Genomic DNA, 288358 nt, shown 5'->3' with positions numbered 1-288358 from the left:
GAGTATCATTTGAAAATACATTTCCGATGCACTTGGTCATTCAATTTTCACCAAAACAATTTAGATGGCCAAATTGTGGTTTGCCACAATTGAAGTCAGTTAATGTGAGTGAATTCTAAGTATTCAATGATATAAATGCTCACCGTTGAATATCTAATTCCTGCTTTAGGACGTAGCTACAACAACAGCTGCCTTCTGGGTAGCCTCTTTCTTGGCCTGGTGAGCTTGCAGCACCGCCACAGCTTCTTCAACCTGCAGATACCAACATGAACCAAAACCAAAGTACTGAGTGCTGCATTGGTTTCAATAACATTTTGATTAGAGTCATAGTGATTCAGCTTGGAAACAGGCCCTTCTGCCCAACTTGCCCACATCTGCCACAAGTCCCACCTGCCTGCGTTTGGCCCATATCCCTCCAAAGCTGTCCTATCCATGTACCAGTCTAACTGTTTCTTAAACATTGCGATAGTCCCTGCCTCAACTACCTCCTCTGGCAGCTTCTTCCATATCCCCACCACCCTTTGTGTGAAAATGTTACCCCTCAGATTCCTATTAAATCTTTTCACCTTAAACCTGTGCCCTCTTGTCCTCGATTCACCTACTCTGGGCAAGAGACTCTGTGCATCTAACCGATCTATTCCTCTCATAATTTTATACACCTCTCAAAGATCACCCCTCATCCTCCTGCGCTCCAAGGAATAGATTCCCAGCCTTCTCAACCTCTCCCTATAGCTCAGCCCCTCTAGTCTTGGAAACATCCTCGAAAATCTTCTCTGTACCCTCTCCAGCTTGACGTCGTCTTTCCTATAACATGGTGCCCAGAACTGAACACAATGCTCTAAATGTGGCCTCACCAATGCCTTATACAACTGCAACATGACCTCCCAATCTATACTAAATACTCTTGACTGATGAAAGCCAATGTGCCAAAAGCCTTTCTGACCACCCTATCTACCTGCGACTCCACTCTCAAGGAACTATGCACCTGCACTCCTACACCCCTCTGCTCTATAACACTTCCCAGAGCCCTACCATTCACTATGTAGGTCCTGCCCTTGTTAGACGTCCCAAAATACAACGCCACACATTTCTCCATTAAATTCCATCAACCATTCCTCAGCCCACTTGTCCAATCAATCAAGATCCAGCTGTAATTTTTCACAACCATCTTCATCTACAAAACCACCGATTTTTGTATCATCTACAAACTTGCTAATCTTGCCATGTATGCTCTCATCCAAATCATTGATGTAGATGACAGATAGTAATGGGCCCAGCGCACATTACTGAGGCACACTACTAGTCACAGGCCTCCACTCCCAACAAGAAATAACCTTTCACCATCACCCTTTGCTTCCTTCCTTGAAGCCAATTTTCTATCCATTCAGCTATCTCTCCTTGGATCCCATGCGATCTAACCTTCCAGAGCAATTTATTATAATTGATATAGTCAGAGATTTTATAAGAAAATAACTGCAAATGCTGGTACAAATCGATTTATTCACAAAATGCTGGAGTAACTCAGCAGGTCAGGCAGCATCTCGGGAGAGAAGGAATGGGTGACTTTTCGGGTCGAGACCCTTCTTCAGACTTAGTCAGAGTTTTTGTTTTGTTGAACCACTGGATGCAATTTAAGTAGTTTAGTTTATTAAGTAGTCAAGTGATCAAAAGTTAAATCAGTTAATACAGCTATGCATTCAGCTGGCTGAGAAATCTCAGACCTAATTCCCCAAATACCTCCAGGTCAATCCCAACTGGAATGTAAACTTTGGCATGGAATCAAATTTGCGTTTTTCTAAGGCTAGCTGATTGGTGTCCACCTACCAGGCCTCCACGTTAATGACAATATTGTGTGAGTGCCTCAAGCTAAAGAGAGACACCATACGTAATGCTCAGAAAAGTTTTCCCTGCTGCCATGACCACCCACCCCCAGCCGACACCCAAAACATCACATACAGGCGATCACCGCTTACAGCCATTCGGGTAACTGATGGAATTCACAAATCACTACCTAAAAATCAGAGATAGGGAATAATATTTGCTCTTATGGAATTCATGAGAAAAAAAAATGAATACACAAAATGTGAAAGAAACAAATTTTGTTTATATTTACTTTGTTCAACTCACATTTCTTGGCGCATGCGCAGATAATGCTGCTTTTTTTTAAAACGCAGTAGTTTCATTTTGCTGTCTAGCAGTTTTCTTTTCAAGCGTTTTCCATATTATTTACCCTCAAGATGTCTGAAACAGGGCCAGCAAGTTTTAGTGCAAGTTGTAAAAAAAAAAACAACCACGCAAAGGACTTTTCACTGGATGTAAAAATGTGATATTTTTTACAAAGGTAAAATGCTGGATGCTGGAGAAAAACTGTGGGACTTGCTACAGCATTGGCAGTCCCTGGTGTCTACAAATGCAACTGCTGGCTACTTAAGATATTTGCCTCAAAATCTGTCAAGGCAATCACTTATGTGCCCCCCCCCCCCCCCCCACCATGAACCAGCAGCTGCAGTACCATCATTGCCGTTGAGAGAAAAAACATCCCATGGGATCATATCCCACTTATTACATGGGATTCACAAGAAGTAGGATTTTGCATTATGGAAAATCACGATGTGGATGGTTTTCTAAGAATGTAATCCCTCCGTAATGCAGGGATCGCCTGTATCTTTCAATGCACAGCTGTCAGTCGATGATGATTACATGAATGGGCTGACTCAGCATACCTTTGACCGGAGTGATTCTGGAGATTCTAACATATGTAGCAACTCAGAATTGTCTATCTCAAGAAGCATTCCAGTGATTTTTCCAGCTAGGGAAGGGTGCATACTCTGGATCAACGGGAAGATACGTTCACCTGGAAGAAAACAACAGGGAAGGGTTTTCGATCATTCACGATGAAGGGAACAGTGTAAGAGAAGTTAAGTATTACTTTTAAAATATCACACAAAAAAAATTATTGGGAGAGGTACTTCAGCATTTATTTACCTAGCATCTGTTTCTGTTCCTGAGGAGCTGCTGCTGCTAGCATGGAGGCAGTTAGTGGTTCCTGTCCTTGTACGAGCACTGCAGACTGAGAGGGCTTAACAAAGAAAAATATTATGTTAGCTAAAATGTCTATTTTCTATATCCAATCCATTCCCAAAAGGATGATAACGGTTGATAGTGAGGAGGAAGGATGTAGATTACAGGAATGTATCAATGGACTGAGGTGCACACAAAGTAATAGGTGAAATTCAATCTGCAGGTACTGCATTGGGATAGGAACAGCACATTAAATAGTTTGATACTGAAGAAAAGAGGGGGCTTGGAGTGCATATATTGAGAGATCCCTAACGGTAGCACCTCAGGTAGAAAAGGTACTTGCGATACTGACTTTTAAAGAATACAAGATTATTAAAATAATGCTATAATTGTATAAAACACTAATTAGGTTATGGTTAACGTACAGTTTTAGTCACCACTTTTCAGGGAGTATGTGACAACATTAGAATAAAGAGGATACCGATGACTATGTACCCAAGGGCAGAAGATTTCAGCTAGTTAGGATGGAGTTAGTTAGGATGGAGTTATTTTCTTTGGAACAAAAGTATAAAACAATGAGAGGACTTGAGAGGGTGAACGGGAAGGATCTATTTAATTCAGCAGAGGTCAATTAACATGGACCATAGACTTTAGTGACTTGGAATGTTGAGTTAAATCCTTTAGCCCAGAGAGGTAATAATGTGGAACCAACTACCTGAAAGGATGGTTGGTGGAGGCAAAAACCTGCACATTTGAAAGATACTTAGATGCACACTGACAACTTAGAAGGATATGTAGCAAGACCAGGAAGTGGAGTTAGATTGGGTGTAGTTCTTATTCAGCTGGTCAGGATAAGATGTCTTTCTATATCAAATTGAAATCTAATTCTACAAGCACCCATTAAGTTTTCAGATTGCCACTAAAACCAATAACCAAAGGAATCTTTAAAACTGATAAGACATTTCTCCTTTTAGTTAAGTTTATTATTGTCACATGTATTGAGGTACAGCAAAAAGCTTTTGCTATCGTCAAAGAAAAGACTATACACGAATACAAGTAAGCTGTCCACAGTGATTTAAATAACTCAAAGTGCACCATTTGTGTCTCTTTTCTTGCATAATGTCTTTCAATGGGTGGTTAAGCCAACATCTAATTCTGAATTTTGATAAGTTAGCCAACAACGTGTGTAGGAAAATAACTGCAGATGCTGGTACAAATCGAAGGTATCACAAAAAGCCGGAGTAACTCAGCAGGTCAGGCAGCATCTCAGGAGAGAAGGAATGGGTGACGTTTCGGGTCGAGACCCTTCTTCAGACTCAAGAAGGGTCTGAAGAAGGGCTTCGACCCAAAACGTCACCCATTCCTTCTCTCCTGAGTTGCTGCCTGACCCGCTGAGTTACTCCAGCTTTTTGTGATACCTTCAGTTAACCAAAAATAATGCTCATATATATTCTCTCACATTCAAGACAAATTTATGGCATTATTTAATTAAATGATCTCCATTTTTTTAGTATCCATGGTTCATTCGTGGCTAGATATATCACATTAGCAAATAAATGCAGAAATTAAAATTAGCCACCTTTCTATTGTATTCAATTAAGACAATTCATTGTCAACATTTGAATGGATACATTCTGAACCTCTCGTACCTGCTGTACGCCCATTTGAGTTTGCACGACTGATTGCTGTGGGTTCCGGACTGTGGAGGCATATTTATACGGTGGAACACCCCGTGGTGTTGGGCCAGCAATCCCAGGGCGATACGCCAGATTCTGAGCTGTAGATAATCCTGAAATAACAAAGCCATGAACTTTCCATAAACCTGAACAAAAAAAAATCAGCATCTTTCGTGAATGACTAATTTCACCTTCTAAATTTAAGCACTTCTTTCTAATGAGAAACCACGAACAAACCTGATTCCAACATTTAATATGAAATGACTACATTTAGCACAACACTCGACACCAATAAGAAGGTTTTACAGATAATCTGGTAATTTCATGGTCATCTTTACTGATTACAGATTTATATCAGGAATTAACTGAATTTAAGATCCACAAATAACAAGAGAATGTTAGAACTTTTACTTCATTTGGTCAGTACTTGAATTAGTAGTTCAGTTACATATGCACTATTCTACTGCATTGTATTTCATTATTTTATATTTCACACATTGGAAGCTGCATGAAGATTATAGATTTTTCTGTAATTCCATAAACTCTCACCCATTCTTTGTGCATTAGGAATACCTCGAGAACCCTGAGCATTTCCTGTTGGGGCTAGGTGACGAAATGAAGGCCTTGGACCTCCCTGACGAAGGGCATTTGGCACGGCTTGGAACCCTGTTAAAGTAAAGGGCTGACACTGAAAACAATCAAACTAACTGTTCAAAAATCATACTCACTTTAAGCTTCTGAAGAACCATCTGGAACATGCACAAATGTGGAAGATTAGAACTTACACAAAGCTTGTCATGCCCTTTTATAAAATGTTATGGTAGGAAATGAAATGACTACATTTAAAGCGAAAGCTAAAGACAAAATCTTCACTTGTTCATTCAGAAGTGTATTACAAACTACCCATGTTATTATTTTCCTCACATTGGGCAAAACGAGGATTATGAAAGCAGCAGATTAAATTGGGGATGGAAATAGAAACGGATACCAGATCAGTGTGTGTTTGGCCTTGAGCTAAGCTTCAAAATATATATTCTACCCATCACTAAGACTGAAGTCAACTGTAGAAATAAATGAGCGATAAAGGGATGTATAAACAAGCAATCTGACATTAGTAGCAGAGAAATGCTGAATTCTATTTTTAAGAAAAATAGGGCATTTAGAAAATGCCATGACCATGTGAGATCCCTGTAGGATTATCTTAAATGAGAGGTTGATGGTTGGTGCAGTCTGGATGGGCTACTGGGCCTTCTAAAATAATTTGATTGAGCAGAGATCATGAACTCATGAAAGGAAAAAGATGTTTCATAAATATGTTTAGTGTTTTTCAGGTAATGTGTCACATAACTAAAGTCAAATCAGTTGAAGTGGTGCATATGGACTTTCAAAAAGCATTTGAAGTACTACGTACGCGTTTATTAAACAAAATCAAAGCACATTGTTTTATAGACAATATACTCCCATGGTCTAGGATCTAAGTACAGAATACAGAGGGCAGGAATAGATGCTTCAGTGGATACTGCAGGGATCAGATTTGGAGCCAACTGTGTTCATAAACTATAATCGGATATTTGGAGAATCGAGTGTAATATATCCACATCTGCCGATGTCAGTAAACTGAGAGGCTAGTGGGAGTATGGGCTGTGAGAAGGATGCAGCAAACCTTCAGAGGAATACAGATGGGCTATGTAAATGGACAAAGACATGGCAGCTGGAAAACCACACTGTCATTGACTTTAGTGGGAAAAATAGAAAGGTGGTGTATTTTTTAAATGGAGACTGAAAGGTCTTAGTGTTCAGAGAGACTAGGGTGTTTTCATACACTGATAGGGTTTGGGGTTCTGTCACAGACTAGAGTCAAGAAAGATTAAATAGTAAGGAAATCAAGGGACATTAAATTAGTACAGGCAATTGGCACAGAGGTGACAGATTAGCCATGTTAAAGGAGGCAAAAAATGCCAAATGGTTTTCTCCTATTTATATGTAATATTCTTAATTCCATTTTTGTTTAAAAAAAAGGCTCCCCTTTCCTGTATTTGCTTTCATTGAAAAGTTTATTTATGTTCCTTTCCTGCAGACTCAACTTGCCCAACAATTCCTCATGTGCTTTAAACTAAGACATTGTAACTTATTTTTAAAAAACTTCTCTCATATTTCCCAGGCCAAATTCTGCTCAGCATCATGTCACATTAAATTGTGTATTCGAATATACTTTAAGAGTTTATGCATTTTATTAAACTCCCCCTCTCCCCACCCACCACCAATCCCTACTAAACCTGCAATATTTCATCTTGTGCAAATTAGCTAAAAGTTCCAATGCTTCTGGCCCTACTCTGCATCTCTGCCTCTCACCTCTCTATCACACTACTGCAAACAAAAGCATATTCAAGACTTGCTTTTAGCCATAATGTCAATCATTTCTTCTATTACTCTTTGCCAGCCATTTCTCTTTGTATAGTGGGTGACCTACACGATTAGTGGCAGTCTATGACCGTAATTTGTGAATACATTCACAGATTAGATATTGAATGGTTTATAATGTTGAATCTGTAGGAATGGATATTTAATGAATGATTTACAATAGACAATAGGTGCAGGAGTAGGCCATTCAGCCCTTCGAGCCAGCACCGCCATTCAATGCGATCATGGCTGATCACTCTCAATCAGTACCCCGTTCCTGCCTTCTCCCCATACCCCCTCACTCCGCTATCCTTAAGAGCTCTATTCAGCTCTCTCTTGAAAGCATCTTCTGAGGCAGAGAATTCCACACCTTCACCACTCTCTGACTGAAAAAGTTCTTCCTCATCTCCGTTCTAAATGGCCTACCCCTTATTCTTAAACTGTGGCCCCTTGTTCAGGACTCCCCCAACATTGGGAACATGTTTCCTGCCTCTAATGTGTCCAATCCCCTATTTATCTTACATGTTTCAATAAGATCCCCCCTCATCCTTCTAAATTCCAGTGTATACAAGCCTAATTGCTCCAGCCTTTCAACATACGACAGTCCCGTCATTCCGGGAATTAACCTAGTGAACCTACGCTGCACGCCCTCAATAGCAAGAATATCCTTCCTCAAATTTGGAGACCAAAACTGCACACAGTACTCCAGGTGCGGTCTCACCAGGGCCCGGTACAACTGTAGAAGGACCTCTTTGCTCCTATACTCAACTCCTCTTGTTATGAAGGCCAACATTCCATTGGCTTTCTTCACTGCCTGCTGTACCTGCATGCTTCCTTTCAGTGACTGATGCACTAGGACACCCAGATCTCGTTGAACATCCCCTCTTCCTAACTTGACACCATTTAGATAATAATCTGCCTTTCTATTCTTACTTCCAAAGTGAATAACCTCACACTTATCTACATTAAACTGCATCTGCCATGTATCCGCCCACTCACACAACCTGTCCAAGTCACCCTGCAGCCTTATTGCATCTTCCACACAATTCACACTACCCCCCAGCTTAGTATCATCTGCAAATTTGCTAATGGTACTTTTAATCCCTTCATCTAAGTCATTAATGTATATCGTAAATAGCTGGGGTCCCAGCACTGAACCTTGCGGTACCCCACTGGTCACTGCCTGCCATTCTGAAAGGGACCCATTTATCCCCACTCTTTGCTTTCTGTCTGTCAACCAATTTTCTATCCATGTCAGTACCCTACCCCCAATACCATGTGCTCTAATTTTGCCCACTAATCTCCTATGTGGGACCTTGTCGAAGGCTTTCTGAAAGTCGAGGTACACCACATCCACTGACTCTCCCCTGTCAATTTTCCTAGTTACATCCTCAAAAAATTCCAGATTTGTCAAGCATGATTTCACCTTCATAAATCCATGCTGACTCGGAATGATCCTGTTACTGCTATCCAAATGCTCAGCAATTTCGTCTTTTATAATTGACTCCAGCATCTTCCCCACCACTGATGTCAGACTAACTGGTCTATAATTACCCGTTTTCTCTCTCCCTCCTTTCTTAAAAAGTGGGATAACATTTGCTATCCTCCAATCCACAGGAACTGATCCTGAATCTATAGAACATTGAAAAATGATCTCCAATGCTTCCACTATTTCTAGAGCCACCTCCTTAAGTACCCTGGGATGCAGACCATCAGGCCCTGGGGATTTATCAGCCTTCAGTCCCATCAGTCTACCCAAAACCATTTCCTGCCTAATGTGGATTTCCTTTAGTTCCTCCATCACCCTAGGTTCTCCGGCCCCTAGAACATTTGGGAGATTGTGTGTATCTTCCTCAGTAAAGACAGATCCAAAGTAACGGTTTAACTCATCTGCCATTTCTTTGTTCCCCATAATAAATTCCCCTGCTTCTGTGTCTTCAAGGGACCCACATTTGCCTTGACTATTTTTTTCCTCTTCACGTACCTAAAAAAACTTTTGCTATCCTCCATTATATTATTGGCTAGTTTACCCTCGTACCTCATCTTTTCTCCCCGTATTGCCTTTTTAGTTAACTTTTGTTGCTCTTTAAAAGAGTCCCAATACTCTGTCTTCCCACTTCTCTTTGCTATGTTATACTTCCTCTCCTTAATTTTTATGCTGTCCTTGACTTCCCTTGTCAGCCACAGGTGTCTCTTACTCCCCTTAGAGTCTTTCCGCCTCTTTGGGATAAATTGATCCTGCAACCTCTGCATTATTCCCAGGAATACCTGCCATTGCTGTTCTACCGTCTTCCCTGCTAGGGCCTCCTTCCAATCAATTTTGGCCAGCTCCTGCCTCATGCCTCTGTAATCCCCTTTGCTATACTGTAATACTGACACTTCCGATTTTCCCTTCTGCCTTTCCATTTGCAGAGTAAAACTTATCATGTTGTGATCACTGCCTCCTAATGGCTCTTTTACCTCTCGTCCCCTTATCAGATCAGGATCATTACACAACACTAAATCCAGAATTGCCTTCTCCCTGGTAGGCTCCAGTACAAGCTGTTCTAAGAATCCATCTCGAAGGCACTCTACAAACTCTCTTTCCTGGGGTCCATTTCCAACCTGATTTTCCCAGTCTACCTGCATGTTGAAATCTCCCATAACCACCGTAGCATTACATTTGTGACACGCCAATTTTATCTCCTGATTCAACTTGCACCCTATGTCGAGGCTACTGTTTGGGGGCCTATAGATAACTCCCATTAGGGTCTTTTTACCCTTACAATTCCTCATTTCTATCCATACTGATTCAACATCTCCTGATTCTATGTCACCCCTTGCAAGGGAATGAATATCATTCCTTACCAGCAGAGCAACCCCACCCCCTCTGCCCACCTGTCTGTCTTTTCTATACGTTGTGTACCCCTGAATATTCAGTTCCCAGCCCTGGTCCTCTTGTAGCCATGTCTCAGTGATCCCTACAACATCATACTTGCCCATGACTAACTGAGCCTCAAGCTCATCCACTTTATTTTTTATACTACGTGCATTTAAGTACAACACTTTAACTTCTGTATTTACCTCCCCTCTCACATCGGTCACAAATGGCCCTGCCCTTAATCTCTTTTCCCCTCTAGAACTTCTGTTCCCATTCTTCCGAGAGTCTTCTGCAATATCTCCTGTATTCCCTTTAACCTCATCTTCATATTCCCAATTTGTTAACCCCTCCCCCCCACTACTTAGTTTAAAGCCACAGGTGTCGCACTAGCAAACCTGCCTGCCAGAATGTTTGTCCCCCTGCTGTTAAGATGTAACCCGTCCCTTTTGTACAAGTCACCCCTAGCCCAGAAGAGATCCCAGTGGTCCAGAAATCTAAATCCCTGCTCTCTGCCCTAAAACCTGAGGAATTGTACCAGGATCAATTTATACTTGTGACTTATACTAACTGTCAAAAGATTCATCATACTTGTGCACAAATCACATCTCCAGATTTGCAAGTCACAAACCTACAGTGCCCTCCATAATGCTTGGAACAAAGACCCATCATTTATTTATTTGCCTCTGTACACCATAATTTGAGATTTGTAATAGAAAAAAAATCACATGTGGTTAAAGTGCACATTGTCAGATTTTATTAATGGCCATTTATATACATTTTGTTTTCACCATGTAGAAATTACAGCAGTATTTATACATAGTCCCCCCGTTTCAGTGTCCCATAATGTTTGTGACACATGGCTTCACAGGTGTTTGTAATTGCTCAGGTGTGTTTAAATGCCTCCTTAATGCAGGTATAAGAGAGCTCTCAGCACCTAGTCTTTCCTCCAGTCTTTTCATCACCGTTGGAAACTTTTATTGCTGTTTATCAACATGGGGACCAAAGTTGTGCCAATGAAAGTCAAAGAGAAACACGAATAAAACTGTTAGAGACATCAGCCAAACCTTAGGTTTACCCAAATCAACTGTTTGGAACATCATTAAGAAGAAAGAGAGCACTGTTGAGCTTACTAATCGCAAAGGGACTGGCAGGCCAAGGAAGACCTCCACAGCTGATGACAGAAGAATTCTCTCTATAATAAAGACAAATCCCCAAACACCTGTCCGACAGATCAGAAACACTTTTCAGGAGTCAGGTGTGGATTTGTCAATGACCACTGTCCGCAGAAGACTTCTTGACAGAAATACAGAGGCTACACTGCAAGATGCAAACCACTGGTTAGCCGCAAAAATAGGATGGCTGGGTTACAGTTTGCTAAGAAGTACTTAAAAGAGCAACAACAGATCTGGAAAAGGGTCTTGTGGACAGATGAGACAAAGATTAACTTAAATCGGAGTGATGGCAAGAGCAAAGTATGGAGGAGAGAAGGAACTGCCAAGATCCAAAGCATACCACCTCATCTGTAAAACACGGTGGTTGGGGTGTTATGGCCTGGGCATATATGGCTGCTGAAGGTTCTGGCTCACTTATCTTCATTGATCCAACTGCTGATGGTAGTAGCATAATGAATTCTGAAGTGTATGGACACATCCCATCTGCTCAAGTTCAAACAAATGCCTCAAAACTCATTGGCTGGCAGTTCATTCTACAGCAAGACAATGATCCCAAACATACTGCTAAAGCAACAAAGGAGTTTTTCAATGCTGAAAAATGTTCAATTCTTGAATGGCCAAGTCAATCACCCGATCTGAACCTAATTGAGCATGCCTTTTATATGCTGAAGAGAAAACTGAAGGGGACTAACCCCTAAAACAAGATAAGCTAAAGATGGCTGCAATACAGGCCTGGCAGAGCATCACCAGAGAAGACACCCAGCAACTGGTGATGTCCATGAATCAGACTTCAAGCAGTCATGGATATGCAACAAAGGATATGCAACAAAATACTAAACATGACTACTTTCATTTACATGACATCTGTTTGTCCCAAACATTATGGTGCCCTGAAATGGGGGTCTATGTATAAACACTGCTGTAATTTCTATATGGTGAAACCAAAATGTATAAAAATGACCTTTATTAAAATCAGACAATGTGCACTTTAACCACATGTGACTTTTTCTATTACAAATCTAAATTGTGAAGTACAGAGGCAAATAAATAAATAATGTGTCTTGGTCCCGAACATTATGCAGGGCACTGTACATGAACATACAAAAGTATTACAGACTGTTGTTAGGAACCATGAGTTTTCCACTAAATTGGCAAAATGAAGTAAAAAGTTCTCAACTTAAAAATGTATTTCCACCTTGCAGTGCGAATATTTACTTCAGTTCATATTCTATTCACAATCTGTTGCCTTTCCAAATCCAAATTACCATTCAACAACCTATCTAATCAATTGTTCAAGTGGATATTTTCCTAAACATCATCAGGTTATTTTTTTTTAAAATTACAACTAGAGATATATAGTTGGAATACAAACGATAGTAAAATAGTCATGAAAGTACACACTGTCTATATCAGGATAGTCAAATGGAATTAACTGTGAACACAGGATTTATATTCCTCCCCATTTTTTCTCAGATTTGATCTGAAGGCATATTGAGCAAATATTTTGAATGCTCCAATTCTAGATTGGGTCACGAAGCATGTGAGCATCTTTTAACGCGTTATGCTACCTGTAAATTATTTCCTTTTCAACATTGGGTATTGATCACCTGCAGGGAGTAGAGCAAAGAGGCCGTTTCCAAACGAAAATGCTAACTTTGAAGACGTCATTACAGGAATTAAGAGATCAGAAAATAAATCAATCCTGATCCATAAAGATCGTCCCGTTCCAAAATGGCAAACAACAAGTAGCACTCGTAGTTCGATGGAGACTAGATGTTCTTGCACATTGATCATTAAAATGCCATTCAAACAAGGTACAATGCTAGCCTTTACATTCAGAATACCAGAGGGTAAAAGTTATGCTGCAGCTATTCAGAGACATTGATTGAAAATAGCTGCAACATTGTGAGAAAGCCTTGGAGAGCAGTGTAGACAACACAATTATATTCCTTGGGGTTCAAAGAATGGAATCAAAAAAAAATTGCAACATAGAAAGGAAGCCATTTGGCCCATTGTGCCTTTGCTGTCCTTTATCTGACTTTAAACCACTTTCCAGTACTTGTCAGTATTCCTGCAGGTCATGCCTTTACAAGTACACATTCAGGTATGCTTCAAAGCATAAGGAGTATTTCTGTCAATACTTTCCTCATCTCCTCGCTAATCCTTTTATCAATAACTTTTAAACTACTCCTCTATAAGTGGAAGTAGCTTTTTCGTATTTGGTTTAGGTAGGACACTCAATTTTATACACCTCAATCAGTCCCTCCTCAGATCCACTGTTTCAAAGAAATTAGTCACTTAAAATATTTACTAGCATCATGAATTTCAGCCTTGACAATATCTCCTAAAACTCCTGTATCCTCTCCACTGCACCACCTTTTCTGTAAAATGGTGGCCAGAACTGTCTGCAATCCTCAGTCTGTGGTCTAATGATGTATCGTTCCAGGATGACTTTCCTGCTCTTATATTCTTTACCCTATCTAATAAGAGTAGACATCTTATCTGCCTTTTGAACTACCATTTCTACAATCCTGAAAAATCCATGGACATACACTTTAAAGTTTCTCATTCCTCTATATTTCTCAAGATCCTTCTGTTTACTGAGCATTCCGTTGCCTTTGTGTGCCTCTCCAAACTGATCATCTGAACCATGTCCAGATAGCGTTTCATTTGCCACTTTCTCAACTGATTAGCTGTCTTTACTTTCCAGAATTCAAACCGCTTTTCTTTCTTTTCAACTACTTATCCTACTTTTGTATTATTTACATGCTTTAGATCACTCCTCCTCCATTTAGGCCTCTTATGGCATCCCTTCTAACAGCTTTTCAATCACAAAAATACCAGTCAACCTTTTGCCACTTTTTCTTAAATTTAATTGGCATTTTGTTTTTTTTTGACCAGCCTGCGTAATAAGACCTAGCTAAAAGCCTTGCAAAAATCTATGTTACAATTTTTTTGTGATTCCATTCATTATATCAAAGGCATTACCCTTCTTGATTCCTCTTGTTAAGTTTTCAAACATTTTTCTGCCATTGTTCTTTCAAATACTACTTGATAGATGGGATATTTCTTCAAAAAGAAACATACTGGCAGTTTATAATTTTATAGATTTGTAAACATTCAATGATTTTTACATAAACCATACACCTCTTAAATTTCAAGCAAGTTAGTACATAATCAGCAAACCTACCTTGGGGTCTGGTTTGCTGCTGTTGCCAACGGGTACTGGGTCTCATCTGGGCCATCTGATTTGGTGCATAATAGGCAGCTCTGTTTTGTGCCTAGAAGAAAACCAGAACCTATTTTATCCTTTTTGTAAAAATATTCATTTCACAACATTTAAATTAAATCAAAGGAATGACTCTGTTAGACATTTTCAACCCTTTAATAGGACTTTGTTTTATTTTAGTACAATATCCTATATTTTTATTAAGCAACACAATGTGGGCACTGGTGGTAAAGCAAGGAATTATTGCCCATTCTTAATGGACCTTGAGAAGATGGTGGTGAAGTATCTTTGTGATCAGCTACAATCCACATGATGTGGGGTTTTAACAGGCTTGGACTGCAGAATACCAAGAGGCATAGGGACAATTGTCTCCTTTATTGGAAAACAAACATTGAATACACAAAACATAACCCTTGATTAATAGGCAAAGATTGACCTCAAAAGGATTGAATGGTCACAGTTGAACTTAAGTTTTGTTGAGCTAGTTAAGATGAACCTAGCATGGAATCCATCCCAAGTTGCATCTTTTTCTTTAATCAGTGAAGAGGCATCTGAACCAAGATTTGTATACATTTTAACCATATGCTTTCATGTCACGTGTGGGACTAAGAGACACTTATCAAAGACTTCCAGGAGGTAATATCAGCCGCTCTTGTGAAGGACAGTCAATGATGTTTTCCCACATCTAGTGTTCAGCTACATTCTTCCTGTCATTTCGATGTTGTGAGTTATCTGAGGATGTGTGACTGGAATTGAACATTGTGCAATCACCACCTCTTCTTACTCTTTGACAGAATACAAAGATGAATCAGATAACGACGACTAGACATAGGACAATTTAACAAGAAACTATATTTCAGGATCTGGAGAACACTCATGGCAGACACACGGAAATCTACAATCTACTCTATTTCAACAGATGAATACCAGTAACTGCAAACAGGTAAAACTCAAGAAGAACTAACACATAAAATATCATCTGACCAATAAACAATAAATCTATGGAGTTATAATTAAAAAAGAAACAAGCACAATACTCATGAAGCTCAAGTTTCAACTGGGAAAAAATGTATTAACCTACTTTCCCAGAATCTTGTGTCCAAGTGGACATAAGTGGGTTGAGGGGCGTGGTTTAGATTGACAATGAACAGTAAAATGACCTGATATCCTTTCCCATTTTTTTTCTTATTTGTTTTGAGTAGAACTTCGGATATTCAATCCACATCTGAAAGCAATATATACCCTGCCCCTAAATCAGTAAGAATCTGTCATTTCCTTTTGATTTCTCAGTCCTCTTTATAGCTGCCTGACCTGGGGTGGAGAGATGATGAAAAATGATCAAGGTCTCACCTGAGGCACAGCTGGCATAAAATAGCCTCCAGCAGCTGGCTGAAATTGGTTGATGATTGTATTGGCTGGCATGGCACGCATCCCTGTAATTCGTTGCATATACTGATTAGTTAAATGAGCTTTGCGTTCCTCTTTCCTTTGAGCAAGGGCTACATACAATGGCTTGGAACCAACAATACGCCCATTCATTTCTGTTACAGCTTTCGTGGCTTCCTCAGGAGAGGAGAAGCAAACAAAGCCAAAACCTTTGCTTCGACCATCCTCCAGCATTACCTTTAAAGCAGCAAAATATCACAAATGTAAAATGAAATGTGCAGTAATATTTAATGCTTGCAATTAAAATGTACTGCAGTTTATCACCTTAAAAAATGCAAGCTTGGCTGTGGTACCAAATAAATGGAAACTCCTGACCTAAATTTATATCTCAGCAATCCACCTGTTGAAATAGCAAGAGTAGGTAATTCAGAGGTAGGCCTCTGAAGCCTTCAACATCCACGTTGATCTTTTACCACAGGCCCAACTACTTGCACTAATCTCATATCCCCCATTTTCCCTGATACCTAAAAATTAATCCATTTCTTTCTTGAACGTACTCAACGACTGAGCTTTCATAGCCCTCTTGGATTCCAAAGATTCATCCCCCTCTCAGTGAAGAAGCTTCATCTTATCTCTGATTGTGTGACTCCCTTTTCTGAACATCCCAGCTAGAAGAATCTTCAATTCTGCCCCTACCCCATCAAGCAACTGAATGGATCATCTCAATCCATGTAAAAACTGATGGGAATAGCTCCTTAAAGTATATAGACTACGATAAATTCATGGGTAATATGCTTTTTAAAAAAACAATGATGATTAACAAGGAAGGCAATCGTTCTTGTCAATTTTGGTTCTTATAAAACCTTGATTATAAACATACCTTGGCACTGGTGATTGAACCAAATGGAGCAAACTCTTTTCTCAGTTTTTCATCATCAATGGTGTCATCTAGGTTCTTGATGTATAGATTCACACCCTAAACACATTTTTAATAATTTAATAATTGTTAGTAACCCTCACGGTATTGCACAAATTCATGTTCTCAAATCTGACCACAGCAACTGGAATACAATTGATTAACAAAAGCACTTATATAAATGTTGCATAATTCCAAACTAATCCAATGACATGATTGTAAAAAGCTTCTAGCTCAAAAATGCTTTACAAATAAATGGTTGCTACATAAATAAACAGTGCAAGGTGCTGAGTTTTGATCAGCTAAACGGCCGATCCAATGCTCAAATATGCAATAAATTATGAGCCACATATTTCCAAGGAAGAAATAATCAAATATTATTGTTATAATCTTTTTATCAATATTAAATGGATATATTTTTTAAACTTGCATATTCTTTAGAACACATTTGTATTAGTCTGCCATAAGTTTATTGGTAATGCTATGAGTGAAAATTTACCCATCCGATTAAGGGATGAAAGGAATTTAATTGTGCAATGGTCCAAATTTGAGTGCAATCATGAATACATGATAACATTTTTCAGCAGCTTATTTTTTAAATGAGTGTTATCAGAAAATTCTTAAGAAGTTTAAACATTGATAAATTCTTCTTTCACGAGATACTCGTGTTGATGTTTTGAAATAAAGTGCATCACAGTAATAAATCTTTTGGCATAATATGCAGATAAGAAAAATAAAACTTAGAACAGATCAAGTGCATAGCCTATCCTATAAACAAAGGATATCCGCTAAATGAAGATACTACAACAGCTGTGTGCTCAGTCACCTTCTCAACTCTCTCTATATCCATGACCATTCAGCCAGACAAAGCCCCAACACTATCATTAAATTTGCCGATGATACCACATTGTTGGACAAATAATGAGTAATGAGTTAGAGAACAGGAGGGAGATCATTAATCAGGTTGAGAGGTGCCAGAATAACAATCTTCCAACATTAGCAAGACCAAGGAGCTGATTGTTGTCTTCAGGAAGCCAGTGCTGAGGGTCCATGAACCTATCTTCATCAACATGACAGCAATGGAGAGAGACCACAGAGTCAAATTCCTGGGTGTGCATATTTCCAATGGTCTGTCCTGGGCCCAGCACATTGACACAATCATAAAAAAAAGCTCCAAAAATGCCTTTACTGCCTCAGCAGTTTGAGGAATTTCAGCCGAATACTCCATCAAACTTCTACGCATAGAGCATACCAACCTGGTTACAGTACTGCCTGATTCGGTACGTCGAACATCCAAGGACGACAGAGGCTAAAGAATGTGGTGGTCATTGCCTAGTCCATCATGGATATTGACCTCACCATCAAGGGGATCTACAGGAAGTGCTGCCTCAAGAAGGCAGCTAATGTCATCAAAGACCCACTCATCCCTGGCCATGCTCTCTTCTCGTTGCTACCGTTGCGAAGAAGGTACAGCAGCATGAGAACCTTTACCTCCACATTCAAAAATCATCAGTCTCTGGAACCACCCTGTACACCCTAATTACAAACTTACCTCACCACTGGATCTACCATAGATTTTGTATAAGGTTGCACTATGTACTCTGGCTTACATTTACGGCCTGGTTACACAATACAAGTAATAATTTTTTGTATTGGTGTTTATTGTATATTTATATGTTGTGTTGTATTAATGTGCCTGTAAAGCTGCAGCAAGTAAAAATTTAATTATTCTGTCTCCAGTGCATGTGACAATTAAACATTCTTAACTGTTGCAGGATTACATGAAGCATAATAAGAGTTATGTCCATCAAGAAGAGGAAAGAAAGAAACACCTGAAAATCATTTAAAAGCAATGTTGCAAAGTTGTAGAGACAAGTTTCAAGTTATAAGAGGCGCATCTTAATTTACTCAGCACTGTTTTGGTACAACAGCTCCTCCAGGGTCAGCACAGCATAATCAGACTAAAAGGAACTAGGTGCTAAATTGTGTAAAGACCAACATACACCGCCCCCTAATAATAGATTTGCTTCATGCATAAGTTTGTGTTCCTATTTCTATGTCAGTCCTCTAAAATCAAATGCTTTTCCCCTAAATGCAATTATTCAAAACAGTGACAGGTAAATGCAAACAGAATATTGCATAAATACTGTTGTCTGATGATCGGGATCACACTCCTTGAAGAAACACTGGTGATATGCTGTCTGCTGTACAGCTTGCCCAGCATTTCCATACATGTGGTCATATACAGTCGCCCAAGATGAGCTGATTCAACTCCACTGTTCAAAGGACCATTGCATTTAGCAGCATTACAATAGCACAATAAGCAGAGGTGTGGATGCTTTTTGTCATTGCTGAATGGAATAAGAATTTTGATCCCATAGATTTGAATGATGGGGGTTGGGGTGGGGGGGAGGTGCAGGTGCGTAGTTGCCGTTGAACCTTGGCTTTTTAATTATTTCTATCATGTTAAGGATTTTTTTTAACTTTTTCAAAATTCTAAAATCTATTTGAACAGTTTGTAAATGTCTACCTGATTCTATTAATAACAATTCCAAAAGCCTTTAACAAAATTCTATTTCTATTTCATTCTCAACACTTCTTGTTTTTTTTCAAATGCCAACTAATCCACAATTCACTATTTCTTTAAACAATCCAAACAAAATGAAATTCCTCAATGTGTCACAGCAAATTAGGTAACAAATTTCCAGTTTAATGGTTATTTTGTTCCCAAAATGCACATATGGAAATCCTACTCTTCAATGAATTTCAAATTATGTTAATTCAAATAAAAGATCAAGCAAAACAAAATAACATATTGGGCCAGACTATCCCATCTGACATCTATCCAAAACTCGTCTTAGAATCAGGATTTCATCCAGAGGTGAAATCTCTCACCATTCAGCAGATCAGGTGTGTTGAAAAATTTAGAAAAGCTGGATCATTGAACAGCAGAGGATGCCAACAACACAAAGGCCAGGTCCTTTCAGTTCCCAGCAACGTGATGAGGGACTGAGTTGCTACCAAGTGGAAGGAAAATGATTCATCCACTGGCAAGCCACTATGCTGCCCTGGCCATTTCCTAGTTGGAAACGAAGGCAAGCAGCCTCAATTTACTCCCCTACCAGATTGGTGAATCAGATATCAACTTCATGAAGATCCAACTTCTTGTCTAACATAGCGATTGGAATACTAACACTCCCCAGCTTACACAATAGGTGACTTATGTAAACTCACACTAGCATAAACAATTCTGTACCCAATCGCTAGCGTAATCAAGGCAGTTTGTAATTTCCAAAACAGTATGATTGTGCGGCGCAGAAAATGCCCAACGGCAAGACGGAACTCAAGCCGGCAGAGCTTACTCAGAAGGCCGTGCACCGCAGAAAGTGCCCCAATGGCGAGATGGAACTCAGCAAGTCAGGCAGCATCTTTGGAGCTCACGGATGTACATTTCCTGCACAGATGCTGTGGCGAGGTTTTGAGCTGTGAGCTGTTGCTAAGTCGCAGCTGGACGCCACTGAGACAGCGAGCTTGAGCCCAGCACTATTGTCTCACAGTTTGAGTGAGGAGATTAAGACAAAGATTAGTTGAGCATGCAGAAAAAGATTTCTGATGGATTCCAATTAATACTGTCCGAGTTATTTTGGACAGGGGACGGAAACACACAGAGCAGGTGTTTCCGACTTAAGTAAAATCTGACTTGTGTAATGGTTCACGGAACTTTACATTAAGTTATATAAGTCAAGGAGTGACGCAAGAGCCTGTAGTTTATAGACAGTGATTAAGCATTCTCAGGGCACAACAAAGCAGCTTCTTTACACACCTGATATCTACTGATCCGTTCCTGTTTTAACTGTTCAAACTTTCTTTTCAGTTCAGCCTGCCGTTCCACCTTTTTTTGGGCACGACCAACAAAGAGCATTTTTCCATTTAGCTCCTTCCCATTCATTTCTTCCACAGCCTAAATGCAAATACATGAGTACATCACCATATTGAAGATAATATAAACATAAGCTACAAAACTTGACATTTATCTATTGTACATTAACCAAGATTACTCAAATGGCAAATTACAGCAAAATTGAAGATCAACCCACTTGAGGCAAAGCAGGGTTTAGATCATCTAAAATCTTTCAATCTACAATAAAATATTATTTTAAGAAAATGCCTTATTTAGTTTAAGCAATCACATTCTGTGTATGGAAGAAAATTAAAAAATTGAAGTTCAAAACCTATTCAAAGAGCAATCCATGGATTTTTTTCTGTAGTTACAGATGGAAATGAGGATTTATTGTCATCTACTTTCTCCCTTATTCTCAAAGTATTCACTCTGCCTTAGCATGTCAGCTGTACTACTACCTTGAAAGGACTACAATTCAAGCATCATAGTTGTAAGATTTGCAAAAGTGAAGTCATGAGTCATTCAGTAGACGGAAGGGTCTGTATCCGTGTGGTATTTCTCTGTGACTCAGAGGAATAGAGTATAAAAACAGTGATGTAATGAACATTTATAACATTATAAATGAACATTTATAAATGGTGATTTGGCAATAACTGTAACGTTGCAGTTCTGGGCATCAATACTTTAGGAGGTGTGAAGGCTTTGGAGAAGGTACAGAAGAAATGTATGAAATAGATTTTAAGAATGAGCACCTTTTGTTATGTGGATAGACTGGAGAAGCTGGAGTTGTTCTCCTTGGATAGGAATTTGCATGTAGATCTGATAGAAGTATTTAAAAGTGTTAATGGTATAGAGAGATGCTTCATATTGCCAAAGAGATCAAAAAGTAAGGAACAGAACAAAGGCAATTGACATCTAGATATTAAAACTCTTGTTTGTTTGTTCGTTCCTGAACTGCAGCCAAAACGGTTCACAATAGCGCAACAATTTTAGGCTCACCTTACTTACCGTTGTCCCTTTGGTGCTAATGGAAGAAGTTTCATTGAAATCGGTGTTATATTTTTTAAGTTATTCACATTTTAAAGTTTAAATCTATCTCCTAGGGAGGGGGGGGTAGGGAGGGAGGAGGATAAAGGGGGTTGAGGGAGATGGAGTGGGGAGAGGGGGAGGAGAAGGGGAGAGGGGGAAGGGGAGATGGAGGGCGGGGGGGAAGAGGGGAGGGTGAGGGGGTGGGGGGGAGGAGGAGAGAGAGGGGGGAGGGGAGAGGGGGGGAGGATGGGAGGGAGAGGGGGGGGAGGATGGGAGGGAGAGGGGGGGGGAGGATGGGAGGGAGGGGTGAGGAGAGGGTGCTGCACCAATGCAGAAGAGGTTTGGGCTTGGTCTAGTAAGAATTAAAACTGAGTTTTCTTCCCCTCAAAAAACGAGTTGCAGACTGAAAGCACTGTGAGAGGTAGGAATGCAAAAAGTTTCAATAGTGGAGTTGAAAAGGGAGCTGAATGAATATTCAAAAGGAAAGAATTTGAGAGAGGGCCTAGCATCATTGCTCTAACATACGGCTGGTTTGGACACAATGGGCCAAATAGCAGCCTTCTGTGCTACAAAAATTCTGTTATTATTTCATTGCTCCTGCTTTCCGTTCCATTAGATTATTTTTTACTCCGTTTTCTTTGCATTTTGAATTTTGTTTTTGCTCTAACTGTTCTCAGTTATGACAAAATGTCATCAACTTTAAACATTAATTCTGTTTTTCTCTCTCCATTCTCTTTATTTCACGTTTTAAATATTTGCGGTTATTTTGTGTTGGAGTATTGCCAGACTACTTAATTACGGAGAACAGTGCAGATTGAGCATTATGCTTTCCTCACGTGGACTGAATAATATTTTGTTTAATGTGACCATACACGGTCTCCTCCTGTCTTACCCATCATCATTTAAAGCAGGACATCGAGTCAGGCAGAACAATAGGCAGCAAAAATAAGATTTTGCAGAAAAGTGTTACAGATTTTGAGAAGAAAAATACTAAATTGAAGCTAAGAAAAGAAAATCACGATGTAAAAATATATTAAAAAGACACCAAATGGTTGGGGTTGTGACTTTGTTTCTACAGCACAGTATTATCATTCTGAATGTTGATATCAGATCATTTTGAATAGGATTCCATTGGAAATTAATTTAAACTCTGAAACTCGTCCAATATTCAATCAACTTCGTTTGGGCTATATTTCACCCCACTCCCCCAATCCTTACATCCAGCATTAAATTATGCGTGAAGTTTAATGTACAAATATATACAAAGATTAGATTGCCCTATTTGATTTCAGCTGTCTATTTCCATTATTACAAGGATCGCCTATTCGAGTAGAAGTGTTGACAGTTTTTATAAATAGAAGTTCATTACATTCCAAAATTTGATTTTTAGTTCATCACTAAACACAGCTCATAAATATCAAAAATAAAAGAAATGTACTTAAATGATTTAATTAAATTTTTAGAATTTGGGGTGATCCAATTTCGGTGCCTAAATATATATACACTGTGACTAAATAGCTATATATTAAGTGTATGTCAAAAAATGTTTGTGTCTATTTCCATGTTGGATCAAAAAGTTAAATGTTTCTATGAACCACTATACACACCTTGAAGGCATCTTCATGTTTTTCATAGCTAACAAATCCAAAGCCCTTGCACTTTCCATTTGGATCTGTCATGACTTTAACACTGAGAGTTTTGCCTAAGAGGGCAAAGAGAAACAGAGAAAGGATAGTTGAACATTTGCAGGTATAAAAATTAAGCGTCAAATAGAAATAGCATTCTGAACAAGGTCTTTTGTAAGGGCTAAGAAGATATTTGTGCTGTTCAGCCTCTGTGCTCTATTCTATATTGTTTTAAATATTTTAAATAGTTATTTTGTTGCTGTGGAAGTACACTAGCTCTGTATTCCTTTTGTAGGATACTCAAATCTTTTGACTCTCAAAAAAAGCAGTTTGAAATTATCAGCTGAAGAAAATGTAATCTGTTTTCATCCCATGGCTACCTTGTGAATGCCCAAATTTAAATGAGTCCTATCCTGTTCTGCAAAAGAAAATTGATGAAAATGCATAGATTCGAACACGTATGTAGATATTTTTCATGGTATTTTGAGAAGTAGACTATACAACACCTTGTAGCTCCTTTTCCATTCACTAAGCACCATTGCTGACCTTTTTCTTCAGAACCATTTTCCTGCACTAACCCGGTATATTTCAATTCTCCAAATATCTCAAAAATGGTCAAACTCTATTGTAAATACACAAAACTAATTATTGCTTTGGTGGCAAATATAGGATTGTGAAATTCACTTGTTATTGTGTGGTCAAAGTAAATTGGAAAACTGCAATGTAAATGCATTAAAATTAGATTAAAATTATTAAAGACTGCTTCAATGATACTGAAATCCTTCAATTCTTATTCCAGTAAAAAAATGAAAAGTAAGAGTATCAGGAGAAGAATGAAGAGAATAATGTTTGAACTGAAATGCAAAAATATTTCACCTCAATCCAGGAACCATTTTAAAATATAAATACAAATATCGTTGATAAAGTCATCCTTCTCATGGATCACACAAGTATACCCCAGCACATTTGCATCAGATTCCACTCACCAAATTTATCAAACATTTCTTTGAGTCGTTCACCATCCATATCATCTCCAAAGTTCTTTATGTAAACATTGGTGAACTCTTTTGCCTTTGCTCCAAGTTCAGCCTCTCTCTCCTTACGAGATTTAAAACGACCAACGAATCTAAATTAAACAGTTGATATTTAGTGAAGTTCAAAAGTCACACAAGTCCCATGATCCATTGAAAATGAATATGTCACCCATTTTTTTCTTGAAAATAATTATGGATATTTTGTTTGCAACATTTTAATATCTCTCATTCTTCTTTCTTCATGATCTAACATTTTTATATCCTTCCTCAAGTAATCTATAAAGTTTGATACCAAGCAATAACAGCATCATGAGTCAGAAACAGAAGTCAGAAAAGATGAAAAATGAACCCTCCTAAATTACTGCAGCCATTCTAGTACTCCTTCAAAGCTGCTGAATAAACCCATTCACTTTAAAACTAGGATTAAGAATTGGAAATATTTAATTTCAGGATCGTTTTGATACCCCTAAAAAGAATTTAATAAGAAATTAGCCGGAAGTGTTTCCTTCTTGTCTCCAGGTTCCCTTCTTTCTTCTTTCTTTCCTTTTTTTAAACTTTTTATTTCTTTATCTTTCTTCTTCTCCTTTTTCCTCTTTTTTCTAACTGGGGGGTGGGGGGTTGTGGGTGGGGAGATAATACAGAACAATACAGGTATAATCAAATTTAAATGTATAATCGAATTTATAATGTAGGTACCATCGCGTACTATGAGTTCATACATGTATTTGTTTTGTTAAAATTTAATTTTTTTAATTTTTTTTAAAAAAAGCTGCTGAATAGGAGGTTTCAGGATTTAGACCCTGCAATGATGAAAGAAGAGGTCAGGATGGTGTGCAATATGGAGGAAACACACGTTGGAGGAGTTGGCTGCGCCTAACGGCTGCGGCTCTCTGGCAGTCTGTTGTCTTTTTTGTTTGTGTCGGTGTTGGGATGGTTTTTGTTTCTGTTTTGGGCTGTGTATGTGTGGTGGGGGTGTGGGGTGGGGCGGGGGGAAACCTTTCTTTTATTAGGTCTCTTCCCCGGGGCGCAGCTCGCCCGCGGGGCCTTCCATCGCCCGGTGCGGCTCGGCTGCGGGACTTAACATCGCCGGCGCGGCTCGGCCGCGGGACGTTTCAGTGCCTCGGTGCGGCTCGGCCGCTGGACTTAACATCGCCAGCGCGGCTCGGCCGCGGGACATTTCAGTGCCCGGTGCGGCTCGGCTGCGGGACGTTTCAGTGCCCGGTGCGGCTCGGCTGCGGGACTTAACATCGCCAGCGCGGCTCGGCCGCGGGACGTTTCAGTGCCCGGTGCGGCTCGGCCGCTGGACTTAACATCGCCCAGTGCGGCCGCGGGACGTTTCGGTGCCCGGTGCGGCTCGGCCGCTGGACTTAACATCGCCCGGTGCGGCCGCGGGACGTTTCGGTGCCCGGGGCGGCTCGGCCGCGGGGCCTTCCATCCCCTTGCGGGGGCTGTGCGTGTCGTTTGCCTCGGTAGGGGTCGAGCTGCCTGTCCGTGGGTGCGGGGGGAAGAGAGGGGAAGTTTTGTTGCCTCCATCACAGTGAGGGGGTATTTGGAGTCACTGTGATGGATGTTTGTGTTGGGGTCGGGTGTCCTGTGTTCTTTTCTTTTCTTGTGGCTGCTGAAATTTCGTTCGGTGTTGTGCCGAGTGACAATAAAGTGTTGTTATGTTATGTTATGTTGCATAAGCCTATTGCCCTTGTCCCTCCTGGGAATTAGAGGTTACGGTTTGACAAGTGCTGCTGAAATGGCCTAAGGAAGCAACTTACTGAAGCAAATTTGTAGATCCCACACACTATACAGAACAACAGTATTGGTGGGAATCAATATTAACAGTTGCCATTCAAGCCAGCTGCATGGTCCTGGATGGTGTTCGGCACCTTGAGAGATGTTTGAGCTGCTCTCATCAAGACAAGTGAGAGATATTTCACCATGTTCCTGACCTATAGCTTGTTAATTGAGAGTTTGGGATGTCAGTCATTACAAGATACCCAGCTTCTGAACTACTCTTAGAAAGAAAAAAAACATTAGATGAACTGAGCAAATCAGACATCAGCACCTTGAAGCTTAGAAGAATGATAGGCGACCTCACTGATTTAAATGTAAATTCTTTATAGATAAATATTGGGGTGATGTCCTCTCAAAATGGAACTACGAATCACAATCTTAAATTTTAGGACCAGCTATTTATATTTAAAGGTCACACCTAGAGGGTTGTGACCTTTGGTATTCTCTGAGGACCCGTGGATGCTTAGTTTTTAGGTATACTAAAGCCATGTGGGAAATGTTTTGGATACTAAGAGAATCAGAAAAAATGAAGAATCTTTGGGAACACCAATAGAATGTAAGCTGTAATCTTACTGAAAGGTGGAGCAAGCAAAGGGTTCCCCAAGTTCATATATTCCCGAGTAAAAAAACATCAACTTATAAAATCTTACAACTTCCAATTACTAATGAAAACCATTGCTAAATCCCATAAAAAAAGAAACACACTGCATAACACCACTTTCCACTGTTACTTCTGTTAGGCCATACCACTCTTATTGATCTCTCTGCAGCATTCTAAAGTAAGATATGTTCAATTTTAACACAAAATAGGCCATCATTCAAAAAACAAAGCTTCATTTGCAATGCAGCAATCCTGCACTTAATTTTCAGATCTTTGTTGATAAATTTTTCCTTTAAAGAAGAGTTTATTTCCAGAACAATTCCAATACATCAAAAGATATTTCAAAATGCGTTTAAAATAAAATCTGGTCCAAGCATTGCAACTAAGTAATACTTTTTAATGTTTTTTTTAAAATAAAAAGTGCTTAGAATCAAAGGGCAAATATGTAGTTGAACAACTATTATGATTTTCCAAAGTACAATGGACCAAAAATCTTGCTCCTGTGCAAGATTGACAGCCAAAAGAGGGCTGAAAATCTCACTAACTGACACTTATTTCCATTATCATGCTTTGAATAGCAAAAAAAATCATGCTGGCTTTTAAACTACTTCCAGTTTTAAAAATGCAATTATCAAAAATGTAGTAAGATCCATTAGACTTAAAGCAAAAGGACAGTGCTATTTTAAAACGGTAAAAATGCAAAGTATAAGAATGAAATTTTAAAAGTAAAAATAGCAGGGAAAAATGAAAAGAAAAAAGGGTAACAAAAAAACCCATCAAATGGCCCAAATTAAGACATGTCAAAATAGCACAATACAAAACACTGCAATTATTTTTTTAAATTTTACTTCTGTGGATGTGTAAAATAAATAATTTCAAAATAAGCTATCAACTTGCAAATAGATTAAAATGTGATTTAAATACCTACAGATTCAGAGTACTCACACTTTCCGGTCATTTAGCAACATGCCATTCATTTTCTCAATTGCTCTATCTGCAGCATCCTGAGTTTCAAAGTGCACAAAAGCATATCCTTTGGAGCCATTTTCATCACAAACCACCTGAAAAGATGCAATACCAATGTTTGTGGGCAGTCGCTGAGTTTACAAGATATATTCATGTGCTTTTGATGCAAACTAAATTGTTTTACAGCAGGCATGTCTACAAAAACATAGGCAAGTTGGAAAAGCATTAGAACACTGCCAAATGCTTCAATTTACCCCCAGTAAATTGTACTTGGTATATTTCAAGTAACACTGAGACAGGATATCTTGTGGCACATGGTAATTTTAAATCAGACATAATCGCAAGATTAAGTCTTAATGAAAATGTTTCCGTCACCTACAACGGGACCCCACAACTGGCCATATCTTCCCATCCCCTCCCCTTTCTGCGTTCCGCAAAGACCGTTCCCTCCGTAACTCTCTGGTCCACTCGTCCCTTCCTACCCAAACCACCCCATCCCCGGGCACTTTCCCCTGCAACCGCACAAGATGCAACACCTGTCCCTTTACCTCCCCCCTCAACTCCATCCAAGGACCCAAACAGTCTTTCCAGGTGAGACATTGGTTCACCTGCACCTCCTCCAACCTCATCTATTGCATCCGCTGCTCCAGATGTCAACTTATTTACATCGGCGAAACCAAACGCAAGCTCGGCGATCGCTTCGCTCAACACCTGCGCTCGGTCCGTGTTGGCCAAACTGATCTCCCGGTGGCCGAGCACTTCAACTCCCCCTCCCATTCCCAGTCTGACCTTTCTGTCATGGGCCTCCTCCAGTGCCATAGTGAGGCCCACCGGAAATTGGAGGAACAGCACCTCATATTTCGCCTGGGCAGCTTGCAGCCCAGTGGTATAAACATCGACTTCTCCAACTTTAGATAGTTCCTCTGTCCCTCTCTTCCCCTCCCCATTCCCAGATCTCCCTCTATCTTCCTGTCTCCACCTATATCCTTCCTTTGTCCCGCCCCCTGACATCAGTCTGAAGAAGGGTCTTGACCCGAAACGTCACCCATTCCTTCTCTCCTGAGATGCTGCCTGACCTGCTGAGTTACTCCAGCATTTTGTGAATAAAGTCAATGAGATTAATCAATTGTGAAAGGATTAAAAAAGGAGAGGGGGTGAATTTAGTATCAGATCACTGCAACTCAAGCACAAAATAAATGCTTACATTTATTTACTTTGTAGTCTTTGGAAAGGATTTCCACTTATATATAAATCACATTTTACAGCCACAGCAGATTTCAAATAACATTACAGCCAAGGCATTTAAGTGCAGATAATGCTGCATTATAGGAAGCACAACAGCTCACTTTGCACAAAGCATGTTCCTATGAACAGCAATATGATAATACTTAATTAATATGTTTTTTGTGCTTTCAGTAAGGGATAAATATTGGCCAAAACTCCAATTTAGTGCCACGGTAAAAGACACCCAAGAAAGCAGACAGGTCTCAGTATCAAAGGTAGTCAAAGGCAGAAGGTGCACGAGAGCATCATCAAAATAAGGCTCCTTCCAACTTGCACACTCTGACATTGTCACAGAATCTAAATACCAGAATCCTTTATCCAACAGCATAGCATGTGCACTTTCACCAGGACCATGGCGATTCAAAGTGGCTCATTGCCACCTTCTTAAGGGCAGTTAAAAATGAACAATAAATGCTGATCTTACCAGCAATACCCACATTCCCAAAAAGGAAAATAGCAATGATGATAAGCAATTTGGATGTCAAACCATTTCAGAATCAATATAGTACACCACGATAAACAGTAGGAGATTAAAGCAACAGTAGAACACAATTCTAGTTCAAATCTCTGGACTTCGTAGGACTCAACCCCATGGCACAATACATATATATGCTAGTCTTTATGACACAAGCTCTGTTTAATGGGCAATCATGTAGAAATGTCTCAACGTCATGAAAATTCACTGGGTGATAAGCTGCAAGATGCTAAATTCTGATTAAGGTAATGGTGGAGGCACAAATAAAGTTGCATTTCATAATTCCCTGGCTCCTTCTTTTTCTACCAGTTTTTAAAATTTGTTTTTGTATTTTGCTCTACTTTGAATAACTGCTTCTATTTCTTTAACAAATCTGGCTACAGACATATTAGGTTTTACTCTGACCTAATGTTTTTATATTAGTTATTTAACTTTTACAGTACTAAGATTCAGTGCCAGAGGTTTCCTGGTGTGGCTTTCTAAGAATGTTCTCAATCTCCAAAACATTCAAAGCTACAAGGAAATCCATCAGAGATGGATAGGATACAAGTGATCCATGATTAGATTTTGCTCTAAAATGTTTGCAGACTCACCTTGCAAGACAAGATGTTTCCAAATGCAGAGAAAGTGTCATACAGAGCCTTGTTGTCAATGGACTTGTCCAGATTTTTGATGAATACATTACCAACTCCCGACTTTCTTAGTGATGGGTCACGCTGTGACCACATGATGCGGATTGGTCTCCCCTTGATGACATCAAAGTTCATGGTATCCAACGCACGTTCAGCTACAATAGGAAGAACACTTCAATAGTTTTCCAACCAAAGCTCAAGTTAACAGGCTCACTCACAAAATAGAAACAGGTTGTATTGTTTAATAAGATGATGTTCTGCTCCCTTAATGACAACTAATTTCTCTTGATGCTGTATGATTCTGACTCGTAAACATAGTTCAGTTTAGTTTATTGTCACGAGTACCGAGGTACAGCGAAAAACCTTTGTTGCATACTAACCAGTCAGCAGAAAGACAATACATGATTTCAATCGATCCATTTACAGTGTATAGATAGATACATAAGGGAATAATGTTTAGTGCAAGGTAAAAACAGCTGACTCTGATCAAGGTTCCGTGGGTCACCAAAGAGGTAGGTAGTAGTTCAGCAATGCTCTCTCGTTGTGGTAGGATGATTCAGTTCCCTGATTCAACTGATAAGCTAAAATATTGTTTGAATAGTGAAAGTTTCCTTCCCAGAAGCTTTGGAAATATCAACAAACTCACTGTTCAAGCGACAAAAAAAGATGAGTAATTCTTGTTCGTCTTTACTAAAAATAAGTTGCATGGATCTGGCACTAAGTTGCCTGATGGATTCATACTGAAGTTCACTTCAGAAAATTAGTAGTGTTAACATAATCAACTGGCAGACTATTAACACATTACAAAATACGATAGTGCAAAGTTTTATCTGGTTACAGTACAGGATTGGTTGACAAAGCCAGAGCAGATTTGATATGCAGAAGAGCCTTGCTTAATGCCATAATGATTCAATGAATTTCATTTTTGATTCCCCAGTTATTTTTGAAAGCGTGCCAGTACCTGGAGCAGATATGGAATGCTGTTTAGACAATAACTGAATTGTGGTGAACAATGTTCCTATTAGATGTTTCTTATCTGATAACATAGACATACCTTCTGTCTTTGTCATAAAATGCCACATAAAATCTAAGAAAATGGATATAAAACATTATTTAAATGCAGAATAAAATGTGTTAAGTTTCATGGCTCTAACCTCTTGCGACATTCCTCTTCCATATATTATATCACACCTAAAGTTCAATACGGGAAGAGGAAATTTCAAACCACTTGGTGTACGTGCCGTTGAACTACTTACAACTGTGAAATAAAATTTCAAAACCAGTCAGCTTCATTACATGTTCCAAAAAATGGAGTTAATATTTATCTGTGGGTTGATATGGCTGTTTGAATAGTTCAACAATGCAGGAAAATTTAAAACATGAGACTGAACTAAAGTGCCGTTTAAGACCAAAAAGCAAAATACATTATAGATAAGTTTCAAAATCAATTAATTACAATGAACAAGAGCAAACTAAGCAGATAAAATTCATCTCCATTACTAACATTCACCTTTTGATTCCCCTACTATTACAGGCAAGGCCAGTTCTTTTTTTAAAAATCAATCCCCAAGGTCTGGGAAAGTCAGCAAAAATGAATATTTGCACATATTGTTAACCAGGGCAGTGAAGCTAGTTAAGCCACTACCGCACAGCACCAGAAACTCGGGATTAATCTGATCTTGCATGTTGTCTGTGAGGTTTTTATGTTCTCCCATTGACCACATACGTTTCCTCCACATTCCAAAGATGTGTGGACTAGTACACTGATTGACCTCTGTAGAATCACCCCTAGTGTGTAGGTGAGTGGTAGAATCTGTGGGTTAATATGGCAATTTGAATAGTTCAACAATTCAAGGAAATTTAAAACATAAGACTTAACTAAAGTGCAATTTAAGACCAAAAAGCAAAATACATCACAGATAAGTTTCAAAATCAATTAACTACAATGAACAAGAGCAAACTAAGCAGATGAAATTCATCTCCAATGTAATTAATTTCCTGCTAACCCTGCACAGATTTATGGTAACCAGATTAATTTTGGCTCATCAGCTTAATAATGTATAACGCTCCCATGTAAGTTCCATTGCATTGGTGAGAGAGAGAGAGGGGGAAGAGAGAAAAAGAACAAATACAATTGTATTTCCGCATTTTGTTCCATTTATATACTTAATGTGATTAGACCCAGAATTTTTGTTTCTAACCCAAAATAAACAAAAAAATAGCAGTCGTGCATTATAATCCATAACCATAATTGGCCTTTAAAAAGTCAACAGAACCTAATTTTGGACGCAGGAACATGCTGCTGCTATAAATTATATATTTTGCATGAGACACGAGGATGAATTTCTACAAACTTTTAATAAACATTTTGAGCCCTTTAATTTTTACATTCAACCCTTTTCTTCTTCAAAGAAGTCAAATAATATAATAGTAGGTAAATATTTTTTCTTGCATGATCACAGTATAGTTTTTGTTACCAATCCCTTAATATTTTATGAAAATGAAAGCTAAACCCCAAGAAAATACACATACACATGTCCTGACAGCTCTAGTTTCAGCTGGCAGCTTCCAGACTGCAGGAATTACAAGCCTTGTATTTTTCAGTAACTGAATGTAAACTGTTTTGTAATTTGCTAGCCTTTCTGTGACTCTTAGTGAAGAATATGTTTAAGCAGTATTTTATTTTATACGCACGCTGAAAGCCAGTGAAAGTTACAATGCAAAATTAAAGGATAATACACAAACATATCACAAAAGCACCATCAATAGACAACATAACTTCTTTTGTACTTCATGCGGCTATTTTTAGCAAGTAGTCTTTTAAAGGCATGTGCTGGCTAAAAAGCTGAATCGACATTACACAAGCCACATGGCATGAGCCTATCTCCTTTCCTGTGGTTCAACCAAAATAAAATCTCAATGGAGGAACGTCTATTTCAGTAACTGATTTTAAATCAGGAACATTTGAACACATTATGGCTTTTAGAAGATGTATTTAACTCTAGAAAATGACATGCTTCTGAAAGTGATTACAATACATGCCTTAAAATTGCATTCACATTTTCAAAACAAATTTATTTTCCAAATTACTGCAGAAGTAATAAGTTTTTTTAAAGTGCCTATTAAAGTTATTATTTTTTTAAATCAGCCCATGATATTTAAATTCAGCACATTATTTGATCTTTTTGGCATTTCTGGTTATCAGAAAATTCTGCACTGCACAATCTTTCTCTTATTTTTAACGGTGCTTTGCAGGGAAGCTTCTACATCCACTCTTTGGGATTCAACTCCATTCAATCATTTCAACATCTAGGATAAAACAATTTTGCCTCAAAGATTCAAAGTTTATCACAACCATACTTGACACATAGTTCACACTTAAAAATTAAAGTCATTGCAAAGAGAAATGTTTTAAATCGCCTCAAAGGCGAAATGCCACCATTTGCAAGTTCCCTTCCAAGTCACACACTGTCAACAAAGCACCTTTCAGCATCCAATTTAAAATCCTGACAACACTGCAGGGATCCTTTTACCAAAGACTGCAGCAATTCAGATACCTGACTCACTGATACTTTCCATTTAATTATTAGGAATGGGCATTGAATACCTATCATGATAATGTCCTATGAATATATTTTAAAATGACCTAAAATATAAACATGCAATGCTGAAAAAAAGTTTATTTTGTGAAAGACTAAAATTTATGTTTTATGTATAACCAAAACAGCCATTCCTTCCCTGCCTGAAATGTCACCTATCGATGATCTCCAGAGATGTTGCCTTTTTTGTATAAACCAGCATCTGTAGTTCCTTGTGTCTCATATTTCCTTCAACTATTAATGACATTCTGAACAGAGCTATGACAAAGGATTTTTTCCTGAAAATTACACCAATGTGCTGCTGAAATTGTATGCAGCTTCTGGAACATGGTATCTCTTTCTAAAGCACTGTAGTTAAAAATTGTTAAAAAGTTCACAGAAATAGTTACTTTTGTAAGTAAAATTATTTTCTGACATTTAGTGTTAGCACATCACTTCAGCTTTCTGGCAATTATACCATTTCCTGGTTACTTTCTGCATATTCCTCCACTCCCAGATTATTTTTACTAGTTTGTGCGGAGAAGCTATATCCAGTTTTGGGGTCTCAACATATGTTCAAGTATTTAATGTCAATGGTACAAACATATTTATAATGCCTTCATCATAATAAAATGGTTAACATACTTTGATTTTACCATGGCGTGCGTAAATGGATTTATTTTAATGATATGAAATAAAGCAAAGCAGATGATGATACAAATTGTAAAACTACAGGAAAAATGACAATTTTTGCCTATTAATATACCCAGTAAAAAGCGCAATAAGGACAACAATTATAGCCTGTGTAAAATGACAAAAGTAAAAAATAAAATCATCATCTGGGTGTCTTTCACTCTTATAAGTGAATTGTTAAATTATAGTAGATATACCTTGATTCCAAGCATGAGCCACAATTGTGTAAAGAGAATGAGGCTCATTCCTATAAATCGAGTCCACTGCACATGATGCGTGAAAATACTGCTCTCGCTGGTGTTATATAGATGTAATAGAAACTTGAAATTGAAATTCTATGACATGTATGGCAGCTGTATAATATTTAGAAATATAACTTTCAATAATACTCGTCATTAAAGTGAGTCTTGCAGCAAATACTAATGAATGGCTTCCAAGCACGCTCAATTGTGCTAGCTATTCAGGATGGCAGCAGCATTCCTTTAATATCACTTGGCAGAAAGTGGATACAAAAAAAATTCATAAAATACCTTGCATAAATCAAGTGACAAGAAAAGTCTTCATTAGAGAGTGGGAAAAAAAGGGATACTTGAAGGTTGAACGTTGAGCATATTAGAATACTGCTTCATACTTCAATATGGATAATGTGTAAGTGTTCGAGTTGCTTCTTACCATGTGTGTAGATTGATGGTAGTTGGACATTTATTTCTGAATAAGATAAAGGAGGATTCCGATTGGCTGAGAACTGTGGTTAAGCCCACGACAGTTGCACAGTTTCGCTCAGCATCAGAACCTTTCATTGTTTTGTATTTGAGCTGGTGCTGTGATGTCAGGAGGATCACAGAACAACAACTGAAAAAGATTTTTTAAACATTTTAACAAACATTTAAACAAATAATCGAAGTGCAATAATGAAATCAGAAAGATCTAGTTATCCACATTTCACCACAGTGGTCACTATTTTAAGCACTCCATTTTGCGCTATAAATGATACTTGTTGAAATTTGCAACTTAGGTTAAGATTGAGTACAATATTTTCTGCTATCTGTTAGATAGACTTAAAACTCCACCACAAAACTAAATATTGTATCATATAGATTGTATGTGGCTATAGGCTGTGTAGGAAAATAACTGCAGATGCTGGTACAAATCGAAGGTATTTATTCACAAAATGCTGGTGTAACTCAGCAGGTCAGGCAGCATCTCAGGAGAGAAGGAATGGGTGACCTTTCGGGTCGAGACCCTTCTTCAGACTGATGAACTGAAGAAGGGTCTCGACCTAAAAAGTCACCCATTCCTTCTCTCCTGAGATGCTGCCTGACCTGCTGAGTTACACCAGCATTTTGTGAATAAATACCTGTGGCTATAGGCTGATTCATCAATAATTCAATGATATCAGGAGACAAAGTGCAACATGAAATGGCTGAAAACCATACTCCCTAACGTGAATGTTGATCCCCACCAGTTTCAAATACACAAAACATGACCCATCAGGAAAAAGAAAAATATTTACATGACAATATTAGTGCACAAAATAAACAATAACATTAGAATGATTGTGCATTTTCCATAAAGCAGATAGAAATAATTTCTTTTAATATCAAAGAACAAACTACTATAACCAACATTACAGTATGGACTACATATATGACTGAAGATCAAAGTGCCTCTTGATCATTTAATTGACACATGGATACCCAAAAAGGTTGTGAATTATGCATCTAAGATTCAGTAAGTAACCAAAACCAAAGGTGAATTTTATACTTGGGATATTCAAGAACAACTTCTGATCGATGAACGGATCAGATTCCTGCATTTTCCAACAAGTTTATCATTGGATCAGTAACCGGACAGTCACAAAATTCTTCCCATGTTAAACCCCGAGTTTTCATTAGCAGCAAATGGGGGTGGGTGCAAGGAGAATGCCTCAAAAGAGAATGGGGCAGAATGGTCGGTGGATGTGGAGAATCCCAGAAACGGTGAGCAAAGAGGGTGTAGAGAGAATGCACGGGGGGGGGGGGGGGGGGGGGAAGAGAGAGAGAGAGAGAATGCACGGGGGGGTGGGGGGGGGGGGAGAGAGAGAGAGAGAGAATGCACGGGGGGGGGGAGAGAGAATGCACAGAGAAACAGAGTCAGAGAGAGAAACATGGAGGGTGGCTGCTGCTGGAGAATGAACCAAAAGGGAGTGGACGAGTGGAGGCAGTGCCATCAAACTAAAAGGGGACCGGGTTCGAGGGAAAATATGGCATGGGATACAGACAATATACGAAAAATGGGCGGCGTGGTTGCGGGGTAATTGCACTAAGCGAGGGCATGGACCAAGAGTGATTGCACAGTCAATCTACCTAAAGACAATGAATTGGAATCAAAATGTGTGTTTGGAGAGTACAGAGTTTACACTGTTGTGAAAAGGGTCCATTGGTGGGGGCAAGACGTGAGTGGATGCAGAGATTATTCATTGAAATGGGTAGGGACAAAAAAATGAATGGGTGCGTATATGAAGCACCAAGAGTGGTGGGTGGATGCAGAGCTAAGTGGGGATGTCAAAAAGTGGGCGGGCGCTTAGAGAATGCACAGAATTGAGAGTACATGGAACCAGACAGCGTACTGAAATCCCCTGTTCAAAGCCAATCTCTTGATATGAACGGTGAGGTGCGAGACGGAATGCCAGAGAGTTACAGTGCTTATTTATTAAACGATCAAAGTGACATTGGTGGGAAGCGATGTGCAATCTACTACCTCCAAGTAACAAAGCTGACGGTGCAACCGCCTAATGACCCACGAGTCTGCTCATGAAGGCCTCTGTTATTTAAGAGGCACCGCCAGTCAAGTGTTTTTATTTGAGAACCAAAGGGGGCTTGGTTAGTGATTTGCGGAGGTCTTGAAACAGTTAAGGAAAGGCATGACGCTCACCGTCTACAGGCTGCTGGAAGTTGACATAGGCGTAGCCCAGCGACCTCCTGGTGATCATGTCCCTACACACTCTGATGGAGAGCACTGGCCCGGCCGGGCTGAACTTCTCGTATAGCATCGCCTCGGTCACATCTGGATGCAGGTCGCCGACGTAGAGCGAAGCCATGGGGTAGCTGGCAGCGGTCTGGTTCATCCTTAGAGAGGCGACAACTTTCAGAAGGTGAAGGTCTGAGCGAGTGACACAACACACCGGTCACCGGGACCTGCTGGGGAGAGGGGGGCAGCCAGCGTCTGACAGAGAGAGTGGTCGAGTCAAGCTGGGCTCCTCCGGCCGTCAACAAAGTCGGAGTCTCGTTCCTTTATTTAAACCGTTTCGAATACTTGTTTCCAGAAACTTCGGAAGGTTTGTCCGCTTCAAATCTCAGAGCGTGGCCGGGGCCTGGTTCCGTTTCTTTTAAATATAAATTAACGTGTTTTTTTTTTAAATCCTCTTCTGAAACTTAGTTGCACTTGGTTTTTTTTATTGGTTTTTAATTTTTTTGCGGTTTTTGGAGTATGAGTGCGCTGCTCCAGCTTTTGCACACCCACGTTTATGAGAGTCTGTGGCCAGGAGACGGAGGCAGCGCCATGGCCGCGCCGCCTTTTATACCCCACGCCTGCTACCGCGTCATTTCCGCCAGCCGCTGGCGTGCAACGACCAATGAAAACTAAAGCAAATGCTGCAGATGCTGAACACCCGAAACAAAAGCTGAAAATCACTGGAGGACGGAGCTGCAGATGCTGAAAACCTGAAACAAAAGCTGAAAATCACTGTAGGAAGGAGCTGCAGATGCTGAAAACCCGAAACAAAAGGTGAAAATCACTGGAGGAAGGAGCTGCAGATGCTGAAAACCCGAAACAAAAGCTGAAAATCACTGGAGGAAGGAACTGCAGAAACTGAAAACCTGAAACAAAAGCTGAAAATCACTGGAGGAAGGAACTGCAGATGCTGACAACCCGAAACAAACAATGAAAATCACTGGAAGAAGGAACTGCAGATACTGAAAACCCAAAACAAAAACAGTAAATTGCTGTAGGAAGAAACTGCAGATGCTGGTTTACACCGAAGATGGACACAAAATGCTGGAGTAACTCAGCAGGACAGACAGCATCTCTGGAGACAAGGAATAGATGATGTTTCGGGCCGTCCCTTCTTCAGACTGAGAGTGAGTGTGGGACTGGGACAAATTGCTGTAATTGCTCAACAAATCCAGACAGCATCTGTGGAAAGAGAGAAAGAGACAAGGTAGCAGATCCGCGCATTCGGCCACAGCAGGGAGAGGATGTGCAATTTAGTTCTCGGTAGAAAATATGATGGGGGAATATGTAGAACAAAGGAAATGTTTGTGATAGGATGTCAGGGCATTTATCAGCACTTTAAGGTGCATATAGCCTGTGTAATGAATTGTCAATAGTGGGACTTGGCAGGCTTGTATTATATGAATAGTCTAAGAGAAAGGGAGGCCAAGAAGATTGCAGATGCTGGAATCTGGGGCAAATAACAAACTACAAGAACTCAGCAAGTTAGTTCAGTTAGGCAGTAGCTGTGGAGGAAAATGGACAGTCAACATGTTACATCAAAAACCTTCCTCTGGCTTGCTAAAGGGTAAGAGTTAAATACAAGCAGTAGGGGGTTGTAGATCATAAGGTTGTTAGAGGAAAGATTTCTGGAGGTGATGAGATCTGTAATGGTATAGGAGATGTGGCCTGATCTTTGTTGGCAAGGTTATGCGCAAGAGATAGGTATGAAGAGGTGGCCTAGTCTCAGTAAGGTTGAGATCCGTCTGCCAGACCACAGCAGCTCAGCCCTGGTGTGGTGAGTGGAGGACATTCATGGGGTGGTGAGGGTGGATTGGCTAACAGGAGTGGAGGTCAAGATGGTTGTCACATCATCGGTTGGAAATAAAAAGGTCAAGAGAGAATAAAAGGCTGGAATAGGGTGTTGAAGAGAAAGAGAAGTGTTGGAGATGGGAGGACTGGTTCTCAGATTAGAGAGGGAAGTTCTAGCAGCATTAGAGTTGGGGGTGGGGGATGAGGAGAGGTGGGTGAGGGCATTTGTATGGTCAGTGGCAGGGAAAGAGCTGCAGTTCCTGGCCATATCAGCATAAGGAAACAGTCAGGAGGAAGTGTCTTAATGTGAAATACCTCTGTCCACTTCCCTCCACAGATGCTGCTTGACTCACTGGGTGCCTTTTGTAAGAGAAAATGGAATATACTGGTAATATCTAAGCAGGTCAGGTAACATAATGGACCAGGGACCCTTCATAAAACCTGCTAAAAAGTTAGTTGTAGCAGTAAATGGTCAGTGAAACTACGGAAATGTCTCTAATAGGGTGAAAACATGTGGCAGATTTACCTACATTTACCTGCAGAAATCCAATCCAGTGAAGCCTTAATTTAGTACGAGTAGTAGGCATTAAAAGTGGACATGAAACAATGGCACAGCAATGCCGTCAGACTACTTTTCTCTTGCTGAATAAAGCAAAGTCATTGGGGTAAGAACGGGATAAACAATGCTTTAACTGAAGTTACATGTTGATGCAAATTACCTCAAATGGAAGCAGTTCAATTTGCCAGCAGTTACGTTTAAGAGGCAAAAGCATTTCTATAATATAGATTTACAAATGTTTAGACTGTCAAAACAGAAAAATCAACGTTAATGACCATGTTTCATGACAAGAGTGAGCAAGAAAGATCAGTCTGGTATACAACTGTAACATCATTAGATAAACTGTTAATTCAACCAGTTTTATTGTTAACTCTAATGTTAAGGATAAATTCTCTGACACTCTTATAAATATCAAAACAGATTTCATGATCTTGCAAAAGAGCAAGGGCTGCAATGTTTCCTCAATGCTGACTGATTAACATGGCGGTTTTGACTGAAGGAACTTGCCTATTCAGCAGCATTTTATATTTCGTACGACTTACCCAGTATGGAGGCAACTTGGTGTGAAAAATAATGAAGCCAATTCAGTTTTCTAAAATAAAAACAGAACAAAGTAGTCCGGCTCAAAAAATAATTTTATTAAGGGGAGCAGTTGAAGCATACAATTTTCTTCCCCACTAGGAGGCAGTGATGTTATTAATACATTGGTGATAGTTTGTGCACTTAAATGGAAAATTTCAATCCATTAAATTTTTCTTTAGAAAACACGTTTATGAAAATACCAGGATTATTTAAGGGATATCTGCATTCCGTTAAATTGTTGGAAGCCGTAGAATCCTTCATTATTAGCACCAACACCAATTTGCACCCCATTAAAAGTCTATGTAAAGACCTGCATATCTCTATATTGCAATATGCCACTAATTTAGTTGCATGCTGCTGTCATTACAATTATTGAACAAATTAAAGTTAGAAATGGGGCTTCTGCTCCATATCTGTGGAATAAGACCCTGGTTTTAAAATATGACTAAGCCATACGTGGGTCATATTCACTCGATCTTGTTGAATGCTGAATTAAATGTTGAAATCTCCCAAGATTATCCTTAAAATTAGAAATCTTAGCATTTAAATTGGATAGAACGTAATCTGTAATGTCATTCGCACTTGAACAATAGCATTGAATAAAAGGATAAAAATGCTGTCTCTGCATTTCACAAACGCTGCAGAGAACAGTAATCACTGATGGGGTGAGACAGGCTTTAAATCCAAAGACTCAAGTTCAATTGAGATCTTGAATGCTATAAACGTGCATAGTCTCCCCCCGACGGTGTTGGTCCGCCCCAGGTGCTGCAATTTTATCATAAAGATGTGTGGTGAGTTGTGTAGGAACTGCAGATGCTGGTTTACACTGAAGATAGACACAAAATACTGGATTAACTCAGTGGGACCAGCAGCATTTTTGGAGAGAAGGAATGGATGATGTTTCAGGTCAAAACCCTTCTAGTCTAAAGAAGGGTCTCGACCCAAATCGTCACCCATTCCTTCTCTCCAGAGACGCTGCCTGTCCTGCTGAGTTACCCCAGCATTTTGCGTGGTTAGTTAAAAGGGTTTTTGTAAATTGCTCCTAGTATGAGCAAGGGACAAAGAATGCAAAGGGTGTTGAGAGAGAAAACAGGTTACAGGGAAAGAAACCCAATGTTAGCCTCGTGCCATAAGGCAAGTATCAAGTACTATGGTATCCTGCATGGCCTTCGGTATAAAGTCAGTTATTAATTAAGTTGTGTTTAAAATGCTTCCTACAAAATCTATTAACCTTTATCTTTGATGCAGACCATTATAAAAGTTTCAATCATTAAGCTGAACCCAGGCCAAACCTTTTCCACATGACATATACATGCCACCTAATACTATGAAGTCTTAGTTCTTAAAATCAAAACAGAAAATAGTGATCCAAAACTCATGCAAATTAATGATTGATCACCACAAAGCAAATTCTGAAGCATGCCCCCATAATAATTGATCTGTACATGAAATATAATTACTTGGGAGTTCAGCAAGAGAGGACTCAACACACTGGGGACAATGCAAATCAGTGGACATGTTTTTGTACTCCAAAGGAGAGACGAGTCTCTGGAATATAGCTTTAGTAAAAAATAAATAACCATACTTTCATTACTATCAAACTTGCTTCAGCTCTTGGAAGCATCCATTTATTTCATACACACCACCTTCAACAAAATTTAATAACTATCCAAGTTCCAAATGCTCAATCCCAATTAATGGCTAAATCACCATGATTTTACTTGTCCTATGTAGAACAGATCACATTCTTTGGAATAATAATTGTTCAAATACATGCAAGAATGTCAAAAATACATTTGCAGGTTTACACCCCATCCCACCCCTCAAAAGAGACCAAATAATCCATTTAAATAGTCAGTGAAGTGCAACAATGTACAATAAATGGCAACTTGTCTGGTCTATTAAATGAGTTTATGTAAAAATTTTGAAACATAACATTCAATTTTCTCTTTTTAATAGAAAAATCCCAGTGAAACATATTTACATGATACAGTAGAAATACAGCAAGCCAGATAGATCAAATAAGGCTTTGGTGCAGACAGATGATCAGTCCAATACTTCAGATAAAGGATGCTGTCTGCCAATGAATGGGAATGCCATTAATTTACAGCTCAACTTTGTCATAATCGTCAAGATTCACATCACTTAAATCAATGTCTTCTTCTATTGGCAACTGTGGAAGATGAAATGCATTATTAGAGTTTGTGATTATTTCAGCTTTTATTTCTATTTTCTCAAATTGTGACTCTTCTCCACAGTCCCACGTGACCCTCTCATACTAAGGCTAGGCAAATCATTCTTGTTTAGCTACAGAATAAGTCATTCAGTGCTGCACCAAATTGCTGAAAAGACCAATTGCATCTTTTGTGAATTTTGCAGCAGTGAAGAATGTCACTTAATTTCTATACATAAAATATGAAAAACGTCGAGCCCGTTTCCTACAATAGCCAATTTGTAATAGGAACTCAATTTTAAATAACCCGTGGACTGGATGGAGTCTTCATGCAATTCCATTTCAATATGGTTTTGTGAATATAGATTTTTACAATAGCGCACTTAGTTTCAGCCTCAAGTTACATCATTTTGTGGGATTTGCTCGTAAAGCATTCAAAGCCCCTGGCTATTGCTGTGCAGCCAGGTAATTTTAGTTTTAACAGTATAAAGAGCTCACACAGGGGCTGGTTTGCCAGTTATTAACGTACCTGACCATCTTTACCATCCCATGGATCTACCATGTTAATATTGGGGAATGCAGCTCCTTTGACAGGAGAAGTCGAACCTCTCCCAAATGATAGCTCCCTGTGGAAAAGTGAAAGTTTAGGTATTCAGTCATTTAATTGAAATTAAAAATAAAACAAGTAGATTAAAAAACAAACATATTTAGAACTTTTGAGGATCATCTAAGAACTAGAACATTAAATACACATCTGTACAAACAACATTATCAAGGAGCCAAATCCGAATAAAAGTAACTGAAATGATTGTTGATATAGACAAAATGGATTCCATTTCAGAAAACACAAAACATCTCTAATAGCTAAATAAAGTGCAAGAAATAAATAACGGAATTTTAAACATCAAAAGCAAGCTCAATACAGGTTGGTCCACAGAAATTCTGATCGAAAATTTATTAGATATACAAACTTTGTTATTTTTGAGAGCCCTGAAAAGGAGTTTTTGCAGCAGCATTAATTTAATACAAAACATGACAAAAGCTTTGCATGAGCGGCAATTCCTCACCCATTATCAAAACCTCCTTGCTGGAATTGACAATTCAATAGCCAAAACATTCAACAAGACTTGGTTCAGCTCAGCAAGCAAACAGAAATTACTCAAAGTTCAACATTAAGTTATGATACTGATTTACCTAAGAAACTCGTTGATGCCCTGTTCACTAAAGGAGCCCTTCAGCAGAGCGTACTTCATTTTCCTGGCATTAATTGCAGCCATAGCTGGGTAACCAAATCCACCAATACCCAAAGAATCTTCAAGTTCTGTCTGCGCACCTCCCTCAGTCCACAGCCAACTAAATAAAAGAAAAAATAAATTATGAAAAACAATAGCAAATGAAAATGTCAAGCATTTTTATCCAACAGATTGCAGAACAGCACAGGAGATTTGAAAAGCAGCCATTAGTTTGCAGCACTGGAAGCCCCTGGTGGTGTATAAAAGGCAGGCAGACACTGGCAGAGCAGCCAATTTCAGTCTGAAGAAGGGTCTCGACCCGAAACGTCACCCATTCCTTCTCTCATGAGATGCTGCCTGACCTGCTGAGTTACTCCAGCATTTTGTGAATTAATACCTTTGATTTGTACCAGCATCTACAGTTATTTTCCTACACAGCCAATTTAGAGTAGCTGTTTTTGACACTGCCTGTTATTGAGGGCAAGTGTTGAGGGTTGGGCTCCAGGTGCCTTGATGAGGAGGTCAAGGAGAAAGAAAGTATGATTTTGTTTTTGAACACTCCTCTTTAGTCTTTGTGCAGTCTTGGCCGGCACTCTGGCGGGTCCCGCCCCCGGTGGCTATCCTGCCGCCTCCGCCCCCCCCCCCCCCCCCCCCCATACCACTAAAATAAGTGGTATTGTAGGTAATGAAGGCTATCAGGAATTACAGCAGGATCATGATCAACCGGGTAAGTTGGTTAAGAAATGAAAAATTGAGTTTCAGATAAGTGCGAGATGTTGCATTTTGGGAACTCAAACCAGGATTGGACCTTCAGTGAATGGCAGGTACCAAGGGAGTGTTGTAGAACAGAGGGACCTAGGAGTTTTACTACATAGTTCTCTAAAAGTGATGTCACAAATAGAAAGGGTGGTAAAGATGGCTTTTAGCATGCTACGCTTCATCAGTCACGACACCAAGTACAGAAGTTTGGATGTTGCTCTTGTACACATTGGCCACATCTGGAGTACTGTGCTCAGTTTTGATCACCTTGCTATTTGAACGATGCCATTAAGCTGGAAAGAGTGCAGGAAAAATATGTGAGAATGTTGCTGGGACTCAAGTGACTGCGATATAGGGAGATGTTAGGCAGGCTCCGACTTTATTCCTTAGAGCACAGGAAATTGAGAGATGGTCTTACAGAGGTGTATAAAATCTCGAGGGGATAGATGAATGCATACACATCTTTACACCCCCCCTCCCCCCCAGTAAATTAAGAACTAGAAGGCATCGGTTTAAGATGAGAGGGGAAGATCACGAAGGAATCTGAGAGGCTTATTTTTCTATTCAGAGGATGGTACATATTTGGAATGAGGAGACAGAGGATGTAGTTGAGGCAGGTATAATAACATTTAAAAAGACATTTGGACAGGTACATGGATAGGAAAAGATTCTAAAGGGATATAGATCAAACAAGCAAGTGCGCCTAGCTTATATGGCATCTTGGTCTGCAGGGACAAGTTGGTTGAAGGACCTGTTTCCATGTTGTATGATTACATGACCATAGCTTACCACGTGTTCAACCTGATTTTTACAAAAAATTAACATTTAACACATTATCCATGAATTAATTTGCTATCTCGATATTTGCTGCATTATTCAAATATTTCTGAACAAAGTTATTTACCCCCAGAACTTCTTTTTATATTTGTTGCCCATAGCCGTCATAATGTTCAAATAATCATTTCTCCCAGAAGCCCCTGTGAAAAGATGAAGCAAACAATTGGTCAAATACAAAACAATTATTGGATTCAATGTTGCAAGTATTTTTTTGAAAAAGATGAAAGGGTTTTTGTAAGTGAGCCAATAAATCAAGCAATGCGGAAAGAAATGGTCTAAGCCAAATGAGTTGATTATGGAGATATTGAAGGATAAACAATGCCCCATGTACAGAATAATTCCCTCACTCTTGAAAGTGTAATGGGATCTTTAAACTTTTCCTCTGACTGAACCTCAGCAACCCCTCAGTATTAAGCATCAGACCAGATTTTGAGACTTATACTTGAATCCACAATTATATTTTCCTTTTCAGAAAATGGGATGCTTCTTAGGAGCTAGAGCTGACACTTAAGTGTCTAAATCACAACATGGCAGGCAGTGACAGAGTAGTTCAACTATTTGTTGTATACTCCATCAACATAAAATAGTACGAACAGCTGATGCTCACCAGTATCCAAGATATGTGGTAATACAGCAACAACGCATAGTTGATGATCATCACATGTCTTCTTTAGTACATCCTCATCAGTAATCTATTTTGAAACAATAAGATAATTTGTTGTTGTGCATGAATATATTTCAACACGACTTCCCATTTTTACAAATGACTAGGAATTCAAAGATGGATAACACTTTTGAATGGCTTGTATTTCAGTAATATCTTAAGTGTTCCACTTTTTCTTAATGGTGAATACAAAATGTACCATATACAGAACTTGAGGTTTGTTTTATGTACTGATTAAACTGGAGGCTGGTGGCTCGCAGTCATTCTGAAAATAAAATGTATGCAATGTATTCAATATGCAAGGTGATACAAGAAAGGCAACTGAAAACAAAGGAAAATTGCACTCTTTAAGGGCACGTTATTTAATTTTGTACCCATGCTCTATGAATGGATGGATGAATGAAACAAACTTTGTCACATGTGACAAGTCAGTCATAATCTTGGTTTTGCAAGGTATGCAAAGAATCGCCACATAATGGGCACCAAAGTTACAAAGTATCCCATACCAGGTCCTCCTTTTTTCTCACCCCTACCCTTACTCCAGTTCCTCCCTTGTTCTCACCCTACTCTCACTCCAGTTCCTCATTTGTTCTCTCTTTCCCCCACCTGCAAAATTATTTTGGTATTTTTATTCATTTCTACTCAGTAGGCATGAGTGAACAATTGCTACTTTGTTCTAACCACTTAACATTTATGTTTGTATTAGAAAAATATCTATTGTGCTTTCATATTAAGGATCGCATCTTACTAATAGACCCGAAACGTCACCCATTCCTTCTCTCCTGAGTTGCTGCCTGTCCTGCTGAGTTACTCCAGCATTTTGTGAAATAAATACCTTCGATTTGTACCAGCATCTGCAGTTATTTTCTTACTAATAGTGGAACTGTGAAAAGGTATGAAAGAAAACAGATGGGTGATGTTTCGGGTCAACCCAAAATGTCACCCGTTCTTTTTCTCTAAATGCTGCCTGACCCACTAAGCTACTCCAGCATTTGGTCTTTCTTTGGTATAAACCAGCATCTCCTGTTCTTTGTTTCTATATAAAAGAAAACAGTTGTAGTCATTTTCCCATCCACTCCTTACCTCTTGCAGTTCTGGAGCTGGGGCATTTTCAGCAAACATCTCAAGAGCGCGAGCAACAAAATCACTTTTTGATCTTCCACCTTCATAATCAACAGGGGCATCTTCATCTTTGCGAAATATCTTAATGGAGGGATAGCCACGAACCTGCAGGCAGAAATCAAAATAACCTTTAATGTTAAACATTACTTTAGATTAAAAAGTCAAAAGGTGGGGACACGAATCAGATAGCCACACTTTTCTTAAAATGAAACAATGGAAAACAAATACAAAAGCAATTTTTTGGTATGTCATGCATTTTAACAGACATTTTCCTGAGCATTAGTAAAAATCATACATTCTATGCAAACAGTAAATTCCAATGTTAAAATCTAACAGGCGAATACTTACAGTGCATCTGTTAATAAGTTCAATTATAAAGTAAACCAGTTTACTGGTATCAAAATATGCATTGCTTTGGTTTTTAAAAAGTTCTAAACATTAAAACTTGTTTCGGTCAGAATTTCAAATTGTAAAAACATTAGTGTACTGTGACCCCAGAGCTTCTAATCACTTACCCCATACCGACTGGCCAACATCTGATTAGCTGTGGCATCCACTGCACCCAATTTCACCTTCCCACCTGTTTGGTCATTGATCTCAATGGCTGCCTCTGCCCACTCTGGTTCTAACCTTCAGAAAACCAAGTACACATTTATTGAAGTTAATATAAAAGCATTGATTACTTCATTGTATTTTGTATGTAATTATTCACTGCATTTGCTAACCAAATCATGAAGTGCTATCAAAGCAAGGAATACAACAAACCATCACAATGACAGAAGATAGCATGTGGAGAGGGTATGCAGCTGTTTTGTTTCGGTTCAAGTTTAAATTACAAAGGAAAGCACATACAACTACACAAGCATTAATTGTACACCTCAGAATGAAATTATGGGAGTTTCTCAATTTGTTCTCACACTCGGAGAAGTGTTTTACTTTGGCACTCCTTCATTCTGCATTTTCAACAATTAACTATTCTTTTGAATTATCCTGGCCTAACTTTACCAGGTGCCATAATTTATTTTGTTTTATGAAGGGTTTCTCCTGCAATCTTCTCCATGTTTTACCCATCCTTTTGGCACAATGGTTCCTTGTTGAAATGCAGTCTCATGGGTGGAAACTGCTTTATTGAAATTAACCTGTGGACATTCTTGTGATGAGAATCAAGTATTGGGAGGCCCTTCAATGCAGGAAGAATTAAATACAATGTTTCCCTCAGCAGATTACAATATCTGTAGATCTCCACCAATTTAGACAGAAAATTAGATTAGCAATTTTAACTGAGAAATACAAAAAAAAACAAAGAGATTTTGAAAATAAAATCAAATAATGTGATATTGTACATGGAACACTCTTACGTGAAATACATTCCACTGAACTGATGCTCAAATTTCTGGGAAAAGCATTTCATGGCACATGATCAAGCCTGAATAATTTACTGATGTTTCTTTAGTATCCAAATGCTTGACACCTTCAACACAAAACATCCCTAATTGAATAGAAATATTCTACTCGTAGAGATTCCATTAGATCTCACTGTTTCAGTTTTCACATCCACAATACATCCAGCACATTTCTCCCAAGTATATCATGACCTGAGAAATTTACCTCTTACAGTGTCCGCACCAGGGTGCATAGAACTCCACCATCCAAATGTCACTGCTCCCGATAACATTTGCGTCAAAGGTATCATCCGTCAGCTCAATCATAGCCTTTTTACCAGAATTACTATCACTGCTCTGTAATCAGACAATTAAAACTTAAGCATGCAAAAATTAGCACACAGGCGCTCCTCTCACTTCATCCAGCAAGCCAAATGTAAATTCTAATTAAAAGAATGTTCAAGCTCTGTCTCAACGACAGATGATTACTAGTTCATTTTCCCAGTCTCATTTTCAATTACATTTTACATGTCCCTATACCTCCTCCCTTGACTCTGTCCACAGACCACGCAAGTCCTTTCAGGTTTGGCAGAGGTTCATTTGCACCTCCTCCAGCCTAATCTACTGTATCCGCTGTTCAAGATATAGACTCTTATTCATCGGCGAGATCAAACGTAGACTGGACGTTTGTTTTGCAGAACACCTTCGCTCAGCCCGCCTGAACCTACCTGATCTCCCGGTTACCGAACACTAATTCTCCTTCCCATTTCTACAGACCTTTTCGTCCTTGGTCTCCTCCATTGTCAGAGTGAGGCTAAACACAAATTGGAGGAATAGCATCTATTTCGCTTGGGCAGCTTACAACCCAGTGGTATGAATTTTGATTTCTCTCACTTCAGACAGCCCTGCATTCCCTCTCTCTCTATCCCTCCCCCACCCAAGTTGCACTAGCTCTAGTTTTCACCCTATTAACAGCTAACAATGTCCTGTTCCCTTTATCATGGTTATTTCTTTGCATATCTTTTATTCATTGCTCTTTATCTCTCCACATCATCTATATCTCTCCTTTCTCTTATCCCTAACCAGTCTGAAGTCTCGACCCGAAACGTCACCCATTCTTTCTCTCCAGAGATGCTGCCTGACCCGCTGAGTTACTCCAGCTTTTTGTGTCTATCTTCGGTTTAAACCAGCATCTGCAGTTCCTTCCTACACATTGTACATCTTAATACAAAATAAACATTCATATTAGACACAACATTTTCAGCAAACTGTAATTATTGAAACTATTTTTATTGGTCTCAACCAAATCCTCCATTTCTCTGTGGAATTAATACCAAAACTCAAATGATTAATGCCTATGGTCAAGGTTCTCACCGAAAAGAATTTACATTCAGTTGGAAAAGATCTCTTCTCTCCCCCTTATGCCACAATAATTATTCTGGAAAGTCCTGGAGAGCAAACCAGGCATAAAAGATTTGTTCTTTCTTCCTACCTGCAGACTGAGCTTGCTTGCATAAACATCAGAAGGCTTAGATATTGTCACTGTAAATTTCTGATTAACATCCCAATCCTATAGCCCTTTGGCCCCAACCCATTAGATATGCCCCCTGTTCCCCCCACCCCCCAAAAAAAATCTCTCTCCTTACCCTCTGCACAACTTAGAAATCTCTCTGAACCAGTTTTGCCAAAAAATCATTGAAAACAATAATTTTCTTTCCAACGGAAGCTACTTGATCTGTTGAGTGTTTCTAGCACCTTTACTAATGCTACTTGTATGTGTATTGATTGATGCTCATTCTTCTGCATCTTGTCATCACAGAACGACAGATATCCTGCCTTTCAAAATACATTAGCTCCTCCACTGCTGAGCATACACAAAATGCTCATCTGCAGGATCCACTGAATATGATGATGAGTTCATAGATAATGCTAAATTTGTGTTAGTAGATGTACAGAAATATCAGTTACATCTCCATCTCCAATGCCCATTTCTAAGAGTTAAAGATTTTACCTTTTTGCCAGAACTTGAGCTGCTCTTGCCTCCAAGTCTATCCCGGACAATTGACCGCAAAAAGTCAAGAGCCGCGTCAGTGATTCCTTGAGCAGATCTTGCACCTGTACGTAATTACAATCAACATTAATATCAAGATAATGTTTTTAGATATGAAATTCTAGTTCACCACAGGCTTTATAAAAAAAAATTATTGCCAATTTCCCACAACCCAAATCATCACAGAAAATATCAAATGTCAGTTATAGTCACCAAATTACTATTAAAACAAACAATTATTTCATATATTATTTTTGAAATGTGGTTTAGTGGTTACAACTATAATTGTTACAGTAGTGATTGGCCATTTAATAGAACAGGAGGAATAAAACTAGTAATAGAAAGTAGGCTCACAAATTAAAATTCTAAAATTGACATGAGAAATTTTGAATGCATTAGACAGACTTAAAGATTGCTGGTTGTGGCTATTGGCACGTAAAGTAACGTATGGCAAGTAGGAGGCTTTTAAAAGTGAGATAGGACAGCATGTTCCTGGTGGAGTGAAGTGGAAAGGCTGATGTGATTAAGAAAGACAGGTTGATGCAGGATACTGAAACTAGTCAGGAAAAAGGTTTATGTCAGGTATTGACAGCTGGTGACAAGCAAATCTATTGAGAACAAGAGATGGTTAAATAAATATATATATATATATATATTAGTTAAAGAGGGAAATTAGGAGGCCAAAAATAGACAATAGAGCTTTGGCAAATAAGTTAAAGGAGAATCTTAAGAGATCCAACAAGTATATTCAGACCAATGGGGTAACTAGGAAATGAAAGGTTGATTGTGGTTGTCGAAATATGTGGAGTTGCAGGAGATGGGCGAGGTATTACTTATCTTCTCCGTTTACCAAGGAGACTAAGGAACTAAGCAAAATTAAGAGTGACGTATTAGAACATATCCACATTACAGAATTACAGTTGGTGTCTTGAAGATTGTCACGGTGGATAAACTCCCAGGGCCTGATCAAGTGCATCCTCGGACTTTGCAGAAAGCCAAGAAAGAAATTACTTGGGATCTGGTAGAGATATGTGCATCATCGTAATGCAAGGTCAAGGTTCCAGAACTGTAGGTTGGCTAATTTCTTGTCTGTATTTCAGAAAGGCTGCAAGGGCAAGCTAGGGAACTGCAAGCCGATGAGCCAAACATCAATAGTAGAAAAGTGATTGGAGTGCATTAGAGGCTGAAGGGTGACCTTAGAGGTGACAAGGGGCATTGATAAAGTTGATGTTACAGTTTTTCCCCCAGGGAAGAGGAGTCTAAAACTAGAGGGCAGTTTTAAGTGAGAGGAGAAAGATTTCAAAGGGACCCAAGAGGCACTTTACGTGGGGTGGGTGAGTATATGGTAGCTCTAGGAATGCTTACAATTATAGCAAAGAGTGGGGATAAATGGGCCCCTTTCAGAATGGCAGGCAGTGACTAGTGGGGTTCCGCAGGGCTCGGTGCTGGGACCGCAGCTATTTACAATATACATTAATGACTTGGATGAAGGGATTAAAAGTAACATTAGCAAATTTTCAGATGACACAAAGCTGGGTGGTAGTGTGAACTGTGAGGAAGATGCTATGAGGTTGCAGGATGACTTGGACAGGCTGTGTGAGTGGGCAGACGCATGGCAGATGCAGTTTAATCATCATCATCATATATATATACAGCCGGAAACAGGCCTTTTCGGCCCTCCAAGTCCGTACCGCCCAGCGATCCCCGTACATTAACACTATCCTACACCCACTAGGGACAATTTTTACATTTACCCAGCCAATTAACCTACATACCATGTGGATAAGTGTGAGGTTATCCACTTTGGTGGCAAGAATAGGAAGGCAGATTATTATCTAAATTGTGTCAAGTTAGAAAAAGGGGACGTACAACGAGATCTGGGTGTCCTAGTGCATCAGTCACTGAAAGGAAGCATGCAGGTACAGCAGGCAGTGAAGAAAGCCAATGGAATGTTGGTCTTCATAACAAGAGGAGTTGAGTATCGGAGCAAAGAGGTCCTTCTGCAGTTGTACAGGGCCCTGGTGAGACCGCACCTGGAGTACTGTGTGCGGTTTTGGTCTCCAACTTTGAGGAAGGATATTCTTGCTATTGAGGGCGTGCAGCGTAGGTTTACTAGGTTAATTCCCAGAATGACGGGACTGTCGTATGTTGAAAGACTGGAACAACTAGGCTTGTATACATGAATTTAGAAGGATGAGAGGGGATCTTATTGAAACATAAGATTATTATAGGGTTGGACACGTTAGAGGCAGGAAACATGTTCCCAATGTTGGTTGAGCCAGAACCAGGGGCCACAGTTTAAGAATAAGGGGTAGGCCATTTAGAACGGAGATGAGGAAAAACCTTTTCAGTCAGAGAGTTGTAAATCTGTGGAATTCTCTGCCTCAGAAGGCAGTGGAGGCCAATTCTCTGAGTGCTTTCAAGAGAGAGCTAGATAGAGCTCTTATGGGTAGCGGAGTCAGGGGGTATGGGGAGAAGGCAGGAACGGGGTACTGATTGGGAATGATCATCCATGATCACATTGAATGGTGGTGCTGGCTCGATGGGCCGAATGGCCTACTCCTGCACCAATTGTTAATTGTCATTTAGAAAACGTTTGGGAGGGATATGGGCCAAACGTTCAAATAGACAATGTGGTCAACACAGGCAATTCGGATTTAAGTGCTTGTTACCATATTGTATGACAACGACGATAGTTTCCATACTCAGTTCCCCATAACTTACCATTATAATCATTGGGTTTATTCTTGTTTGATCCAAAGATCTTTATAGTTGGAAATCCCTGAACACCATACTGCCCACCAAGAGATTGATGTTTGTCAGCATCCACTGCTCCAAATTTTACTATTCCCTGCAACATTAAAGCAAAGTTACAATTTTATCCATTCCCCATTTAAATGAAAAACCAAAATTGCCGTGCAAAAAACTGATTCCTAAAACTGATGCATTTTAGCAAAGTTAGACTAAAACTATACAAATAATCAAAGCCATTAAGTTCTCATGTGGAATTATATACCAACAAGTACTCAAGGAAAACCAAACGTAAAGTTTAAAAAAAAATTAAGTTACACTCATCTTTAATTAAGAAAACTCATTTGAATAATTTTCAATTACAAACCAATTTAGTTCAACTGCATTAAAATACAACCTTCAAGGCTGATGCAGCTTTCTTCCACTCTGGGGCCAAACTCTGACAATGTCCACACCTGAAGGAGAAAGTATTCTTTAGGAAATTAAGACTTTAAAATATTAAAAGTTAAAAATATACAAACCCTCAAGTAATAAGCCATCAGAAGATCTAGTGTTCCAAGCCCACCAATTTCAATGTTTTTGAACCGACAGTATTGGCAAGACCATAATTAGAAGATTACATCCTTATCGTGTCCATAGGAACAATATACTAGTATTGGAGATAGTGTAGGGAAGATTCACTTAGTTCATTCCTGGGAAGAAGGGATTGAGGAATGAAAAAACGTTGAACAGTTTGATCTTACAATTACTGGAGTTTACAATAATGAGAGGCAATCTTATTGAAAGATTAAGATTCTACAGGTAAATTGATGGGGTGGATGATTCCCCTAATGGTGTTATCTAGGATTCGGGATCATAGTTTTAGAATAGATTTCACAGATTTGGGACAGAAAGGAGGTGCAGGAATTTCTTGAGGGTCATGAATCTTTTGAACTCTTCGCCACAGTGGTCATGGAGGCAGAATCATTGAACAAATTCAAGGCAGAAGTTAAGAGATTTAAACTTGAGAGTTATAAGCGTCATGGGGAGGGAATTGGAAGGTAGTGGAGACTGAATTAGCCATCTTATTGAATGACAGAACTGGATTCACTACTGCTCCCGTTTCTTATGTTTCTTTAAAATGATCACAGGCTCAGGGAAACTTGTGCATTGCTCTCGATCTGTCATTTCAGTTTTCCCCATAAGACCAAAGGCTCAAAAACATTAACATCGCATATACTACTCATTCTAGATCATTCAAATTTGGAAATATAAGATCTGGAGATTTTCACCCCAAAGTAAAATTACACAGCAAAGTCATCAAAATTCCCATGAAAGCCAACAAAGCAATGTTCAGTATATTAAATACATATTTTTCGTGTTATTGCAAAGTCGTTAATTAATCGTGAGCATTAGTGACATGGCAGGATATATGAACCATAAACATTGTAGATAAAGAGCACAACAGCCAAGTAATTAAAGAGAAAACAGTTTCAAGGAACTACAAATTTGCATACCAGCATATAGTTGCTGCATCTGGAATTTGCATGAATAACCTTTCCCCCTTTAATTAGGGTCTAAATATTTAACAAGTGTAACATCTTGCGGAAGTTTTAAAATGTATTAGTGTAATTTAATTTTAAATTCCATACAGAACAGGAAGGATAACTGAGCTAATAAACAGTTGTGAACACGGTGATTACAGAAAGCTAAGCAGGGCAACAAGGATCTTAATGAGCTGCATCTGAAGGTGATTTAAGCAAACACAAGAGTTACAGTAAAGACACAAAGTGCCAGAGTAACTCAGCAGGTCTGGCAGCATCTCTGAATAACTTTGGTAGGTGAAGAAGGGTCCCAACCCAAAACGCCACCTATTCATGTTCTCCAGAGTTGCTGCCTGACCCGTTACTCAGTTACTCCAGCACATGTGTCTTTTTTAAAATAAATCAGCATCTGCATTTCCTTACATCTACAATTACAGTGACAGTGAAATTGGAGCAGCGATGAAGAATATGTTGCTATGATGGAAGCAAGTAACCTCCGTTTTAAAATGAAAAGAATGCTGAGATTGCTTCAGTTCAAGCCAGTGACCAATGAAATAAAGTTGACTGAAAGGATAACAAGTCTGTGACATGAGAGTATGGTGCTCTAGTCAAAATAGAAGACTATAGCAAAATCATGAAAAAGAGCAGAATCACGGTAGTGCAGCAGTAGAGTTGCTGCCTTACAGCGCCAGAGACCCACGTTCGATCCAGACTACCGGTGCTTATTCGTATGGAGTTTGTATGTTCTCGGCATGACCTGCGTGGGTTCCCTCCGGGATCTCGGATTTCCTCCAACACACCAAAGACGTACAGGTTTGTGGTTAACTGGCTCGGTAAAATTGTAAAGTGGCAACAATTAAAACAATCTGGCATCTATCTGCAGAATGTACTAGCACTTCCTCAAAGTGCTGATGAACAAAATTAGTGCATAAATTTTAATACCACAGATCCTTGGAGGCTGAATCTATCTTCTACCCTCTACTACGTGACAGATGTGACAAACATTTTCATGCTTCACTGTCAGCATTCATCACAGCTTCAATCTCCATCATACCTGCCATTTAGACGTGATCTTTACATTAAGTAAATATGGGGGGGGGGAGAAGGGAGCTAGCAAATTAATGTATCTGTCATTCTAAATTCACTCTTGACGACCCTTCTCCAGACAGAACCAGGTGAAACACCATTTGTCTTTCAAATACAGTTAAAATATTGTGCACCATCAGGTTTAAACAGATAAGATCTGTTCATCAAGTTTCATTTCCAATAAAATGAACATGATTCCGAGGATTAGATGTTACTGCAAGGATTAATGGCATTTATTTACATAATTACACTTCCGAATCCAGTAATGCAGCATTTCTAGGTTTATGTTAATCACTGCTAATCATGTTTAATTGATGATCACGCAGAAAGTAATTTGGAAAACAACACTTTTACAATTGCCATTTTAAAATAAGTGTCTATATTCACAACTTGGATAAAATTGCTAGGTTTTTCTATATAAAACTTGTTCCTTGTAAGTTTCTCTGTTAGAGGCCATAAACAAAAATCTAAAAATACAAGTGGAGTAACCATAGAAGTACATAACTGAACTGTAAGGTGATGGGTTTTGTATATTACATGTATTTCACCGTGACCTGGTCAATGCAGTTACAGCAAATCCATTTGTTAAGTTGGTGTCTTTGGAACTCACCATGGTGCATAAAACTCCACCAACCATAGTTCATCACTTTGAATAACTTCCTTGTTGAAGTCACTTTGGGATAATTCCACAACATCATCACTTGCTGAGTAAAGAGCATTGGCAGTGACAAGCAATGTGCCAAAGATACCTGCAAGGCAAAACAGAACTTGTGTAACTCAAACCTTTACACTTAATTTCAGACCAGAGTGGACAAACATAATTTTAATTTACATGTATACTCAGTAAAATAAACATTTGCAATAAAATTCAAATACCTGGAATACTCCAGTCAGGCAATGCTTATGGAGATAGTTAATATTTTTCACTGATCTGAAACCTCAAAATTTGTTTCCCCCGGAACCCATAGAATCCAGCCATAAAAGATTTAGAAGGGATCTGAGGGGACCCCACCACCCAATCCACACAAAGTATGAGTGAAATTTGGAATGCACTGTTCCAAGTGCTCTCAAAATATTAAGCAGCAACTAGACAAATACCCGAATGCAGCAAATTGGGATTAAATGAGTGGAACTGTCAGAATGGACATAGTTGGCAAACGTGTCTGTTTCTGCACTGTGTTACTAGGAATCTTAATTCAGATTGATCTATCTGTAACACTTTGTTGTTGGATTATTGATATTGCTAGAGAGCCACTGATGTTTTGCAGTTACTAAACGAATGGCACAACTACAGAATAGATTCTAAGGTACAAAAGAAAGCAAACATCAGGGTAGGCACCTTGTAACAGCTGCATTCAAAACAGATTATAAATATCTTTAACTGGCCAGTTCCAAGTATAAAAAACACCCAAAAAATACCACCAATTAAAATCAGGCCTCCTTTTATTATAAGCTGGTTTGAAAGTCACACAATATTGTATTGATAGTACTGCTTGGTTTCAATTGACCATTGTGGGCTCTACCTTTCCTTGATCATCAGTGCAGGATCTGATTTGTTTTGAATTTTTTCATATTTCTAGTTTTCCTCTCCCTTGACCCCGTCTGAAGAAGGGTCTCGACCGAAACATCACCTACTCCTTTTCTTCAGAGATGTTGAGTTACTCCAACATTTTGAGTCCATCTACATGGTTTGTATTTCAGGTAGGGCGCAAAACAGTGCCCACAAAGATCAGTAATGGATATCAATATATCCTATAACTATGGCATACAACTAAAGGCACAAAGAAAACTAATGTTGGGGAACAAAAAATACATTAGTTTCAACATAGAGTTACAATACATTCATTATAACTTAATGTTTAAAATGGTCTGCACACATTAACTAAAAGGAGATGTTTCACTCGAATATACTAAATAACTCTCTTCCCTGTGCTCATTGTAAAGTGTTGGAGTAACTCAGCATCTCTGGAGGATACGGATTGACGACATTTCGGATCGGGACACTTCCTCAGACCTCAAGTCTTAAGAAGGGTCCCGACCTGAAACGTCGCCTAACCATTATCCTCCAGAGATACTGCCTGACGCACTGAGCTGCACCAGCACTTCGTGTTTTACTTCAGAAAAGGCACAAAGAAAACTAATGTTGGGGAACAAAACATACATTAGTTTCAACATTTAGATTAGTATCTGTAGTCCCTTACAGCCCCCCCTGTGCTGGTAACACCCTGGCAAGCCCAGATGCCGTGGTAAGGACGCCATGCCTATCATTAAATATTTATCGGGGCAAGAGTACCAAATTCGAGCAGGGAGACGAGTCTGTTCTCCGTCGTTTAAAGGCCTGGAGGATCCGAGAGTAAATAAAACCGTCGGTCGCGTAGACACACGCACAGTGACGGACACTCACCGAGCACACGGAGCGCTTCCTTCTGCCCTCTCATGTTAACAGTGGGCGAGTGTTGAGTGGGAGCCGCGTTAACCGTAACGGTGGCGGTGTGAGTGGGAGCCGCGTTAACCGTAACGGTGGCGGTGTGAGTGGGAGCCGCGTGTCCGGAGCCGTGCTGGCGACTCCTGCACTGAGCGCCCAGTGCCGCCTCGCCGCTCCAGCGCCACGCCCACACCTACCGTGGCCGCCGCCCATTGGCTGCTCCCCCTGACGCCGGCCCGGGGTCAAAGCAAGGCAGCCAACCAGGGGACGGACACGTGTCGGCAGCAGCGGGCGCCGCGAGCGCGCAGGGGGAAGGGGAGGAGCGCGCGGGCAGAAGGAGGGGGAGGGGCGCGCGGGCAGAGGGAGGGGCGCCGCGAGCGCGCAGTGGGAGGGGGTGGGGCGCGCGGGTAGGGGCGCGCGGGCAGGGGGAGGGGCGCGCAGGGGGAGGGGCTCAAGAGGGGGAGGAGAGAGGGGAGGGGCGTCGGAGAGGGCTCGTGGTGTGGGTTGGGGCGCTGGGGGAGGGGGTTGGGGAGCTGGGGGAGGGGGTTGGGGCGCTGGGGGAGGGGGTTGGGGCGCTGGGGAGAGGGTTGGGGCGCTGGGGGAGGGGGGGTTGGGCCGCTGGGGGAGGGGGGGTTGGGGCGCTGGGGGAGGGGGGGTTGGGGCGCTGGGGGGGGGGGGGGGGTTGGGGCGCTGGGGGGGGGGGGGTTGGGGCGCTGGGGAGGGGGTTGGGGCGCTGGGGAGGGGGGGTTGGGGCGCTGGGGAGGGGGGGTTGGGGCGCTGGGGGAGGGGGGGTGGGGCGCTGGGGGAGGGGGGGTGGGGCGCTGGGGAGGGGGGGTTGGGGCGCTGGGGGAGGGGGTGGGGCGCTGGGGGAGGGGGGGTGGGGCGCTGGGGGAGGGGGGGGTGGGGCGCTGGGGGAGGGGGGTTGGGGCGCTGAGTGGGGGGTTGGAGCTTTGGGGGGGGCAGGTCGAGGGGGGTGGGTGGGAGTGCATGCTCGTCGTTGCCATGCAGGAGGCGGGCGATTAGTGCGGCCAATTACTGCAGCTTGTTGCCTTTGGCTGACTAGTTTGATTGTGTTCCATTTCAAAAATTTGGTAATTCAGGTCGTATCCTAGGCCCATATTCAGAAATGGGTTCATCATGAGAAAGCGGTGCTTGAACTCGTATGTTTCACTTCAATTTACATAACATGACAATCAGTGTCAGGACCTTATCATAGCCTTGTCACAAAAATCTGCTTTAGTCACTGAAAAGGTTTGGTAAATAAACCACGGTTATGATTACACAAGAGTTTTGGTGGCTTATTCTGACAATTCCAATTTCATAAAGATGATCGTGTGTAGGAAGTAATTGCAGATGCTGGTTTACACCAAATATAAACACAAAATGCTGACGTAACTCAGCGGGACAAGCAGCTTCTCTGGAGAGAAGGAATGGGTGACGTTTTGGGTCAAGCCCCTCCTTCAGACTATGAGTCTGAAGAAGGATCTCCCCTGTTACTCCAACATTTTGCATCTATCATAAAGATGATTAGTTTATTGTCAAGTGTACCAAAGTACAGTGAAAAGCTTTTGTTGTGTGCTAACCAGTCAGTGGAAAGACGATACATGATTACAATTGATCCATTCACAGTGTAGACACATGATAAAGGGAATAACACAAATAACGTGTAGTGCAAGATAATGCCAGTGAAGTCCAATTAAAGATAGTCCCTGGGTCTCCAATGAGGTAGATGCTAGCTCAAGACTGCTCCCTAGTTGCAGTAGGAGATTCACTTGCCTGATAACAGCTGGGAAGAAACTGTCCCCGAATCTGGATGTATGTGTTTTCACACTTCTATACCTTTTGCCTGATGAGAAAGGGGAGAAGAGGGAGTGGCCAGGGTGCGACTCGTCCTTGATTATGTTGGTGGCCTTGGAGCAGAATTAGGCTATTCGACCCATCAAGTCTACTCCCGCCATTCAATCATGGCAGAACTATCCCTCTCAACCCTATTCTGCCTTCGCTCCATAACCCCTGACAGACGTATGAATCAATGTTCAGCATGGAAACAGGCCGCTTGGCCCACTGAATTCACACCAAACATCCATCCGTACGAACTAAATATAGACACAAAAAACTGGAGTAATTCAGCAGGTCAGGCAGCATATCTGGAGAAAAGGAATAGGAAACGTCACCTATTTTTTCTCCAGAGATGCTGCCTGAATTGCTGAGCTACTACAGCTTTCTGTGAATATCTTTGATTCAAACCAGCATCCAGTTCCTTCCTACACATCTATACACACTAGTTCCTCTTCCAGCTTTCTCCACTCCACAAACTACAATCAGTCTGAAGAAGGATCCCGACCCAAAATGGATGCACTGAAGCTTGGTGCAGCCAACACCAAGGTTCGGTGGGGGAAGACCATAGTTGAAGGTAACTTCCACTGCAGGACATTGGGGGACAGAGTCTGGTGGAGATGCCCCTCAAACAACCCTAACCCTAACCCTAACCCTAACCCTAACCCTAACCCAGCGGGCCACATAAGTGGCAAGGGTGCCTGGTATAAGGATAGTTTAGGTAACACTACCAAATGTAACGCTAATGAATATGTATAGCCACTGAGAATATGGGAAGAGTTTTTGCACTGTTTTTGTTTTGTATATATTTATTACGCTGAATAAAGTTTATTTTTGGATAAAAAGGTTCCCGACCCAGAATGTCACCAATTTATGTTCTCCACAGATGCTGCCCAACCCGCTGAGTTACTACAGCACTCTGTTCTTTATTGTAAACCAGCATCTGCAGTTCCTTGTTTTTACATGGATGCAGGCCATTCGGCCCACTGACTCCACTCTGACCATTAATCACCTGTTCACACTTGTTCCTCTTCCAGTTTTCTTCCCCCAACTAAAATCAGTCTGAAGAAGGGTGAATGGTCACCTATCAATGTACTTCAGAGATGCTGTTTGACCTGCTGAGTTAATCCAGCACTTTGTGCCTTTTCAACACCTGCAATTTCTTGCATCTGCACAGAATTATATGTGAGAAACAAACAACTGCAGACGCTGGTTTATAAAAAAAGATGCAAATTGCTAGAGTAACTTAGCAGGTGGAAAACATGAATAGGTGACTCCAGCACTTTGTGTCAATGCTGCCTGACCCAGAGGCATTCCAGCACTTTCTGTCAATCAGTCTGAAGAAGAGTCCCAACCCAAAATGTTACCTATCCATGTTCTCCAGGGATGCTACCTGCTGCTGAATTACTCCAGCACTTTGTGTCTAATTCTATGTTATCCCACTTTCTCATCCACTCCCTACACACTTTGGGCAAATTTTCAACGGCCAATTAACCTACAAACCTGCACGTTTGAGATGTGAGGTGGAAACCAGAGTACCCAGAGGAAACCCGTGCGGTCACCGGGAGAACGTGAAAACTCCAGACAGACAGCACCTGAGGTCAGGATCGGACCTGCATCTTTGGTGCTTAGAGGCAGCAGCTGTGCCAATGTCTGCCCATACAAAACTTACAAGAGGAGATTTTATTGGTTCTTTTCATGTAACATTTATTTCCATCCAACAACGTATTGTATTTCCTTTTGAAAGCTATAGTTGAATTTGCTTTCACCACTTTGCTGATGATACAAAAGTGGGTGGTTTGGCAGATAGTGAAGATGGTTTTGAAAGATTGCAGCAGGATCTTGATCGATTGGCAGAGGAATGGTTAATGGAATTTAATACAGAGAAAAGTGAGGTGTTGCATTTTGGGACGTCTAACAAGGGTAGGACCTACACAGTGAATGGTAGGCCTCTGGGGAGTGTTGTAGAGCAGATGGTCCTAGGAGTGCAGCAGCATGGTTCCTTGAAAGTCAAGTCGCATTGAAAGGTGGTCAAAAAAGCTTTTGGCACATTGGCCTTCATAAGTCAGAGTACTGAGCATTGAAGTTGGGAGGTCATGTTGCAGTTATAAGACGTTGGTGAGACCGCATTTAGAATATTGTGTTCAGTTCTGGGCACCATGTTTTTGGAAAGATATTGTCAAGCTTGAAAGGGTTCAGAGATTTACGAGGATATTGCCAGGACCAGAGGGTGTGAGCTACAGGGAGAGGTTGAAAAGGCTGGGTCTCTATTCCTGGGAGCGCAGGAGGATGAGGGGGTAATCTTAGAGAGGTATATAAAATCATGAGAGGAATAGATCGGGTAGATGCGATCTCTTGCTCAGAGTAGGGGAATCGAGCACCAGAGGACATAGCTTCAAGGTGAAGGAGAAAAGATTTAATACGAATCTGAGAGGTAACGTTTTCACACAAAGGATAGTGGGTGTATGGAATGAGCTGCCGGGAAAGGTAGTTGAAGCAGATATTATCCCAACGTTTAAGAAACAGACTGGTACATGGATAGGACAGGTTTGGAGGGATATGAACCAAGTGCAGGCAGGTGGGACAAATGTAGCTGGGACATGTTGGCCGGTGTGGGCAAGTTGGGCCAAAGAGCCTGTTTCCACACAGTATCATTCTATGACTTTAACATGAATACACATTACTGTGAGAAAAGGTTTCTCTCCTTCAAGTTTCTTTTTTGTCAATTTTGCTAACTCGCTGAACTCTACTTTTCCTACCGTTGGGAACAGTGCCTCTGTATTTACCTTTGAATGCTTCGAGCAAATCTCCTTGCAACTTTGTGAAGACATTATTTGTGGAACCCAAAAGCATTTCAGTCAAGGACAAATTATTACAGATGCTGGAGACCTGAAGTGGAAACGGAAAATTATACAAATGTTCAACAATTCAGGCAGCATCTGTAGAGAAAATAAAAACTGACGGCTTCTCATCAAAAATGGTGATATTCACCAACACCACATCTATAAAAGCTGTCATATATACCCATAACATTCCTACCTTTCTGTCCAAAAGCTATTTCCTTCATAGATGCGTTCCCTTCCCTTTACAGTGATCACAATTTTTAAGATTGTTTTGAAGAGGGAGAAAGCTGGACCTTGGGGGAAGGTGCTAAGTTGGAGTAAGACAAACTACAATGTAATTAGGCGGGAGCTCGGTAGGATATACTGGGAGCAAATGTTATTGGTTAAGTTCACATTATGATATAATACTATTAAACGCTATCTCCTTCCAGTGCTCAGTCTTGAATTGTTTGAGTTCTTGTCCCCACTTATCTCTTCACCTCAACGTTAAAATTCTTTTGAAACTCTATTTTCCCCATACCTCAGTGAGCCCTGAAAACTTCTCCCTTTTTAGAGATTTAGTCAGTCCCCTGATTACATTTTATCTCTATATGTTTGTTGTCACCTTCTCCTAACAATGATCTATTGTACATTTTCCTTGACCCGCATCCCCTTTGATGTCTCGTTTTCATACCTTACACTTCATTATCTCTGTCTCCCTCTCTCCTGACTGATTTGAAGACGGGTCTCTACCCGAATGTCACCCATTCCTTCTCTCCAAATGCTGCCCGACCTGCTCAGTTACTCCAGTACTTTGCATCTATACAATAGACAATAGGTGCAGGAGTAGGCCATTCGAGCCAGCACCGCCATTCACTGTTATAATGGCTGATCATGCACAATCAGTTCCCCGTTCCTGCCTTCTCCCCATATCTCTTGACTCCGCTATCATTAAGAGCTCTATCTAACTCTCTCTTGAAAACATCCAGAGAATTGGCCTTCACTGCCTTCTGGGGCAGAGAATTCCACAGCTTCATAACTCTCTGAATGAAAAAGTTTTTCCTCATCTCCGTTCTAAACGACCTACCGCTTATTCTTAAACTGTGGCCCCTGGTTCAAGACTCCCCCAACATTGGGAACATGTTTCCTGCCTCTAGCGTGTCCAATCCCTTAATAATCTTATACGTTTCGATAAGATTCTCTCTCATCCTTCTAAATTCCAGTGTATACAAGCCCAGTCGCTCCAGTCTTTCAATGTACGACAGTCCCGCCATTCCAGGAATTAACCTCGTGAACCTACGCTGCACTCCCTCAATAGCAAGAATGTCCTTCCTCAAGATTGGAGACTAAAACTACACACAGTACTCCAGGTGTGGTCTCACTCGGGCCCTGTACAACTGCAGAAGGACCTACTCAACTCCTCTTGTCATAAACGAACATCTTAATTTCCTTGTCTCTGCATTCTCTCAGAATGTTTGGGTGGCGCCCAATAAATTATTTTTAAATTCTCAGATTTTTTTTTAAAAAAGCAACCCCAGAAATGTTAGCATGGATAGACAAATAACAAACCATTGGCTGCACTAGGCTCAGCCTCTAACGAGATGGCATATTTTACGCAAAGCACACACAGACTGTAACATTAAATGCATATGTAAAGTCCAGAGCACACCAGTCGCTCATTTTATGCACAATCTCCCTTTTCGTGTTTAAAAAAAAAAAAAAAAAGAGAAGCATCTTATTATAAAGAATTGACAAGGCGAGTGGCCAATTGGCACGGACGCTGTAGTCTGACACGCCGTCGCAAACGTGCACATTGCAGCCAGTGGGAACGGGCAGTGGAGTCGCGTAGGCCGGGGAGCCGTGGTTTTTTTAAATAAGTTATCTAGCTGAGGTGAACAATCGAAAGTACAGCATGAGTCCGAGTGCTGAAGAGGCGCCGAAGGCGAATCGTGTTCATGGAGGAATACGGGCCATTCTCCTGGGCCCTCCCGGAGCAGGGAAAGGCACACAGGTGAGGATGAGGATCCAGGCTTGGCCAGGCCACCGTGGGGCCTCCAAACTTGGCATTTGTGCAGTACCAAAATCCGGATAGAGCGGCTATTTCCATTAAATGTAGTGTCCGTTGTGCACCATAAAAGTAGGATTACATTTTCTACTTCCATATCTTCCAATCCACACGGCTATTACATTATTTTCATTTGCAGTTGGGTCTCCATTGACTATACAGAGGTCTTTTGACCGTCGGCAACTTCGATTAAAAAACGGTTTCATGTTTCTAAGTGTTGCATATTTCAATTAAGTAGAACTGGAGGATCACGTTTAAAGTTTGAGAGTAGGGATTACGGATTTGTAGAATGGAAGGTGGTCCTATTTCCACATTGTGCCAACAGAAAACCGGGTTAACCTGTACTATTTGTTCTGACCTTGAATTATGCTGATGAAAGTAGGTTGTTTATGTCACTGAGCGCAGGGAATGTCGCTGCTGAGAAGGGTGTTGCTTTTTTTGGATCAGTCGCTTCTTTGCTTTGACTCGCCATTAGTGCAATTCAGCTATGTGCTTAAGCTTTAAATTTCTTTTAAGGAAGGAAGGGTTTGGTGAACGTGTATTTGCCCCTTTCATTTCACCATATGGCATATGCCCACCCTCTACCCCAAATGTCGATACTAATACTGTACTTCAGAGAATATTTATTGGGGTAATAATGTCTTATTGAAGTTGTGGCAATACCAGGCTTCTGCCTCAATAATATCACATGTTTGACACAGCTTCATACTATCTGCTACTGAAGCACACATCTGTGACACTGTTACCCCTGATCAGCTGTTCTGAAGTTCCATCACCCAATTTTCTATTTGCTGCTTTTGTTAATTTTTAACTTGTTCAAAATTCTGTTGTGCATATCTGATCTTACATTACCCTGTCACGCCCTGTGTTAATGGATCCACCTTACCCCACCATTTCCAGCCTTGGCTTGCATAATATCCTTCTAATCTTTTGATGGCCTGCTCATCTGCAAACCTCGCACCCCACCCTACCCCTCAACCACCCACCCCCCACCATAACCTCTTGCAGCCCCACTGTCTTCCTAAAGGTTTTTGTGTAAATGTGATGTCTGATATTGTTCCTGCCAAGCAACAAGGGAATAAGGGACATTTTACCAGGTTAACATTGTTATATAATAGCAAGTTATTAAAAAATGAGTAAGGCTTGTTGTGAATATTTGTGATAAAGCATTTTGAAGTTTTTCCATGTTCTTTCATGACAGCTTTGTTTTGGCTGCTATCCAGTCTGAACGTGTGTATTTATGAATACAATCATACACAGGCAAACGAGTGAAACAATTGTGATGGATAATAGTAGATTCTCCTCTGGGACAGCATGCAAACAGTCGCCACTTTCCAGCATCATCTTACAACTGTAAAGTCACACGTCTCTGAAAAATTTAAAGTCTAATCTTGGCCGATGAGGATTTGCACTTATTATTTTCTCGGGTCAATTACAGGTTGACCCGTGGATGGTAGTCTTAGATATAAGATATAGTATATAAAAGATATAGATAAGTCTCAGAGTTGAAAATTTTGTTTGAATATTTCATGAAAAATAATATTTGGCTTCTGGCATGAAGAATGATTTGCATTACATTTACAACTAATTGCTAAATGTTAATTTTTTTTAAAAAAGTCAATTTATTTCTGTTCTTCCACTAGGCTTCTAGACTTGCTGACCACTTCAATGTCTGCCACTTAGCCACGGGTGACATGCTGCGAGCCATGGTAGCAAGTGGATCAGAATTGGGACAGATGTTAAAGCAAACAATGGATGCTGGCAAATTAGTAAGTGTCGAACTTTGAAATAGTGAATGGCCAAATTTGTACAAGTGTGAGATTCAGATTGTGGAGCATATAGAAACATAGTCAACCCTTCAGATTTATAATCTTTACTTAGTTCTGATGGGAACATTAAGTCTATTTGACTCTCCAAAGGTGTTGCCTGCCTGGTGTATTTCAAGGATTTTTGCCTCATTAATGATTGGGAGCAAAACTTTGTGGATGCTAAGAATCCAAAATTTAACAATTGAAAATGCTGTGAATCATTTGTAATCACGAATAGTCTTTAGTACTCACTGTGGAAATGCTATTGCCTTTATTGTGATTATTGTCAAAATTGGTTGTATATTATCATTCCTGCAACTTGTGTTGCATAAATTGAATTAGGCAGCTGCTTTCTCAACTTCAAAGTGATGCAGTTCATCCTCAGTTGATTTTGTGAAAAAGATCCTGACCTTTTATGTTTTCTCAACTGAATTGCTGATTTAACCAAAAACGGAGGTAGCAATAGATGTACAATGTTAACAAGCATCACTGGGTAAATAAGGGAAACATTGTCCAAGGTTGCCTCTGTTAAAATGTATGTACTGACTGTTGCCAGAAGGTAAAAGGTCGAGACTAATGTGATGTGTCATGCATTCTGACTCTTTAATTTGTGTTTGGAGAATAGTTACTTGTGTGAAATATGAAGTATTATTCCTGAACTCGAGGAATTTTGCTGTACAAACTCCATACAAACAACACCTGTAGTCAGGATCGAACTCCGGTCTCTGGTGCTGGAAGGCAGCAACTTTACCACTACGCCACTGTGCTGCCCTTGGACAGTATCCTGGCAGTGGACACTGCATGCATTTTTGTGTGTATGGCTGGACAAAGCCATGTGAGAGGAATGTAGGCAAAACATTTTATTATGGAGTGAGAGGAAGCTGGTTTGTTGGTTTGTGTCTGTGATTTTTTTTGTTTTAAATTATATTTTGGAAAATAGCTGTGAACAACTTGCATAATGATGTTCAGTACCTATTGCCCTGTAGATAAGCTATTCCCTCTTTCAATGCCTTTTTTTTTAAAAATCGCTTAATTTTTGGCTTCCTCTTTTTCCACCAGTCCACATTCTACTTCCAAATTTGAAACATCATTGAATGCTGATCAGTTAATGGTGTATTAATAGTATATGTATTTGTACTCTGACAAATTTCAACTAGCTTTGGCATGCTGTACACTAAGTGGATGTCTGACGTTGTCCAATGTGAAAATGTGAATTTCCATTAAAGTCAAATGGCTGGTGGTTTGTGACACGTCTGGAGAGGATTCGGTCATAATTTTAACATCTCTGTGGGCACTCTGGATAAGATCAGTTCACCTAGTACAGAATGCTAGTTGAACCTCTGTACGAGTCATCAAGTAAGAGAACCTGCTGATTCATCATGTGTGAAAACCTCCTGGTTCTGCAGTTCTTTAACTTGGCATTTAACTGCAAAGATGCAGAGAGAAACAAGCTCCATTCATTGACAATGGATGACTGAATTTGCAGTTGCTGCAAATTGACTAAAAGGTGAGTCGGTCTGTTAATATGAAATATTGAAAAGATTTTGTGAGTCAATGGATTATTGCTGGAGTACTATAAACGTCACAGCATAGGAGAAAGACCTCACTCATGTTTAAGCAATCCACATTAATTCCAGGACTTGCATTCTTTAGCCAGTAACTTTCTCTGTCACAAAAATTTAACCAAATTTCACTTGAGGAAATAATCTCTGGTTCAATCTGAAATAGTGCCCATGTTCACGACATCTATTTATATCAAGCAGTTTCTCCGAATCTCTCTCTCTCTCCTTGATGATATTTTTAATTTATGAATCGAATTAAGACTTAAAAAATTAAGTTATTTTTCCTGAATAATTTCTACAAATTAAAACAATGTCATCTTATTACTTTTATGGGTTTCTCTGCTCCAAAGATAATAGTCCAAGTGTCACAAGACTCTCCACAAACTAGAATTTTCTTTTGACATTTCAGTTAGGCAGGAATTTGTTACTATGACAATAGTGAAAATTTGGAATTTGCTGCTGTTTCTTCTGTTGTTATCCCCTGTGGCTATTATAAAATCCAAAATCTATCGGCTGCCTTAATGGCTTTATTCCCCTGACACTTGCATATACAGGGAATTGTGCATTTAAACTCTCAGATATTCTACTATTTTTTTTGTTATTTTCAAAAATGTATTGTTTTACACTTACTACATCAATGTCCACCTGCCTCCCATTCCACGGATCTGGTTTGGCTTCCTGAAGTCTTTTACAACTTTACTTGTCAGACAAACTCTTACTTTTCTTTCTGTTGGTAGTGAATTTTAAAGTGCTCAAGTTAATTTGGATGAGTCTAGGTGTCCTTGTTGCCCTTTGGTAATGTTGCATAATGTTATCTGAAAGAACGTGCATTGATTGGTGTGGCAAAGCTTATGTTTACTGTGTTTCGTAAAGATCTTTCAGCATGATTGGCAATAGAGTAAAGCTCCAATAATGCTGCACGCTTAGGGATTTGGTGGTGCTGGACTGGATTTTTATGGACCGTTGGATGGCATTTTTATTAAAGCCATTACACATTTAATTCAAGTTCTTTTGGATGTTTGCAATACAGAGAGCGACCCGGTGGCGAGTTCCCAGAAAACAGTCCATATTGTGCTTTTCCATAACCTGAAGCCATGTCATCTGTGCGTCTTTCACGAGTTGGGGAAAAAAATGATACGGAGTTTATTTACATATTTTCCCACGTTAATTCCATGAGAGTAAATATTATTCTGTATCTCAAATTTTTCGTGATGAATTGTGAAATACACGATGGGGAGTTTCTGTAACCCAGGGGCTGTCGGTATTAAATTTTTTCAAGTGAATGTGGCTAGTTTGAAGTCAGCGGAGAAATCAAGGCACCAGTGCATTTTGAGAAGGTGTGGGAAACAGCCTTGGTAGTGTGGGAACTGGGGCCCCAGTGAATCTAAATGGAGCATGGGTAATATCACCTGGTGCTTTGAATTGTTGGCATTTCTGCATAGTGGGATGGTGAGTTATCGGAATTTAACTGCAACAATCCCACCTTCAAAGTGATCTGTAGAAGATGCTGCCTCAGAAAGGTAGCTAGAATCACCAGGGACCCACACTGCCCTAGCCATGCTCTCATTTCATTCCTACCATCAGGAAGAAGGTATTTGAGCCTGAAAGCTGTAACATCCAGGTTCAGGAGCAGCTTCTTCCCACAGCCCTCATGATATTGAACATTACGAACTCCAACTAAACTTCAAGCTACAAACTTCCTTGATTGCCCGTGGGACTTGGGGGCTTTGTTTTTTCTTTTGCACTATATTGTTTGTGTTTAGTTTATTAATGTCATGTGTACCGAGGTACAGTGAAAAGCTTTTTATTTACATGCTATCCAGTCAAAGAAAAGACTATACACGATTACAATCAAGCCATCCGCTATACAGATAAAGGGTACAACATTTTGTATAAGATAAAGTGATTAAAGATAGCTCACAGGTCTCTAATGAGGTAGATGGAAGTGCACTCTAACTGATGAGAGGACCATTCAAGATAAAGTCTGATTAGAGATCTTTGAACTATCTTTAATGAGGTAGATAAGAGTGCATTCTAATTGATGAGAGAACCATTCAGTTGCCCGCTAACAGCTGGGAAGAAAGTGTTCTTGAATCTGGAGGTATGCCTTTTCAAATTCTGTACCTTTTGACTGATTGAATTGGGAGTGACTGCGGTGAGACTGGTCCTCGAATATGCTGCTGGCCTTGCCATGGTAGTATGGTGTAGATGGAGTCAATGGAAGGGAAGTTGGTTTGTTTAATGGTCTGGGCTACGTCCACAACTACAATCCACAGCAAGTTTCTTGCGATCTTGGATGGAGCTGTTTCCAAAACCGGCTGTGATGCATCCCAATAAAATGCTTTCTGCGGGGCGTCTGTGGATGTTGGTGACGGTTGTTGGGGACATGCTGAGAAAGTAGGGGTGTTGCCTAAGCCTAAAGAAGTAGGGGCGTGCTTTGTGTAGGAAAGAACTGCAGATGTTGGTTTAAATCGAATCTAACGGCTGCGGCTCTCTGGCAGTCTGTTGTCTTTTTTTCTTTTTTTTTTGTTTGTGTCGGTGTTCGGATGGTTTTTGTTTCTGTTTTTGGCTGTGGGGGGTGTGGGGTGGGGTGGGGTGGGGTGTGGGGGGGTGGGGCGGGGGGAAACCTTTCTTTTATTAGGTCTCTTCCCCGGGGCGCAGCTCGCCCGCGGGGCCTTCCATCGCCGGTGCGGCTCGGCCGCGGGACGTTTCAGTGCCCGGTGCGGCTCGGCCGCTGGACTTAACATCGTCCGGTGCGGCCGCGGGACGTTTCAGTGCCCGGTGCGGCTCGGCCGCTGGACTTAACATCGCCCGGTGCGGCTCGGCAGCGGGACGTTTCAGTGCCCGGTGCGGCTCGGCCGCGGGACGTTTCGGTGCCCGGCGCAGCTCGGCTGCGGGACTTAACATCGCCGGTGCGGCTCGGCTGCGGGACGTTTCAGTGCCCGGTGCGGCTCGGCCGCTGGACTTAACATCGCCCGGTGCGGCTCGGCCGCGGGACGTTTCGGTGCCCGGTGCGGCTCGGCCGCTGGACTTAACATCGACCCGGTGCGGCCGCGGGACGTTTCGGTGCCTGGGGCGGCTCGGCCGCGGGGCCTTCCATCCTCTTCATATATCATATCATATATATACAGCCGGAAACAGGCCTTTTCGGCCCACCAAGTCCGTGCCGCCCAGCGATCCCCGTACATTAACACTATCCTACACCCACTAGGGACAATTTTTACCTTTACCCAGCCAATTAACCTATATACCTGTACGTCTTTGGAGTGTGGGAGGAAACCGAAGATCTCGGAGAAAACCCACGCAGGTCACGGGGAGAACGTACAAACTCCTTACAGTGCAGCACCCGTAGTCAGGATCGAACCTGAGTCTCCGGCGCTGCATTCGCTGTAAAGCAGCAACTCTACCGCTGCGCTACCGTGCCGCCCTCTTGCGGGGGCTGTGCGTGTCGGTTGCCTCGGTAGGGGTCGAGCTGCCTGTCCGTGGGTGCGGAGGGAAGAGAGGGGAAGTTTTGTTGCCTCCATCACAGTGAGGGGGTGTTTGGAGTCACTGTGATGGATGTTTGTGTTGGGGTCGGTGTCCTGTGTTTTTTTTCTTTTTTGCTGTGTTTTTGTGACTGCTGAAATTTCGTTCGGTGTTGTGCCGAATGACAATAAAGTGTTGTTATGTTATGTTATGTTATGTTATGTTATGTTATGTTATGTTATAAGCTGGAGTAACTCAGCAGGACAGGCACCATCTCTGGAGAGAAGGAATGAATGGGTGACGTTTCAGGACGAGACCCTTCTTCAGACTCTTGGCTTTGAAGTGGCTGGTCCAGGACAAATTGCTGGTGATATTTATTCCTAGGAACTTGACGCTTTCAACCATCTCTACTTCGGCACCATCAATGTATACTGGGGCGTGTATATTACTTTGCTTCCTGGAGTTAATCACACTCTCCTTTGTCTTGCTGACATTGAGGGAGAGGTTGACACAAAAGCTGGAATAACTCAGTGGGACAGGCAGCATCTCTGGAGAGAAGGAATGGGTGACGTTTCGGGTCAAGACCCTTCTTCAGACTGTTGTCAGGGGAGTGGGCGGTACAGTGGTAAAATGTAGTCGGAGACAGTAAGACTGGTGGGAGAACTGGGAAGGGGGAGGGGATGGAGAGAGAGGAAAAGCAAGGGCTACTTCAAGTTAGAGGAGTCAATGTTCATACCACTAGGGTGCAAGCTACCCAAGCAAAATATGAGGTGTTGTTCCTCCAATTTGCGCTGAGCCTCACTCTGAAAATGGAGGAGGCCCAGGACAGAAAGGTCAATGTGGGAGGGGGAGTTAAAGTGTTGGGCAACTGGGAGATCAGGAACTTTCCCCTACAATCGCAGGAGATGCAACACCTGCATATACCTCCCCACTCGACTCCATCCAAGGACTCCAACAGTCTTTTCAGGTGAGGCAGAGGTTCACTTGCACCTCCTCCAACCTCATCTACTGTATCTGCTGTTCCAGGTGTGGACTCCTGTATATCGGTGAGACCAAGCGCAGGCTCAGCGATCATTTTGCTGAACACCTTCACTCAGTCTGCCTAAACCTAACTGATCCCCCGGTTGCTCAACACTTTAACTCTCCCTCCCATTTCCACACTGACCTTTCTGTCCTGGGCCTCCATTGTCAGAGTGAGGTCCAGCGCAAATTGGAGGAACAGCACCTCTTATTTCGCTTGGGTGGCTTGCACACCAGCGGTATGAACATTGACTTCTCTAACTTCAATTAGCCCTTACTTTCCCCCTCTCTCCATCCCCTCCCCCTTCCCAGTTCTCCCACCAGTCTTACTGTCTCTGACTACATATTATCTCTGTACCGCCCACTCCCTTGACATCAGTCTGAAGAAGGATCTCGACCCGAAACGTCACCCATTCCTTCTCGCCAGAAATGCTGCCTGTCCTGCTGAGTTACTCCAGCATTTTGTGTCTACCTTCGATTTAAACCAGCATCTGAAGTTCTTTCCTACACATTGAGGGAGAGGTTGGTGTCCTGCGTCAGGTTACAAGGTTCTTGGTCTCCTTTCTGTACTCTGTCTCGTCATTATTTGATATCCAGCCTACTGGGGTGATGTCGTCTGCAAACTTGTAAATTGAGTTGGATTGGTATTTGGCTGCATATTCATGAGTGTATAGGGAGTATGGTAGGGGACTGAGAATGCGTCCTTCCGGGGAGCCAGTGTCGAGAATTATCAAAGAGGATGATTTGTCACCTATCCTCACAGATTGTGGCCTGTTGGTCAGGAAGTTGAGGATCCAGTTGCAGAGGGAAATGCTGACTCCAAGTTTTACAAGTTAGAAGATGTGTTTGGTTGGGATAATGGTATTGTATGCAGAGCTACAGTTGATGAACAGATGTCTGATATAGGTGGCCTCCTTATCCAGGTGTTCCTGGGATTAGTGTAGGGCCTTGCTATGTTTCTTTCATTGCCTGTGCTTCAGGATTTAATATAATTCTTTGTGTATGTTTTTCCACGGTGAAGAAACTTACTACAAAAACATCTTTTAGTCAGTAAGAAGTCCTTGGTGGGGTGATGGTAGCCAGTAGCTGATTTGATGCATATTTTTGATGTAATTTTGTTCCTTTGTCTTCAGGTCAGCGATGAAATGGTGGTTGAATTGATTGATAAAAACTTGAGCAAACCTGCCTGTAAAAATGGATTTCTCTTGGATGGATTTCCGCGCACAGTCAATCAAGCAGAGATCGTAGGTCAACATTTTTATTCAAATTGTTCCTAAAAAAATAGGCTATGACATTTTTGCAATGATAATGATGTTCATCAAATTGACTTAATTTATTTCCGTTGCACTTGAGATCATATTCACAAATTAATGATTTTCTCTTGAAGTTATTCTCTACCAATGGCTTCAATTTTTGCGACACAGTGATTAAATATTAAAGCTTATAAATGAGTTAACTTTTCATTTTTAACTTAAGACAGTTGGTTTTAAATAGATGTTTTTAAAGTACCGTCGTAGAGAATTATATTTTCAAGGTGATGGGATAATGCTTGTCTTTGTGATAATACCAATTTTTAAGCAGAAGCATCCATCCAAGAGCTGAATCTCATTTATCTTCACCATGATTGTTTAATGAAAGCCAGACGATTCCCATGGTTAAACCAGGAAATTGGGAGATGGTGGTAGGGAGTAATTGTATCATTGCAAACTTCCCATCAGAGATGTAGCTTTGTCTTTTTAAGTTTAGATTATGTTTCAGTGGTGGGCTAACAAACAGGATATATGTTAAGAAAACTTTAAGTCATTTGAAAAAGTTGCATTATTTTATCCTTGACGATTTGAGGAATATGGGTGACTCTGAAAGGCATATATTTTTACTCTTCGTGTCTGACCCAATTCTGCTCTTTTTAAAGTTTGATAAGCAACTGGAAAAACGATCTGAGAAGCTGGATTCTGTGTTGGAGTTGAAGATTGATGATTACTTGCTCATTAAGAGGATCTGTGGCAGGTACTCTCACTTATTAATAAAATCAATACACTTTACAGTTTGGTTGGACTATTAAGATGTGAATATTGGTGGGTATATCTTTGCAAATGCTTAAATATTTTTGGAAATAAATGTTTTACCTTGATTAAGTTCACACATATATTAGCCTGAAACAAAAAGCCAGTTATGTTTCCATTGAGAAAACAATCCTAAGGGTCAATGCTGAGATTTTCAATTCTCTTTTAATTCTTGGTTAATATTAAAAAGTTGAGGATCCAGCTAATTGCACCCAAAACATCACTTATCCATGTTCTCCAGAGATGCTGCTTGACCCGCTGAGTTACTCCAGCACTTTGTCGTTTTTGATAAACCAGCATCTGGAGTTCCTTGTTCTACAATAAGCTAAAATATTGGTCTGTGTAAGATTAAAACAGGCCTTTGTCTCTGCACGATATTAAGTAGCAGTTTGCAAAGCAATACAAGATTCTAAAGAGAACTGAACTATTCCGGTATTAGTTTGAGAACACCTATAGTTTACAGTAAATTTGGCATTGGCCTAATTAAAACATCACCTTCTGTTTTTTAGCTTAAGATCACCATCACATTCATACAAAGATTGCTTTAATGTTGCATGCTTAATTATGCTGTCAGTTAAAAATGTCTTTAAAGTGGAGCATTGCTGTTCAGTGAGGAAAAAAACTGATTGTGTTCACTTTAATGAACAACTACTTTGCAAACCTATACACTTTCTTTATAGGCTGCTTCATCAATCCAGTGGACGTACCTACCATGAAGAATTTAAACCCCCCAAAGTGCCAATGATAGATGATGTATGTATAATGAGCCATGATTATGCACTTACCTGTGTAATGTATGTTTCAAACCTGTACGATAATAATAATTACAAACCAAGTACTCATTCCAATCTTTCCATAAGATAACAAGACTACGCAGTGCTTGAAAATTAGAGAAGGAAATAAACCTTCCTTAAGAATTAGTGGATGCTATTTAAGTTAAATTCTGGTTTGGTTGCATTTAAGTAATTTATGCTTCTGTTTCTACATGTTCTCCTAATTCCCTTTATCCGCTCCAATGATTAAATAATATCTTTGTGTGAGTAGTGGCTCTAGATTTGTTAACGCGTTAACTATTCAAGTTATCTAAGAATTTTTAGATTGGGTGTTAATCTAGTGACCCTTTTCAAAGCATGAGACTCCCATTGTTAGTTGCAAAATATTTCCCGATCGGACACTAGATTGAGCACAACCGATAATATGTCTCTTCCAAAGCACCCTATCTATAGATCTGTATTGTATAACTTAAGTTGTATACTTTCTGTGCATAAAGCAGTTATTATTTTTTATTTTTCTGTGCTAAGGTAACTGGCGAACCTTTGTTGAAACGCACGGATGACAATGAAGAGACATTAAAATCTCGACTAACAGCTTATCATACCCAAACCATGCCTCTTATTTCTTACTACCAAAAGAAAGGGCTTCATACAGCAATTGATGCTTCACAGTCTCCCGAAGTTGTTTTCTCCACGATTCTAGCTGCATTCAGTGGAGCTACATGTAAGGACCTAGTTCTGTTTGTTTAATTTTGTTGCATATGCAGTAAAATTTAAACGTGTTGCATTTTTGATAGATTGTAATCAAGAATATTACTTACTTTAACCAATGATATTTAATCATGATATTTATTTGAGGATAATTTGGATAACTGAAAAGAATGATCTATTGATTTTAGTTTTATTACACTTTTCAAGAGGTTAAAAATGCTAGCTTTATTTATGCCAAATAAATGCTATAGATTATATTTGATAGTCAAATATTATCTGGTTGTTTCCGCATATGGCAAGGCTACTATTTTAATGTTGCAAATCCATTCCTCTGAAGTTGCAAAACTTTAACTGTTCATTTCAGAGCCATTTTAACACAATTAAATTAGATAAAGTGATCTGTAAGTTCCAATTAATTGTGTTAAAATGGATGCGGTCCTTAATGCAGATTATGTTGGACTTGGCTAAACGGGTGGGGCAGAAACAACATATCTATCAAACTGAAGATAGACACAAAAAACTAGTAACTCAGCAGGTCAGGCAACATCTCTGGAGAAAAGGAATAGGTGATGTTTCGGGTCGAGACCCTTCTTCAGATTGAGAGTCGGGGAGAGGGAAACGAGAGTTATAGAAGGTACCTTAAACAAATGATTGAAAGATATGCAAAAAAAAAAAACGATGATCAAGGAAAGGTGGAGCCCACCATGGTCCAGTGTTAGCTGTGGGGATAATGAGTGATACAAGCAGTGAAACTCAGCAGGATGACCGTGACACTAATATGACTAGGGTGGGGGAGGGACTGGGTGAGAAGGATAACTTCAAGTTAGAGAAATCAAAACTCGTACTGATGGGTTGTAAACTGCTCAAGTGAAATATGAGGTGCTGTACCTTCAATCTGCGTTTGGCCTCACTCTGACAATGGAGGAGGCCCAGGACATAAAGGTCAGTGTGGGAATGGGAAGGGGACTTAAAGTGTTTGGCAACTGGGGAGATCGCGTAGCCAAGGCAGACTGAGCAATGGTGTTCAGCGAAACGATCGCCCAGTCTGCGCTTGGTTTTGCCGATTAGAAAGGAGTCCATACCTGGATATAGTGGATGGGGTTGGAGGAGATGCAAGTGAACTTCTGCCTTGCCTGAAAGGACTGTCGGCAGTGAGTCCAAGCGCAGACTGGGTGAGCGTTTCGCTGAGCACCTTCACTCAGTCTGCCGTGGCCGACGTGATCTCCCTGTTGCCGTTCACTTTAACATTTATAAATCATATTCCAATTGGAAAGTTGCTATTTTTATTATAAGCTGGGTCATGAATTGTGTCTAGTATTCACAAATGGAGCAATTCCTTAATTTGGCTGTGTTCCTTTATCATGCAGTCAGGATAAGTATACTATTACAGGCAACTGAAGATCATTGCAGATTGTAACTCGCTGCTAATCTCATCTCCTAAAATTTATTTAAATTTAGTTAAGAAGTTATTTTAAAAAACATTAGAACCTATAACTTTTTTGAAAAAGCACACGCAATATGAGGCATTTTCCAAATCATCTCATGCTTGGGCTGTCTATGTATCATGGTGGCATCTTTTGCACTAGAAATAATTTTACAGATTTTGTAATTAAAATCATCAAATCTTGAACCAGACTATTGACATTGTGAGCTAATCTCTGATATGATTTACAAACCGTAATCAAATTTCAGTTCTATTTTATATGAGTCCACTGAGTCTACACAAGCAGTTTAGTGAAACTTCCACAATTCAAATAACACTCAATTCTCCTGATAAAGTGCCATATTTAAGGCCGTGAATATTTCTCTGGTTCAGGTTTGCTCTGTTTGATTAGAACAGTCTGATAGAGTCAATGATTTGTTCAATGAATCAATAACTTTTATTGGATTTTCTTTAGCTGAAAAGTGGAGGCTTGGTATATACTGAGCAAGAGGACTTCTGTCTGTCTTCATCCTTGCTGGACCATTCTGATCATCTCCCTCTCAAATTGTCATCAAGGACTATAGGACCAGGACAATATTGTATTTGTTACACAGTTTTATTTTTAAATAAATTAGAATAGCAAAACTAAAGTACGTATGCTAACATATAAGGTAAAAAAGATCAAGATGGAAAAACAGACTAGGTCTTAGAGTGAACATTTGTCATTTTGAACACATGTGAAATGCCAACCGCTTGTCTTCTCTATTGGTGCTGAATTGTTTCTAGATTTTAAATTGTTTCCTTATAAGTAAACACCTCCCCTCCCCAGAGCTTACCCCAATTCCTTTTAAAATATAATGATTTGATTAAATATTTGTAAAAAATGATCAAGATGCCATTTTATTTTGAGTTTCATTCTATTTTTTTGAGAAACAACGATGGCATTAGATTATTCCTGGCATCGTATTCTTGGGGCTTGGAGTCCTTCAGACACCTACCAGCCCTGACTAGAGTTCCCTCTTCTTCGCTACCATTCTATTGTACAACGGGGGATTTAGTTGTTCAGTAAGTTGTACCTGATTCTGTTAAATCCAAAAGTAAATTTACCTTTAGCATAAATTCAATCTTGATTGTACTTGGAGACTCTTTTTCCTAAAATGTACTTTTCCAATGAAAGTATCTTGTTCCATTACTGAGAACATAATATCTTTTTGTACGTTAGACACTATGTTTTAAGAATTTGCTCTGCTGTATTTTGTAAAAATAAAGGCAAACCAAAGGAGGTTATTCATTTTGGAGTATTTAAATTCATTTAAGTATGTCTCAATTAAAGTTAACTGATTCCATTGAGCTTTGAAAACATGTGAATTGCTACATGATAAAACAAAGTCAGTAATTCTAATCCAATTTCCATTACATTGAATAATGTTACGGAAATAGATGCTGGAAATCTAAAACAAAACTAAATTCTGGAAATATTCGGCAGGTCAGGCAGCATTTTTAGATAGAAATACTTAACAATTCACTTTGATACATTTCCCCAAAACTAGGAATAGTTGGAAATAAGCAGGTTTTAAAATGCAAAGACAGTAAAGAGTAATGGGAGAAATAAATCTAAACTCAAGGATAGAGTGGAAGACAAGAGAGATTAAATGACAAAGGCTGATGGCTCAAAGTATCAAAGTAGAAATGCAGAATAAATCTCTGAAATGACCCAATGAATTTGAAAGAAACTGAGATGAAAATGCTGGATGTGCTTAACTAAGCAATGATCTTTATTCTGTCTTCACCTTGGGTATTTCCACCATTTATATTATACATTATTTTAGGCATTTGGGAGCATTAGTTTTGCCTATCAGGGTATCCCCAGTCTTCATCTACCTGGCATTGACATCAATAACTATTTGACAAAGTAGAACATTAAATTAATAGCAGTAAAAGACTATTTATTCTATCATTTGACTCCAGCAGGTACCTTCCCATTGTGTGTTGCACACTGTGACTTACTGTTGTGACATTAAGAAATTTTCTGCATGTACTCTTGCACAAAGTGGCAAACAAGCTTACAAAATACATGTCTTTGAATGTTTAGTAAGTTAGGAGCTAATGAAGTTGAAATTTAAAGACTGGTTGTGTTCTTGGACCAATCCCACATGTTTATGTTTCTTTTGTTAATCTTTTATTTCCAAACATTTTTTTTAATTGGCTACTTATTTCAGTTGCCAAGCTAAAGATACTGTGCCAGGAGGTTGGTGGGCATGATCAGAATCTAAAACCTTGCTGAGATGATGAAATGTTTTATCACAAAAAGCTGGTGTTTTGGCATTATACCTTGTGGCTTTACCCTCAATTTGTTCCCGAATCTGCAATACATTTTGAAATAGCTGAAGATACTAGCATGTTGCTGTTGCCGTTTTAGTGAGGGTTGTCGTGAGAGTTAATGGGCTTTCCATACAGTGTAGATTTAAATATTGAATCCTGAGTGCAAATTGTCTTTCTCTTTTTTCCCTTCATTCTCATAAGGGGATTGTTGTGCGAGAGCCATGACTGACAAATCTTCTTCGGAATGTATAATCGCCCTTCCCAAAGGCTGCTTTTCCCTTTTGAGTCGGGTAGTTGTGTTAGTAATTGGTAATGATAATCACTGTTATCCGTATTGAGCACTAAACTCTGGATGGTTGGAGGGCATTATTGACCAATATCTCATAGTGCATTAAGAAACAATTCCTTTGTCAGATTTCTTTCTCCTTCTAATCTTGGATTACAATTGCATCGTCTTGAGTTTCAATAATTCAGTAAATTTGTTTTGAGTTGCTCTCTTTCATCAAAGCAATAAGTAGTTGGGACGGGGGGAGGGAGGGGAAACGGGAAACCTGCATTTATATAGTGCTTTTCAGAACACCTTTTTTACAAAACACTTCATAACCATAACTTTTTGAGTGCAGTCATATACAAGTTGCTTTAAGGATTGCCACTATTTAAAATAAATCTCCGCAATCTAAAATAAAAATGTAATAAAGGGAGAAATAGGGCAGTGAAATGTGAAGCTTAAAATTTACATTATAATAGTTTGAATACACATTTTTGTTATCCATTTGCTTTAATTTAAATTTTTTTAAGATGAATTTAGTTCCTCGAACCAAAGGAAACCCCCCAAAAAAATTTAAAAGTGGATTTTGGGGTAGAAATAATATATTGCGAAGATGGTCTGACATGTAAGGCACATTTAGCCTACAAATACAAACCTAGGTAATCAAAAGAGTCAAGAGTGTTTATAATACACGTCAGATATGAATCAGAACATTTAAATTCTTGCTTGCTTCAGCTTCACAGGCACATTAGATGCAGTGACAAAAAAAATAAACATACAATAAATTATCAGTTGCTCAAAGTTAACTAGATCATAGTGCAACAACCAAAGTAGGTTGAGCAACCATGCTAGTGTAAAATTCAGAGGTTCGATGCTGAGGTAGGGTTGCAGTTGGGTTGTGCAGAATGATTTAAGAACCTGATGATTGGGGGGAAGAAGCCGTTCTTAAACCTGGAGGTAACAGTACTCGGGCTCCTGTGTCACCTTCCTGACGGCAGCAGTGTGAAAAAGCATGTTATATCATTGGATCTCATCAATCAAGGAGCTCAGGATGTGAAGAGCAAATCCTTTTTTCGTCTTAGATGTACTTAACCCTCTTTTTATTTCATTTCAGCAAACTGAAACTTGTGCTGCCAGAGTTTTTCAAACCACAATGTGCCAAGTGATCAAGTTTGTCAATGTTTACATAATACGGTGGAGGTATTGGTGGTACAGTACATAAGTGCAATTCAGTTCATAAATTCATTTAATAGGCTGAGTAAAAATAAGATGTGGATTCAGTGCTAACACCTATCGATTTATTCAACTCTTGCATTTTTATGGATTATATAATGGAAGGTGAGCGATCATCTGGGATATGCACAACCAAGTTTGTGAGAAGGCTGACTCAATTGCTGATAATATTTTCCTATTGCCTTAACAATATTACATATTGCCTTATGGTGAACTGTGTGGCTGTTCATGTACCAAATAAAGATTCTTTTTGTTGTTGTGAATGATGGTACAATAAATAGATTTTTAATCATTTACTGTGGTGTTTTAGTTCAGTCCTGATGGTTACATGCAAGGCTTCATGAGGCTCAATGTACCTTCAATGAAGCAAATAATCCACACATCGTTTAATTGAATATAATTACATACCTTAGATATGATAGACTAGGAGTCATCTACAGTTTCCTTCCATTCCATGTTATTATGGTTTGCATCAGTCCCATGTAGAATGGCATTTCAGCAGTATATCTTTGAACTTTTCAGTCCCTAAAGTGTGAGGCAGTTTACTGAATCCAGCAGTGGAAACCTCCTCCAATTGAATATGCTCATGAAAGCAGGTGTGCAAAGAAGGTTCATCAGAGTGATTCACTCCAATTCGTCACCCTTTTTTTTCCAACCCCTGCAAATAAGTTATTTTCAGATACCCAGCTTCCTTTTGAATTCTACCATTGAATCTGCCTTGCACTCTTATCCCTGGCATTATAGTCCAGATCGTAACAACTCACTGTGTGAAACAATTTCTCCTCACGCTGTGTTTGATATTTGGACAAAGACAATGTTCTATAGATTCCGGGTCAGTTCCTGTGGATTGGAGGGTAGCTAATGTTATCCCACTTTTCAAGAAAGGAGGGAGAGAGAAAACGGGAAATTATAGACCAGTTAGTCTGACATCAGTGGTGGGGAAGATGCTGGAGTCAATTATAAAAGACGAAATTGCGCAGCATTTGGATCGCAGTAACAGGATCGTTCCGAGTCAGCAGGGATTTACGAAGGGGAAATCGTGCTTGACTAATCTACTGGAGTTTTTTGTGGATGTAACTAGGAAAATTGACAGGGGAGAGCCGGTGGATGTGGTGTACCTCGACTTTCAGAAAGCCTTCGACAAGGTCCCACATAGGAGATTGGTGGGCAAAATTAGAGCACATGGTAGGGTACTGACATGGATAGAAAGTTGGTTGACAGACAGAAAGCAAAGAGTGGGGATAAATGGGTCCCTTTCAGAATGGCAGGCAGTGACTAGTGGGGTACCGCAAGGCTCGGTGTTGGGACTGCAGCTATTTACAATATACATCAATGACTTGGATGAAAGGATTAAGGGATTAAAAGTACCATTAGCAAATTTGCCGATGATACAAAGCTAGGTGGCAGTGTGAACTGTGAGGAAGATGCTATGAGGTTGCAGGGTGACTTAGACAGGTTGTGTGAGTGGGCGGATGCATGGCAGATGCAGTTTAATGTAGATAAGTGTGAGGTTATCCACTTTGGTGGTAAGAATAGGAAGGCAGATTATTATTTGAATGGTGTCAAGTTAGGAAAAGGGGACGTACAACGTGATCTGGGTGTCTTAGTGCACCAGTCACTGAAATGAAGCATGCAGGTACAGCAGGCAGTGAAGAAAGCCAATGGAATGTTGGCCTTCATAACAAGAGGAGTTGAGTATAGGAGCAAAGAGGTCCTTCTGCAGTTGTACAGGGCCCTAGTGAGACCGCACCTGGAGTACTGTGTGCAGTTTTGGTCTCCAAATTTGAGGAAGGATATTCTTGCTATTGAAGGCGTGCAGCGTAGGTCTACTAGGTTAATTCCTGGAATGGCGGGACTGTCATATGTTGAAAGATTGGAGCGACTAGGTTTGTATACACTGGAATTTAGAAGGATGAGAGGGGATCTTATCGAAACGTATAAGATTATTAAGGGGTTGGACATGTTAGAGGCAGGAAACATGTTCCCAATGTTGGGGGAGTCCAGAACCAGGGGCCACAGTTTAAGAATAAGGGGTAGGCCATTTAGAACAGAGATGAGGAAAAACTTTTTTAGTCAGAGAGTTGTGAATCTGTGGAATTCTCTGCCTCAGAGGGCAGTGGAGGCCAATTCTCTGAATACATTCAAGAGAGAACTAGATAGAGCTCTTAAGGATAGTGGAGTCAGGGGGTATGGGGAGAAAGCAGGAACGGGGTACTGATTGAGAATGATCAGCCATGATCACATTGAATGGCGGTGCTGGCTCGAAGGGCCGAATGGCCTACTCCTGCACCCATTGTCTATTGACTTGTTCTTTAAGATTTTCAGTTACCTCGTATTTCATGGTATCATTTGACAGACTAAGTTTTCTGTTAGGATCGCAGTCAGGCATTAGTGACCGTGATCTCCATCCTCTTGTATGTTTCTGTGCCAGGAACTACAACACATCTCAAAGCACCAAAGAAATACCATTAAGAATATCTTACCAAAATCCACCAAATTCATGGGAAAGATAAACTCACCAATGCCAGCATACTCTCCCAAGCTAACATCTGGGCCTAGCATTGAGGCCTAAGTCGCAGTAGTCAGGCCATGTTATTCACATGTCTGGCCCCAGAGTCCTGAAACAGACACTATTCTGAACTCTCGTCAGAGGAAATTATCAGGCGGATGGAAAAAATATCAGGATCGATCTCAAAGTTTCTTAGAAGAAATGCAACATCTGCACTGATTGCTGTAAATCTCTTGCCCATAAGAAAGAGCATTTGGTAAAGCGAACCCATCAGCTTTGCATCGGGAGGGCACAGGTTTGCATACGTAGTGGAGGGATTGCACCACCTCACAATCTGCTTGCCTGACTATACCATCAGCCAACTCCTGCCCTTTCTGTGGAAAAGTCTACAGTTCACATGTTGACCTCCAAACACACAAAACTGGAATGGTAGCAACTCATCCTTGATCCCAATGGATAGCCTAAGGCAGAAGATTAATGTGCTCCTCGGCCACTGTGTGTCGTTGCTTTGCACAGTCAATTCGCAGTAACATTATATAAGACACTTCTGGAGTTAATGTTTGCTTCCATGCATATTGAAGTGGTGGAGGAGGTTTCTCAAACAGGAGGTCTGACTGGCAGCATTCCACAAGAATCCATGCTAGGACTTCTGCTTGTAATATATAGAAATAATTTGGATTAAAATGTTAGTGGTCCGATTAGGAAGTTTGCAAATGGCAGGAAATGGATGAAGTTGTATTTGGATTATATGCGGAAGTTTATCAAAGGATAGAGATAAGTTGAAAATTTGGGCAGAGAAATGTAATTTGGAGTTTAATCTGGACAAGTGTGAGGTGATGCATTTTGGGAGGTCAAATGCAAGAGGTAAGTATACAGTAAGAGGCAAGACCTTTGGGAGCATTGGTGTGCAGAGGGATCTTTGGTGTGAGGTCATAGCCCCCTGAAAGGGTCAACATGGATAGGATGGTAAAGAAGGCATACAGGATGATTGCCTTCATCAGTTAAGTAATAAAGTTGGCAAGTTATGTTCCAGCTGATTAAAGCTTAGATTAGGCCCCATTTTCAGTAATGTGTGCAATTCTGGTTACCACTCTGTAGGAAGGAAGGCTTTGGAGAATGTGCAGAAGAGGTTCATCAAGCTATTGCCTGAATGAAGGAGCCATGAGGAGAGGTTGGACAAATTTGGACTGTCTTCCCTAGAGCTAATAGAATTGCGTGACCTAAAAGAAATATATAAAAATTATCAGGGACATAGTTCGGGTAGATGGTCAATCATTTTGCTAGAGTGGCAATGTCAAATATTGGAGGGCATTGGTTTAAGGTGAAAGGGAGAAAGATTAGATCACACTTGTAAATTTACCCGGTGTGGGACGAATAAAGGAATATATTATTTACAAAATAAATCGTTTTTCCTTCTTGTACACCTTGTACACTCATTCAATTCAGAGACACAAGAAATAATTTACTGCAGTTAGTCAATCCTTTCCTTTGACTTAAGTGTGGACAATATTCCCTCACTGAAATCAGTTAAATAATTAAATGGGGAAAAAACAAATCCCATCTTCTGTGTTATCATATCATCATCATATCATCATATCATATATATACAGCGCGGAAACAGGCCTTTTCGGCCCACCAAGTCCGTGCCGCCCAGCGATCCCCGTACATTAACACTATCCTACACCCACTAGGGACAATTTTTACATTTACCCAGCCAATTAACCTACATACCTGTACGTCTTTGGAGTTGGTGCCCAATTGGTTGTCAAATAAAACTGGTTTCTGTTTTGGCAGTGAAAGGAAGTGGAATAAGTCTTAGAAGTAATTATCAACTACTGGTATTATAAGAAAATAACTGCAGATGCTGGTACAAATCGATTTATTCACAAAATGCTGGAGTAACTCAGCAGGTCAGGCAGCATCTCGGGAGAGAAGGAATGGGTGACGTTTCGGGTCGAGACCCTTCTTCAGACTGATGTCGGGGGTGGGACAAAGGAAGGATATAGGTGGAGACAGGAAGATAGAGGGAGATAGTGAGGCCCGCCGGAAATTGGAGGAGCAGCACCTCATATTTCGCCTGGGCAGTTTGCGGCCCGGTGGTATGAACGAACATTTCCGTCACCTACAACAGGACCCCACCACTGACCATATCTTCCCATCCCCTCCCATCTCTGCGTTCCACAGAAACCGTTCCCTCCGCAACTCCCTGGTCCACTCGTCCCGTCCTACCCAAACCACCCTAACCCCACTTTCCCTTGCAACCGCACGAGATGCAACACCTGTCCCTTTACCTCCCCCCTCAACTCCATCAAAGGACCCAAACAGTCTTTCCAGGTGAGACAGAGGTTCACCTGCACCTCCTCCAACCTCATCTATTGCATCCGCTGCTCTAGATGTCAACTTATTTATATCGGCGAAACCAAGCGCAGGCTCGGCGATCGCTTCGGTCCGCATTAACGCAACTGATCTCCCGGAGGCCCAGCACTTTAACTCCCCCTCCCATTCCCAGTCTGACCTCTCTGTCATGGGCCTCCTCCAGTGCCATTGTGAGGCCCGCCGGAAATTGGAGGAGCAGCACCTCATATTTCGCCTGGGCAGTTTGCGGCCCGGTGGTATGAACGTCGACTTCTCCAACTTCAGATAGCTCCTCTGTCCCTCCCTTCCCCTCCTCCTTCCCAGATCTCCCTCTATCTTCCTGTCTCCACCTATATCCTTCCTTTGTCCCACCCCCGACATCAGTCTGAAGAAGGGTCTCGACCCGAAACGTCACCCATTCCTTCTCTCCCGAGATGCTGCCTGACCTGCTGAGTTACTCCAGCATTTTGTGAATTATCAACTACTGTGTTAAGTGGAAGTGCTCTCGCCTCCATGTCACAAATGCATGGGATTCAAACCCCTCCAATTCTCTTGGCCGCATGTAGCATTCACTGGTCCTATTAATTACTTATGGCATCAGTGCTGTCTTTTGAATGGGTGGTTGAACTGAACTACGCAATCTTACCTCAGAAAATGAGCATCCCACTGTGTTATTGACAGGAAGAACAGGAGATTGGTACCCAGTCCCGCATTCTACATTCAACATCACTGACTCTTCTGCACCTCCTTGCTAGTTGTTGGACTTTGCTGAGTGCACGTTGATGGTTGTAGAAACATAGAAAATTGGTGCAGGAGTAGGCCATTCGGCCCTTCGAGCCTGCACCACCATTCAATATGATCATGGCTGATCATCCAACTCAGTATCCCGTACCTGCCTTCTCTCCATACCCCCTGATCCCTTTAGCCACAAGGGCCACATCTAACTCCCTCTTAAATATAGCCAATGAACTGGCCTCAACTACCTTCTGTGGCAGAGAATTCCACAGATTCACCACTCTCTGTGTGAAAAAAAACTTTCTCATCTCGGTCCTAAAAGACTTCCCCCTTATCCTTAAACTGTGACCCCTTGTTCTGGACTTCCCCAACATCGGGAACAATCTTCCTGCATCTAGCCTGTCCAACCCCTTAAGAATTTTGTAAGTTGTATTTCCTTGCGTTGCAAAAGTGATTATAGCTCAACGTAACTCCATTGGCTAGGAAGTGCTTTGAGACGTGGGTAGCTCAGGAAAGGTACAATATTGACCCAGGTCTTTCCAATGATATCAAAAGACAAAATGCCTAATTTTGCCAATTTTTCTCGATAGGAGAAAAAATGCTTAGGTTTTAATGATCGGTATTGTAAGTGAAACCCAGTCAATCAGATGCATTAACACAATATCTTCAATAAAAATCCAAAAAAAACGTTGATACGTTCTGAAGGAGGTCAGGCAGCTTCAAAAGAGAGAGATGCCTTTGGGGTCAGCTTTTAGCTGGAGTTCTCCAGTATTCCAGACTAACAAAAAAGGGTGGTTCGCCTCCTGCAATTACGAGTGGGCTGGGACTGCGCTCACTAGGCTCCAGGTAAGATGGCCAGCGCTACTATGCTACGGGTTAGTTAGAGATTTTACGAGCCCTCTCTGTGCATGTGTTCAGCGTTGCAAAAACCCGCAAGCAAACAGCACCTGATCTCCTGGACTCGGCAAGCGGAACACCTCTGCAAGGAGGAGTTGAATCGTGCCACAATGTGGCTTTCTCAGTAGCACGCCGATGGGGTTTTCTTGATGATCAAAAATAGGAGGTCGGTTTTCCATTTCCATTGAGTGGTGCAGATTTACACCAAAGCGGTGGAATTCCGCACCAAACCGCGGCGTCCTTCCTGAAAGGGAATTTCCTTTGTGACGTTCACCAGGAATTGCGCATCTGCAGATAGTCAATTGGCATGATGTTTGGAAGAGCATCTTATTCCAGGATGAACCTGCACGATGGCTGGTGTGGGTGGACAGTGTTGATCTAACCGAATCAAAGCATTTGCTGCAGCCTTCCATTCCCGGCACAGTCAGGGTAAGAGAAAGCTCTGCATGTTGTTGTTGTTGTTGTATTTTTTCAATAACTGGAACTCGTGCAATAAAATAATGCATGTATTTGATTATTGCCGCGACATGTTAGCAAAATGCTGCATTTTGTCCGGCGCGTTTCCAGTCCATTCAATCGCTCCAGCAGCTGAAAAAATCTCCACATCTACCAAATGCAATGCACTCCATTATTTTCTCACTCAACCAGGAGGCAAAAGGCTATATTTTTAGATAGTAAGAAAATAACTGCAGATGCTGGTACAAATCGAAGGTATTTATTAACAAAATGTTGGAGTAACTCAGCGGGTCAGGCAGCATCTCAGGAGAGAAGGAATGGGCGACGTTTCGGGTCGAGACCCTTCTTCAGATTCTACCCATGCAAGAGTTTCCTGATTTAGAAAAAAAATGTCTATATTAAAAATGCAGTGGGGAGTAAACGTTTTCTTATTAATTTACTTGCAATTTAAAAAAATACAAGCCTTTACATTTTCTCCATGCTTTATTCATGTTTTCGGTCCACCACTTATTAAAATAGAGACTGGCTGATGAATAGATTGTTTTTTTGTTATTGTGGGTAAAAGTTTATATTTCTGAAATATAAATATATATATATATCATGCTTGCATCTGAGCCACCTGCACTGAAGTCAAGAAATTAGACAGTTGCATGAATCTCAGGTTTCTTCTTGCACAAAGAGATTTTCATGGGTATAAGTTAGACTGCCTGAAACTCCTATGTACACTGATTTTGAGAGCTGTGCTACCTGGTTGGTATTAGAATGAGGATAGTTGTCTGTTCAGCTCTACATGTATAAAGAAAGGGAGTGTCTGACACTGTTGGGAATATGTCCTGGTTTAAAGTGACATACCCCGGATATGCTCCGCCTCAACAATAGCAATGTTATGTTATGACATACTGTAACTACTTTAAATAGCACAAAACTATCTAAAAATATAGAACTGTACTGCGTTAGTGTATTCTACCACCCCTCCGGCTTGTATTAAGAGGACACTTTGCAAACTAGTGCTGTGCATGTAGTTCACTGTTTCCCCCGACATTTAAGAAATTCATGCAAGATTTTCTCATTCGTTTTCATATTTTACTTATGACCGAACAGACCATTGAATCTGTGCTGGTACTTGAAACAATCCCTTCAATCCCCAGTTATTCATTCCCCTGTGATCTGTTCTCTCTCACATGCCTGATCACTCTCTCCTGTTTCTCTTACCAACAGCAAAGGTGGCGCAGGGGTAGAGTTGCTGCCTTGCAACGCCAGAGACCCGGGTTCAATCCTGATTTTCGGTGCTGTCTGAATGTTTGTACGTTCTCCCTGTGACTGCGTCGGTTTTCTCCGGGTGCTCCGGTTTCCCCTCACGCTCTAAAAGCGTGCAGGTAATTGTAAGTTAATTGGCTGTAGTAAAAAATTGTAAATTTATGCGTAAGATCACGGATTAGGTGGGCCAAAGGGCCTGTTTCCGAGCTGTAAAACTAAAAACTAAAACCTCACCTACTCATTAGGGGCAATTCTTCAATGGCCAGTTAACCCACCAAGCCCTGCGAGACAGTGTTAAATCGGAGAATTTCAATTCAGAGTATTCAAACTGGTTTATTACTCATCAACCATAAATATACTAAGTAGTATAAGAAGACAACTGCAGATGCTGGTACAAATCGAAGGTTTTTATTCACAAAATGCTGGAGTAACTCAGCAGGTCAGGCAGCATCTCGGGAGAGAAGGAATGGGTGACGTTTCGGGTCGAGACCCTTCTTCAGACTGATGTCAGGGGGGCGGTATATAGCATATTATATTATATAGTATATTATAGTATATTATAAATATACTAAGTTTAGTTATAATATACATACACGGATAGTTTATACATGGAGGGGAGCCTTATCCCAATGAAGACTTAAGTAAAGATTTATCTTCCTTAATCGAAGGTATTTATTCACAAAATGCTGGAGTAACTCAGCAGGTCAGGCAGCATCTCAGGAGAGAAGGAATGGGTGACGTTTCGGGTCGAGACCCTTCTTCAGTCTGAAGAAGGGTCTCGACCCGAAACGTCACCCATTCCTTCTCTCCTGAGATGTTGCCTGACCTGCTGAGTTACTCCAGCATTTTGTGAATAAATACCTTCGATTTGTACCAGCATCTGCAGTTATTTTCTTATCTTCCTTAATCAAGTGTGCAGGAAAACGTGTTACTCACTGTGGTACAAATAATACAGATGATGGACGCAAAAAGCTGGAGTAACTCAGCGGGACAGGCAGCATCTCTGGAGAGAAGGAATGGGGGATGTTTCAGTTCGAGACCCTTCTTCCGATAATACAGATAGTTCACTCAAGCTTGTACATGTTAGTCTGTCTCGGTGAAGACAGTGGTGAACAATTGACATTAGTATCCAAAAGGTTTTTGGAGGGAGAGGGGAGTATGGGGAATGTTAGATGAGGCTCTGGAGCTCTGGCAGAAAATATGCATTTGGTGGAGAAAGGCAGCAGGTGTATTGGTCCACAACCACCTGCAGGTTCTCCTTCGCACTGCACGCGATCCCGACTTGGAAATATATTCCGGTTCATGTTGGTGGGTCGAGATCCTGGAACTACCTCCAGTTTAAATTCCATTTGGAATATTTTGGAGGACCAAGAACTCCCTAACAGTAATTTCACCTGAAATATTGCAGTGGTTCGAGAAGGTGGCTCACTACTGCCCTCCCAAGGACAATCAGAGATGACCAATACATGCTGTCCAAGCCAACAATGCCCAGATCCCTAAAAGGGAATTAATCACATGCCTGCTTTCCACATTTTTCAGAATCGTCATCAACCTGAAGTATTATTTATTCACAAAATGCTGGAGTAACTCAGCAGGTAATACCTGAAATATTAAATCAGTTTCTCTGCTTTTCCTTTCCCTTTTTTTCCTTCTCACTTTTAAACCAATCCTTTTTTCAATCTGAATATTCTATAAAGGAGTTTTGGTATATTCATCAAATTATTATTGAATGTGAAAGAAAGCAATTTGTGTATGCAATGCAGTTTTATTAATTAGTATTCATACTGGATTCATGATTGTGAGACAGTTACGATACATCAATTAAAAAACAATTTGCATCTACATGATAGTCATTGAAGAATATTAATGGCTCACCTCAATTTGGTAACAATCACAGATCTATCCTTGTTATTCTAATTAACAATCAAAACCCGTGAATGCCTTGCAGCTTAGACTTGTCCATCTGTCAATGGAGAAACATTACGTTTATTTTATTTTAGTAATGATTTGGCTACCATGGTTACACGGACAAAATCTAGTTTAGATCTGATGCTCCGAGATACTGCACAGATGTACAAAATTTGTCATAAATATTGAGTAAAAGGATGTGAACCAGATCCCGTTCTGCAATTCTACTGCAGTCTTTCTCGGTGGCATCTCCCTTCATTGCTTTTAACCCTTGAATCAAGCACCTAAGTCTCTTTCTACAATGTGACAGTCTCCCGAGCAAGCTATTTGCTACCATACGAGCAGTCAAAATGATCCTCCTTTATGGCACTTCATGTGTAGAGTAGCTGGGAGCACAGTTTTAGCTTGGTCTATTCTCTGACCGTATTCCTAACCATGGTCCTAAAAATCTCTGGAATATTGAAATAGTAAATAAAATGTTTTGATACCTTGGTACATTAAAACTCGTATACTCTGAATTGCGATGGAATATTGAAAATATTTATTTTCATTTTCATTTTTAACAGGACACTAAAACCTACCATGGTTGCTTTTATGGTTTGATAGCAAACGTGTTCCTCACAATAATATTAGGTTTTTGTAAAGTGTAGATTCGAAGGGGAAATCATGTTTTGTAAATCGGTTACAGCTTTGAGGATGCATTAGCTGAATAGATAGGAGGGCATCAGAAGACATTGTGGGTTTAGACATTCAGGCCGACAACGAGGTATTGAGCAAGTTATATACTTTCAGCTTAGTTTAGTTTAGAGATTCAGCGCAGAAACAGGCGCTTCGGCCCACCGACTCCGCACCGACCAGCGACTCTCGCACATTAACACTATCCGCCCCACATTAGGGACAATTTACACTTATACCAAGCCAATTAACCTACAAACCTGTACGTCTTTAAAATGTGGGAGGAAACCAAAGATCTCGGAGAAAACCCAATATCATGACTTGATATTCATTCCTTTCTTGTGCCTTGGGATATTTTGTTCAATGTTGAAAGTGCTATATAAATGCACCCTGTAGTTGTTGCTCTTTACAGCCACAAGTGGCAAGCTGCACCAGTTTCTAATTCTCCCATGCAGTCCTCATTTTTAGTTTAGATTAGCTCACTGTGGAAACTAGCCATTTGGCCCACTGAGTCCATGCCAACCATCGATCACCCATACATTAGTTCCACATTATCCCATTTTCGCATCCTACACACTAGGGGCAACTTGTAGAAGCCAATTGACCTACAAACCTGCATGTCGTTGGAGTGTGGGAGGAAACCGAAGCACCCGAGGAAAACCCACGCGGTCACAGGGAGAATGTACAAACTCCGCACAAACAGTACCCGTAGTCAGGATCCAACCCGGGTTGATGCACTGTGAGGCAGCAGCTCTTACTGTTGTTCCACTGTGCTGTCCATAGTTAATTTGTGCTTAATTTTCTTTAAGAACTTTCTATGCCTGAATTTTAAGCTGTTATATTTATTCTCTGTCGCATCTTTTTGTATCTGATAGCGTCTACATTTCAATCTAATTCTCCTTTTTTCCAGATTTTTATTTTTAGACAATTTTTTGTTTGAGCAATTTGTCAGTCTCATTCTCTGTTACTCATCCCTAATGTGGCAGATTGCAAATGTCTTAATTGCTGTAATTTAGAATTCAGAATACAATCCCAGACTCATAGCTGAGATTGCTAGAGAGAAAAAAAAAGATTGTGGGTGGAAAAAGTATTTTCCTCACTGAAAAATAAAATTCTTCATGGAAAATATACTTGGTGGAAATGGTCAATAAGCACATGAGCTGTGTACACACATGCATTGTGTTGAGCTATGATGAAACCATACATTGGGTATCATGTGCAACTTTCACCCACAAACCTAAGGAAATATATGTGTAGGAGCCATTTATGCTTAATTCAGTTATTGTCATTGAGTTATGGCTATGTTTTAATATTTCTAGTTTATAATAATAATAATAATAATAATGCATTACATTTATATAGCGCTTTTCAAACACTCAAAGACGCTTTACAGGGATTTCTAGAACATAGAGAAGTGAATAAATAGACAAATAAGTAAACGAACAGGGAAAGGAGACAGAAGATGAGGTGACTTTCAATGGTTGAAGGCAGTGCTGAAGAGGTGAGACTTCAGTGATGTTTTGAATGTGGTGAGTGAGGAGGAGTCTCTGACGGTTTGGGGTAGTGAGTTCCATAAGGTGGGAGCAGCGATGGAGAAAGCCCTGTCCCCCCAGGATCTGAGTTTGGTCCGGATGGGGGGGACAGGAGATTGGCAGCAGCAGAGCGGAGGATGCAGGTGGGAGTGTGCCTGTGGAGGAGGTCAGTCAGGTAGGATGGGGCCAGGTTATGGAGGGCTTTGTAGGTCATGAGGAGGATTTTGTATTGGATTCTCTGGGGGATGGGGAGCCAGTGGAGTTTGTAAAGGACGGGGGTGATATGGTCACGGATCGGGGAGTGGGTGAGTAGACGGGCAGTGGAGTTTTGAATGTATTGAAGTTTACTGATGATTTTTGAGGGTGAGCCATGGAGGAGGCTGTTGCAGTAGTCCAGACGGGAGGTGATGAAGGCGTGGTGGATGAGGGTTTCTGCAGCTGTGAAGGAGAGGGATGGACGGAGACGGGCAATGTTTTTGAGGTGGAAGAAGGCTGTCTTTGTGATGTGTTTGATGTGTTTGTCGAAGGAGAGGATTTGATCAAAGATGATTCCAAGATTCCGGATGTGAGGGGAGGTGGATACTGGGAGACCATCAATATTGAGGATGAAGTTTTGGGTGGATTTGGTGAACGTTTTTGGACCAATGATGATGATTTCAGATTTGTTGCAGTTGAGTTTGAGGAAATTTGATTGAAGCCAAGATTTTATTTCAGAGATTTTATGTCCTTTTTGCCTGCTTGTGGGTGTGACTTAATGCGTAATGGGGAGTGTCTAGATGGGAGGAGGCTAGTGTGTGTCGACAGAGGTTGTGGGTCAGTTTAGACTCGGAGGATGGTGAGGATACAGTTCTTTATCACACGCGCTCGTACCATGCGCTTGCACCGGTTATATTTGTAAGAACCATACGGCAATAACTGCAAGAATTTCTAGATATTGTTTGAAGAAGAAACAGTTGATAAAGTACGGAAACTGATGAATTACTCTATGATTTGTGCTACTTTAATAAAACCAATGAATGAAGAAAAGGAGTTTGGAAGATTCGTTTTGTCATATCAGGGTGCGACGTGTGCGTAAGCTATAACTACATTTCATCCCCGAGAAGTAATGGCTATCGAAGTGGGATTTCGAGATGGTATAGAAACTGCCATTACAATATGCTTGTCTTGAAATCTATGCAGAAAAGAGTCATTGGATTGATTTTTTGACTTGAAGAGAGGAGAGTAGATCAGGGTAGGTTTAGTAAGATGATTCCACACTCACCAGAGTTTAGAAGAATGGAATAATATCTTATTGAGACATGCAAGATTTTGAGGGGGGATTATTGGACACCTGCTAAAAAGCGTTATTGTAAGAATGGAGAATCTAGAATGAAAAGGTAAATCCAAAAGATAAGTCCTGAATAAAGTCCCTAGCCTTGAATTAGATAGAGTCATAGAGTCTAACTTGGACTTTCTTTGGGGATTTTAGAAATACTAAGAGTTCAGTGCACATTGTTGTGTTAAATCAAACTTACATGCAAAGTTTAAGATTTTGAGTTTGTGTCGTTACGAAGCTATGCACAGGGCAAGCAGACATTCTATTTTAGACAAAATATTGGAGTAACTCAGCGGGTCAGGCAACATCTCTGGAGAAACACAGAAACATAGGATACATAGAAAATTGGTGCTGGGGTAGGCCATTTGGCCCTTCGAGACAGCATCGCCATTCAATATGATCAGAACTGATCAAAATCAGTACCCCATTCCAGTTTTTTCCCCATATCCCTTGATTCCCTTAGCCCAAAGAGCTAAATCTAACTCTCTCTTGAAAACATCCAGTGAATTGGCCTCCACTGCCTTCTGTGGCAGAGAATTCCACACATTCACAACTCTCTGGATGAAAAAGTTTTTCCTCATCTCATTCCTAAATGGCCTATCCCTTATTCTTAAACTGTGACCCCCTGGTTCTGGACTCCCCCAACATGGGGAAAATGTTTCCTGCATCTACCCTGTCCAATCCTCTAAGAATTTTATATGTTTCTAATTTATATGTTTCTAAGAAATGGAATAGGTGATGTTTCGGGTCGAGACCCTTCTTCAGACAATTTTTTTGTCTATCTTCGGTTTAAACCTTCGTCCGCAGTCCCAAGACATTCTATTTTATACATCTTTAGATGATGCCCTTAGATTGAGTAGAATGAACAGTGAGGATTAAAGGTTTACTGGGCTGGGAATTGCTGCAGATGCTGCTGCATAAATGCATAAATTACATAAATGTAAATGGGGAGACTTTAAAAAAAAAGAAAGTTATCTTGACTAATGAAATCATATCCTGTAAAGGATATGGGAAAAAATAAATGAAGACCATCTGTTTGTTATATGCACTAGATAATAACTAGCAGATGGCCATGTTATATACCTCGAGCTCAGATAAGATTCTTTGTAATAAAAGTGAAACTTAAGCGTTAGTTATACAATCCTCATAACAGCCCTCTATCCCCACTGTGAAGAGATCTGATCTCAAAAGGTGTCAGCCATCTCTTGCTCTGTAAACCACAACACTTCAATTTCTTTGAGGAAGCTAAAGGTTTAGCCTTATCACTATTTGTTTTTAACATTTTATTGCCATTTCCTTCTCTTATCACCACCATACATCACCGGCTTCTTTGCAAACTGCCAAAACACATTTCCAGCTTTCCTTTCCCTTAATCCCCTTGAACTTGTTGTGACCTCCCAATATCCTTCAGTTGAATTCCTACAACTGGATCCCCCCTGCCCCCTGCCCATCTCAGAATGAAATGGCTCTGCTCAGCCACTCATAAACTAAGGATGTATTCCCGATCTCTCAATCTACCTCGTTGCTGCTCTTGCACTTTAAAAAATGCCTGGGTTCCCTCTGCATCTTTAAAGGGCCTGTCCCAGTTACACGATTTTTAAGGCGACTGTCAAAGTCGTAACAGATCGCCAAAATTTTCTTTTACCCTACAACAATGACCGTGACAATGCCGAGTCAGGTCGATACAAGTTACTTTTTTTATGAAACTAGCACCTGGCTAAGAGATGACACCGTCTTCGGAAACATCGCAAAATTCCCACGCTTACCTGACCGTCAAACTGTCGCCTCCAATCTACCTGTCAAATGTCCTGACGGTAAATAAATTGGTTAAACAAAACTATCTTCTGGTATCTTCAAATGCCTTTACTTAATTTAATATTACGTGCTTCTAAATGCATCTGCGACAACCTAGTAAACCTGGGGACAGCATGCGACAGCGCCCGCAATAAGCTACGATACCTGGCGACAAGCCAGCTGTCGCCGAGAAATTTCTATCTGGAAAAATGTTCCGCGACGCGCTGAGATCCATTACGATTCATTGAAGACTCCTCACGATCGTGCCCGCGACACCCCAGCTTATTCGCCGGCAGTCGCCTTAAAATCGCCTGCGCTCGGTTTCCTTTCTCATTATGCACTCTCTGTTGTACTTGTGTAAAGTTTGATTCTACCCTTAGCTTGGGTAGAGTGAACAGTGTAGTTTAAAGGTTTACTGGGCCGAGAATTGCGGCAATCCCTGCTACATTCTAGTTTAAATGTAAATTAGGTGACTTAAAAAAAAAAAGAAAGTTACCTTGACTAAAGAAATCATATCCTGTATATAATATGGGGATGCCTGGTACCATGCACGGTATGATTTGCCTGAATAGACACAAAACAAAGCTTTTCACTGTATCTCAGTACATGTGACAATAATAAACCAATACTTAATAATATATTATACAAAATAAGCCAGTCATACATGACATTTGATGTGAATTTGCAAATGTAATCTATTCCACATCGTCCTTCTCACCGTCTGTGGTTTAAACCTTCCATGGGACTACATCTGCTGGTTCCCCATTTATTTGATTACTCAAAGCCAAAGAATCATCAACAATAGCTTTCCTTTCCACGTCAACAACTTTACTTCTCATGTTCCCAAGCAATTTGTTTAGTTTTGGTTTAGTTTAGAGATACTGCACGGAAACAGGCCCTTCGGCCCACTGAGTCCGCACCAACCAGCGATCCCCACACATTAACATTACCCTACACAATTTACACTTATGCCAAGCCAATTAACCTACAAACCTGGATGTCTTTGGAACGTGGGAGGAAACCGAAGATCTCGGAGAACACCTACGCGGTCACAGGGAAAACGTCCAACCTCCCTACAGACAGCACCCGTAGTCAAGATCGAACCCTGTTAGCGCTCAAAGGCAGCAACTCTACCGCTGCATCACCATGCCACCCATTATTATTTTTGAGCCTCCCCCAATCATGATTCTTGCCTATATGCTACTCTTCATAACATTATTCATGCACATCATGTGTGTGTTGATGATGCCCAGTTGTGTCTCATCACCGCCTGAATTAACCCAGCACTGCCTACCAGTCTTCCAGCCCCAATACAATCCCTGAATTAGCTTTCAGTTTGTCCAACATTCGGTATGAGATGAGCAGAATTTTTCTTCAGCAGTTTGTTGGGACTGAATTAAGCCATACATTGCAGCCCACCTATATTCCCTCCTCACCAACATCATCTCTCTTCCTGGCAAATATATGAAACTAAAAAAATAATAATTACCCAGGTGTTGTATCTTACCCGGATGTTGGAACAGCTGGAACATCACAGACCACTTTTTTCCATCTTTTGGGTAGGTTGAATTGAAAACCAGAATTTGACATATTGGCTATCATTTGCTGTGTTTCTCACATTTTATATTTTTTTAAAAAGCAAGGTCAGAGTTAAATTTGACTTTCAAAATTACTTGAAGTTTGAGAATACGCAAGAGACCATTTGTGCTTTTTTGATATACAGCTAAAACATATTAATATGACGTAGTTTGCTGGTATTAGTTATAAAGTTTTAACCCTTTCATGAGATGTCTCTAAGATCTGTGAATGAAACACATGTACTGTATCATGCATCAGATTTTACAATGTAGCTCACTTGAGACATTTGAACAATCATCAATTTATTATTTCAATAGTTGTGTCAATAAGAAGCTTTACTTGATCAATCCTTGCACTGATACATCAATTTAGTCAGATAAAATGCTGGTGATTTTACACTTCATTATTTAATGTTTTCCAATATTTTACATGCTTAGGATTTAACTATCAGGCTCAGGAGAAGGGGAGCTGGAGGGTATATGTATGTAAGGTTGGTGGTTAGGTAGTTGGAATGTATTGTCATGGGAAAACTATTTGTTCTTAATGGGATATAGACAAAAAGAGAAGAATCAGAAGATATATATTTTTTGTCACAATGACAGAATGTAAGGGAAATGGTTTGCATTTCTTATTATTAATTCATGGGATATGAGCATCACTGCCAAGGTAAGCACTAATTGACTGTCGATAATTCCCATTTAATACGTAGAGATAAATACAGCAGCTATGCAATTGTACCTTTAAATGCCGAGATATATTTATGATTAAAGATGAAACTGTATTTGTTGAACTAGGAAATCATTATAAAGCCATTTGGCTGCCTAGAAATTTCTAAAGGGAACCGTAATGTAATGGTTGCATGAGAACATGGGAAGGCAGATTTTAGGTGCAATTTGCCAAAATGCATAAAAACAAAATAGCAGAGTCAAACATCACCGCCTCAGTGTGTTGTTACTTATTAACCTTGAAAATTCACCAATCTTTTGTACTGTTTCAGCGTTCACTGTTTTGATGTAAGGGGTTTAAGAAGCAGAAACTTGCCTCTTTTGTACATGCCTTCAATACAGTATAATGTTCACAATCCTGAAAAACAATTGAGATTAGTTTCCACCCATAACAAATGCTGACGATTGACCACGTTACCATGACAACGTCCCAAAGCAGAAATACTACTCCAATGAAAAAATACTGCCTTCATTAATCATTTAAATTCATTAATAAATGGACTATCAGATAAACCTTTTAAAGTGGATCTGGACATTGTGTATTGGTATTTTAAAATTGTTCTTACAAATGATTGCAGTGACCTAAAGTAGGTAAGATTTATATTGATAGGGGCACAATATGTCCAAAAGACAATGTGGTTCATTTTCTAAACCAAACACTTTAGAGACTTAAAGTTGGTGGACAACATCCATAACAATGTTACATTAATACAAAGTAGGAACATCAAGTGACTCTCTTCAATCAAGAACACAATAAAAACAGACCCTGGGAGCATGTCTATGTTTGAAGATACACTACAGTAACTATCTTTCTCAAAGTGTGAATGTGTCAGTGGGAAACTTCTGTTGGGAAGCTTGTTCCAATGTGTTTGATGAACATGGCGTGCAGAAGGGTACCACGTACCAGATATATAATGCAGTCTGTGTCCCTGGATACGAAACCTTGGTGTCTTACTGACACATCACAATTCTCAATGGCTAATATCAATGATTTAGTTTTTGTTTAGAGATACAGCGTGGAAACAGGCCCTTTGGCCCATCGAGTCCCCATCGACCAGCGATCCCCGCACACTAATACTACCCTAGACACACTAGGGATAATTTACATTTATACCAAGCCAATTAACCTACAAACCTGTATGTCTTTGGAGTGTTGAATGAAACCAAAAATCTAGGGGGAAATGCACGCAGGTCACGGGTAGAACATACAAACTCCGTACAGACAAGCACCCCTAGTCAGGAATAGACCTGGATCTCTGTTGCTGTAAAGCCATAGTTCTACCACTATGCTTCCATGCCGCCCAAATATTTTTAGTTTGTATTCAGAATGTTTGTGCTTAAATGTTTAAACCTTTCTTATTTAACAAGAACAGCCACTGAATACATGGCCTTTTCTTCTCCGTGTTCTACGGAAATGACAGCTTGCTTTTGTAGTGTTAACAAAGAATATTTGACTTGGAGCCAAAGGAGGAATTAGGGGTAGGATAGGTTTTAACTTTCAAGAAATGCGTCCACATGATAATCACAGATTTAAGGGGCAAGTCAGCTGACCTCCAGACGTGGGGTGATTAAAAATTGGGAATGTGCAAGCGGCCAGAACTGAGAGAGTGCAGAGACCTGGGAGAATGGCAAGGATTAAAAATCACTAAGGGGCACAAAAGGCTAAGCCATGGAGAGATTTCAAAACATAAGAAAAGATTTAAAATCCCGGCCTTGTCATTGTGAATCACTATGCAAAGCGATGATGGGGAATTAAATTTTGTTTCGGTTAAATAATGAACTGCAGATCTTTCAATGTGCTTAGATACTTGAAGGTAGAACAGGAGAGGCAAGCCGAGAGAATGTTGGAACAGTCAGTCTAGAGGGAATAAAGAAGGGGAAGAGGAATTCAATATCCAAAAATAAACTGGGACAGACGTGGAAATGCATGGGGTTCTGCAGGTGAAAGAGGCTCTCTTGGTAACGGCGAGGATAAGGGCTTAGAAGAGCATCATGAAGTCAATTCGGAAGCCAAGTTTGTGGACCGTCAAAAAGGCATAAGAAATATGGGCAGGAGTAGGTCATATGACTCTTCGAACCTGCTCAGCCATGGGATGGCCTGGTTAATTTGATCGAGCTCATTTCTGTCTGGTGCCAAATCTCCCTAGAGTCCAACATTTGATCTAATTTAGCCCTGAATACACTCAATGAGTTGGTCTCCACAATTCTCGGTGGTGGAGAATTCCAAAGATTCTGGACCCTGTGAGAGTAGAAATTCCTCCACACGAGAGAAATGTTTGTTTCAAGTCAAGTCAAGTCAAATTTATTTGTCACATACACATACTCGATGTGCAGTGAAATGTTTTCACACCTTATCTAGTTGTAAGTTTAATGTTATTTATTTTTCAACAGCTGAATTAAAAATACTTCATTGTACAAGTATGCCTCATCCAACATCTGTTTAAAATGCATTCCCTGTCGTTGGTTCCTGGGTGGACTGTAGTTTCTCGGGTGGCTAAAGAGGCGATGTTGGAAGCTGCAGACTCTTCTACATTTGAGGCAGGAGAGTGGGTTGTGAGGTGGGGCATTCCTGTTGCCCATCACATAGGAGCTTCTGTGTGCTCCCAATACATAACCTTGAGGTGCAGCGTAGGTTTACTAGGTTAATTCCCGGAATGGCGGGACTGTCATATGTTGAAAGACTGGAGCGACTAGGTTTGTATACACTGGAATTTAGAAGGATGAGAGGGGATCTTATCGAAACGTATAAAATTATTAAGGGGTTGGACACGTTAGAGGCAGGAAACATGTTCCCAATGTTGGGGGAGTCCAGAACCAGGGGCCACAGTTTAAGAATAAGGGGTAGGCCATTTAGAACAGAGATGAGGAAAACCTTTTTTGTCAGAGAGTTGTGAATCTGTGGAATTCTCTACCTCAGAGGGCAGTGGAGGCCAATTCTCTGAATACATTCAAGAGAGAGCTAGATAGAGCTCTTAAGGATAGCGGAGTCAGGGGGTATGGGGAGAAGGCAGGAACGGGGTACTGATTGAGAATGATCAGCCATGATCACATTGAATGGCGGTGCTGGCTCGAAGGGCCGAATGGCCTTCTCCTGCACCTATTTTCTATTGTCTATTGTCTATAATATCATCCTGAATGCTTCTTCACCACTTTGAGCAGCCAAGAGCCAAAGATCTCCTTCTCCAAGGTCTATCGCAACAACAAACCACTGATTTTCTCTTTGCAAAATATTTGTATTTCCACGGGTTTAAGAATGGAGAACATAGAACGGTGCAGCACAGGAACTGGCCCTTTGGCCCACAATGTCTGTGCTGAACATGATGCCACGCCTGACTCTTGTCTGCCTGCAATTAACCCATATCCCTCCATTCCCTACATATAATCTCTATCCCGCCTATCCAAATGTCTCTTAAATTTTGCTATGAAAGAAAATAGAAATTAAAGAACCCTGCCATTTTGTTGAACAGGAATGATTGGGAACATACCTGGTCGCCAAAACCTGGCGACTCTTGCATGCTGCCTCAGTGGATTATTTTCATGAGTAGGAAAGAAATGCAGATGCTGGTTTAAATCAAAGATAGACACAAAAACCTGGAGTAACTCAGTGGGACCTTGTACTAATCTGGGATTGTGCTTACGTATGGTATTACTTTACTGAACCGTGTGCAAACAAAAAAAATCTCACGTGTCATGTATGGCACTTCAGACCATTAGTGTTAATCGTGTTCAATTCTTTGATTCCCCTGATGAGGGGTTTCTGCTTGAGCACCAGGATGCATTCGATGATTCATCACTTTTGCCGTGTTGCACACAGTTTCTTGTCCAAACATATTAGCGTAACCCTGAGCACAAAAAGAATCAAAAAGAAACATGTATGTCTGTACATGTGATAATAAATAAACCATTGACCCATTGGGCATACCTGGTCATGTCCAGAACCGGCTTACTCGGAATGTAAATATTCACCAAAAGATACCTGAATAAAGTCGTGAGTGAAAAGACACTTGTGAGTGAAAAGAAACTTGCTTCTACACATGTTATTTGCAGTTGGTTTCTTCTTCTACTTGGGTAGCAAAGATGATCGTTGGGCACTGCTGCTTTTATTGAAGATCTTTCTGTAAATCTCAAGCTCATGTGCAGCTTTCAGCCTGTGTAGTACTGTGGCTCAGTGTAGTCCTGAGATGCTCGAGTTCACACTAGGTGCGACCTTTGATGGCTGCCTTTGTGCCCGAGCACACCAAGTTATTTATTGTCTAGCCTTTGTCCAGTGGAGGAAGTCAACCTTACAACCGGTCTGGTTTACACGTTGTTCCTGTCTCCAGGGGGATGTGTGCAGCTTAGAAAATCGCACTTCAGACCAATAGTGTTAATCGTGTCCTACCCTTCGATTCGCTGATGTTTCTGCTTGTTCACCAGGATGTGTTTGACGGTTCATCACTTTTGCCGAGTTGCACACGCAGTTTCTTGTGCAAACACATTAGCGTAACCCTGAACACAGCCCCCTGTGGATCAACGTAATGAGGCAATCATACAGTAAGTGGTTCAGAACATTCTTCAGCAGGGAGTGGGATTGTTAGCAGAGGAACTGTTCTTCAATTAACTGATTTCATGCTCTCGACCTGTTTTGTAATTGAAGGCAGGGCCGTCTTAACGCATGGGCCTGATGGGCACTTGCCCGGGGGCCCACGAGCATAGGGGCCCCATGCTGATCTGTGTATGTTAAGTGACTTGCAATAAATAAATACTACTTTAAAAATGTAGGTTCAATAAGTGCTTTTTTCGCAACATTTTCGGTCACTAAGTGCTTCTCACAGCGATCTGTAAGTGCTTTTCGCAACAATGTAGCACCCTAAGTCCATCGCTAAGTGCTTTTCAGTAAGTGCTTTTCGCCGGCACGACAGGGGGGGGTTGGTAGGGAAAGGGGGGTGGGGGAGAGTAACGGTAGGGGCCCCAGTACACTGCTTTGCCCGGGGGCCCATAATGCTGTAAAAACGGCCCTGATTGAAGGTGGCAGACTGCTTTGATCCGCCCTGCATACAGAAGGCCTTTGGCCAGCTGTCAGTTCAAGCTGCATCAATGTGTCCTGTACTGGCATAAGTGAAATTAAATTACCTGTAAAATAATGATTTTAATAATAACGGACTTTGGCTATCTGCTGTCCACTGCAGCTATGATGATCCGTGCTAGTTTAACACAACTGTTGATACCTATAACTCCAGACACAGTGCATGGAACACCCTTTCATGGCATAATGTTGTCACCCCATTGGTAAGGTTGGACCAGTCCGTATGAACACCCTTTAGGAAGGAAGCTTGATATTTTTTGTTTTAGAGTCATAGAGTGATACGGTGTGGAAACGGGCCCTTTGGCCCAACTTGCCCACACCGGCCAACATGTCCCAGCCACACTAGTCCCACCTGCGGGCGTTTGGTCCATATCCCTCCAATTCTGTCCAATCCATGTACCTGTCTAACTGTTTCTTAAATGTTGGGATAGTCCCTGCCTCAACTACCTCCTCTGGCAGTTTGTTCCATACACCCACCACCCTTTGTGTGAAAAAAGTTACCCCTCAGATTCCAATTAAATCTATTCCCCTTCACCTTAAACCTATGTCCTCTGGTCCTCGATTCACCTATTCTGGGCAAGAGAATCTGTGCACCTACCCAATCAGTTCTTCTCATGATTTTATACACTTTTCGTTTGATTATCTTTGTATTGTCTTTTCATCTTAATTTTATATTTTGCCTTATATTTCAATAAACACCTCCAATGGGATGATTAATGGATGAAAAGATTTCTTCCCCCGGCTCTCGCAGTCAGTATTAAAACTTTGGCCCTACATTAAATTCCACTTATTAGTGTTCATCAGGAAAGTGGCCGTAAATTATTAATAAGGGTGTCAGGGGCTATGGGGAGAAGGCAAGAGAATGGGGTTGAGAGGGAAAGATAGATCAGCAATGGCAGAGTAGACTCGATGGGCCGAATGACCCAATTCTGCTCCTAGAACTTATGAACATATGAGCTCCTGTATTGGCTGGGACAAACCAGCCAATCCACCAATCACCTTCTAATCCACAATAGATGTTTTACTTCTGTACTTTTTCCAAAGCTGTAAGTCAGTGGTAACATTTCACAGACAAGATCTCTGACCATCAAGGACTGAGTAGCTACAAGCATTTGTTGTGTTGTGTTCTTAGCTGAATTATTGGAAATATTTTGCTGAATTTAACTTGATATTCTTGCAGCTCGAGGGCAATTTTTGTGTGTTTTAATAAATACATTTTTGCTTCCTTAATATAACAACCATAATTCATAGATCATAATTCCTGGTAAACCATAGACCCAGAGTAATTATTTACTCAAAGTTATTTGGTTCATAACCACACAGTATGCATTAGCAGAAATTGGTGCTACCACAAGTGCTCCTCCTATTCACATACAAAGTCCTAAATGGGCTTGCCCTCCTCCCCATATCAAAAATCTTCTAACCCACCACTCTATCTCCAGGTCCCTCAGGTCAGCCGATTTGGGGCTACTCACTATCCCGCTGCCTAGGCTTAAGCTCAGGGGTGACCGTGGTTGCAGCTCCTAGACTGTGGAACAGCATCCCTCTCCCCATCAGAACTGCCCCCTCCATTGACACCTTTAGTGCTTCGAGAGACTGGTCCTGCAGCACATCAAAGCCAGCCTCCCACCCACCTTCGACCCATACCAGTTTGCCTACAGAGCAAATAGGTCTACAGGGGATGCCATCGACACTGCTCTTCACACTGCACTGACCCACCTTGAACACCAGGGGAGCTATGTGAGGATGCTCTTTCTCGACTTCAGCTCTGCCTTTAACACGGTCATCCCGAGCAGACTGGTCACCAAACTTTCCGACCTGGGATTTTCCCTAACCATCTGCAAATGGATCAAGGACTTCCTGACCAACCGCCCCCAGACAGTCAAAATAGGCCCTCACCTCTCCTCCACCATTACACTGAGCACCGGCTCACCACAGGGCTGTGTGTTGAGCCCCATCCTTTACTCCCTCTACACTCACGACTGCGCCCCCACCCATCCCACCAACACCATCATCAAGTTCGCGGATGACACGACTGTGGTTGGACTTATCTCAGAAGGAGATGAGACAGCCTATAGGGATGAAATCCAAAGGCTGGCAGCATGGTGTTCAGTGAACAATCTGGTCCTGAACTCCTCCAAAACAAAGGAACTTATAATTGACTTTAGAAAAACCAGTGGAGATTACGACCCACTCTACATCAATGGGGTCTGCGTGGAAAGGGTACCAGCTTTCAGGTTCCTGGGTACGCACATCGCAGAGGATCTCACCTGGTCTACCAACACCATCACCACAGTAAAGAAGGCACAGCAGAGACTCCACTTCCTGAGGATCCTCAGGAAAACCAACCTGCAGGAGAAGCTCATGTTGTCCTTCTATCGCTGCTCCATCGAGAGTGTGCTGGCATACTGTATAACCACATGGTATGCCAGCTGCTCAGAAAAGGACAGGAAGGCCCTTCAGAGGGTCATCACGACGGCCCAGAAAATCATCGGCTGCTCACTGCCCTCCCTGGAGCACCTGTTCAGCCTGCGCTGCCTCAGTAGAGCAGGCAAAATAATAAAAGATCCATCCCACCCCGGCCACCGTCTGTTTGTTCATCTGCCCTCTGGTCGACGTTTCAGGTCAATCAAATCCCGAACAAACAGACTTAAGAACAGTTTTTACCCCAGGGCCATACGAGAACTGAACACTACCTGTGCACTAGGCAACACCGTTAAAAAGTCTTGTACTTAATTTAATTGTATTTATGTATTTATTTGTTTTTGCATTTATTGCATATATGTTTGTACGCACCGTCAGGATTGGCTGTTTTTTAATTTCGTTGTACTCGTTGCAATGACAATAAATGAATATTATTATTATTATTAAGTCCAGGCTCAAAATCTATTTCTACTCCCTAGCGTTTGAGGCCCTCTGAGGGGGCGCTGTAAACTGTTTATGTATGTGCTGTTATGTTTGTGTGCCATTGTATGTTTGTTTCTTAGTACCTGAACTGATGTACAGCACTTTGGTCAATGTGGGTTGTTTTTAAATGTGCTATACAAATAAAATTGACTTGACTTGACTGGACAAGATCATGAAGCATAGGCCAGACTCATACTTATTGGAAGAAAATATGAGCTCCTGTATTGGCTGGGACAAACCAGCCAATCCACCAATCACCTTCTAATCCACAATAGATGTTTTACTTCTGTACTTTTTCCAAAGCTGTAAGTCAGTGGTAACATTTCACAGACAAGATCTCTGACCATCAAGGACTGAGTAGCTACAAGCATTTGTTGTGTTGTGTTCTTAGCTGAATTATTGGAAATATTTTGCTGAATTTAACTTGATATTCTTGCAGCTCGAGGGCAATTTTTGTGTGTTTTAATAAATACATTTTTGCTTCCTTAATATAACAACCATAATTCATAGATCATAATTCCTGGTAAACCATAGACCCAGAGTAATTATTTACTCAAAGTTATTTGGTTCATAACCACACAGTATGCATTAGCAGAAATTGGTGCTACCACAAGTGCTCCTCCTATTCACATACAAAGTCCTAAATGGGCTTGCCCTCCTCCCCATATCAAAAATCTTCTAACCCACCACTCTATCTCCAGGTTCCTCAGGTCAGCCGATTTGGGGCTACTCACTATCCCGCTGCCTAGGCTTAAGCTCAGGGGTGACCGCGGTTGCAGCTCCTAGACTGTGGAACAGCATCCCTCTCCCCATCAGAACTGCCCCCTCCATTGACACCTTTAAGTCCAGGCTCAAAATCTATTTCTACTCCCTAGCGTTTGAGGCCCTCTGAGGGGGCGCTGTAAACTGTTTATGTATGTGCTGTTATGTTTGTGTGCCATTGTATGTTTGTTTCTTAGTACCTGAACTGATGTACAGCACTTTGGTCAATGTGGGTTGTTTTTAAATGTGCTATACAAATAAAATTGACTTGACTTGACTGGACAAGATCATGAAGCATAGGCCAGACTCATACTTATTGGAAGAAAATATGAGCTCCTGTATTGGCTGGGACAAACCAGCCAATCCACCAATCACCTTCTAATCCACAATAGATGTTTTACTTCTGTACTTTTTCCAAAGCTGTAAGTCAGTGGTAACATTTCACAGACAAGATCTCTGACCATCAAGGACTGAGTAGCTACAAGCATTTGTTGTGTTGTGTTCTTAGCTGAATTATTGGAAATATTTTGCTGAATTTAACTTGATATTCTTGCAGCTCGAGGGCAATTTTTGTGTGTTTTAATAAATACATTTTTGCTTCCTTAATATAACAACCATAATTCATAGATCATAATTCCTGGTAAACCATAGACCCAGAGTAATTATTTACTCAAAGTTATTTGGTTCATAACCACACAGTATGCATTAGCAGAAATTGGTGCTACCACAAGTGCTCCTCCTATTCACATACAAAGTCCTAAATGGGCTTGCCCTCCTCCCCATATCAAAAATCTTCTAACCCACCACTCTATCTCCAGGTCCCTCAGGTCAGCCGATTTGGGGCTACTCACTATCCCGCTGCCTAGGCTTAAGCTCAGGGGTGACCGCGGTTGCAGCTCCTAGACTGTGGAACAGCATCCCTCTCCCCATCAGAACTGCCCCCTCCATTGACACCTTTAAGTCCAGGCTCAAAATCTATTTCTACTCCCTAGCGTTTGAGGCCCTCTGAGGGGGCGCTGTAAACTGTTTATGTATGTGCTGTTATGTTTGTGTGCCATTGTATGTTTGTTTCTTAGTACCTGAACTGATGTACAGCACTTTGGTCAATGTGGGTTGTTTTTAAATGTGCTATACAAATAAAATTGACTTGACTTGACTAGACAAGATCATGAAGCATAGGCCAGACTCATACCTATTGGAAGAAAAATTATGTTTCAATCAATTACAATCACAATCACAATCACAATCAAAATAAAACTTTATTAGCCAAGTATGTTCTGCAACATACGAGGAACTTCATTTGCCATACAGTCACACCAGTAAAAAGCAACAGGACAGGACACACAATATACATTTTAACATGAACATCCACCACAGTGACTCCTCCACATTCCTCACTGTGATAGAAGGTGAAAAACAGTTCAATCTCTCCCTTCTTTGTCCTCCAGCGGTTGGGGGCTCTAACCTTCCGTTGACGGGATAATCTTGACTCCCGTAACCGGCGGCGAGCCTTCCTCGTCAGGGCGATCAAGCTCCTTCTTCAGGGGGGGGAGGGGGGGGGGGCTCAGCTCCATGATGTTAGGCAATCTACCCCTGGTTGGGACCCTCATGCAGCTTTTGGAGCTCCCGACCGGTCTCAACCCGAGATTGTGAGCTCTGATGTTAAAGTCCGCAGGCTGCATTGGAGCGTCGATCCCAGGCAAGGGATCGCAGGCTCAGATGATAAGTCCATGCCCCCGCGGGGACTCAAGGTCAGTCCCAGGCAAGACCTCCAGCTCCACAATGTTAGGCCGCAGAGCGACCAGAGATACGATCTGGAAAAACAATCGCATCTCCGGCAAGGTAAGAGATTGGACAAAAGTTTCCCCCGACCCCCTCTCCCGCCCCCCACATAAAACAAACCAGAGAACATTTACACAAATTTTTAAAACTTACCAAAAATAACAAAAAGAGTTTGAAAAGGACAGACTGTAGGCGAGGCAGCCATCGTGCGGCGCCCCCTGGTGGTTAATAATCCATTAATAATGAACAAAAGCAAGCAAATGGCTCTTTTGGCTGTGGAAGACTTGAGTTGAAATAGCCTTGGAAAGTAAACAGTTTCTCCCAGCTCTGCTTTCAACATCCTCTGTGAGACAGTTGTTGCATAAACAGTTTTCATCAATGCTCTGACATTCCTTTTGTACGATTCCACACCACACACCCTGTGTCATTACGAGAGATATTCTCCTAGAAAATCTACCTCTTATCTCCTCTCTTGAATTTCTTTCTAACACCAGGTAACTAGATGATATTTTCAAATCAAGAGGACTCCTCAGAACCATGTTCTCAATCACTTTTCTATATCTTCCCAGTGTAGTTTGATTTGATGGTATTTATGTATGGTATATCTTATCTGTTTGGGTAGCAAAACAAAGCATTTCACAGTGGCACAACGGTAGAGCTGGTGCCTCACATTGCCAGAGACCCAGGTTCAATTCTGACCACGGGTGCAGGCTGTGTGGGGTTTGTACGTTCTCCAGGTTGTCCAGTTTCCTCCTACATTCCATAGATGTGCAGGTTTGTAGGTTAATTTGCTGCTGTAAAATTGTCCTCAGTGTGTTGGATGCAAAAGTGTGATAACGTGGAACTAGTGTATGGGTGATCGATGGTTGGCATAGACTTGGCATAGCCGAAGGGATTGTTTCCACGTTGTATCTCTAAACTCTAAACTTTCCTTCACTGTACCTCAGTGCACATGACAACAATAACCTAAACCTTATCTGGTCCATTTCTTATATGTTAACATCTTCAATTGAACCATTTGTTTTCTGAGAATACTTTTTCACACAAAGGGTGGTGGGAGTAGGAAACAACATAGAAACATAGAAAATAGATGCAGGAGGAGGCCATTTGGCCCCTCAAGCCAGCACCGCCATTCAATATGATCATGGCTGATCATCCAGAATCAGTACCCCATTCCTACCTTCTCCCCATAACCGTTGATTCCGTTAGCCCTAAGAGCTATATTCAACGCTCTCTTGAATACATCCAGTGAATTGGCCTCCACTGCCTTCTGTGGCAGAAAATTACACAAGCTGCCAGAGGAGGTAGTTGAGGCACCAACTATCCCAACATTTAAGAAGCAGTTAGACAGGTACATATGTAGGACAGGTTTGGAGGGATATGGACCAAACACAGGAAGGTGGGACTGGGATATAATGGTTGGTGTGGGCAAGTTGGGCCAAAGAGCCTGTTACCACAGTGTATCACTCTATGACTCTGTGATTCAAATAATCTCGTTCCTTAGATATTTTTGAGTTCTGTATTAAAGTTGCTGCCTGTATTCCAACCTTTGTGCTATAAGACCCACAACGTATTTTCTTGTCCACTTGTCTTATTAACAGTGTCTCGTGTTCATGAAGAGTGAACAAATATCTCCTTTTTCTTTATTCTAGTGCCTGATTTTGTCATGGAGTATCATAATTTTCCCTCGAGATTCAGAAGCCAGTAAAATAGCACAAAGCCATTAAACATTGAAAGGGGAAAATAACAATACTATAGATGTTTTATATCTCCTCAGACTAAAACGAAACCATTTCAAATATATGTTAATAACCAGCTGTGAAAAATAATTTGCTGAACAATAGTAATGTATTTTTTTCTTGAATAGCGGTTCCTTGCTTTTATATTACCCACTTATCCCCAAATTTATGTCTCGTCAAAAGCTCCACAAAGACTTTGATTTGAAAATCCAAATTGATTAAAAATCTTTTATTCCAATCGTTGTAAAACCTGTTACACACGGAAAGAGCTGTCAAATAAAAATTACCGTGAACAAATCACAGAAGATATTTGTTTTTGCATTGAATGACTCACGCATCTGTCTGATTAAGAAAAAACACTAGGGTACCAAATTAATTTTAAAATAATGTATTAGAAATGAGCCACAATATACTTCTGCGGAGTAAACTGTTTTATTTAAACTCTTTGTGTGCTGTGAAGGATTTTTGATTATGATTGTTTTGTATTTGGTATTGATCAGATAAGAACTATCTGGCCTGTAAATTTTATATCTGAATCATTTTATTTCTCAGAGTAAGGCTAGAGGCATTTTTCTGATGCTGCCTGCCTGTCTCTTCATCTCCTTCTCAGAATACTGCTCTAACATATACTCTTGCTCCTTTCACCTCTGCAGGCCATCATACAAATACTGACTGCCTGGGTTCTACCATTTATATATGATCGTTTGGCCACCATTCCCTTGCCCATGTCCTAACCTGCACTATCTTGCCCATTGTCCCTGCACACCCATTCCTACTTGGGTTTCTTAATGTTGATCTAACAACTTTTTATTTCTTCTACACTGAGCATCAAATGTACCTCACATTGAAGCCTCATTCAGGTCTGTCATTGCAGAAAGAGAGAGGTCCTCCTGCTACTAACTGGATCTCCTTTGAATTGGTCCATTGTTGATTGAACATCCTCCATGCTCTCTGGCTTGCTAGTGTTCAATTCACATCAAATGCTGCATCTCTGGAAAGGGTGCCTTTAAAACCCTGCGGGCTGAAGAAGTGTCCCGACTCAAAACGTCGCCTGTTTATTCCCTCTACAGATGCTGCCTGACCCGCTGAGTTCCCCAGCTCTTTGTGTTTTGCTCGAGATTCCAGCATCTGCAGTTCCTCTGATTTTGTTTTTTTCTTGCCCGCAATCTTCCCTCTTTGTCCCCTTTCTTTCGGTCTCCAATCTGTGCTTCTGTGAGGAACTTTGAGACGTTTTTAACATTTCACTTCCGAAATACATGCTGTTATCAGTGCAAGCTCCACAAAATCACAAACTGGTTGAACTATTCTTTAAAATAATAACTTTGAATTCTGAGTATACATCTAAAATGGAAAGACATGAGAGAGGAGCTGGCCAAGGTAGACTGGAAAGGGATCCTAGCAGGATTGACGGTGGAACAGCAATGGCAGGAATTTCTGGGCATAATCCGGAAGACGCAGGATCATTTCATTCCAAAAAGGAAGAAAGATTCTAAGGGGAGTAGGAGGCAACCGTGGCTGACAAGGGAAGTTAGGGATGCAATAAATCTAAAAGAAAAGATATATAACACAGCAAAGAGTAGCCGGAAGCCAGAGGATTGGGAAACTTTCATAGGACAACAGAAGGTAACAAAATGGGCAATACGGGCTGAAAAGATGAAGTACGAGGGGAAGCTGGCCAAGAATATAAAGAAGGAAAGTAAAACCTTCTTTAGATATATTAAGAGGAAAAGAGTAGTAAAGTCAAATGTGGGTCACAAGAAACATGGTACATGGATAGGACAGGTTTGGAGGAATATGGACCAAACGCAGGCAAGTGGGACTAGTGTAGCTGGGACATTGTTGGCAGTGTGGGCGAGTTGCTGTTTCCACACTGTATCACTCTATGACTCTACGACTCTAATAAACTAAACTCAAGCAGAAACAAATGAATGCATTAGGCCTCTCAATCAGCCTTTCAATATGATCGTAGTTGATTTTTTTTGTTCATCGTTTTCCCACCAAGACCCCATTGGCTCGTAAAACCCTTGATGATGGGAAGAAATGGCATATTTTTTGACATGTCAATGTCATGCGCATAAAAAGACAGAAATTTATTTTTGTGGGATGGTTGTGAGCAACCCTCCAAATGGCCACAAGATGGAGCAGTTTGATTTTGGAACAAGGCAGCCAAGTAAAGACAGGCCTACTTCAGTTTATTTCATGATCGCACAGCCATGTTAATGATCCAGAGAGGCCCTTTTGCCAAAAATTTCTGGGTGAGGTTGGAATTGGGGGAGTTTGAAAGAAAAAACATGTGATAGAAGCGTATGCAGCTGAGCGATCTGTAGGCACAAGGTACCACAGATGCTGGAATCTTGAGCAAAACACAAAGTGCTCGAGTAACTCGTAGAAACAAGGAACTGCAGATGCTGGTTTATAAAAAAAGATAGAAAGTGTTGGAGTAACTCAGCGGGTCAGGCAGCATCTCAGGAGAACGTGGATAGGCGACGTTTCGGGATGGGACCTTTCTTCAGACTCTTTTGAGTCGGGATGGCATACATTTTGCAGAAGATAATTTTTCACTCTGCTCTTGCGAGATTAGAAGCCACTTCTTTCCAACATAGGAACATGAAGGGGTAGGCCCTTCTGAACCACTTCTAGGAGGGAATTGTTTCTCTATATGTAACAGATTAAGCTCTTTCAACATTTAATTGGGTACCATATTGAGCTTACCCTCAGTCTTCTAGATTCAAGGCCATGCATGCCGATTTCCTTCATAATTTACCCTTTTAATTTGCAGTATTCTTCAGGTGAATCTGCTCTGGACTCTTTCCAAGGTCGATTAATCTTTCACAAGGTGCAGAGTCAAAATTTGAACGTGACCCTCCAGATGAATGGGGCCCATCAGGTGCCAGAAATGTGTAAGATCAGGTTGTGGGCTCTGACGACAATAAGAGAGGGGAAACCATGATTTTTAAAAAAAAGGAAAATGTTTGAGGGACCTGTGTGAAACATCCTGTCATCAGAGTAGATCTGAGACCTTGCAAAATGACATCGATTTTTTAACAGAGAGACAGGGTTGGAAGGACTATTGAGCAAAACAGGGAAAAGGTATTGGGCAGCACAGTGGCGTAGCTGGTAGAGCTGATGCCTCACAGCGCTAGAAACACGGGTTCGATCCTGACCTCGGGAGCTGTCTGTGTGGAATTTGCACGTTCTCCCTTGCGACCGCATGGGTTTCCTCCAGGTGCGCTGGTTTCCTCTCACATGCCAAAGACATGCAGGTTCGTGGGTTAATTGGCCGGCGTAAAATTGCCCCCTAGTGTTCAGAAAACGAAGTGACGTAGATCTGGTGTGAACGGGTGGTCGATGGTTGGTGCAGACTCAGTGGGCCAAAGGGTGTGTGCTTCCATGCTACTGCATATCTCTAAAAATAAATTCAATGTGCTGGAGGAGCTCATTGGGTCAGGCAGCATCTGTGGAGGGAAAGCACAGACGACATTTCAGGTCGGGACCCTTCTTCAGACTCAAGACATCTGGAAGGCGGTAGCTGTGGGAATGGGATGAACATGCAGAAAGGGAAGAATCAGAGGTAAGTGGATGGTTTAAGTTGGCTGCAAAAGTATTGAACAGTGACATTCCTGCTGAGTGCACAAAGCAGTGTCAATACAATCATCAATGTAGCGGGAGAAAGGGTTAAGGGAGGGGTTGTGAAGAGGACTTAGACAAGGATTGTTCCATGTCTCTGACAAAAAGACAGACATTGTTTGGGCCAATGTTGGTTGCCATTATTACACCTTTTTAATGTGGTGAAAGTGCATGGAGATGAAGGGGAGTGAAGACCTGATCTGCCAACTTCTTCCAGTAGTTTGTCTGAGTCAAAGGAGAAGTTGTTTAAATGTGAGGGTGGGATCAAATCAGGCTAATGAGTGTATTGGTCAACACTCTGTCCAAAGGCTTCTGTTCAAAGAAGAAGTGGAGAGCCCTCAGCCCCAGTCCATCCCTGGGGAATGGATGTGCAAGACATAGGAGCAGAATTGGCCCACCCGGCTCATCACGTCTGCTCCGCTACAGTGTGCTTGCCTGAACACGGTAAAGTCACCAGGTTGGGACCAGAAATTGGAAGCTCACAAAGTGATAGAGGACATCAGATATCAAGGTAGCAACTGGATCATCCCAACTTTTCCACTCCCCGTACCTTCCCTCTCCTACCCTCTTATAATTTTGAGGGTAGGACCCATCCCATTGTGCATCAGTGTTGAGGCTCTGGTTGCAGTGTCAGCAATACTAGACAGCCTGTGTCATTTGTGTGTCCAACAGCAATGCTGAAACAAACATTATTTCAAGCTTACCAGGCCAATAGAAGAGACGATTCAAGGATGTGCTCTTAGCCTCTGTGAAGAAATGGCGCATTCCTCCCTGAATCTTTGGCCAATGGACCTTCAAAATGGACAAGGAGCAATTAAGATTGAACTGGGAACCTAAAGGCTGGACATCAGGAGCAAAGAGACCCTGAGTAAGCAGAGGAAGAAGTGGACTAACTCAGCTGCCATCAGCCCCATAACCTTGTGAGTCACAAAACAAGAGTAGAAGTTAGTCAAAATGTAGAAACAAAGAACTGAAGATGCTGGTTCATACCAAAGATAGACATAATGTGCTGGAGTATCTCAGCGATTCAGGCTGCGTCTCTGGAGCAAAAGGATGGATGACGTTCTGAAGAAGGGTCCTGATCCGAAACGTCACCTGTCCCTTTTCTCCAGAGATGCTGCCTGACCCGCTGAGTTATTCCAGCACTTTGTTTCTATCTGTGAAACTGAGTCACCCTTGAACCCAAAGAGCTGCCTAAGAAGAGGATGATATAACCTACATTCTGTTACCATATCTTAACTAACAAGAAAAGTATTTTGAATATTAAATGGCTATGTTAGTACTGAAGGAAAAAAAATCATAATCTCTTCTGAGATCTGGTGTATATTATGTGGTACGTATTGAGGAGTAATTTGAAACAATGGGATTTTTAAGTTTGGCCTTGACTCAAGCACTCAGCTGTGCCATTTTCTGTTCATGCTCGTTGGACCCAGTCGTGCTTACAGGAAATGACCACTGTTACTCTTGTGGTCATTGTTACCAGCTTTGTTACATGGTTGAGTTCTACGTCAAGCCCCACATGACTGACGTAGGGAGACGCATCATGGTGTTTCACAAAAACAATTCTAGGTGCCAGAATTCCTTGACTGCCTACGTAATAATGTTTCTTAAGTGTGACCTTGTCAAGTGAGATGTACAGTGTAGCCTTTAAACTACGTTGCTCTCACCTTAAAGTTATGCCCTCTAGTCCTTGACATTTCCACCATGGGGAGGGAAGTTCTGATTGTCTACCCTATCTCTCTGCCTCTCATAATTTGATATACTTCTATCAGGTCTCCCTTCAGCCTCTGATGACCCAAGTCTGTCCAAACCTCTAGCTAATACCCTCTAACCCAGGCAAAATTCTAGTAATACCTCTCTACACCCTCTCCAAAGCCTCCACATCCTTCCTGTGATGGGGCAAACTAGAACTGCTCACAAAATGGGATAACATGTGACTTTTAGCTATTGTACATTTTATTTATTGTATTGAGCATCAAGACCAGCAATTATTGTCTACCCTGAAGTGTCAGTGGCTCTCTGGGCAATTTCAGAGACCGATTGGGATTTAACAAACATTGCTGTGAGTCTGATGTTACATTTAGGTGGACAGGACAAAGATGGCTGAAACAAGGAACTGCAGATGCCGGTTTACAATTTTTAAAAAAGGCACAAAGTGCTGGAGGAACTCAGCACATCTAGCAGCATCTCTGGGGAACTTGGAGAGGTGACGTTTCGGGTTGGACCCATTCTTCAATTTAACTTCAGATCCGCTGAGTTACTCCAGCACTTTGTGTCCATTTTCTGGACAGAGATGCCTGATTTCTTTCCCTAAAGAACATGAGTGAACTGGAAGATTGGCAGCTTTAAGGTCACCATTAACAGATACAAGCTTTTAACTCCAGATTTATTTAATGAATTGAACTTAATTCCCCCTGCTACAGTGGGGAGATTTTGAACATGCACTTGGTTCATTAGTTCAGGTCTCTGGATACCAGTTCAGGAACAACAACTGTGCTGCCATAATCTTGAGATTAGATTACGTTCTAGCAACGATAAAGCAAAAGGAATTTATCCAATTTATTTTGCTTTTGTGCTGAATGCGTAGATGCTGACTGCTGGTGATATCTTGTGACCTTCCCAAAGCATGATTAACGCTTCTGATGTAACAACTGTTGATTTATTCGCAAGTATTTCATAGTTGATTGCTGAAAAGTTTCCAAAAACTGGTCTGTATTGTAGGCTGCCGGAACTGCTCCAGGAGTGCAGCCAATTAGCTCATTATTTAACTGAGCCATGCCGTCTGCAAGCTTGGGTTTGTCCCCTGATCTACGTTAACATCATGAGCCCATGCTACGTCCATTGATCTTATTCCGGGAGTGATCCTTTACATCAGAGTTGGTTGACGGTGCAAGGGGAATGAACGCAAGCTGAGATGTGTTTTTTCAACATCTTCTGGAATATGATGAAGTAAATGTCGCTTGTATTTAATATGCTACTGCGATTGTATACAGACTATACGGTGTATTTATTTTACCTTGATTTGGTCCAAAGTAGTCATGTTCTTGCCTTGCAGGATTGATGAGAGATTGCCAACAAAAACAATTCACTATTTTTCTCACAGCTACAAAAATACTTCAGACAAAAGCAGGGCTGTAATCTCAGTTGGTCTAGGAAGCAGGTTCAAAGAAATCTTTAAAAAATCGTTTTTTAAAATATTGGCAAGCACTTGTAAATGTGAGTGCGCTGTATAATTCTGTAGCATGTCTGCAAGAAGCTATAAAGATAACTATCTGTAGCCCCCAGAAGTGTTTTAGCATTGAACCTTCAGCTCCATGACAGAACATTAAACACTTGGCATTTTTATTTGATCAAGCATGCAATTTTATTGGGAAGATAAATAGGCTTCCAACCTAAACATGTGGACAGAGGTCAGGATTTCCGAATCTCTTAGAACAGCTGAATGTACGTCTATTTCAAAAGCTCGACACCATGGCGAGCCTTCCTGTAAATGCACAAAAGTGTTTGTCTACATTTGAGTTTTTTTCTCTTTTTGTGGTTATGTTTTCATTTTTCCGCTGCAGCAAATATCCAAACATTGCAATTCTAGGTCTTGCCCATTTAAACTTTCCATTGCGGCATGTGGAAAGTCCTCTGAATCTGACTGCTTCAGGTTAGAGTGTTCCCAGTGTAATCATTCTTTGAGGTTGTGACTCATGCAAAGTTCCATCAATAGACTCACTTTCTGCAGTGCCTTAAGTGCGCGATTTACCAAATCATAGATAACAGCTCATGGTTATAGCGCTCTCTGGCCCACTGAGTCATGGCTGTACATAAGAATAATCCAGCTACTCCCACTCCCCTGACTTTTCCCCATCACCCTGCATTTTTTTCCTTTTAGGTACTTGCCCAACTCTCCTTTTGAATACTGCGAACATATCTGCTTCCACTAACCCTTGTGCTGTATTTCAGAACCAATCTAGTCAAAGGGTTTTTCAAAGGGTTTTTCCAATTGCCTTCATTCTATATTCCTTAGTTTGTGATCCTCCAGCAATGGGAACAGTTTTTATAATCTCCACATGAACTTACAGAAGTAAAACACAACGTGCTGGAGTAACTCAGTGGGACAGGCAGCCTCTGAAAGACGTTTCGGGTTGGGGCCCTTCTTCAGACAGCAATCACCTGTACACTAGTTCTAACCTACACACTAGGGACAATTTACAGAAGCAAATTAATCTACAAACCTGCATGTCTTTGGAATGTGGGAAGAAACCGGAGCACACGGACAAAACTCATGCAGTTATAGGGCAAATGTACAAACTCCGTACAGACAGAATCCGTAGACAGGATCGAACCCGGGTCTCTGGCATTCTAAGGCAGCAACTCTACCACTGCGCCACCTTCTCGCAACTTCCTCTGTCCAAGGAGGGCAGCCTTGGCCTCTCCACACAACTAAAGTCTCTTACCTTTGAATAATTTTGATAAATATCCTGTGCACTCTCTCTCGTGCAGCCATGATTACCGACTCCTGACAAACTCTATTTGTACTTTACATTTCCTATAGAAAATCCTAACTTGGGGCAAGACCAGTTTTGATGGTGTTAGACTGGATCTTTTGAAAGTTAATTGGAGGAGGCTGCTTGCTTCTGTAAATTGTCCCGAGTGTGCAGTATAGAATTAGTGTGCGGGGTGATACGTGGAGTCGGTGGGCCAAAGGGCCTGTTGCCACACTGTATCTCTAAACTAAACCAATAAACACCCACCCCCTCCCCCCCCCTCCCCCCCCCATTTGAACATGAAGATTACATTGAAATGCCACCCCAGCAGCCGGGGCACAAAAGCCTAGTCTTGACATGCAGCGCAGTGCAGTGCAGAGGGAGCTGCAGTGTTGCAGATGGTGTCCTTTGAACGTGATGCTGAACCAATATCTCAGCAGCTCCCAGTGAAATGCCCATTCAGTTGCAGTAGTGGCCTTGGCTTTCAGGGGCTACTTGCATGAGTAGACCCACAACGGTTGCAGTCATTGGAGTGGCGCTCAACAGCCATACCGCATTCTTGTAGCGACGCGTTGCAATTTCAAGGACGCCATCTGCTCACAATCGTATTGCTATATTTGAGGAGCTTCCTGTGTGAACATTGGCTGCTGCGTTTCCTTGCATTACAACAATGACCACAGTTCAAGGGGACTTGATTGGATGGAGAATGGAGTGGACTGCCATGAACGAGTTGTAAAAGACACTATAAATGCAAAGCTTTCTTTCCACTTCAGTGAAAACCGATAATTTCCCAATATTGCTTCAACCGAGTAACATAGTGGTGCATTATGTTGCATTACATGCATGGAATGTGTTAAATAAAACTACTTCTTGACGCAATGGGAGGTGCCAGTGCCTTATGGCGATCATGGAGGTGTTTATGTTTGTAATTCGTAGAATCCTGCATACCGGGAGAGCCACTGTTATGATTTATCGAGTAGTGAATTTCTCATGAGAGGAGATGTGGGTGAGTCATGCCACTAATAAGGGATTTCAGCAGCTGTTTTCATCACTGTAGGGCTGGCAGATCTGGTGTTCTCAATCTCTGCAGTGAGATCAATATCACCGGGCACTGGTGTCTGATTCCTGCAGCAGACTAATAATTGAAATCTCGAGATTCCAAACACACCTGATGTGGAGAATTAGGATTTGCCAGACATTGCTCAAAAAGGTGCGACATTGATTACTGGAAATTGATCGACCTTCCTATCTATATACTAAAACTCCCGTTTGTTTGTTTGTTTGTTCCTGAACTACAGCCAAAACGGTACACGATAGTACGACAATTTTAGGCCCAACTTACTCACCGTCGTTCCTTTGGTGCTAATGGAAGAGGTTTCATTGAAATCGGTGTTATATTTTTAAAGTTATTCACATTTTAATGTTTAAATCTATCTCCCAGGGAGAGAGGGAGGGAGGGAGGGAGAGAAGGAGGTGGAGGGAGGGCGGGAAGGGGAGGGGAAGGGGGGGGGGGAGAGGGGAGGGTGGAAGGAGAGGGTGCTGCACCAATGCAGGAGAGGTTTGGGCCCACTTGGTATAGTCTGTCTATAAAAATAATCACTCCTCAAATGGATTATTTGAAGACTCTAGGGTGGCTGATGTTGTGCCGCTATTTAAGAAGGGCTACAAAGACAAACTGGGGGGATATTAGACCAGTAAGCATAATATCTGTGGTAGGAGAAAAGTGCAGAGAAGATTTACGAGGTAGTTGTCAGGAATCAAGAAACTGAGCTATGGGGAGAGGTTGGGCAGGCTAGAGCAACTTTCCTTGGTGCATAGGGGATGAGGGGTGATCTTATAGAGGTGTATAAAATCATGAGGGGGATAGATAGTGTGAATGCGCAGTCTTTTCCCTAGGGTAGGGCAAAGGTTTAAGGTGAGAGGGGAAAGATTTAAAAGGAACATGAGTGGCAACTTTTTTGCTCATGGATATATGGAACGAGCTGGCCAGATTAAGGTACAATAACAACATGGATAGAGCTCTTAAGGATAGCGGAGTCAGGGGGTATGGGGAGAAGGCAGGAACGGGGTACTGATTGAGAATGATCAGCCATAATCACATTGAATGGCGGTGCTGGCTCGAAGGGCCGAATGGCCTCCTCCTGCACCTATTGTCTATTGTCTATTTAAAAGATATATGGATTGGTAAATAGAGGGGTTTAGAGGGATATGAGCCAGTGATGGGATGGAGCCTCAGAATAGTAAACAAATTGTGCAGGTTCTAACTGTGCAAGTTAGAACGGTTGCCTGAAAGATAATTCCACAATAGGTTTATGTGGTGAAAGGATTGAGTTGTGCTCACCTCAGTTCCATCCAGACCATGGGTGGCAAGGAAATGCAAATTCATTGATGAGTTGTTCCTACCCCTGGAGTGGTCTCCCCATGACCGCGTGGGTTTTCTCCGAGATCTTCGGTTTCCTCCCACACTCCAAACACGTACAGGTTTGTAGGTTGATTGGCTTGGTATACATGTAAATTGTCCCTAGTGTGTGTAGGATAGTGTTAGTGTGCGGGGATCGCAGGTCAGTGTGGATTCGGTGGACCGAAGGGCCTGTTTCCGCACCATATCTCTAAACTAAACTAAAACTAAAGGTTAAAACTGTGTTTCTGGCTGCTGTAAAGGTGACATTATTTTACTGTATGTGGTTAGCATTTCCCTCTCCACCATCAGCCTCTGAATGTAACAGCAGACTTGTTATTTATTTTTAGGTGTTGCAGTCTATGTGTGTCATAGGAAACCACCGAGCTCTTCATACTTCAGATTCATCCTGCTACATATTGCTTATTTGTAATCATAAACCCACAAGAACATTCATTTATTCCATTTCATTTCCATTCTCATTAGGTATGAAATTCACATTCAACTACTGTAACATTCCTATCAGATTTCTTGTAGTGACTTGATTTCCAACTATGAATGTTATAGAGATTGCAGATACTGGAAACTTGAGCTTAAAAACAAACTGCTGGAAGAACTCTGTGGGCCTGGCAGCATCTGTGGAAGGAAATAGACAACTGATATTTCAGGTCAGGAAAAGTCACTCAGCATGTTGGGTAGCATTTCTAGAGAACATGGATAGGTGAGGTTTCAGGTCAGGACCCTTCTTCTGTTTGTTCCCTTCCAGAGGTAGGCACAATATGTTGGAGTCACTCAGCGGGACAGGCAGCATCTCTGGAGAGAAGGAATGGGTGACGTTTTGGGTCAAGACCTTTCTTCAATCTGAAGAAGGGTCTCGACCTGAAACGAGTGTAAAGAAGGGTCTCGACCCGAAAGGTCACCTATTCCTTCTCTCCAAAGATGCTGCCAGCCCCGCTGAGTTACTCCAGCATTTTGTGTCTACCTTCGATAGGTAGCATCTGCAGTTCTTTCCTACACATTTTATTCCCTTGCAGATGCTGCCTGGCTCGTTGAGTTCCTCCAGCAGTTTGTAGAAACAAGAAACTGCTGATGCTGGTTTACACAAAAGGACATAAAGCGCCCGGGTCAGGCAGCATCTATGGATAAGTCATGTTTCAGGTCAGGACCCGAAACATGAACTATTCCAGTTCTCCAGAGATGCTGCCTGACCCACTGAGTTACTCCAGCACTTTGTGCCCTTACCTCCAGCAGTTTATGTTTTGCTTATGAAGCTTACATATTTTTCTTTGATGAAACATTAACGCTGAGGAATATAGTTAGCCTTAACTACATCTGCTTGTAAACCAAGTACTTAGTATGGGGGTGGAGGAGGGGCTGCAACCAGCAAGATGGTTTGTACAGTCACCGCGACAGAGACTGGGCATTCAGAGATGTCGGTTGTTGCGACATCTCTGAATGCCCAGTCTCTGTCGCGGTGACTGTACAAAGGGAATTGACAAAGGGGCTGAATCATGAAATAAAAAGGAATGCGTTGCCCTCCATTCATTATATTTAAAAAGCAATGAATATAAAGTTAGATGTTTTTATGCTGCCCATTGGACTAAGACAAATGTTAAAGTATTGTGTACAGTGAGAAAGTGAACCGCAACATTGATATCTATTTATGGATTGGCAATACTGTGGAAGGTATGAGTTATACGGTAGAGTCATAAAAGAAACAGGCCTTTCGTCCGAACTCATCCATGCCAACCAAGATGTCCTGTCTAAGTTAACCCCATTTGCCCGCAAGAGGGCACAAAGTGTTGGACAGCCAGCAGGTCAGGCAGCATCTCTGGAGGACATGAATAGGTGACGTTTCAGGTTGCGACCCTCCTTCAGACCCAATCCGAAACGTCACCTATCTATGTTCTCCAGAGATGCTGCCTGGCCCACTGTGTTACTCCAGTACTTTGTGTCCTTTTGTGTGAATCAGAGTCTGCAGTTCCTTGTTCTACACAGTTGCCCACATATCTCTCAGCCTTTCCTATCCATGAAGCAAGGATAACCCCCAAAAATGGTTGTCACAGCATTTTACTCGCACAAATATACCATTGGTAACAGTGATTGGAAAAACAGTTGTAAGTGTACAATGTATTAGAGAAATAAGATGAAGATAGACACATAAAGCTGGAGTAACTCAGTGGGATGGGCAGCATCTCTGGAGAGAAGGAATGGGTGATGTTTCGTGTCGAGACCCTTCTTCAGACCCGAAATGTCACCCATTCCTTCTCTCAAGAAATGCTGCCTGTCCCGTTGCGTTAAACCAGATTTTTTTGTCTATCTGCGGTTAAACCAGCATCTGCAGTTCCTTCCTACACAGAGAAATAAGATGGTTTAGTGAGGATTGTAGTTTTGGAATATTCACATATTTTAACTGAGGAAAACTAGATTTTTTATTTTGGTGAAATGCACTAAAATACCATCGCTTCCTTGTAAGCAGATATCGATGTAGCCGTAATAACTCCAAAAACCAGAGCAGATGCCAATAATTTAAGATGTTGGGGAAAATATATTGTTGTTCCCATTCTGATTTGAGTTATTTTATTTCTACAAGAAAGACTAAGCTTGCCGAAGACTAAGACTAAGTATTCTCCCTCTGTCCACTTAGCACACCACAACACACTTTACTGCCAACAGTGTTGTTTTGAAGCGCAGTTCATGTCGTGACTTCGGTAAAAAATACATCACATTTGGAGAAGGAAATATTTCAAAGCACATAAAGACCAGATTAGGAGATTACCAAAAGTTTGGCTAAAGAATACTCCATGGGATGAGAATTGCAGAGATAATTAGGGTGCTAAAATGTAGAAACAAAGAACTGCGGAAGCGGGTGAGGCAGCTTCTCTGACCAGTCTGAAGAAGTGCCCTGGTCCGAAACGTTACCTGTCCATGCTCTCCGGAGATGCTGCCTGACCCGCTGAGTTGCTCCAGCACTCTGCATCGCTTTAGGAAGCTAAAATGTTGGACTTCACAAATGTTGTGTTTACAGTATGAAAGGTAATTCCTTTCACAACATATTTGTTACACTGGGTATGTTTAGGGCACAGTACAATATCTGTACTCTGGCTGTTTTCGCGACCCTTTAATGTCAAATGTATTTTTCTCCGCATTAACTTTGCATCTTTCTTTGGGAACTCTCAGCTCATCTGCACTTCTGACTCTTGTGTTTTAATGCACTTCGCTCCCCAGGCCCCTTTGAGTTGAGTTTAGTTTATTGCCATGTGAAAAGCGTTTTGTTGCGTGCTAACCAGTCAGCGGAAAGACAATATATGACTACAATCGACCCATCCACGGTGTACAGATACACTTGTACCTGTTGGCCTGGATATGCTGCAACTAGCAATCGAAATTTGTATCCTTGACTTCAAGTTCCTCTCCCTTCCCACTGCTCATCGTTGTAAATTGTCCCCGAACATAAACTCTCCAGGAATTGTAATCTTGACACTTGTGGGCCTCCCAATTCCTCCATCTCTTTCTGTCGGGAGCATTCACAGCTGCCCAGCTCTAAGTGATAGAATCCCCTGGGTGCCCAGTGCCTTCCGTGGTACAGTTGCCAGCAGTCTCACCGCCAATCAGTATCCCAGAAACAAAATGCTATTGGGTAGTCAGCGTGCCAGTAGAGCAATGGGGAATTTGCTCCAGGTTCTCTGCGGATACGAGGAGCGTTTGCTCATTTGGAAATGTCAAAGACTAGAGGGCATAGCTTTAAGGTCAGAAGGGAAAAGTTTAACGGAGATGTGCAGAGCACTTTTTTTACACAGTGTGCGTGGGAGTCTGGAGCGCGCCGCCAGGGGTGTTGATGGAGACAGATACGATGGTGGTGTTTACGAAGCCTTTAACTGGGCACATGGACATGTAGGGAATGGAAGGTTATGGATCATGTGCAGACAGAGTAGATTAGCTTAACCTGGCATCATATTTAGCACAGACATTGTGGGCGAAGGGCCTTGTGCCGTGCCGTACTGCTCTACGTTCAGTGCTCACAGGCTGCACGTGATGTCCATTGGCGTTTGTTTACTTTAAATGTACTTATGCAAATGTCATCAGTGAAAGTGAGGCTTTGGTGAATAGCACGCTGGAGTCACTCCAAAATGCTGGAGTCACTCAGCGGGACAGGCAGCATCTGTGGAGAGAAGGAATGGGTGACGTTTTGGGTCGAGACCCTTCTTCAGACTGATGTCAGGGGAGTGGGAGGAGGTGGGACTGCAAGTTAGGTCTTAACTGGAGAGATGACGCTTGCTCTGGGCTGAGTTAAAAGGGTCTTACCTGATCCGCTGTCATGTCTTGCCCATTCACTTAGCCTGACTATAGCCCCCCCCCCCCCCCCCCCCCCCCCGCCCCTCCCCCCCCTGCTGAGGCTCTATAAGGTGCTGGTCAGGCAGCATTTGGAGGATTTTGAGCAATTTTGGGCAGCATATCTGAGGAAGGATGTGCTGGCCTTGGGGAGGGTCCAGAGGAGGTTTACAAGAATGTAGTAGGTTAGCAGATGATGAGCATTTAATGGCACTGGGCCTGTACTCGCTGGAGTTTAGAAGGATGAAAGGTGACCTCTGAACTTTATCAAATAGTGAAAGGCTTGGATCGAGTGGATGTGGAGAAGATGTTTCCACTGGTGGGAGAGTCATAGCTTCATAGCTTCAGAGAGGTCATAGCTTCAGAATTAAAGGACATTCCTTTAAGAAGGAGATGAGGAGGAATTTCTTTAGTCAGAGGGTGGTGAATCTGTGGAATTCTTTTCCACAGGAGGCCAAGTCAATCTGTAATGGCAGTTTCTATACCATCTCGAAATCCCACTTCGATAGCCATTACATCTCGGGAATGAAATGTAGTTATAGCTTACGCACACGTCGCACCCTGATATGACAAAAACGAATCTTCCAAACTTCTTTTCTTCATTAATTAGCGTTTATTAAAATAGCACAAATCAAAGAGTAATTCATCACTTTCCGTACTTTATCAACTGTTTCTTCTTCTAACAATATCTCAGAATTCTTGCAGTTATTACCGTATGGTTCTTACAAATATAGCTTGTGCGAGCGCATGTGGTACGAGCGCGTGTGTTAAAGAACTGTATCCTCACCATCCTCCGAGTCTAAACTGACCCACAACCTCTGTCGACACACACTAGCCTCCTCCCATCTAGACACTCCCCATTACGCATTAAGTCACACCCACAAGCAGGCAAAAAGGACATAAACTAGAAATATTAAAACATAGCCATAACACAATAATGGGCGGCACGGTAGCGCAGCGGTAGAGTTGCTGCTTTACAGCGAAGGCAGCGCCGGAGACTCAGGTTCGATCCTGACTACGGGTGCTGCACTGTAAGGAGTTTGTACGTTCTCCCCGTGACCTGCGTGGGTTTTCTCCGAGATCTTCGGTTTCCTCCCACACTCCAAAGACGTACAGGTATGTAGGTTAATTGGCTGGGTAAATGTAAAAATTGTCCCTAGTGGGTGTAGGATAGTGTTAATGTACGGGGATCGCTGGGCGGCACGGACTTGGAGGGCCGAAAAGGCCTGTTTCCGGCTGTATATATATGATGATGATGAATAACAATAACTGAATTAAGCATAAATGGCTCCTACACAATCGATATTTTAAGGCAGGAATAGGTAGCTTCTTGATTAGTACTGGCTTCAGGGGATATGGGGAGAAGGCAGGAGAATGGGGTTAGGAGGGAGTGATATATCAGCCATGATTGAATGGCTGAGTAGACTTGATGGACCGAATGGCCTAATTCTGCTCCTATCTCTTATGACCTTATAACCTACACTGCTACACAGCTTTATATCATTACACGGCATTGCTGAGTATCAAAGGGGTTCCATTTTTACAGACACCCTCAAGTCGACATTGTCCATAAGTCAGAGAATACACGAAAAAACCCCACTCAATATGGTAAAAAAAACTCCACAGTATTGTCATGAATAGGATCAAAGGCACAAAAATGAAAAGAAAGAACAAAATGGAGAGAGGAAATTAATTCAGCCTTTTGTAAAAATTAACATAGGTTTGTTTGCTTGACTTTTGAAGCTAACATTACGAAAACCTGTTGGTATGTCCGGGCGTCCATAAATCAGGCTTCTCTAACTCTGACACGGCCTGCAACACACTAGGCACTGAGATCCTCATCCAAATCATCGCTGTAGCTTGGGAACAGTGGATCATGAATTTGGATGGAAGTGGAAGCTGAAGGTGAGAGTGAGAGGAGAAATGCAGGTAGAGAATATGAAAAAGGGAAGCAAAGAGTCTGAAATAGACTGCATGAAAGTGAGGGAAGGTGGAAATTGCAAACACAATATTTGTTTTGTTTTCAGGGCAAGATAAGGATGTTTTGCAGTTGCAGTCATTGATGCTTTGGAAAAAGGGGCGAGAGGGTTTCCTAGTTGTGGAGCATAACAACATCACATAGCTTTCAAAAAGCCATGCGTAGCCAGGTTGCCTTGGCAACACTTCTCCGCTTTTGTATTTCTTTATCACTTCTCTGTCGATCTTCCATGCAATGCACGGTTTTGACAAAGACTCTCAAGCTTGAGGTTTGGGGTGAATTTTTTTTCTTATTTTGTTCTTTCGGAAACAAAAAAAAGTCAAATGGGATCTGCTATAAAAGTGAAAATTACCCTCTGAGGCTGTTAGAGATAACATTCGTTCCTGGGCCTTGGGCATTGGCAAAATATAATTTGTAACATTCTCCTTCCATCATGCGTCTGAGAAATTCAGTCAGGTCGTGCAGGAATCTAGGTTCTTTGTGACTGCAAAATAATTTGACACGAGCATTATACTTATGGGACATCAGCTCAGTGAACAGGCCCTTCATGTGCACCCAATGTGACAGGAGATGGTGTAGCTATAATTCTGCTTCGGGTACAATTTTTGAAATAATTCCTGATTATGGTTTTGGGGAGAAGGCAGGAGGATGGGGTGAGGAGGGAGAGATAGATCAGCCATGATTGAATGGTGGGGTAGACTTGATGGGCTGAATGGCATAATTCCATTCTTTATGATCTCATGATCACCATCTACAATAGGTCTGAAGGTCCAGGGATCTCCGTGTTCAGGATTAAACTCTGGTCTCTGGTGTTGTGAGGCAGCATCTCTACCAGCCTCTCCACTGTGCCGCCCTTTACTGCAAATCTATCTCGTGGATTGCTTGCTTTCCTGTTCCTCTCGGATGATTTTTATTTCTGATTATGTCTCACTGATAATTTTTCTGAATACAGTTCTGAACATTGTTTATCGTTCCACAGAGAACTGGAAAATTGGCTGAATTCCAGGGGAGTTGCGTACCTTCAGAGTGGCACAGAGTCAAATGATCTGTGGGATAATGAACGGGCTGCTTTTGTTCTTGAAGATAGACTGTGAAATCTGAGCTGCCGCAAATGGTGAAGGTCAATTCAACATTAGGTTATTTTTCACTTCCTCCTGACTATGTCACAGCATTACAATTCAAAGTTAGTCCATGTTCCCCGTGTGAGAGATGCCATGGTGTTTGATTATCACAACCCTGGTTATCACCAGTAGCCGGATGCTACTCGATTAGGACAACTAACACTGGTCATGCACATAAATTCAATGACAATAATAAATAATATGGACACACATTTGGTACTGCAATCTCGGTTACATACACGCAAGCGTGATGGCACAGTGGCGCAGCAGGTAGAGCTGCTGGCTCACCACTGTGCCGGAGAAGCAAGAGATTGCAGATGCCAGAATCCTAAGCAAAATGCAAGGTGTTGAAGAACTTGGCAAAGGTGGCACGGTGGCATAGCGGTAGAGCTGCAGCCTTACAGCGCAAGATACCTGGGTTCGATCCTAACTACGGGTGCTGTCTGTACGGAGTTTGTACATTCTCCCCGTGACCTGCATGGGTTTTCTCCAGGAGCTCCAGTTCCAAAGATGCACAGGTTTGTAGGCCGATTAACTTGATAAAATTGTAAATAGTCCCTAGTGTGTGTAGGATAGTGTTAGTGTGCGGGGATCGCTGGTCGGCGCGGACTCGGTGAGCCACACTGCATCTCTAAACTAAACTAAACTAAACACAGTGCTTTGTTTTATGCATTCCTGGTATTACATTATAAACCTGTGATCTGCTGCCAAAACATAAAAATCCATCCATAAATCAGGAGACAAATATTGTGTACAGCATTTCAAATGTGATCTCTCACAAGCTCCTTATAACAATAGTATCACCCACCACCCCACTTTTGAATTCAATAAATGTTACATTTAAATTTCTAATGATGTGCCTTTTATACCAGCTTTTAATAAATCATGCAACAGGACTCCCAAACCCTCCACATCTAACAGTCCCATGGTCTCTCATTACAGTTTTTAGATAATGTTCTATTCTAATTTTTTTCTGCAAAAATCAACAGCTTCATACTTTCCCACTTTTTATTCCATTTGCCAGGTCTTTGTCATTCATTTAGCCCATCAATATTTATTTGCATAGGAAGGAACTGCAGATGCTGGTTTAAACTGAATATAGACTCTAAAAGCTGGAGTAACTCAGCGGGACAGGCAGTGTCTCTGGAGAGGAATGTGGGACGTTTCGGGACAAGTCTGAAAAAGGGTCTCGACTCGAAACGTCACCCATTCCTCTCCAGAGATGGTGCCTGTCCCATTGAGTTACTCCGGCTTTTTGTGTCTAACATCTATTTGTAGCTCCATGTATCTTTTTTTTAATATATTTTCCTATCTGTCCTTGTGTCAATAGGAAATGTAATAAATTTAGTAAATTTACCTTCATTTCCTTTATTCAAGTCATTTATATAAATTCAAAAAAGTCGTGGCTCCAGCAGAAAACCATGTCACACAAGACTTGTTATATCTTTCCAACAAAAAAAATACCCTTTCATGCTTTCTCTCTGCTTCCTATTATTGTGATGATCTGTTGTACATGCCAATCATGATTTTATTTATTTATTTATAACTTGTTATTTGTCACATTATCAAATACCAAGATGGTATCCAAGATGGCGCCCGAGACAGGTGACTCTTTGTGTGCGAGGGCGGCACGGTGGCGCAGCGGTAGAGTTGCTGCCTTACAGCGAATGGAGCGCCGGAGACTCAGGTTCGATCCTGACTACGGGCGCCGTTTGTATGGAGTTTGTACGTTCTCCCCGTGACCTGCGTGGGTTTTCTCCGAGATCTTCGGTTTCCTCCCACACTCCAAAGACGTGCAGGTTTGTAGGTTAATTGACTGGGTAAATGTAAAAATTGTCCCTGGTGTGTGTAGGATAGTGTTAATGTGCGGGGATCACTGGGCGGCGCGGACTTGGTGGGCCGAAAGGGCCTGTTTCCGCGCTGTAGAATCTCCAGTCACGCATTACAATCGCTCCACTCTTTTAAATCTCTACTATTCCCTCTATCTTATATATCTGTACACTGTGGACGGCTCGATTGTAATCATGTATTGTCTTTCCTCTGCCTGGTTAGCACACACCAAAAGCTTTTTACCGTACCTCGGTACATGTAACAATAAACTACACTCACAACTCAAGTCTTTTACATCCACCATTTCCCCTTTATCTGCGGCACATATCACCTCTTCCAATAACTCCAAAAAAAAATTCAAACAGTTTCCCTTTCACGAACTCATTGTGACTTGAGTTATTACCTTGAATCTTTCTTCCTTCTCTCAGCAATTTTCTTGCCCCTCGTAGGATGGCATCTATGAAGTTAATTTCATGATTCAAGAGTCCAGATTGTTTTATTGTCAATGTCCCAGATAGAACAATGAAATTCTTATTTGCAGCAGCACAACAGAATATGTAAACATAGAGCTCTGTAAACAATACAATAAAGGAGAAAAAAGTTCAGTGTATATATATATATATATATATGTTCACCCTCACACATATATTATATATATATATTTCGTGACCAGAGTTTGAAAAAAAACATTGTGGACAGGGTGACATTAATTTCAGGGAGATTATGTGTTTTAATTTGTGAGATTATGTGTTTAATTTCAGAGACTGTGTGTTTTATTTTCTCTTGAGTGCATCTAACAACAAGATCTGGTTACCTTTACCATAAGACTTATTTGCCAATTAGTCATGTGATTTTATTTGGAATTTATTTTCTGTGTATTGTGGTACAATTATTGTAGTGGAATTGGTTTTGGTTATGAATTTCAATAACTGGAAAACATTTTTGAAACTTAAGATACCATCGTAACATTCAGCGAACAAATAACGCTCTGTTTTAGACATGTTATCAGCCCACAATGTACAGAAACTCATTTCGGTTTCAGCAATACTAAAATGATGTTTGCCATCACATTTAAATCAGAACAATAGCTTTAGCAATCAAATGCAAAATTCTAATGACTCATACTGGTATTGTGAATTACAACGTAAGCTGGCACACAGTGCAATGTGCACTTAACCAGATCAGTGAATCAGGTTAGCAACAGAGTAAGTGGGTTCTTGGTAAAAGGTGCCATTAGATTTGAACAGTACATTCTAATCATTTTCTTTTTCATTTGCAGTGTTGGTAGAGTTAATCCATAGAAACCCTTCCCCTTTCCTTGCTGTGGAGCCTGACATTAACATCTGTCAATATTTTCTATGTCAAACATCCATCCTCTTCCACAACTTTGCATCCATATATTTACTTACTTCAGCCTTTTACTTAGTTTAGTTTAGTTTAGTTTAGAGATACAGCGCGGAAACAGGCCCTTCGGCCCACCGGGTCCGCAACGACCAGCGATCCCCGCACATTAACACCAGCGACAATTTACACATACCAAGCAAATCTTCCGACAAACTTGTACGTCTTTGGTGTGTGGGAGGAAACGATGATCTTGGAGAAAACCCACGCGGTCACAGGGGGAACGTACAAACTACGTACAGACAGCACCCGTAGTCAGGATCAAACCCGGGTCTCTGGCGCTGTAAGGCAGCAAGTCTACCGCTGCGCTGCCGTGCCGACCGTGCAATCTTTATGCTGAAGGCTTGTAAATTCTATCTGTAGAGCTGAAGATTTTGCTGCAGACATGTTGTTTTTTTAGATCCACTCGTGCCAAGCTGTGTTAGTGCAGCTATTAAAATATCCACTGTACAAAGTGAACGATTTCTCAGCTACATCCTTTAGTTCAGTTTAGTTTATGTTATGGACAGGCTGAGGACACAAAGTGCTGGAGGTACAGTGAAAAGCTTTTGTTGCGTGCTAACCAGTCAGTGGAACGATTACAATTGAGCCATTCACAGTGTGCAGATACATGATAAAGGGAATAATGTGAATAACGTTTAGTGCAAGATAAAGCGTGTAAAGTCCAATCAAAGATAGTCCGAGGGTCTCCAATGAAGTAGGCAGTAGTTCAGTACTGCTCACTAGTTATTAATGGATGATTCCATTGCCTGATAACAGCTGGGAAGATACTGTCCCTGAATCTGGACGTGTGCGTTTTCACACTTCTATACCTTTTGCCCAATGGAAGAGGGGAGAAGAGGGAGTGACCAGGGTGCGACTTGTCCTTGACTATGCTGCCTGACCATAAAAAGCAGGGTCCAGGTATACTTCAACTAATGTCTGCCTCATCAGTACTATCTCCATCACTAACAAAGCAATGGAAGGTCTCAGTGCCAACGTATTACTGACCGTTCAGTCACAGTAATCCGCTCACGTTGTCACCTTGTGGTCTGACCTCATATAAGTCTTGATACAGACATGGACTAATTTATGAGATGAAGTGGGAGTTACTGCTCGAGGTATCAGGACCAGGCTTGATGTGAAGAGGTTCAAATAAAATTGGAGATGGCGAGATTCGTAAAGAACATCCACTGCTGCATTCAGCGTGAGCTGAACAGCATTCAGCATCGAGCTCATAAGTGCCAAGTGATGTTCATATTCCCCACACAGGCCAAGAATAGGCCTTCTCCAACAAGATTAAGCCTGGTCACCTCCCCTTGACATTCAAAAGCATTTGCATCAATGAATCATCCACCATCAAAATCCTTTGGACACAAAATGCTGGAGTACCTCACCAGGTCAGGGAGCACCTTACCAGCTGAGTTACTAGAGCACTTTGTGTCCTTTTTGTGTAAACCAGCATCTGCAGTTCCTTTTTTCTACATCAGAATCCTTTGGATGGGTTGCTGTAGGATGATGAATGGGCACCATTGGCAAGACATTTAGTTTAGTGTGCAGATACAGTGTGGAAACAGGCCCATTGGCCCACTGAGTCCATGCCAACCAACGATCACCTGCGCATTGTTCTACACACGAGGGACAATTTATCGAAGACAATTAACTTACATACCTGCACGTCTTTGGAATGTGGGAGGAAACCGGAGAACCTGGAGAAAACCCATGCAGTCACAGGGAGAATGCACAAACTCCGTACAGACAGCACCTGTCGTCAGCATTGAACCCGGGTCCCTGGCCCTTTCAGGAAACAACTCTATCACTGCACCGCATCCCTCTAAACCATTCCTATGCATGTACTCATCCAAATCAACCCCAGAGTATTTGCAGCATTTTATATTTGTTATATCCCACTTGGAGTTCCAATATATATTAAATATATATATTGCACGGTAGCGCAGCGGTAGAGTTGCTGCTTTACAGCGAATGCAGCGCCGGAGACTCAGGTTCGATCCTGACTACGGGTGCTGCACTGTAAGGAGTTTGTACGTTCTCCCCGTGACCTGCATGGGTTTTCTCCGAGATCTTCGGTTTCCTCCCACACTCCAAAGACGTACAGGTATGTAGGTTAATTGGCTGGGTAAATGTAAAAATTGTCCCTAGTGGGTGTAGGATAGTGTTAATGTGCGGGGATCGCTGGGCGGCGCGGACTTGGAGGGCCGAAAAGGCCTGTTTCCGGCTGTATATATATGATATGATATGATAAATAGCACATTAAAAAACGGGAAGTTCTAGCCCAAAGTTTTCAGCACGAGAAATCCTAAAGGCAATGTGTGTGGATAAACAGGTTAACAGTTCATGTAGGTGGGAGATTCAAGATTTGAGGTTGATATGTCATTTGAAGTATGCTCTCCAAATCTAATGGGTCCTAGTTAATCATATTCAAGAATGCAAATTAGGTTATACCTGTTAATTTAGGTGAATTAGAAAATCATCATTCATATTAATTAGACAGCTGGAAAGAAAACATTCATTTGAGGTTGCATTGGTGGGTTTAACCTTGCATTTTCTGGAGTATTCACTTCATGTGCCTATGACGAAGGAATGGAGATCAATTGCCTTCCGTTCTTGTTGCAAACCTTCTTGTTTCAGATGCAATGCATTAAGTTACAAGACTGCAGCCATCTTCTCTTTCCTGTGTCACTTTCTATCGTCTTCCCTCTCCTTCGCTGGTGCCGAGCTCTGAGGAGTCAATGCAGGATGACCAAACCAAGGTGAAAGAGAAGGCTGGATGCTGTGAATGTTGAATGGGTGTAAGGAACCATGACACAAGTGTAAGAAGATAGAGAGGATGGAGTTGGGACTAGTCTTGGCCCATATCCTTCAAAACCTATCCTATCCATGTATCCAGGGCCGTCTTAACGCATGGGCCTGATGGGCACTTGCCCTGGGCCCCACGAGCATAAGGGCCCCATGCTGATCTGTGTATGTTAAGTGACTTGCAATAAATAAATACTACTTTAAAAATGTAGGTTCAATAAGTGCTTTTTTCGCAACATTTTCGGTCCCTAAGTGCTTCTCACTGCGATCTGTAAGTGCTTTTCGCAACAATGTAGCACCCTAAGTCCATCACTAAGTGCTTTTCGGTAAGTGCTTTTCGCCGGCACGACAGGGGGGGCTGGTAGGGAAAGGGGGGTGGGGGAGAGTAACGGTAGGGGCCCCAGTACACTGCTTTGCCCGGGGGCCCATAATGCTGTAAAAACGGCCCTGCATGTATCTGTCCAAATGACTCTTAAACGTCATGATCGTATCTGGCTCAACTCCCTCCTCTGGCAGCTCATTCCACACACTCACCACCCTTTGTTTTAAAAAGGTTACTCCTCAGGTACCTATTAAATTCCCCCCTTACCTTAAACCGACCGATGTCCTCTGGTTCTTGATTCCCCTACTCTGGGCAAAAGACTGTGCATTTACCCTATCTTTTCCTCTCATGATCTTGTGCACAGACTTTATGTTGGAGGCACCCAGCTGACAAATGGTGAATGTATATTCACTTTTATCCGAGGTCGTAAAGTAAAGAAAAGCACTCACACATTGCAGTGTATACTACACATCAAGAAACAAAGTGATCAGTCTCGATCAGACTTAAGATATCCCTTTATTGACCCAGTCCCAGATACAGTCTTTCTTTGTCTCTCTCTGTGATCAGTAGTTTCCATGTTCCAGGGTTCATTCAAGAGTTAAATTCCATTCCCAACATCCCTGACTTCTATTTTGGTTGTGTTCCTTCATTGACACTGCACCATATCAATAGTCCAGTCTAGATCCAACCCATTTTGAGTGCCATTGTCTCATTGTAGATGATTGCTAGAGTAACACCTCCATTTTCTACTTTTTCTGCCAGTTGTGTAGCATCCTAGTTATTGGCACAGAGCCAATCAGGTACAGAGGAGCACAGAATGAATTGCCAAAAGGACATAAAGAGCTGGATTAACTCAGCAGGTCAGGCAGAGTCCATGGAGAACATGGATAGGTGACATTCCACGTCAAGACCCTGCTTCAGACTGATTGCAGGGGTGGGAGTCCAGTTGGGCACAGGGGAGGGATTGAGATGGTTGGAAAGAGAGGGGGGTGGGTTGTGGTGGAGAAAGGGGTGGGGGAGGGGAAGAGTTAATGAGGGGATGCCTAAATTTGGGAAATTCATTGCTCAATGTTCAACAGTTGGGTTGTAAGCTGCCAGAGTGGAATAGAGGATGCTGTTCCTCCAGTTTGTGTGTGTCCTCACTCTGGCAATGAAGGAGGCCCAGGACAGGAAGGTCAGTGTGGGAATGGGATGGGGAATTAAAATGGTCAGCAACTGGAAGATCCAGTCGGCCTTGGTGGACCGAGTGTAAGTGTAATTGCTCCTGACCATTCAGGCGTCACTCTCTGAAGACCAGGTCTAACCACTTAGGTATTTCACTATCTTAATCTAGGGCTCCAGTTAGATCTGATAACTAGGGTTGCCAACTTTCTCACTCCCAAATAAGGGACAAAAGATGATGTCACCGGCCCGCGCCCCACATGACCTCACCCAGCCAGCGGCCACCTGCTCCCACTCCACCAACAGCGGCCGCCGGGGCCGGGAGGCGGGTTGCTATGCAACCTCCGTCAGGCGACGCCCAAGCCTCCGGCCCTACACTGTCTGGGCCTACAGTGACCCCTGGGCCTACAGTGTCGGGGCCTACAGTGTCCGGGCCTACAGCACCCCCCCCCCGGACCTAATACGGTACAAGGGCGGTCCCGTACTGGACAACCCAATTTAGCCCAAAATACGGGATGTCCCGGTTAATACGGGACAGTTGGCAACCCAACTGATAATCCAGGCAAAAGCATATTCTTCTGCCTGTCACTGAGGCATTGGTTGCCATTGGAGATGCTGTAGAGCAGATCAATTATTTCTAATCTCTACAACCAGGTGGCCAACATTGTTGCTTTGAATTTATTAGAAGTCTTGCACCTTGAGTCTAGGTAAAGCAAACTAAACTATCAATTCATCACTGCCATTTAGTGAAGCTGAACGAATATTGCACTGTGATATTGTCCCTTATCTGATAACGGTCAAGTTTGTTCTATGATCCTGTGTATTTCAGAGATTTAACCACTGCCAGGGCTTTGCAAAATAATTTCTGTGATCAGTCAATAATAGAGATTTACTGCTTTGATTAAGTTGCTTACAATTCCCTTACATATAGTTGCTTCACATTCGCTGAGCAGGTCGCAGAGCATTAACCATCCCTGTATGTACAACCTTCAAATATTGGTTTAAACCAGTGATGGAAATGGGTTTTAGGAACTAGGGGTACTCTAAGGTTCGTGAGGCTGAGGTTGGGAAGGAGGGGTGGGGGGGTGGGGGGGGGATTTTTTAATGTGCGGTCATACCCATGTAAGAGTACAAGAATGCATAACTTGTTTATTGTGTTTTTATAATATAGTTTATTGTGTATTATATGTCATAGCTGCATTCTGGCATCTCTCTCTCTCTCTCTCTGTTTACATTACAAAATGTTCCATAATAGTATATAATCTCCATTTTTTTCTGTCACCTTCTCTTTCTTTCTGCATGCCGTTTCTTCAGCACGCCTTCTGCCACTAAGAAGCCATGTCCTCACATATTCTTCGGGGTTGAATTTTGACAGAGGAGGTCCCACCAACTTAATAAATAGAAGAGTTGAGAGATGATCAGTTTGAAGTCTTGCACGTTGTGGTGACATGCAGAAATTCATGCCACTGAAGCTTCTTTCACATTCTGCTGTTGATACCGGAATTGTATTTACAGCCGTTACCAGCTGCTGAAAATCTGCAGAAACTATCTTCCCTTTAGATTCCTTGAATTCTCTGAAGGCTCTGACACAAAGCCGACCATTTAAGCCAAATTGTTCTGCCATTTCTTCTACATCATTATCCCCAAAGGTAAAAAGTGAATCTTCTGGAATATTGTTAATATCTAAAAATTTCGACTTGTTAATTAACTTTTTACATTTATCATTGGAAGCTGTGGTAGATTCAAGCAGCCTGGATTTCATATTATTGACCAAACTCTTCAAAAACCGTTGTCTATGTATAGTAGGTACTTTACCAGCTCTCAAATTTATTCCATTAAATATATTCTGGCTTGTTGCTTTCTCCACTTGAGTATAAAATTTTCCTGGCTTCTCTATTTGACATTCAAGAACCTTGATAGTTCGTTTAATTTCCTCATGTGCTTTACTAAGTGTACAATTTCGGTTCTGCAGTTCAAGTGACAGTTCAGACAACTCTAGCAAACTGTCCATCAACAAGCCCAAATTATTTACGAAAGCTGATGACTCTAATACTTTTTTGAGCCCCTCATACTTTGCTCTCTCTGCATTAGTTCATGAAGCATCACAGTGTGCTTTTCCAAAATGCTCCCAAATAGCTTTATAAGACTGCCACATTGCCTTTACAGTTTGGTAAGACGAAGCAACCCATCTCACACTGAAAACACGACCAATTTTCAACAGTTGACAGTGAAGAGCCTCAGCACATGCAGTTAACTCATCCTGATTCTTAGGAGACCTATGATATAAGGAATACAATTTATCACAAAATATCTGAAAATGATCCAAACCTGCAACTTCATTTATAGCATCACCTACACTGAGTTCAAGCCTGTGACTGGCACAGTGCCAAACAGTTGCATTAGTGAAATCATCAAGAAATAGTTTTGCAACCCCTGCATTTCGTCCTAACATTACTGATGCACCATCAGTTACAAGTGATATCACATTTTCTTTTAAGGTACTGTATTGAAAAAACACCTCTTTGTAAGCAGCTTAGAAGCCCATCATATATAGATTTTGCATTTGCACCAAGGTTCATATGTTCTAAGTCAAAATAGAATGATATAGGTTGGGAAGATTCACCAACTGCTGCTCTCAAGCAGACTACTAGAACAGTTTCCCCATTAATATTATTCCATGATGGTTGCTTGATTCCGTGTTAGAGTACAATACCGTGGGTTCAAAGTAAGGGTTCAAAGTGGGTTGGTTATCATCGGTTAATCATATCTTTTATGATTTGGCTGAACCTTTCATTAACTGATGTTTACACCAACCGCGTGTGCGCTTCATGAGAAATTTGCCACTAAATTTATCAAATATAAATGAAGAGAGGTGATCAAAAGCTTGGTCTAAGGAGCATCTGAGAGGAGAGTGGTTAAAGCAGGGAATGCCAGGTTTAGGCCTAGCCTGCTTAAGATGGGACCAGAATTGGAGAGGCACGTCTCGATGGGTTGCATGATACTATGGGTGTAGGGAGGAATGCAGATTTGTAGGTCAATTAGCTTTTCTAAAATTGTAACTTGTCCCTGGTGTGTAGGGTAGTGCTGGTGAGCAGGTGATCGATCATCCATGCGGACTTGGTGGGTGGAACGGCTTGTTTCCATGCTGTATCTCAAAACTAAACCAGAGATGTTAAGGCTGGAAGAAGTCACTCTCTGGACAGTGATCAGGAATAGGGAACATGCATAATTTATCCTTCCTTGACCAAGTGATGATCAAGTCAATTGTAGTACAGAAAACATGTCTAAGTTCAATTGATTCATTCATGAACAGAATCAAACTGGCCACTTATTTGTCCGGTCAGACACATTCTGGATGTAAACAGGTTGCTGATCTCAGAGGCGGCACAGTGGCGCAGCGGTAGAGCTACTGCCTTACAGCGCCAGAGACCCAGGTATCGATTCTGACTAAGGGTGCTGTCTGTACGGAGTTTGTACTTTCTCCCCGTGACCTGCGTGGGTTTTCTCCGAGATCTTCGGTTTCCTCCCACACTCCAAAGACGTAGAGGTTTTTAGGTTAATTGGCTTGGTATAAGCATAAATTGTCCCTCGTGTGTGTAGGATAGTGTTAGTGTGCTGGTCGGTGCGGACTCGGTGGGCCATAGGACCTGTTTCTGCGTTGTATCTCAAAATCTAAACTAAACTAAACTAAAGCCCCCCTCCTACGGGTGGTATCATTGCTCACCCATTGCTGCCTCCCTCAGTTAGAGTTCAGCAATGACTTATGCCTAAGCTCCCACCAATGCAGCTCCATCACAAAGCAGTGGGCCTTTAGAGGGCTGTGATAATTTCCCCTCGGTGCCACCCTTTCTATGGGGAAGTGGCTGCCTTGTGGTGTTTTGGGGGATGTGACTTTAACCTTTAGCTAATCTGTGGAGTCAATAGACAATATACAATAGACAATAGGTGCAGGAGGAGGCCATTTGGCCCTTCTAGCCAGCACCGCCATTCAATGTGATCATGGCTGATCATTCTCAATCAGTACCCCGTTCCTGCCTTCTCCCCATACCCCCTGACTCCTCTATCCTTAAGAGCTCTATCTAGCTCTCTCTTAAATGCATTCAGAGAATTAGCCTCCACTGCCTTCTGAGGCAGAGAATTCCACAGATTCACAACTCTCTGACTGAAAAGGTTTTCCCTCATCTCAGTTCTAAATGGCCTACCCCTTATTCTTAAACTGTGGCCCCTTGTTCTGGACTCCCCCAACATTGGAAACATGTTTCCTGCCTCTAACGTGTCCAACCCCTTAATAATCTTATACATTTCGATAAGATCTCCTCTCATCCTTCTAAATTCCAGTGTATACAATCCTAGTCGCTCCAACATATGTCTTTCAACATATGATAGTCCCGCCATTCCGGGAATTAACCTAGTATTAGATTAACCTAGTCTGTAGATGTCAAACCACATCCCATTGTTCAATGACTTGATGTTGCCAAGTGCCCTGCACACCTTTTAACATCCAGACTGTAAAATGCAGTGCAATCAGTGTTTGTGTTACGTTTACACCATGTGGCACTTAAGGTTAGTTGGCAGATTAAGGCCTCCTGAAAAGGAAGCCCGGCCACTCTTTGTGTGCTGGTCCCAGAAGTGGATTCATTACAATCACTCCACTCTTTTAAATCTTTATTTTTGGACTTTATCTTGCACTAAACATTATACCCTTATCCTGTGTCTGTACGACTTGATTGTAATCGTGTTTTTAAAATTGATTCATACTTTATTATCACATGTGACACGTCACAGTGAAATTCTTTGTTTTTCATAGCATACACAAAGTATCCAAAGAGTCACCACACTGACAAAGTTACAAAAGTGTTCAATGTTGTCCCCAATGGTCCCTCTTTGTTCTCGCCCCCCCCCCCCCCCCCTCCCCCCCCCCCACCCCATGCCGGATCCCACTCTTTGTTCCCTTCTAGTCTTTTTTGCTCTGGATAACACGCAAGAAAAACGTTTCACTTTGACAATTATAAACTAAATAAACAAAACTAAAATAATAATAAAATGAAGAAGGATCTCGACCTGAAACATCACCCATTCCATCTCTCCAGAGATGCTGCCTGTCCTGCTGAGTCACGCCAGCATTTTGTGCTTAAACTAAACTAAAAACTATCAAGACCAATTGATGTTTCCTGGGGAAGCGTGATACAATGCCGCAGCGTCTGCTCTACTTAGATGCCAAGGAGGTAAACATTTGACCGGGGTGGACAGGCATTTGTAGAGTGAGGCGTTTGAATGTGAAAGTTCAGAAGCGATATTTGACCTTTCATTGGCTATGCTCATTAGTTTCATTGTACCTGCAATGTTGGTAATCATCTGTGCAGATTTAAATTAAACAGATCACCTAATCCAAAATTTGAAACAGTTTCTCTGTGCGTTCCGTTAAGTGCTGGGAAAGTGCGATGGCTATACCACCTCACCCTTCCAAGATGTGGGGAGACGTTGGTTTATTCCGACGCTCACCTGGTACCAGGAGGAAGTAGAGATTGGAGATGTGGTCCATCCCTCTTACTGACCAGCGAGATAGCAGGTCAAGAAGAGCCGGGGTAGAGGTCACTATTTTGGTCCAACCACAAAGTGCTGGAGTGACTCACCAGATCAGGCAGCATCTGTGGAGGTAATGGATAGCCAATGTTTTGGGTCAGGACCCTTCGTCAGACTGAAGAAGATTGCCAACCGGAAATGTTCTCTATCCATTCCTTCCACAGATGCTGCCTGACCCACTGAGTTCTTCCAGCACTTTGTGTTTTGCTCATGGTTCCAGCATCTGCAGTTCCTTGTGTCTCCACGTCACTATTTTGTTCTCTTGGTTGGGGAATGATAAGGAATGTGAGGGAACTTGAATGAGAGTAAAATAATGTTCTTCAACTTTTTCATAATAATTTGTACAGTTTTAGTAGTCCCAATCATTTTCATGCAAGCTTAGATTCGGGATTATTTTTGTAAATGACTAACAATTACTTGAATTAAGTTGTGATGGTAAAAGATTATTTATTTCTCATACAATTTTTGATGTTTCAGAATGTTAATCACATTTTGAAAGCTATTGGCAAAGTATCAATTCTTGCCAGACCTCGCTGCTGTCAATGTTCCGGTTCTTTGCACCGTATTAAGACATTCCAAATTTAATTTATAGTCAACATTTAAGAGTAGTACTGAAATGGTTTTAACCAAACCAGACTGTTTTTATTCTTAATTATAAGCTGGATTTAATCAAATGAAAAAATAAATCCAAAGCTGTTATCATCGGTATACCAGTTCACAGTGACCTATCTCTCAGTTATCGGGGTTAGTGCTTCAATGAATGGCATTCCAGTCGGGAAGGGAAGCTTTGTGCAGTAATGTACAAGCTCCCCATCATAAAGTGCATTCTTCCAATATGGTTTCCGTACTGGTCTAATGAATGTACACATAGAGAGGGTATTTATTAAAGCCTGCTTTTTTCATTGTTAATACTGAAGATTGCAAAAAATATTGAACACTGCCCAGTACATCATGGGTACTGGCCTTACCATCATCAAGGGAACCTGCAGGAGATGCTGCCCTAAAACGGTAGCCAGCGTCATCAGAGACCCACCGGGTACTGACCTCCTTACCATCGAGGGATCAATAAGAGTTGCTGCTTTAAAAAGACAGACAGCTTCATCAGAGACCCACACCACCCTGCCCACGCTCTCACTTCACTCCTGCCACCGGGAAGAAGATATAGGAGCCTGAAAACTCCAGGTTCAGGGGCAGCTTTTCCCCCCAAAACCATCAGGCTATTAAACACTTCAACCTCCTCCTGAGTTCCAAACTTGAGGGGGGAGGTGCTATCTAGTTGCACGCTGACTGGGCAGCTGAAAGAACTCAGCCATTTTTGAGGAAAAAAGAACTCAGCAGGTTGGGCAGTTTGTCTAGAAGGAATGGACAGGTGACATTTCGGGTCGGGACCCTTCTTCTGTCTGATCACGACTTTCTTACTTTTGCACTTGTGTCTCTATTTAAAAGGCCTGCCTGCTTTCTTTGACACTTCTTTCAACCAAGCCAGTATGTACTGTAAGCTCAAGACCTTGTCTCTTAATCAAAGTGCAAAACTAGACAAAGGACCCACGGAAAGGTGATGCCTTTCTCACCCGAATTTTGCAAGAAATGTGTGGGAGGGTGGAGCACATGTGGGCTGGTTTACAGATACGATTGTTTTAGATTTGTTTGCGTGCAGAAATAAATAAAATTAGTACACCATTGCCTGCCATTTGCAAGAATCGTAGGTGTAAATTTCCTTTGAAAATAGCTTGAATCATTTAAGAATTTATTGTAAATAACTTCAAAAGACATAGTTGTGAAAAGAAAATGGCTTTCAGCATTCATCTTACATTTCAGGAGTGTGTGGGTGAAAGGTTAAAGAAAGAAAGAGGCATAAAACTAGTAGGGGTGAAATGTGCACGAAGGCGTTAAGTAGGCAAAACTATATTTGGAAAGAAAAGGTCACCTGCATCAATATTGTGGCCTAATAGTGTGCAGACAGGTACTTAAAACAATACCACTAGTGTGGAGTTGGCCTTTATTGCAAAGGAGCTATGCACAAAGGTTTGGAAGATATGTTACATGCATATATAGAAAAAAACTCCCATTCTAAGTAATGCCCTCAGTCCTGGGCACGGGACATTAGTGAGTATGTTTTAGAGAAGGGGATTTATTGGAATAGATTGGTGCTGAGAGTGTTATGTAGATAAAGCTTGCGTTCTCTTGAATCTGAAAGATTAGGAGGTGGTCTGACTGAGGTTTTAAAGATGATTAAAGGATGTGTTAGAACAAATTCTAAAATGTTTCAGTAACTCAGCGGGACAGGCAGCATCTCTCGAGAGAAGGAATGGGTAACGTTAAGGGTCAAGACCCTTCTTCGGTCTGAAGAACGGTCTTGAACGAAACGTCACCCATTCCTTCTCTGCAGTGATGCTGCCTATCCCGCTGAGTTACTCCAGCATTTTGTGTCTATCTTCGGTGTAAACCAGCATCTGCAGTTCCTTCCTAAACACTTTAAAGTGTTTCAAAGCTAAGATGTTAAAATGTGCTACCAGAAATCCCTTTGTTACAAGTGCAGTGGTAACTGGGACGTTTTTACAGAATAACAAAATGGGGACACACAAAGTGCTGGAACTACTCAGCGGGTCAGGCAGCATCTCTGGAGAACATGGATAGGTGACCTTTCGGGTCGGGACCCTTCTTCAGACTGATTGTAGGGAGGAGGGGGAGGGGGGAGAGAGAAAGCGGGAAGAGAGGAGGGGCAGGACAAAGTGTGGCAGTTAATAGATGGAGATAGGTGAGGACGGTTTTTGATAGACAGATGGTTGGAACAAAGACTGGAAGTAAAAGCAGAAGGCGTGTGACAGACAGGTGAAGAGTTGCAAATTGTGAAGCCAGACGAAGAAATGTAGGAGGAGGTGAGGAGGGTGGGTGGAGAGAAATAGGTGCACGTGGGGGTGGGGGGGGGGGGGGAGCGGGTGGAGAAATAAGGGTGTAGAGAAACAGGGGGTGTGGGGGGAACAAAGTGAGAGGGGTGTTGTTAGAGATTACCTTTCAAATCTGATATTGATGTATACAAAGATATTATAGAATCAAAATGGGTGGATGGGGTTAAGAAGCAACTCATCTATGACCTATGTGTGCCAGAGCAGAATAAACTACATCTGTTTTCAAGTTCTTATCAACTGTCTAGTTCTGCCTGAAGATTAAATCTTTGACCTACTTAAGTTGCGCAGGATAATGTTTATACTCATTTGGCAGTTTTCAATACACATCTAAGAATCGGTTATATGAGACTAATGTCATATTAGGAAATAAATATTTTTTCTTAACCCCAAAAGTACGTGTAGGACCCGCTACATTCCTGAATCTCTCCGTCAGCCTTTGCTGGTGGAGGTCATAGAGTCATACAACGTGAAAACAGACTCTTTGGCCCAACTTGCAAACGCCGGCCAACATGCCCTATCTACACTAGTCCCACCTGCCTGCATTTGGCACAAATCCCACTAAACCTATCCTGTCCATATTGCTGTCTAATTTACATGTTGCGATGGTACCTGCCTCAACTACCTCCTCTGGCAGCTTATTCCATAAACCCACCGCCCTTTGTGAAATGACGTTGCCCCTCAGGTTCCTATTAAATCTTTCCCCCCTCACCTTAACCCTATGGTTCTCAATTCCCCTGCTCTGGGTAAAAGGCTCTGCCTATTTATCCTATCTATTCCGCTCATCATCTTGTACACCTCTATAAGATCACCCCTCATCCTCCTTTTGAATTTCCAGGCAATGTTCCGTGGTTCTCAGCAGTCTTGGCAGAGCACTGTATGTAAAGGGTGTTGTGGAGAAAGACCTCCTTCACAATTAAGCTGTACCTCAATCTCAACACGTGTTCAGCAGAAGACCATTAGATGGCAATGATCAAGAACACAATTACAGGCGGACTTGTTTCAGCAATTTTCCTGGCTGAATGTCCTCAATCATTGTTGTAGACATGATGAGCTGAACGGCCTGTTCCTCTGTAATACTAAGTTGCTTTGAGTTAATGCTTCAGGTGTAGGCTCTTTGTTAGATTTTGCATAGCATAACAGTTCCTTCATAATGCACGATGGAAGCTTCTTAATTATAGTGTGAGTGAATCGAAGACATAAAGCAGTGTTAAGTAGACATCAAGTGTGTAGGAAGGAACTGCAGATGCTGGTTTACACTGAAGATAAATACAAAATGCTGGAGTAACTCAACGGGACAGGCAGCATCTCCGGATAGAATGAATGGGTGACATTTCGGGTCAAGATCCTTCTTCAGACTGACGTTTTGGGTCGAGACCCTTCTTCAGGCTCATTCAGACTATATTCATTCAGGGTCTAAAGAAGGGTCACCCATTCCTCCTATCCAGAGATCCTGCCTGTCCCGCTGAGATACTCCAGCATTTTGCATCTATCTATAAGTAGTCATTAATCTGAACTAATTACATAGAATCATAGAGTTATGGAGTCATTCAGCATGGAAACAGACCATTCGGCCCTACGTGCCCATGCCACCCATTATATCCCATCTACACTCGTCCCACCTACCCGTGCTTGGCTCATATCCATCTAAACCTGTCCTATCCATGTACCTGTCCGAATGTCTCTTAAACATTATGATAGTTCCTGCCTCAGCTACCTCCTCGTTCCATACAACCACCACCCTTTGTGTAAAAAAGTTACCCCCCCAGATTTCTATTAAATCTTCATCCCACTCACCTTAGACCTGTGTCCTCAGGTTCTCGACTCCCCTACTCTCGGCAAAAGACTGTGTGCATCTATCTACCTGATCTATTCCTCTCATGATTTTGTAAACATCTCTATAAGATCACCCCTCATCCTCCTGCGCTCCAAGGAATAACGTCCCAGCCTGATTCCCAGTCTGTAGGGGTTGCTATATTCATTCTCTGCGATGACTTGCCTGAAGTCAGAGGGAAGAGCAAAGTAAACCAAGGTGTGCAATCTTGATTAGTGTCTGGTGACGTACAGGGTAAAGGATTCAGAAACTAGAGGACATCGGCTTAAGGTGAGAGGGGAAAGTTTCAAGAGGGACATCAGGGGCAAGCTTTTCACTCAGAAGGTCATCTGCCAAAGGGAGCTCTGGAAGTGGATGCAATTCTGACTTTTAAATGACCTTAGGACAGATACATGGATAGCAAGGGTTTAGAGGGTGATGGGCAAAATGCAGGCAAATGGAACTAGCCCAGTATGCCAAATTGGTCATTATGGGCAAAGAGCCTGTTTTCTGTGTTCTTGTTTCCAGTAGATAGTGTCCGAAGGAGACAACACATCAAAAATAATGATGTAGTCCATTTTGTGTTGGTACCACTTCCTTTTTGCAAGTCATATGTTCTCGTACATTCTGCATCTCTCCACCAATCTCTGTCACCAACCAAGTGCTCCAGCTCTTCAGCTACATTTTGCATTCTCACCCACAAAGTTGAAGCAACTCTGTTCACACGATCATAGCAACTTCCTGCGCAGAGAGGGGGCCCACTGGCCCATGTCAGGCAACACTGGATCAAAGTGGTTTAAGGGTCTGAAGAAGTTATTAGTTTATTTATCAGATTATTATTGTCACGTGTACCGAGGTACAGTGAAAAGCTGTTTTGTTGTGTGCTGTCTAGGCAGCGAAAAGACTATACATGATTACAATCAAGCGTCCACAGTTTACAGATACAGGATAAAGGGGATAATGTTTAGTGCACGATAAAGTCCAGTAAAAAATGATTAAAGATAGTCCGAGGGTCTCCAATGAGGTAGATGGCAGGTTCAGAACTGCACTCTAGTTAGTGAAAGAATGGTTCAAGTGCCTCATAACAGCTGGGAAGAAACTGTCCCTGAATCTGGAGGTGTGCATTTCCACACTTCTGTACCTCTTGCCTGATGGGAGAGGGGAGAAGAGGGAGTGGCTGGGGTGAGACTGGTCCTTGATTATACTGCTGGCCTTGCTGAGGCAGTGTGGAGTGTAGATGGAGTCAATGGAAGGGAGGCTGGTTTGCATGAGGGGTCTCGACCTGAAACGTCACCCATCCATGTTCTCCAGAGATGCTGCCTGGCCCGCTGAGTTACTCCAGCACCTTGTTGCCTACATGGTTTAAACCCATTTACTGACACTTGGTTCACAGCCTTGTTGGTTACAGTGCTTCAAATATTCACCCAGCTGTTTTTCAAATATTCAGAGACTTTCTGTCTCCAACCGTGTTACCAAGCAGCGAGTTCCTGATCACTTCGTCCTTGGGGTGAAAAAGATTTCCTCCTCCAATCCTTCTGCTAATTAACATGAATTTATATTCCCTTGCGACCTGTCGGCTGGAGATGTAAGTCCTTATTTATCCCGTTGTGATGTTATTTATTGCTGTTTGTGCTTATTCCTGGTCACTTGCCGTTTGCCTTTGGCCTGGTGGTTTGCAAAGGACTGTGTCACTCTTATCTCCAATCAGATAAATAAAATCGTCTTGCTCCATTAAAGGCCATCTCAAGCAGCCCTGATCCTCCTCGCTGGGCGGTGTTGCAAACGCGGGATGTGCACCAGCTCACTCTCTCGTCTCCTTCCTTGCCTGTGCCGAGCATCGCCCCTAAAGTGACATCAGGAGAGGTCGCGGTGGCGGGTTGCAAAGAAAACCCACGTAGTGCACTCTGGCGGATAGACACGAAATGCTGGAGTAACTCAGCGGGACAGGCAGCATCTCTGGAGAGAAGGAATGGGTGATGTTTCGGGTCGAGACCCTTCTTCAGACTCTGCAGTTCCTTCCTATAACAATGCACTCTGGCAATTGGCTCAGCCGAATCTCAGAAGCCATTTGATGGTGTGAGGTTTTATTTTTGGGGGGGATGGGAGTGGGGGGAGGGATGGGAGGGGGGGGGAGGGATGGGAGGGGGGGGGGAGGGATGGGAGGGGGGGGAGGGATGGGAGGGGGGGAGGGATGAGAGGGGGGAGGGATGGGAGGGGGGATGGGAGGGGAGGGGGGATGGGAGGGGAGGAATGGGAGGGGAGGAATGGGAGGGGAGGAATGGGAGGGGAGGAATGGGAGGGGAGGAATGGGAGGGGAGGAATGGGAGGGGAGGAATGGGAGGGGAGGAATGGGAGGGGAGGAATGGGAGGGGAGGAATGGGAGGGGAGGAATGGGAGGGGAGGAATGGGAGGGGAGGAATGGGAGGGGAGGAATGGGAGGGGAGGAATGGGAGGGGAGGGAGGGATGGGAGGGAGGGATGGGAGGGGGGATGGGAGGGGGGATGGGAGGGGAGGAATGGGAGTGGGGGGGAATGGGAGGGGGGAATGGGGGAGGGAGGGAAGGGAGGGGAGGGCGGGGGGGTGGGCGAGCGCATAAGCTATTAGTGACAAAGGGTTACCAAAGAAAGATGCAAAGTTGATGAGGAGAAAAAGACTTTTGACATCAATGGGTCGCCAAAATAGCCAGAGTACGGTGAGTATATATACTGTGCGCTAAACATGCAGTGCAACACATATATTGTAAAAGGAATTTACTTGCATACTGTAAACACAACATTTGTAAAGCCCAACATTTTAGCAGACTAAAGGGACACAAAGTGCTGGAGTAACTCAGCGGGTCAGACAGCATCTCTGGAGAAAGAGGATGGGTTAACAGGAGGTTAGTGACAGGAAGGGATTGCAGATTATTCGGGTCTGAAGAAGGGTCCTGACCCGAACTGTCACCTCTCCAGAGATGCTGCCTGCCCCGCTGAGTTAATCCACCACATTGTGTCTATCTTTGGCATAAACTATCAGTGCTTGAGGCACAAAGGCAAATCACTCCTTAATTGGTAAGGGTGTTTGGAGTTATGGGGCGAAGGCAGGAGAATGGGGTTGAGAGGGAGATATAGATCAGCCATGATTGAATGGCGGGGTAGACTTGATGGGCCGACTGGCCTAATTCTGCTCCACCTAGAACTTCTGAATTTATGAGATTTCTTCCTTACAAAAATTCAGATTCATTTGACGCAGTGACCGTTTTTTCTTTGGTGAAATTAGCATTTGTTGAATGTTCACCAAAATATGACAATGAAACGTTACATGTTTTGAAAATTCGCACAAAGAAATAACCGAGGCGGTTTTTGCAGCACGTTAGTCCCGGGGTCCCGTGGAGCTGGTTGTTGAGGTTTGGGGGGTCCCGGGAGATGGGGGGGGGGGGGGGGGGGGAAGGGTCTGGGGGGAGAGGGCGACAGAGTGGAACGAGCAACCACAGGAGGTAGCGGGCGAGTGGGGAACAGTAGAGGAAACACTAAAAAACATCGTCTCTGATGAGCCCACCGCCTTGATCTCATCACCAACGGTGCATTGAGATCAATCTCAATCTAATCTAGTTTTCCACATTTGATCACAAAATTCATCTGCTTCCACCCGTCCGGTTGCTAAACACTCTCGGTTGTTCAAGGGTTAACATGATTCGTTGACAAAACAACCCCGAAATGAAAAGGCAGACAGGTGTGCGCCGCGGGAACGCTGAGAATTGTAAATTAGGTCTTTTTCCCCCCAACAAAAATGCAAGTGGGGCTGAGCAGGCGTCAGGTGTCAGATGAATGCAGGAGGGAGAGAGGGAGAGAGAGATGGAGGGAGAGATGGAGGGAGAGTGGAGGGGGGGGGGGAGAGAGGGGGAGGAGAGAGAGAGGGGGAGGAGAGAGAGAGGGAGGGGGAGAGAGAGGGAGGGGGAGAGAGAGGGAGGGGGAGAGGAGAGAGGGGGGGGAGAGAGGGGGGGAGAGAGAGGGGGGGGAGGGAGAGAGAGGGGGGGAGAGAAAGGGGGGGGGAGAGAGAGGGGGGGAGAGAGAGAGGGAGAGGGAGGGGGAGAGAGAGGGAGGGGGAGAGAGAGGAGGGGGGAGAGAGAGGGGAGGGAGAGGAGAGAGGGGGGGGAGAGAGGGGGGGGAGAGAGAGGGGGGGAGGGAGAGAGAAGGGGGGAGAGAAAGGGGGGGGGAGAGAGAGGGGGGGAGAGAGAGAGGGGGGGAGGGAGAAGGGGGGAAGAGAGGGGGGGAGAGAGAAGGGGGGAAGAGAGGGGGAGGGAAGAGAGGGGGAGAGAGAGAGTGTGAAAGTGAAATGAAGGGTGATTGACCATGACGCGTGTTGCAGCCCACACGTTGACTGGAGTTGGAGCATGCTCGGTCTAGATTGTGTGATGACACAACTCCCAGAGCTGAGTGAAGACTGAGTGGCTCATTTCCTCTTGTTTCACGTTGCAGGCACAGAGACATGAGCCTGGACACAACCGCGGAGCCGCTGCCGGGCGAGACAGACAGAGGGGAGCTGTGCAGACTGGATGCTCGCACCTAGTCACCTTGTGCTGCTTCAACCTCGGCTGCCAGGCTCTGGCCTGACATCCCCCCACCACCCACCACCACTACTACACCCACCACCCACCCCGCCGCCGCCGCCGCCAGCATTGACTCAAAAACAAAAGCCGTGCGTTAGTTAAAAGCAACAAAAACAAAAAAAGGGTGTTGGGGAGAAGCAAGGGCGTTTGGACCACACTGGAACATGCGTTCTGATCCCCCCCGACCCCCGGCTAACGCACCCGCCGGCCCCAAGTGCCCCACGAAGCGGAGGCGCCTCTCGTTCCACACCATCTTTCATGGCAAATCCAAGAGGAAGCAGAAGCAGGAGGTGTCCGTGTCCGTGTCCGTGTCCGTGTCCAGCATCGAGAGCATTCCCGTAGAGGTGGCCGAGCCCGACAAGAAGCCCCGGGTGTCGGACAGCAGAACCACCTTGACGTCGTCCGATTCACCAAAGGTTGGAGTCTAATTACCATTAACCGTGGACCGAGTGCGACCACCTGGCCGTGTGTTGCGTTGTTTATATTTGTGCTGTTTACCAAACAAAAACTGTCTCCAAGCCTGAAATCAATATGTCAATTAGAAACGTCAAATCACAGTTGTGTTGTAATAACTTGTGGAGCACAGTCATCGCAGAAAATAACCACCGACCTCACTGTCCCTGACATAAAACACCACCAGCGTGGGTTGTACCTGTTATGTGATCCCGTATAAATCTGCTGTGCCATTTAGTAGATTTAGATTTAGCCCACCTCTGGTGATCAGAGCAGAACGATGAGCAGAAAGGAGATACAAATAGGGTTAAAACCCTCAAAGGTTTAAGGTTTAATCTGTTTTGTAAGCCTGTTAAGGACAAGTGTAATTCCGCGAAAAAGGACAGGTGTAACACGCACGTCTCTTTATCAACACAAGGAAGATAGACACAAAATGCTGGAGTAACTAAGCGGGACAGGTAGCATCTCTGGAGAGACGGGACGCGTGTCGCCCACTGTCCCGCTGAGTTACATCCAGCGTTTTGTGTCTATCTTCGGGGTGTGATCCAGCGCCTACATATCAACTTCAGGAAACTTGGTATGTTGCCGGTCGCTTTCTAGCAAGGACCATGCTAAATATTAACTGTTGGCAACGTGTATTTTTGCCACATTTTGAGAGATTGAAATTTGTGGAATAAGTAAGACGAATATTCCAAAGTGCCCCGACTACACTTTGGTGAACAGAGTGCACTGTCCTGTTTGTTGTCAAAGATTGGCAGCGGTGTTGCAGTGCTCATTTTTGACGTGCCGGAGCTGTCACTGATGCTGTTAAATTCCCCGCTAGTTAGCATTCCCCCTTTGTTTATTTTGGCTTTTTTTAACAGTGAGCTCCGGCAACACTGGCAGGTAGCCGGCATTATGACTCTTGGAGAAGCCAGACCCTGTTCAAGCTGCAACGAGCAGTTTTTACTACCCTTGTTTAAAGAACAAAACGCAAGCCATTCCAACAAGTGCTTTTCAAAGGAGTATTTTTGGCCTTATGAGAAAGAACTGTTTGCCAAATCTAATGTCAAGTGACCTTTATTGTCACGACGACCTTACATGTTTAAGATTAATGTTAACTCAGTTGCGTGTTAAACAAATCATTTCGAAGTCTGTTTACAAAAATTTCACCGTGACAGTTCCACACTAAATATCAGAAAGTAATGATTTTGCAAACAGCTTTTCATCGCTCAGAGCAGCCACCATTTATTTCACAGGCAGGCAGTAAATCTGCTGGAGCCTTTATCTTTCATGTGTGGATGGATGTTTTACATCAATGTTTCTTTAGGAGAAGGAGAATAGGCTTTAAGGAGGTTTTCCACACATCAACCCTTGCCCACTATCCCCTTTCCAAGCACCACATTGGTGTCCTCCGACCACTAATACAAGCCGGTCTGTTAATTCTCGTGTTCTTCCTTTCCCTTAACCTTTCAGGTTCTCATTTCTTAATATTATTATAATCGCATTCAATTTGGTTTAATTTTCGTCATTTTCGTCATTTTCACAATCCCGAACCCCCCCCCCCCCCCCCCCCATTTTTAACTTCATAATTCAGTCACCTTTTTAAAACCCGAAACACGTTTGTTTATGCTGAATAATGTAAATAATGCTCTTTCACCTGGGCTATAAACATGCTCTGTGGAGAACGTTGCACATATGTGATCGTTTCTAAATAAACAACCTTAGTTGTGCAAAATATTTTTTACGAGAGAGATTGTGGGATTTTACAAGAATGATCTGAAACCTTTTTGTTTCCAAGTCAACAATGGATGATGAATGTTTTTGATTAACATCTCCTTTCATTACGCCTTTCCACCATCTATTCTTTTCATCTTTATTTCCATCCCTCTCCACCCCCTCTTCCTCCCCCATCTTTTTCCTCCCCCTCTTTTTCCTCCCCCTCTTTCCCCCTCTTTTTTCCTCCCCCCTCTTTTTTTCCTCCCCGTCTTCCCCCTCTTTTTCCTCCCCCCTCTTTTTCCTCCCCCCTCTTTTTCCTCCCCCCTCTTTTTCCTCCCCCCTCTTTTTCCTTCCCTCCTCTTTTTCCTCCCCCCTCTTTTTTCCTCCCCATCTTTTTCCTCTCCCCTCTTTATCGTCTCCCCCTCATTTTCCTTTGCCTTGCCCCCCTCATTTCTCACCCCCTCATTTCTCGCCCCCTCATTCCTCGCCCCCCTCATTCCTCGCCCCCCTCATTCCTCGCCCCCTCATTCCTCGCCCCCCTCATTCCTCGCCCCCCTCATTCCTCGCCCCCCTCATTCCTCGCCCCCCTCATTCCTCGCCCCCCTCATTCCTCGCCCCCCTCATTCCTTGCCCCCCTCATTCCTCGCCCCCTCATTCCCCGCCCCCATCATTCCCCGCCCCCATCATTCCCCGCCCCCATCATTCCCCGCCCCCATTATTCCCCGCCCCCCTCATTCCCCGCCCCCCCTCATTCCCCGCCCCCCTCATTCCCCGCCCCCCCTCATTCCCCGCCCCCTCATTCCCCGCCCCCTCATTCCCCGCCCCCTCATTCCCCGCCCCCTCATTCCCCGCCCCCCACTCATTCCCCGCCCCCCCTCATTCCCCGCCCCCCCTCATTCCCGCCCCCTCATTCTCCGCCCCCCCTCATTCCCCGCCCCCCCTCATTCCCCGCCCCTCCTCATTCCCCGCCCCCCCTCATTCCCCGCCCCCCCTCATTCCCCGCTCCCCCTCATTCCCCGCTCCCCCTCATTCCCCGCTCCCCCTCATTCCCCGCTCCCCCTCATTCCCCGCCCCCCTCATTCCCCGCCCCCCTCATTTCTCCCGCCCCCTCATTTCTCACCCCCTCCTCATTTCTCGACACTGGGTGCAGTGGGGGAGTTGCTGCCTTACAGCGCCTGAGTCCCGGGTTCGATCATGACTACTGGTGCTGTTTGTACGTTCTCCCTGTGACGGCGTGGGTTTTCTCCGGGTGCTCCGGTTTCCTCCCACACTCCAAAGACATACATGTTTGTAGGTTAATTGGCTTTGGCAACAATTGTAAATTGCCCCTAGTGTGCAGGGTAGAGCTAGAGTATGGGCAACGTTGGCCGGCGCGGACTCGGTGGGCTGAAGGACCTGTTTTTGCGCTGTATCTCAAAAGCTAAAACTAAAACACTGGCAATGAATCTTGTATAAATGATCAGATAAATCGACTAAGATTGTTACGGTGCAATAATACTTCACAACTGAATCCACCTTGTAGTTGTGTCGGGATCCAGCAAGTTATCTTCAATGTAATCAGGGTGCCGAGCTATAAACAAGTTTGTGGATGGTAGAACTAAGCTCCAAGCTAAGATGTGCATGGAATTGCTCCAAGGATTACCGCAGTAATGACTTGTTGATCTTTGCAGAGTTACCTGGAACAGCAGTGAGTGGGAAACCATCACCGGAGGGGGTTGCAGAGTAAAGCAGAGCGAGGTGCGATCTCTGTGCTCCTGAAGCCAGAGTCAATATGTGAAATGGTCTCTAATCCCATTCCATTAATTGTGCTGTGCTGCACTTGTTGATCAAACTGGCAAAATGTTTTTTTGGTTTGCCCAGGGTTGAGAACTTGGTAATTGTACCCGTGGGAATGAGACAACCAATGTTGGAGATGGTCAGAGAGCAGGTTCAATAACAGAGCCGGGAAAATCAACAACAGACTATTGTCAACAAGTAATGAGCTCAATCCTAGTCTGCAGTTAAGGTGCGTTCTCGCAACAAGCTAAAACAGAACCTTTGAAGTGTAGATAAATACAAAATGCTAGAGTAACTCAAAGGAGCAGGTGACTTTTCAGGTCGGAATACTTCCACCCTTCCTCAGAGTTTGAGGAAGGGTCCTGACCGGAAACGTCACCTATTCCTTTTTCTTCAGAGATGCTGCCTGACCCGCTGAGTTACTCCAGCATTATGTGTTGTCTATCTTTGGTGTAAACCAGCATCTGCAGTCTATCTGCACTTCAAAGGTTCTGTTTTAGCCAGTACCCGACCATTAGAACTGCTGGAAGTCATTGTGATATTTTTACTCCAAACCACAAATTTGACGTGGCAGGCAGGCAGGCTGTTTGGTTTTCCCTATGTTCCTATTGTAGGCCCTGCCTAGCACTCTTTCCATGCGGTATTTATCACCTTTCATTGCAGTGATCCAAGTCCATTAAACACCGCCTACCTTTTAGGTCTTCCCATTCCCCCCACCTTCATAAACTCTCAAAAGGACATAAAGTGACTTTAGATTTTAGAGATACAGTGCAGAAACTGGCCCTTCGGCCCACTGAGTCCGTGCCGACCATTGATCACGCACTAGCACTATCCTACACACGAGGGACAATGTTACAATTTTTAACCAAAGCTAATTAACCTAGAAACCTGTATGTCTTTGGAGTGTGGGAGGAAACCGGAGCACCCGGAGAAAACCCATGCGGTCACAGGGAGAACGTACAAACTCTCGACAGAATGCATCCTTGGTCAGGATCGAACCCAGATCAGCGCTGTAAGGCAGCAACTCTATCACTGCGCCATTGTGCTGCCCCAAGTGCTGGAGTATTTCAGCTGGTCAGACAGTATCTCCGGAGAACATGATTAGGTGACGTTTCGGATCAAGACCCTTCTTCAGACTGATTGCAGAGGTGGTGGGGGAGAAAGCTGGAAGAGTGGAAAGGCAGCCTCCCTTCCTTCTCTGCTACACAGCACTCTTGCTAACTGGTAGATTGATTTAGCTAAAGGCTAAAACAGATTCAATTTCTGTTAATCATGTATAGAATTCTCTGACCGCTATTAATCCCACAAAATAAAATGTTTGACGATACTTTTAATTTTTGACATAGATTTTTTTGAAAATCAATACTGTATTTTTTTCCAGAATGTTCATTGTTTCTGTGCTGAGAGAACAAAAAAATTGAGCCATTTTATAAACCTGATGCCGTTTATTAAATCAAGCCCTGCTGAGAGCACCTGGCTGATTTAATTGACAATTAACCATTCGCTGGCTGATTCAGGCTGATGAATGCTGGCCAACATTTTGAATTCAATTTCATTTGCTTATTTATTTTATTATTTGAGTGATTTTTACTGATTATATGCCTTGTTGTCACCTTGCCCTTGGTCAACAATGAACCATTCTACATTTCCTTGAGCATTGTCTACTTTGATCTGTCGTTTTCGCACCTTGCCCTTCCATTTCACTAGTCTCCCTTTCCCCTGACTCTCAGTCTGAAGAAGGGTCTTGACCCGAAACTTCACCCATTCCTTCTCTCCAGAGATGCTGCCTGTCCCGCTGAGTTACTCCAGCATTTGACACCCGGACGGGTGTCAGAGGTTATGGGGAGAAGGAAGGAGAATGGGGTTAGGAGAGAGAGATAGATCAGGCATGATTGAATGGCAGAGTAGACTTGATGGGTTGAATGGCCTAATTCTACTCCTATCACCTCTGACCTTATCAACATTTTGTGTCTACACTGTTTTATCCTCCTTTGGTAAAACTGGAACAAGCCATCAATAAGTTGACCAGGCAAAGGAAGCGAGAGGAATTGCCCATAATTTGGGAACAAGATGCAGTATACAGCGTTCAGCAGCCAGCACGACAGCATGTGGCAGAAATTTGGCCTGCAGGAGTTTATAAGATTCGTAAAACTTTATGAGTAGGTCGTGCAGCTTTGCTGGGCATCAACACGGTGCCATCGTTAACCTTGTTTTCAAACATTGCTTCATCCTCAGTAGGCATAACCAACTATAGCACTTTGATTTGACTGTATTTGGAGTATTGCATGCAGTTCTGGTCACCCCATTACAGGAAGGATGTGGAGGTTTTAGAAAGAGTGCAGAGGAGGTTTTCCAAAATGATGCTTGGATTAGGGGGTATTAGACACAGTGAGAGGATGGACAGACTTGGATTGTTTCCACTAGTACAACGGAGGTGGCGGGGAGACCTGATAGAAGTTTTTTAATTATGAGAGGCAAAGATAGGATAGACAATCAGACATATTGCCCTGGATGGGAAAATCAAATATCAGAGGGTATAGTTTTGACGTGAGATGGGCAAAGCTTAAAGAAGATGGGCAAGGTAGTTTTTTTACATGGAAGGTGATGAGTGCCTGGAACTTGCCAGAGGTGATGGTTGAAGCAAATGCGTTAGTCACATTTAAAAGACTTTTGGATAGGCACATGGATATGCAGGGAATGGAAGGATATGTGCAGGTAGATAAATGATGGTCTTTGTGTCCTTTTGTGTATTAACCAGCATCTACAGTTCTTTGTTTCTACTGTTCGTTTGCATTCTCGATGAGGCTAAGAAATGTTTACTTAAAATATTTTTACCTAAAATATTTTTGTCTTTAAAAGCTTACACATTTGCTACTGTACACTATGATGTGTCTTTTTTTCCCTTTCCTAGAAGGTGGTGCTTGCTGTTGGAGGACCAAGTCTTGATTGGCTTCCAACACCAATGTGTCTCTTTAAGTGGCCTTTGGTAGTTTGTGAGCATGATTAGTATGGGATACCTTTGCTGTGAGACATGGAGTGTGTCATAACCCAGCTGTGTGTCTAACATTTGCCAAACTACATATTTGCGACCAGCAATGCTAAATCACTAATCATGTAGATAAAAAAACTGTCCAAATGTATTTTGCCTCCCGAAGCCAGCTGCATTGGTAACAATGGCAGTTTTGTATATTGCCACTAATGGTAGAGCTGCTGCCTCACAGCACTATGACCCGCGTTCGATTCTGACCTTGGGTACTCTTTGTGTGGAGTTTGCACGTTCTCCCTGTGACTGCGTGGGTCTCCTCTGGGTGCTCCGGTTTCCTCCCACAACCCAAAGATGTGCAGCCTTGTAGGTTAATTGGCCTCTGCAAAATTGCAACTAGTGCACAGGGTATTGATGAGAAAGTGAGATAACATAGAACTAGTGTGAACGGGTGAGCGATGGTTGACGTGGACTCGGTGGGACGAAGGGCCTGTTTCCATGCTGTATCTCTAAATGAAACTAAGCAAAATCAATTGAAGCTTCAACTTTCAAGTCCTCCCTGCTCTGTGTGCTCAATTCCACTCCGACCATGTGTCCGAGAAAATGGTTTGTTAGTAGAAACGATTGTAACTTTAATCCAAAAGTTTCTTCTTCTTCTTCTTCTTCTTCTTCTTCAAGGCATCATCTGGTTTTCTAGAATGTCCTCTCTGCTTGGTGCGCCACCCATTCGAGAACGTGCCCAGAATTATGACATGTCATCATCGCTCCTGCCTTGACTGTTTGCGGCAGTACCTGCGGATTGAGATTACAGAGAGCCGTGTGAACATTAGTTGCCCCGAATGCTCAGAACGGCTGAACCCACATGATATCCGAATGATACTGAATGACCAGGCGCTGATGGAGAAGTATGAGGAGTTTATGCTGCGTCGGTACTTGGCTTCTGACCCGGACTGCCGATGGTGTCCAGCACCAGACTGCGGGTATGTAGATACTACTTTAACAAGTCTTGTGATGTAGAATTGATAGTGCAACCTTCTGCTCCTATTGCTCGACCAAACTGGATTCCGACTGCAATATGTCAGAGTTCATTAACAGCAGCACCCTCCCTGGCAACATGACTGCAGTGGTTGAGGCTGCCATTTTGAATCGTTCTATCTGAAACATTAAATGGGATTGCAAATTGGATGCACCAAAATACAGACGGCTGATCGCTTAGCTTTGGTCCTCAATCACAGTTCAGATTGAGATGCAGTAACAGAATGGAGCTGGTAAGATTGATGGTGTTTGGAATAAGGTGAACTGAGTGAGCAAGAGAACAAGTATCCACAGAAACCAAACTTGTTCAATGGGAGCTCTGTACCTGCTACCTGTTCAGATAAAGCTATCAGAATAGCGGACAGAATACTGACTGTGGCACTAGGTCAGGATGCTATCTGCAGAAGGAGATGGAGGGAAATTGAAGTGTGGTGGTTTTATGGGGATTCAATAATTCAGGGCAACAGATAGCGTTCCTTATTAAAAAAATGCTTTGTTTCCAACTTGGGGTGAGGCCAGACTGCATTAAGTGCATATTTGAGAGTGAGATGGAGGATCCTGTGCCACGTTCCACTTTGAAATGAGAAACATTGGAAAGAGTCACCAGATAATCCTGTGCAGGCTATACTAGGATGTTTACCTAAGGAAAGTTCTTCAAAGGTTATAATCTCTTGACTGTTACCGAAGCTAGGTGCAAATTGGAATAAGAGCAAGCAGACGATGTCACTGCACATATGTGTTTATTTTACATATGAATCGGATATGAACCAGAGCAAAGAAATTCTGGCTGCAGCATTAAAGGCACATTAAGACTGAACAACAGCAACAATAAATGTACAATAAATGGCCAGTTGTTCCAAGTAAACCAGACTGCGATAGTGCAAAAACCAAAGCAACTCGATCAAAAACAGTAGTACAAAGATCGTGGTGGTTTGGTGCTGAGGTAGGGTTGTGCAGAGTGTTCCAGAGTCTGATAGTTGATGGGAAAAAGCTTGCATCTGGAGGTAATGATTCTCAGGCTCCTGTGCCACCCCATGGGTGGTGGCGGCGAGAAGACAGCGTGGCCAGGGTAGTATCCCTCTATGATCATATTAGCTGCCTTCTTGGGAAAACACTACCTTTCAATCCTTTTGATGGTGGGGTCAGTTCCCATGATGGTGGGGAGGTCAGTAGCCATGATGGGGAGGTCAGTAGCCATGTTGGGGAGGTCAGTAGCCATGTTGGGGAGGTCAGTAGCCATGTTGGGGAGGTCAGTAGCCATGATGGGGAGGTCAGTAGCCATGATGGAGAGATCAGTACCATGATGGGGAGGTCAGTACCATGATGGTGGGGAGGTCAATACCCATGGTGGGGAGGTCAGTACCCATGATGGTGGGGAGGTCAGTAGCCATGTTGGGGAAGTCAGTAGCCATGATGGGGAGGTCAGTACCATGATGGGGAGGTCAGTACCATGATGGTGGGGAGGTCAGTAGCCATGTTGGGGAGGTCAGTACCATGATGGTGGGGAGGTCAGTACCCATGATGGGGAGGTCAGTACCATGATGGTGGGGAGGTCAGCACCCATGATGGTGGGGAGGTCAGTAGCCATGTTGGGGAGGTCAGTACCCATGTTGGGGAGGTCAGTACCCATGATGGTGGGGAGGTCAGCACCCATGATGGGGAGGTCAGTACCATGATGGTGGGGAGGTCAATACCCATGGTGGGGAGGTCAGTACCCATGATGGTGGGGAGGTCAGTAGCCATGTTGGGGAGGTCAGTACCCATGTTGGGGAGGTCAGTACCCATGATGGTGGGGAGGTCAGCACCCATGATGGGGAGGTCAGTACCCATGATGGTGGGGAGGTCAGTACCCATGATGGTGGGGAGGTCAGCACCCATGATGGGGAGTACTCATGATGGACTGGGCAATGTCCACTACGTTCTGCAGCAGCTATCATTCTCGAGGGTTCGAATTTCCAAACCAAGTGTGATGCAATTACTCAGTGTGCTCTCTGAAGTGAACACTTGAAGATTGATAGTGACCCGGTGACATTGGCAAATCTCCTTGACCATCTGCAGACTAGAGGCAGTGGTGCGCGTGCTCTGAAATTGCATCAAGGTGTAAGCCCAAGACAGACCATCAGACATGTGTACACCAAGGAACCTGACGTTACTGACTTTCTCCACCACCGTGCCGCCAATGAAGATCAGAGCACGGTCCCTCGCGTATCCCTTCCTGAAATCAACAGTCAGCTCCTTACCTTGGTCTTGCTGATGCTGAGAGCAAGATTGTTGTTGTGGCATCACTCAACCAGATAATCGGTCTCCCTCTTGTACTCTGACTCATCATTAGCTGTTATTCCTCCAATGATGCTGCATGTTGATGGTGAATGTAACGATGTTGTTGGAGCGGTTTCTGGCTCCACATTCATGGACCTTTAGAGAGGAGAGCGGGGGATTGAGCACACAACATTGTGCTGGGGGTCAATGAGGGGGAAGTGTTGTTGCCAATCTGTCCTCCCATGTTCAACGTCAACACAGGTACTTGAACAGGATGGGATTTTGCATTAGATGGGCTGTATCCCAATAAACCTTGGATAAATCCATGTTTTTTTCAAAACATTAAAGGGAACTAATAGAATAAATAAAAATAAAGAACTTTCATTGGTAGAAGAAAGTTAATATGTCGGTAGGTAATTGGCCACTGTAACCTGCCCGGGGATGTAGGTGAATGATAGAATCTGGTGAGAGTTGTTGGAAATGTGGGAGAATAAAATGGGATGAATGTAAGTGGGTGCTTGATAGTTGGTGTGGGCTGGAGGACCTCTTTCCATGCTCTGCGACTCCGGCTCTAACTGTAGTGATAGTTTAATCAAAGACTTTCAAGTATTGGAATTGGTTTATTATTATTGTCACAAAATACAATGGAAAAACTAATTCGCATAGTGCAAAGGAATGGAAACAGGGTGAAGAATATATCATTACAGCTGCAGAGAAAGTGCAGATAAAAAGTGCAAGAGCTGCAATGAGGTAAATCAGAAGATCCCAGGTGCATTCTTAGATAACGAGAGGTCTGATAACAGTGGACAAGAAGCTTTGCTTGAATATGGTGGGACATGCTTTCAAGCTTTTGTATCTTCTGTGCAACAGGAGAGGAGGGAAGTGGGAATGACTGGGTGTAAATGGTCCTTGATTATGTTGGCTGCTTTCCCAAGGCAGCGTGAAGTGTAGATGAAGTTGCAGGGAGGGGAGGCTAGTTTACATTACGGATTGGGCTGCATCCACAACTGTGCAATTCCTTGCTGTCTTGTGTAGAGCAGTTGCCAGACTAGGTTGTGATGTATTACTAATGCTGATTTGAAAAGGTATCTTTTGCTTTGACTGACTGTAGACTTGCACCAAGGCTGCTTTAAGTTCTCTGTTCAACCACCTCTTGTGGCCAAGCTGAGCCTTGCAAATGCTATTTCAGCATTGGAGACCCGACCAGCAATTCCCCTTGTGGTCCTGAGGTAAGATTTTCAACTTCCGATCCCTTCGGATAGAATCGCACTTCATCCTTGTTTTTAAACCAGGATTAATTATTGTGTGGGCAGATCATTTATGACACCCAAGGTCTGAAACAAGAATAATAAAAAATTGGGGGCAGAAACGCTAAAGTTGTGCTTTCCTTGAATTTTACCGTATGGAAGTCTCCGGTCTGCAGAGAGGTGTGTAGCTGAGCAGCTAAACAAGGAGAGAAGAACACAGTCTGAAGAAGGGTTTTGACCCAAACGTCACCCATTCCTCCTCTCCAGAGATGCAGCCTCTCCCACTGAGTTACTCCAGCATTATGTGTCTATCTTGAGAGGAGCACAGCCATTCCCTTCATGTACGACGGGTGGTGGTGAGGGTGGAGACGGGAGGTCTGGGCGGTCTGGCAGCACGTGGAGAAGGTGCTCACCCCCCTTCCCAGCAGTGCTCACCTCTGCTCTCGCGTGCAGTCACTGCGCCATACTACAGCGCTCGCTCCACACCGAGCCACGTGGCTGTGAGTTCACGGTCTCATTTGCTGTGGGTGTGCTGGTGGGAGTCTGAGCCACCAGCATACCCAGTACAGCAGTGCAGTTTGTACCCAGTCCCAGCACAGCAGTGCTGCCAGTAATGCATCACAATACAGTAATATTGAAAATGCTCCAATGACCCCCTTTAAGTCAATCACTGAAATACCTCCTGAGCACTAAATGAGGTACTGTTGTAAAATGTACGTAGAATCTGAACTAGTTGACAGGACAGGTTCAACATAAGTGGGAGCCAGAACATTTTGGTAGGAAAAACCAAGAGGTCATTTGGAAAGTGCATGTCTAGGTGTGGCAGAGGAACAAAGGGAACATGGAGTACAAAATAGACTAAACAGTTCCTCAGGCCATCAGGGTCATGACGTTAGCAAAATATCTCCCGGAATTTATTCTGGAGGGGTAGAAGTGAAAAGTTGACGTTGTGCTGAACTCGTATCAAACCGTTGTTTTATTAGTGTGTCTCACTGCACAGACATCTCGTCGCTGGTTCCCTAACAGGACATCAACTCTGGCCTTGGCCAGCGCCGAAGCCTGGCATGCCTTCACACACTTTTCTAAGTCAAGTAAGGTTTCTCGGAGAAGTCTTTCCCGCAGCAAATGAGACCATGAACTCACAGCTGGCAGGTTGAAACGAGTTGGTGGCCCAATGTGTTGAATGTGTGAACTGACAACAATGCTGCAAATACAGGGAGCATCTGGCATCACAGGTGCAGAGCGGACCAACAAAGTATCTCCTTACCCAACGAGATATAAGGACTGAGAAATAAACTGAATGACCGAGGTGGGAGAATTAGAGTAGGAAAATCTACTAAGATATGCAAAATGATGAAATCTTTAGAATAAATAGGGCGGCACAGTGGGGCAGTGGTAGAGTTGCTCCCTTACAGCTCCAGAGACCCCGGTTAGATCCTGATTACGGGTGCTGTCTGTACGGAGTTTGTATGTTCTCCCTGTGATCGTGTGGATTCTCTCCGGATGCTCCGGTTTTCTCCCCCATTCCAAAGACGTGCAGGTTTGTAGGTTGACACAAAATGCTGGAGTGATTCAGCAGGACAGGCAGCATCTCTGGAGAGAAGGAACGGGTGACTTTTCGGGTCGAGACCTTTCTTCAGATTAATTGGCTTCTGTAAATTCTCCCTGGTGTGATGGATAGAGCGGATGTATGGGTGATCGATGGTCGGCATCGACTCGGTGGGTGCGAAGGGCTTGTTTCCATGCTGTATCTCTAAACTCTAAACTAAACTAAACTCTAAAGGATTATAAAGAGAAAAAGGAAATGGTAGATAAAATGCACAAAAATATCTTTAAAATTACGAACAACTATTTACAGAACGAGACAGAACAATTTAATCATTTCCTTTCTGGTCTTGAGTCTTTGGCACTATGTTAAATTTTCGTGAGAAATTTTAAAATATGTTTTCTTCAAGTGACATCTTTCTGGTGAATTTAAAATGCATTCAATGTGCAAATCCATTGAGCTCTTAAAAATTGATGGAAGGCAGCAGTGTAATGGTGACAGAAAGGCCTAAATTAAACAGCAAGTCTTGCAGAGGCAACTCCCAGAGTGGTTCTGAGCCTCCTGAATTAATTGGTTGGTTTGCAAATTAACGACTGTTTATTCAGTATCAAGCCATTATTTTTCCAGTAAGTTCCACCCATGAATTAATTTATTTTAGTTTAATTTTTCAACTGTTTGATTTTTCATTTTCCATTCAAATGCAAATGGTACAAATAAAGTCAATACTTTACTTATAGAAGACAGAGGGTTGTAGAGGCAGAAAAGGTGTTATTCTGGCTGGACATCTGTGCCCAGTGGAGTTCTGCAGGGATCTGTATTGGGACCTCTGTTATTTGGTATAGAAATGACTTGGACAATAATGTAGATGGGTTAGTTAGTACGTTTACAGGTGACACCATGATTGCTGGTGTTAAAGGCAGTGAGGAAGGCTGTCAAAGTGTACAGCGGGGTATAGATAACTACAGAACTGGGTGGTGAAATGGCAGATAGAGTTTAATCCGAGCAAGTGTGAGGTATTGCACTTGGGGAGAACGAATATATAAGGTTGATGGTAAAACCCATGGCAGCATTCATATACAGAGGGATCTTGGAGTACAGCTCCATAGCTCCCTGAAACTGGCAACACAAGTAGACAGAGAGGTAAAGAAGGCATGCGGTCTGCTTACTTTTATTAAACAGGGCATTGAGTATAAGAATAAGGAAGTCATTATGCAGCTCTGTAAGAATTTGGTTAGGCCGCATTTGGAATATTGCATGCAGCCCGGGACGCCCCATTACAGGAAGGATGTTGGAGGCTTTGGAGAGAGTGCGGAAGAGGTTTAACTGAATGCTGCCTGGATTGGCGGGCGATTGGGCAAACTTAGATAATTTTCTCTAGAATGCCAGAGGTTAAGCGGATATCTGACAGAGTATATAATAAACTATGAGAGGAATAAATAGGGTAAACAGGCAGTATCTTTTCCCCAGGGTGGAAATGTGAAAGATTAGAAGGCATAGCTTTAAGGTAAGAGGGGTGAAGTTTAAAGGAGATGTAGGGGACAAGTTTTATTACACAGGTGGTGGTGAGTGCCTGAAAATTGCTGCCAAGGCTGTTGATGGAGGCAGATACAATTGTGGCATTTAAGAGGCTTTTAGATGGGTACATGGATATGCAGGGAATGGAGGGACATGGATCATATACAGGTAGATGAGATTACTTTATCTGTGCATCATGTTCAGCACAGACATTGTGGGCCAAATAACTTGTTCCTGCTCTTCTATGTTGAGAAATAGTCTGGATCTATCCCACTATGCTAGAATATGGAGTCCAGTCTGCCACATTCTCTGGTGTAATCTGAAATCTCAAGTAATTTCCAGGCATTTTTTTAATTGGACATATCAGTTGGAATTACCAAAAGGATAGGCAAACAAATAAGTTGGGTTTCTGTTGGGGTTTTTAAAGACTTGTGGAAATAGGCAGGAACTTGGCATTCTGCGCTTATCACAATCAATCCAAATGAGTCATGAAAACTGAGTCATGAATCAGAACTGATATTTATTTTAAGCTCCATTCACTTGGATGTGAAAACCTAACAGGTTCCTAGGAAGCATTTCCCTTCCCAGGCACTGAACTGATGCCTAAATTGAGGCACCTCTGTCGAGATCACATCCCAAAGAGATTTTATTGAAAAGAATTGGTTTCTTGAACTATGTATTTAGTAGGCAGCTGCCCTAGTTGTGATTGAATAAGGCTTGACATACATTGCTAATGGTCTTAAACCATGCACATCAAACCCAAGTGTTTCAATTGCCCAACTGAAACGTAATGCTTTTATGTATGGATTAAAGTAGACATAAAATCAGGCTGGGAATCTAAAGATCTGAACCACATCCAATTTGTGCAAACTAAGTGTCGTTCATACTGTATGTATTTATTTAGAAAATAATACAACATTTTCCCTTGATGAGACTTGGGAAAGTATAGGACAGTAAATAATGTAACGAGGAAGAGCAGGACACCCCTTCAAGCTAAATTCTGGCCACAGAGATGGAGACCCACAGTTAGACAAGGAAATTCTTCACAATGAGCATTGAACACTTTGTGTGTACCTCTAAGATGACTTAAATGTAATTGAAAGCCATGAATTGGGGAGATGATTTTTTTTCTTCCAGAATACAAGATGACTGCCTCATTCTGTACCTGACTTGAGAACAATTATGTAGAAATGAGGAACTGCAGATGCTGATTTACAAAAAGACAGAAAGTGGTGAAGTAACGGGTGTCAGGGGTTATGGGAAGAAGGCAGGAGAATGGGGTTAGGAGGGAAAGATAGATCAGCCATGATTGAATGGTGGAGTAGACTTGATGGGCCAAATGACCTAATTCTGTTCATATCCCTTATGACCTTACGATCTTGGCGGCTCAGGCACATCTCTGGGGAACATGGATAGGTGATGTTTCGGGTTGGGAGTCTGAAGAAGGGTCCCAACCCAAAAAGTCACCTACCATGTTCTTCAGAGGTGCTGCCTGACCTGTTGAGTTACTACAACACTTTGCATCTTCTTTTTGAGAATAACTATATTTGATTTTTAGTTTCCAACCAAAGACCCTGCCAGATTTTGCTCTCAAATACAAGGCACTTTCATTCAAGACCCATTTTCATCAGGTGCTGAGCATTAGCTTTCATTGTTTATTGATTGCTATGAACACATCTTCTATAGAGTATCTGTAGCACATATGGAATTGGCAGGCAAGGTAAAGGAAAATCCTAAGAGATTTTACAGCTATATCTGGAGTAAAAAGGTGGCGAGTGAAGGATTAGGTGAGCTTAAAGATCAGCATGGCCATCTTTGATGAACCCACAAGAGATAGTAAATTAATACTCATCCTTTTTTACTGAGAAGGTCATGGAAGTCAAGGAAGTGTACAGGTTGTGACGTCTTAGATCAGATATGAATTACCGAAGAGTAGGTACTGTTGGTTTTAAATACATTGAGGTGGATAAATCCTAAGGGGCCTAATCAAATACATGTACAGACCTTGCAGGAAGCTAAGGAGGAATTGCAAATGCCTTTGCAGAGATATTAGCATTACTTTTAGTCACAGGTGAAGTTCCAGAAGATTGCAGGGTAGTGCTCCCAAACCCATGATCTCCATCATCAAGAAGTGGTGGATGGTCAGAAAGGCCTGGGCAAATGGATGGTCAGAAAGGCCTGGGCATTTTGCAGATGGTACTGACTGCAGCTGCAATGTGCAGGTGGTGGAGTGAGTTAACAGTGAGAGTGGTGTGGACTGCTTGATCCTGGATGGGATTGACCTTATTGAGAGCTCTTGGAGTTGCACTCAACTAGGCAAGTGGAGATTATTCCATCACACTCCTGATTTGTGCCTTCTAGATGCTGGACTTGGGCTGTCAGGAGGTGATTCCTTCACCACAGGATACCCAGCCCCTGGTCAGTGTAGCCACGGTATGTGGCTGATCTAGTTGGGTTTCAAGTCAGTGGTGACCCTCAGAATATTAATGGTTTGGATTTGATGATAATAATGGCATTGAATGTGAAGGATATAGTTGGTTAGACTAACTAGAGATGCTATTGCCCATTATTAGTTGTGTGGCATAAATAGTATTTGTGGCTTTTCATGCAAATGCCTGAATAATTTCTAGGCTTTGCTGTATGCAGGCATGGCTTGCTGATGGTGCACCTGGCTGTGTTCTTAATACCTGCGCAGAAAAACTGCCTGGAGATTTGTGGGCATTTTTAACCTCTCGCTACAATGGTCTGAGGGTCCCACCTGCTTTACAAGAACATCAATAGTACCGGTGCCCAAGAAGAGCAATGTAACATGCCCCTAGGGCTACCGACCCAGCAGCACTCAAGTCCATTGTGATGGTGCTTTGAAAGGTTGGTTATGACAACACATCAACTCCTGCCATAGGAAGGACCTGGACCCACTATAATTCACCTGCCACCACAACAGATCAACTGGCAGACACGATCACGCTGGCTCTCCACTCTCTACTGGACCACAAGGACAATAAGGACACATGCACCAGGCTGCTGTTGATCGACTACAGCTCGACATTCAACACCGTCATCCACTCTAAACTTATTATCAACTCGGCAAACTGGTTCTCTGCTTATCCCATGGATCCTCCACTTCCTCGTCAGCAGAAAACAATCGGTATGAATTAGCAAACAACACTTTTGCCTCAACGACCAAGAGCACAGGGGCACCTTAAGGCTGTGTGCTCAGTTCCCTGCTCTATACTCTATCTCTACCCTAGACTCTGTAGACAGTTCCAGTTGCAGCACCTTCTTTAAATTCACCAACAATACCACTGTCGTTGAACAAATAATGGGTAATGATGAATCAGAGTTTTGGAGGGAGATCAATGATCTGATTGAATGATGCCAGAACAAAAATCGTACTCTCAATGTTAGCAAGATCAGGGAGCTGGTTGTTGACTTCAGGAAGGGAAAGCCAATGATCCATGAGCCTGTCTTCGTCAACATGACGGTAGTGGATAGTCAAAAACTTCAAGTTCCTGCGTGTGCGTATCTCTGAAGATCTGTCCTGTGCCCAGCATATTGATGCATTCACAAAGAAAACTCATCAATACTTCCTCAGAAGATTGAGGGGATTTTGGTTCGGTAATTCAAACACCCAGAATGAAAGAGGCTGAAGAAAGTGGTAGACACTGCCTAGTCCAGGATGGTATTGACAGAAGTATTGCCTCAAAAAGGCAGTTAATATCAGCAAAGATCCACTCCACCCTGGCCACACTCTCACCTTGCTGCGAACAATGGGAAACAGGTAAAAGCACCTGAGAACTGATACTTGTAAGTTCAAGGACAACTTATTCCCATCAAGCATCAGGCTCTGCACAATCCTAGCCACATCCCCACCTCAGAAACGATCTGCAATGGACTTTGTTTTGGTTGCACTGCATACCTCGGTCTTGCACTATTTTGGTCTGGTTTCCTAGTATTACCGATCATTTATTGTATTGATTATTGTATATTTACTTTGTATGCTATTAATTTAACGGCTCTGCATATCTGCAACAAGTAAGAAGTCCGTTGTTCCATTTCTAGTGCATGTGACAATTACACTTTAACTGTTGACTCTTGAAACTCTGTGGGTCTGCCGTTTTCACTGAGAAGGTGCAAATGAACATGGGGTGTAATCATAAGTGACCACTGCCACTCCACCTTGTGGAAGGAAGGTCGATGATGAAGAACTGAAGGTACTTGAGCCTAGGTCACTGTGCAATGATTTCTTGGGTCTGGGATAGTATATCTTCAGCATAAACAACTATCTTCCCTTGAGTTCAACTGGGGGGGGAGAATTTGATGCCCATTGACTTTGGTTTTGCCAGGACTCTTGGTCAAATGCGATCTATCGAGGGCTATTACTCTTATCTCATCTCAGGAATTCAGACCAGGGCTGTGGTGAAGTCTGAAGCCAAAATGGTTCTGCTGGCTCCCTAGTCGGGCATTGGTAAGCAGCGATTATTGGTGAGTAAGTGCCGCTTGACAGTGCTCCCAATAACATCTTCCATCAGATGATTGGTGGTGGAGTGTGCAGTGATTACCCAGACTGGATTTGTACTACATTATTTAGATAGGATGTTCACGGGTGATTTTCCACATTGTTGGGAAGTTGCCAGTGTTTTAACCAGAACCTCGAGCGCAAGTCTTTAGTGTTACAGCGGGGATGTTGGCCAATCCATAGACCTTTGCCACATCCAGCCCTCTGTCTTTCCTTGACATCCTAGAATGAATCAAATTGGCTGATGGCAGGCTTCTTTGATGATGGAGATCATGTGAGGAGTGCTGGTTTTGCTGGTTAGTATACATGTGGCTGTGTACTGTTGGTTCATCAGACTGCTACCTCATATTCAGCAAGGCACCCTCACGGAGCCTGGCTTAAACCCTGGCTTGATAGGGGTAATGAGGATATGGACTGTGTGGACTAGACTGCTGCTGTTTGTCCAGAGTCTCTCATGGGTGCCACACATTGAGCTGCCAGCTACCAAATAAAATAGGACATAGCAAAGATGATCCTCTGTCACCACATGGATTGCAGTGGACACTCCTGCCAGTGGTCTCATTTGCCAAGGGTGAGAATGAGGTCAAGTGAGTTAATCACTTGTATTATTTAAGTCACTCCCTGCAGCAGATCTAACATGGCAGCAATATCCTTTGGGACTTGGCCGATTGAGTCGGTGTTGTCCATCGTCCACCAGAGTAAACCTCGTGCCCTTTCAGTGCTTCTTCCAAGTATTGTCCAACACGTCGGGGCAGTGATTCAGCGAGTGGTAATCCTGACCTGAAGCCATGAGAACTCTTGGGTATTGAACGTGTAGTGAGGATTCTGAAAGATGCTCCATCCTGCCTGTTTCCTGCTGTGCTGCTTCCTCTGGTGGGTCTGACCTGTTGGTGGAGACCGGACCTGCCCAGGCTGTTTGTAGGGTGTTATTCTGGGGCCAGGACACTGCCAGGCTGCTGCATGATCTGCCCGTGGGTCAGCTCTCCCATCTTATACACCAATCCTCCTAGTCTCTGTGTGAGAACCTTGCAAGATCAAATGGGTTGGAAGCGACATTATTGTGTGCAACTTGATGCCTAGGTGAAGCAGGTCTTTTGTGATTACTTTGTTTCTGATCTAGTGTCAATGGTATAATTGAGCAGTTGATGTGGTTGTTTAGGAGGGGATTCTAGAGATTTGAGGCTCAGGAGTCACATATACAGGTCAGAGTGAAAAGGATGGTGCATTTCATTCTGTTAAAGATATTCGTGACCCAGATGGACTTTTATGATAATCTGGATATTATTACTAATAACTGGGTGATATTATTACTGAATTTAAATCCCACAGCCGCCATGCTGGGATTTGAATGGTTTGCCTGGGCCTCTGGATCACTACTCTGATGTGACTACAACACTGCCAGCATAACCTCTGAACACAGTGTGACAAAGCAGGGAACAGTGTGTGCTGTGAAAAGCACAATAAAAGGCTTTTGGTGGTGGTGGTGGAGAGAGTGTGTCCCCAGACAGGCAAAGAGAATGGGCAAGAATCTAACAGATGGAGTATAATGTTGGAAAATGTCAGGTCGTGTGTTTGGACTGAAAATAAACAGAAATGGTAAACAACGAAAGATTTAGGGATTTTGCTATGATGATATACAAATCACTGAAGCTAACAAGCAATGCAGAGGCAATTAAGCGAGTGGGTTGGTCTTGATATCAGAGAGGATTTGAGAACAAGAATAGAAGCTCGTTACTCTAATTACAAAGAGCCCTGGTGTGATCTCATCTAGAATATTGTGTCCAGGTCAAATCTCCCTGTGTAAGGAAGGGTATACTTTCAGTAAAGGGAGTGATTTCAGTAATTGATGAGATTAGTTCCTTGGATGGCAGGTTTGTTTTATGAAGATACATTTAAACAGTCAAAGCCTTCGTTCTCTAGTGTTTGAGAAAAGGAGAGGTGATCTAATTAAAACATACAACGCTCCTGTGAGGCATGACAGGATCGAGCGCAGCTCCCCCCTGGCTGGGGTGTGGATAAGGTTGCCAACTGTCCCGCATTAGCCGGGACATCCCATATTTTGGGCTAAATTGGTTTGTCTCGTATGGGACCGCCCTTGTCCCGTATTAGTAGGGTTGCCAACTTCCTCACTCCCAAATACGGGACAAAGGGAGACGTCACCGCCCCGCGTCCCATGTGACCTCACCCAACCAATGGTGGAGCGGGCGCACTTGGCCGCTGGCTGGGTGAGGTCATGTGGGGCGCGGGGCGGTGACGTCACCCTTTGTCCCGTATTTGGGAGTGAGGAAGTTGGCAACCCTAGGTGTGGAGAACCAGGATCTGGATCTCATTCTTGGAACCAGTCGCAGAATAAGGGGTTGACCATATGGGACGGAAGTAAAGAAACATCTATGCACTCAGAGAGTAGTGAATCTTTGGACTTCTGACCAAAGAGGGCTGTGGAGGTGCTGAGTTTATTCATGACCGGGATCAATAGATTTTGAGATAACAAAGTAATCAATCAAGGAATATGGAGATAATGCAGTAAAGTGGCACTGAGATAAAAGATCAATCGACCCTGATCCTATTGAGTGGCAGAGGAGGCAGATGGTCCCAAAGGCCTTCTCTTGCTTCTGTTTTGTATGTTCTTGTGTACAAAAATGATCAAAGCAAGAAGCATCTTCATCTTCAGTGGAATAAATTGCTGTTTTTTCCAGATACGCTGTGATCGCCTATGGATGTGCATGCTGCCCAAAGATCTCCTGTGGGCGGGATGGCTGTGGCACTGAGTTCTGCTACCATTGCAAGCAGCTCTGGCACCCGAATCAGACCTGTGACAATGCTCGCCAACAGCGAGCTCAAAGCCTTCAGATTCACTCCAAGCAAACAACGGTACTGAACTATGGCCAGGAGTCGGGCAATGGTAGGTCTGAGAGCAGGCACTTTCCTGCAGCGCAATGTACTATAGCCAACATTCGTGTACACGTCCGTGTTTCTGTGTCTTGATAAACTGATGTGATTGTTTACGATTTATTTTCACCATCGTTTCATCACACTTGGTATTCTGTGTGTACATGAGCTATGGTTGATCTGTCATTCTCTGCCCTAACAGCACAGTGGCGCAGCGGTAGAGTTGCTGCCTCACAGCGCCAGAGGCCCAGATTAAATCCTGGCTATGGTTGCTGACTGTACAGTCTATACTTTCTCCAGTTTCCTCCCACATTCCAAAGACATGCATAGGTTCATTTGCTTCTGTAAATTGTCCCCAATGTGTAGGATAGAACTAGTGTACGGGGTGATCGCTGGTCAGCGAGGACCCGATGGGCTGAAGGGCCTGTTTCTGCGCTGTAACTCTAAACTAAACTAAATATCCAGGAACCTAGTCCTAATCTCCACGTTGAAACTATGTGCAGTGATTGTATAATAACAGGGATATTCCACAGCCTTCATTTTTAAGTGGATCTGGTTACGTGTTCAGAGCATGAACATTCATTTTAGAGACACTTTTCCATCAGGTGATGAAATCAAACCGTGCCCACGATGTGGAGCATATATCATTAAGATGAACGATGGAAGCTGCAATCACATGACATGCGCTGTGTGTGGCTGTGAGTTCTGCTGGCTGTGCATGAAGGAGATCTCTGACCTTCATTACCTCAGGTAAGAGTCTGCCAGCATTGCTTAAAGTTGTGTTCTAGGGCTTGAAATGTTGCAAAGTTGATTTTTCGTTTAATTTATTTTCAATGTTTACTGCGATGCCAGCCATAAGTCCCACCCTCCCTCCAGCGGCTTACAGTGTGTGAATATATTCTGTCTTACATAGCATTCAGAATGTCTGCTGACAACAGTGTGCCAACCAGCTAGTTGAGGGTTCAGCACAGTAAACCCTGGTTATCATGGATTTTGGTTGTAGTGGACTGGCTCTTTGAGGACACAGGCTGCTAGTTGCACAGCGGAAGCTATTCAAATTGACAAGGCACTGAAATTGTCAAGCAATTGCTCCGTTCAATACTTAACTCAATTGAGCAATTTAACAAACAGCCTTTAGTATTTTTAGCTTGCAGTAACAAAGATACGTTTTTAGCTGTTAAAAAACTTTGTGCTTGAAAACAACTCTCTGCTTCACGGATTGACCGTTAGGCAGTTGGAGTGATCCCCTTACTTTATTGTCACATGTACCAAGGTCCATTGAAATTCTGTACAGTGAAATTCTGCAGTTCTTTGTTTCTACTACGAAAACAATGATCCTCTTGTTATTTGGTGATTCCTTACTCGGTTGGAGCGGGCAATCAACAATAACGGACACCATTCTCCCCTTATGGTCCGTTAAAATGAGGGTTTACTGTACTCCTATTGCTGCCACTTCTCCCCTTGGCTCCTACTGAAATCTTGTTCTGCAATCACTCAGCATGAACTGGTACCAGATTGTGGGTTGTTCAGCACTCTTCAGTCCTTTACCTTTGTTCGGTGGTCTCAGAGCAAATAAGGAGAATGTCTCTTAGATGTCCTCACACAGTCAATTTATCTGTAATAAATTGGCCCCTCATATCTCTCAACAGAAGTGTTCTCATCCTAATTGCACTCTCCCCTCGTTCCCTATACCTCACCCGGAGTAACCTCCATCTTCCCTCATTCCCATATCCCACGCAGTCTGATCCCATTGAGACCTGTTCTTCATGTTAGTCCCACTGAATCCTGCCTGCTACTTCCATTGTCAGGTGCCTTGGTGCCACCCGAGAGAGATGCTACCCCAAATCGTTCAAGGTGACGCCAAGACTGGATTTTTGGCGCTCAGGGTTGGTCTGATCACACAGGGCTGATTAGTCACCCGAAGCACTGGCTGTGTTTTTGCTTTTAATATAACTCTTTGGCTGCCATTTTAGCATCTTAATCCAATTTGGTTGCACACTGTCCTTGAACTGTGGTGATGCTGCCATCTAGCTGCAGCTGATGGATATGTTTTATACAGATCCATATCCCTGTTTGCAGGTGTCATTACTCTTGTAAAGTGATATGTGGCATTAGACTAGCTTGGCATTAGTCGATTCAAGCCTCGTTCTTTGACCTTGTTGAAATAGTTTCTTTTGTTGCCATTTTCAGCCCATCTGGTTGCACGTTTTGGGGAAAGAAGCCATGGAGCAAGAAGAAGAAAATTCTCTGGCAGCTTGGCACACTGATAGGTGCTCCAGTGGGCATCTCCCTCATCGCTGGGATTGCTGTTCCTGCCATGATCATTGGCATCCCAGTTTATATTGGCCGTAAGGTAAGGAACACCATTAGAAATTATCTCTGCAGCACCTGTTAAGATGTCTTTGCTCCCCGCGTCACACCGATACCATAATTGTGATAATTATTTTAAATAACTGCCTTCTACAGACAGAGGCTTCTCTTGTCCACTCCTCTGTAAAGTCAAAACGAAGCAAGCAAAATATTTGTTGATTTGTTACCCGATACCATCTGCTGTTAACTCATAAGGATCTCATGTACTTGTAAACATGTTAGTTCTGGGTGCGCTATCCTTTAAAATAGGAGAAAATTAAAACAAGCCATTCTTTATCAATCTTGCATCTTCTCCTTTGAAGACTATTTAAAAGGTTGATCATTTTGCTTCTGTTCTCTAGGTTCATAGTCGCTATGATGGAAAAAAGACTTCAAAGCACAAAAGAAATCTGGCCATCACCGGAGCGGTTACCTTGTCGGTCATTGCTTCTCCTGTGATAGCAGCGGTCAGCGTAGGTAAGGTCCAATTCAGGCTGAGACAGATCCTCTGGCAGATTTGTATAATGGGACCACATTGCTGGAAAGCCCACACATAGTTCACATAAGATCTGTAAATTTATTATCTTGTATGACACAGAATTCGGGCTCCAGGACATTTTATTATTTCAGTTTTCAGATTCTACATTACATTGGCAGCAATCCATCATTACGTTAGTGTATTATGAATGAATGAATGCTTTATTGTCACATGTGACAAGCCACAGTGAAATTCTTTGCTTGCATACCCAAGGTATGCAAATAGTCACCACATAAGGGCATTGACAAAGTTACAAAGCATACACAGTATCCGCAGCAGGTCCCCCTTTGTTCTCACCCCCCCCCCCCCCACACCGGGTCCTCCATTGTCATTGTTCTTCCCCCTCCCTCGTGGCGGTTCCCCCACGCCGGGTCCTCATTTGTTCCTTCCCTTGGCAGATCGGCTATACTAGTGTTCATTGTGTAAGGAACTCTTCTGATCATGTGTAAGAATATCCATAGGTAACGAGCAAAACACAAAGTTTGTTGTGGACTAACTCAGTGGGTCAGGCAGCATATGTGGAGGGAATGAATAGGTGATGTTTTGGGTTGGGACCCTTCAGACTTATTGTGGGGGTGGGAACGGGTGGGCAGAAAGTTGGGAGAGAGGAGACAGGACAAAGACTGTTGCAAGGCCAAACTTTCTCCCAGACTCATTTGACTGGCTGATTATGGCACTTCCAAATGTGCACACGTCCCGCATCAAAGGAAGCCACTCTGTGTTTCCACTAGCAATGATTCTCCATTAGATGTTCATTAAGGTTTCTCCTTGGGATGTAGTTCTTGTGTCACCATCACCTGCCATTACTGGAACAAGCAACCATTGTGCCAAAGAGTTTGGATTGAGTCCGCTGATCCTCACCTCTACATTAAAAATATACATAATTTCAACTTTTTACAAAGTGGCTGATTCAGCTTCAATAAACCTCAATTTCTGCAAGATTTATTTTTAACATGTAAATGTATTCTTCCTTGAAGGACAGAAGTGAAAATGTAAAAATCTGTCACTGGCTATGCAAATATTTGAGTACCAATGATTATCTCAGCTAGATAATTAAGTTTAGCATCAAAATTTATTGATTGGGATCATTGGAAGAAAGCTGATTTAACTTTGTAGTGATTTAAAATCAAAATCACCTGGCTTTCTAAGCATTTTAGTGGGAAAAAAGAATAGTATCAGCAGATTTTGTAATTTCCCACGTTCTGTGTTGATAATGATACTTCAAAACTTAATTAGGTGTCTTTGCGGTATTTTTTTCATGAAACACTTCAATCTGTGGTCCACTTTCTTTTAAGGAATTGGAGTTCCCATCATGCTGGCCTACGTCTACGGAGTGGTCCCAGTGTCACTCTGCCGCGGTGGGGGCTGTGGTGTCAGTGCGGCCAGTGGCAAAGGAGTGAAGATCGAGTTTGACGAAGATGACGGACCAATTACAGGTAACACCAGTACAAACACCTGTGCGGCCACTCTAGAACAAATGTTAAGCATTGCATTGAAGGAAAGATACAGCATGGAAACTGGCCCTTCGGTCCACTGAGTCCATGCCGACCATCGATCACCCATTCACACTAGTTCTATGTTATCCCACTCTTTCATCTATTCCTTACACGTTAGGAGTAATTTACCTACAAACCTGCACCTCTTTGGGATGTGAGAGGAAGCTGGAATATCTGGCAATCACAGAGAGCATACCATCTCCATACAGACAGCACTACAGATCAGGATTGATTCGCCATTTCCTGGGATAACTTGGATGTATCAGGAAACCGTTTTTCCAGGAGGGCTTGACATATGTGTATATATTTACAACTGTTCTGAGTTATCAGTGTAGATGTTTGTTCAACCCTGTGTACTGCCTGGTGCCATGGTGTGGTCATGCTTTTGTCCACATTTATTAATTATCTGTGTGGTTGTGTGTTGTTTGTCTTTATGTACCTGTAGTGTTCTACAAGGAAGACTTTCATTGTACTTGTACCTTACTTAAGACATCAATGTGTGTTCTAAGAATGGAATGCATCCCACCTAATGGTACCATTAATTCCACATCAGACCCAACCATTACCTTTCACTCTGTCCCACAAAAACTGGATGTTGCATTTTAAATGCCTATATAGCCTCAGTGAACTTAAAATGAGGAACCCCGAAGTGAGCTTCTAAACAAGAAATGTTGGTAACTATGATGGAGTTTGTGCAAGTCACAACTTTACCTTAAGTCTCAAAAAATTAATGGTAATTTACACTTAAATGTGATGTGACCAGAAGTCACCCAACATCTGGTTCAGGAGCAACTACTTTCCTACAACAGTCAGGTTCTTGAACCAGCCCACACATCCTTCATCCTACCTTGACAACAGAATACGACAAACCACCTCTCGGACTAGCATGGACATTTTTTTTCTCAGTGATACAAGGAATTGCAAATGCTGGTTTAAAAAAAAATACACAAACTGCTGGAGTAACTCAACGGGTCCGGCAGCATCTCTGGAGAAGCACTTTCTGCCATTTTATATATTTTTAAAATTGTGTTTTTTATGAATGTCTTTTTTTTTTTGTGCTGTTTTTATTTTTTATTATCTTGCAGAATTTTACCTGTAACTTATGCCTAGTTTACATTTTTTGTGTGTCGTTTGAGTCTATGTGCCTGTGGTGCTCTGCAAGCAAGATTTTCATTGTATCTGCACCTCTCTGTACGTGTGCAAGTGACAGTAAACCGCTTGACCTGACCTCAACATAAACTGTACTGAAGGGATATCTCCCTGTAATGAGGGATATTTCCAATTGTGTTCCCATTAATTAATTTTGTTAATTAACAAAATCCTTTCTGTTTTCAAAATCGCTGCTTTCATAAGGTCAGAAGTGATAGGAGCAGAATTAGGCCATTTGGCCCATCAAGTCTACTCCGCCATTCAGTCATGGCTGATCTATCTCTCCCTCCTAACCCCATTCTCTTGCCTTCTCCCCATAACCTCCCCTGCCCTGCCTTTCTCTTTCCCAATTCTGATGAAAAGTTCCAGACGTGAAGTGATAACTCTGTTTCTCTTTCCACATATGCAGCCTGACCTGTTGAGTATTTCCAGCATTTTCTGGGGTTTTTTTCTTCTCGGTTTTAAACTCGGTTTTTCATCATCAGCAGTATTTTTCTTAAAGGACCTCTCTATGTTCGTCTGTGATACTCTCTCCTCTTCTCCCCCATTAATTCTTTTGTTTCCTCTCAGTTGCTGATGCGTGGCGAGCTCTGAAGAACCCCAGTATCGGAGATAGCAGTGTTGAGGGGCTGACCAGTGTTTTGAGTGCCAGCGTCAGCCCCATTGATGGCATCAGTGTAATGCAGAGCAATTGCAGCGACACTGCCAGCTTTGCAGCTTTATCAGGAAGCACACTGGCTGGAGGAGTGCTGTTGGGGAGCAGCGGACATCATGACAGGTACAGCTTGACGCTATTTTGCTTTCCTTCTAGTTTTAGAGAGATAGCATGGAAACATGACAAGAGCAGTTTGGCTCACTGAGTTCATGCCAACCAGCAATCACTCGTACACTAGGGACAATATACAGAAGCCAATTAACCTGCACGTCTTTGGAAGGTGGGAGGAAACTGGCACACCTGGAGAAAACCCACATGGACACAGGGAGAAAGTACAAACTCTGTTCAGACAGCACCCGCAGTCAGGATTGAATCCGGGCCTTTGCCACTGTGAGGCAGCAATTCTACCGCTGCACTACCATGTCGGTCTGAAGCTGGTTTAATAAAAACAAACTATTACTGGGAGGTAGACACAAAATGCTGGAGTAACTCAGCGGGTCAGGCAGCATCTTGGGAGAGAAGGAATGGGTGACGTTTTGGGTCGAGACCCTTCTTCAGTGCCTTTGTGCTACCCATTCTGGGATGGTGCACATTAAAACAAATAGAAAGATGTCATTCAATGGATCAAATGGTCTGCTTTTGTCATGTTGCAGAGCAGAAGCTATCCTGCAATTTTGTGGAAGGACCTGTTATCAGCTAGGCTAGCAGTTGTGTATGTAAAATTGCATGCTGCCCCATCTGACATAATAAGGAATTCTAGAGACAGGTTAAGTCTTCTAAATTGTAGTTGGTTTGTAAAATTGAATCACAAATGATTTTTTGATTTGATAACAAACCCAGACTCTACTTGATGCAATGCATGTTTTTTTTTTTACACAGGCTGGACATTCAAGCCGACATTCAAAAAGGAAACAAATTGCATAAAGACTCCATCAGTCTTGGGGCAACCAGTGACAATGCCAGCACCAGGGCTATGGCTGGTTCTATCATCAGCTCCTACAACCCACAGGACAGGTGAGCTACGTAGCATTCCTTAACGTTCAGAGGAGATTGAACAAACCACACTAACAAGCCTTCCCGCAAGAGGATGTAATTGGAGTTGTTTAAAAAAAGAGTTTAATGCTGAAAATCGATGACCTACAATTATCCTGAAAACACTTGCAGTGCTACAAAGCCTTTTCCAACTTTCAGTTTATTCCAAGGTGCTGTACAGACAATGAAGTAGTTTGCGGCTCAATATCATAATTTAGGAAACAGCGGTCAATTGGTGAACAGCAGACATCAAAAGATACAGTGGGATTTGGATCGGTTACAGATATGTTTGGAGAAATGGCAGATGGAGTTTAATCTGTGTGTGAGGTGTTGAACTTTGGGAGGTCAAACGTAATGGGAAAGTATACAATTAAATGCAGATAACAGCATTGATGTGCAGAGGGATCTTGGGGTCCAAGTCCGTAGCTTTGAGAAAGTCCCAATACAAGTGGATGCAGTAAAGAAGACGGGGCATTGAGTATGGGAGTCACATTGTAGCTTTGTGCAACTTCTGATTACGCTGCCTTTGGAGTAATTTGTGAAGTTCTGGTTACCACGTTTTCGGGAGGGTGTGAAGGCTTTGTAGAGGGTCTACAAGAGGTTTACCAGGAACATTGTTGCAATATTAGCAAAGAGGCATAGATAGGGTAGACAGTCATACTCTGTTTTTGTTCTCCCCCAGTGGAGGAGTGTCACAGACTAGTAAGTGGAGAAGGGGAAAGTTTGCAGAAGATATGTGGGGTAAGCATTTTACTTAGAGAATAGTAGGTGTCTGGGGAAATGCTGCCAGGGTTGGTGGTGGAAGCAGATATGACAGTGGCAGTTCAGAGGCTTTTAGAAAGGCACATGAATATGGAAGGATATGGATCACATGCAGGCAGAAGTGATTAGTTTAATTTGGCATTATGTTCAGCATAGACATCGTGGGCTGGAGGGCCTGTTCCTGGGCTGTACTGTTCTATGTTTTGGAGGGGGCGGAGGGAGTAGCTCTAGAAAGATCATGCTTTAAAGGAAAATATATTCACATTTCCAGATAATGACTGGGACCGATTGTTAGTTTGCTGGTTTAATTGGCAATCTTTCAAACCTCGCATTTATTGTATGCGACAGTCTCTGCTTCTGTGTTGAACAGTGTTTTAAAAGAATGAAGTCTTAGTCAAGTTCCAAAATTAATAGCTGTAAGGATAACCTTTAGTGAAACTCAGAAGATTGAAAGAAAACAGTCAGCTGTTGTCTTGTACAAGTCAACCAAGTTGGTGACCCAAGATGCAGAAACAAATCATTCATTTGTATTAACTATTATGATTCTGCAGAGACCAAAGGTGCATTGATGAATGTATAGCCATAATTAGAAGGAAAAAGCAGCATACAGGTTTAGCTGCTTCAATCTTCCATCTTAAAAAATGGAAACAAGGCATAACTTGTTCAGACTGTTACACCCCTGAATTACTGTCTGATACTGTTAAATATTGGGTGGTTCAGGACATTTATTATAAGCGGCTGAAACTCCCGAAAGAAGTAACTTGAGCAGTTAATTAGTAACTGAGCACTTTCAACTGAGTAACTAATATTCATTTTTATTACAGGGAATGCAACAATCTGGAAGTGCAAGTTGACATTGAAAGCAAACCCAGTCACTTGTGTTTTACTAGTGATAGCAGCATTAATGAATTACTTCACATTCACTCTCAATCCGTGGAGGGACTTTGCCGTGAAGAGAAGGACTGCTTGTTCATGAGTGACCACAGGGATTGCCTCATAAGCAACACATGCGATGTAACACTTGCTCAACCAGAGAGTATAAGAAGTGATGGAAATAGCATAGACACTCAGTCAGTTGATGTTCCTGACATTAGTTCTGATGAATGTGATTCACCCAGTCCAATTCATGACAGTCATTTGGAAATCACAGCTTCAGATATCAAGCTCTTGAACACCGAGAGTTTGGAGTGTGAAGACGATGAACAAACGGAATGTGTTCTTGACCAAGATGGGCCACAAACAGAGACAGTGGTACATTATGTCTAAACCTACACAATCATCACTAATTCATCAACCCATAACATGCACCTTATTCAGAGTATTGAAATTTTGTGTTCATTACAATGTTTTAAATATACAAGGCTCTATTGCATATTTGAATAAAACATAGGTCGACACAAAATGCTAGAGTAATTCAGCGGGCCAGGCAGCATCTCTGGAGAGAAGGGATGGGTGTTGTTTTGGGTCAAGACCCTTATTCAGACCCCTTCCCCTTGTTCCCCTTCCCCTCTTTGAATAAAACATCTTTGATACAGTTAATAAAGATGTTATTTATTCACTTATGTTCTTGATTTAAATTAATTCAGAGATTTTTGCATGAATTTAAGCAGAACTGTTTTGCTGCTCAAAATTAGATTGTCCCACATGGGGGAAAAACTATTCAGAATCGTTCTATTCAGCTTAAAAGTTGAGATTTTCTAGGTTGCTGGGCAACTTGATACGTTTTCGTTTCCCGATCATTTTTTATAAAGAGATTCCAAAGGCAGTGAGTGAATAAGTTGGTGCAGAGCAATGGCCTAAAATGTCATCAGTAACTATAGAGTTAAGGAAATAAGCCCTAAATTATTTTTTTTTTTAGATACTTCAAGTCTGATCTTAGATCTACGCAGTTGACCTGAATGCTGCAAAATCATTTAACCAGTGTTAACTCTACCGAAACCAGATGCTGAATGTTATAGTTTCTTTAGAATCAGATGCACCTGCCTCTGTAACAAACAGGAATTAATGAAAGAAACCCAGGGTTTGATTTGATCATGTAATTTGGGATATTGTATTAATAGCTCATTAGCAGAGATTAAAATAATATTTAGGAAATCTATATTTTGCCTTTTACATTGTTAATAGGTTATAGTTTGAAATGTCATATTTTGCTTTTTTTTATATAGTCCCAACATTATGTAAATGCATTTCCAGGAAGCCAAAAGGGTGCGAACAACTTATGTTTTGCAGCATCCCAGGAACCATCCTACTACAGTACTGATGAGATTACAAAGAGCCATGTTATAATTGACATAATTCCAAGTGTCTGCTGAGGAATTTCAGCCTGGATTATTCCACCTCAGATCACTTAATATTGGAATCAATTTGCTGTAGCTCAAACCAGCCAGTTTTATTTAAAGTACTGCTGATTTTTGTTTCCTGTTAATCTCCTGTGATGTTATCTAGAAAGAAAATGAAATGAATAAAGCTATCTCATCGTTAATTTATGCCTTAAACCAAACCAAATGCAAAGGGGTGTTCTCAGATTTTAAAATGCTTCTGTGGTCCTTTTAAATTTCCTTTTAAAACCAAGAGTAGGAAGCAGCACACCCTCATCCACTGGTTAAGATGCAGCTGGCAAAATATATGTAATTATAGAGCCTTGCTTAAGTTTCCGTTTTCCAGGGTCCGAGCTGAGGAAGCAGTTGTGGTATCACTTTCACATCCCCAGCATGAATTCCCCCACGTGAAGTTAGATCTGCCCTGATTGCTGCTAGATGTGTGTGACTGGGGTGGCACGGTGGTGCAGCGGTGGAGTTGCTGCCTGACAACGCCAGACACCCGGATTCAATCCTGACTACGGGTACTGTCTGTATGGAGTTTGCACTGTATGTTTTCCCAGTGACCCCGTGGGTTTTCTCTGGGTGCTCCGGTTTCCTCCCACACTCCAAACGTACATATTTGTAGGTTAATTGGCTTCGGCAAAAATTGTAAATAGTCCCAAATGTGTAGGATAGTGCTAGAGTATGGGGATCGCAAGTCGGCGTGGAATCGGTGGCCCGAAGGGTTCGTTTCCGCACTGCATCTCTAAACTAAACTAAACTGTCAAATGAGAATGTATTTGAGCTCGTGTCCGAGGTCCCCCATACTTGCCAGCCCACTGAGTGAGGACACTTGCATCGTCAAAACTCAAAAGAGCACTTACTTGAGAAACCTGATAAGCTGCTGGTACCCTTGGATTCATTTAGCAGCAAGTCTGTGCCTTTAAAACGGGAAGGGGAGAATTTTTTTTTTTTAAACGCTTCCATAATATGGAATGTTTTTATCCATGGATGGTCAATCCTGGAGAAAAAAAGTGTAAAACTCTAGGTCTTCAGTACCTTCATCCTTCTATGGTGCTAGGAACCCATGGCAGGAATTCATTGTCATGGCTTGTTTTCTTTTAAGTATCTTTGTTATTGCTTCATGTAAATAAAGTAACATTCATTTGAATATGACTTGACTTTTAACTGATTATATTTAGTCATGTTAAGCACACCAGCACTTATAGTCTGCCTGCTAAAATCTGTTCAGTATTAGCCTTTCTTGGCTCTTCCTACCCTGAGGGCGTGCTCAGAATTCAGGCAAGAGCAAAACACTCCCTGTTCTAGAATGGCTGTACTTCAACTCTACTTGAGCATAAATGATTTCATGAAAAATGCACAAAACCAGGCATTCTAATTTTTCCCAACACTGTGGCTTGTCTAAACTAACTTATCATTCACTATCTAAAGGCCGATTGCATTAATGAGTTTCCCTATATCTTAAAAGGACGTGCTGTATGATTCTGATCTGTGAAATATATTATTATGCTATTTGGAGAACTAAAAGGAGGCTGTACTTAAATCTGTTCAGTGAGACCCTGATGAACTAGTGCCAACACTGCTATTCCCACCATCCCTTGCCTTAAACAAATACCCTTCACAACAAATCTGCATCCCGAGACCACTGACAGTTTGGGGCAGGACTGGCAAATGGTAAAGGGGGAAAGTGGGATTGAGAAAAGAATGAAGGAAAACTGGGGCTTGAAGGAAGGAAAGTGTAGCGAGAAGGGATGGGTTTGAAGAACAAAACTGCAGAACACAAGACCAGGCCCATCAGCCCACAATTCTATGTGCCAACCATGATGTCAATTTAAACTAATCCCATCTGCTTACACATGGACGCCATTCCTTGCCTGTTCATATGTGTAAGCTGTTACAGCTTTAGCATGTAGATTGCAACAAAGCACAGGTTTTCAGTGCAACGCTGTTGCCAGTGTGGGTCTTCTTTATTTTACAAAGTACACTGCGCATATTCACAAATATTCACAAGACTAAGATAGTGAATATATCACATGACACAAATCATACCATTTGAGTACTCAGTTCTTAAAGTTAGTTACCATTATATACACCACAATATTCCTGTCTAAAAGCCTCTTAAATGTTGTTATTGTATCTGTTTATGTTATCTCCTTCGGAAGCATGTTCCAGGTACCTACCACACTCTGTTGTTCAAACAAACCTTGCTTCATTTTGCCCCCTGCCTTAACACTATACGAAGAAGTGGAAGAAGCAGGTACAATTAAACAGTTAAAAATACACTTGAACAGGAACGGTTCAGGGGGATATGGGCCAGGTGCAGACAAGTGGGACTAGCTAGGTGAAGCAACTTAAATCAGCTTAATCACGTTAACAGAAATCATACTCAAGCTTTTTTCCATCCTTCACTGTGGTTTAATGAACAATCAGGCCAGACCCACAAGCCCAGTAAATATAACGGCAGAGACAAGACTCAACTCCAAAGGAAAAATGAATAAACTGCAGAATAAGCTTCCAAGGGCTTGGAAGATGGTGATGATTGAAGTGTAGCCTTGGATGATAACTTATGCAAATTGGCCGTTTTGGAGGGAGATTTGGCTAGGAGGGAAATCACTGAGCACAGGAAATAATAATTGCAAATCGGCTCCCTCAATCTTTTTGTGCATGACATTGTCTGGTATGTCATGGCTGGCCACAAGGTGGTAGTATAACACTGCATGGTTCCTCCTTCAGAGCAGAACAACCTGGTGCTCTAGACACACATGCAATTCACAGAACACACTTAGGACTAATGGAGAATATTCCACCAAAATGATGCTTGACACTGAATTGAATTATCTTTGATCAACCCCTCAAGTCTCTCATGCTCCATCTAATCTTGATTTCTTTCTCCAAAATATTCTTGAGATTCTGATCACATCCTCCCTTTTAACCTTGAGAAACGTTTTAATTCCATTACCCCCTTCCACTGAGAAACACTCTTTCAAGATTTAAATGATCCTTGAATAATCCCCACATTGAAAATTGCAAATGGAATCACATGAGTTAGGAAAGAAGCAAGGGCTATTGATCTCTTGGACTGACGTAAATAATGAGGAAAATTCTGGAAGCTTTTATTAAGACATGATAACAGGGTTCTTGGACAGTCAACAAGGATTTCTGAAAGTCTGCTTATGTTTGAGGTTGCAAAGCATAGAATGGATTAGGGAGAACCAATAGATGGGATGAATTTGGGTTTTAAGAAGGCCTTGACAAAGCCACACAAAAGCTGATGAAGTGAGTGTGCATGGCATTGTGGGCAATACACTAGCATGGGTTGGAGATAGAGGAAACAGAAAGCAGTGAGTAGGAATAACCGCCTCCTGCAAAGTCCTAGAATGCAGCTCATCAGGTCCATTAACTTCTCCAATACAAGAATTTTTAATGAATGTTAATTTGAATTCCTCATTTACTAGAGTTGTTGTTCCCCCATTATTTCCAGGTTTTCTGTGGAAACAAACAAAAAATCTTTTTTGGAGATACGTGATTGCGGATGCTGAAATCTGGAGGAACTTAGTAGGTCAGGCAACATCTGTGGAGGGGATGGTTAGACGATGTTTCTGGCTGGGATCCTTCTTCAGGCTACCAAGACAAAATATTTTCTTTATTCTAAATATAAATTATTTTGTGTCACTATATGAAGGACCCACATGTCTTTAATTAATCTTTTCCTGGTTGTACATCTATAATACTTTTGGGGACCTGGGCGTTACTAGTTTGGTTGGCATATTTGCTCATGAGGAAATTATTGAACTCTGCATTCCTTCTGGTGAAATTTCTCTCACTTCCCTTCTTGGTAGGAAGTTCCACAATTTAGACCAGCGACAATAAATGTGGTGATATATTTCCAAGTCAGATGGTGTGCACCTCAGAATGAATCTAACATAGTGATGTTCTCATGTGTCTACTATGCCCCTCTTGGTAGAAGTTAAGAGGTTTGAAGCTCATTGATCATACAAAGGTGTTTCAGTGGAATGGCCAGTGAACCAATTCATTAATTTAAGGGATCAGTAAGAAAAGGCAGTCATACTAAAAAAAATAGGAAACTAGTTAATTCTTTAAAAAAGACAGGACACAAAAATAACTCAGAAATCAGTGCATTTAAAATCTGCTTGACTATTAAAACCTGCAATGGGGGGGGGGGGGGGGGGAGATATTAAATATCTAGAATTAATTAATGCAGAATAAATTGCACAGGGAGGCAGATGGTGTGAAACAATTTGGGGGGAAATGGTACCGATACTTGAGGAACAGTATTTATTAGTACTGCAGTTCAATATTATTCTGCAAATAAAGTATTTATTTTCATGTCAGATTTATGCATGTATATACTGTAGTTTAAATTTGTAATGAAATTCCATCCAGCATTTGCTGCAGGGAATGTGAATGTCAGAGAAGATAAAGATAAAGATTTTCAGATTTTTTTTGATATAAACAGAATTGGATAACAAAGGAAAAAAGACAAATAAACAATATCTGATGGCCAGAACAGTTTTGATATTATCTGTGGTAATATATCAATCTTTAATTATAAAGGTTATTAGTTACAATATACCAAACTTATTACATATCTTGGTCTTTTATAATTGGAAAAATTACATTTTTTAAAGCACTAGAAAAATTCACATCAGTTTTGCATCCTTTACAATCTTGCAGTGAGTTTCAATTAAAATTTTAACAGAAATTCACAATATTTATCCACACAAACCTAGAAGAACACATTATTTATGTTCTAAAATGAAATATAATGCATAAATATACCCACAAAAATTAAAATACCTTACAACATAAAATAACGTTATGTCCTCTCTTTATTCCAGCTCATCTCTAAGCACACCAGCACAGCATTAACGCACAAATATTTTTTTCATTTAACTCTTCCATCTTGCAAGGTGCAAAGCTAACTGTATAAAACACAAGTCAATTCAATTTATATATACTGTTATGCAATCAGTGCACAAAACCGTGTAATGCATTGCACAAGTAACACTTAACGTTTCATAAAATGATATAAGAAGTAGATCTACTAAATATCAGGGAGTTAAAATTACATTGCTCTTCGTAAACTCCAGTTTTTCCCTTGGAGCTCCTATTGGCTTTGTTGGATGTGAATTTTACAGCACAAATGCACCAAGACATAACAAAATCATTTAGGAATGATCTGTATATTAGATTCAATTCATAAGGAAACAATACTTTTAAATTAGGGCAGCATTTGACACGTAATGATTTTCATATCCATATGCCAGAGGGAAATAATTAATCTACCAAGGGTTTTAAAGAATTTCAACTTTAAAATGTTGTTTCTGCATTGTTCTGTGAGAAGTAGATTTGGTACAAATGCCGCAAAAATACAATACAAACCAATAAGCTTATCACAAATTTACCTCACAAATACTTCTGCTGGATTCAAGCACAATTAATTGAAATTTAATATCAGTTAGTTTGCTGGAAGCTATGCTTTCAAGGCTCAAAGATGAAATAGCTAGAGGACCATTGAATACTGAAACCCAGAGCTAACAAACAAAAGCAAAACAGTTACTGTTGAATTCTCTATTTTCCCATTCTCCATGCATCAAAGCTATGAGTCAGAATTCGATGTGCTTCAGATTATTGCTTATACTTCACCATGTAAACATTAACCTGATGTGGGTCCTAAATGTAAAGGACCAACATGAAATGCACAGGGACAACACTTATTGAGTCAATACATGCACTTGTTAGGTCAGTGATTATTGACATTTTAATATATTCACCCGAGCCATTGTTGCATGTTGATAATCAAGTAACCTGATGAGATAACAGAATTCAACTCATTGTTTCACACTACTTAAACAATGTTGCCTCAAAATGTTCCTATGATTAGTTAAAAAGAAAATTAGTTTAGTTATCCCGAATCCATGATCAATATGACTAAGAGTGTTTCAATGATCCATAAACTTCATTGTAGTCATGTTATTGTCAATCAAAATCAAAATAATTTATGTGTTTAGACTAAACTCTGTCCAGGGTGTCTCACAGCAACTTAATCAACAGAAAAGATTCTGAAAAGATGAATAGATCAATAACTATTTTGATAGCTTTGATTCAGTCCCAAGAAAATAGTACGGACTGTTTAATGTTAATGGTGGGGAGCTTGTAGAAACAATAATGTGAAAGAAAATTAGTGGTGTCTTGGATTATTACCACACAAGAAATATTGGCAGAAGTAGGCCACGTCACATCTCAAACTTGCCTCCCCATTCAATAAGACCATAGCTCTTTCAATCTGAGCCTCAACACTTTACTGTCCATAACCCACTTCTCTGCCTATTCTGGCTTTGAAGGACATGGGACTCTGAAGACATTACAGGAGAGATTTACGACAATGGCCAAAGGGGGTTCACGGTTAAGCATGTAGAATGGAGAAGCTGGAGTTGCCCATTTCAGTGCAGAGAAGGCTAAGATTTGGTCAATATGCTTACAATCATGAAAGCTTTAAATAAATAGAGAAATTGTAGGGTCAATCATTTATTTGGCACGTGTTTTTTTTTTTAGAACAACTGGTTGAGACTTCGGAATCAATGGCACAATTTATTAGTAGCTTTCAATAGGGAATGTGATAACTACATGAGAAGAAAAGCTCTGCACGGCTTAAAGCAAAGACCGCGAATAGAACTGCCCTTCAGTTCAGAAAAAACAGCGCAGATTGGATGGACTGAATGGTTTCCATCTATTTTGCCTTGGAATCTAATGTGGAAATGAGCCTCAGTGAGAAAGACCATGACTAGATCTACACTTGGCCCTAATTTAGCTGATCTCCCTTGAAAACAAGAAGCTGCAGCACCCTGTGTTAAATATAGAATAATCCTAATCATCCATTCAGTTACTGTAGTTATTTCATTTTTACAAACTTTTAGATTTTTGAGAGCAGTGCTTTGTCTGAACACTTGTCAACTACTTATTTGAATTAATATTGATTGTTAATATTGTACTATGACGAATTTCATACATCCTTTCATAATTACTGTTAAACATGCATTGAAAGTAAATGAAGTGGACTTTAAATACTCTATCACACAATAGATTCCCCTAATCTGTCACCAAAGATAATAGAAGGTACATTAATAGGGCTGGAAACTTTAAAATAGATTTTAATGACGAATGAGAGACAATGGAAGGAAATCTTGACTGACTTTAAAGAGTAATCTAAAGGTAAATTATATGTGAAACAATGAAAACGATTAAAATAAGGTGGGCCAAGAAAATATAAAAATCAGGATTATAATTTCTTGAATTATTTCTGACTTCTTGAGAATAATCCATTTCCAGATACAACATCTGCATTTAGATGTTCTAGAAATAACACTGCTAAGCTCTGCATTTACTTAGTAGTCTCTTTGCAGACAATGGACTCAAAATTCTAAGGCTAATGGTAAAAATGGGCCATTGCACTTGCAATCCAAATGCATTATCGTGGCTTCAATTAATTTCAACTCCAAATTGTAATTCCAAAGTGCCATATTAATATATAGAACATAGAATAGGACAACACAGGAACATGCCACTTGCCTATGTTTGTAACAACCATAATGTCAATCTAACTAATCCCATCTGCCTGCACATGGTTCACATCTCACTATTTCCTGCTAGTTTATGTGTCTAAATGTCCCTTGTATTTGACATTTCCACCCTTGGAAAATAAATCTAACTATCTATGACAGGGATAGCCTAAGTGCAGAGGATATGGTCTGTTATTGGTAAATTGTTGACCAGTTTTCACAGACATGGACAGTTTTGTTGTTTTGGCTGACCTGTACTATTTGGAAAATACCATTTGCATTTTAATACTGTATCCTTCACAATTGCTTTTCCTTTCCAAGCAAATATGGTTGTTCTGAGGACACATGCAGGAACACCTGAAGGCAAAAGTATGGGCTCCCATTCTAAACGGTTTATCATTTGGTGGAAGAGGATAATGATTTACAAAAAGTTGTGCAAGAATCTGGGAATGTGAGGCAACACCAAAGGAGAACCAAGTCATCAGAGAATTCAGCTCTTTCAAATGAAGCATTTTTAAAATCTTGCCATTTTGCATCAATTCCACCTCCAAGGTTTCTCACAGGATTGAACCAACTGTCTGTCAGCAGCTATCATTATTTCGAATATTCGAAATCTGGTTAACAATAATGAAATGCCAACTTAAATTTGAAGTTAAAATAATTTGGACAAAGTAGGGTAGAAATTGACACAAAAATATTCCAGCACAGATGGATCCAGGAATGTGCTTGATTCCACACACATGGCTGCAAAATAGTCCCTCCTATTAAAAGAATGTCAGCCCTACCCATATTGATGATTAGCTTTAAAGTGCACTGAGATTAGGCGATGAGAAAGTTAAAGTGAGGAAAACTAAAGTGAACTCTAAACTGTTCAGGGAAATATTACCGAACAATCTCAAGCGAGGAGAATATTAAAGGGTAATGGGACCAGGTAAGGTGGGAGACAGGAAATGTTAAAGTGCATCGTGGCCAGATGATGGAAATATTAAAGTGCAGAATCAAGATGAGTGGCCATTAAAGTGCAGAGGTTGTTTGAGTGTTAAAGTGCACTTATAGAAATGTGAGGGGTGTATTAAAATAAGCTGAGTGGCATATTTAGGGACAGATGAGTATTAGTCTCCAGAGAAATGTACTTAACTGCAGAGACAAGTATTGGTGCTGACAGGCCAAAATGAGTTTGTGCTGTGAATATGATGGAGTTGGGAGGCAAAGGGGTGTGAAATCGGAGCTCTGTACCTTTGATGGTAGAGATGGAGAGAATTCTGGAAACATGCCAGGCTTGTAACCCAGTCCACAGCACTGAGGAGACCAAGTTGCCTTCAGTGTCTCACAGGACAATGTAGTACAAGCACCCCTGAATATTAATAGGGAATGACCATCATCTTGTGCATTCCTGATGCAGAAATCACATCAGGGCTTATGAGTGACAAAAAGTTCAGTTAAATAGCCAATTTTTGTGAAATGTTATGAAAATTGTCATTGTTTTACTCTAGAAGAAAACATTGGGGGGAAATGCATTATTCGGTTAAGGAATTCATCTAGGATGAAAAAAAAATATTGATCTGCACTGAGACAAGCTGAAGAAAGTGTTAAAGTGTAGTAAAACACAGGAAGTGGCATATTAAAATTTAAAAATGACAGGGCAGCTGTATGAATGTAGACTCAAGGTAAGCCAGGTCTTAACTGAAGAAACTATAGGAATGTCATATGAGAAAGCACAGAGAGAAGGTGGGCAGAGTATTAAAGTGCAGAGATAAGGTGATCAATGTATTAAAGCTTAAACACCATTTGAGTGCTATATAAATACTTAAACAGCAGGTGTTATTACAATGAGATTAGATGAACAGGTAGTAAGATATAGACCAGATGGGTATAGCATTGAAGTGAAGTATACAAAGACTCGCTTTAAATAAAAATTGGATAGGATCTATAATGGCTTGTCTTCTCCAAGATAAAAGAAAAAATCTCACGCTCATTAAATAGCTATTAAAATGCTAAGAAACTCAACTTGGGGAGTAGTAAATCAAACTAAGTGGAAGGTGTGATTTAGAAAAGAAAAAAGTTTTCAACTTCATTCTGACTACATTAAAGTTCACACTTGGGTTTTGTGCAACTTTTGTTTATCTATTATAATTTGTTTGCACATCAAATGAATAGGACATTGACCTGAGAAGCAGGCAAAAGGGTACAACTGATGGAAGAAGAGGATATGAGCTCCTCAGGCACTGGGAAAATGGGTTTCAACCAATTAGAACTGTGGAATGCAGAAGGTGTGCCTGTGGCTGGAGTATTTGAGATCAACCATATTTTTAAAAAGTGGGTAATATCATTCAAGATAGTGGAATGAATATAAATGATCATAGGTAATAACGTTGTTATTAAATCCTAAAACTTCAAATGACAGAAATCTAAATAAAGCAGGAAATATTGGAAATACTCAAGAACTCACGCAACATCTGCAGAAAAAGAAACCAGGGCATCGTTTCAGCTGCTAATCTCTCAATGGAACATTTTGGTCAGACATGTTTTTCTTTCCACTGACGCTGTTTGACACATTGAGTATTTCCAACAATACAACATTATGAAATTATTAACATCGAAGAGGATTTTTTGAGGAATTCAATGTCACTAACCTTTTAACTCATCTGTGTTAAATATTAGAGCCCATATAAAGACTAAAGATAGACACAAATTGCTGGAGTAACTCAGCGGGTCAGGCAGCATCTCTGGAGAAAAGGAATAGGTGCCATTTCGGGTCGAGACCTTGTTCTAAGATTACTTCCATACACTTAGACATTAAATCATTTTGAATAAAATAAATCCTCGATTCTCTATCACAGTAACATAAAAATTGAAGAAGTTTTAGAATAATTGCATTCATTTGCTAAATGACTAACCAAATGATCGCACAATGACATTCTTAATGACTACTAACTTAATTCTTAATGACATTCTAATGACTAGTAAAATGTACATGCATCACAAACAATGAAACTGCAAACACATAAATGTGATCAATAAAAAATCATTGCAAATATAAATAAGAAAAAAGCTGGGAGTGGAACAAAGCAGGGAACTACAGGCCAACTAGTCTTGTTTCAGTAATGAATAATCTATTTTGATCCTTAATGTGCAGCAATTTGCGAAGAATTTATGTCTTGACGTAGCCAGTCACCCAGATCACGCTCAACAAATGCAATGAATTTGTATGAAGAATTTACAGAACTCAAAAGGAAATACAAAACTGTGTACACTAGAATTGCAAAGGGTGTTGGAGAAGACATCTTATAAAAGACTTTTTACAAACATTAAGGCATGTGGTATTTAAAGGAATGCAATTATAGTCCCTCATTACTCTTGGAAATCCATCACCGGGGCTGCTTAAAGTGGAAAAATAGCATTTGAAATAGTTTTGATTCTGTGCACTGGGATCATGCCAAAGTCCCACTAAACAGCCGATGGACCTGCACTTCTGGCACGTCAGGCACTTTCTGCCTTATCTGTGGAAGAGTCTGCAGTTCCCGCATTGGCCTCATCCATTACCACAGAAACCACAGAAGAAAGCAAGTCCCAATAGACTATCTAAGAATAAGAATTTAAACAGTTTGAGAGTTGGCCAGGCACAGAAATTGGGAAATAAATGGAAGGTTACTAGCTTCCTGCCAGTGCTGCAAAGACCCAGTGACAGAGGCACCTTTTAAAGGAAGTAAAGGATGCTAGAGAATTTTTGCACATACACATTCTGCGGATGTCCCTTTCGAAAAAAAATGTTTTTTTTGCACATTATCTGGTGTTTTCCATTATTCAGTATAGATTTTAAAAATATTAACAGCACTAGTATGGCACAGATGGAGGCAGGGTGTGCTGATATTACAAAACTGGTCAATGGAAATAAATGCTAAATGCAATATTTTTTTATTTTCGATATAAATTTCTGAATTCCTCTTTATATGAAAAATATTGTCACTAAGCTAGAGCAAAATATAGATTCTAAACCAGATCTAAATCTATAAAGTTATGCACATTCAGGTACCTTGGAAACTGCTTAATTATTTTGTTTCTTACTCTACCAAGATACAGAAATTATTGTTGATGGTATTATTACAGTATTCTTTGAATATAAAAGATAAAGGCTTGTATCATCTATATAACCTGTGTGATTTTAATAGCTTGTGCTTTGGGAGACAGGGCCACAAACCGGAACAATAAAAATTCAGTATTCGCCTTCCACACAACATGCATCCCAAACCAACACCCCCACCTCCTCGATTAAGTACTGCCAAAAATAAAGTGGCTTCACCTACTAAGATTCCAACCCAGCCCATAAAAACAATGAAAAGTCATATGGTGCTTTGGGATTGTCCATGACATTAAATGTAGCAACAAAGAGCAAATGTGGTATCTGTTCAAGTGATTCGTAAGGCCATAGTTGTCGTGCCGAATATAGTTTTAGACACATAATGGGAAGGCAAAAATACTCTGGAACGTGAATCCTGCATTTTACCTCAATGTTTCTTAAAATGGTAAAAGTTATGAAAAAAGGCATTTAAAATTATTGAATTTTCTACTGGAACACAAAGGGCTAAGGAAGACCTAATAGAATTTTTTTAATTTATGAAAAGTTAGAGTTTAAGTAAAGAAAGATAGTTATCACTGGTTGGTGATGATATGACAGAAGGGCAAGGTTTTATCACAGCTATTAGAAACTGTTACCCATATGATGACGAAAGCATCTTTTGAAAGGTGATTTAGTTTCCAGAGAATGGTGACATTCAAAAGGATTATTATCACTGAATCCCCTACTATATATCCTGGTGGTTACCATTGACCAGAAACTAAATATACAATGCGGCTACAAGAGCAGGTCAGAGACTCGGAATCCTGTGGTGAGTAACTTACCTTCTAACTTCCCAAAAACATTTCCACCATCTACAAGGCTCGAGTAAGGAGTGTGATGGAATACTCTCTACTTGCCTAGATGAATGCAGCCTCAACACCATTCAAGGAACTCAACATTATGCAGAACATAGCAGCCTACTTAAAAGACATCCCGTTCACAACCATTCACTCATTCCACCACCAACATACAGTAGGGACTGTCTGTACCATGTACTGGATGCATTGCAGCAACTTAGACATCATCTTCTAAACCTATGACCCCTGCCAGCTAGAAGAACTAGGGTAGCAAAAGCATGTGAACACCACTACCTGGAAGTTATCTTCCAAGACACACACCTTCCTGACTTAGAAACATATTAACATTCCTACACCATTGCTGGATCAGAATACTGGAACTCCCTCGCTAACAGCTTTGAGAATATGCCCATACGTCAAGAACAGCAACAGTTCACGATGGCAGCTCACCTTCTCAAGGGCAATTTGGAATTAAATGCTGACAGCCTGCCATACCCAAACTCATTGAATGGATGCAAACTATAAATTGCACAACAGCATAAGTTGATACCTCAGTTAAGAACTTCAATTTTAGGCAAAAAATGTTTCTTAAAAATATTTCTAACATCTTTTCAGAAACAGTTCCCTGTCCAAGTGATAGCAAGCTGCTCGTTTTGCACACTGCTCACAGTATGGGACAATATGCAGATTAGTTCACAACATTTGAAAAGCCTTTTGCATCACTATTCCCATTCTCAGCTCTTCTCTTCCCCCTGCTACTTTATTGAGCTTCACTCTTCTATCTCTCACCTTTCCACCACCATTCCCCTCAAGTGTATAGCTCTCTCGCTTCAGCCTTATTCTCTGGCAAATACTTCCTGCTGCCCCTCAGACCAAGTGTTAGCAGACTTGTTGCCTAGGGTTTGACAGGCCAGGTGTTCCTCATTGAGATGGCAAACCTGGGGACAGGTAGAGGTGCGGGCACAAGGCGTTATGTCTGTAGGGCCCCAAATAGAATGCATATGGACATGGCCTAACACTGGATAAGCATCAGCCCTTCTTCAAGTTAGTGATGGGCCTGGCATCCAAGGCAACCAAGTGGGCCAAATGCAGCCCATAGTTTAGGAAGACTTATTGGTATGCAGACAGCAGCCTGAATCATATGTAACTCACATCCCCTATTTGGTCCCTTCAAAAAATTCCTTGAAAACCAAACATCTGTGGAATTATTCAGTAATTGAAGAAAGTATAAAATTATACAAAGTGTTTGAAATTGTTTAAAGAAAATGAACGCTGACATTGGCCCAGTGGGCTGAAGATTCTTTACCAGTGTCATGTGATTATATGATCAGAACGTATAGCTTGTAGGTAAACTGCAAAGTAAATCAGGGTAAGGGTAATCTCATGCACTAGGAAATGACTCAGGGAGATCAAAGATAACTTTTTTTGTTCTCCCACAACTGGCCTCATATTTTTAGCTGGTTGCCCCTCTCCCAGAAGATAAAATGGTTCTGGGTTGTGGAGAATGGGTAGGTCGTACGTAATGCATGATGTGTGGAATGTTGGATAAGCCAGTGGATCATTTCTATTCTCATTTCCATATGCTTATAATTAACCAAACATGACCAAACTATAGATTCATGAATGACATCAGAAAACTGAACTTAATATATAAAAGATATACAGTGAAAGAGCATAAACATATAGAAAATAGGTGCAGGAGGAGGCCATTTAGCCCTTCAAGCCAGCACCACAACTGGGATCAGAATGTAACTATGGAATACAACTGGGACCAGAATGGAACTATGGAATACAACTGGGATCAGAATGTAACTATGCAGAATAACCATGAGCAAGATAAATGGCATAATATACTGAAATCATTATTAAATTGTACATGTAAAATGGATCAGAAATGTTAGGATGTAATATCTAATGAAAATGTCTATTGTTTTTGAGAGATGTGTGTAAAACCTGCCATTAGCAGTTATATGATTATTAAATGGTACATTTGGATTGAATAGCCTACAAAATTAATATTCCAATGTCATTATCAATTAAAATAGGTGGATTAAAAATATTACAGAAAATTCTGTTCCATTTTGTATAGATTGAAAAACAATGGCGTTAATATTGGAATATAAAAATATAAGCATTAAATAGTGACATTTATTTAGATAGTGCAAAATTGGCTAAGTATAAAATGGACAGCCAACTTGCTCCAACTGAAGAGAAGGTTCACTCTAATATTTAATTTCCACCTTTTCAGTTCACTGGGTGACTAATTTTCATTATGCTATTGACTGCGCTCTTTGACAGAATTGCTAAATGTTTAAAATAATAATTAACAAATGTGTAAAAGCAGCACACAAAGACATCTTATGCAAATACACAAACCAGTTTTCTTGCAGAAAAAATGGGGCCTTAACATTGGATAATAGAACCTCGGGTACCCAGTTGATAATGTCAAAGCAATATTTTGTCAATAAAACCAGAGGTGCTAATATAATTATAAACATAAACAACCGAATATCTATTTACTTTGCTTTATACATACATGTTTTTTTTATAAAATGAAAAAGGGAGTAAATAAACAGCCTTTACAGTAATCTTGTGTGAAATTTCAATCCTTTGGTTAAAATGAACAGTCAATTTGATGTTTGCATTCTCCCTCTGTTGAAACCTTGGGTATAAATGGTGTATTTCTGAGACTTGGCTTTAAAGGGTGGCCCACCACAAGCAGACAACAGGCCATGCAACTCCTCATAGAGGAAATCAATGTGTCCTGAACAGATCAAATACCACAACACATCAATTAAATTGCTGTCAATTCATTTCTACTTATGTCAATAAAGGTCCTTTACCGGAAAGGAAATTTATTTCAACCCCAAAGACTGATAAAGATTATCCTTTCTTCAGGATAGATTTTTTACTGATCATTTGTGATCACTTGTTCCTGTGTATTCCTGCGTATTACAGGTAGTGGATGGGCTTCTGTGTTAAACACCCAATGTTCTGGAGACAGCAATTCATCTTCGGAGAATAGCACGTAAAGGTACCTAGTTTTTGGAGATAAATAAAGAGAAGGGTTAATTTGCAACCAGAAATATTTGTAAAGCAGAATGTTCTACTCTTTGACATAATCATATTATTTTCACATTGCCATTATCTCAGTGGAAATACAATCTAAACATTATGAGAGGGTTTCCAAAAAAATGATTTTCAATCGTCTGAATTTCACCTACTTCAATGTCTCTGCCAGGAAAAAGCTCTGCTGTACATCATCGTGATGTGGCAGGGTACTATAGACATCTCTTATTCCAGAAAATCCAGCATCTACTCGACAGTGCTGCTCCAGAGCCTGTACAAATTAAAAATAGAAGCTAAATTTATCCTGTTAAATCATGAAGTTAGGGTGTTTAAGTGCGCTTGTTCAACACACAGAGAAATTCCCTGTTCAGAAAATGAGTGCTGATTTACCAGATTCACAAAATGCACTGTTAAAAAACAAATTGAATAGTCTTCACGTACCTGTACTGCCTCCCAGCCCCATTCTCTGTATCTGGGGTCATGGGTAAATCTCCACAAATGCATGTAGGTCTCAACCACTTCAGGGCGCAGGATGTAATACTTATCATTCATTCTTGTAGCAACAGCATCGGCACCACCATCGAAACGAAATGCTTCAGGACCAAGTTTAGTCGCTAAACAAAACAATAAGTAGTTGTACATTCAAAAAAATTACAACATTAAAATAATATCGCTTAAATGAGTATGTCATTTCACTGTAGAATTAGAATCCTTGACCCACCAGGATTTCTTGCCCAATCTCATCCTCTCCAGATTGATTCATTTCTAACAGCTTCCTTGACATTAACGGTCTCAATTCTTTCATTTACGCACTCTAAACTATCTTCCTCTGAACTTGCACACTCCATGCACTAAGGACCAATCTCAACAACGTTATCAAATCTGGTCTTATTATTATTGTATGCCAACATTATCCCTACCATCTGAGGGATGAACTCCAGCACCCAGACCCACCTTATAATACTTCTGGATCACACACCTACCCCATAATACCAGGTTCCAAGACAACACTGACCTTATTTCACCAAGATGTTCCCTCAAAGCATCCAGCCTCCTGGATCCTTAGCGTGCACAATCTGCTTTAACATCTTCCCCAAATCAGAACATATAGTTTCAGCCTGGTTCTTGTCTCAAGGTGAATATGGGAATATGATTGGAATTGCAGCATGTGGCTTGCATTAGTGTTGAATGAGCCTTGACTTCCTAAACTGAAGAGAATTTCATGGACGCCATGGGATTACGGCATAATTGTGATGCCTTAGACGACATATGAATTATTAAAGTGGTATTGGTGGTTTTCAAGCACATTAAGGTGGATAAATCCCCAGGGCCTGACAGAGTGCATCTTCAGACCTTGTGGGATGTTTGGGAGGAAATTGAGGAGGCCTTTGAAAAGATATTTCCATCATCTTTAGCCACAAGTGAAGTTTCAGAAGACTGGAGAGCAGCTAACGTCGTTCTGTTATTTAAAAAGAGCAACAAGGACAAGCCTGGGAACTGCAGGCCAATGAGCATGTTGCCAGTGGTGGAAAGGCTGTAGAAGGGATTCTCAGGGACAGGATCACCAGCATTTGGTGAGGCAGGGACTAATTAGGAATAGTCAGGATGGCTTTGTACATGGGAAATCAGTCTCCTAAATGTAAGACGACCACTAACCTTCAAGGCATTGTACACACTTTCTTTACGTTAGAAACCATTCTTACCCGTAATCCATTTTCACAGCCGACTTTTGTCAACTCTGGCCTCGTATCATTGTAATTCCCTTTATTTAAATTTTAAAGGCCAAATTCAGCAGTAGACTTTTCATCCACAAATTTGAAATTCTACCATGGCAATCATTGCTTCCGAGAGGATCCTTGTGAATTAATTAATTATCCAGTCTTATTACAAAATACTAAAATAGCCTGTTACCTGTTTGGTTTTTCGACCCATTGCACCAACAAAACATTCTAAAAAACTGTATTAAATATTCTGGGAACTCAACCTCAATGCTACCATTGTAATTTGATTTGTCCAAAGCAAATGATGACTAGAATCGCCCATAATTATTGCAGTACCTGTCTTACAAACCCTCACTATTTCTCGATTAATATTTTGTCATAGTATAACAACTGTTAGTGGGTCAATATATTGCTCCTACCCATTATTTCCAACCCTTATTAACACCCACACCTATCCATATCTTGAGTTTCTGAGCGAGTATCATTCCTCACCATCACATTGATCTCATTCTTTATTAACAGATTAACCCCGCCTTCTTTTTATTTCTGTTTATCTTTCTAAAATATCAAATACGGTAAACTTTCGTTATGACAGACCATAGAGAGGGAAATGGTGTCAATTGTCCATACTAACCAAGTGAGTTATTATCATTGTATGTAGTTGAAATGAAGAACTTCAGATGGTGGTTACCACACAAATGGACACAAAGTGTTGAGTAACTCAGCGAGTCAGGCAGCATAGTTAGAGAACATGGATAGATGATGTTTCGCGTCGGGACACTTCTTCAGACTAATTGAGTCTGCCAAGTTACGCCAGGACTTTGTGTCGTTTCACCTTAAAACTAGGCACCGATGCCACTGCTCTGCGCCAGTGAGCTCTTATTCATCGGTTGATGTGGCTGTTGGTGCAAGTCATATTGTAGCCCCTGGGGACAGCACTTTCTTCACCTACAAGAAGCGCTCGGTATCTGCGGGGTATCCCCCCTTCTCTCCTGCTGCCACTTCCAAAGTGGAATATGCTACTGACTACAGGGGAGGAGGATGGAGGAGGGGTGGGGGATGAAAAGTGGCCGAGTGCACAGAGCGACGGGAGGAGGAGACGGCAACGGTCGAGCGGGAAGTGTACAGAGCGATGGGTCAAAAGGAAGCAGCAGCAAGTGGGAGGGGAGGGAGCTCCACAGTGACCGAGCGCATCCTGTCAGTGGCAGCGACCTGAAGAAAGTGCTGTCCCAGATGGCTACAATGTGAGCCACAACAACAGCCATGTCATCGCTGTGCGACGGGTGAAGAAGGCCTTGCATCCGTACCTTGCAAATCAAGGGTAAGGTCGAAGCCAGGGTTCTAAACGGCCAGGGAGACGGTGTGAGCTGGGGTTGGGTCAGCTGGTCAGTCTGCTATATCCAAAATCCGTATGAAGAGGTCCGTTAAAACGAAAGTTTACTCTACGCTGAATATTTAGTTCCCAAGACGTACAGGTATGTAGGTTAATTGGCTGGGTAAATGTAAAAATTGTCCCTAGTGGGTGTAGGATAGTGTTAATGTACGGGGATCGCTGGGCGGCACGGACTTGGAGGGCCGAAAAGGCCTGTTTCCGGCTGTATATATATGATATGATGATATGATCATTGAGCATTTTGCCATCACGTAAATTACAGGTCAAACTAGTTATTTGGTTGTGTGACGGATAATAATGATCTACTATAGTATATTGGCTATGTGCAATATAATAGATGCAAACGCGAGAAGCCCAAAAAGGAATTTTCTGTAAACATAATGATTTATTTGTTAAAAAAATCCTTTATTCATTTTCTGACTGGTGTCATCTGTTGTTAAATACCGATACATTTATTACCCAATTCAGTGGTGTGATTTTGAGGAATAAATTACTCACCTGAACGATCGTATGATTCATGGCAGGTGGCAGTGATTTCTGCTGCCAATTCCATATAGTGTTTAGACTGATCTCCTGGTGCATCATCAGCTCCCATGGCTAACATCCCTCCTGAAAAACATGCCAAGTGCCCCATTTTATGGTCCAGTATTCCACCTCTCCACTCTGCAATATAAGTCAAACCACTGGCAGACTTCCTTACTAGGTTTGTCTCTATAGCCTGCAAAAGTACAAAGAGAACAATCAATAGTTAATGCAGAATTACCAGGCATTCAAATAAATAAATCTGGCATTACATGCTTGCAATGATCATATAGCAAGCTTTTGAGCTCAAGTTCTAAAGGGCTGTTACAGAGTAACTACTTTTTGTAGCAACCAAAAGTTGCAGTAAGAAATAAAGAATTGTTGTAAGGAACGAAACATAGTACCAAGCAATATCATATTTAAAGTAACCAATACCTCAATAAATCCTTTGAAATTGTATTTTTTATTAACAAGGTTAATAATAACTAGATTATTTTTGGAGGCAGCAGTATAAAAGAACAAGAGTGCACAAGTAAATAGAGTCAGAGCAAGGAGAAATGACAAGATAAAATTAAAAATAAACAAAGGAGAAACAGAAAAGGCAATTCATCCTAGATTAGTGTCAGTGAAAATGGAAATGAAATAGCTGAATTTGCTTCATGTATCTAAATGCATGGACTGTGATGAATAAGGCCAGTGTACTGAGGCACAGATAACTGCACGGGAATATGATATGGTGGTGACAACAGATATTTGCTTCAAAATTGGTAGGACCAAGGTATTAGATATTTTTGTACACAAAGTTTTCTGGAAAGACAGGAAAGAGAAGAGGACAGGTAGCAGCAATGAGTAGATGGAATATTTCAGTGTTGGACAGAGAGGATTTGTTTGATTAGACCCAGAAACAGAAACAGTAGAAAGAACACCGTATACCAGGAGCATTCCAGAGGTAACCAATGAATGGAAGCTACATTTAGGCAAAAAAGTTCAGGGAGATTAAGAGAATTGTTGGATAATTGGAATGGAATTCTTTAATTATCCCAATGTAAACTGCAATAGTACTTATGTTCTGGGTGGAGAAGATTATAGAATTTATTAAATATGTTGAGAGTAATTTTCTGGAAGGATCAATCCAAAATGAAAAGTAATTAATCGGAAGAATATCAATTTGAATAGAATATGGCTCAGGTAAGACAGAGTCACATGTTTCTCGGGTAAACCTGTAACAGAACAATGTGCCATCTTCATGGAACAGATAGTTCAGGCGCATTTACATGAGCGAAAGGGAGAACAAACAAGTCCAGAAATCTCTGGATGACAAAAGATGGCAGAGGAAGATGAGACCAAATAAGTCTTTGTATGACAAGTATGAGGTTGTATATAATAATAATAATAATAATGCATTACATTTATATAGCGCTTTTCATATACTCAAAGACGCTTAAAACTGGTAGAAAACAGCAGAAAACTGGTATATACAAGAGAGAGCTAGATAGAGCTCTTAAGGATAGCGGAGTCAGGGGGTATGGGGAGAAGGCAGGAACGGGGTACTGATTGAGAATGATCAGCCATGATCACATTGAACGGTGGTGCTGACTAGAAGGGCCGAATGGCCTACTCCTGCACCTATTGTCTAAAACGTATAAATTAAAGTAAACCAGCAGAACTGTTAAAGGTTAATCATGATTTGATAGCAATTTGATAGCAATTTTTGATGAGGTGGCAGATAGAGTTAATGATGATAATGCAGTCAGTGTGGACTTCAAGAAAGCTTTTGATAAACAAGATTGCAGACTTATCACAAAGTTGAAGCAAAAGGCATTAAAGCAGTACTCATAGCATGGATACGATAACTAACTGAAACCTTTAAATTTATCTCAATTCTTCAAGAATTTAAAGGTCTCCTAGTAGCACCATCTCTTTGTTTTCACTATCTTTCTATTTTCCAATTTGCTGATAGTAATACTGATTGGGTGTACGTCAGTATTCAGTACATTGGTTTACTACAATGTGATGTCTTGCTCAGTTCCCCATCATCTGCACTGTAGGACATTTTATTATTTCCATCTATATAGAGCATGACCTCCAGCAATGCGACCTTCCCCTCAGAATATCCTGGAGGAACAAAGTGGCATCTTTGACTCTATCACCAAGGAGACCACATATCACTAGAAAAGAATGTCCAAGATAACAGAAAAGCCTATTTGCTCCTCTTAACTACTACATCCCCGGTCCCATCAACAGAATTATACTTGACAGAGATTTTGCTTTGATTGTATTCCTACGAGGAATCAAAGTCTTCGCCAATAATCAGAGGTGAATGCCCAGTAAAGCGTAGGAAACACTAATGGGCTTCCTACATGATCTACCATTCCCCAGACTGCTTTGTGGTCCTTTTTTGCCAGCGGACAATTTTGATGTAGATTGACCACCTTGCAAATTATATTACTTGTATAACAATTAACCTCTTTGATATAGTAATTGCTGCTCAATGTCTAAAATCTGAACTCCGAATTCTTTTAGTTGATGATACCTTCTGAATGTGTGGTTCTTCAGGGACTCAGAAGCATCCCAGATTCCCCACATGTGTTCAATGGAACAATAGTGCTCTTCCATGTGCACAATTCCACATTTCAAAAAATAATCCAACACTCTCTCAGCTCCACACTTAACGGATCTATTTATTTAGTAATTTGGTTATTATTTTCTTCATCATTTAGCTCTATCTGTATTTATTTTCAATACTGAGCAATAATTTAGTAAGGGGAATATCCATGATGGGATAATATATATATATATATATATATATATATATACATACACACACACACACATATATAGGAATGGGCGACGTTTCGGGTCGAGACCCTTCTTGAGACATGTCTGGGGAGTGGGCGGGACAAAGATAGAATGTAGTCGGAGACAGTAAGACTGGTGGGAGAACTGGGAAGGGGAGGGGATGGAAAGAGAGGGAAAGCAAGGGCTATTTGAAGTTAGAGAAATCAATTATCATACTGCTGGGGTAAGCTACCCAAGTGAAATATGAGATGCTGTTCCTCCAATTTGCGCTGGGCCTCACTGACAATGGAGGAAGCCCAGGACAGAAAGATCAGATTGGGAATGGGAGGGGGAGTTGAAGTGCTGAGCAACCGGGAGATCAGGAAGGTTAAGGCGGACTGAGCGGAGGTGTTCAACAAAACAATTGCCGAGCCTGCGCTTGGTCTCGCCGATGTACAGAAGTTGACACCTGGAACAGCGGACACAGTAGATGAGGTTGGAGGAGGTGCAACTGAACCTCTACCTCACCTAGAAAGACAGTTGGGGTTCTTGCATGGAGTCGAGGGGGTAAAGTAAAGGGACAGGTGTTGCATCTCCTGCAAAGTACCTGGGGAGGGGGTGGTTTGGGTGGAAAGTGACGAGTTGACCAGGGAGTTGCGGAAGAAATGGTCTCTGCAGAAAGCAGAAAGGGGTGGAGATGGGAAGTTGTGGTCAGTAGTGGGATCCTGTTGGAGGTGGCGAAAGTGTTGGAGAATTATATGCTGTATGCGACGACTGATGGGGTGGAACGTGAGGACAAGGGGACTCTGTCCTTGTTGCGATATCAAGGAGACCCGAGTGAGAGCTATATATATGTATACACACACACACACACACAATGTTTGGGTCAAAGACCCATCATTTATTTATTTGTCCCTGCACTCCACAATTTGAGATTTGTAATAGAAAAAAAAATCACATGTGGTTAAAGTGCACAGTCAGATTTTATTAAAGAGTATTTTTATACATTTTGTTTTAACCATGTAGAAATTACAGCTGTGTTTATACATAGTTCCTCCATTTCAGGGCACCATAATGTTTGGGACACATGGCTTCACAGGTGTTTGTAATTGCTCAGGTGTGTTTAAGTGCCTTCTTAATGCAGGTGTAAGAGAGCTCTCAGCACATAGTCTTTCCATCACCTTTGGAAACTTTTATTGCTGTTTATCAACATGAGGACCAAAGTTTTGCCAATGAAAGTCAAAGAAGCCATTATGAGACTCAGAAACAAGAATAAAACTGTTAGAGACATCAGCCAAACCTTAAGCTTCCCAAAATCAACTGTTTGGAACATCATTAAGAAGAAAGAGAGCACTGGTGAGCTTACTAATCGCAAAGGGACTGGCAGGCCAAGGAAGACCTCCACAGCTGATGACAGATAAAGAAAAATAATAAAGAAAAATCCCCAAACACCTGTCCGACAGATCAGAAACACTCTTCAGGAGTCAGGTGTGGATTTGTCAATGACCACTGTCCGCAGAAGACTTAATGAACAGAAATACAAAGGCTACACTGCAAAATGCAAACCACTGGTTAGCTGCAAAAATAGGATTGCCGGGTTACAGTTTGAAGTACTTAAAAGAGCAACAACAGATCTGGAAAAAGGTCTTGTGGACAGATGAGATGAAGATTAACTTATATCAGAGTGATGGCAAGAGCAAAGTATGGAGTAGTGAAGGAACTACCCAAGATGCAAAGCATACCACCTCATCTGTGAAACACGGTGGTGGGGGTGTTATGACCTGGGCATGTATGACTGCTGAAGGTACTGGCTCACTTATCTTCATTGATGACACAACTGCTGATGGTAGTAGCATAATGAATTCTGAAGTGTATAGACACATCATACCTGCTCAAGTTTAAATAAATGCCTCAAAACTCATTGGGCGGCGGTTCATTCTAAAGCAAGCCAATGATCCCAAACATACTGCTAAAGCAACAAAAGAGTTTTTCAAAGCTAAAAAATGATAAATTCTTGAGTGGCCAAGTCAATCACCCGATCTGAACCCAATTGAGTGTGCCTTTTATATGCTGAAGAAAAAACTGAAGGGGACTAGCCCTCAAAACAAGCATAAGCTAAAGATGGCTGCAATGCAGGCCTGGCAGAGCATCACCAGAGAAGACGCCCAGCAACTGGTAATGTTCATGAATCGCAGACTTCAAGCAGTCAACGCATGTAAAGGATATGCAACAAAATACTAAACATGACTACATTCATTTACATGACATTGCTGTGTCCCAAACATTATGGTGCCCTGAAAAGGGGGGACTATATACAAACACAGCTGTAATTTCTACACGGTGATACCAAAATATGTTAAAATGGCCTTTATAAAAATCTGACAATGTGCATTTTAACCACATGATTTTTTCTATTACAAATCTCAAATTGTGGAGTACAGAGGCAAATAAATAATTGATAGATCTTTGTCCCAAACATTATGGAGGGCACTGTATATATGTATATATATATTATATTATATTATCACCGTGTAGAAATTACAGCTATATGAGTATATATATATATACTCATCATGGACAAAATGGTCTTCCAATGCTTCAAGCTTTCATGAATTTACAACTAAATTTGCTAGGTCCCACAGGAATATTCTAAGGATCTGTCCAGTTCTGTACCTGTAAAGCCTCGTAATACATAGTTTTAGCTTCTTCATCAGTTTTGTCAGACATGAGCCAGGATTTGATCAAATATTCATAGAAACTGTCCCCAAGCCCACCAATGGATACATGATCTAGAAAATAAAAATAATGAAAGGCATAGTTAGTTATTAGGTGTTGGATTTTGCCCCACTTTGTTATTGTGTGCAAAAAAAATTGAACAATGTGCAAGGATGTAGATTACTAGTTCTTGATATTCTAATTAAAACACCACTGCAAAAATAAAACAGTTGATTCTGAAAAGTGAATCATGTTGTAACATCATTCCTTATAACCTGCTGGAAGAATGTACTGCCATTTTATTTGTCTACGAAATGTATCTCACACAAGCTTTACTCACTGTTTCCTTTATGGAAAAAATTAGAAACTGGAGTCAGTGTTTTTAGGGCAATACTTTCCTGGTAGATCAAACCACTCACATTGCAATTAGCCTCTTTGATGTAATATAGTTCTATCAGCTGCTGCTCAATGTCTAAATCTGTATTCTGAATTCTTTCGGTTGATGACTCTTTCTGAACATGTGGTTGTTTGGGACTTGAGGTGTATCCTGGATTCCCCATGAGCAGTTTGTAGTTTGAATCCCTCCATTCTAAGCTGCAGCACCAAAATAGCACCAATTAACACGTTCTAAATAGCACCAATTAACATGGTGCATTATCAGTACTCACTCATTATTGTTCCGTTTTTTGATAAATGTTATGTTACAATCCTTTAAAGGCATCCAGCTCATTTGGTTCCACTTTTCCATATTCAAGTGCAGCCAGAGTATGCCAACCAATGGTTTTCTCGATATTTCCATGCACTCTAGTGTTGCCCAAGAATTAATCCTTGGGCCTCTCCTTTTTAAATCAACTAGATATAATTTGCCACTTTCATCTGCAGCCTAGGATCAGCTTCCACATGTTCACACTAGACAAAAATTCGTCTCATAAACAAAATCTTCATACCAAATCAGCTCTATCATATTTAGACAATCAGTAAAACACTACACTTAAGAGGATATTTGACTATAATAAACAAGCATGAGTCTGGGGCAGTAAGGAGATGATGTTAAGAACAGTTTACGTTGCAGACACCAAAAGGACACAAATTAGTTATCAATATTTTTAGAAAAGTACCATTAATCAAAATCTGCCTCAGAGATGTGACACAAAATAAAAAAGATTTTAAAATCTAAGTAGAGTTTAGAGTGAAAGAGAAACAATTCCATTAAAGCTGTTCCAACCTCATCTTTCACCTCATGACAGCACTTACCTGGTATCTTCCTGACTGCTTCCTATTCCAGAGCTTCAAATGGTGTAGGTTTACAGAGCCCCTGTGAAGTAGATGACCTGGCTACAAGAGAAAGCCATGCTACACTACAACGGTGTCCATCAAAATACTTGGAATTGTCCCAAGCTTGAGCCACCCTTGAGTGTATAATTTTTGTTATGTGATTAGTCTAAAAGAATGAAAGACACGCATGTATATACTGCTTTTCAGCACCTCAGAGTGCTGAAAATACCCCATAACCAATAAAGAACGTCTTAAAAATGGTTGCCGCAACACCCAATTTGAATATACCAAAGTCCTATAGAAAGCAGTGCACTAGTAACTACAATTTGTTTTAAAACAAATTATGTTGGATGAGGATAAATATTGGTCAGGCCATCAGGGAGAATTTTCCTGCTCCATTTTTAAACTGGGCCACAGGATGTTTTAAATTCACAAATCAGGACCTATAAATGCTAAAGTATGCTATCAATTCCCTAAATGTTGTACGTTTGGAAAATCAGGATAGGTTGTTTTATTGCTGTTCAAGTAATTCTAAACAGTATGGAAATTCTGTTTTAAAATACTAATATAAACTTTCTAGTGTAATAATGTTTTCTTCATTACTTAATGAAACAAGATTAATTAGTAACCTTACACAAAACTGCAGTTATAATCTGAAATAATAGAATTTCATATTTAATTTAAGACAAACATGATGGTGTTCAAATCTAGACTTAAAAATTAAAACAAAACCAACTACATGGATATATGACTAAGGCACCTGGAAATCAGGTTAATAGATACAATGGCAAGATGGAAATGATGAATATTTAAACTGAAACATACTTTTCAATGAATTTAAGGACTAACATCTCCAGGAAAAGTGAACTAACGATAGCAACTAAATATAGTATCAAATGAAAAGAAGAGACAAAAAGCAGTGCAAAACACAAGTTTGGGGAAGGTTTCAGACATCAAAGTATGACCAAGAAATGTAAAAGAGGAAGAGTAAACCAAAACAATTTCTTCGAATGCCAGTATCCTTGGGTAAGGAGATCGAACCGAACTCAGTACTCTCGTGCAATTTCATCATTGCCTTTTAGACATTAATCCCTTCACAATAAGGCATACTGCTTGATTTCCAATATGCTTATTGCATATGAGCAATTCAAGCTATTCAAGGACATCAGGGGCCCTATGAATAGCAATAATTATTCGCCTCTTAACTTTTAAAACATATTCCGTTTTCCTCAGAAAGGTATAACTGCATAAACTTAAATTACCTTTGCCATCTTGCCTATTGACCTAATTGACCTATACACATGATTGGGGTGTTATGTTCCATGTGTTCCGAGAAAATTGTGTTCCTAAAAAATAGTCCGTGTTGCAATTTTCCATAATGCATTTCACATTATCTGTGCATGCATTAAAAAATGCAAAGACATTAAAAATGTGGAGTTATTGACTTAATGCACAAAACTGAACTGACGGGGGTTTTCTCAAATGATGAGAGGTTGAGTAATATTAATGTTCAATGGGATCAAAATATTTATGTGCACAAATATTGAGAGCCGAGATGTAGATGTTGCAAGGAAGTAGGAGGGCAAATAGTATGTTGGCTTTTAATATGCGAAGAATTGAGTACTGGAGTAATATTACACTGACAGAAAATAGGTGCAGGAGTAGGTCATTCGGCCCTTCGAGCCAGCCATTCAATATTATCATGGCTGATCAGCCAAAATCAGTACCTTGTTCCGGCTTTTTCCCCTTACCTCTTGATTTCTGTAGCCCTAAGAGCTAAATACAACTATCTCTTAAACACATCCAGTGAATTGGCCTCCACTGCCTTCTGTGGCAGAGAATTCCACAGATTCACAACTCTCTGGGTGAAAACGTTTTTCCTCATCTCAGTCCTGAATGGCCTACCCCTTAGTCTTAAACTGTGACCCCTGGTTCTGGACTCCCCCAATATCGGGAACATTTTTCCTGCATCTACCCTGTCCAATCCTCGGAGAATTTTATGTTTCTATAAGATCCCCTCTCATCCTTCTAAATACAAGTCCAGTCGACCCATTCTTTCATCATACGTCAGTCCACCATCCCGGGAATTAACCTGGTGAACCTATGCTGCACTCCCTCAATAGCAATAATGTCCTTCCTCAAATTAGGAGACCAAAATTGCACACAATCTTCCAGGTGCAGTCTCACCAGGGCCCTGTACAACTGCAGTAGGACCTCCTTGCTCCTAAACTCAAATCCTCTCGCAATTAAGGCTAACATGCCATTGGCTTTCTTCACTGCCTGCTGTACCTGCATGCTTATTTTCAGTGACTGATGTACAAGTACACCCAGGTCTTGTTGTACCTCCCCTTCTCCTAATCTGACACCATTCAGATAATAATCTGCCTTCCTGTTCTTGCCACCAAAGTGGATGACCTAACATTTATCCACATTATACTGCATCTGCTATGCATCTGCCCACTTGCCCAACCTATCCAAGTCACCATGCAGCCTTGTAGCATCCTCCTCGCAGCTCACACTGCCACCCAGATTGCAAACTTAGAGATGTTATATTTAATTTCCTCATCTAAATTGTTAATATTTATTGTAAACTAATATTAGACTAGGTAGATAGAGCCTCAATCCACACCTGGAAATTGTATAGCTTTTATCACCTCTTAAAAAGGATTTGCGATTGAGGAGAGTACCACAAAGATTCACTCAACTGGTTCCTGGAATAGAACGGTGAGTTTGATGAATGGGGACACATTAAATAGTCAAGGCCAGTACACTCAAGAGTTAAGAAGAATGAAATGAGATCTCATTGAAACATACAAATTCTTGCAGGATTTGAACAGGAGAATGATTCTCCTGGCTGAGTTGTCTGGAACCAAGAGTCACAGTGCTCGTAAGCCTTTTATAACCGAGATAAGATTTTTTTTCACACGGGGTTTGGTGAATCTATGGAATGCTCTACCTTGGATGTTTGGAAGACTTTCATTCAGTTCATTCAAATCATAAATTTTTGGGGATTAATGGAATCAGGCAATTTAGAACAGCAAAATAGCATTGATAACTTGGATGAGCTGGGCTGAAGGGAGTGGTTTCGTGCTATGTAACTCCACGATTCTATGACATACAGTAATAGCCGTTATTTTATTGAATCGTAGGGGAGAAATGGAAAGATTCTATTTCTTTGAAATAATTAAAACACACATTGTATATCCATGATTGCCCTTCATCTGTACCTGATAATTAGTGTAATAAAGTACGAAAGAGATTTGTCAAATACAGCTTTTTTACATATTGCTGACTACTATTTAAACAGTTTCTGATTTTATCAACTACTGAGTTGGTGGAAGCAAACTTAGAAACAGTAGGTAAAAAGTCATGGGTGTTGAACAGAATAGCAATTTGGGTAAAAATGAACTAAGTGGGTTTGAAAGAGACAGAAACAGCATTCTTTCTACCACCTCTGCCTCATTCCAATGGCCTCTGGCTATCTGCAAGCTTGAGCAGATTGCTGTCACTCGTGCTAGAATGCAAAATATCATTCTTCGGTCTCCTGTGCTCCAAAGAATAAAGTCATAGCCTGTCTAACCACTCCCTGTAACTTAGGGTCTCAAGTCCTGACAACATCCTTGTAAATGTTCCTATGCATAATGACATATTTCCTGCAGTGAGGTGAACAAAACTCAACACAATACTCCAGGTGCAGCCAGACTCACATCTTATACAACTGTAACATTAAATCGCAACTTCTATATGCACATCCCTGACCAATGAAGATCAGCGTGGCAAAGCCTTCTTCACCATCCTATCTATCTGCAATGTTACTTTCAGGGAACTATGTACTTATATTCCTAGGTCCTTCTGTTCTACAACACTCCTTAGGGCCGTACCATCCACTGTAAAGGTCCTGCCTTGGTTTGACTTCCAAAAAATGCAACACTGTACAGTTGTCTAAATGAAACTCCATCTGCCATTCCTCAGCTCACTATTTACTTATATAGGGTATCTGTTACTTGAAACAGAAATTATTGAAAGACTATGGAAAGACAAAGGGAAGTGAAACAAAAATCAGTGTGCTTATGATATAAATAGTTTTTTCTCATTTAGAACGAGGTTTTTAATCCAATCCTTAGCTGTAATTTCTTTTTTTTTCTTCTAGTAATTACCGAGGGGGAACTTGTTTTAGATTTTCCTCCTGAGACCTTATCTCCGGACTTAATTTAAATGGTCACTTGGCAATATTGGAAATAAGTTCTCCCAAGTTTCTTTGCAAGATTAGTCCTCTAATCTCTAAAACTAAATTATTTAGGCATTGTTGCTATTATATTGCTCTTATGAGAGCATACTGTGCACAAATTAAATGCTACTTTTCTTTTATAATAACAGAAACTATACTTCAGAAATACTTAAAAGGCTATAAAATGCATTGTGACATCCTGAGATTTTGAAAAGTGCTGAATAAAGGCAAGTCTTTTGTTTCTGCAGATTTTCCAAAGGATGAATTAGAAAGATGGCAGAAGAAACCATTTACGGTCCTGTTGAGTTAGGAAAATTGGTTCCTGAGTCACAGACTGAAAGGACTTTTATACAATTCTATAAATATATCTGATTGCAAGGCATGCTACTGAACAATGTGAAGTTCCTGAACAAATATATTATCAATGAATTAAGCACACGGGAAAAAGTTACAGCTTATCCATCCCTCTTCGAGTACCTGCCGAATGGTAAATCTTAAATACTACCAATCCAATACTACAATGCTCTGCTAACTGAAAATGAAATTTTGTCTCATTACTATATTTTTAATTGTAAATTTAAAAACATGCCTGAAGTTTAATTATTTATTTTACTATTGCTAAGAATCATGAATAGTACGATCATGCAATCGAGTCATAGCCTTCTTCCTCTTGTCCCATTTTATCTGCAGCTTTTTCTTCCCCCAAATATACCAGAGGGCAGAAGAAACCATTTACGGTCCTGTTGAGATACCAGAGGGTAATGGTTGACAATTGTATGTCAGGTTGGAGGCCAGTGTCTAGTGGAGTGCCCCAAGGATCTGTGTTGGGTCCACTGTTGTTTGTCATTTACATTAATGATCTGGATGATGGTGTGGCAAATTGGATTAGTAAATATGCAGATGATACTAAGATAGGTGGAGTAGTTGATAGTGAGGTAGATTTTCAAAGTCTACAGAGAGACTTGGGCCTTTTGGAAGGGTGGGCTGAAAGATGGCAGATGGAGTTTAATGCTGATAAGTGTGAGGTGCTGCATTTTGGTAGGACAAATCAAAATAGGACGTACAGGGTAAATGGTAGGGAATTGAGGAATGCAGTGGAACAGAGGGATCTGGGAATAACTGTGCATTGTTCCCTGAAGGTGGAATCTCATGTGGATAGGGTGGTGAAGAAGGCGTTTGGTATGCTTGCCTTTATAAATCAGAGCATCGAGTATAGAAGTTGGGATGTAATGTTGAAATTGTTCAGGGCATTGGTGAGGCCGAATCTGGAGTATGGTGTGCAGTTCTGGTCGCCAAATTATAGGAAGGATGTCGACAAAATGGAGAGGGTACAGAGGAGATTTACTAGAATGTTGCCTGGGTTTCAGCACTTAGGCTACAGAGAGAGGTTGAATAGGTTGGGTCTTTATTCTTTGGAGCGTAGAAGGTTGAGGGGGGACTTGATAGAGGTTTTTAAAATTTTGAGAGGGACGGACAGAGTTGACGTGGGTAGGCTTTTCCCTTTGAGAGTGGGGAAGATTCCAACAAGGGGACATAGCTTCAGAATTGAGGGACAAAGGTTTAGGGGTAACATGAGGGGGAACTTCTTTACTCAGAGGGTTGTGGCTGTATGGAATGGGCTTCCGGTGGAAGTGGTGGAGGCTGGCTCGATTTTATTATTTAAGAGTAAATTGGATAGGTATATGGATAGGAGGGGATTGGAGGGTTATGGTCTGAGTGCAGGTAGATGAGACTAGGTCAGGGAGAATGGTCGGCGTGGACTGGTAGGGCCGGACAGGCCTGTTTCCATGCTGTAGTTGTTATATGTTATATGTTATATATAAATAATTCTCTTTTCAAGCTGCAACCAAATCAATTTCTGAATTATTACTAACCATTACTCCTCATGCCATACCTGTTCATTTTTGTCCATCATCTTAAATATGGGCCCTCTTTCTATTAACCTCAGCCATACAAAATAGTTTGAAAAACCAAAAGAAAACTGCAAATGCTATGAGAATGTTGATTTTTTTCTTTCTTTCTCTTTATCCTACTTACTATGTCTAATCTGAATTAAATCTTTTAAGTAACAATTTGCAGCTCAATAACTGTACTGCTCATAAACAATATCTTTCAATTTTATAGTTTATCTGAGTACAGAGGTTGCTTGCCCTGTTCACACAGTATCAGATGATGTATAAAGGGCAATGTGCATTTGGATAGTTGCCTGAAAAGTCGTGCCAGTGCCAAAACCTGCTAAAAAGTCCAAAGACAAGTAGATTTTTTTCTGACGATTAATGACATAGTGTAAGTTGAATTACTGGATGAAGAAATAGGAATTGAGGCTTGAAATGTTTTGTTACGTGATACAGCTACTGCAAATGTGGAATTAATAATCTGGCAAGCGAACATTGCTCGAACTTACCACCTCAGAAGCACAATGTTTTACCACCAGCTCCAATAGTCAATAGTCAATAGTCGTTTATTTGTTACATACACATAAATGTGTAGTCCATGTCCGTTTCTCCAGATGGGAAGCTAATTAAAGGTAGTGCTGATGGACAAACAACATTTCAGGTCGGGACCCTTCTCGTGCCATGTAACTCATCAGATGGTCACTCATGAGATTTAGTGAATTCTAGTACCTAAAGAATGTATGCTAGGAGGGATCCATCCACTGATGGAATGGCCTTTTAAAGTGAACATAGTAATTTTAGTTTTAGGTTTATTATTGTCACACGTGCAGTGGTATAGTGAAAAGCTTTGTTTTGCATGCAAACGGGTACTGTTATAACATTTATGAGACATTGGACAGTTCATGGATAGGATAGGTTTAGAGGGATATGGGCCAAGTGCGGGCAGGTGGGACTAATGTAGATGGGGCATGTTGGTCAGCATGGGCAAGTTTATGCAAAGGGCCTGTTTCTACGCTGTATGACTCTATGAAAGCGGATATACCACACATGAACGCAATCAAGTCAAACTGAAGTACAATAGATAGAGCAAAGGGAAAGATACAGAGTGCAGAATATAGTTCTCAGCATTGTAGTTCATCAGTTCCATAGACAAAGTCCAATGTTCGCAATGGGGCAGAGTGAATAGGACAGTATCCTAGCTTATGGTAGGACCTTTCAGAAGCCTGATTACAGAGGGGAAGCAACTGTTGATGCACATCTGGTGATGCACATTTTTAAATTTCCGTACCTTCTGCTGGACATGAGTAGAAAGAAGGAGGAATGACTAGGATGGGACATAGGAATGTAAGAAAAAGACTGTCTGAAAATGAACGCTATGGAGAGATAATAACACACACTATAAGATCACACATTAAGCCAGTATTGTGCAAATAATTCTTTATCAGCTCTTTCTTGTTGTAGAGGATGGATTATGCGTTGATGTTCAAGGGAAAGAAAATGAGCAATGTAACGTTGCTTGCTCTAGTCAAGTCACTGGACTTAATCCTCATCGTTTAGAGAATTGCAACACAGTGGTATGTGCCAACATGGCAAGGAAAGCATTTTTGACATTTCTTGCCAAGGAATATAAGTAGGACCACTCTTTCAAATCATCATTCTTTAAAATCAGTTTCAGTGAAACTGTGAGTCCTTCACTTTGGTCCCCAGTTTGGCTGTCTATGTCAAATCCACAGTAACAAATTCTGCAAAAGTGGGATAAAAAGACAAATGTACCATCCAGTACACTTTGTTGACAATTAAAACTGTGATCCAAACAACCACTCATTTACCTGTTGTTCGCTACTGACACCCACCACTTTTCCTGTCACCCCATTTGGTCGGAATAATTTTCAGCCCCAATTAGCTAAATACTTGACTCTAAATTTTCAAACAACCCAATCATATAAAACGTTTTACATTGCATTTATGCCCATAAATCCTCTGATGGATGTGCAAATTATCCAACTCATGAATTTCTGGAGTTTGCACAGCGTTGATAGAACAAATTCAGAATCTTGATACAAACAAAAAAAAATTACTAGAAAATTAGCTAGCCTAATTCAAGTGTCAGTTGGCTTTCATCATGTGATAACAACCCATATCATTAGAGTAGTCGAAGTGACAGTGATATTCACAAAATTGGATCAGACATTTTGCAGTGAATAGAGCAAAATTAAATGTACGATATTTAAACAAAACCTCTTCACACAGTTAAACAAAAGAATATTGTGAATGTATGAATGCACTTAAGATTTTAGTGTTAGAGGCCGGAACAATGGAGAGATGTTATCTGACAGTTGAGGCAAGAATCAAGAACCTTGGGACTTATCACTTTGGGACTAAAGTTATTTAAATTCACCAGTGTTAATATTTCAATGCCAGCTGCCTGATTGGAATGAATGGAAAGAGCTATGCTCCCAAACTCCACCAGTACCAGCTTGCTCTCCCGCCCGTCTCAATCCGAAACATCAACAATTCCTTTCCTTCCTCTGATGCTGCTCAGCTCATTGAGTTTCTCTAACAGTTTTTTTAAATATACCTTCCTAGCTGCCAGGATTCCAAAGTCAGGTGACTCTGTGGCTATCACCATGTAACCAATGTGTCTCCGAGTGTTGTAAGGATCTTCAAATGGCTTGGCGAGCATTGCAAACCTTAGCTGAAAGTCAGGAGGGAGTAAGTGAAGGAAATGTAGCAAAATGTGAAAAAAATATTCTAGGCAAATCGACATTCAAGAATGACAGCAAAAAGGAAGAGGAGGGGAAGTAGTACAGTTAAAAAGGAAGAATATCAGCATAGTAGCTTGAGAAGGATTTTTTGACTTGGCAGAATTAGAATTGGTTTGAGTGTATGTAGAAGTAGCAGGGGATCATTGATGGCAGTTACTTATTAACCTCTGAATAGTATTCATAAGGAATTAACTCAGTACTTTATGCCTGTCATAGGAAATGCCAACACAAATTTCCCAGAAATACTAGAGAATTAAGAGTCCTGTACAAATGAGAAAGTAAAAGTAAATTTTAATTCAATAAAGAAAATTTTAGAGAAGTTAATGAACCTGATAACTGATAAATCTCAGGACCCCATGATCTACATTCCAGAGGTCTGAAAGTGATGTCAATGGAGATGATGTATTGTCTGAAGTTCTACAGATTCTGGAGTGATTTCTGCAGATTAGAATGTAGCAAATGTGACCCCACTATTAAGAAAGGTGAAAGTGAGGAAACAAAGATTGTGCTATTAAAATTGAGAAAATGCGGGAATCCATAATAATAAAGGGTGTTATATCAAGCCACTTAAATCAATTTATTGAGCAGAATTAACATGAATTTATGAAAAGAAAATTATTGTTGATAATTCAGGAGTTGTTTGGTGGGCATGGAGCCAAATTGCTTTTGTGTTGTATGTGCAAAATGTGCTGTTTGTGAATCAACAGAACTCTCCGATGAAAAACAAAAATCACATCACTATTTATTCTACCAACTCACTGCTGCCTGGGTGTTTTCACAGAAAACAGTTTCACAGAACATGCAAGGATAAAATTGATTAGTGCAGAAATTTGAGAGAATAACCTGATTTTAACATTTCAGCTGGCCCTTCTATGAATTACAATTGGAGCATATTTGCAATTTAAACTTGGACCTGAGGTATTTGCACGCTGACATAAAGATTTGCCATCCAATTTTTTCAGAAGTTGAAAAACACTTTAACTGTGTTAAAAAGCCTTAGAAGTTAAAATAATCGACCTCAATTTCTGAATCAGTGGATGAATTTCCAATTTGCCTTTGTTGCTCATGCAAAGCATGCCATGAGCCAAGAACAGCACTTGTACTAATATCACTCATCATCATTCTTTAAATAGCAATTCTTGGTCAGTTCAGATTTTACCAAAATGGTCTCTTCTATGTAGCCAATGGCTGAATTTTGGAAATTAAACCATGGAATCTAAGAGTGCTAATAAATTAGTAGAACTACTTACGCTGTCCCCAGTGACCAGTAACAGGGCTAAGATAATTGGGATAAAGACCATGAGGTTTCTCTAGCCGATTCAGAACTTTCCGGATTCCCATTACCTGAAAATATACAAGTTCAAGTTTAAACACAAAAACCTAGAAAATCATTTGCATGCTATAATAATAGGAAGGGGTGATAAAATCTTCTAGGCACGTTGAGAAACCTTAAGTCGTTATTTAATGAAGCTGCCTCTTGCATGCAGCATTTTTCAAAGCACAGTTATAGTAAAAAGATATTAGAAAATTACATGTACAGGCATGTGCCTTTTGAAAGCTTTGCTGTTGAGGCACATGCCCCTTCCAGATATGCAGGGTAGCCTGCAGATACTTTGCTCCAACCGAAATTGCCTCCCTGTGAAGCTATGATGCAGAAGCTAGGTTTTTGTGTTTAACTTGTATATGAACTTAATATATCAGATGACATAGAAGGTGTTTCATGCAACCTCTTTTGTCAGACATCTATCTTCTGTTTTTTACCCATTTGTCATCTGATGCACTTGGAACCACTTGTTTTTAACAGTTTTTCTAAAAAACATTTCTGACAAGTTAAGTCTTAGAAGCAACCTACACTTATATTGTCACTTAGATCTTTAAATAACATTCAATTTGAGTGGTACTACAAGTTCGTTCTACTGGGTATGAAAATGCCAAATGTTAGTAATACCAATATTATCCAAAACATCAGACACAAAATTTGGATGCTACTCTTGAGGTTATTTTGAAAGTAGAAAAGTTGCACTAGGATACATGAACATTTTGCATCAAGAGAAGATAATTGGATACTCAATGGAGTAGTGCTTTCAGAAATTCTATTTATAGATGCCATATGAAAGATGTACACTTCCACAGAGGCTGCATGTTTGAATAATGTTAATTAGTTGCAATACAAGATTGAAATCAGACTTGCTATTTTCTCCTTTGAATATGTGAAACACCAAAAGCAAAGACATCAAATGTAGTGGCAAGTGTTACACAGAGAGTGAAGGTTTGCTCCTGCATTACTTGAAGTGACCAACCCTGTCCAAGCCATTGTGACCACCAGGATGGTTCCTGAGATTTGTATGAAGGAACTGCAGATGCTGGTTTAAACCAAAGATAGACACAAAATGCTGGAGTAACTCAGCGCGACAGGCAGCATCTCTGGAGAGAAGGAATGGGTGGCGTTTCGGGTCGAGCCCCTTCTTCAGTGATGTCAGGGAGGAGGGAGATAGATAGATAAGGAAGTGTGAAGGTGTGAAAACAGGGCAAAGTTAATGGAGAGCAAGGAAAATGTAGAATAGATCATTGTTAGCTGGGAGAAGGTAACAACAAAGCAGAGATAAAATGTAGTCGGAGACAGTAGGACTCGTTAGAGATCTGGGAAGGGGAGGGATGGAAAGAGAGGGAAAGCAATAGTTACTAGAAGTTAGAGAAGTCAATGTTCATACTGTTGGGGTGTAAGCTGCCCAAGCAAAATATGAAATGCTGTTCCTCCAATTTGCACTGGGCCGCACTCTGACAATGGAGGAGGCCCAGGACAGAAAGGTCAGTGTGGGAATGGGAGGGGGGGGGGGGTTAGAAAGTGTCCAGTAACCGGGAGATCAGGCAGGTTCAGGCAGACTGAACCGAGATGATCAGCTAAACGATCGCTGAGCCTACACTTAGTCTTGCCGATATACAGGAGCCCACACCTGGAACAGCGGATACAGAAGATGAGATTGGAGGAGGTGCAATTGAACCTCTGCTTCCCCTGAAAAGACTGTTGGTGTCCTTGGACAGAGTCGAGGGGAGAGGTAAAGGGACAGGTGTTGCATCTCCTGCAGTTGCAGGAGAAAGTACCTGGGGAGGGGGTGGTTTGGGTGGGAAGGGACGAGTTGACTAGGGAGTTGCGGAGGGAACGGTCTCTGTGGAAAGCGGTGGAGAAGATGCGGCTAGTGGTGGGATCCCACTGTAGGTGGCGAAAATGTTGGATTATGTGCTGTGTGCGACGTTGATGGGGTGGAAGATGAGGACTAGGGGGACTCTGTCCCTGTTATGACTGGGGGGAGGGGGAGCAAGAGCATAGCTGTGGAATATCGAGGAGACTCTAATGAGGGCCTCGTCTATGATGGAAGAGGGGAACCCCTGTTCCATAAAGAATGAGGACATCCCTGGTATGGAACACCTCATGCAGATGCGGTGTAGAAGGAGACAGGGACAAAGTCCCCCTAGTCTCCTGCTAGTCTCTTGCCCCTCCCCCTCCCCCCCCCCCAGGTATGAACATTGATTTCTCTAACTTCAAGTAAACCTTGCTATCCATCTCTCTTCATCCCTCCCCTTCCCAGTTCTCTGACCAGTCTTACTGTCTCCCAACTACATTTTATGTTTGCTTTGTTAACTTCTCCCAGCTAACAAAGATCTATTCTATATTTTCCTTGATCTCCATTCTCTTTGCCCTGTTTTCACACATCTATCTATCTCCATCCCACCCCCCGACATCAGTCTGAAGAATGGTCTCGACCCAAAATGTCACCCATTCCTTCTCTCCGGAGATGCTGCCCACTGAATTTCTTCAGCATTTTGTGTCTATCTTTGGTTCCTGAGATTGTTCTTGATAATAAGTTTCTCTTTCCTTCCCCTCGCATTAAAATTCTTTCTTAAACATAGTGTCAATTGCAGTTCAATAGGCAGAAATTTAATTTCTGAACTAGAAAGTTGTAGGTTCAACTCACGCAAAGACCTAAGCACAAACATCCTATGCAGCATTGACAGATAAATTGACAGACATTGGAGATAAATTCATGCCGGTTGATCGTAAAATATTCCAGGGAAACTACTTCAAGAACAAGAGGGGAGCTTAACCCCAGCTAATATTTATCTCTTAACTAGCATAACATATATTTTTATGTTAAACCTGTCCTTTATCACATTTCCTAATTGTAGGAAGTTGCTAATCACAAAGTAGCTACCATGTTTTCTGAATTGTTTTTATTCACTCTAGGAATGTGGGTATCATTGTTCATCCCTAAATGCTGCAGGCCACTTCATTTACTATAAAGAATTTAGGTGAAATTCTTGGTTTCTTGGTGGTTGGTGAAAGCTGCTTTAAAGAAACAATATTATCTTTTCAAGTCTGGGCCCTAGCTAGGGCCACATTTGTATTATACCAAGGTTTATGATCGTTTCTTTACCTTTGTTTTTTCTGGCACTGTTTCTAAATGTAGGTTTACTCATAACAGCATTCCTAATTTGTTCTATTACCTCAAATATTTGTGAACACAAACCACCAGATCTCTGTATCTGCAACCTTTTTAAATTGTACTTTCTAGATTATTTTGCATTGCAGCAAAACAGCAGTATGGTTGGACTAATAAATTTATCACCATTCTCACAGTCTAGGGTTATTAATTGATGCCAGCATTCCCTTTATAAGCATCTTCCTTATATCAGCATATCAGTAGAAAAAGTTTCTAACACAGTGGACACATAAAATGGGTAACTGCTTACAAAGGACAGTTTAATGCAAGTTAAATGAAAATGTTGTCATTCTGTTTTCATTCTGTTTTCAATCACTGAAATCTGATTATGCATATAGTGAAGCCTGATTATGCACACAATAAACAATGAAAACACAAGGAACCACATACTGGTTAGCAAATAAAGACACAAAGTGTTGGAGTAACTTAACGGGTTAGACAGCATGTCTGGAGATCCTGACCAGCTGAGTTACTCTTCACTTTGTCTTCTTTTACAATAAAAATGAAGATCTGGAAAATCTTACTTAGTCACTGTCTTACCTTTTCAGCGAACTTTGGATTACCTGACACCTCACTCAGGTGGACAAACTCCAGATGTAAGGTGCCAAACTCTGCTAAAATACTGCTACCTCCCGAGGCCCAGCCCCAGTTCCGACCAACTCCACTGCAAAAGATAAATGCAAGAATCTTAACATTACCATTCAGTAAAAAGCTATGGACCAAACTACAAAGGCACGAACTATTAGCAAAGGAGGCTTGGAAAACAACATTCCTACATTTGAATAACTAATGGTCTTTTTTAAAATTATTTTTCAGAACTTGGTGGAAAGAAGATGGAACTACAGACTTGTTGGTTCAAGCTGGGAAAATACTGGAACCTGTAATAAAGTTTATGATATGAAGACATCTGGAAATAATAATGTGATTGAAGAGAGTCAGCATTGACTGATGAATGGGTAATGACAAATCTTAAAGTTCATAAAGGTCTACATACACATCTACTGTTTCCCCCTCATTTACTCAATGAGATGCAAACAGATTTTCAGAAGGCTTTCGATAAGATCCCATGCAGGCTTTCAGTGCATGAGGTTAGAGCATATGCAAATGTAGGAATATACTAGCATGCATTGAGAATTTGGTTCAGAGTTGGTTAACAGAGAAAATAATGATTAGGAATAAACAAGTCCTTTTCAGGTTTGCATGCTTTCTCACTCTAAGGGTGGTGAATCCTTGGAATTCTCTCCTTTAAAGGACTGCAGAGACTCAGTCAATCATTGCATTTAAAAACAAAGCTGACATATTTCTAGATTCCAAATAAAGAGATATATGATCGGGAAGGAAAAATGGTGTTTGAGCCAAAAGATTAGCCATGATCTTGTTGAATGGCAGAGCTGTATTGAAGTACCAAATGGCCTACTTCTGGTTCTTTTTCTTATGTTCATCATTCCTGGTAAGGCCAGGATATACTACCCTTCTCTATTTGTCTTTGAGAGATTGGTGAGAAGCTTGCACTCCTCCTAGTCCCACATAGATATTTCCTACATTTAAAATTGACACCAATTAAAGAATTGTATCTCATTTCCAAGTCCAGATGGTGTGAGAGCGCATAAGTGGTGATGCTCCCACGAACCTGTCACTCTTATCCATCTAAGTGGCATAGTTTGCACATTTGGGAGATGTCGTTGAAATAGCTTTGGCTCGTAACTATAGCTCATGAACTGTACAGCTACAGTGCACTTATGCCAATCAACCAGACTACATTGATTTTATGATGATGATGTATTCCTATGATGAGGGACTGCGCTAAATCGGTTAATGTTTACCTGCGATTAGTAGAATGATATGTAATTTCAATGAGTTGTATAAGGTTCTGAGAGGAATTGACAAAGTAGGCACTGAGAATATATTTTCTCTCCTGTGCCTTCAGTGATCTCATGGAAAAAAATGGAAAATTCTTCCTGGGTGTTGCAGGACAGATGAAAGTTGATGTTCCTCCAGAACCAGGAATCTAAATAAGGAATTGCCCATTCAAAATGAGATGAGTGAAATGTCTACACCCAGAGTTATTATCCTTTGGAACTCCCTGACCACGAGGGCTGTGGTGGATCAAATGCTCAATATATTCAAGATAGATTTATGGATATGACGAATGCAAAGGACATGAAAAGGATTAATGCAGAGTAGCATTGAAGTAAAAGATTAACCATGATCTTACTGAATGGCAGAGTAGCTCAAGGGACCAGATGGTCTACTTCTGCATCTATTTCATATGTGCTCTTAATGGAAACCAAAATAGTCTTAGTTTAATAGGTAAGCCATTTAGAACTTAGATAAGTGGAAGTCTTTATACAAATGGATATATTTTTTTGGAATTTTCTCCCACAGAGGGTTATGCATGCTCATTTATTCATTATATTTGAGGCTGAAATAAGTAGATTTTTTAAATATGAATGAGATTTCTTTGTGAATTGATGTAATTTTGTTATTATAATCATATAAAAATAATAAAAGTGGGAACATATGACCAGATGTGCTTCAATTCCCTACATACATTTATGGCGGAAGTGAATAGAGCTAAAGGAAAAGTAATTCAATCTAACGAAAAGTTTACATAGGGAAGGAAGAGGATAGTAGAACTGTTTGTTGTTCTGGAAATAAACAGGTCAGCAAACAAACCCCATAGAGAATGGATGTATTAAGAGATTGAATATCCATAGAGGATGTGGTTAAAGGCTAGAAATTTAAACAAAAGTAGTGAAAGGCAGCAGACAGGTTGCTGATGGATGAGATGGAAGATAATAGGGAGTAGATTTAGATAAGAATAAGTTTGATAGAGCAGGACATATTAATAAACCAAAAGGCAGAGTCCCGCTTAGGCTCTTTCAGGAGTCCCAAACGGGCTCTATGAGATTGAAGGCTAATGGGAAGAAATAACCTCCAGAAAAGGCGAGGTCTATGGCAGTCTGAGAGACAAAAGGTTAGGAAGTTAGGAAGGATTAACTTTTGTTAGTGAATGATAAAGTGCAATGTGACATAATGCCCTTTAATTCCTGTGGAGTAGCATTTGAGATGATATAATCAACCATCCATTCTGTAGGAGGGAATTTTGTACTATATCCGTATCCTATAACTGACTTTACTCAGGTAGGCAGACACAAACTAAAACAGCTCATAGATCAGTGGTGAGTCTATAAAACAAGTCGGCTTATTTAAACCCTTAGTGTTGTGCATCGGGAAACAATGTGAGCAAGCCCAAACTGCTTCAATAAGCTATATGTGTATACTCATGACTCAATGGTTACTTATGGAGTTGAAATAAATCATTAATCAATGTCTCTGTAGGGAGGATTGATTCTACTCGTTGGATGAGGTCTCCTCGTTACAGAGGTAGTTCATTAACTTTTGGAAGACTTGCCTGCTAAAAACAGTGACAAAGAACAGCTGTAATCACAAGACTGCAACAGGTAAGAACCTAGATAAAACTACAAAGGACTATTCCTCCCCCTCCCCCCCCAATAGATGAGAAAGCCTGCTTTTCAGCAGAATGTTTCAGCTTTAGCTATTCTGACTACATTCTTGGCCATTTTTCCCATCATGCTCCCCAGTATGTGTGCTCCAGGGTTAACCAAATTATAACCTACTCATCTTCCTTATAATTCTCAAAATTCCCGACAACACAATCTGATATTTCCATACACTTATTATTTCAAGGGAAAATAAACTTTGCGTGCCTTTCAGAGAAAATACAATTACTGTAAACATTATTTAATGAATCTAATTCACCCTGACCACATGCAACTTGAATCATACATGTTACCTGCGGAGATTTATCAAGGCCCAGGGAATGCCTGTAGGACTATTAAAAGCTGGCAATAGCTTCTCTCCTAATTCAATTGCTTTTGTCTTGAATAACTGCAAGAGAGAGGATATAATAAATAGGATTAGAATGCAAATAATGAGTTTGGAGCATTTTTGTAGGAAACACAAATAATGTTTTTTTAATTCTGTGGCACACTATTTTGAATATTGCATTGACCATCTTGTTACCTAATAAGACAATGTGCCCATTCTTCATTTCTGGACAGTAATCAACAATTTAATGAAGCAGTGGGTACTAGTATGGGGCAATGGATGATTGGAGTTTGTTGTCTTTGGACTTTCAAGTTGAACAAAATTCTAATGCCAAAATAAAAAGGTGTAACATACACAGAAAATTCCTGACTGCAGCCATACAACTCATCCACTTTTCCAATCCTAAGTTAAAGCTGCACACCTGACTGTTTCCAGCTCAGGCTCCCACAGCAGACTTGCCTTCTTGGCAGTTAACCGGGGAGCTGGAAACATGGGACAGTTGTGTGGTCAGAAACATGAGTTAGGAATGTGGATAGGTGTGCAGTTGGAGTTGGCCAAGAACATGGATAGGCATGCGCCAGTTGTCACAGGTCCTATGTCCAACCCGCCAAGTCAAGACAAGTCAAAAGTGTTTAATTGTTACATGCACTTACTTGCTGCAGCTTTACAGGGACATTAACACAACAAATAAATATACAATAAACAATAATACAATAAATTCACAATGATATTAGGTAACCAGACTATAATGGTGCAACCTTTCAAGAGTACTTAGTAGTGCGCAGTGCAACGTACAAAGAGTCCACAGTAGTTTGTTGCTGAGGTAGGGTTGTAGTTAGTCTTGTGCAATGTGGTTCAAAAGCCCGATGGTTGATGGGAAGAGGTTGCTATTGAACCAGTAACAGTGAGATGAGAGAGTATTTGTGTGTTGTACATACGACAACCTCGGACAACTATAACGCAGGCCTTATAGTTTGCATTCCTGGCATCACACTTGCATAATGAATGCTCAATCCCAAGCACTATCAAGGAATAGCATTACCATGTGGACAGACAAAAAAGTTCAAGAAAACCTGGTCTCATGAATCACCTCAGAATTCAAAACACTGGAGATAAGGAAAATCATCCTTGATCTCAAGGAAGTGCCAAGACAAGGAATGTTTACCTGCCCAGGACAACTATCCACGTGTCTACCAAAAAGTTAGTATTAAAAAACATACAGTACAGCATGTTCTCCAGTTGTTTTGATTCCAACTGTCAGTGAATCAGGATCTTGCCCTGTCAAGTCCATGAGGTAAAAGAAACTCGCATCGTCAAGTTCCACTTAACCACATGAACCACCTGCAACATCTGTACCTTCGTGGACTATCTAAAGAATGATATACTTGAATATCATTCTACTATCATAACTTAGGAACTCAGATGCTATGATATCAATAAATAACTAGTTTAAGGAACCTTCTTTTGAAGGAGCAAAGTGCAAGAGAATGAACTGCACCATCATGAATGAGGTAGCCTGGCATCTCATATACTTCCCCTGAAGATCTAGTGAATACTTTCTGACTCTTTGGCTCATCTATTGCAAAACTAACACTCCGTGGATGAGCCCAAGGAGCCCAAGGAGCCCTGGTCTGATCTCAGAGAAAGACAATTCAAACCTCCTAGGTGAATTCAACGCCAGGATGGGAAGCAACACAAAACTCTGGTAATGTGTAATCAGCAAGGAAGTAGTGAGGAAAGTTATCCCTAGTGGGGTCATTTCCTGACAAATGTTTGGAGGACAGTCCCATTTTAACCAACAGCCTGTTTTGTCAGAGAGCCAAACATCAAGATTTCACAGCAACAGGCCATGTTCCAACACCTGTTAGATTACATCATTATATGAACAAAGGACTGCATAGATGTCCCTATCATGACAAGTACTGATGACTGCTGGACTGACTACTGCCTAATCAGTTCTAGCAGCTCCATTATCCAAATGTTAATGTTAGTATCAACAGAAATATTGTCACTTAAAGAGTAATGTTGGAAGTTCTCAAGGACTCTCTGAACATAATTCCTGTCGGATAGTGCCACACAGACAACCTATCGACTTCCAGCCGACAGCATAAATCAGGAAATTAAGTGTAAATCAAAAAAAATAATGGGTTAATCTAATTGGAAAGGGTCGCTACAAGAATGAACTTGTAGAGTGCATTATGGATAGCTTCATTTATTCACAAAATGCTGGAGTAACTCAGCAGGTCAGGCAGCATCTCGGGAGAGAAGGAATGGGTGACGTTTCGGGTCGAGACCTAGCTTCATCATGAGTCAACCAGGGAACAGAATATTTTGGATCTGGCAGTGCATAGTTAGACACCTTTAATAAATGACTTAAAAGCAAAAGATTCCTTAGGCAGCATTGATAACAATAGGACAGAATTTAGCAGTCGGCATGCAAGTTAAAAAAACTTGGATCTGAAAATGGCATTAAACAAGTAATTTGAATGCAAAGAAATAAAGAATGTGGCTGAAGTGAATTGTATAAATTGATTAGTAGGTGGTCTTTTGTGTAGCTGTGGTATAATTTTTACTCTCTCGTTTTCTGGTCTGCTCAGTACAAAGAGCAGCATTCACTTTCCTCAGGTCCATATACTTTCAATGTACTATTTAAGCACTGGAATCATTTGTTAAAAATATATAATTTAATTATTTAATATTTTAAGCACTGAAAATCACCGCAAGATATTGCACTGAACAGAATTAAGTAATTGCATCATGAAGGTTCTCACCTCATCACCTGTCAAGTAAAACGCTGATAGCAGTCCACCAACAAAGCGGATGGTCACTTCAAAGACAGACACCTCTCCATTCTAAAAGAAGAAAAAGAGAAAAGCTTAAAAGATAATTATATAACCTACCGATTAAAAAGAAAAACAATCGCAATTAATCCTATAATGAAAATCATCAAGTCATCAAACTCAACATACACGGTCATATTTCTTCTGTCAATTGATACTTGGCATGTTTCTGTATTCACAGAGCCACCCCTCACAGTACTGAGATGTCTGTAGAAATACAGAATTGCAGATGCTGGTTTACAAAAAAAGGCACAAAATGCTAGAGTAACTCAGCGGGTCAGGCAGCATCTTTGGAGAACATGGATAGGTGACGTTTTGGGTCGGGGGTCTATTTGGGTCTAAGGTGTCTATTTGGGAGGGGGGAGGATGGAAAGCTGGAAGATAAGATGGGCAGGACAAAGCCTGACAGGTAATAGTTGAATACAGATGTGGAGGATTTTTATAGGCAGAAGGTTGGGCAAAGGGCAGAGATCAAAAGGCAAAAGATGTGAGACAAAAGGATTGAAGAATTGTGAAGCTAAAGGAAGTAATGTAGGTGGAAGGGGATGGGAAGGGGAGAAGTATGCAAGTCCAGGGGGTGTGGGGGGTGGGTTTGCAGTTCCATAAAATTAGAGAATTGAATGTTCATACCATTGGGTTGCAAGATATCCAAGTGGAATATGAGGTGCGGTTCCTCCAGTTTGCGTGTGGCCTCACTCTGACAATGGAGGAGGCCCAGGACAGAAAGATCAGTGTGGGAATGGGAAGGGGATTTAAAATTAGCAACCAGGAGATCCAGTAGGCCTTGGTGGACCTAGTGTAAGTATTGGGCTTAACTGTTGCCGAATCTACACTTGGTCTCGACGATGTATAGGGGGCCACATATGGAACATCAGATGCAGTAGATGTGGTTAGAGGTGGTACACGTGATCCTCTGCCTCACCTGGAAGGACTGCTGACTTCCTGGATGGAGGTGAGGGACAAAGTATAGGGACAGGTGTAACATCTCCTGCAGGGGCAAGTACCTGGGCAGGAGATAGTATGGGTGGGAAGGGATAAGTGAACCAAGGTGTCGCAGTGGGAGTGGTCTCTGCGGACGGCGGAAAGTGGCACGGACGGAAAAATGTTACTGGTGGTGGGATCACGTTGGAGGTGACAGAAATGTTGGAGGATAATGTGTTAGATGTGGAGGCTGGTGGGGTGAAAGGTGAGGGCCAGGGGAACTCTATCATTATTCCATATGGAGGGAGAGGGAGTGAGAGCAGAACTACAGGAAATAAAGGAGACACGGGTTAGATGCCTGGTTTTGTGCCCAAAGACTTTTAGATAAACAATCTGATTTACCTTGTCAGCACGAAAGTGTTTGAATATTTACAGTTGATCTTATCAGCTGTGAAATGTGCTCCCATTGTAAATGTGTACTTAGAACATAAAACAAAGAAAAGTACAGTCTGTGCCGAACATAATGCAAGGTACACCAATCTCATCTATCTGCTCATTATCCATAACCCTCCCTTCTCTACATATCCATGTGTCTAAGGTGTCTATTTTCTCACCTCCAAAATATTGTAGAAGGGTCGGAACCCTTCCTCAGACTCTTGGTCTGGACCTGGGCCTATAATGCAGGTGAGTTGATGGCCCGAGCTTGCTGGCAGATAGGGCGGAAGTGAGGGTTGGCAGAGTCATTGGTCACGGCCCGCTAGTGGCAGGTGTGCAGGCAAGAGTTGGCAGTGGCAGTCGGAGTGGCCGAGGTGGTGGAGGTGGCTGCAGCAGTTGCGGTGGTTGCAGCAGCTGGCACAGCCTGGGAGCAGCCAGGGTGGCATAGAGAGTGGGCTGGTGGTAGCAGCGCTGCAAGCTGTGGTCGAGGCGTTGTAGAGAGCGGCGGCAATGCAAGTGGCCGATGCCGCAAGCATATGAACAAAGCATTTGAACTAAATTGTGCAATCATTCAATGTGTCTAGATGCAAGGGGATCAGGGTATTATAGCATTTTTTTGTTGTTTTGTTGGGTTTTTTTTGTTTATATTTTATTTTGAACATGTAAAACACAAAAAAGATAAAAACAAAACAAAATAACAATAAAATGAAATGAACGATGAAACTATACACAATGAATAAATTCTCATAAACAGAAATTAAATCTTACATGTTCGAAAAGGAGTAGGAGGAAGTATACACTTATTTATTCCGATCCCTTCACCGCGACTCACCAATTAATTCACAAACTTTATCTCATCTACATATATATATATATATACATACAGACATATACATACGTAAATATATCCATACATATGCCACATACATACATACATATATACATACACGTATATGCACACACGCAAACATATATATGCAGTTTATAAACAATTATCAAAATTCTATGTACAATGCGAATATCACAGTGTTAATAAACTAAAACTTAACCCTTCCTTATTCTTATACCTCTGGAAAATATTTTTTTTGTACATCTTCTTGAACTGAGTAATGTTTCTGCTTTGCTTGAGTTCCACATCTAAATCATTCCACAATTTCACCCCACAGATCGAAATACACATACTCTTCATAGTTGTACAAACACAAAGTTCCTTTAAATTAAACTTTCCTCTCAAATTATAACCACCGTCCCTGTCAAAGAACATTTTTTGTATATTACCTGGTAGTAAATTATTTCTTGCTTTATACATTATTTGTGCTGTGTTCAATTCTACTACATCCATAAACTTCAAGGCATTTCTGACTTTAAAAGCAGAGAGTTGGTGTGTTCGCGAAATCCTACATTGTTAACTATTCTTTTGGCCCTTTTTTGCAGTATGCATAATGGATGTAGGGTGCCCCCCCCCCCCCCCCCCTCCAGAGTGTCATGATTCTCTTGAACTCTCTTCCTCAAAGGGCTCAAAGGGCAGTGAGAGCTGAACCTCTGTATAGTTTTAAATGTACATTAGCCATTAAGTTCACTAGCAACGCTCTTTGTTTATCCCGAATGACCTTTGACAAATCCCATGATTCCTTGCGTTTATCGAGATACTGAACTTGCTTATCGTACTCATGTATGGTTTGATTATATTTGTGTATAGGATGATTTGCCTGGACAGCATGCAAAACAGTTTTTCACTGTATCCCAGTGCATATGATAATAATCAACCAATATCAATACCAATTGATTCTGCTATGCATTTCCTAAGTGTTAAAAAATGACTGGTCCATTAAGCTATTGATGAACAGTGACTCGCTAGGTAATTTTGTGATAAATTTGATAGTAATTTACTCTAAAAGACTGGGTCACTGATTTGGTTTTCTCTTGTTCTGTATCATTATCTCTGTACTAATGGGCATATGTTGTAGTTCAAACTGACATCAATGAAGTGCTGCAGGGCGGCAGCAGCAGAATTGCGTACCACAAAAATGTGTACCACAATAAGTTTACTCATAACATATTCCTCACCTCTTTTTCATCACTCAAGGACACTCAATATGCTATGCCAAGCATACCCAAGAAGGAGCTACAAAACTAGACTGCCACTGCACATCAACTACCAAAAATGTAAGCTATGAAAAGTGCTATGTTATGTTTCTACAGAATCATATTCCAATATATATAGTATCACATCCAAAACAGAATGATGGTTGATAGGCCATGGAACTAATGGCACCATAATCTATAACCATTATAAAGCCTCGTACAAATATGAAAGAGAAAGATTCTTTTGCTAACACCTTCAACCAAAATGCAGAGTGATCCTTCTCAGTCTCTTATCAAAGTCCCAATACTTCAAGCTATATATCCTAATTCAGCTCATTCCATATAACAAAATGTAGATAGGTGCACAAGAAATGACAAATGATCACATTTTCTGGCTGAAGTACTGTATTTTTACATATCAGATGAAACAGTTGCTGCTACTGATGTGGCTCAAAATACAATTATAAAACTGGCATCTAAATGACATGGTAGAAAATTACTCAGATTCGCTGCATTCACAAATTTAGCTCAAGATTAACCTGTCTCAAGACATCATTACGGAAGGTTTTGGGGAAAATATCATGAGCCCAACCATTACAAATTTTACATGTTATATTCCTTTCTTCAAAGCGAATGGGGCCCTTCTCTGATCATTACATAACATTTGAATTAATTCACTGTGTCTCTAAAAATATATCAGCTCACCAAATTCAAATCCTGATCACTCAAAGCCTCTCCAATATACAATGCTCAAGTCAGAGATGTGAAAGAATATTCACATCACTCTTTTACTTGGGTGCATCTATAATACATTTTATCTATAATAGAATTTGTTACTTTCTTTTTTTTGCTACTTTCCATTAAAAGCTTTAAACATGGCAATTCCCAGACTGACTACCCCCAATTTTAGTTTTTCCAAGACAGGTATTTTATTTGTATTATGCCTACTAGAAATTTACATGCAACCAGTCAACAGTAACAGTAAAGAAAAAACACAGTAAATGATGACAATTATCCTTATCTTTATTTTTATTTATGATGAATGTCTCTTGCTATCCACTTTGCTGCTGTAACACGGCAAATTTCCCCGGTGTGGGACAAATAAAGGAATATATTATTATTATTATTAGGCTCATTTTCCTGGCAATAGACATTCCTTTGGCACCAATTGCATATCACAATAAAATTTAGACTGAAGCTTCCAGCAACTTCCTATGTAATCTGGTTCAAGATAGTAAACTCACCACATTAAAATCCAGGTTGTTTTCCACCCATTGTCTGGCTTCTCTAAATTCCTCTTGAAGACCCATAATGAAGAGCGTATCCAAAGAGTCTACAATTGTGGCTCCCAGAAGACCTCCTGCAGTGACAATAACAATGGAGTTTTATTAGCTCCAAACTGGTACAAACTTAGTCATCTCCTATCTTTTGAGTATTTTACAGCAAAATTCCTCATTGCTTTATTAGCTTCACATTAGTATCAAAGCAAATATAAAAATAGAAACAAAAAACAATTTATCAAAAGAATAAACTGACATGCTGCAGAAAAGTATACTTCGACATTCAACAGAAAGATGATAACAAGCAAAGTATGCTTCTTAACAAATGTCTAGTAGCAAAAGAGATAAGGAATGTTAAAAATCTAAAGGCATTCAGTGCAAATAGAATCTTAAAAAAAGAAATAATAAAATTAGCCCCTTATATAGAACAATATTCCGTTCTATAAACAAGTTAAGAAAAAATGGCTGTATAGAATATTACTTCAATGTCAAAAATAAAATTAAGGACTCTTTAATCATCTGTAATTTTCAATATTTGAACTGATATTTCTGCAAAAGGGATTGATTACTTCTATTTGAAATAAACCTTTTTATCTTTTGAGCATAAGATAGCAATAACCTCTTCAGATTTCTTCCAAAACAATCTTGAAGGAAGCATGCTATCATGCTCTCTCTATCATTGAAAAATTACTTTTCCGGATTCTCTATTTCCCTTATAGGTGTGGAATGGTATAAGAAAGAGTACACTATGATAATAAAGGTTGTGAAACTGCAGAAAATTGTTTCATTAAGTTAGAAAACTGTTTAACCTGCGCAATCAATTAAGGTTGAAAGTACTGCATTGTAGACATAATATAAATTTGAACAGATGGACATGTTCCTGAGTAAAATATTGATCGATTCTTATTTGTAGTTACAGTCATCAATGAATTTCCTGAACTATGAAGGGTATTTGATTACGGAGGTAATTTCTTCATTCAAATAAAAATAACTTTCAATTTATTTTCCTTTTTAATTAATGATTATTTTTGTTTCCTTTGCTTCATTATCACTGCTGCCTTAAAAAATAGGTCTAGTATCTGATGGACGTTTTTCGATTACTCTATCTTCACATCAGTCGGTTTCAGCAGTAGCAGCAGCTGACTTCTCCCAATAAGACCTCTCGAAGATGTGTCTATACTTGGGTGATCTAATTTAAATTATCTGATACAACAAAGACTCTTGATGACGTTAAGTTTGACAAATGCATTTTGGATTTACTTTTTCAAGGTGTTGCAACCAATAATGTGCTTTTCTTCTTACTCAACACAATCCTGGAAGATGTATGTGCAGGAAAATAAAGCTTTAAAAATTAAAAAATAGCAACTTGGATTTTTCTTAGTATGGCAGGATACAAAGTCCATCTTAATAAATTTTATACAGCCAATAGTTTATGGCATAGCTACACATCATTCTCAATATTGAATGCCCCATAAAAGAAATGACATTCAAGCCATATATGATGTATGGTAATGAGGATTATGCCAGCGATGGATAATTACAGAGAAGTTGAAGACATTTAATGGGAGTCTTGAAAATCATGAAGTGCTCTGGTTAAGGTGGATAAGGACATATTACTTCATCTGACAGACAAGTCACTGTTGAGAAATCATTAATTTACAATTAAAGAGAAAAACATCAGCAGGAATGTAATGAGAACTGTTAAGAGCTCTGAATTTCTGCCAAAGAAAGTAAAGGAAAAAGAGAGTTGTGTTTTTTAAAAGGCAAATGATCTAAAATTTAAAGTACAGATATTACAAGATAAATAAGAAAAAGCTGAGTAGAGGAAATAGCTGTTTGTTAATCCTAGAAAGAGCTACAGATATAATAGACAAAATGGTTTCCTCTTAGATTGTTTTATGCTAAATTTAATAGAATTATTTATTGTTGGAATCTTATGCAGGCAGTTGATTATAAGAACTCAGGGTAGTTCATAAGACCTTGGACTAATTACAGAAATGGCAGGTATACATAAATGACAAACCAAAATGAGCAAGAAAAACAAAATATATTTATCAATTCTAAAATGGAAAGTGCAATAGATTTGGTATAATCAATTATCACAATTAATTGCTATATTCATCAAGACAATATAATTGGTCTACACTTTATGCATCGGCTTTAACTTGGTGTTAGCATATTGAGCCTACAATGATGGCTTTAGGTTCAGCACCAGATATTTGAGCATGAAATGTAAATTGACATTTCAGTGATATATGACTAAAGATCTGTACTGAGGGTGGTTGGCATGATTAGGAATGCCGCCCAAAGATAATAATCTGAAGCCCCTTCTTTCTTCTATACTGGTTGTAAAAGGTCCCTCTGGACGATTTAAAGCTCAAGCTTTCATGGTTTTCAGGATATCAGTTATTCCTCAACCATCATCACATAAACCACATTACTTATTAATTTATCTTCTTATTATCTGCACTCTGACTATGTTTTAAACTGAATGTCATTGCTTCATACATTACGAGAGATCTATATATTTGGCCCTGATGTCCTGAAGATGGAAAAATGGTGAAAAATATGCTTGACTTTTCTTTCATAAAGATTTGGAGCAGGCCAAATTTAATCCTCAACTGTGCGATTTAACTCACTCATTAGAGTTCAAAGGAGAAATGCCACAAAAATTCCACCATGTTGTGGTCTAGACAGCCCTAAAATATTGAATAAGACTGTGTGATAATCCCCACAATATAGTTAGAATAGATATGGATGGAGAGAGTTAACTCCAGCATACACAGAGCAAACAAATAGGACAATCTTCTTCTTCTTGCATTTGAGGCAGCAGAAATTATGTAACGTCCTCCAGGCGCTGTAGCCAGTGCAATGTGCTGTTGTCAAGGGCCATGAGGTCTACCCCTCCACCAGGGGGACGGAGGACAGTGCAGTCGAAAATGACTTGCTGCGTTGTTTGCTGGTCTGCTCCACACACGCAGGCTGCTGATGGATGCAACCCCCAACGATGCATGTTGGCATTGAACCGGCCGACCCCTGTGCGGAGCCGGTTCAGGGCGACCCACTCTTTGCGGGGCATGTCCGAGCCAGGTGGGGCTGTGGTGTTCGGTGCGACAGTGAATTGAAGAGGTCGCGATATCTGTTCCCAGCTGGTTCTCCATGCTCCTAATATGTTGAAACCAGAGCCACAGAGGGTCGCTGCATGACGGGAGAAAGGGTGACGAGATGACATTCGTTGAGGTCCCAGTTGCTGTGAATCCTGGGCGAGGTGGTGCAAAGGATGTTTGGCGTCCGATGGGGCCTTACACACCAGCCTATGAGTGAAGAACCCTCTGCGAAGGTTGGCGGGTGCGATACCTGCGAGCACCGGCAGGAGATCCGTCGGAGTAGGGCGTAGGCAGCCAGTGATGATCCGCATGGTGTCGTTGAGGGTGGCATCTAGTTGCTGGTATGAGCGCTGCGGCACCATGCTGGGGCGGCGTACTCAGCGGCGCTCTACACGAGTGCAAGAGCACTGGTTCGAAGAGTAGATGTCCTAGCGCCCCATGACGATCGTCCCCACAACGATCCGGACAATAGGACAATCAATGTCCCACTGAGTTAATCAATCCTCGTGTCCCTATTGACCAGGATTTTTCTCACACCAGTGAAAGAACAGTGTCCCCATTCACCTCACTGACAGCTGCTCACAGATTTTTTGCTCGCTCGTTAATGGGCATTTCCTCTGATCCAGCGTCTTTTTCAGCCTGGCAGCCTCTACAGAGAATCTGTGGCATGTGTGAGCAGAGAAAGCGACAGCGAGGCTCTTCAACCAATCGAAATGAAAAATCCTCACTGAGACATGTAGATTCCAAACCAGGAAGAAGAAAGAAATATAAATTAGATTTAAATGATGTATATAAAGAAAATATACAGATAGGAAATACAGATGGGATTAAGGTAGAGAGATAAGAAACAGATGGAAAAAATGAAAGAAGTGTCACCTTTTTTCAATGTCATACACTAATTTTCTCCTCGGATTGAGATTCCACATATAAAATTAGTTTTTTTCGAGCCAAAGATTTCTTCAGCAATAATTATCACATATCAAACTGTTAAAATTCCCTTATTCCAAGAAGCACTATAGTACTACTTTTTCAGCAGTTTATAATATGGCACTTATCTGCAAGTAACAAAGTTCATGCCACAGAAAATTTTGCAACACACATTATGGAGGATTCAGGTATTTAGTTAGTTAACTATTCAAGTATATGTTTGCAATTTTTAATTAGTTGCTTCTATATATTTTCATGCTCTAAAAATCTCTTAAATCTAGGTGAACTTAGAAAATAACAATGCCTAGAAATTCTTCTGCACTCAAAACAGAATGCTATGTGGGGATAGCTAAGGTGTAGGAGACGAGAGTGCCTAAACTGAAGGATACAGATTAAGGACCTATCTGTTTATCCCAGGATCACACCGTGCTAGGAAGACTATCTTCCTTTTGAAGTAAGATACCCTACAATACCCCCAAAATAACCCAAAGAGGATTTGATGTTATCCCATTCACCCCAATGCAGACATTGTACTGGGGCATAAGGGTGAGTTATATTTGGGGACTGCTGGATGAATTTCAGGAGTGGCATGAGGCAACCTATAAGTGGTCATTTTTTCAATATAAAAATTAACATTGAGAATTTTTTGGTTTCATTATGCTGAAAAAAAAGTTTTGTAAGTAAATTTCCATGCATTTGTTACTTTGTAATAGTCCTTTTCTCATTTAGATTCATAGAATCCAAGCACAGATGATTATTCAGCCCACAGAATCATGATTACTCTTAGAAAACGCTTCTGCTTCCCAGCTTCATCCACATAGTCCCTTTATTGTCTTACCCCTTGAGGATTCATCCAATTAACTTTTAAAATTAACTTTTGAATCAGCTTCTTCTGCATTCAGTGGTAAATTTTATCTAACTCATCATGTAAATAAAATTCCAAGTTCTATCGCTAATTAAATCCATGTCCTCCAATCCTTCAATTACTGAAAGTAGAATCTCTTTTACCAAGGCCTTTCATGATTCTGAGCTGCTTTAGTAAATCTCCCTAAATCTTCTCTGCGCTTAAAAAGAATACCTTCCACGTCACTGATGCCCTTCATTGCTAATTTTATTAAATCCATCTTTAATACATTTCTTCCTCACTTTCTCTATAACATCTTGCTAAAAAAAATCTCCAATCTTCAGTTTCTCTATTATTAAGATGTATTCAGAAAATTCTTCCCACATTAAAGTGTCATCTAATAAATAAGGAAGAATACAGAGCGCAATAGTACATATCTCAATGCTTTTGACAATTCAATATATTTTCTAAAAAAAAGGCCTGGATAGAGTTGGTGGAGAGAATGTGGGAGAATCTAGGACCAGAGGCCATAGCCTCAAAATAAAAGGATGTGCCACCTTTAGAAAGGAGATGAGGAGAAATCTCTTGTCAGAGGGTGGTGAATCTGTGGAATTCATTGCCACAAAAGGCTGTGGAGGCTGTCAATGGAAATTTCTACGGTGGAGAAAGATAGATCAGCCATGATTGAATGGCGGAGTATACTTGATGAGCCGAATGGCCTAATTCTGCTCCTATAACTTATGAACAATAAAAGAAACTGGAAGCAGTGGTTTCCTTTTGCTTAATCAAAATGAAATCCATTTATCAAAAGTATCAAATATTGCACCATGCAAGCAGTTAATTTAGCCCAGCAGGCTGCAATGCTGTGAACCTACAAAACAGAAATACTCTGATATCTAAATTAAGCCATGGATTGAAGTTTCACTTCAGGTATATAACATAGGCTCACTCTTCACTGCAAACTGAGGGAGTACTGTATTGTCAGAGGTATTACCATTCTAAGAACTTTTACAAGTTCAACATTATATTCTTGTTTATTAACAAAGAAAAAGGTATTCTTAAGTGCATTGAATCTTCCAGAGCAGTTTAATTTAAGAAATTGCATACAATGTAACAATGATTAATGCACGCAGTATATTTAAGTCTGATTCTAAGTACCTGTAATGGGTTGTTTCGGGAGAAGTCAAACAGGAAATAACTAAGTGCAAGAATGTACTTGCTGAAACATAATTTGGGGTATAAATAGGATAGACTGCAGGAATCCTTTTCCATTGTCAGAGGCGAATAAAACTACAAGACATAGATTTAGGGTAAGGAGTCAGAGATTTAAACGGGATCAGAAGGGGACCCTCTTTTACTCAGAGTGGCAAGTACTGGAATGCACTACCAAACTGAGTGGTGGAAACAGAGTTGCTAGTAGCATTTAAGAGGCGTCTAAACAAGTTCTTGAATATTCTATGTAGTGAAAGCCAGGGGCCAAGTATTGAAAGATGAGATGGGTAAACACTGGTGGGTGTGGACAGGCCGAATAGCCTATTCCCATGCTGTAGGACTCTATGAATCATTGTTGTTGCTGTAGGTTAAAAAAAAACAGCTACCTTGTTTTGAACAATAATTTCTAGAATAGGTGTCAAATTGTCCACGAGTATCTGGGCCAGTTTATGTGTTGCTTTTTAAAGAGAAAAGTAGCACTATGCCATTATAGGCCCAGGCTAATCACGGAAGAAATTATGATACCTTTCATGAAATCCACATTGGCACAACACAAACTCCATATAGAAATGAGTTGAATGATGATGAGGGCAGAAAGAACTAAAGCTAAGGAATAAAATTTGATGGAAAGTATGGTAACCAAAGAAGGCCTACACCCTATCTTACCTAGCTTGAAGTGGCAAAAAATGATTCCAGATGACAAAGACTATGAATGCTTTCTCTGAACAAGAAAAGTGAAACACCGACCAAAGATCATGCATTAATCTTTGGAAGAGGACCCGAAAAGGTCAACTTCAGCTCGTGAACCAATGAATGCAGCAGATTACCGACCCCTGGACATGGAAATCGTGAGCCAAGCATACATTGTTTCAATGGTTTCAATCCTTATCACATGTCCTAAGGAAACCTCCAGAATCATAGGAGTACAGACACACACGACACCTTGCTGTCTGCAAACTGGGATGAATCATCTGGCAAACTCGATGTAGTTGGTTGTCACAGATCAATGGATCTGAACTTGAACACTGAAATAGTTAGACAAGACAAGCTGCAGATACTTAGGCTGATGGTCATAGTAGAGCAGCATTTATAACCAAGAAACTAGCTTGCAACATGGGCATTCATTTACTTGAAGAATGAGAGTTCCCATAGACTGATTGGCACCATCAGTTGGAAAAAGACATTGTAACTTTTTAATGAGAAAATTAAGAATGGTAAATCTGTTAAGTTTAGATGCGTTATTTTAATTATAGTACAAAGCCGACACGATATTTTACAACAAACCTCCAAGCAGCATTTTTTTAAATGTATTAATTTATTGGGATGTGGGCAACACGAGCAAGGTCAGTATTTATTGCTGATCACTAATTGCCTTTGGGCAAGTGGGGGTGACCCACCTTTTGGAACCTCTACAGTCCTTCTAGTGAAGCACTTCTACAATGCAAATAAGATGAGAGCTTCGGTGATTGAAAGTTTACCTTGGGGAAGAAGCTGCAGATGGCAGAATAGCATGTACTTGGCTGATCTTGTCGATGGTAGAGGTTTCAGATTGATGAGGTACTTCTGATTGTACAATCTATGTTTTGCTATTACAGAGATAAATTATGAAGAGATGACTGCGCAGACTGATTCCAGAAGTTTGTGTTCTTAATAATTGCCCATTTTCGCCAATCTTCTCGATTACTTTAGGGTCCAAAACAGAACCACAGTGCATATATAAGAATGAGTGCTATTATTCCACAACCATAGTTAATGTATGATGGGAAACGATAGTCTCTGAATTCTCTCAACAAGTGATCTTTGGGAATTAATTGATGGGAAGTTAACTTCAAATGGTCTACTGTTGGCTCTGATATAGTTCAGTAGATTGGCCATATTGAAAAATCCAGCAGTGAGGGATAATGCTTGAGGAACAAGAGAACAGATCCTTATTATTGTAGTTGAAGATCCACCCGAGACCCCATGATCAGAGAATCTGTCCATATCAGGAAGAAGCAAATACAGAGAAATATATAAAATATGAGCAACTGTACCATTCAATCATTTGAAGCTGCTCTGTCATTCAATATGACCGTGGCTGATCATCCTAATGCAGTAGTTTGTCCCAACTTTCTCCCAATATTCTTTGATCCCTTTAACCTAAAAACAAAAGCTAACTACGTTTCAAATATATTTAATAATTTAACTTCCATTACTTTCTGTGGTAGAGAATTCCACAAGTTCACTACTCTCTGGGATAAGAAATTTATCATCTTAGTCTTAATGCCTTATCCTTAAACTGTGATCCCTGATCTTGGACTTTCAATTCATTGGGATCATCCCTCATACATCTAATCTGTCTGTCCTGTTACATTTTTGTGGCCTTTTATGAAATTCCCTGACATTTTTCCAAACTCGAGACAATATTAGCCTAATTGACAATTTCTTTTCATATGACAGTCCTGCCATCATACAAATCAATGTGGCGATCCTTTATTGAACACCCTCCATAGAAAAAACATCCTTCCCTAGATGTGGCAAGCAAACATGTGTACCAAACTCAAAGTGCAGTTGCACCGATTAGCCAAGTATGTTTTGCAACATACGAGGAATTTCATTTGCCATAGTCATCCTAATAAACAGCAACAGAACCCACAAAATACATTTTAACATGAACATCCACCACAGTGACTCCTCCGCATTCCTCACTGTGATGGAAGGCAAAAAAAAAGTTCAATCTCTTCCCTCCTTTGTTCTCCCGCAGTCGGAGGCCTCGAGCCTTCCGTTGACGGGATGATCTTACTCCCGTAGCCGGCGGTCAAGCCCTCCGCATCGGGGCGATCAAACTCCTGCATCGGGGGGGGGGGGGGGAGAAATCGCAACTGCCCCACGCCGGACGATCTGACCCAGGTCGGGTCTAGTCGAAACCTTCTGCGTCATTGGGAGCTCCCGACATCGGTCTCTACCCAAGACTGTGAACTCCTCGATATTGAAGTTCGCAGGCCGCGGTTGGAGCGTCAATCCCAGGCAAGGGATCGCACGCTCTGATGGCAAGTCCACGTCCCCGCAGTGGGGCTCAAAGTCAGTCCCGAGCAAGGCCTCCAGCTCCATGATGTTAGGCCGCAGAGCGATCAGAGATATGATCCAGAAAACAATCGCATCTCCGGCAAGGTAAAAGATTGAAGAAAAGTTTCCCCCGACCCACACCCCCTCCCCTCCCCCACATAAAACAAACCAGAGAACATTAACACGTACTCTTAAAACACACTAAAAATAACAAAAAAATACGAAAAAGACAGACTGACTGTAGGCAAGGCTGCCATCGCGGCACCACCCGGTGGAATTGACAGTTGACTGTTAACTCTCTAGGTCAGGGGTGTCAAACTCATTTTAGGTCACGGGCCGGAATGGGCAAAATGCGACTTCATGTGGGCTAGATCAGTTGTGCACGCACGCCTGCTCCCACAGCTTTCATTGCCTTTGTTTTTTCAACCTGCTCTCATGTGTCTCAGTCTCTGCTATAACTACAAAGTGTTTCACTTTACGAATTTTGTTTCTTATGAAGAAGAATGTCTAGCAAGCATTACTTTTATGATTGGTACCTAGGCCCTAGATAGAGTGGATGTGGTAATAATGTTTCCAGTAATAGGAGACTCTAGGACCAGAGGTCACAGCATCAGAATAAAAAGTCATACATTCAAAATGGAGATGAGGAGGAATGGGTGGCGAATCTGTGGAATTCATTGCCCCAGACAGCGGTGGAGGCCAAAACATTGGGTATTTTTGAGGCAGAGATTGATAGGTCTTGATTAGGTTGCAGGGAGAAAGAAGACAATAGAATGTGGTTGAGAGAGAAAATAGATCAGCCATGGTTGAATGGCAAAATAGAGTTGATGAGCTAAATGGCCTAATTCTGTTCCCCTGTCTTGTAATCTTCCTACAGTGTTTATGTTTTGCCCACAATGGGCTGGCTGGGAGGTGAACAGCCAAACAGCAGCTATCTGGCATGGTAAAAGATGGTCTGTCCATCATCTCACCTGAAGGCCTCGCTACCCATCCTTCTCAGGTCTTTCTTCCTTTCCCTCACATCCTCTCCCATCACATCTTATGCCCTTTTCTACCCGCACCTTCTCCCTCACCTGCCCTCTCCCTTTCCTCAGCCTATCCCTTCTCTCATCCCCACTTCCTTCCTTCCAACTACTCCCCCACTCCTCTCCCTTACTTCATCCTCTCTCTTTCTTGGTTCTTGGTCCTCCAAAATATTCCAAATGGAATTTAGACAATAGACAATAGGTGCAGGAGTAGGCCATTCAGCCCATCGAGCCAGCACTGCCATTCAATGCGATCATGGCTGATCACTCTCAATCAGAACCCCGTTCCTGCCTTCTCCCCATACCCCCTCACTCCGCTATCCTTAAGAGCTCTATCCAGCTCTCTCTTGAAAGCATCCAACGAACTGGCCTCCACTGCCTTCTGAGGCAGAGAATTCCACACCTTCACCACTCTCTGACTGAAAAAGTTCTTCCTCATCTCCGAATTTAAACTGGAGGTGGCGGAGTATGGACTTAAGCAAGAAGGGCTTCTTGGAGAAGAGCTACCTTAAATTTAGTTGCGTCTGGTTGAGTAACTATAGTAGGTTGAAGACTATTCCATGCTTTAATTGTGCAAGGGGAGAATGAATTGCTACACACATCTGTCTTGGCAGCTGGTATCTCGAATTGAATCGAATGCCCTCATCTGCTCCTGATGGTTTGGGTTTGGTGTAGATTTGGTAATCTATGTCGAGCTGACCATTTAACATTTTGCAAAAACAGGTCAAACGGTGGGCTTTACATCTGTCTTGGAGCGAGTTCCACCCCAATGAATTTAGAAGTTTGGTAACACTCGCTTCTCTCTCATAGGTATTTGTAACAAATCGAGCTGCCTGTCTTTGGACACGTTCGATGGAAGAAATGTTTCTATTTGTGTACGGATCCCATGCTGCAACTGCGTAGTCCAAATGAGGTCGAACAAGGGTGAAGAATAACTTCTTGATAGAAGTTGAACAATGATAAAAGTTGCCTCTCAGAAAATTTAGGACACCTGAATCTTTCCTTACCTCGTCCCTAAATCCCCAACACCATTCCATCTCTCATCTGCACCCTTCCTCACCCCCTCCCTCCCTACTTCCTTTCTTTACCACCTACTCCCCCATTTCCCCTCCCTCGAGACCCTCTCTTCCCTTCCTCATACCTAAAAACCCTCTCTTCCCGCATCTGCTCCCCCTCCCCTTCATTTACCACCAACTTCTCCCATCTCTTCCCTATTCCTGCATAACTACCAGCACATCTTCACATCCCACCTAACCTTAACCCAAACCCAGAGCCCCCACCCTGGAGAGCAGCTCAGATTTTGGATCGCTGGCTGCGGCCCCATTCACAGTGCGGTGACTTCCCACTAGCCTCTATCCATGCACTCACCTGGTGAGTACATAGTGGCGGACTCTGTGGCGGCAGCCCAGGCATTTCCCGATGTCCACAGCAACGCTGAGACTCCCCACCTTCCCCAGCGCCGGCCCCTTCCCACCGCATCGCCGGATGTGAGCGTAGCTTCCACTCACTCCCGGGAGCTGGGGAGTGGAGAGGTGGAAAACGCAGTTCGGACTTGCATTTTCCTTCTGTGCAAAATTCATATTTCCTGCGAGTTTAAGCGGTCATGTAGCTCACTTTCTGTGTATAATCTAACAGCGCTGGCTTTACCCCAAATCATCCCGCGTGCCAGATTGGACGCCTTCGCGGGCCGCATCCGCCCCGTGGGCTGGTAGTTTGACACCCCTGCTCTAGGTAATGTTCATCAATCTTTCATAGCCAACTTGCTCCTCCTACCTTCATGGCTTTCTTTATTTAGATTTAGATCAGGAGTCTCAGAATCAACTCACTCGTTCACCACCTTAGTGAAGAATTATATCATAACGAAGGCAATCTTCCGCAAGGAACCCCAAAAGTAAGATTTATCATTTATTAATTAGTTTAGGCACACCAGGGCAAACTGTTCAGTAAGGGCAACCAAATTTTGCTTCTAGCAATCCCCACTGACTGCAAAAGACTGTGGGGAAAAAATAAGGCCCGTAAACTACAAAGATAATCAGTCTTCTAGAAAAAAGAAATGTATATTAATTTGCTAAAAGCATGGAGATAACAGAAATCCCTTGTGTCTAAGCAGAGATTGCCTTTGAGAAACTAAAAAAAATAGGGAAATTCATCTGGACAAATAATTAATGGTACAGCATCAAATAATTTCACTCAAACAGGCCTGTGTGAAGTGACAGACAGCTGAAGCAATGAATATTTAGATGTGTCAAAAAGGTTTAGAACGGAGATGAGGAAGAACTTTTTCAGTCAGAGAGTGGTGAAGGTGTGGAATTCTCTGCCTCAGAAGGCAGTGGAGGCCAGTTCGTTGGATGCTTTCAAGAGAGAGCTGGATAGAGCTCTTAAGGATAGCGGAGTGAGGGGGTATGGGGAGAAGGCAGGAACGGGGTACTGATTGAGTGATCAGCCATGATCGCAATGAATGGCGGTGCTGGCTCGAAGGGCTGAATGGCCTACTCCTGCACCTATTGTCCATTGTCTAAGTCTCTTTAAAAATTAAGGAGTTGGCTGTCGGAATTGGAAGTCACCCTTTCCACTTGCGTTAAATCAATGTTGCACATATCAGTTGTGTACAAGTGGGCGACACAAAAGATAGGTGAAAAATCTACTTAATAAAATCATTAAAGGGGCTTTCATGCAGAATCATTTGCAAAAATGGTATCTATAAGCTTTCCATTGGCAGTTGCTGCATTACTATCATACTGGCTGTTGGGAAGTAGGTCATCTCTTTATGAAGACCATTCATGTTAGTTACAGTACAGCTGTCATGGAGGCAAGGAAAAAATAGTTGGGATGAGGGGGACATGACACTCTGCTGTGTTGGGCTGCCATGTTTCTCTGTAAACCTTGAAATGGCAGCTCGGTATTAAATAATATTACTTGATATATGATACACATCTGGGCAGTTCTCTGGCATACAATGTGAATTATGCTTGAAAGTGCCCAGGGCTATTTCTCTGTGGACATTACTTGACTTGGAAATTATTGCGGATGTAATTTACCATGCACAAATTTTTTTAATGCGTAAATTACACGTAAATATTTCCACAAATGGGTTCAATTTGTCGGAATGTATTTTTAGTACGTGTAGAAAGATGTCTGAAATATATCTCCAATAAAACACCAGATTTACAGATGTTAGATATTTTTGTTATGTCAGCCGGATAGTTTCCTTGTGATATGGGGAAATGTAATTTTATGCCACTTATTTCAGCTACAACTACTTGAATGTAAGATAAATTTACAAAGAGAATATTGGAGGAACTAAAACAGCCCTATTTACAGTAGAGGGATTCATCTCTCTGAAATCAATGAAAGGGTAACATTGTCCACCCAATCAGCACCAAGGCAAAAAAAAAATCGCTAATTCTGAAATATTGCTTGCATCGTCTAGCTAACCAATGCTTCAGTTGGTATAGGAACAATGTCGCGGCCTTGAAAAGGGCACATATTCTTCATTTCATTTCCCTTCAATGTCTCCCCACCCATGAATATCTTTATCTTACTCCCAAAGCCCTTTACCTACTGGGTCCATGACCTATCTTGCCAACTTCTCATCAATCCCCTCCCCCAATCCCCTCAGTAGATATATTATCCCATTACTGTTTACAGTATTCCTCTCCAAATGTTCCATCAACCTTCATAACATTGGATCACTAACTGCTCTTCTAATTAATCTGAGAAATCCAGAGACTAATATGGTCAATTGTGAACATTATTTGACCCATAATTAGTTACATAGTTCGACTTTTCCTGACTGACTGTAATATTTTCTCGCTAGCAAAGACATGCTTAAAGACATGAGTCACCGGGTGGAGCCAGCAATGGCTGCCTCGCCAACAGTCTGTCTGTCCTTTCCTTTTTTGTGTCTGTTTTGTGTGTGTTAAATATTTGCTTTTTAGTTCTTTAGCTTGTTTTATGTGAGGGGGGGGAGTTGGGGGGAAACTTTTTCTTATCTCTTACTTCGACGGAGATGCAATTTTTTTTCCACATCGTATCTCCGTCCGCACTACCGTCTAACATCAAGGAGTTGGCGGCCGTTGCTGGAGATCGACCGGGAGCTCCATTGCGGGAGTCTGCAGGACTTTAACATCACGGAGTCGTGATCCCTGTTGGGGATCGTCTTTGGGGCTCCAACCGTGGGTGCCGACGGACTTTAACATCGCGGAGTCCACAGCCTCTGGTTAGAGACCAACATCGGGGACTCCAAGCTGCAGGAGTTTCGAACTCCTCGACGCGGGTTTCAATCGTCCCGACGCGGGAGTTTCGATCGCCCCGACGCGGGGGGCTTCGACCACCGGCTGCAGGTGTTTCGATCCCCCCCCCCCCCCCCCCGACTGCGGATAGTTCGACTGCCCCGACCGCGGGAGAATAAAGAGGAAGGAGATTGGACATTATTGCTTTCCATCACAGTGAGGAACATGGGGAATCCAGTGTGGTGGATGTTTATGTTAACTTTTATGTAATTGTGTGTCTTGTTGCTTCTTTTAGTATGGCTGTATGGTAATTCGATTTTCACTGTACCTTAATTGGTACATGTGAGAATAAACTGACCTTGAAACCTACCAAATGGCTTATAAAATACCTCTATCCTAAATAAATGATTTTATAAGGAATAATTGTTTCATGTAGTTACTCACCAAACAAGCCACTTGCATGTCCATTCTTTGACAATGGTTTGAGTTCATTGGTTCCCCACGCATATCGTCTATAGTTATCCCAGGCAAATTTCATCATCTAAGATGGAAGAAGCAAACAAAATATTACTGTGTATAAACTTACATGTGGCAACTGGATACTGGGACATTAATTGTAATCCAATTTTGCCATGTTTCCTATTATGTAATGTTCTAATGATGTTCTTTGGAAGATAATTTACCTGTCTTGCAATATATCGCAGAGGGCTGTGGAAGCTAGATCATCAGGGTGTTTAAAAAGTTGATTAGTTTTTTGAAAAGTCAAGGAATTGAGGACTATGTTGAACTTGCAGAGAAGAGACGAGCCCATGGGTCCCAATTTTCCTATGTTCCCATGTTCTCATAAAGGTGCTGGAAGACTAACCTGCAAATTTCACAATTCATATACTTAGTCCTTAGGATTACACATTAACTGTCTATCAGTAAGACCTGTAGAAAGACTTCACAGCTTTATAACAGAAAGGTAATTGATCCCTGAATAGTTAATTTCCTTCTTCATGTGGTCCACATGCTCATGACATGAAAAGGAAACATTTTTTCAGGTCCTCTTTGATTATCTTCATTCCTTGTTAGAATGGCTATATTCGACCACCTACAGTTTGTGCTGAATGCCAGACACTATCCAGAATTTTTGGCTGGGACTTTGGAACAGAGAATGGAGTGACATTCCACAGTTTCCATTTGCACAAAAGGCCCCACTGACGCTGGACCTTGTGCACTATACATGTTCCATTTCTACACGTTATGTATAAGTTGATTTAAGGAACTTTATTCATCCAGTGAAGGGAGTCAACAGTGTCCTTCCAAAAAGGAAATTTGCCATCCTTATCTGATTGCTATATGCGACTCCACACCCACCCGTGTAGATGACACTTAACTACATCATCAGTTCAAGGGTAGCACTGTCATCAATGTCCACATCCCATAAATAAATACATGTTTTAAAAATTAGTTTCAGGTCAACCATAACACTCTAAGATGTCGATGTCCACAATATGATCATGCTATCATTCAAGTTCAACCAAGGTGAGAGGGATTTTTATTTTTATATATGGTTATTAATGATTATTTGCCTTACTTGTTTGCTAAATATCATGTAGATGCTGCCCTTGGTTAACAATTATTACGATGAAGATTTTTGGATGAAAGACACTTCCCAGAGCAACTCCTGCAGTGATATCCTGGGTTTGTGTAATCTCTGACTGTCCTCCAACAACTACAATCATTTTAGTTTGTAGTTTAGCTTGGAAGGATTGACAAGCTATATTGTTGTCAGGATCAATAACTTGTTTATTCTAACTTGGTGAGAAATGAATTGGCTAACTATTGTTGCCTATGATGGTGGGAAGTGAATAAGAGATTTAATCAGATTATCTTCGTAATTATTTTGGAAAATTTACAGACATTTGCACCTGAGGGGTACGACTGACCAAAAGTAAGAGGAGTTAAGAGAAGAAATTACCAAAAATGTCAATGTAATCTGGTACACAATCATACAGAATTCCACTGTGGTTGTGGGTGTTCATGGAACATTCTTCTCCTGTTCAGACACTACCATCATTATCGAATGAATGTATTAATATTGCAGAGATTCAGAATCTTTTGATCCTTTAATTCAGGAACCTTTGAACTCTGTTAATACTGGCATTTTAAGCATATATCCTTGTTTACAATCTTCACTCATCCCTCACTTCATTTAAACTACACCTGCTTTTAAAGCCAGCAAGCTTCTCTACACTTTATACAATCAAGCTTGTGACCTGACTTGATGATCAAGGTGAGGAATGAGTGATGAAATAACAGATAGCATTTATATTTGTGCTGCTACTGTTCACTCGCATTTAAACATGGTGCCCATTTTTAGCATGCTCGTGGATCTGTGTCAACGTGACAAAACAGCAATGCCATATTACACAATAGAGGAAGCTTTCTCATTAAAATACACTTTCTTTATCTGTGCACTGTGCAATGACCAGTTATCAGAATTATTGTAAATATGTATACTTAAAAGAACAAATGATCACGTAGATTACTTTATAGTGTTTGCAACCACTGTCCTCCAATAACTGTTCCAGACTGTCAGATGGGTCATTCAGGACATGGCCAGTTATGGTACAACCAAGAGAATCTTGACAAGACTCTCATTCAGAATTTATTTTCTCTCCCACTCAAAGTTTCATGTCCATGATGTTTAGTCACCAGCGTTATGAACTGAACAGTGCTAGTTGAGCAGAAAGTTTGTTTGGCTGTAGTTTGTTGCCTGCAGAATATCACTTCCATAATATAATATCCTATGCTATAATATTCTGTCAATTTGGGTGATGGATTTAGCTCCGTATACAATATCAGGATGTTGTTTGATTAATTTGCGGGACAGCTATTCCAATTAGTCTTAACAATTGATGAAATAAGAATCTGCAGGATTATAAAAATTAAGACTGCAATCCTCTTGAAACCAGTGTCCAATACAATACAATACAATACAATATATCTTTATTGTCATTGTACCCAGGGGTACAACGAGATTGGGAATGCGCCTCCCATACGATGCAATAATTTAGGTAATTTAGACAGCAGCAACCCAACGAAACGAAACAGTTGTAACAGTTTTGGACAGGGTAAAGTGCAAGTTGATCTATGTGTTGTGGCCATCCGGCTCAGCAGCTGAGGTACCACACAGGGATGCCATGCGTTAGGATGCTCTCTATGGTGCAGCGGTAGAAGGTCGTCAGCAGCTGTTGGGGTAGACCAGACATGCAACCATTCTATTTTTTCTAATATTATTCATTCACAAAATATGAACATCATTGGAAGGGCTAGCATTTATTGCCAATTTATATCTGCCTTTTGGTTTAGTGAGCTGCTTGTTTGAACATGACTGTCTGTGTAAAGTCAGAAATCCCAAGATTTTGACTCAATAACCATGATCAAACAATAGTGCTTTGAAAGAGAATTTGTAATATTATTTGGCCTTGATTACTGGTTTTGTTGTCCTTCTAGGTATTAAAACATTGCAGATTTGATGGACCATTGAAACAATCTTGACAATCTGGTGCTCGCCTTCCGCAGATTGTACGCACAATACCAATGTTGTACCAGAGAAATAATATTTACAACAGTAATTTTATGGATAACATTTTATAGTATGAAACATGTGGGAACCAAACATGTTAATGCACTCACCAAGTCATATGGAAGGTATTCATGACTAATGCCTTGTGATGGTAGAAAGGCTATGGGAAGTCAGGAATTAATCCTTGAACTGCACTTGTATTTATCTGTAATTGTGCCACTGGCTCAGTTAAATTTCTGATCAATGGTGTATGCATCAGAATATTGATGGTAGGAATTCTTCAATGGCAATGTCACTGAATGTTATACTAAATGGTTAGTTTCCATCAAATTAAAAATGGTGCTTGTGTGACGCAAATATTGTTTGTCATTTGTTAGCCGAAACATAGGTGGGGTACAGGCATTGCCGCAAATGTAAAGACCGATTTATTTTCTGATTAATGGATAATAAAACTGAGTATTGCAGTCATCAGCAATCTACTATTTTGCTTTTAATATTTAGGCATGTTCCTACAGGAGAAAAAAAAGCTAATGCATTACCTTATATGTTAATTGAGTCATGAGTCGTATCGTTGTGATATTCTTTGTACCTATAACAATGTTAATTCCTAACAATCCTCACATTTTAATCAAGAGGACTGAAACTATTTAACTGTAAGAGAGGGTGACCAATGGTCACCACACACAAAACTTTGCAAATAAAATATGCTTTCAATTTGCTTATGAGGTAGCTGCTGGTAATACCAAAGCATCTGTCCTAAACTCTGCAAACTCTGGCCAAAGCAGCCTTGAATGAATCTGCAATTAACTTTGAATAAAACTGACATATACTCACATCGAGAAAGCACTGTCAAAAAACGAAAGAAAGTTTCATACAAACCAAGGAACAGAAAAAGAAACCACATCTTACAGAATGTAAATTCAAGGATACTTCTTTCCTTAATTACTGCTTCAGGTACTACCAAGCAGATTTAGGTAACTGTTCTCTTCATTAAATCTTTTGCTATAATCTCTAAATGTACCATCGGCAAGTCAAGACAGGTGATGGTTCAAACTGTGCCTCAATTTGCGTTAAGTCTTTAAAAGATAATAATTGACAAAAACTGCCTTTGCAGTAACTGGAAAAAACAAAAAACAAGGAAAAAAGAAGATAGCTCAGTTTTTTCAACTTTTCACAAAGGAGCAGAACCAATGGAAATGGAAGAGCTTGGAAATGGAATGGAATCCTCACTGTAGGCAAAATGTGAGGAGACAGCTGAAATAGCTGTGGGATGTTTGAACTTGTAATGGCTGTTTATTCACAATCTGTACAACAAGATAGATACAGAGATCCACAAAGGCAAGAGAGCAGGTTGGAACTTGGCAGAAAAAGCAATAAAGTATTCTAGTTCCATATAAATGCAGGAAGCAGAACAAATGCAGTCATCAACACACTAGAAAAAAAGAATTGAAGGAAACCTGAGTAGGATTAAAACAAGGACTGTACCGTGTATCTCATTATTCCTCATATGTTGCCATAGCTACACCTTTTTCAGAGAAAGTAAATGGAGCTAAAAGAGAAGTTGTGCAATGTGAAATTGAGTTTAGCCAGACAAATGATATGTTGGTGGAGGGCAAATTGTCAGATATCTGCTCAAGAAAGCAGCAGAGGATTCTCAGTGCTATAGGATGTGCGTGTATCCGTGGACTATAAATCCATGGTAAAGATAAGTTGGTTAGTTCTAGGAAAATGAAAACTATCAAAGTGGCTGAAGCTATTAGTAGTGTAAATGGGATGGGACCGGAGGTTGGGAGAAAGGATGGACTTAAGGGAGAAGGAAATAAGTTCTGTGGGATATAAGCAAGCTAAACAATGGGTCTACCTGGACAAGCTTGCTTGTGGTTCTTAGGGAAGAAGTTAAAGTAGACTGTGTGTGGTTAAGAGACCATAAGGATTGAGGCTTTAGTGGGAAGAACCCTCGAGAGAATAAGGTTTGTGACTGTCTGGGAGATGTGGATGTAGCCCAGACCTTCACGCAAACCAATCTCCCTTCAATGGACTCCATCTATGCTTCACACTACCTCATCAAGACCTCCAGCATTAACAAGGACCAGTCTCACCCCGGTCACTCCCCCTACTTCTCACTGGAATCAGGCAAGCGAGGTATATTTGAAAACACATACCTTCATATTCAGGGACAGTTTCTTCCCAGCTGTTATCAGTCAACTGAACCGTCCTCTCACCAGTAGAGTGTGGTCCTGACCACCTCACTGGAGGTATTTGAACCTAAATTATCATGTTCTGTATACTGTGGACAGCTTGATTGTAATCATGTATAGTCTTTTCGTTAACTGGATAACATGCAACAAAAAAGCTTTTCACTGTACCCAGGTACATGTGACAATGATAAACTAGACTAAACTAAACCATGGCTTGATCTCCATCTGAGGCATCCTGGTCCATACGGTGGTGTCAGGAGGCATTTGAAAGATGACACTTTGTCACTGTAAGATGGAAGCAGAGGAAGAATAATTCTGCATTTTATTGGGTTCTGAATTTATTAAGGTGCGTATACAAATAGTTGAGGATTCTGCCATGGATTGATCACATAGGATCAAGAGGAGACCATCAGAGAGCATAATGAAAACAAGGCAGAGTTGAACTGGGGGGAAATGCGAGTTGGGGGGGTCAAAGGAACTTAAAGGGAGAGAAAGATCAGAACAAACACTGAAATTAGAGAGAAGTTAAAATTTGCGATCTTTCATGAAAGGAACAAATCTTCTACTGCAGCACCATATGCAAAAGATAAAGTGGAACTGCAGACCAAGAGAGCTTCAGGAACGAGTGGGTCAGTGATGATGGTCAGAAGTATGTATGTGGTAATGTATGACATTAAGTGTGGACCTTAGGATGTAATGTGAAAAATACCTCGAGAAACAGTAGATACAGTGTATATTAATGATTTGGACGAGGGAATTGAATGCAACATCTCTAAGTTTGCGGATGACACGAAGTTGGGTGGCAGTGTTAGCTGCGAGGAGGATGCTAGGAGGCTGCAGAGTGACTTGGATAGATTAGGCGAGTGGGCAAATATAATGTGGATAAATGTGAGGTTATCCACTTTGGCAGCAAGAACAGGAAAGCAGCGTATTACCTGAATGGTGACCGATTGGGAGAAGGGGAGATGCAACGAGACCTGGGTGTCATGGTGCACCAGTCATTGAAAGCAAGCATGCAGGTGCAGCAGGCAGTGAAGAAAGCGAATGGTATGTTGGCATTCATAGCAAGAGGATTTGAGTTTAGGAGCAGGGAGGTTCTGCTGCAGTTGTACAGGGCCTTGGTGAGACCGCACCTGGAGTATTGTGTGCAGTTTTGGTCTCCTAACCTGAGGAAAGACGTTCTTGCCTTAGAGGGAGTATAGAGAAGGTTCACCAGATTAATCCCTGGGATGGCGGGACTTGCATATGAGGAAAGACTGGATAGACTGGGCTTGTACTCGCTGGAATTTAGAAGACTGAGGGGGGATCTTATAGAAACATATAAAATTCTTAAGGGGTTGGAGAGGCTAGATGCGGGAAGATTGTTCCCGATGTTGGGGGAGTCCAGAACCAGGGGTCACAGCTTAAGGATAAGGGGGAAGTCTTTTAGGACCGAGATGAGAAAACATTTCTTCACACAGAGAGTGGTGAGTCTGTGGAATTCTCTGCCACAGAAGGTAATTGAGGCCAGTTCATTGGCTATATTTAAGAGGGAGTTAGATGTGGCCCTTTTTGCTAAAGGGATCAGGGGGTATGGAGAGAAGGCAGGTACAGGCTACTGAGCTGGATGATCAGCCATGATCATATTGAATGGCGGTGCAGGCTCAAAGGGCCGAATGGCCTACTCCTGCACCTATTTTCTATGTTTCTATGTTTCTATGATAGTTTGAACATAGCTGTGATCAGGATTGTGAAGAATAAAATTTCAGTTGGAATTCAAGTGGTGAGAGTATGAGCTGGAGACATTTTCTATGGGAAAAAAATTGTGGCTCTGGTTTTGATCAATGCCTGACAACATAAATGTATTCTATATTCACAATATGGTCTCAGTACATTGGAGAAACTAAACATAGATTGGATGTCCATTTTATGGGGTACCTTTGTTCAATCTTCTGTGGCAATCCTGTGATTCCAGCTGCCTGTCAGTTTAAATTTCCTCAAGGCTTCCTAGAGGAACAACACAAGCTTGAGGAACGGCAACATATATACGTAGGAAGGAACTGCAGATGCTGGTTTACACCATAGATACAAAATGCTGGAGTAACTCAGTGGGACAGGCAGCGTCTCTGGAGAGAAGGAATAGATGACCTTTTGGGTCAAGATCCTTCTTCAGACTGAGAGTCAGGGGAGATGGAGACCAGAGATATGGAAGGGTAAGATGTGAAAACAACAGATCAAAGCAGACGCTGATCAAGGAAATGTAGAATCGTCATTGTATGCTATGGGGGAGATGGGGAAGGAGGTGATAACGAGGCATACGATCAGAAAAATTAATCAGGACAGTGAAACTAGGAGAACTAGGGGAGAGACGGAGAGAGGGGGAAAGCAAGGATTACTTGATCTTAGAGAAATCCATAGTCATACCGCTGGGTTGTAAGCTGCCCAAGCAAAATATGAGGTGCAGTTCCTCCAATTTGCGATGGGCCTCATTCTGACAATTTATATTCTGTCTGTGCCTTGGCGACTCAATATAGAACTCAACGATTTCAGGTAATCTGTTATTTCTGTTCGTATCACCATTGACCAGTTCTGTTGCATGGGTATCCATCCATTGGTTACATTAGCAGTTATTTTCTCCACCAACATTGCCCTTTTGCTTTCACTGCAACAGCTCTGACCTGCATTTCACAAATGTTTACATATCCCTTTGTTTATTTTCTCCCCCTCCAACAGCCCTCATTAACTTATCAATCATTGACTTTGTAAATAATGTATTACAATGAAAACCTTGGCCTTATCCAATCAGAAATATTTTCCTATTCCTTCTTCCACTTTTTTAAAAACTTGCAACTAGCATGTTTTCTCACTTTTTCAGTTCTGATGAAGAGTCTTCAAGCTGAAATATTAACTCTGTTTCTCTTTTTGTAGATTCTCTCAACCCTGCTGAGCGTTTTCAGCATTTTTTATTTTATAAGTGCAGTGTTCTACTAGATGATTGGTTCTGATATTCAGGTAGTGTAGGAAAATAACTGCAGATGCTGGTACAAATCGAAGGTAATTTATTCATAAAATGCTGGAGTAACTCAGCAGGTCAGGCAGCATCTCAGAAGAGAAGGAATGGGTGACGTTTCAGATCGAGACCCTTCCTCACACTGATATCAGGGGGTGGGACAAAGGAAGGATATAGGTGGAGACAGGAAGATAGAGGGAGAACTGGGAAGGGGAGGGGAAGAGAGGGACAGAGGTACTATCTAAAGTTGGAGAAGTCAATGTTCATACTGCTGGGCTGCAAGCTGCCCAAGCGAAATATGAGGTGATGTTCCTCCAATTTCCGGTGGGCCTCACTATGGCACTGGAGGAGGCCCATGACAAAAAGGTCAGACTGGGAGTGGGAGGGGGAGTTGAAGTGCTCAGCCACCGGGAGATCAGGTTGGTTAAGGCAGACTGAGCGAAGGTGTTGAGCGAAACGATCGCCGAGTCTGCGTTTGGTTTCGCCGATGTAAAGAAGTTGATATCTAGAGCAGCGAATACAATATATGAGGTTGGAGGGGGTGCAGGTGAACCTCTGTCTCACCTGGAAAGACTGTTTGGGTCCTTGGATGGAGTTGAGGGGGGAGGTAAAGGGACAGGTGTTGCATCTCCTGCGGTTGCAGGGGAACGTGCCCGAGGATGGGGTGGTTTGGGTAGGAAGGGCCGAGTGGACCAGGGAGTTACGAAGGGAACAGTCTCTGCGGAACGCAGAAAGGGGAGGGGATGGGAAGATGTGGCCAGTAGTGGGGTCCCGTTGGAGGTGACGGAAATGTTGGAGGATGATTTGTTGGTGAGAACGAGGGGGATTCTGTCCTTGTTACGAATGGGGGAGGGGGAGCAAGAGCGGAGCTGCGGGATATGGAAGAGGTCCGAGTGAGAGCCTCATCTATATTGGAAGAGGGGAAGCCCCGTTTCCTGAAGAATGAGGACATCTCTGATGCCCTAATGTGAAACACCTCATCCCAGGCGCAGATGCGGCGTAGACGGAGAAATTGGGAGTAGGGGATAGACTTTTTGCAGGAGACAGGGTGGGAAGAAGTCCAAATAGCTATGCAGGTCAGTGGGTTTATAGTGGATGTCAGTCACTAGTCTGTCTCCTGTGATGGAGATGGTGAAGTCCAGAAACGGTAGGGAGATGTCGGAGATAGTCCAAGTATATTTAAGAGCAGGATGGAAATTGGTAGTGAAGTGTATGAAGTCAGTGAGTTCAGCATGGGTACAAGCGGTAGCACCAATGCAGACGTCGATGTATCGGAGGTAGAGTTCAGGGATGGGGCCAGTGTACGTCCGGAACAGGGATTGTTCGACGTACCCGACAACGAGGCAGGCATAGCCGATGCAAGTGTCCATAGCTACGCCTCTGGTTTGGAGGAAGTGGGAGGAGTCAAAGGAGAAGTAGTTACGGGTAAGAACAAGCTCTGCTAGGCGGAGGAGTGTTAGTAGATGGAGATTGGCTGATTCTACGGTCGAGGAAGAAACAGAGGGCTTCAAGACCATCCTTGTGGGGGATGAAGGTGTAGAGTGACTGAACATCCATGGTAAAGATGAGGTAGTGGGGGCCTGGAAACCGGATGTTATCGAGGAGATGGACAGCATGTGAGGTGTCTTGGATGTAGGTGGGGAGGGATTTGACTAGGGGGGATAGGATGGAGTCGAGGTAGGTGGAAATAAGTTCGGTGGGACATGAACAGGCAGAAACAATGGGTCTGCTGGGACAGTTCTGTTTATGGATTTTAGGTAGAAGGTAAAATCGGGCTGGGGAACGATAAGTTTGGACGCATTAGAGGGTAGAGTGCCGGAATTGGTGAGGGAAGTGATGGTGTTGATGATTAAGGTCTGGTGCTCGTCGGTGGGGTCATGGTCCAAGGATAAGTAGGAGGTGTCTGAGAGTTGTCATCTGGCCTCGGTCCGGTAGAGGTCAGCACGCCAGACTATCACAGCACCTCCCTTGTCAGCGTTCTGATATTCAGATAACATCTAACTAAATTGCTAAGTGGTTCATCATTATGGTGAGAGTCCACTTAGCAACAATGTACAAGAATCTCACGAGCTCCAATTAAATTGGAATGGAAATTTTAAAACCTACCAAATCCATTAATGCTGATTTGTCTCCTGTCATATATTTGACTGAAGTCTTATAGAATCTTTCATAGAACCAAGTAAATGCAGAAAAATAATACTCATGTTTATTGAGGGTTCCGCGTAATCACAGTTCTGGAGGACACAAAGTACTGGAGCAACTCAGCAGGTCAGACAACTTCTCTGGAGTACATGGATAGGTTTCGTTTTGGGTCGAGACTCTTTTTCAGCGATTATAGGGGGGAGAAGAAAGATGGAAAAAGGGAGAGGCAGGACAAAGTGTTGCAGGTTATAGGTCAACTTAAGCAAGAGTGGGGGGGTTTGATAGGCAGATGGTTGGATTAAAGGCCATAGATACATAAAGGAAGGTGTGAGGCAGGTTTGGGGAGTTGTGGATTGTGAAGGCAGAGGGAAGAAAGTAGAAGGGGTGGGAGGGATAGGTGGGAATTCAGGTGGAGCACGGGGGGGGGGAGGGGAAGGGAGCAATGGGGTGGGGGGTATTGATAGGTTACGTAAAATTGAAAAAATCAATGTTCATACCTTTGGACTATAAGCTACCCGAGTGGAATGAGGTGCTGTTCCTCCAGTTTGCATGTGACCTCACTCTAGCTATGAAGGAGACCCAGGTCAGTGTGAGAATGGGAAGGGAAGTTAAATTGGTTTGCAACCGGGAGATCCAGCAGGCCTTGGCAGACCGACCGCAAGTGTTCAGCGAAATAGTCGCCAAGTTTACACTTGGTTTTCGCCAATGTATATGAGGCCACATCGGGACCATCGGATGCAGTAGATGAGGTTAAGAGGACATGAGCATGAACCTCTGTCTCACCAGGAAGGACTGCTGGGGCTCCTAGATGGAGGCGAGGGAGGAGGTATTTGGATGTTACATCGTCTGCAGTTGCAGGGGAATTTATCATGGGAGGGGGTAGTTTTGGTGGAAAGGGATGAGTGAACAACGGAGTTGCGGAGGAAACTGAGTTGTGTGGAAGGAGGAAAGGATGCAGATGGGAAGATGTGACTAGTGATGGGATTACATTAGATGCGATGGAAATGTGGGAGTATAATGTGTTGGATGCAGAGGCTGGTGGGGTGAGGACCTGGGTAGCTGTCATTGCTCCATCTGGGGGGGAGGGGGAGCTAAAGAAGAACGAGTCATTGAGAAGACACGGGTGAGGGATCCATTATGACAGTTGGGGAAAAACCATATTTACTAAAGAATGAGAATTTCTCGGATATCCCAAAATGGAGTCTTATTTTGGGAGCGGATGTAGCGGAGGTGGAAGAATTGAGAGTGGAGGAATAGCGTCTTTGCAAGAGGCAGGGTGGGAGGAACTATAGTCCAGATAACTGGAGGAGTTGGTAGGTTTATAATCGATGCAATTCGGATGTCTGTCCCCTGTGATGGAGGCAGAGCGATCAAGAAAGGGGATAGAGGTGTCCAGGTGAATGAGGGCAGGGTGGAAGTTAATGAAACCCATGAGTTCTGCACGAGTGCTGGAGCCATCCCCGATGCAGGCATTGGTGTGGCAGAAAAAGAGTTGGGAGACACTACCAGTATATGCCTGAAACAAGGACTGTTCGATGTAACCAACAAAAAAGCAGGCATAGCTAGGGTCCAGGGCTACACCTTTAACTTGGAGGAAGTTCTTCTCTTGGGTCAAGTAGGCAATGATAGATTCTCAAACAGATCGTAGAGGAACCTGAACAATATGAATGCAGTCATCGGCTGCCATAATCTTGGGCAAGCCCATGGTGCTGACAGATCTACGTGCCTGCTTAATCTAATGTTCCCTGCTGAAGAATATCACCAACCTCCCTAGTACTGGGAAAAGTAACAGATAACAAGACAGGACATAAGTTACCTGCAATTACTTGGAATGATCCAGAAGTTAGGTCACAGAGGTCTGCCAAGGCTAACGTAGAAAGCATGTCCTTACAAAGTTTTGACCAGAAACATTAACTATTCCTTTCCCAATCCTTTACCCCCACTGGTGCAGTTCAATCCAGTGATTTCTTCCAGCACTTTATTTTTTGCTGAGATATTACTCCCTGGAAAGGTTGGAGAAAAGAAATATAGTCCCTGTACAATCTAACGATCAAATCTGTTTAGATAAATGATACAGTATAGGAACAGGCCCTTCAGCCCATATCCACTCCAACCACTGATCACCCATTTACATTAGACCTATTTTATCTCCCTTTCCCATCAACTCCCCTACTAACTAGGCGACAAATTTTATAGAGGCCAATAAACCTACAAACCCACACATCTTTTGGAGGTGGGAGGAAACAGGAGCACCCGGAGGAAACCCATGAAGTTACAGGGAGAATGTGCAAACTCCACACAGGCAGCACCCAAGGTCAAGATCGACCCCGGATCTCTGACGATGTGAGGCAGCAGCTCTACCAGCTGTGCCATTGTGCTGCATTTCATTGCCTTATCCAAGTGTGATATTTCAGCTCATGCTGCAAACCCAATGAAACCATCACAAAAGCAAAACAAGCTTTTAACTGTGGGAATTACAGTGGAATGTACCCAATTCCTGTGTTCAAGCAGATTTAGGAATAAGATATCATCCTCTCAAGTGTTCTGCAGCAGACAATAATAACATGAGAAAAATATGCAATTTCTAAAATCTGAACTACTGTGCAGTAAGCAGTCCTAATGAAAACCTGGTTCTGTTGTGATGGCTGATCACTGATCTGATATTGCGAGAATGTGACCTAATTTCTCCTAGCAACACTCCTACTGAGTGTTGCATGTAGGTTTGCATCAGTTTGCATATCCTAATGTGTGTGTGATTTGCAAAGTGAAGTACCTAGCTTAAATTTCAGAGTGGTACACAACATTATGGCAATCGACTCAGTTGAAATATCAATTTTGCAATACTCAGCGCTGTTAAAGCCAACTGCAGCGACATCTTCTTGAGGCAACACCTCCTGGATGGTGTGTTAGGTTGTGTCTATGATGGCATGGGGAGCGTCCCAGCAAACAGCACGCTGGGAATGTTCCGACAAGCAGGCCGTTCACCGCCGCAGACAGGGGACTCGCTCTTCGCAACCGAAGACGGAGGACTCACCCGCCGCAGACCAAGGATTGCTCGGCTCACGTACCGTGGACCGACAACAGAGAACGCACTGGTTGACCCGGCTCGCCCACCACGATCTCCGAACTCGACCCCAAGCCACCGGCGCCGATGGGACCCTTGCCATCAAGAGCAAGGAGGCATGAGCTCCATGAGCGAGGTGGACCATCGAGAGCAAGGGGGACGTGGTGAGCGAGGGGACCCACGTCACCGAGCAAGGAGGGGGACCCGCTCAGCCGAGAACAAAGGGGGGACCCGGCAGGTGGCCATTGAGAACGAAGGGAGGACCCGGCAGGGAGCTGTCTGCTGTCCCATGCGGTGGTAGGCCTGGTTTGCCGTGGCAAGCAGAAGATAAAACTGTTCGATTAACTTTTTGTAACTTTGTGTATTACCCAGGTGAGGTCTGGTGCATGATTTTACCAGGTTATATGTAAAAAAAAAGCATTTCACTATACATGTGACAATAAAGTATTATTAAATCATTGAACCAGGCCGAGTCCACCACTCTCTGCAGCCTCGCGTTCCTATACATGAGAACTGCCATACCAGGCCCTGATACAACCAGTCAGAATACTTTAAATAGTGCACATGTAGATGTTTGTTAGAGTATTCTATGACATGCCAAATATCTTTAAAATTCGAATAAAGTATAAATGCTGGCCGACCTTTTTTGTGATTACATCTATGTATCACGCCCAAATCAGGTCATCGAGATGTTAACACACAGGAGGTTGAAGTTGTTAACTCGCTCCACTGCCAACAGGCAATACACTGGAGATGCCAAATGTTGGACACTTGCTTAAAAATCAAACTGCTGGAGGAACTCAGTGTGTTAGGTAAAATCTGTGACGCCAATTTCCTTTCTACAGATCTGTCTCCATTTTAGGTGAGAGATAATCCACAGACATTTACTATAAACCTACTGACTACAACAGCTATCTCGACCACACCGGCTCCCACCTTGTCTCTAGCAAGCATACCCCTTCTCCCAGTTTCTCCGTCTCACTGCATCTGCTCTTAAGATGTGGATTTCCATTCTAGGGCATCCCAGATATGCTCTTTAGTAACATAGATCCCACCTCCCCCTATCCTGCAGTCGAGGGTGGGGCCCTCACCCTTGTCTCCTTCATTTCTCACAATTTTGCTCTCACCCCACCCCTCCAGACAGAACCAGGAGTTTTCCTTAGTCTTTACCCATCACCCCACCACCCTCCGCATCTCACACATCATTCTTGGACATTTCCGCCAGCTTCAACGCATCTCCACCCCAATCACGCCCTCCCCGCCATTTCTGTGCCTTTCACAGAAACCTCTCTCGCTATGAATCCTTCGTTTGTGCATCCTTCCGCACCCTCCACTCCACCTCCCAGGCACTTTCCCCAGCAACTATAGGAGATGCAAGACCCATCCCTACATCTCCTCCCTCACCTTCATTCAGGGACCCAAAACCCTTCCAGGTCAGAGAGATTTACACCACTTCCATCCTCGTCTATTGCATTCAGTGCTCTCAATGTGGTTTCCTTTGCATCGGAGAGACAAAGCGCAGACTAGGTAACCACTTCACTGAACACTTGTTCAGCAACAGCAGTTGTTATTTTAGCACCACTCAACCAGATGTTCTCTCTCCTGTACGCTGACTCATCATCAACCATGATTCACCAACAACAGTGGTATCATCAGCGAATCTGTAGATGGCACTGGACATGTACTTAGCCACAGTCATGGACATAAAGAGAGTAGAGCAGGGAACTAAACAGTAGGCCTCGAGGTGCACCTGTTTTGATGATCAGAGAAGAGGGGATTATCCATTTTCTTCATGTATTTTCCATAAACCCTTAGCGTTTGCAGTAACTTTTTACAGGAAATCTAACTGAATTACACATACTGGTTCCTGCATATCTACCATTTATCAAAAAACACAATTTCCCTTTCATTAAACCATGCTGATTCGATCTAACACATCATGTTTTTTCTAAATGTATTCAATGCAATAGGACCTTTCCCAGAAGGTAGAGAATGTTGGAAGGTCATAACTAAAACTTCCATTGTCTCTGCATTCACTTCTTTCAGAAGCCCAGAATATAGACCATCGGGTCCAAGGAATTTGTCATCCCTTAGTTCCATCATCCTTCCTCCTACTTTTTTCTATTGTCATTAATTGATTTGTGTTCCTCACTCTCTCCTGTTCATTGCTTATTTACTATTTAATGCCTGTTATTATGTATGCGATGAGTGCTTTCACTGCAAAGATGGATTCAATATATTTGTTTAACATTCTGACTTTTTATTCCCTGTTACATTGCCACATTTTGTTGTTTTATAAAGTCCCAATCTTCTGGGCTACTACAAATCTCTGCAACTTTATTGGCCTTTTCTTTCAATCCAAACATTGTTATTAACTTCCTCAGTTAGCCACAGGTAAATGATTTATACCACCTAGCCAATTTCCCAACAGTTCTAATAAACTGATCAGATCTTTTTTCCTCATAAATGGACTTCAGCACTGCGTTCCTAAATAAGGTCATCCATTCATCAAAACAACTCCACTGCTACTTTAGTCCAGTTAAAAACAATTCCCTACCCAGATCCACTGGGCTGTTTCACAATCATGGCTGCCAGTGAAAGGTCAATCACTGAATCCCTTCTGGCCCATCATCATATAGTCGAGAGATATTTTATTATAGTGATGGAAGTGGGTGAATTGGATTTGCACAAAATCTGCTTTATTTTCATCACTTATTTTGTTGTTTGAATGCGGCAGGCCAAGATCTGGCGACACAGGTGTTCAAAATATCTGCTGCACGGGATAGTATTGTAATGACCTTATCTAGCCATAATTTTACCTTTTAAGCATTCTCAAATGGATCAAATAAGTATGTCTGCCATTTCCACGCAAGGAAAACCAATATGCCCAAATAATTCAAAGGCACCAGTCCACTGACGACTGGTAGAAGCTTTAAGTGATATAATATTGGAAAGTAGAAATGCAAGTTAATCCACAAAGGATTGTCAAAAGACCTGCTCCTAAAACTACACATTACATCTCACGATAAAAATGTCAATGGGAAGAAAATTAATAGAAAAAAATAGAACAGTCCTGAACGTTATATTCTTTCATTTATGTGTACTTGACGATCCGCTCATGGAAACATCAATATATGTGATTGGAGCAAACTACCCTCATTAGGTTGTCAACATTATCATGTTTTACACAGCTTCCCGATCCAAAAATTAATCTTCTCATTGCATCGCTATCTGTATACTACTGTAAAACATGAAATGCGGGTAACTCAGCGGGTCAGGCAACATCTGTGGAGGGAATGTACAGGTGACGTGTCGGGCGACAGAAAGCTTTCCCTTCGCAGATGCTGTCCGAACCCTGAATTACTCCAGCACTTTATATTTTGCTCAAGATTCCGGTATCTGCGGTTTCTTGGGTCTCCATACTACTGGGTTTAGGGCAAAATAATTGGCTTAGTAAGATAATGCAACGTGCGCCCACCCATTGTGTTCTACAATCTGACAGCGTCAAACTGCCTCAAATCTAATGTTGCCCGCATTTCAGCCACTTAACCCTGCCGCCTTCTTAATTTCTGACGAGAATATTTCTACCTCTTTAACTTTCTCTCGATGGGTCCTCGCATCCAGATCTGTAGTAGATTGTACTCGTGGTTCCAACGGTGGCGCGTAGTGACTGTTGCTGGTTTCCACCAGGCCTCTACTTACTGCTGCTGCCCCACTCTCGGAATTGTTGGTAGCCCTATGCTTTCCTTCCGTCACCCCCTGGCGAATGAGATCCAGCAAGGATTCTTTCCTCAATCGGTCTTCCTTTCCTCGCCAAAGGGAACCGATGTGTGCTCCTGTCTGCCTGTTCGAAGACGCTGCAGCGGGCCTCGGCCCCAGTCCCTGCCCACTGCCTGCAATGTCCGTGCGCTGCGGATCGGTGGACAATAAGAAAAAGCGACGGAGTCGCAGGGAATCCGGTAGGAAGAAGATGGCCCCGAAGCACACGGTGATCAAGGCACTGAGAAAGATCAGAAACACGAACCGCTGGGAGAGGCGGATACTCCCGAAGCGACTGCCCAACCCCAGTCCGGACCCTGAACATAGCTTTCGGATCATCAGCACTCGCACACACGGCAACAGCTCAAAGTAGAGTCAAACTCAACGCACTCTTCCTCAAACCCCAAATGGGATCTGCCCCAACACCCAACTGGATGTGCCCCAACATCCAACAGGATCTGCCCCAACGCCCAATAGGCTCTTCTTCTTTAACCAGCGAGAACCACTCCAACATCCAGCGGGATCTTCCCCAAAATCTGCCACACCATCAAGGAAGGACCTTTCCAGAAATGTGGATCAATCCCCAAATCGAACCGTCCAGATTTCACCTATGCCCAATTTTGTTGTCGGCTGTGGTCCCTGTGTGCTGGATGCCAGGTGTCTGGGTGTCCCGCTAAGCTGTCCGCCTGGGTGGGTTGGCGAGTACTGAGCGGGTGAGCGGGCGGGCTGACACGCGGGCGGACGGACGGACGAACGGGCGGCGATATCGTGTCCCGCGCGCGCCAACCGCTCACTCTGCTCGCGCTGTGTTTTTCTCCCGTCACAATGCTTCACATTAGTTACCGGAAATCCCGCCCCTCACTAATTCCCCCTCCTTATTGGTCAGCGTCATTGTCAATCAGGGGAGTGCAGTAGGCGGAAGCGATGAATATTCATCAAGAGGCGGAATGAATATTTTTGATTTCTTTAACTTCAAGTAACCCTTGTTTTCCCTCTTGCTCCGTCCCTCCTATTAGTTTCACTGCCCTCTTGATTAATTTTACTGATTGTATGTCTCCTTGTCACCTTCCCCTCAGCTTGTAATGAACCTTTCTATATTTCCTTGAACTACGTCTGCTTTGATCTGTCCTTTTCACACCTTACCCCTCTATATCTCAAGGCTCTCTTTCCCCTGACTCTCAGTCTGAAGAAGGGTCTCGACCCAAAACGTTGCCTATTCCTTTTCTCCAGAGATGCTGCCTGTCCCGCTTTGTAAGAAAATGTTTCTCCTTTACCTGCTTACAAATGGCTTCTGAGTACTCCTGAGCTGAGATTTTCAATACTGTCCTAAGTGCTGCTTGTCCATAGCCAGCATCCATACCACTTTGAGGCAGGGGGAAAGGGGCATCTCAAGGTGTATAGAAATGTTTCTTAATTTCATTCCTAACTGTTTGACCCTTTATCCTGGCATAAATGGGACCAGATTCAGACTATTATGGCAAGTCCGGAGGCTTGTTCTTTGTTAAAGAAGTTTATTGCGGCAGCAATATTCGATTACAAAGTATAACAAACGAATTTACAGACAACCATTAAATCAAACTGTTCGCTTCGAAGTTCTCTTCCCACTGACTGGTTTTGGACGCCAAAACCACCACCTGACCTAGCTGACCAATCCGAGGGTTCGACTCTCAGGACCAATCCCTATGGTCGCTACATGACCCCCCCCCCCCAGAACCCGAGGTACGGAATCTAGCAGGGAGCCGGATTTCGCGATCAGAACGAGTAAGGAGAGGGGCTGCAGGCACCACAGGAGCAGGGGGTCCCGGGTCAGGTGGAATTGCAGGAGGGCGGCCCCGCCGAGGCGGCTGACCGACCAGGACAGGGCGGTCCTGATCCAAGTGTGCAGGTTTGAGCCTGGACACGGAGACGAGCTCACTCCTGCCCCCAACATCTAAGGTGAAGGTGACCGTCCCTTTACGCAACACGCGGAACGGTCCTTCATAGACCCTCTGCAACGGGGAACGATGGGCATCTCTACGCAGAAACACAAATTCACAGTCCTTCAAGGCAGGCGGTTCATGCACCATGGGACCCCCGTGAGGTGAAGTAGGAACCGGAGCCAGGGAACCTACTCGCGCCCGGAGGGATGCTAAAACCGACGGAAACCGAGGGCTGCTGACCAGAGGACTCCGGAAGGAAATCCCCGGGCACTCTGAGTGGCGAGCCATATACCAGTTCCGCGGACGAAGTTCCGAGGTCCTGCTTAGGAGCCGTACGGATGCCCAAAAGGACCCAGGGGAGCTGGTCTACCCAGTCAGGGCCGTCCAGCCGCGCACTGAGGGCCGCCTTAAGCTGCCGATGAACCTCTCCACGAGCCCATTAGCCTGTGGGTGGTACGCCGTGGTCTGCTGCAACCGGGAACCGTACAGCTCCGCTAACGTAGCCCAAAGGGTAGAGGTGAACTGGGGCCCCCGGTCGGTGGTAATAACGGACGGAACACCGAAGCGGGCCACCCAATGGAAGGCCAGGACCCGGGCACAAGAGGCGGCGGAGGTGTCAGACAACGGGAAAGCCTCCGGCCAACGGGTAAATCGGTCAACCACCGTGAGTAGGTGAGTGTAGCCCCTGGAGGAAGGCAAGGGTCCAACTAAATCCACGTGAATATGGAAAAAACGGACCGCAGGGACCGCAAACTCCTGTACCGGAGGTTGGACATGCCTGTGAACTTTAGCGGTCTGGCAGAGAACACAGGAACGGGCCCAAGCGGCTACCTGCTTCCGCAGGCCATGCCACACAAACCTATCGGCTACTAAGGCAGAGGTGGAGTGGATGGACGGGTGCGCCAGCCCATGAATGGCATCAAACACCCGGCGCCAAAGGGCGGCCGGCATCACCGGCCTAGGGCGGGGAAGGGAAACATCACACCAGACTTTTGTACCCGCAGGCCCGCAAGCCACTTGGGCCAGCTTCAACCCCGAAGTGGTGGACTGGTATGCTGAGGCAGTGTCAGCCAGGCGCTGTGCCTCCGCAAGCTCCTGGAAATCCACCTCACATTCCACCGCTGCAATTGGGGAAATGGCTGGCCGGGACAGGGTGTCAGCAACGACATTCAGCTTACCCGCGATATGGCGAACATCGGTAGTAAACTCTGAGATGGCAGTCAGGTGCCGCTGGTGGCGGGCCGACCATGGGTCGGACACTTTCGAAAAAGCAAAAGTCAACGGTTTGTGGTCTGTAAAGGCCACAAATGGGCGGCCTTCTAAAAAATACCTAAAGTGGCGGACAACTAAATAGAGAGCCAAAAGCTCTCGGTCAAAAGCGCTATACTTCAGCTCAGCCGTGTTAAGCTGTCGGCTGAAAAACGCCACGGGGTGCCAACTGCCATCTACATGCTGTTCCAAAATCCCACCCACCACCACGTCCGACGCATCGACCGTCAGGGCCGTGGGGGCGGAGGCGCTCGGGTGGACAAGCATGGTGGCGTCTGCCACTTTAGCTGCCTCAAAGGCCGTCTCAGCGGCCGCGGACCACTCCAACTCCATAGGTTTGCCTGCGAGACACTGGAAGAGTGGACGCATGACCCGTGCCACTGCCGGTACGAACCTGTGATAGAAATTCACCATACCCACGAACTCCTGCAACCCCTTTACTGTGGTGGGCCGCGGAAAGGCACGAACCGCCTCCACCTTGTCAGGCAAAGGAGTGGCGCCGGCTGAGGTGATCCGGTGTCCTAAAAAATCAATAGAGGGGAGGCCAAATTGACACTTGGAGGGGTGTATGATGAGCCTGTGGTCTTGAAGCCACTTGAACACCGTCCGCAAATGGACTAGGTGTTCTCGCACCGAGCGACTGGCGACCAGGATATCATCCAAATAAATGAAAACAAAAGACAAATCTCGACCCACATGGTCCATAAGCCACTGGAATGCCTGTGCTGCGTTTTTCAAACCGAAAGGCATACGCAACCATTCGAACAACCCGAACAGAGTGATCGTGGCAGTCTTTGGTATGTCTCCCGGATGCACAGGAATCTGGTGGTAGCCCCGCACCAAATCAATTTTGGAGAACAATACGGCACCTTCCAGCCCGGACGAGAAATCCTGGATGTGCGGTATGGGATAGCGGTCCGCCGTGGTGACGGCGTTAAGGCGCCGGTAATCTCCACATGGCCTCCACCCCCCAGATGATTTGGAGACCATATGCAACGGAGAGGCCCACGGGCTGTTGGACCGACGGACAATGCCCATTTGTTCCATCTTCTGAAATTCTTCCCGCACCACCTTGAGTTTGTCCGGCGGCAACCTCCGGGCCCGCGCGAAAACGGGGGGCCCCTCGGTGGGAATGTGATGGACAATGCCATGCCTTGCAGAAGGGGCGTCGAAACGCTGAACTAGCAGCTCCGGAAACTCAGCCAGGACCGCAGCATACGGGTCGGAAGCCGCGACGACGGCCTGGACAGTCGGGCTGGGCGGGGTTGCCGACAGTGGAGCAGCGGGCTCATCGCTGCTAGCGGAGGGTCGAAGGCCTTTACCTCGGACATCGGGAACTAGCGAAAAGGCCAAGAGGAAATCTGCGCCCAGGATCGCTTGACCGACTTCCGCGACGATAAACGACCATTCGTACGTGCGGGTGCCTAAGGACAGAGACATTGCCCGTGTACCATACGTGCGGATGGGGCTACCGTTAACTGCAATGAGGTTAGGCCCTTTCTTACCCGATCGGGCTTCAAGGTCGGTAGGCGGTACGATGCTGACTATGGCTCCCGTGTCGACCAAGAATTCTGTGTCCGTGAATCGATCTCGGACGTAGAGGCGTCGGTTCTGGCCAATAGCAACTGCCTCTATGTACGATCGGCCGAGGCAGTTCACGAGAAGGTGCAAGGCGAGCAGCAGTTGCGGGCTTCTCCACCCCATCTCAGATGATAATAACACCAGCCGCGCTTATGCGGATCTTTTTGGCGGGGTTTTGGAGAATTGGCGTGAGTCGCGGCGCCATCTTGGTGCCGTTGCGGACTGCCCGATGGAGCCGAGACCCTGTTGATCGAACTATGTTTCTTCGATTTGGACGCCATGAGCGCATCGGCTTTCTCCGCGTATGCCACAGGGTCCTTAAAAGAACAATCCGTGAGCATAAGCCTAACATCTTCTGGCAGTTGCTCTCGAAATGCCTGCTCGAACATGAGGCAATCCTTGTGCTCACCTGCCAGCGCCAACATTTCAGCCATGAGGGCGGACGGCAGCCGTTGTCCGAGATCCGGTAGGTGCATAAGCCTCTCAGCTCGATCATGCCTACTGAATCCGAAGGTTCGAAGCATGAGTACCTTCAGCGCCTCGTACTTGCCGTCTGCCGGAGGGGAGGTGATGAACTGCATCACCCGCACGGACGTCTCAGGCGGTAGGGCGCTGACCAGGTAATAATACTTCGTCTCATCCACCGAGATGTTTCTTAGGTGGAACTGGGCTTCCGCATGGGCAAACCAAAGGTGGGGTTGATGTGCCCAAAACGGAGGCAGATGAACGCTGACCGCGTTTAGCTGCGGTACGCCGGGCGTTGGAGCCGCAGGAGGGGCGTCTTGTTCCTCCATGGTAGATGATCGGCTAGATCACGTCGGGGTCACCAATATGGCGAGTCTGGAGGCTTGTTCTTTGTTAAAGAAGTTTATTGCGGCAGCAATATTCGATTACAAAGTATAACAAACGAATTTACAGACAACCATTAAATCAAACTGTTCGCTTCGAAGTTCTCTTCCCACAGACTGGTTTGGGCGCCAAAACCACCACCTGACCTAGCTGACCAATCCGAGGGTTCGACTCTCAGGACCAATCCCTATGGTCGCTACACTATCTAGCCTTTTGAGTCTTTTCCATTGCTCATTAAAGTCATGGCTGACCTATCCCAGCAATGTCTTCCAGCATTACTCCCACATCCCTTGAATCCTTAATCAGAAGGGGGCGTGGCTGCGTTCTGCAGCTGCGGCTCACCGGCAGTCTCTCTGTCTTTTTTTTGTTTTTGTCTTTGTTATCGTTTAAATGTTTCTTTTGATTTATTTTTAACTCTGTATATGTGGGGAGTGGTGGGGGAAACCTTTATTTCTAATCTCCTCCTCAACGGAGATGCGACCTTTACCGTGTTGTGTCTCCGTTCGTGCTACGGCCTAACACCGTGGAGTTGGCGGCCTCCAGCTGGGATCGACCTTGAAGTCTCCGGTCGCAGGGCCTGGACTTACCATCTCGGAGGCTTCGGCCGTGGGCCCTGCAGACCGCAACATCGGGAGCTCGCAGGTCCCTGGCTGGCGACCGGCTTTCGGGAGCTCCAGCCGTAGCAGCTTCGACCACCCCGAAGCACGAGGTTTGATTGACCCGCTCGCAGGCCCTTCATCGCCCTGCGTGGCCTGGCCGCGGCACTTTCCATCGCCCGGTGGGGGCTCAGGACCTTCATCGGCCTGCTCGGCTCGGCCCTGGGACTTTCCATCGCCCGGTGGGGGCTTCAAAAGTCGGGAGCCTCGATCGCCTCGTGGCACCACGGGAGAAGAATGAGAAGGAGATAAGACTTTTCTTTGCCTTCCATCACAGTGAGGGTGTGCCTGGAGCAATCACTGTGATGGCCGTTTGTGTTAAAAATTGTAATTGTGTGTCTTGTGTTCTTTATTGTCTACTGCCGGACCCTGACGTGAGAGGACGCTGGCGCTGTTTATTCGCCGCTTCTCCGTCAGGATAGTTTGTCTGTTTGTTTTTATGTCTTGACTGTTTTTGTAAAGCGTCTTTGAGCATTTGGAAAAGCGCTATAAAAAATAAATGTTTATTATTATTATTATTATTATAATATCATAACTTATTGATCTTTATTTTGATTCAACAAACGAACCTCCACAACCCTCTAGTGTAGCATTCCAAAGGCCACACCAACCTCTGAATGAAGAAATTTCTCTTCAAATCATCTTAAAGAGCCTATTCTTGTTCTAAGAATGGGCTGACTGACCCTAGAACCCTCAGCCAGGGGAAAAATGTTCCCTGCATTCAGGTTGTTAAGCCCAGTGAAGAATTTGTAAATTTAGTGAGATCTCCTCTCATTCTTCTAAACTTTAATGGAATACAAGCATAATCTTCCCATAATCTCCTCATTCAGGAAACCCAACATCCCTAGAATTTGCACATCTACCAACTGTGCTGTTTTTGCTTTGTGCATCTAAGTAGATTACTTCATATTTTTCCACATTTTATTCCTTCTGACATGTTCTTACCCATTCAATAAAACTGTCCATATTTCTTTGAAATCTCTGTGCATCATCCTCACACACACTATCCTTCCTAGTTTAGTACCATCAACCAACTTGGAAACATGACATAATCACCAGCTACACGCTTTCTCAGAAGCAGTGCTAGCCCAAAATCTGCATTTTTCCAGTGACACCTACACCTGGAAATTGTGCATCCCAATTTCAAAATTAGCCTCAAACTAACTTTTAACCCCTTTGTCATAGTATTTCATAGAATTACAAAACATATTTACCAACCAGTCCTTGCCAAATGTATGCTCAACTCAAGACTTCATCTTTTCTCATCTAATTCTATCTGCATAATCTTCCATTCATATCTCCCCTAATTTGCTTGTCCTGCCTCTCCTTACATTTTCATGATTTGTTTCAGCCGTTCTCTGTGATAGAAAGTTCCATATTCTCATAACTTATTGGGTAAACACATTTCATCTGCATTTCATATTGGATTTCTCGGTGACTATCTTATATTGTTGGCTTATACAGTAGTTATGCTCTTCACCACATGTGGAAATATTCTCTCTAGATGTTCTCTCCAAATGCCTTTCATAGTTTTAAAGATCTTAAATAAATCACCCTTCAGCCTTCTTTACTCTAGTGAAGACAGATCTGGTATTTTCATCCTTTTTTGATTATTATCTGTAACTATCCTATGTTTTTACTGTACTCTCGCCTGTCCCTTTATATCCTTTTCATTACATGACAGCACAGTAACACATAAAACTATACACAGTTCTCGTAAATGTGATCTAATCAAAGTTCGACACAAGTCCACTGTAACTTGCCTATTTTTCAACTCTATCCCTTTAGCAAAACCCCCGATGTATCATTTGTTTTCTTTATTACCTTCCCAACTTTCCAGCAGAGTGTCTATTGATTGGTGTATTTGTACTCAGGGATCCTTTTGTTGCTTTACTTTTCCAAGTAATTAGTGACTTCCTTGTTCTTCCTACCAAGATACACTTAAGTAACTCCTTGATGTAGGAATTTTTGCTAAATTCCATTGAGACTTTTGAGGGAAATATTTTTGCCTTACACAGCTATTTTTTAATCATAATTTGCTTTCTGTCTTAAGCCATCTGGGAGTCCATTATAGACACAAACTGCTGGAGTAACTCAGCGGGACAGGTAGTATCTCAGGCAGTGGGAGATGCTGCCTGTCCCGCTGAGTTACTCCAGTATTTTGGAGTCTACCTTCGATTTAAACCAGCATCTGCAGTTTTTTCCTACACATGAGAGCTCATCATGTTACTTGTCCCCTCATAGCAAATATTCTGTTCTCATTCATTAATTTATTATTGGGGACCATATTGAAGGCCTTGAAAATGTAGAATTATTTTTTCTGCATTGTTTTTGTCTACTTTATCTAATAACTTTGTAAAATCCACGATTTATCAGCAAGATTTACATTTTATTTCATTCTCCTTTTCAGTAGAGATTCCTTGTTTTGTAAACCCCAATGTTAGGACTTATCTATATTTACGTAAACATGCTCTATTCCCTCTGTCATTCCCCCAGCACTACATTTTTAAAAATAATTCATCAATAATATGTTGCAAGGCTTCTGCTATTTCTGCCTAAGATTACTTTAAAATGTATGGATGAGGTCTCTAGAGGTTTCATTCTCTTTTGGATTGAATGGCATATTTAATTTATTCACCTTTCTATTTTAAATACACATCGTATTACACGTCTCATCATCTAACGACATATCCTCCTGCTCTATCTCCCTGGTAAATACCAAAATAAAATAATAATTTAATGTTTCTGGGATCCCTACCCTATCTAATCTTAATAGTCCTATTCCAATTTCAATCTTTTTTTTAATTGCTGAACCTATAAATTATTTCACACTTTTTAATGTCCCTGGGTTAGAGAATAATCCTCTATTCATTGAACAAAGTCTTCCGATCATCTTTACCCAGACTCTCCCTTATCCCTTTTACCTACCAGATGTGGATGTTGTTCAAGCGGAAATCGGCTCAGATATTAAGAATAACAAACACGAGAAGCAATTACCCTGCTTCCCATAAAACTGATATCCAAATATTTTTTAAGCAGAACTCCTTCGTAGTTTAAAATATAACTATTGGATTTAGTCCCTCCCTTTCCGAGTTGATCTCCAGCAGTCCATGAGATATCCCTTACCCTGACTCTAACTAGAGAGTGTATTCCTCAAGATTCCCCTGCTTGACTGAAGAGCATGGGTTATTTATCTTCCTAAGAATGGAGTCCCCTATTATTACCACAATTCTAGTCTGCACTTCCCTCTATCCCTGCTCCAAAACGTCTTTGAGTATCTTGAAAAGCGCTATATAAAATAAATGTATTATTATTATTATTATTATTATTATATCCCTGGGCAGCTTTCTAAATTATAGTGCCTCGTGACTTCCATCAGGTCGGTTTTTTTTAACCTCACGTACTGAGTACCTTATATCTGTTGAACAGGACCAGTAGCTGCAGGATATCTCTCTCAGGCTCCCTGCTACCCAGCTCCCTTCCAGGACTCGTACTTTCCTCCTTCCAGGACTTGTACTTTCCTTTGGGGTATGACTGTATTCTGGATAAAATAGTCTAGAGATCTCTCCTTTCCTCTCCCATCACCCCCATTCTTATTTATCAAGAGTCTCTCCAACTCATTCTCCATTCACTGATTCTAAACTGGATAGATTCAGAATATCTCCATGAAAGGTGTTTGATGAGGACAATCTCATCATTTATAAATTCCCACATTCCGCAAACGTACCATCTCAAACTCCATTTTCACGCTAAATGATTTGTATTGGCAATACCAAATTTATTCTAATCATTATTCTGAACGTGTGAAAGCGGTGTCATGTCATTCCCAATTATCTTTGATCAAAGAATCATGGTTTTGGTAGATACCATTAAAGTAACCTTGGTGAATAACTGCTGTGTACTTTGTAGGTAATACATATCCTGTAGCCAAGTAGTAATGGTGGTGAAGGAAGTAAATGTATGGTGTAATGAATAATGTGCTGGTCTGACAGTCTGCTTTAATCTTATTGTTTACAGTCAATAAATTGTTGTTAACGAATAACATATTTGACATTTTCCTTTGATATTCTGATAAAAATAAATTAGTTCATTCCTTCACCATTATGTTGTTACCTTAAATGAAGGTTGGTCAGGTAAATGAAAATTAAATTCATATTAAGTGACGTGAGACACTTTGTGTAAACCAGTCATTGCTCATGCATAAAGCTAAGATGAGGTGTCAAGTTAAGTTAGGATCAAATAATTCATTTGGCTTCTTGCCAATGCTTTTGGGATACCAAACAAAGTAATTTCACAACATGGTGGACCAAACAAAACAGTAATAGATTAAATTTAATATAAGTAAATGTGAGGTGGTACTTTTGACCTGAAAGAGATTTTGAATGTGGAAGGAAACAATTGGCTATCTTGAAGTAAAGAGGTTGGCAGTCAGGTTCATGAGACATTAAAAGCACTTCCAGTAAATAGGCTGTTAACAATTATGTTGGGAGATCAAGCTTTACGGATAGAAATATATTACAAACAGCTAAAATATTACATAGTTTATGTATAAACCTTTTATACTGCACAATTTTGGACTCCACATTATTAAAAAGAATGCTGGGACAATATGGAGGAATAAAATGAAGAATTACAGTATTTGTCTACTGCCTTGTATGAGGAAATACAAATATATTTGACTTCCATGTATCCAGTGATTTGAGAGCTAAAAGATTAAAAGCACCTGCAGTTTGGCAGTTACCTCTCTCTATTGCAGCAGGCTGACTTTAAGCATATATGACACCTAGGTGGTTTTCATGCAGTTGTTGCTGTCAGAACCCATGTCTAGATGCATGTCTACACATCACTTTGCATCATGCTCATGGTCTCAAACATCACAGGGAACAAGAATTGCTTGTAGTATGGGGACATGCAAGATTCTTCAGGAAACTACCTAGCCCATCAGGCAATGCAGACAGATAAAGCATTTGCTGTTTTTGGTGGCCAGCCCACTAAAACTGCAGTAGTATTAGTTATGTTCATGATGTCTGTTCAGATGATTGGGTGCCTCTAAAGAAACCTGAACCAATAAAGCAGGGCAGGGAGGCGAGAAACCGCAAGGATCCCTGCTGCACTACTCTTGGTGTGAGGCTACAACTTCCTTTGCCAAATCTGTATGAACACATGTAATCCTATTAAGTTTCAGTTATCCTTTGATTATATTAATTAAATAATTAAACACATCTAACTAAAAGAGGATGATCCTGTCTCTTCGAAAGTTGCCTTTAAGCAGAAATGCAGCACAGTTTAAGACAAATGACTTATGCAACCGATCATTAGCCTTTTGTTATAACCTGTCCTCTGGAATTCAGTTATCAAAATACTAAACAGTATGGCTCCAGGAGTCAATGTAGGACAATTTCACTACAATTATTCTCTAAATGCTGTTAAATATTGATCTTAAGTAAGACAATGTAAAATATTAACATTTTAGCTTTTTACAGTAATTTTAGAAGAAACGGTACAATTGTAGGCCACTTCATAAATGAAATCAAGATAGCATTTTCTCAGTTCTGATTTAGTTTTCCGAGACCAAGAGGATTATACATAATCCCATTTGAGATAGTGAGATTACTGTCATCAGAGATTGTTTTAAAACGTAGCATGTGAATGTTGAAGACACAAGGGACTGCAGGTGCCAGAATCATGAAAAAAAAGCAAACCGCTAATGAACTCCACATGACTGGCAGAACTCTGGAAGGAAATGGACAGACGACATTTCTGAAGAAGCAGGGCAGGGCAGAACCCTTTCAGGGCAGAACCCTTCTTCAGACTATTCCAGCCATCTAAAGAAGGGTCCTGCCCCGAAACATTATCTGCCATTTCCCTCCACTGGTGCGGCCTGATTTGCTGAGTTCCTTTAACAGTTTGTTTTCTGCCCTGAATGTTGAAGTCTGACATGTAATTTATATACACAAATAATCGACTTAAAAAAATTAATTTGCAGGATGTGGGCACCACTAGCGAGCTGATATTTATTGGCCATTGCTAATTGCCCTGAAAATACAGCAGTCAGCTTTCTTTCTGAATCTCAACAATTGGAGTTTCACATAACAGATTGATTTGTTAGTGCAGTCAAGAGTCAACCACATTGAATTAGTGTTGGAAGTGCATATAGGCCAGAGAAATAGGTTAGTGAAGATGCAGCGGTCAATGACATAAAAGGGAATGAGAGACGCAGGGGAAGGTAAAGGAAATAAATTGGATTGAGTAAGCACTTGTAGACTCAAGAAGCTTGAGGCCATGGCCACAAGCTTGAGACTCAAGACCATGAAGGGATTTAAGTTTGAGATTGGACATTTTTAATTGGAATAACTGGGGCCTGGGATCCAATATACTTCAACAAGGTGTTTGGTGTGGAATTGAATGTGGAATTAATTTAACTGAAGTTCCTAGGTGAAGGATGGAAGGCAAGCAAGGAGTGAAGTGGAATAGTAAGATTTGGAGATGGTAAAACCCATCTTTGGTAGGACAAGAAAGATGCACAAGTTGGCAAGGAAATAGGATGGTTACTGGCCCTGGGATTGAACTAGGTTCTAGAGGCAGGGAGGAACAAACAATTAAAGGATATGAAATGTTTTAACAGTATTTACCAAGATTTCAAATGATCTGATTCAACCGGAGATAGCAACCAAAGATGATAGTTTTATCTTTCTAACTGCTAATCCTTAATATAGGATTAATTGGATGTCGGACAAGCAGTCTGATGACATACAGTAGACTAGAACTGAATGAAATCAGCATGTGTGTGAAAACCTATTCAATGTCTGTGGATTATGTTCCAAAAGGAATATATTTACTTGAAAAAAGATTGATCACCGTGGGACGTTAAAGTTGATGACGATACAAGAGTAGATAGAAAAATAATTATTGTTGATATCCTGCCTATGGTATGAGGTAAGGTTGGAACCCAAAGGGGATAGGCAATGTCACTGAGGTTGATAATGGTGGAGAGGTTTTGATGAAGCGTGGCATGGTCAGCTGACTTAAAGGGCATTGGCAGCAAGGAGGATTGATGTTTACACAGTCATGGTGCAGACAATTACATAGAATGCTTTGAATATAAGCTCAGGACAAAGCCATTTGGCCTAATAAATCCATGCAACTTTCCTTCTAACCTCTTCTCTTCCTTATCTAATCCTGGCAGCAGCACTGGATTGGTGTTGCAGGGCCTGGCTTGGTGATGCTGTCAGTGTCCTCCACCACCTCTCAGTCCACTGCAGGGCCTGTCCTATCCGAGCCTCTGTGGAGCCTCCAGCGATCCTCGTGATCCCAGGCTGCTGGAGTAATTGTCCAAGAGAAAGAAATTGCCAATAGAAAATGAACATGAAAATTAAAAAAAGATGCAAAGCAACTTTTCTGAAGGCATGTAAACGGAAGAGTTAAGATTGGTCCCCGACACAGAGAGAATAATTTATAATGCAAAATAAGGAAACAGTGGAGACATTAAACATATATAGTTGGTATCTGCCTTAATGGTGGAATATATTAAAAATACATAACCAATGGGACGTAGGGTCTAATGAGAACAAAGAGTTTACAGTAATTAATATCCATCCAAAAATAGTACTAGAGAAAATAATGTGACCAAATTCCTTGGCAATCTGATGGTCTATAACTTAGATATTTTTAAAAGCTGACTGCAGTGGTGGCAGATATCCTATTTTTTTTATTATTCCTCGTCGGTTCCTCATTATATTGCTCCAGGATCTCTCAAATGTATACCTATGACTCTCCATCATATATTTACAATTTTGGTTTATGCAGTCTCCAAGAAGATTAAATACCCCAAGGTTTATTATATTACCTTTATTCTACAATTCAAGGATGTCAGTTGAAATTCTTAACGTTATGGTACACAGATTGGATATTTGCAAGAAGTAAATACGGAACATGAACATGTTTTAAATATTCAGCAGGTCAAGCACCATCCCTGGAGAGAGAAACTAAATTAACATTACATTTTGCTGATCGTTCATCAAATGTTGGCTAGATATTGGCAAATATTGGAACTGCTCTTAATGGTGGCTGCTGATAATATGGTTACATAGTTATGTTTGGCATACTTAGATTTTCTTTTGTCAGTAATATTGCATTTTTTTGTCCCAAAAGTAAGATTTGGATTCCTGAGAACAAATGTAAATCATAAAATGTAAATTTTAATTGAGAATTTATGAAAAAATAGTTCGTAGCATAAAGCCAGGTCAGATTGACCTACTTTATTCTTTTTAAGTGTCAATTTATTTAAAATATATAAATTATCTTTGTCAATTATCAAGTAGTTATTATACTAAAACTAAATAAATTATAATTGAGGAATTGGAACAGCTTCACTGATATTTGTATTTAACATGGATAATGATAATTCTACAAGTTGGATAGGTGCAGATTGTAGAATTTAATTAACTTATCTTTGCATAATTCAGAACTTATATGCTGTTGATTGGTTTTATTAATCCAAATCACTTCTTATAATGATTAATTATTTAGGATGATACCACTGAGGAATCTAAATTTGAAGAAATGAAATATGTACTGATTAAGCCTTTAAACCACACTGTTACACTTAGGGTCAGAATCATACAATGTGGAAACAGGCCTTCGGCCCAACTTGCCCATACCGACCAACGTCCCATCTACACTAGTTCCACCTGCTTGCGTTTGGCCCATATTCCTTTAAACCTGTCCTATCCATGTACCTGTCTAAACGTTTCTTAAATGGTGAGATAGTCCCTGCCTCTCAACTACCTCCAACAGCAGCTTGTTACATACACCCACTACTCTTTGTATGAAAAAGTTACCCCTTCAGTTACTTTAAATGAAGCCTCACCAACGTCTTTTATAACTGCAACATGACCTCCCAACCTCAATGCTCAATACTTTAACTGATGAAGGCCAATGTGTGAAAATCTTTTTGTCCACCCTATCTACTTGTGGTGCTACTTCCAACGAACTATGTACCTGCACTCCTAGATCCCTCTGCAACACTCCTCAGAGCCCTACCATTCACTGTGAAGGTCCTGCCCATGCTAATCTTTCCGAAATGCACCTCACATTTTTCTGTATTAAATTCCATAATGTTATCTTATGTATAAAATTTGAGGTTCACTCCTGGTAACTCACGATAATTCTAAGTTATAGTCCATTTGTTCAGGTGTATTAATTGCGTGACATGGGTCACCTGCACTGTGTTGCATGCTGCAGCCTCAGAATTAATGTTTTCATTTGCAATACTAGTGCCCACAGTGCAAGTATTTTTTTATGAAGTAAAACTTCTGATTAAAGTAAACTATACTTGTGAACATTGTGACTCAGCTGACAGTGCTTCACAATGCTAAAGACTCCAACCCAGGATCTAGAGATCTTAATAGATGAAATTCACTCCTGCAACAAGATTCTGTGCACCAAGGGCAGCAGATATAAGGAATTGACAGCGATGGCAGACAAGGTGTTATCTCTGAAAGAAGTATCATGGCATTGTAAGATATGTCAGGGTGTGGGAGGCAACAATTCAACTGTCCTCCCATCAACTAACATATTCATACTCGTCAGCCTGCATGCACAGACACACATGCTCTAATAATGGAAAAACCTTCCCTTTATCTTCCAAAGGCTGGCACAGATTTGGTGGGGTGAGAGCTACTTGTGCATTTGAGTCAAAGAGGAACTATATCCCATTATCTCCATGGTCCCATGAAAGCCCCAGATTCATTGCAGACTTGAAATGCAATCCTCCCCCTGAATTCCTAGCAATAGATCTTAAGCAATGCTTTTTTTGCAATCCATAACAAATTCTCTAGCAACACACATTCATGTTGGCAGGGAGTAACTGGCTTTTGGCCTTTCCAGGGTGGTGAGTAATCGTGGGCTTCCACCAGGGAGATTTACTGTTCACATCATCGAAAGGCAACAACCTTTCAGTGGTGTGGTGGCAACCAAAGGTGATCACAGTGATGTGGATGAGGACATAAAATGGGGCACTCGGGTCCATATAAAACCAACTACTGTTTCTGATTAATTTCATTTGATCTCACAATTTCTCATGTGCAATGAAAGCCTTTTGTTCAAGTGTTCATTTATCATGAATGAGATAGTTTCCAATGTGCAGTTCATAGAAAATGGACCAATGAATTACAAACTGCTCTCCTTTTCTGTTACCTCAACCAGCCTTTATATAATTGAGGGCATAACATTCATTCACAAGTAGATGAAGAAATAATTCAATTTACTTTAATCAAAGAAAATGTTTAATCTTACTTTTGAAAAGAGCAAAATGGCCATTTTATTCAGAGATACATTTGATAGGGAAATAATGCATATTCCAAGAGCTTACAATCTTCTAATGAGATTCAAGGGTACCCCTTCACTCTTTGCCAGATGCTGTGGTGAAAGTTAATTGTTAGTGATGAGTTACCAATTGAGCGAATGAGCTAAGATAGATGAATGCACTAAAGTTAAAACAGGATCTGTCTTCATCCTACAGACAGACATCCAAGGAACAGAGTGTATATGGGGATCCCCATTCATGTGGTTTTTAGTTCCTCATCCTTTGAGGCAGTTTTATTGAAAAAAATTAACAGGAAGAGAATGGTAGATTACGGTAATGGTTTGTTCTCCAAAGCAGTATCTTCATCTTGCTCTCTCTGTGATTGAACTCTGTCAAAATCATATTGTAGCAACAGTACCCCAAATTAAAAGGTGTAATGCACAAGCATGTTCCACTTTTCAAAACTGAATGGAAACAGGTCATTCTTGACCCCGAGAAAACTACGAAGAAGAAGATGCTCCTTGGAGAAGTCTGAAATTCCACATTTATAGTAATTCACATACTTGTAGATTTGTTTGCATTTGTGGTAACTCATATTTAATTACTATCTATGTAGGGATAAGATTAAAAACGTTCCCTTGCACAGTACATAAAGTTTCCAGGTCTTGCAGTCATTCCAAAAGCAACTTTCAAATGGAAGAAAGGAAAGTGACTATTTTTTATTGCTTGGTTGCGAAATGCAGTTGATCACACACGGTAAATTATTGTAGTCGGTTAAAAAGATAACCATGAGCCACAAGCAACACATAATGGTCAGGGCTGCTATCAAAACACTCTATAAAATATGCCCATTATTTGCCTGGCCATATGGGCAGCACGGTAGTGCAGCGGTAGAGTTGCTGCTTTACAGCGAATGCAGCGCCGGAGACTCAGGTTCGATCCTGACTACGGGTGCTGCACTGTAAGGAGTTTGTACGTTCTCCCCGTGACCTGCGTGGGTTTTCTCCGAGATCTTCGGTTTCCTCCCACACTCCAAAGACGTACAGGTATGTAGGTTAATTGGCTGGGTAAATGTAAAAAATTGTCCCTAGTGGGTGTAGGATAGTGTTAATGTACGGGGATCGCTGGGCGGCACGGACTTGGTGGGCCGAAGAGGCCTGTTTCCGGCTGTATATGATATGATATGATATGATATGATTGTTTGAACACACGGATATCTGAGGCTATTGCCGCCTTAGGCTCTGACACGTGGCATAATTTGTTGAAAGACACAGAATTAAAACAGAAAATACTGGAAGCATTCAGTAAATCAGACAGTGTGTGTGAAAAGAGAAATAGAATTAACATTTTAACTTTAAAATTCTCATTCATATTTTCAAATTATTCCATAGCTTCACTAGCCCTACTTTTATAATTTCCTCCTGTCCCACAAACCTGCAAAATACATGTGCTCCAGCATTTCCGGTGACCCGTTCACTAACATTGCAGCCTCAATTGCCAAAGCCCCTCAGCTCTGGAATTTCCTGCATAAAATTTGTTCCCACTCTTACACTCTTTTTATCTTCATGATGCTCCGTTAAACTCTGGATATCTTTGGCTTACTAATTCTTTATGAAGCTCGTAATCAGCTTTAAAGAGTCAATGCACCTGTAAAGCACCTTCATATGTTCATGAGGTATTGGAGCAGAATTAAGCCATTCGGTCCATCAAGTCTACTTTGCCATTCAATGCTTCGAAAGGACCAACTGGGATATTTTTAAGGATCAGGACTTAGAGGAGTATACATCAACTGTACTCTGCTACATCCAAAACTGTGTTGACAATGTCACCGTCGACAAACGTATCCGGTTGTATCCCAATCAGAAGCCCTGGATGACAAAGGATATCAGGTCTCTCCTCAAGGACCGTAACACCGCCTTCAGGTCTAGTGATAGAGCTCTATACAGTGCTGCTAGAACCAACCTGAAGAGAGGCATCAAGGACGCCAAAGCGTCCTACAAGAGGAAGATTGAGGACCACTTTACCAACAATGACCCACGGCGGGTATGGCAAGGCATCCAGCACATCACCAACTACAAGACCAGCAACCGCACGACTGCCGACGGCGACGCCTCGCTGGCAGAGGAACTTAACTGTTTCTTTGCTCGTTTCGAGGTGAAAGCTGCAGTGGCAGACATAACACCCTCTCCAGCACCTGACAGCAACACCTTCACTGTGCAGGAGTATGATGTTAAGCGCGTGCTCAGAGCAGTGAATCCCAGGAAAGCTGCAGGCCCCGATGGTGTGACGGGCAGAGTGCTGAGGGAATGTGCAGACCAATTATCTGAGGTCTTCACAAAAATCTTCAACCTGTCCCTTTTAAAATCCACAATCCCTCCCTGCCTGAAGTCCGCCACAATCATCCCACTGCCGAAAAAGTCTGTCATCAGCGGCCTTAACGACTACCGTCCGGTAGCACTCACACCGGTCATCACAAAGTGCTTCGAGAGACTGGTCCTGCAGCACATCAAAGCCAGCCTCCCACCCACCTTCGACCCACACCAGTTTGCCTACAGAGCAAATAGGTCTACAGGGGATGCCATCGACACTGCTCTTCACACTGCACTGACCCACCTTGAACACCAGGGGAGCTATGTGAGGATGCTCTTCCTCGACTTCAGCTCTGCCTTTAACACGGTCATCCCGAGCAGACTGGTCACCAAACTTTCTGACCTTGGATTTTCCCAAACCATCTGCCAATGGATCAAGGACTTCCTGACCAACCGCCCCCAGACCGTCAAAATAGGCCCTCACCTCTCCTCCACCATTACACTGAGCTGTTGAGCCCCATCCTTTACTCCCTCTACACTCACGACTGCGTCCCCACCCATCCCACCAACACCATCATCAAGTTCGCGGATGACACGACTGTGGTTGGACTCATGTCAGAAGGAGATGAGACAGCCTATAGGGATGAAATCCAAAGGCTGGCAGCATGGTGTTCAGTGAACAATCTTGTCCTGAACTCCTCCAAAACAAAGGAACTTATAATTGACTTCAGGAAAACCAGTGTAGAATACGACCCACTCTACATCAATGGGGTCTGTGTGGAAAGGGTACCCGCTTTCAGGTTCCTGGGTACGCACATCGCAGAGGATCTTACCTGGTCTACCAACACCATCACCACAGTAAAGAAGGCACAGCAGAGACTCCACTTCCTGAGGATCCTCAGGAAAACCAACCTGCAGGAGAAGCTCATGATGTCCTTCTATCGCTGCTCCATCGAGAGTGTGCTGGCATACTGTATAACCACATGGTATGCCAGCTGCTCAGAAAAGGACAGGAAGGCCCTTCAGAGGGTCATCACAACGGCCCAGAAGATCATCGGCTGCTCACTGCCCTCCCTGGAGCACCTGTTCAGCCTACGCTGCCTCAGTAGAGCAGGCAAAATAATAAAAGATCCATCCCACCCCGGCCACCGTCTGTTTGTTCATCTGCCCTCTGGTCGACGTTTCAGGTCGATCAAATCCCGAACAAACAGACTTAAGAACAGTTTTTACCCCAGGGCCATACGAGAACTGAACACTACCTTCTGCACTACGCAACACTGTTAAAAAATCTTTGTACTTAATATAATTGTATTTATTTGTTTTTGCATTTATTGCATATATGTTTGTACGCACCGTCAGGATTGGCTATTTTTTAATTTCGTTGTACTCGTTGCAATGACAATAAATGAATATTATTATTATTATTATTATTATTATTATCATGGCTGATCTATCTTTCCCTCTCAACCCCACTCTCTTGCCCTCACCCCATAACCCCTGATAACTCTACTCAGCAAGAATCAGTCAATCTGCGCCTTAAAAATACCCAATGACTTGGCCTCCACAGCCATCTGTGGCAATAAATTCCACAGATTCACCACCCTCTGACTAAAGTTATTCCGCCTCATCTCCTTTTCAAGGTACATCTTTTTATTCTAAGGCTAAGGCCTCTGGTCCTGGACTCTCCCACTACTGGAAATCTATATATATTACTAAGTCTCATCTTGTATGTGTATATATATATATATATATATATATCTTATTACAGGAGTACACCACAACTAAATAACATTTGATTGAATTTGTCATTCCACACGTAAAATAATCCAATCCCTATTTTGTAAGTTACTGGCAGGCAACGTGGTATGAGTTAAGGGTGTGTGCATTTGTTGTTGTAACATAGGTATATAAAAGTTTCAAACTCACCATAATCCTCAACCAACAATAATGTCATACTTAGTCTGTTCACATTTCATTCGTCGACTTTGTCTTTTGGGCAGGTTCCTAGGCTAAACTCTAAATCCAAAATGAAATACGATTTTTGCCTCATTCCAAACAAAGCCTTTCTCCATTTGGTTTCTATCTGTATTGATTCTACAGGATTCCAGTTTCACACACTAAAAGTAATGTTCTCAATATTTACACTTTTACAATTTCACCTCACCCATTTAAGATAAATCCATTGCGAAAGAAATGGAGATGTCTAAACCATGGATGTGCATTGTGTACAGAAAGAACTAATTTGTAGGAGTTATCAGAAAACTTGAATCGTGCAGGAAGCTATGCTTGTAAGGTAATATGAGAAATACTGAAATATGAAGCTATTTAAAATAGCTTTAAATTTTGTTGCATTTGCATATTTACAGATTACAATAGGTAATGTGTAGAATAAATGTAACAAACAGTTTCCAACACTGAAACTCGTAATGTTCCTCTCCCCATTCACCAACTTATTTTCTGGGAGGGGCAATCTTAATAC

General features: G+C 41.7%; 5 protein-coding genes across 10 annotated transcripts in view; 2 read left to right on the top strand and 3 right to left on the bottom strand.

Moving 5' to 3' along the window:
* Positions 1 to 37811, bottom strand: part of LOC144606754 (polyadenylate-binding protein 4-like) — a 39704-nt gene extending 1893 nt beyond the window's left edge. The window contains exons 1-15 of one of the 3 annotated variants that reach the window (XM_078423098.1): positions 37177 to 37296; positions 34936 to 35115; positions 29954 to 30147; positions 27581 to 27696; positions 24202 to 24341; positions 23198 to 23292; positions 20484 to 20621; positions 16625 to 16720; positions 15709 to 15981; positions 14320 to 14410; positions 5247 to 5363; positions 4671 to 4810; positions 2986 to 3079; positions 2724 to 2854; positions 144 to 252 (exon numbers count right to left, since the gene is read on the bottom strand). In XM_078423098.1, coding sequence (XP_078279224.1) covers positions 166 to 252; positions 2724 to 2854; positions 2986 to 3079; positions 4671 to 4810; positions 5247 to 5363; positions 14320 to 14410; positions 15709 to 15981; positions 16625 to 16720; positions 20484 to 20621; positions 23198 to 23292; positions 24202 to 24341; positions 27581 to 27696; positions 29954 to 30127 — 1692 coding nt within the window. In that variant the 5' untranslated portion in view covers positions 30128 to 30147; positions 34936 to 35115; positions 37177 to 37296 and the 3' untranslated portion in view covers positions 144 to 165. Of the gene's footprint in view, positions 1 to 143; positions 253 to 2723; positions 2855 to 2985; positions 3080 to 4670; positions 4811 to 5246; positions 5364 to 14319; positions 14411 to 15708; positions 15982 to 16624; positions 16721 to 20483; positions 20622 to 23197; positions 23293 to 24201; positions 24342 to 27580; positions 27697 to 29953; positions 30148 to 34935; positions 35116 to 37176 lie in introns of those variants that run through there. The other 2 variants (XM_078423097.1, XR_013548979.1) reach the window with 2 other exon arrangements.
* A 2395-nt stretch (positions 37812 to 40206) lies between these two features.
* On the bottom strand, positions 40207 to 58363 carry pdia6 (protein disulfide isomerase family A, member 6). Its single transcript, XM_078423100.1, has 13 exons — positions 58170 to 58363; positions 56376 to 56514; positions 53554 to 53611; positions 53130 to 53256; positions 50367 to 50470; positions 48582 to 48712; positions 47489 to 47603; positions 46935 to 47078; positions 45795 to 45879; positions 45255 to 45327; positions 43554 to 43712; positions 42889 to 42985; positions 40207 to 42359 (listed from the first exon to the last, which is right to left on the bottom strand). The coding sequence occupies exons 1-13, from the start codon at positions 58201 to 58203 to the stop codon at positions 42291 to 42293; spliced, it is 1335 nt and encodes a 444-aa protein (XP_078279226.1). The 5' UTR covers positions 58204 to 58363; the 3' UTR covers positions 40207 to 42290.
* A 6284-nt stretch (positions 58364 to 64647) lies between these two features.
* Positions 64648 to 81824, top strand: ak2 (adenylate kinase 2). Of its 2 annotated transcripts, none has more exons than XM_078423019.1 (7): positions 64648 to 64859; positions 66557 to 66682; positions 73902 to 74012; positions 74681 to 74775; positions 75512 to 75584; positions 76133 to 76328; positions 81443 to 81824. In XM_078423019.1, the coding sequence occupies exons 1-7, from the start codon at positions 64761 to 64763 to the stop codon at positions 81448 to 81450; spliced, it is 708 nt and encodes a 235-aa protein (XP_078279145.1). In that variant the 5' UTR covers positions 64648 to 64760; the 3' UTR covers positions 81451 to 81824. The 2 variants fall into 2 exon arrangements, with proteins under 2 accessions (XP_078279145.1, XP_078279144.1); XM_078423018.1 differs by lacking the exon at positions 81443 to 81824 and adding an exon at positions 78214 to 80531.
* Positions 81825 to 151936: 70112 nt separating this feature from the next.
* LOC144606780 (E3 ubiquitin-protein ligase RNF19B-like) lies at positions 151937 to 185221 on the top strand. The gene is made up of 10 exons (XM_078423142.1): positions 151937 to 152299; positions 159472 to 159773; positions 173611 to 173816; positions 174409 to 174553; positions 175994 to 176156; positions 176515 to 176629; positions 177986 to 178126; positions 179906 to 180113; positions 180870 to 181004; positions 182609 to 185221. Exons 1-10 carry the CDS (start codon positions 152048 to 152050, stop codon positions 183048 to 183050), a joined length of 2109 nt encoding a protein of 702 aa, XP_078279268.1. The 5' UTR covers positions 151937 to 152047; the 3' UTR covers positions 183051 to 185221.
* Positions 185222 to 188671: 3450 nt separating this feature from the next.
* Positions 188672 to 267797, bottom strand: LOC144606880 (mannosyl-oligosaccharide 1,2-alpha-mannosidase IA-like). 3 transcript variants are annotated; one of them, XR_013548995.1, is made up of 13 exons: positions 266820 to 267797; positions 249709 to 249805; positions 234837 to 234952; positions 230083 to 230163; positions 227277 to 227371; positions 224000 to 224123; positions 220211 to 220304; positions 208756 to 208871; positions 203281 to 203500; positions 200110 to 200282; positions 199824 to 199939; positions 199443 to 199637; positions 194506 to 194516 (listed from the first exon to the last, which is right to left on the bottom strand). XR_013548995.1 is itself a non-coding variant. In XM_078423334.1 (12 exons), exons 1-12 carry the CDS (start codon positions 267327 to 267329, stop codon positions 199508 to 199510), a joined length of 1872 nt encoding a protein of 623 aa, XP_078279460.1. In that variant the 5' UTR covers positions 267330 to 267797; the 3' UTR covers positions 188672 to 199507. The 3 variants fall into 3 exon arrangements, 2 of the variants coding, with proteins under 2 accessions (XP_078279460.1, XP_078279461.1); XM_078423334.1 differs by having other exon boundaries at positions 188672 to 199637; XM_078423335.1 differs by lacking the exon at positions 266820 to 267797 and adding an exon at positions 249948 to 250052 and having other exon boundaries at positions 188672 to 199637.
* Between the last annotated feature and the right edge of the window lie 20561 nt (positions 267798 to 288358).

This window comes from Rhinoraja longicauda, chromosome 27 (assembly GCF_053455715.1).
Source record: "Rhinoraja longicauda isolate Sanriku21f chromosome 27, sRhiLon1.1, whole genome shotgun sequence".
Taxonomy (NCBI): domain Eukaryota; kingdom Metazoa; phylum Chordata; class Chondrichthyes; order Rajiformes; family Arhynchobatidae; genus Rhinoraja; species Rhinoraja longicauda.
The sequence above is the reverse complement of the archived record's forward strand: the minus strand, read 5'-3'. Positions and strand labels throughout refer to the sequence as shown.

What these genes read in the sequence shown, in the direction of transcription:
- LOC144606880 (XM_078423334.1), bottom strand. Translation starts at nt 267,329, where the DNA reads ATGATCCGAAAGCTATGTTCAGGGTCCGGACTGGGGTTGGGCAGTCGC. An exon ending in ATCCAAAGTTCGCTGAAAAG is followed by an intron (nt 220,305 to 223,999) that starts GTAAGACAGTGA and finishes GTATATTTTCAG; the next exon opens with GTAATGGGAATCCGGAAAGT. An exon ending in TTCCTGGCAGAGACATTGAA is followed by an intron (nt 199,638 to 199,823) that starts GTAGGTGAAATT and finishes TCCAAAAACTAG; the next exon opens with GTACCTTTACGTGCTATTCT.
- ak2 (XM_078423018.1), top strand. Translation starts at nt 64,761, where the DNA reads ATGAGTCCGAGTGCTGAAGAGGCGCCGAAGGCGAATCGTGTTCATGGA. An exon ending in CAATGGATGCTGGCAAATTA is followed by an intron (nt 66,683 to 73,901) that starts GTAAGTGTCGAA and finishes CTTTGTCTTCAG; the next exon opens with GTCAGCGATGAAATGGTGGT. An exon ending in AAGTGCCAATGATAGATGAT is followed by an intron (nt 75,585 to 76,132) that starts GTATGTATAATG and finishes TTCTGTGCTAAG; the next exon opens with GTAACTGGCGAACCTTTGTT.
- pdia6 (XM_078423100.1), bottom strand. Translation starts at nt 58,203, where the DNA reads ATGAGAGGGCAGAAGGAAGCGCTCCGTGTGCTCG. An exon ending in GCTCAAGTTCTGGCAAAAAG is followed by an intron (nt 48,713 to 50,366) that starts GTAAAATCTTTA and finishes GTCTGATTACAG; the next exon opens with AGCAGTGATAGTAATTCTGG. An exon ending in TATAAAAAGAAGTTCTGGGG is followed by an intron (nt 43,713 to 45,254) that starts GTAAATAACTTT and finishes TCTTTTATTTAG; the next exon opens with TTGGCTGTGGACTGAGGGAG.
- LOC144606780 (XM_078423142.1), top strand. Translation starts at nt 152,048, where the DNA reads ATGCGTTCTGATCCCCCCCGACCCCCGGCTAACGCACCCGCCGGCCCC. An exon ending in TCTGACCTTCATTACCTCAG is followed by an intron (nt 174,554 to 175,993) that starts GTAAGAGTCTGC and finishes TGCCATTTTCAG; the next exon opens with CCCATCTGGTTGCACGTTTT. An exon ending in AGATGACGGACCAATTACAG is followed by an intron (nt 178,127 to 179,905) that starts GTAACACCAGTA and finishes GTTTCCTCTCAG; the next exon opens with TTGCTGATGCGTGGCGAGCT.